General features: G+C 42.4%; 2 protein-coding genes across 10 annotated transcripts; both read right to left on the reverse strand.

Annotated features, from left to right (window-relative positions):
• Positions 1-17,356: 17,356 nt before the first annotated feature.
• On the reverse strand, positions 17,357-97,977 carry Pcif1 (Phosphorylated CTD-interacting factor 1). The gene is made up of 16 exons (XM_071663724.1): positions 97,887-97,977; positions 90,297-90,402; positions 85,893-86,174; positions 82,609-82,845; positions 80,913-81,019; positions 74,804-74,977; positions 68,356-68,510; positions 66,455-66,686; positions 62,481-62,604; positions 49,481-49,622; positions 47,862-48,034; positions 46,443-46,556; positions 34,763-34,920; positions 26,163-26,357; positions 22,920-22,994; positions 17,357-20,250 (listed from the first exon to the last, which is right to left on the reverse strand). The coding sequence occupies exons 3-16, from the start codon at positions 86,157-86,159 to the stop codon at positions 19,887-19,889; spliced, it is 2,517 nt and encodes an 838-aa protein (XP_071519825.1). The 5' UTR covers positions 86,160-86,174; positions 90,297-90,402; positions 97,887-97,977; the 3' UTR covers positions 17,357-19,886.
• A 5,943-nt stretch (positions 97,978-103,920) lies between these two features.
• Positions 103,921-235,534, reverse strand: anchor (integral membrane protein GPR155 homolog anchor). 9 transcript variants are annotated; one of them, XM_071663733.1, is made up of 20 exons: positions 235,320-235,534; positions 213,338-213,746; positions 187,804-187,902; positions 176,657-176,832; positions 175,589-175,708; positions 171,098-171,267; positions 168,492-168,598; positions 165,182-165,379; positions 160,351-160,472; positions 159,741-159,906; positions 152,697-152,852; positions 148,181-148,280; positions 141,653-141,845; positions 141,087-141,226; positions 139,072-139,221; positions 136,677-136,779; positions 131,680-131,893; positions 128,595-128,755; positions 128,159-128,299; positions 103,921-107,529 (listed from the first exon to the last, which is right to left on the reverse strand). In XM_071663733.1, the coding sequence occupies exons 2-20, from the start codon at positions 213,461-213,463 to the stop codon at positions 107,316-107,318; spliced, it is 2,856 nt and encodes a 951-aa protein (XP_071519834.1). In that variant the 5' UTR covers positions 213,464-213,746; positions 235,320-235,534; the 3' UTR covers positions 103,921-107,315. The 9 variants fall into 9 exon arrangements, with proteins under 9 accessions (XP_071519834.1, XP_071519826.1, XP_071519827.1 ...); XM_071663725.1 differs by lacking the exons at positions 103,921-107,529; positions 213,338-213,746; positions 235,320-235,534 and adding exons at positions 192,674-192,797; positions 193,442-193,589 and having other exon boundaries at positions 128,140-128,299; XM_071663726.1 differs by lacking the exons at positions 103,921-107,529; positions 213,338-213,746; positions 235,320-235,534 and adding an exon at positions 192,674-192,898 and having other exon boundaries at positions 128,140-128,299.
• Between the last annotated feature and the right edge of the window lie 52,824 nt (positions 235,535-288,358).

Genomic DNA, 288,358 nt, shown 5'->3' on the forward strand with positions numbered 1-288,358 from the left:
GTGGCTAATTCATGTGAGAAACTGCAGAAGCTGGTGACTGAGTTTGGTAAAGTGTGTGAAAGAAGAAAGTTAAGAGTAAATGTGAATAAGAGCAAGGTTATTAGGTACAGTAGGGTTGAGGGTCAAGTCACTTGGGAGGTAAGTTTGAATGGAGAAAAACTGGAGGAAGTAAAGTATTTTAGATATCTGGGAGTGGATCTGGCAGCGGATGGAACCATGGAAGCGGAAGTGGATCATAGGGTGGGGGAGGGGGCGAAAATCCTGGGAGCCTTGAAGAATGTGTGGAAGTCGAGAACATTATCTCGGAAAGCAAAAATGGGTATGTTTGAAGGAATAGTTGTTCCAACAATGTTGTATGGTTGCGAGGCGTGGGCTATGGATAGAGTTGTGCGCAGGAGGATGGATGTGCTGGAAATGAGATGTTTGAGGACAATATGTGGTGTGAGGTGGTTTGATCGAGTAAGTAACGTAAGGGTAAGAGAGATGTGTGGAAATAAAAAGAGCATGGTTGAGAGAGCAGAAGAGGGAGTTTTGAAATGGTTTGGGCACATGGAGAGAATGAGTGAGGAAAGATTGACCAAGAGGATATATGTGTCGGAGGTGGAGGGAACGAGGAGAGGTGGGAGACCAAATTGGAGGTGGAAAGATGGAGTGAAAAAGATTTTGTGTGATCGGGGCCTGAACATGCAGGAGGGTGAAAGGAGGGCAAGAAATAGAGTGAATTGGATCGATGTGGTATACCGGGGTTGACGTGCTGTCAGTGGATTGAATCAGGGCATGTGAAGCGTCTGGGGTAAACCATGGAAAGCTGTGTAGGTATGTATATTTGCGTGTGTGGATGTATGTATATACATGCGTATGGGGGTGGGTTGGGCCATTTCTTTCGTCTGTTTCCTTGCGCTACCTCGCAAACGCGGGAGACAGCAAAAAAAAAATATATATATATATATATATATATATATATATATATATATATATATATTTTTTTTTTTTATTATTATTTTGCTTTGTCGCTGTCTCCCGCGTTTGCGAGGTAGCGCAAGGAAACAGACGAAAGAAATGGCCCAACCCACCCCCATACGCATGTATATACATACATCCACACACGCAAATATACATACCTACACAGCTTTCCATGGTTTACCCCAGACGCTTCACATGCCCTGATTCAATCCACTGACAGCACGTCAACCCCGGTATACCACATCGATCCAATTCACTCTATTTCTTGCCCTCCTTTCACCCTCCTGCATGTTCAGGCCCCGATCACACAAAATCTTTTTCACTCCATCTTTCCACCTCCAATTTGGTCTCCCACTTCTCCTGGTTCCCTCCAACTCCGACACATATATCCCCTTGGTCAATCTTTCCTCACTCATTCTCTCCATGTGCCCAAACCATTTCAAAACACCCTCTTCTGCTCTCTCAACCACGCTCTTTTTATTTCCACACATCTCTCTTACCCTTACATTACTTACTTGATCAAACCACCTCACACCACACATTGTCCTCAAACATCTCATTTCCAGCACATCCATCCTCCTGTGCAAAACTCTATCCATAGCCCACGCCTCGTAACCATACACCATTGTTGGAACAACTATTCCTTCAAACATACCCATTTTTGCTTTCTGAGATAATGTTCTCGACTTCCACACATTCTTCAAGGCTCCCAGGATTTTCGCCCCCTCCCCCACCCTATGATTCACTTCCACTTCCATGGTTCCATCCGCTGCCAGATCCACTCCCAGATATCTAAAACACTTTACTTCCTCCAGTTTTTCTCCATTCAAACTTACCTCCCAATTGGTTTGACCCTCAACCCTACTGTACCTAATAACCTTGCTCTTATTCATATTTACTCTTAACTTTCTTCTTTCACACACTTTACCAAACTCAGTCACCAGCTTCTGCAGTTTCTCACATGAATCAGCCACCTGCGCTGTATCATCAGCAAACAACAACTGACTCACTTCCCAAGCTCTCTCATCCACAACAGACTTCATACTTGCCCCTCTTTCCAAAACTCTTGCATTCACCTCCCTAACAACCCCATCCATAAACAAATTAAACAACCATGGAGACATCACACACCCCTGCCGCAAACCTACATTCACTGAGAACCAATCACTTTCCTCTCTTCCTACACGTACACATGCCTTACATCCTCGATAAAAACTTTTCACTGCTTCTAATAACTTGCCTCCCACATCATATATTCTTAATACCTTCCACAGAGCATCTCTATTAACTCTATCATATGCCTTCTCCAGATCCATGAATGCTACATACAAATCCATTTGCTTTTCTAAGTATTTCTCACATACATTCTTCAAAGCAAACACCTGATCCACACATCCTCTACCACTTCTGAAACCACACTGCTCTTCCCCAATCTGATGCTCTGTACATGCCTTCACCCTCTCAATCAATACCCTCCCATATAATTTACCAGGATTACTCAACAGAATTATACCTCTGTAATTTGAGCACTGACTCTTATCCTCTCAAGCACACTCTTTTTATTACCACACATCTCTCTTACCCTATTATTACTTACTTGATCAAACCACCTCACACCACGTATTGTCCTCAAACATCTCATTTCCAGTACATCCACCCTACTCCGCACAACTCTATCCATAGCCCACGCCTCACAACCATACAACATTGTTGGAACCACTATTCCTTCAAACATACCCATTTTTGCTCTCCGAGATAATGTTCTCGACTTCCACACATTCTTCAATGCTCTCAAAATTTTCGCCCTCTCCCCCACTCTATAATTCACTTCTGCTTCCATGGTTCCATCCGCTGCCAAATCCACTCCCAGATATCTAAAACACTTCACTTCCTCCAGTTTTTCTCCATTCAAACTTACCTCCCAATTGACTTGACCCTCAACCCCACTGTACCTAATAACCTTGCTCTTATTCACATTTACTCTCAATCTTCTTTCACACACTTTACCAAAATCAGTCACCAGCTTCTGCAGTTTCTCACATGAATCAGCAACCAGCGCTGTATCATCAGCGAACAACAACTGACTCACTTCCCTAGCTCTCTCATCCACAACAGACTGCATACTTGCCCATCTTTCCAAAACCCTTGCATTCACCTCCCTAACAACCCCATCCATAAACAAATTAAACAACTATGGAGACATCACACATCCCTGCTGCAAACCTACATTCACTAAGAACCAATCACTTTCCTCTCTTCCTACACATACACACGACTTACATCCTAGATAAACTTTTTATATTTATTTATTATATATATATATATATATATATATATATATATATATATATATATATGGGGGTTGGGCCATTTCTTTCGTCTGTTTCCTTGCGCTACCTCGCAAACGCGGGAGACAGCGACAAAGTATAATAAATAAAAAAAATATATATATTTTTATTTATTTATTTTGCTTTGTTGCTGTCTCCCGCATTAGCGTGGTAGCGCAAGGAAACAGACGAAAGAATGGCCCAACCCTCCCTCATACACATGTATATACATACACGTCCACACACACAAATATACATACCTATACATCTCAATGTACACATATATATACACACACAGACATATACATATATACACATGTACATTATTCATACTGTCTGCCTTTATTTGTTCCCATCGCCACCTTGCCACACATGGAATAACATCCCCCTCCCCCCTCATGTGTGCAAGGTGGCGCTAGGAAAGACACCAAAGGCCCCATTCGTTCACACTCAGTCTCTAGCTGTCATGTAATAATGCACCGAAACCACCGCTCCCTTTCCACATCCAGGCCCCACAGAACTTTCCATGGTTTACCCCAGACGCTTCACATGCCCTGGGTCAATCCATTGACAGCACATCGACCCCGGTATACCACATCGTTCCAGTTCACTCTATTCCCTGCACGCCTTTTACCCTCCTGCATGTTCAGGCCCCGATCACTCAAAATCTTTTTCACTCCATCTTTCCACCTCCAATTTGGTCTCCCACTTCTCGTTCCCTCCACCTCTGACACATATATCCTCTTGGTCAATCTTTCCTCACTCATTCTCTCCATGTGACCAAACCATTTCAAAACACCCTTTTCTGCTCTCTCAACCACACTCTTTTTATTTCCACACATCTCCCTTACCCTTACATTACTTACTCGATCAAACCACCTCACACCACATATTGTCCTCAAACATCTCATTTCCAGCACATCCACCCTCCTGCGCACAATTCTATCCATAGCCCACGTATTATATTCTTTTCTTTCTTTCAAACTATTTGCCATTTCCTGCGTTAGCGAGGTAGCGTTAAGAACAGAGAACTGGTCCTTTGAGGGAATATCCTCACCTGGCCCCCTTCTCTGTTCCTTCTTTTGGAAAATTAAAAAAAAAAAATAATGAGAGGGGAGGATTTCCAGCCTCCCGCTCCCTCCCCTTTTAGTCGCCTTCTACGACATGCAAGGAATACGTGGGAAGTATTCTTTCTCCCCCATCCCCTATATATATATATATATATATATATATATATATATATATATATATATATATATATATATATATCTTTCTTTCATACTATTCGCAATTTCCCGCATTAGCGAGGTAGCATTAAGAACAGAGGACTGGGCCCTAGAGGGAATATCCTCACCTGGCCCCCTTCTCTGTTCCTTCTTTTGGAAAATTAAAAAAAAATAAGAGGGGAGGATTTCCAGCCACCCGCTCCCTCCCCTTTTAGTCGCCTTCTACAACACGCAGGGAATACGTGGGAAGTATTCTTTCTCCCCCATCCCCAGGAATATATATATATATATATATATATATATATATATATATATATATATATACATACATACATACATACATCGCTACCCCACTAATGCGGGAAATGGTGAATAGTATGAAAAAAAGAAAGATATATATATATATATATATATATATATATATATATATATATATATATATATATATATATATATATACATATTTTTTTTTTTTCTTATACTTTGTCGCTGTCTCCCGCGTTTGCGAGGTAGCGCAAGGAAACAGACGAAAGAAATGGCCCAACCCCCCCCCATACACATGTATATACATACGTCCACACACGCAAATATACATACCTACACAGCTTTCCATGGTTTACCCCAGACGCTTCACATGCCTTGATTCAATCCACTGACAGCACGTCAACCTCGGTATACCACATCGCTCCAATTCACTCTATTCCTTGCCCTCCTTTCACCCTCCTGCATGTTCAGGCCCCGATCACACAAAATCTTTTTCACTCCATCTTTCCACCTCCAATTTGGTCTCCCTCTTCTCCTTGCTCCCTCCACCTCCGACACATATATCCTCTTGGTCAATCTTTCCTCACTCATCCTCTCCATGTGCCCAAACCACTTCAAAACACCCTCTTCTGCTCTCTCAACCACGCTCTTTTTATTTCCACACATCTCTCTTACCCTTACGTTACTCACTCGATCAAACCACCTCACACCACACATTGTCCTCAAACATCTCATTTCCAGCACATCCATCCTCCTGCGCACAACTCTATCCATAGCCCACGCCTCGCAACCATACAACATTGTTGGAACCACTATTCCTTCAAACATACCCATTTTTGCTTTCCGAGATAATGTTCTCGACTTCCACACATTCTTCAAGGCTCCCAGAATTTTCCCCCCTCCCCCACCCTATGATCCACGTTCCGCTTCCATGGCCATCCCTCCAGATATCAAACTATTCAACACTTCATTTCTCCATTTTTCCAAAACTCACCTCCCATTGAATTTTTATATTGACTTATTTTGCGTCCGTCCCCGTCTTCGAAGTAGCCATTAATTACATTACGTCTAAATGTCACATCACACACATTACCAAGTACCCACACTACGCAGTTCCCACATGAATCAGCAACACTTATACACGAACACAATGTACACATATCATCCACCCAACACCATATTCCATATCAAAAGCGTCTGGCATTGAGGTCTTAAGTCTGCAACATTGAAACAAGGTGGAGGATAAGATTGACCTGCGGTAACTCGATTGTGAGAACCAACGAGGTCCGAGAGACAAATGGAGTGGAAAGTGGAGTGAAGGATTTGAACTTTTACTGGTCCTAACATGCGATGCAACATAGGATTCGTAGTGACCTTCAGAGCAATTGTGTTACCTATATAGCGTGCTGTCCCGGGTAAATGACAGCAAATATGATTGGGTTTAATATCCTGCAAGCTTCTTGAATGTATAATCCTGTCGGAACTTACTTCTGATAACACGTGCTCTTCCGAAGTGTTGGCTTCTTTCGTCGTTTCCTTCCATACCCTAACGCGGAGACATACAAGGAAAAAAAAAAAAATATATACTTGTATATTTGACTTCTATCTTATACCTTTACTTTGTAATAATATATATATATTTTTCGCAATCTCAGTCATACTATACTTGCTGTCATAACCTTACCAAGCCATCGAACAAGAAGACACCCCTTTTAATCAATCCCACCCATACACAGTATCAACAACGTCCTACCTGCCAGCTTTACCTACCCCAGGCTTTTACCCTACGCTTCACTGTTACCAATCATTTCCACTGACACACTCAACCTGGTATACCAAATGTAATTCATTATATATTCCCTATCATTTTATATCACGCTGCATGTTCAGGTTAAAAGAATCTTTTTCTCCATCTTTCACCAATTTGGTCTCAGCGTAACTGGTTTCGAAACTCTGGACAATATCCTAGGGTTTATGCTGACAATCAATGCAATGAGCCAAACTCTGAAAAACGTTTTGGCTATCTGAATCAGCTTTTTTAATTCACAATTCTCGATTACTTACGTTATGTAAAACTGAAATTAAGCACACAGGAATTGTGCAACACTCATTTCCAGAATCACAGCCTAGTGTTTGGCAACTCTGTAATGATGCTCGCAAGTCTTTGATCACAACGGTTGAAGCTATTGATTTAATCAACAGTTATGTGTCCGGAGGGATTCTGTTCACAATGTGTTCAGGCTCAATGAAATGTTGACGCTTATGATCCACTTCCGCTTCCATGGTTCCATCCGCTGCCAGATCCACTCCCAGATATCTAAAACACTTCACTTCCTCCAGTTTTTCTCCATTCAAACTCACCTCCCAATTGACTTGACCCTCAACCCTACTGTACCTAATAACCTTGCTCTTATTCACATTTACTCTTAACTTTCTTCTTTCACACACATTACCAAACTCAGTCACCAGCTTCTGCAGTTTCTCACATGAATCAGCCACCAGCGCTGTATCATCAGCGAACAACAACTGACTCACTTCCCAAGCTCTCTCATCCCCAACAGACTTCATACTTGCCCCTCTTTCCAAAACTCTTGCATTTACCTCCCTAACAACCCCATCCATAAACAAATTAAACAACCATGGAGATATCACACACCCCTGCCGCAAACCTACATTCACTGAGAACCAATCACTTTCCTCTCTTTCTACACGTACACATGCCTTACATCCTCGATAAAAACTTTTCACTGCTTCTAACAACTTGCCTCCCACACTATATATTCTTAATACCTTCCACAGAGCATCTCTATCAACTCTATCATATGCCTTCTCCAGATCCATAAATGCTACATACAAATCCATTTGCTTTTCTAAGTATTTCTCACATACATTCTTCAAAGCAAACACCTGATCCACACATCCTCTACCACTTCTGAAACCACACTGCTCTTCCCCAATCTGATGCTCTGTACATGCCTTCACCCTCTCAATCAATACCCTCCCATATAATTTACCAGGAATACTCAACAAACTTATACCTCTGTAATTTGAGCACTCACTCTTATCCCCTTTGCCTTTGTACAATGGCACTATGCACGCATTCCGCCAATCCTCAGGCACCTCACCATGAGTCATACATACATTAAATAACCTTACCAACCAGTCAACAATACAGTCACCCCCTTTTTTAATAAATTCCACTGCAATACCATCCAAACCTGCTGCCTTGCCGGCTTTCATCTTCCGCAAAGCTTTTACTACCTCTTCTCTGTTTACCAAATCATTTTCCCTAACCCTCTCACTTTGCACACCATATATATATATATATATATATATATATATATATATATATATATATATATAGGTAGAGATAGGTAGTATGTTTGAGGAAAGGAACCTGGATGTTTTGGCTCTGAGTGAAACGAAGCTCAAGGGTAAAGGGGAAGAGTGGTTTGGGAATGTCTGGGGAGCAAAGTCAGGGGTTAGTGAGAGGACAAGAGCAAGGGAAGGAGTAGCAATACTCCTGAAACAGGAGTTGTGGGAGTATGTGATAGAGTGTAAGAAAGTAAATTCTCGATTAATATGGGTAAAACTGAAAGTTGATGGAGAGAGGTGGGTGATTATTGGTGCATATGCACCTGGGCATGAGAAGAAAGATCAAGAGAGGCAAGTGTTTTGGGAGCAGCTGAATGAGTGTGTTAGTGGTTTTGATGCACGAGACCGGGTTATAGTGATGGGTGATTTGAATGCAAAGGTGAGTAATGTGGCAGTTGAGGGAATAATTGGTATACATGGGGTGTTCAGTGTTGTAAATGGAAATGGTGAAGAGCTTGTAGATTTATGTGCTGAAAAAGGACTGATGATTGGGAATACCTGGTTTAAAAAGCGAGATATACATAAGTATACTTATGTAAGTAGGAGAGATGGCCAGAGAGCGTTATTGGATTAAGTGTTAATTGACAGGCGTGCGAAAGAGAGACTTTTGGATGTTAATGTGCTGAGAGGTGCAACTGGAGGGATGTCTGATCATTATCTTGTGGAGGCTAAGGTGAAGATTTGTATGGGTTTTCAGAAAAAAAGAGTGAATGTTGAGGTGAAGAGGGTGGTGAGAGTAAGTGAGCTTGGGAAGGAGACCTGTGTGAGGAAGTACCAGGAGAGACTGAGTACAGAATGGAAAAAGGTGAGAACAATGGAAGTAAGGGGAGTGGGGGAGGAATGGGATGTATTTAGGGAATCGGTGATGGATTGCGCAAAAGATGCTTGTGGCATGAGAAGAGTGGGAGGTGGGTTGATTAGAAAGGGTAGTGAGTGGTGGGATGAAGAAGTAAGAGTATTAGTGAAAGAGAAGAGAGAGGCATTTGGACGATTTTTGCAGGGAAAAAATGCAATTGAGTGAGAGATGTATAAAAGAAAGAGACAGGAGGTCAAGAGAAAGGTGGAAGAGGTGAAAAAAAGGGCAAATGAGAGTTGGGGTGAGAGAGTATCATTAAATTTTAGGGAGAATAAAAAGATGGTGGCTGATTCATGTGAGAAACTGCAGAAGCTGATGACTGAGTTTGGTAAAGTGTGTGGAAGAAGAAAGTTAAGAGTAAATGTGAATAAGAGCAAGGTTATTAGGTACAGTAGGGGTGAGGGTCAAGTCAATTGGGAGGTGAGTTTGAATGGAGAAAAACTGGAGGAAGTGAAGTGTTTTAGATATCTGGGAGTGGATCTGTCAGCGGATGGAACCATGGAAGCGGAAGTGGATCATAGGGTGGGGGAGGGGGCGAAAATTTTGGGAGCCTTGAAAAATGTGTGGAAGTCGAGAACATTATCTCGGAAAGCAAAAATGGGTATGTTTGAAGGAATAGTGGTTCCAACAATGTTGTATGGTTGCGAGGCGTGGGCTATGGATAGAGATGTGCGCAGGAGGATGGAGGTGCTGGAAATGAGATGTTTGAGGACAATGTGTGGTGTGAGGTGGTTTGATCGAGTAAGTAACGTAAGGGTAAGAGAGATGTGTGGAAATAAAAAGAGCGTGGTTGAGAGAGCAGAAGAGGGTGTTTTGAAATGGTTTGGGCACATGGAGAGAATGAGTGAGGAAAGATTGACCAAGAGGATATATGTGTCGGAGGTGGAGGGAACGAGGAGAAGAGGGAGACCAAATTGGAGGTGGAAAGATGGAGTGAAAAAGATTTTGTGTGATCGGGGCCTGAACATGCAGGAGGGTGAAAGGAGGGCAAGGAATAGAGTGAATTGGAGCGATGTGGTATACAGGGGTTGACGTGCTGTCAGTGGATTGAATCAAGGCATGTGAAGCGGCTGGGGTAAACCATGGAAGGCTGTGTAGGTATGTATATTTGCGTGTGTGGACGTATGTACATGTGTATGGGGGGGGGGGTTGGGCCATTTCTTTCGTCTGTTTCCTTGCGCTACCTCGCAAACGCGGGAGACAGTGACAAAGTATGAAAAAAAAAAAAAAAAAAAAAAAGATGTTCTGGAAGGAGGTAAATAAAGTGCGTAAGACAAGGGAGCAAATGGGAACTTCAGTGAAGGGCGCAAATGGGGAGGTGATAACAAGTAGTGGTGATGTGAGAAGGAGATGGAGTGAGTATTTTGAAGGTTTGTTGAATGTGTTTGATGATAGAGTGGCAGATATAGGGTGTCTTGGTCGAGGTGGTGTGCAAAGTGAGAGGGTTAGGGAAAATGATTTGGTAAACAGAGAAGAGGTAGTGAAAGCTTTGCGGAAGATGAAAGCCGGCAAGGCAGCAGGTTTGGATGGTATTGCAGTGGAATTTATTAAAAAAGGGGGTGACTGTATTGTTGACTGGTTGGTAAGGTTATTTAATGTATGTATGACTCATGGTGAGGTGCCTGAGGATTGGCGGAATGCGTGCATAGTGCCATTGTACAAAGGCAAAGGGAATAAGAGTGAGTGCTCAAATTACAGAGGTATAAGTTTGTTGAGTATTCCTGGTAAATTATATGGGAGGGTATTGATTGAGAGGGTGAAGGCATGTACAGAGCATCAGATTGGGGAAGAGCAGTGTGGTTTCAGAAGTGGTAGAGGATGTGTGGATCAGGTGTTTGCTTTGAAGAATGTATGTGAGAAATACTTAGAAAAGCAAATGGATTTGTATGTAGCATTTATGGATCTGGAGAAGGCATATGATAGAGTTGATAGAGATGCTCTGTGGAAGGTATTAAGAATATATGGTGTGGGAGGAAAGTTGTTAGAAGCAGTGAAAAGTTTTTATCGAGGATGTAAGGCATGTGTACGTGTTGGAAGAGAGGAAAGTGATTGGTTCTCAGTGAATGTAGGTTTGGGGCAGGGGTGTGTGATGTCTCCATGGTTGTTTAATTCGTTTATGGATGGGGTTGTTAGGGAGGTAAATGCAAGAGTTTTGGAAAGAGGGGCAAGTATGAAGTCTGTTGGGGATGAGAGAGCTTGGGAAGTGAGTCAGTTGTTGTTCGCTGATGATACAGCGCTGGTGGCTGATTTATGTGAGAAACTGCAGAAGCTGGTGACTGAGTTTGGTAAAGTGTGTGGAAGAAGAAAGTTAAGAGTAAATGTGAATAAGAGCAAGGTTATTAGGTACAGTAGGGTTGAGGGTCAAGTCAATTGGGAGGTGAGTTTGAATGGAGAAAAACTGGAGGAAGTGAAGTGTTTTAGATATCTGGGAGTGGATCTGGCAGCGGATGGAACCATGGAAGCGGAAGTGGATCATAGGGTGGGGGAGGGGGCGAAAATTCTGGGGGCCTTGAAGAATGTGTGGAAGTCGAGAACATTATCTCGGAAAGCAAAAATGGGTATGTTTGAAGGAATAGTGGTTCCAACAATGTTGTATGGTTGCGAGGCGTGGGCTATGGATAGAGTTGTGCGCAGGAGGATGGATGTGCTGGAATTGAGATGTTTGAGGACAATGTGTGGTGTGAGGTGGTTTGATCGAGTGAGTAACGTAAGGGTAAGAGAGATGTGTGGAAATAAAAAGAGCGTGGTTGAGAGAGCAGAAGAGGGTGTTTTGAAGTGGTTTGGGCACATGGAGAGGATGAGTGAGGAAAGATTGACCAAGAGGATATATGTGTCGGAGGTGGAGGGAACGAGGAGAAGAGGGAGACCAAATTGGAGGTGGAAAGATGGAGTGAAAAAGATTTTGTGTGATCAGGGCCTGAACATGCAGGAGGGTGAAAGGAGGGCAAGGAATAGAGTGAATTGGAGCGATGTGGTATACCGGGGTTGACGTGCTGTCAGTGGATTGAATCAAGGCATGTGAAGCGTCTGGGGTAAACCATGGAAAGCTGTGTAGGTATGTATATTTGCGTGTGTGGACGTATGTATATACATGTGTATGGGGGGGGGTTGGGCCATTTCTTTCGTCTGTTTCCTTGCGCTACCTCGCAAACGCGGGAGACAGCGACAAAGTATAATAAAAAAAAAATAAAAATATATATATATATATATATATATATATATATATAATATTGCATATGAACCTACTCTTTCATAGAACACATAATGCCCCCCAACAGCAAGAATTTAACCCTTGTACCATTAACATGGCAGGAGGGTAAGGTGACCACTCAGCTTTGCTGCCCATAATAGGCAAATGACTATTCAGTTACCAGTAATTTGATATCCTTCATTTCACGTCCACAAGCAACAGATAGAGACCAGTCAAGTCCCATCAGGCGTATGTTACCAAGTTAGTAATTATACCAAATACACTGTCACATTGCAGAGATATATGATCACAATATTTAGATGGTTGCAAAAAAGAGGGAACAGTCAGTGAGAAGAAAGTGGTGAGAGCAAGTACGCTTGGAAGAGAGATTTGTGTTAGGAAACACTAGGAGAGATTGAGAGTAGAATGGCAAAAAGTGTGAGTAAATGAAGCTAAGGGAATGGGTTAGGAATGGGAGGTATTTAGGGAAGCATTGCAGACGTGTGAGAGATGCATGTGGCATGCTAAAGGTGGGAGGTGGGTAGTTTATAAATGGTTGTGAGTGGTGGGATGAAGAAGTAAAGTTGATAGTGAAAGAAAATAGAGGCATTTAGGCTGTACTTACAGAAAAGGAGTGCAAATGACTGGGGGATGCATAGGATCAGCTGCAGGTCAAGTACATTGGTTGAAAAACAGGGCAGATGAGCTGGGGTACACGAATACTGGTACACTTTAAGGAGAATAAGATGCTTTGGAAAATGGTAATGTGTAAAAGAAAAGAACAAAATGGAACCTAGGTGAAGGGGACAAAAGAGAAAATGATAAGTGGTAGTGATGAAGTGAGGAAGAGATGGAGTGAGTATTTTGAAGGACTGTTAAATGTATTTGATGATAGAGTGGCAGATGTAGGGTGTTTGGGTTGGGGTGGTATGCAAAGTACGAATGCTTTGGTGAAAAGAGAAGAGGTGGTGAAAGCTTTATGTAAGATGAAATGTGACAAGATGGCTGGAGTGGATGGTATTGTTTTTGAATTAAGTAAGAAAGTGATTAACTGTGTTGTTGATTGGTTGGTAAGGATTTTCACTGTTATGTATGGATTATGATGAGGTGTCTGAGAATTGGTGGAATGCAGGTTTGAAGTAAAAATGCAAGGGGAATAAAGGTGAGTGTTCAAACTACGGAAATGTAAGTTTGTTGAATATACCTGGTAAGTTGTATGGGAGGGAATTGATTAAGAGGGTGAAGGCATGTACAGAGCAACAAAATGGGGAGGAGCAGTGTGGTTTCAGAAGTGGTAGAGGATGTGTGGATCAGGTGTTTGCATTAAAGAATGTGTGAGAATACTTACAAAAACAGATGGATTTGTATGTGGCATTTATTGATTTGGAGAAGGCATATGATACAGTTGATAGAGATGCTTTGTGGAAGGTCTTTAAAAATATAAAGTGTGGGAGGGAAGCTGTTAGTAGCAGTGAAAAGTATTTATCTAGGGAGTAAGGCTTGTGTATAAGTAGGAAGAGAGGAGGATGAATGGTTCTAAGTGAAGGTTGGTCTGTGGCAGGGTTGTGTGATGTCATTATGGTTGTTTAACTTGTTTATGGAAGGTATGGTGAGGGAGGTAAATGAAAGTCTTGGAAAGAGGGGTGATTATGCAGTCTTTGGGGTATGAGAGGGCCTGGGAAGTGTCACTTGTTTGCCGATGATACAGCACTGGTGGCAGATTCAAGTAGGAAACTGCATTAGTGTGTGACTGAGTTTAGAAGAAATTGTGAAAGGAGAAAGTTCAGAGTGAATGTGAATGAAGTCGAGGTTATTAGGTATAGCATGGTTTAGGGGCATGTTACATGTGGTGTGAATTTAATGGAAAAAAAATGGGTGAAGTGGTGTGGACATGCCAGTGAATGGAACCACAAAAATGGAAGTGAGTCATACATAGGGTGGGTGAGGGTGTGAAGTTTTTGGGAGCACTGAAGGATGTGTGAAAAGAGAATGGTATTTGGGAAGGCAAACATGGTTATGTTTGAAGAAATTGTTATCCCAACAACATTACATCATTTGAGGCATAGGCTGCAGATAACGTTATGCAGAGGTGGATGTGTTGGTAATGAAATATATATATATATCCATATCGGTAATGAAATATATATATATATCCGTATCTCTGATGCCTGTTCCCTCCTAGAACTCTCTCTAATGGGTAGCCACAGCAATAGTCTCCATAACTAGTGAACTCCAGTGCTGCTTCTTAGCCTCTAGTGCCTCACTCTAAACAGGCTATAAGAAGAGGGCAACTCTAGCGCAGTGCAAGCAGAGGCTGCTACCCAATATTCCAGCTGATTACTTATTTGAGGACAGTATGTGGTGTGAGGTGGTTTGATCAAGTAAGTAAAGAATGGGTAAGAGATATGTAGCAATAAAAAGTGTTTGGTTGAGAGAGCAGAAGTGGATCTGCAGAAATGGTTTGGAAATATGAAGAGAATGAGTGAGGAACAGTTGACAAAAAGGATATGTATATGTGTCACAGGTAGGGGGAACAAGAAGAGCAAGACCAAATTAGAGAAGGAAGAATGGATAAAAAAGATTATGGGTGATCGGGGCATGAACTTGCAGGAGGGTGAAAGGCATGCGCAGGATAGAGTAAATTGTAACGATTTGGTATTCTGAAGGTGACATGCTGTCAGTCAACTGGAACCAGGGTGTGTGGTTTTGATGCATTACTTATGACAGCTAGAGAATCTGTGTCGGCGGATTTACCCTTTGTTCATCTGTTCCTGGGGCTACCTCATTAACATGGGAAAGGGCGATTGAATATGAAAAAATACTTATCCTTATAATTAATCCTCGTATAATACATATATTAATAGATTATGATACAATAAAAGCAAAATAATAATCATTCCACAAGTGTGTAAAGTAGAAAAAATCATGATAAAACTTTTATATAACTTCAAGGAATGGGGAATGGACAGAAAATTCTATTGAGGGGTTTAAATGGTTAAAATATTACCACAACTCCTCCTTCAACAAAAGTTCTAGCTCCACCTTTACTCTAACCCTCACACTGACCCCAGACTTTACCCCTTACACATTTCCAAACCATTTTCCCTGCTTCCTCTTGAGCTTAGTTCCACTTGCTGCCAGAACATCCAGTTTCTCCTACCCTATGACGTGTATCACACTTCCTCTCATCATTGTTACAGCTATGCACATTCCTAAACCCAGCCTAAGCCTTTGAGGAGCAGTCCTTGCTTACCTCCTTCTAATCCCACTTTTAGAAAGTAAAATACATGAAAAGGAAGGTTTGTAGCCTCTGGAAGCTGCCTTTTAAGATATGAGAGTTTTCTTGCTCTCCTATCCTTAGGGATAAGAAAGTAGTGACATTACAGTAATCATGGGAGGTATGTGTTGTAAAGTGTTAAGCAAAGGATAAAGAAGAGGTTTGTGGTTAGTTTATATACTTGGGTGTTCATTATAAACTGAATTCCTTTTCAGTGTTTTATGATTTGCTAGGAGAAAACAATTGTAGCTAAGTGACTGCCAATCATCAAATATTCAACAAATCATCAGGATGATTGAATCTGAACTTCTTAATTTGAAACTGTCACAGCCTAACCATACATGACAAGTATACAGAGACAGATAGTCTTCTAGGACAAGGTTTTATGACTGCTAATTGGTCTTAAATTTTCTGTTAACTTCAGAGCTGAGAATTTCTTAATCAGTACATTGAGCTTTCCTGATTTTATTTTTATTTATTTATCATACTTAGTCGCTGTCTCCCGCGTTAGCGAGGTAGCACAAGGAAACAGACGAAAAAATGGCTTAACCCACCCAAATACACATGTATATACATAAATGTCCACACACGCACCTATAAATACCAATACATTTCAACATGTACATACATATACACAGACATATACATATATACACATGTACATATTCATACTTGCTGCCTTCATCCATTCCCGTTACCATCCTGCCACATGAAAAACAGCACCCACCCACCCCACCCCCACCCTACTCCATGCATGAGGTAGTGCTAGGAAAAGACAACAAAGGCCACATTCATTCACATTCAGTCTCTAGCTGTCATGTGTAATGCACCAAAACCACATCCAGGCCCCACAAAACTTTCCATGGTTTACCCCAGACGCTTCACATGCCCTGGTTCAGTCCATTGACAGCACGACCACCCCAGTATACCACATCGTTCCAATTCACTCTAATCTTTGCACGCCTTTCACCCTCCTGTGTGTTCAGGCCCCGATTGCTCAAAATCTTTTTCACTCAATCCTTCCACCTCCAATTTGGTCTTCCACTTCTCCTCGTTCCCTCCACCTTTGACACATATATCCTCTTTGTCAATCTTTCCTCACTCATTCTCTCCATGTGACCAAAACATTTCAACACACCCTCTTCTGCTCTCTCAACCCCACACTTTTTTATTACCACACATCTCTCTCACCCTTTCATTACTTACTTGATCTAACCACCTCACACCACATTTCCAAAACATCCACCCTCCTCTACATAACCCAATCTGTAACCCATGCCTCGCAACCATATAACATTGTTGGAACCATTATTCCTTCAAACATACTCGCCTTCCACACATTCTTCAACGCTCCTAGAACCCTCCCCCACTCTGTGACTCGCTTCCGCTTCCTTGGTTCCATCCGCTGCTAAATCCACTCCCAGATATCTAAAACACTTCACTTCCTCTAGTTTTTCGCCATTCAAACTTACCTCCCAATTAACTTGTCCTCCTGATATAGGTACAAAGAAAAATTGTTTCATTGGCAATCAAATTGCCAAGTTGCTTAGATGAATAATAAACTCCCATGACTGTGGAGACAGAATCTCATTGCTATGTAACTGCTTTTTATCATTCTTATCACTTTCACTTTGATTACAGTGTAAGACAAGGAATATGGGATATGTATAAGATAATAAAAGGAGAGAATGATTTTGAACAAAAATATGTAAGTCAGCCCACTGGCAAAGCACCTCATTAAATGGGCTGCACTTGAAAACCTTCAAATTTTCACAAAACTTTCAGGCTTTAAATGTTTTTCATTCTTTAGAATGTGCAGTAATTCTTTTTTCAGCCAAGTTTCACAAGCTTCAATATTAAGGTAGAGAGATTTCTCTATATAGTATAATGTTTTTATTTTACAGAAATAATTATCTATTTATGAACATGTGTAAATTAATATACTGTACTTATATACAAACAAGTCTTTAAAAATATTTGTATACACCAGTTCCTTATACACCTTCAGCAGTTATGAAAATTTAAGGTGCTAAGTCGAGTTTCTGGACGAAATTCTAAAAATTAGAATGCTTAGATATCAAGCTACGCTACTATAAGTTGCATGCTACCCAGTTGGTAGATTAGTGAAAGCAAACGGATTGATGAGCCTTAGGGTCTGCACCTAACAACATACAACAGATAGTAGTGTCTTCTTCACAGGGATCTTTGTACCTATGCCTGGTTGACCACTTTTATATGCAACCTGTACAGTTCATTAATGCAACCATGGTCTAGCATTGGTACCTGTGATCTGTCTGATCAAATGCCTGACCTCACTGGCAAGACACATGATCTCGCAGACCAGATACATAGATATGGATACTTGCCACAATGAGTGGTTACTTATGGCCTGTGAATCTTAATATGATGTGATGGATAGTTCATCACAAACTTGTATAGCAGTAAATTATTAAAGCCATAGCTCAGAGGAAAAGTCATGGGGGTAAACAGAAGGTAAGGATAAAGATGAGTGGAATGAAAAGAAGAGAAAAAAGAGCATAACGAGCAAAGGAGAAATTATTTGAGGAAAGACGAGGGAGACAAAGAAGGAAATGAGAAAAATTATGATTTCAAGAATAGAAATGGAGAAGGGTGTAGGACAGGCAGTGGAAAAGCAAAATGAAAGGCAACAAATTTGTAATTAATAGCAAGGAATTGGTTAAGAGATGGAAGAACCATTTAAGATGTGTTCTTGCTCTCACTAATGGTTCCTTTCTTTGGCCACATTTATAGTGAAAAACCATTTGACAGTCTGGCACACATTCTCAAACTCCACTTTCTACTTCTAACCCTTTTTTTCACTTTTCTTTTTTTTCCAACTTCCACTACTACTTTTCTGTATTGTCAAAAATGGAAATTTCAATTTTCACATTTTTTTCTTAGTGCAGGCATGTGGAAACTACTTCATTTACTTTGCAGCAGAAGCATCATACAGATTTCTTCAGAAAATGTTACAAACAGTACCACTGGGTCTATTACAAATGACAGTGTTGACATAATCAAACATTTAAAGGATTTTGAATATGCCACCCTTCCCTGAACAAGAGAATGAGTGATGATACAGAGAGAAACAAGGCTTGTAGAGAACCAGAAGAGAGACACAGAAGGCAGGAAAGTATGAAAGGTAAGGAGTTGCCATTGGTAGGGAAGTTGAGAGTAAGGGCCAAGATGAATGAAGATCTATAAGTAATCAAAAGGCATGTAACAATTTTGCTTTAATCCAATGACAGTAAATTATATGAGCAAACTACTAAATGCCCAAATCAGATTGGACTATACTATATTTGTGCTCAAAACTAGACATATATTGATGTATATTTATTTACTAGTACATTCATGTACCTTTATGCAAAATTTGAAATAAAAATTATGTAAAGAAAAATACATATCAAACATATATAAACAATTTACATTTCCAGATTATAAAATTACCAGAAGCTTTACAGATCAGTGTGCACACAGTTAAAAATAACACATGACACAAGGACTACATATTACATAACTGAAACTATCATGCAAGATTAAGCTAACTGTAAAAAAAAATTGCATATGGCATACATGACCCTAACAGCCTACCCTTCCCTCTCCTTGACTTCACTGTTTCTTCTTTTGTCCCTCTTCCTTTTTTTTTCCTATTTTATCTTTCCTGATGTTTTGTCCTCCTAAACCTCACCTTCCATCTGGAAATTAGGAATCTTTAGCAGGGTTTTCACTCTAAACTACTAGAAATGCATTATCTCAATTAAAAGGGAGAAAATACTAAAAGCATAAAAATATTTTGACCTAGATTTTTAAAAGATAACTCTAACAGCTTTCCCTAAAGAAGTATTTTCAAGGTTGAGAAAAGATAATATCCAAGTAAAGACACCCTGAGCCCTTAAGAGTTCATGAATAAAATCCTTAGTAATAGCGTAAGAAAGATAAACACGCATAAAACAATCATATCTACACTCGGAAGTGAACAAAAGTAAAGTAAAAAGATAAACAGTGAGAGCCAGAAATAATAAATACAGATACTTAATATAGCTGTGTACATAGAAGATAGTTAATATAGCTGTGTACATAGATACACATATAGATAAATAGATACATAAAAAAGCAGTGTCACCTGCTAAATCCAAATTACCAACATGCAAGGATCACCCCATGAAAAGTCTTATTCCAAACATTTCCTATCCATAAACACCTTCAAATACACTTCAAACTGCTAACACACATAGAACACTTAGTGGAATTCACAAAAGGAAACAAAATCTGCATTTCTACATAAAACTGTACAGTGATTTACAGTTCTTGCACTCTGGCAATTTGTTGGTTGTACAGTTATTCACAGATATGATTTGCTTTTGCTTGCCCAATCTTGTGATTTCTATATGGTAGTAGTGGTGACTGGACTTGTTGGGGCAGTGGGAGGCACAGCCGGAGATGGGGAAGTGCTCATTATAGCTGTAGGGCCAATAGCAGATGGGGCAGTAGGTGGCACCAATGGTGAGGATCCAGCCAGGATAGGAGTGGCTTTTACATCCACATAGGGAGGTCGAGCCTCACTGCTAGAATCCCTGCGGGGAGGAGAGAGCATTTCCTGCCGGTCACGGTCCCGCTCACGACCAGGCCGGAATGCCTCCAATAAGGCATCAACTTTGTCTGGAGTGGGTCCCCAGCGAGAAAAGCCTGCATCATTTTGAAGCCAAACAGCAACTGTTCCATGCCCACTCTTCAGAACAATCTCTGACCTGCAAATTATAAACAAAATAACATTATCATGTGTTAAACTATTACCAGAAATAAGTGCACAGTGACAGTTTTGAAAAAAGATTCTGCATATGGCTAACTCTACTTCAAAAGTGGCCAGAATTCAATGCAAGATAGTTTGCTGACAACTATGTTCTCATATTACAACAAACCAGAAATTATTCAGAATTTTGCAATGATAATTACCCTCCATAGAAATATGCATTAAAACATTGTTAAAGTAGAAAAGAAGTGCAGTAACCCCAGGCTTATATTTCAAAGAATGAATATATACAATCATGCAACCACTTGCACCACATAAATAAGATAACAGCTCAATTACTGCCTTTATATTCTAGTCAGACTAAAAACAAAATCCTTTCACAGATTCATATTATCACAAATGAAAGGCATTTTACCTATTACACATACATCATTTGCCTCCCTAGTAAAAGGATTATTGATTTATATGAAATGAACATTACTGATAAAAAAATCTAAGAACAGTGACATATTTTCAACACCTTATACAATGTTTGCTGCATCAACAAGTACTTAACCCACACATGATTATCCTGACTCTTCTCATAAACCCCACCCCCTGGCATCTACACATCATTAACTTTCAAGTCTCCGATTATTTAATATTCTTTTAATTGTTCTTCCCTTAACTATTCTGTTTTCATATCCATAACGTCAAACTAAATCATTTTGTTACATTAAGTGCTCCATTCATAACTATGGATCTTCCCAAAATATACCCATTCCTCATTCTCTATACAATAATCCCCTGACCTGTGTCACAGGTGGACATGTTGCTCTTGAGCTCTTAGTTCACCATTCTGATACAAAGAATGGCACTTACTCCATGCTTTAGCTGTCCTAGTTGTGCAAGGGAATTCGCCTGGGACTTGCTCATTAAGGGAGAAGTTTAGTTCATTTCTTGTTTGCTTTGCACTTCGTTAGAAGAATTGCATTTAGAACATATGAAGAACAGTGTGGTATTAAAGAAACTAGATGTTTGGATGAATCAGTAGGAAAGTGGTCTGAGCCATGTTGCTACAAAAATAATTGCTGTACAGAAGTGTAAATCATTACTGACAAATACGGTAAAGAACCTGGAAGGTAGGTTGGTTGCTGTGGAGACGAACCTAGAGAAAAAAATACCTTCCAGCCTTCTGAGAAGAGGAAGTGAGTGGAAGTTCAGGAAAGGGAGATTCCAACTCAAAAATAGGTTTAATTTACTGAAGGATGATCAAAGCGTCATTCTGGTTGGGGAGTCCTTAGTTAGGGATCATGACCAGAAGTTCTGTACTAAAGGGAAGAGAAGATATTTGTGCTTTTGTGGTGCAAAACTGGAAGACACTCAAGGGAAGCTGGGTGACATTGTCTCAAACACTCTCGAGGATTCAGCATTTGTTGTCGTGGTTGGGACAAACAATATGGTCAAAGGGAAATGAAAAGAACTCTTTGCAATGTACAAGGATGTCATTTGAAAGTTTTAAGAAAACTATAGGAAGTTAATTATGTCAGGATTACTGTCCAGATATGATGTAAATTCCTGTACCCTCAGTAAATGCTGGGGATAAACTGAATAGAGGTGCTTTGTAGGGCAGAGGAAAATGTGTTTTGTATAGATTTATGGGATCATTTTAGCCAAGTTAGAGGCCCCTTTACCAAGGACAGACTCTCCACTCACAATTCCGTGACATGGCGTCTGTGCTTATTCCAACATCAATAAACCTGTTGCATACCTCAAGTATCTTGAGTCCTAAACTCTGATGTTATCTGGCTCGCAGTCTGTCTCCCAACTACCACAGTTTTCCTTTGTTATACTTGCTGCTTTCCTAATTCTACACATTCTATATCTTTCTTCAACTATCTAAACTCCTACCATGAGGCTGTAAAATCCTCTAACCCACACACTGAGATCCTCCACCTAAAGGATTTCAGCATTCACCCTAGGGAATGGTAAATTCCTCCCATACAGATGATTGGGGGACTGGAGCCCTCACTTCCTCTTCTCAGTGATCTAGAGCAATTTATTACCCACCACACCCATATTCCTGACCATTGTGACCACTCTCCTAACACTCTGGATCTGTTTTTCACTTCTAATCCTTTGTGCTGCAGCTACACAATCTTGCCCCCAGTTAGTTCATCTGACCACACTCTCATAACTGTCTCTAAGCTCTCCTCTTTTGACTTCCCTCTCTCATATCTAGCTTACTCTCTGGCCAATCTATCTCCATGGTTTCAGTGTATTACATGAGAAGATGAGGCATCTTCTTCATCTGTTTCTGGTGCTCCCTTGCTAGCACAGGAAATGGCAAACATGGATGAAAGAAAAACTATTGCACTTAATGCAATTGGGTGACAGTCTTGGAAAACATTCAGTGCACTACTAGTTGGATTTTGTCATATATTTTTTCAAATAATCAGATATTGGGGAAGGGGGAATGTTCCAAGTCCCAAACAATATGGACTCGGATACTGTTACTGTACAGCATAGTTATGAATGAGCCACTTATGGATATCTAATTTTTCATTTCAATAAAATTTTCATTATATTTTGATTTATAAATTATCAGAACCCCCATTATTTTGCAAACTTCAGCTTTCCAGAAAAAGTTTGAGTTTACTACAAATCATTAAAAAAGCAATTACTCACTTTGATATGAAGTGTTGGAAGCCATGTCGATACTCATGCTCAAAAGGCAGAAGTATAATTTGTTTTCGGTTAAATCTGCAAAGAATAAAGTACATTTAAAGTAAAGGAATAGAAAATGCCTTGTATACAAATACTGAAGATATTCATTCACACTGCAAAGAAATACATTATTTATATTTTCTATGCATGACTGACTTTAAGTAACACTCCTTATATGACAGCTATATGCATATCTGTATTTCTTTTGCAAACTTTTCATACAAGGCTGCCAGTTCTTTAGTTAGTGACAACAAAAAAAATAAAAGCATGCATCTAATAATTTATCCTTTGCTGGAAACATATAAATGATAAAAAAAATGAATTCAGGATTTTAGTCACGAACAGGTCATTATCAGTACAAAAATACTATGATGCAAGTAACTAGATACTTTCTGAACTCTAGGAAATAAATCGCATACTATGGCCACAAGTAAGTAAGTCTGTCATCCAACCTAAGATCTGGAACACATTTTGTCATCTATACTCACCCAGATAAGTGTTCTGAGGGCATTTAGCTTGGTTATTGCCATTGTGTTGATGCTTGTGGTGTAAGGAACAAATGCCTTGGGTGTGTGTTGTACGAGATAATGCAAGGTAGTGTTAAGAACAAAGGACTGAGCCTTAGAGGGATTATCCTCACTTGGCCCCCTTCTCTGTTCCTTCTTTTGGAAAACTAAAAATGGTTGGGGAAGATTTCCAGCCTCCCATTCCCTCCCTTTTTAGTCACCTTCTATGACATGCAGGGAATATGTGGAAGTATTCTTTCTCCCCTATCCACAGGGATAATGGTTTGGACATATGGAGAGAATGAGAGAGGAAAGATTGACAAAGATGTGTCAGAGGTGGAGGGAACAAGAAGCAGGAGGCCAAATTGGAGGTGGAAGGATGGAATGAAAAAGATTTTAAGCGATCAGGGCCTGAACATACAGGAGGGTGAGAGGCCTGCAAGGAATAGAGTAAATTGGAATGATATGGTATATTGGGGTCGAATGAACCAGGGCATGTGAAATGTCTAGGGTAAACCACGGAAAGGTCTGTGGGACCTGGATGTGGATAGTGAGTTGTGGTTTTGGTGCATTACACATGACAGCTAGAGACTGAGTGTAAACAAATGTGGCCATTTTTGTCTGTTTTCCTGGTGCTACCTTGCTGAAGCTGGGGGTAACGATGCTGTTTCCTGTGGGGCGGGGTAGCACCAGCAATGGATGAATGCAAGCAAGTATGAATATGTATACATGTATATATGTGCATGTATGGGCATTTATGTATATATACATTTACATGAGTAGATGGTCCATTCTTTGTCTATTTCCTGGTCCTACCTCACTGATGTGGGAAACCGATTAAGTATAATAACAATAGAAATAATTTATTTTCTTATTTTTTTATACATACTCCCCATTTCCTGCATTTGTGAGGTAGCATCAAGAACAGAGGACTGACCCTTAGAAGGAAAATTCTCACTTGGCCCCCTTCTCTATTCCTTCTTTTGGAAAAGTAAAAACTGAAGGGGAGGATTTCTAGCCCCACACTCCCACCTTATTTAGTCACTTTCTACGACATGCAGGGAATACGTGGGCAGTACTCTTTCTCCCCTATCACCATGGAAGTGGAAGTGAGTCACACGGTGGGGGAGGGAGCAAAGGTTCTGGAAGCGATGAAAAATGTGAGGAATGAGAGAGCATTATACTGGAGAGCAAAAATGGATATGTTTGAAGGAATAGTAGGTCCAACAATATCATATGGTTACAAGATATGGGCTATATATAGGGTTGTACAGAGGAGGGTAGATGTGTTGGAAATGAAATGTCTGAGGACAATATGTGGTGTGAGGTGGTTTGATCAAGTATGTAATGAAAGGGTAAGAGAAACATGTGGAAATAAAAAGAGTGTGGCTGGGAGAGCAGAGGAGGGTGTGTTGAAATGGTTTGGACATATGGAGAGAATGAGTCAGGAAAGACTGACAAAGAGGATATATGAGTCAGAGGTGAAGGGAACAAGGAGAAGCAGAAGACAAATTGGAGTTGGAAGGATGAGGTGAAAAAGATTTTGAGCTATTGGGGCCTGAACATACAGGAGGGTGAGAGGTGTGCCAGGAAAAGAGTAACTTGGAATGATGTGGTTATACCAGGGTCAACTTACTGTCAATGGACTGAATCAGGGCACGTAAAACATCTGGGGTGCACCATGAAAAGGTCTGTAGGGCCTGGATGTGGATAGGGGGCTGTGATTTCAGTGCACATTCGCCATTTTCCACATTAGCGAGGTAGCGTCAAGAACAAAGGACTGAGCCCAAGAGGGAAAATCCTCATCTGGCCCCCTTCTCTCTTCCCTCTTTAGGAAAAATCAAAACTGGAGGGGAGGATTTTCAGCCCCCTGCTCCCTTCCCTTTTAGTCACCTTTTATGACATGAAAGGAATACATGGTAAGTATTCTTTCTCCCCTATTCCCAGGGTGCTATGGTTTTGGTGCATTACACATAACAGCTAGAGACTGAGTGTGAATAAATGTGGCCTTTTTTGTCTGTTTTCCTGGCACTACCTTGCTGAAGCAGGGGGTAGCTATGCTGTTTTCTGTGTATGTATATGCTGATATGTATATCTATGTATATGTGTGTGTATGGGCATTTATGTATATACAAGTGTATATGAGTGGATGGGCCATTCTTTGTCTGTTTCCTAGCGCTACCTTGCTGATGAGGGAAACGGCAATCAAGTATGATAAAAATATAAATAATAAAATGTTGATATGTATATGGGGCAGCTAAAGCATGGAGTAAGTACCATTCTTTCTATCTCTACCTTCTCATTTTGGTTACATCCACACCCATTGAGACATCCCAGCCTAAGCCTAAGAGGAGGATGAGCAATCTTCAATTGGCTCCTTACCCAAGGATATCCTTTCTGAAATAATCCTGGTGTTACTCAGGGATCCCTTTTCTATGTGCTTGTGCAGCCACAAGACAGGGACAGGATGGACTATTTTGCAGTGAAAAGTTCTTTGGTGAGACTACACTTTGTTTCATATCTGTGTGTATGTGTGCTTTTCTCTTGATAATCATATCTAGCTTATGCAGCAGCTGACCTGATATTTGAACCCATTTCCTTAATCTAATTTTGTTGGATATGTACAGTATGGTCCATTTGGTTAGCCTGAGCTCATGTTGACCACAAAAATGAAAACAGTGATTAATAAACTACCTACCTGGAAGCCTCCAAATGAAGGAGTGCTGATGGTGCAGGTTCTCTCCATTCTGGGACAAACACAATGAAAGACAGTGGCTCATGGGACTCTGACAACAGCTTCTCAAAGTGCCGCACTGTCGCCTCCATTAGCTCCTCACAAAATGGGGGATTTGCCTCAAATGATCCACACACTGGTTTGAAATCTAGAATTGGTCTGTAGTGAAAAATAAACATTTTCATAATTACAACACCTGATGACATTCAAACCCACAAAACAAAAATAAGTTGCCCTAAGTAAATCAATTTCATCACAGGTAGAACAACACACAATCAAATATCTCTAACGGAAGAATGTCTGACAAAGGAGAGCATTTCTATGCTGGAGTTAACACTGAATTACAAGCTGTAAGCTTTGTTTCTACACTAGTTTATCAAATCCTTTTAGCTGGATCTTTCGTGAGGAAAGAAAAATTCCCAAGGGAAAAAAAATTAATAATTCATAAAATTTCATGTGGAAGAATGGCCCTTTCCATACAAAATAATGGCACCGTAATGCTCCATTTGACATATTATAACAGATTTCAATTTCAGGAGGGTGCAACTCACAAAATGACAGTGATAGATTGATGGTGATTATTTAAGATTTCAACAGTCACTCCAATTAAAAAACTGTCAAAAGAGACTCTTTGCCTGAGAAGCTTGCAGAATCACAACATGCACTCTACAGATCTGATAAAAATCCTTGAATGAGAGGTGATATACTTCACCTCAGCAAAATATACTCTTGCCTTCAGCTTTAATTTTTGTATATCAACAGTCATTTCATTACTCCATGTAAACTTAATTATATTACACCAAATTTCAACATTCAATTTTCATGTACAATACCTCATGTTTCTCCATGTTTAAATCGTACTAAATTTATGATTTCACTATTCACTTATTTATTTATTTTGCTTTGTCGCTGTCTCCCGCGTTTGCGAGGTAGCACAAGGAGACAGACGAAAGAAGTGGCCCAACCCACCCCCATACACAATGTATATACATACACGACCACACACGCAAATATACATACCTATACATCTCAATGTACACATATATATACACACACAGACACATACATATATACCCATGCACACAATTCACACTGTTTGCCTTTATTCATTCCCATCGCCACCTTGCCACACATGGAATATCATCCCCCTCCCCCCTCATGTGTGCGAGGTAGCACTAGGAAAAGACAACAAAGGCCCCATTCGTTCACACTCAGTCTCTAGCTGTCATGCAATAATGCCCGAAACCACAGCTCCCTTTCCACATCCAGGCCCCACACAACTTTCCATGGTTTACCCCAGACGCTTCACATGCCCTGATTCAATCCACTGACAACACGTCAACCCCGGTATACCACATCGATCCAATTCACTCAATTCCTTGCCCTCCTTTCACCCTCCTACATGTTCAGGCCCCGATCACACAAAATCTTTTTCACTCCATCTTTCCACCTCCAATTTGGTCTCCCACTTCTCGTTCCCTCCACCTCCGACACATATATCCTCTTGGTCAATCTTTCCTCACTCATTCTCTCCATGTGCCTAAACCATTTCAAAACACCCTCTTCTGCTCTCTCAACCACGCTCTTTTTATTTCCACACATCTCTCTTACCCTTACATTACTTACTCGATCAAACCACCTCACACCACACATTGTCCTCAAACATCTCATTTCCAGCACATCCACCCTCCTGCGCACAACTCTATCCATAGCCCACGCCCGCAACCATACAACATTGTTGGAACCACTATTCCTTCAAACATACCCATTTTTGCTTTCCGAGATAATGTTCTCGACTTCCACACATTCTTCAAGGCTCCCAGGATTTTCGCCCCCTCCCCCACCCTATGATTCACTTCCGCTTCCATGGTTCCATCCGCTGCCAGATCCACTCCCAGATATCTAAAACACTTTACTTCCTCCTTCACTTTTCATATCTAACAAAATCTCCAAATCAACATTGAACTATGCTTCTTATAAGCCTGAATTAAAACTAAAAACACACACCTATACTGTCACTGAACAAATTCCTCAATGCAACCAGAACCTTAACCCCCTGGTTTTGTGAATGCACAGAAAATTTTTAAGACTTTGCAAAAGATTAAGTTCAGCAAAGAGTATAGGGGATTACAGTTCAGTTTTTCAAAGTAAGAAGCTGTAACATAATAGAGAATATTCAAGGAATGGGGCCCTACAAGTGTAAAACTCCCTCACTATACAATGCAAATAAGTTATACATATGATGATTTCCATACATAGTTGCTCATAATTTATCCATATCCTTGCCATGATAGAAATAGCTGGCTGCTGGGGTGAAATACTTTTTGGGGAAAATATTTTATTGTTAAGTAGGAAGGCTGTACCAGCAATCTGGGACATATGGAGAGGGGAAATGGCAGGGTGAATGATTATACCACTGAACAATCCCACCTGCCATTCAGAGTAAAGCGGGCAGGGAGTGATGGGGTCGAGAGAGAATGTTGTAGCCAGGATGGGAATGCATCGAGAAGAGGAAGGATGTGTAAGCCCTGAGTAAGAACAAGCAGATAAGGGTACAGAGGGCCTGAGGCTGCTTCTGCTGCTAATGATGATGACAATGATAATAATAATAATATTAATCATTTTTTCTTTTCATATTTGTCCACTACTTCCCTCATTAGTAAGGTAGGGCCAGGAAAAAAGAAATGACACTCACTCAAATCTATTCTTTAGGTGTCATGTGCAATGCACTAAAATCACATCCCCTATCCACAACCAGGCCTCAAAGACCTTTCTGTGGTTTCCTCCAGCCACTTCACATGCTCTGGTTCAGTCCACTGACAGCAAGTTGCCCCTGTATACCACATCATTCCAATTTACAATATCCTGTGCACGCCTTTCACCATCTTGCATGACCAGGCCCCAACCTCAAACAATATATTTCTTTCCATCCTTCTAACTGCAGTTTGGTCAGCTCCTTTTTCCTTCCGTTACCAACACTTATATCTTCTCTGTCAACCCTTTCCTCACTCATTCTTTCCATATGTCCAAACCATTTCAAGCACATCCTATTCAGCTCTAAACCACATTATTCTTGATGCCACACCTCTCTTTTAGCCTTTCATAATAATTATGATAGTAATTAAAATAGTGATAGTAATAATAATTATTCATTCATATTTGATTACCATTTCCCGCATTTGCAAAGTACTGCTAGAATCAGATGAAGAAAGGCCCAATCCACTCACAACTAATTTCTAGTTGTCTTGTATAATGCTCCCTATCCATGAGCAGGCCCTACAGACCTTTCCATGCTTTTATCCTGGCCTTTTCACATGCTCTGGCTCAATCCATTGACAATACATCAACCTCTATATACCTCCACTTCATTCCAATTCACTCTATACTATTCATGCCTTTCACCCTCCTGTAAGTTTAGGCCATAATCACTCAAATTTTTTTCACTCCCTCCATCTTCCCATCACCAATTTGGCCTACCCCTTCTTGTTCCCTCAACTTTTGACATACATCCTCTCTGTCAACCTTTCCTCACTCACTCTTTCCATATGTCCAGACCATTTCAGCACATCCTCTTCAGCTCTCTCAGCCACAGTCTTTTAATACCACGCCTCTTTCTTACCCTTTCAAAACTTATTTGATCAATCCACCTCACACCACATAATGTCCTCAAACATTTCATTTCCAGTACATTCACCATCTTCCACACTTCCTCATCTATAGCCAATACCTCAAATCTGTGTGATATTGTTGGGACAACTATATCTTCAAGCATTACCCATTTTTTCCCTCCCAGTTAACATTTTCTCTGTCCACAAATTCTTCAGTGCTTCCAGAACCGTCACTCCCTCACCCATCCCATGACTTGCTTCCACTTCCATGGTTCCATTTGCTGCCAAATTCACTAGCTGATATCACCTAAAAATTTCACCTCTACTTTTTCTCAATTCAAACTTACACCCTAACAAACATATCCCTCAACCATGATAAACCTAATTATCATAACCTTACTTTTATTCACAATTACTCTCAATCTCTTTCTGTCAAACAATCCTCCAAACTCAGTCACCAACTTCTGTAGTTTCTCATTTGAATCTGCCACCAGTGCTGTACCATCTGCAAACAATTACTGATTCATTTCCCAGACCCTCCTATCCTCCACAGACATTTACCTGCCTTACCATCCCATCCATAAATAAATTAAACATCCATGGTGACATCACACACCCCTACCACAGACCAACCTCCATTAGGAACCACTCACTCTCCTCTCTTCTCTTCCTACTTGAAAAAAGCAAATGCCTGGACCACACCTTCCATACCACTCCTAAAGCTGTACATAAAAAAGGGTGACAAAATGATTTACTCCACTTATTAAAAAGAAATGAAACATGGTTAACCTCTCACAGCATTCTATATCCTTCATCCTCCTATTCATGTACTGGAAAAATTTCAGCCATATACAGAATAAAGAGTTAAAGGCACATGTAGTAGGGGCAATGGTTTTCTAAGACTGCCTTACCAAACTCATGACATAGGTCTTTCTGTATTTATCTGAAAGTCTCAATCTTAGGATCTGATGGGAGTGCTGGTGCCCAGTGCAATAACCTTACATATTATCTTTCCATCTATTACTTTTAGTTCCTTTCTCTTCACATATCCTCAATCCACTTCTAGTGTTATAAGGTGTACAAGTGCTTCCACACCAACATAAGTACTTCTGAATCTTTTCAATTTGCACATCAAGGAGATGTGTCCAATAACTAATGTTCCCAACCACAATTCTACCCCCACACTCAAAAGTTTCCGTAGTGCATATTAAAAAATCATGCCTCTGGCATTCTAATCTGAAATGTACTTTGCCCCCAAACAATTCAAGCACTGTATCTGCCCATCTCCTTCAAAGTCTACTTAGTAATTTCATACAAACCTTCCCAGCATATGAAATACATTTAAGTTTTGAAGTATGAAAACACTTTCAACAGTAGTATCTATGGGCTATCAAAATCATCTCAGATCTCTTAGGGTTTGAAATCTCTTATCCCCCTACATTTCAGTAAGTTTAATGCCTATCACCCTAAATTAACCACCTATTCCATGGTTTACAGCCTTGGCTTGGCCAAGGACCTCTCCAACCAATCAAAAATCCTCACTAAGCAATTCATACTCTTCTGTGAGTATGGTAAGTCTAATCAGGTGTAATCCTAGCCTGACCCTGCAAGGAGGATGAGCACTCCCTGATTGGCTCCTTCTATTCCATCTTTTAGAAAATGAAATATAAAAAGGGGAGGGTTTCCAAAATATATATATATATATATATATATATATATATATATATATATATATATATTATGCTACCTCGCTAACGCGGGAAATGGCTAATAGTTTAAAAGAAAGAAAAAAGAAGAATATATATATCCACTCCCAGATATCTAAAACACTTCACTTCCCCCGGTATACCACATCGATCCAATTCACTCTATTCCTTGCCCGCCTTTCACCCTCCTGCATGTTCAGGCCCCGATCACTCAAAATCTTTTTCACTCCATCTTTACACCTCCAATTTGGTCTCCCACTTCTCCTCGTTCCCTCCACCTCAGACACATATATCCTCTTGGTCAATCTCTCCTCACTCATTCTCTCCATGTGCCCAAACCATTTCAAAACACCCTCTTCTGCTCTCTCAACCACGCTCTTTTTATTTCCACACATCTCTCTTACCCTTACATTACGTACTCGATCAAACCACCTCACACCACACATTGTCCTCAAACATCTCATTTCCAGCACATACACCCTCCTGCGCACAACTCTATCCATAGCCCACGCCTCGCAACCATACAACATTATTGGAACCACTATTCCTTCAAACATACCCATTTTTGCTTTCCGAGATAATGTTCTCGACTTCCACACATTCTTCAAGGCTCCCAGGATTTTCGCCCCCTCCCCCACCCTATGATTCACTTCCGCTTCCATGGTTCCATCCGCTGCCAGATCCACTCCCAGATATCTAAAACACTTTACTTCCTCCAGTTTTTCTCCATTCAAACTTACCTCCCAATTGACTTGACCCTCAACCCTACTGTACCTAATAACCTTGCTCTTATTCACATTTACTCTTAACTTTCTTCTTTCACACACTTTACCAAACTCAGTCACCAGCTTCTGCAGTTTCTCACATGAATCAGCCACCAGCGCTGTGTCATCAGCGAACAACAACTGACTCACTTCCCAAGTTCTCTCATCCATAACAGACTTCATACTTGCCCCTCTTTCCAAAACTCTAGCATTCACCTCCCTAACAACCCCATCCATAAACAAATTAAACAACCATGGAGACATCACACACCCCTGCCACAAACCTACATTCACTGAGAACCATATATATATATATATATATATATATATATATATATATATATATATATATATATTTTTTTTCATACTATTCGCTATTTCCCGCGATAGCGAGGTAGCGTTAAGAACAGAGGACTGGGCCTTTGAGGGAATATCCTCACCTGGCCCTCTTCTCTGTTCCTTCTTTAAAAAAAAAAAAAAAAAAAACGAGAGGGGAGGATTTCCAGCCCCCCGCTCCCTTCCCTTTTAGTCGCCTTCTACGACACGCAGGGAATACGTGGGAAGTATTCTTTCCCCCCTATCCCCATATATATATATATAAATATATATATATATATATGTATATTTTCTTTCATACTATTCGCCATTTCCCACGATAGCAAGGTAGCGTTAAGAACAGAGGACTGGGCCTTTGAGGGTATGTCCTCTGTTCCTTCTTTTGGAAAATTAAAAAAAAACAAGAGGGGAGGATTTCCAGCCCCCCGCTCCCTTCCCTTTTAGTTGCCTTCTACGACACGCAGGGAATATGTGGGAAGTATTCTTTCTCCCCTATCCCCAGGGATATATATATATATATATATATATGGATTGAACCAGGGCATGTGAAGCGTCTGGGGTAAACCATAGACAGTTCTGTGGGGCCTGGATGTGGAAAGGGAGCTGTGGTTTCAGTGCATTATTACATGACAGCTAGAGACTGAGTGTGAACGAATGGGGCCTTTGTTGTCTTCCTAGCGCTACCTCGCGCACATGAGGGGGTTGTTATTTCATGTGTGGCAGGGTGGTGATGGGAATGAATAAAGGCAGACAGTATGAATTATGTACATGTGTATATATGTATATGTCTGTGTGTGTATATACGCTACGTCGCTCATGCGGGAGACAGCAACAAAGCAAATAAATAAAAATAAAATATATGCAAGAGTTTTGGAAAAACATACAGATGATTTTCATATAGACTTCCGCAGTAGTGACAGCTCTTAACATGATTATTAAGTAACAGTGAAGTTATGATATTATCATTAGGTATGAACAGTGATACAGGACAACCATTTATGAACTAAGAAATGTAAAAGTCTATGTTAGACCAAAAACAGCTTCACAATTTGATAATTATTGCAAAGACTTCCAAACTGGTAGTAGCACTTGTCTATACCACAACATAGTAAAGTTATAATATTTCCAGTTTGCTGTATACAGTTTTACTGAGCAATCAGTTGTGAACTCAAGCATGGAGAAAAAGACCACATGAAACCAAAAACAGCATAAAAAATTGAGTGTTACTGTAAATTCTACATAGCAAGTGAATGAATAAGGGCATGCTGATGTATGATGCGTCACACAGCAATCACATGGCTTTCATGTGCCACATAATTCTGACTTGGCTTTCATGTGCCACATAATTCTGACTTTATTTCACTCTTAGTTAAGGGAGCCTCTTGTCTACCAAAATTTTAGTCAAGGTTGCTGGGACAGAACACTAACAATGGATGCTTGACTGACAGACATCTGACCCTGAGTGGTAAGACTGCAGGGTTTGTCACTGCCATCACTGGGAAAACACTGTTCTAGTCCTGGCCTTTATGTATTCCTTCTGTATGGGGTTCACAAGCTGAAATGCTCCAAGGGAGAGAAAGTACAGTCCAGAACAAAAAACAAAATAAAAGGAAGGGGTGAGGAGTAATCACAAAATCCTATGCTTAAATTGTACAGACTTGGCACTAAAGTGATGTTCAGATGCATGGGGTGTACTGAATATATATGCTAGCCATGGAGCAGACCATGTGTACACAGATTTATAAGCAAATCAATTTTCATGAATGCCACACAACCCTGCAAGTACCTAGTACAGATTCTTGATTAGTCAGAGGGTGGACCCAGGTGAGCTAAGGCCATCTGTACTTTAATAAGTGGTTCACAAAGGGAGGAAAGCATTAACCTCAGTTGATATTAAGAGGTTTCTAACCCCTAAAGATCCAACACATCTCTCATGGCTCTTGGGATAAACTAACCCTGAGGAGAAAAATACATATCTAAATATTATCAAATTAGACGGATTTGTCCCTTCCGAAAAGACATATTAACAAACCATTAATTCTAGAATGATAATGTAATATAAAGACTAATGTATAACATGATGTACTACACTTATACAAACATCTAATTAACAGTATAATACCTATTGTTTTATAACACAAGCCTCTCACCCTCTGGAGCCAAAGTAGGAGTCTGTATCTGGGAAGGCTGAGCAGTATTGTCTAAAATAGCAGTTGAGGGGAGATGCAAAACACTCAAACGTCACACTAAAATGTTTATGTAGGCACTCTAACACTGTCACCGGCAGCGCACCTTGCGTCCCATGGCCCTGCAATATTAGACAAGGAACACAACGTATAAATTTTGTCAAGCACATAGATAAGCAAAAAAATTTTGTCAAGCACATAAATAAGCAAAAGAATATGTCGCATATAATTTAGAATATATTTATATTTAGAATATACTTTTTTTTTTTTAAACTATTCGCCATTTCCCGCGTTAGCGAGGTAGCGTTAAGAACAGAGGACTGGGCCTTTTTTGGAATATCCTCACCTGGCCCCCTCTGTTCCTTCTTTTGGAAAATTAAAAAAAAAACGAGAGGGGAGGATTTCCAGCCCCCCGCTCCCTCCCCTTTTAGTCGCCTTCTACGACACGCAGGGAATACGTGGGAAGTATTCTTAATCCCCTATCCCCAGGGATAAGAATATACTTATATTTGTTATTTTATCATACTTCATGACTGTTTCCAACATCAAAGAGGTAGCACCAGGAAATAGACAAAGAATGGCCCATCCACTCATATACACACACACACACACATATATATATATATATATATATATATATATATATATAGTTGAGAGAGCAGAAGAGGGTGTTTTGAAATGGTTTGGGCACATGGAGAGAATGAGTGAGGAAAGATTGACCAAGAGGATATATGTGTCGGAGGTGGAGGGAACGAGGAGAAGTGGGAGACCAAACTGGAGGTGGAAAGATGGAGTGAAAAAGATTTTGTGTGATCGGGGCCTGAACATACAGGAGGGTGAAAGGAGGGCAAGGAATAGAGTGAATTGGATCAATGTGGTATACCAGGGTTGACGTGCTGTCAGTGGATTGAATCAGGGCATGTGAAGCGTCTGGGGTAAACCATGGAAAGCGAGGTAGCGTTAAGAACAGAGGACTGGGCCTTTTTTGGAATATCCTCACCTGGCCCCCTCTGTTCCTTCTTTTGGAAAATTAAAAAAAAACGAGAGGGGAGGATTTCCAGCCCCCCGCTCCCTCCCCTTTTAGTCGCCTTCTACGACACGCAGGGAATACGTGGGAAGTATTCTTAATCCCCTATCCCCAGGGATAAGAATATACTTATATTTGTTATTTTATCATACTTCATCACTGTTTCCAACATCAAAGAGGTAGCACCAGGAAATAGACAAAGAATGGCCCATCCACTCATATACACACACACACACACATATATATATATATATATATATATATATATATATATATATATATATATATATATATATATATATTATCCCTGGGGATAGGGGAGAAAGAATACTTCCCACGTATTCCCTGCGGGTCGTAGAAGGCGACTAAAAGGGGAGGGAGCGGGGGGCTGGAAATCCTCCCCTCTCATTATTTTTTTTTAATTTTCCAAAAGAAGGAATAGAGAAGGGGGCCAGGTGAGGATATTCCCTTAAAGGCCCAGTTCTCTGTTCTTAACGCTACCTCGCTAAAGCGGGAAATGGCGAATAGTTTGAAAGAAAGAAATATATATATATATATATATATGGTTGAGAGAGCAGAAGAGGGTGTTTTGAAATGGTTTGGGCACATGGAGAGAATGAGTGAGGAAAGATTGACCAAGAGGATATATGTGTCGGAGGTGGAGGGAACGAGGAGAAGTGGGAGACCAAACTGGAGGTGGAAAGATGGAGTGAAAAAGATTTTGTGTGATCAGGGCCTGAACATGCAGGAGGGTGAAAGGAGGGCAAGGAATAGAGTGAATTGGATCGATGTGGTATACCAGGGTTGACGTGCTGTCAGTGGATTGAATCAGGGCATGTGAAGCGTCTGGGGTAAACCATGGAAAGCTGTGTAGGCATGTATATTTGCGTGTGTAGACGTATGTATATACATGTGTATGGGGGTGGGTTGGGCCATTTCTTTCGTCTGTTTCCTTGCGCTACCTTGCAAACGCGGGAGACAGCGACAATGCAAAAAAATATATATATATATATATATATATATATATATATATATATATATATATATATATATATATATATATATTTTTTTTTTTTTTCGTCTGTTTCCTTGCGCTACCTTGCAAACGCGGGAGACAGCGACAATGCAAAAAAAAATATATATATATATATATATATATATATATATATATATATATATATATATATATATATATATATATATATATATTTTTTGCATTGTCGCTGTCTCCCGCGTTTGCAAGGTAGCGCAAGGAAACAGACGAAAAAAAAATATATATATATATATATATATATATATATATATATATATATATATATATATATATATATATATATATATATATAGTTGTGCGCAGGAGGATGGATGTGCTGGAAATGAGATGTTTGAGGACAATGTGTAGTGTGAGATGGTTTGATCGAGTGAGTAACGTAAGGGTAAGAGAGATGTGTGGAAATAAAAAGAGCGTGGTTGAGAGAGCAGAAGAGGGTGTTTTGAAGTGGTTTGGGCACATGGAGAGGATGAGTGAGGAAAGATTGACCAAGAGAATATATGTGTCGGAGGTGGAGGGAACAAGGAGAAGAGGGAGACCAAATTGGAGGTGGAAAGATGGAGTGAAAAAGATTTTGTGTGATCGGGGCCTGAACATGCAGGAGGGTGAAAGGAGGGCAAGGAATAGAGTGAATTGGAGCGATGTGGTATACCGGGGTTGACGTGCTGTCAGTGGATTGAATCAAGGCATGTGAAGCGTCTGGGGTAAGCCATGGAAAGCTGTGTAGGTATGTATATTTGCGTGTGTGGACGTATGTATATACATGTGTATGGGGGGGTTGGGCCATTTCTTTCGTCTGTTTCCTTGCGCTACCTCGCAAACGCGGGAGACAGCGACAAAGTATAATAAAAAAAGAATATAAATATATATATATATATATATATATATATATATATATATATATATATATATATATATATATATATATATATATATATATATATATGCCGGCAAGGCAGCAGGTTTGGATGGTATTGCAGTGGACTTTATTAAAAAAGGGGGTGACTGTATTATTGACTGGTTGGTAAGGTTATTTAATGTATGTATGACTCATGGTGAGGTGCCTGAGGATTGGCGGAATGCGTGCATAGTGCCATTGTACAAAGGCAAAGGGGATGAGAGTGAGTGCTCAAATTTCAGAGGTATAAGTTTGTTGAGTATTCCTGGTAAATTATATGGGAGGGTATTGATTGAGAGGGTGAAGGCATGTACAGAGCATCAGATTGGGGAAGAGCAGTGTGGTTTCAGAAGTGGAAGAGGATGTGTGGATTAGGTGTTTGCTTTGAAGAATGTATGTGAGAAATACTTAGAAAAGCAAATGGATTTGTATGTAGCATTTATGGATCTGGAGAAGGCATATGATAGAGTTGATAGAGATGCTCTGTGGAAGGTATTAAGAAAATATGGTGTGGGAGGCAAGTTGTTAGAAGCAGTGAAAAGTTATCGAGGATGTAAGGCATGTGTACGTGTAGGAAGAGAGGAATGTGATTGGTTCTCAGTGAATGTAGGTTTGCGGCAGGGGTGTGTGATGTCTCCATGGTTGTTTAATTTGTTTATGGATGGGGTTGTTAGGGAGGTAAATGCAAGAGTTTTGGAAAGAGGGGCAAGTATGAAGTCTGTTGGGGATGAGAGAGCTTGGGAAGTGAGTCAGTTGTTGTTCGCTGATGATACAGCGCTGGTGGCTGATTCATGTGAGAAACTGCAGAAGCTGGTGACTGAGTTTGGTAAAGTGTGTGAAAGAAGAAAGTTAAGAGTAAATGTGAATAAGAGCAAGGTAATTAGGTACAGTAGGGTTGAGGGTCAAGTCAATTGGGAGGTAAGTTTGAATGGAGAAAAACTGGAGGAAGTAAAGTGTTTTAGATATCTGGGAGTGGATCTGGCAGCGGATGGAACCATGGAAGCGGAAGTGGATCATAGGGTGGGGGAGGGGGCGAAAATCCTGGGAGTCATGAAGAATGTGTGGAAGTCGAGAACATTATCTCGGAAAGCAAAAATGGGTATGTTTGAAGGAATAGTGGTTCCAACAATGTTGTATGGTTGCGAGGCGTGGGCTATGGATAGAGTTGTGCGCAGGAGGATGGATGTGCTGGAAATCAGATGTTTGAGGACAATGTGTGGTGTGAGGTGGTTTGATCGAGTAAGTAACGTAAGGGTAAGAAAGATGTGTAGAAATAAAAAGAGCGTGGTTGAGAGAGCAGAAGAGGGTGTTTTGAAATGGTTTGGGCACATGGAGAGAATGAGTGAGGAAAGATTGACCAAGAGGATATATGTGTCGGAGGTGGAGGGAACGAAGAGAAGTGGGAGACCAAATTGGAAGTGGAAAGATGGAGTGAAAAAGATTTTGTGTGATCGGGGCCTGAACATGCAGGAGGGTGAAAGGAGGGCAAGGAATAGAGTGAATTGGATCGATGTGGTATACCGGGGTTGACGTGCTGTCAGTGGATTGAATCAGGGCATGTGAAGCGTCTGGGGTGAACCATGGAAAGCTGTGTAGGTATGTATATTTGCGTGTGTGGACGTATGTATATACATGTGTATGGGGGTGGGTTGGGCCATTTCTTTCGTCTGTTTCCTTGCGCTACCTCGCAAACGCGGGAGACAGCGACAAAGCAAAAAAGAAAAAAAAATATATATATATATATATATTTTTTTTTTTTTTTTTTTTTATACTTTGTCGCTGTCTCCCGCGTTTGCGAGGTAGCGCAAGGAAACAGACGAAAGAAATGGCCCAACCCCCCCCCCCCCATACACATGTACATACACACGTCCACACACGCAAATATACATACCTACACAGCTTTCCATGGTTTACCCCAGACGCTTCACATGCCTTGCTTCAATCCACTGACAGCACGTCAACCCCTGTATACCACATGACTCCAATTCACTCTATTTCTTGCCCTCCTTTCACCCTCCTGCATGTTCAGGCCCCGATCACACAAAATCTTTTTCACTCCATCTTTCCACCTCCAATTTGGTCTCTCTCTTCTCCTCGTTCCCTCCACCTCCGACACATATATCCTCTTGGTCAATCTCTCCTCACTCATTCTCTCCATGTGCCCAAACCATTTCAAAACACCCTCTTCTGCTCTCTCAACCACGCTCTTTTTATTTCCACACATCTCTCTTACCCTTACGTTACTTACTCGATCAAACCACCTCACACCACACATTGTCCTCAAACATCTCATTTCCAGCACATCCATCCTCCTGCGCACATCTCTATCCATAGCCCACGCCTCGCAACCATACAACATTGTTGGAACCACTATTCCCTCAAACATACCCATTTTTGCTTTCCGAGATAATGTTCTCGACTTCCACACATTTTTCAAGGCTCCCAAAATTTTCGCCCCTCCCCCACCCTATGATCCACTTCCGCTTCCATGGTTCCATCCGCTGACAGATCCACTCCCAGATATCTAAAACACTTCACTTCCTCCAGTTTTTCTCCATTCAACTCACCTCCCAATTGACTTGACCCTCACCCCTACTGTACCTAATAACCTTGCTCTTATTCACATTTACTCTCAACTTTCTTCTTCCACACACTTTACCAAACTCAGTCACCAGCTTCTGCAGTTTCTCACATGAATCAGCCACCAGCGCTGTATCATCAGCGAACAACAACTGACTCACTTCCCAAGCTCTCTCATCCCCAACAGACTTCATCCTTGCCCCTCTTTCCAGGACTCTTGCATTTACCTCCCTTACAACCCCATCCATAAACAAATTAAACAACCATGGAGACATCACACACCCCTGCCGCAAACCTACATTCACTGAGAACCAATCACTTTCCTCTCTTCCTACACGTACACATGCCTTACATCCTCGATAAAAACTTTTCACTGCTTCTAACAACTTGCCTCCCACACCATATATTCTTAATACCTTCCACAGAGCATCTCTATCAACTCTATCATATGCCTTCTCCAGATCCATAAATGCTACATACAAATCCATTTGCTTTTCTAAGTATTTCTCACATACATTCTTCAAAGCAAACACCTGATCCACACATCCTCTACCACTTCTGAAACCGCACTGCAGAAGCTGGTGACTGAGTTTGGTAAAGTGTGTGAAAGAAGAAAGTTAAGAGTAAATGTGAATAAGAGCAAGGTTATTAGGTACAGTAGGGTTGAGGGTCAAGTCAATTGGGAGGTAAGTTTGAATGGAGAAAAACTGGAGGAAGTAAAGTGTTTTAGATATCTGGGAGTGGATCTGGCAGCGGATGGAACCACGGAAATCATAGGGTGGGGGAGGGGGCAAAAATTCTGGGAGCCTTGAAGAATGTGTGGAAGTCGAGAACATTATCTCGGAAAGCAAAAACGGGTATGTTTGAAGGAATAGTGGTTCCAACAATGTTGTATGGTTGCGAGGCGTGGGCTATGGATAGAGTTGTGCGCAGGAGGATGGATGTGCTGGAAATGAGATGTTTGAGGACAATGTGTGGTGTGAGGTGGTTTGATCGAGTAAGTAACGTAAGGGTAAGAGAGATGTGTGGAAATAAAAAGAGCGTGGTTGAGAGAGCAGAAGAGGGTGTTTTGAAATGGTTTGGGCACATGGAGAGAATGAGTGAAGAAAGATTGACCACGAGGATATATGTGTTGGAGGTGGATGGAACGAGGAGAAGTGGGAGACCAAATTGGAGGTGGAACGATGGAGTGAAAAAGATTTTGTGTGATTGGGGCCTGAACATGCAGGAGGGTGAAAGGAGGGCAAGGAATAGAGTGAATTGGTTCGATGTGGTATACCGGGGTTAACTTGCTGTCAGTGGATTGAATCAGGGCATGTGAAGCGTCTGGGGTAAACCATGGAAAGCTGTGTGGGTATGTATATTTGCGTGTGTGGACGTATGTATATACATGTGTATGGGGGTGGGTTGGGCCATTTCTTTCGTCTGTTTCCTTGCGCTACCTCGCAAACGCGGGAGACAGCGGCAAAAAAAAAAAATATATATATATATATATATATATATATATATATATATATATATATATATATATATATTATCCCTGGGGATAGGGGGGAAAGAATACTTCCCACGTGTTCCCTGCGTGTCGTAGAAGGCGACTAAAAGGGGAGGGAGCGGGGGGCTGGAAATCCTCCCCTCTCTATCTTTTTTTGATTTTTCCAAAAGAAGGAACAGAGAAAGGGGCCAGGTGAGGATATTCCCCCAAAGGCTCAGTCCTCTGTTCTTAACGCTACCTCGCTAATGCGGGAAATGGAGAATAGTTTGAAAAAAAAAAAAATATATATATATGGCGATGGGAATGAATAAAGGCAGACCGTGTGAATTGTGTGCATGGGTATATATGTATGTGTCTGTGTGTGTATATATATATGCGTACATTGAGATGTATAGGGATGTACATTTGCGTGTGTGGACGTGTGTGTATATACATGTGTATGGGGGTGGGTTGGGCCATTTCTTTCTTCTGTTTCCTTGCGCTACCTCGCAAATGCGGGAGACAGCGACAAAGCAAAATAAAAAAAATAAAATATATATATATATATATATTTTTTTTTTTTTTTTTTTGCCGCTGTCTCTCGCGTTTGCGAGGTAGCGCAAGGAAACAGACGAAAGAAATGGCCCAACCCACCCCCATACACATGCCTTGATTCAATCCACTGACAGCACATACATGCACATATACATATCATCATATACACATACACAGACTTATACATGTATACACATTTTGAAAAGTATCACAATTTTGCGCGTGATCAAGATATTCCTATGAGTCCACGGGGAAAATGAAACACGAAAAGTTCCCAAGTGCACTTTCATGTAATAATCACATCATCAGGGAGGACACAAGAGAGAAATATAACAGTCAGTTGATATACATCAAAGAGACGAAGCTAGGATGCCATTTGGTAAACATGTGATTGTCCAAAACATCAATCACATGTTTACCAAATGGCGTCCTAGCTTCATCTCTTCGATGTATATCAACTGACTGTTATATTTCTCTCTTGTGTCTCCCCTGATGATGTGATTATTACACGAAAGTGCACTTGGGAATTTTTCGTGTTTCATTTTCCCCGTGGACTCATAGGAACGTATACACATGTACATATTCATACTTGCTTGCCTTCATCCATTCCCAATGCTACCCCACCCCACAGGAAACAGCATCACTGCCCCTGCTTCAATGAGGTAGCACCAGGAAAACAGACAGAAAAGAGCACATTTGTTCACATTCAGTCTCTAGCTGTCATGTGTAATGCACCGAAACCACAGCTCCCTCTCCGCATCCAGGCCCCACAGACCTTTCCATGGTTTACTCCAGACATTTCACATGCCCTAGTTCAGTCCAATGACAGCATGTTGACCCTGGTATACCACATTGTTCAAATTCACTCTATTTCTTGCATGCCTCTCATCCTCGTGTATGTTCAGGCCCTGATCACTCAAAATCTTTTTCACTCCATCCTTCCACCTCCAATTTGGTCTCCCGCTTCTCCTTGTTCCCTCAAACTCTGAAACATATATCCTCTTTGTCAATCTTTCCTCACTCATTCTCCCCATATTTCCAAATCATTTCAATACACCCTCTTCTGCTCTTTCAACTTTCAACCACACACTTTTTATTTCCACACATCTTACCCTTTCATTACTTACTTGATCAAACCACCTCACACCACATACTGTCCTTAAACATTTCATTTCCAACACATCCACCCTCCTCCATACAACCCTATCTATAGCCCATGTCTTGCAACTATATAATATTGTTGGAACTACTATTCCTTCAAACATGCCCATTTTTGCTCTTCGAGGTAACGTTCTCTCTTTCCATACATTCTTCATTGCTCCCAAAACCTTCACCCCCTCCCCCACTCTGTGACTCACTTCTGCTTCCATGATTCCATTTGCTGCTAAGTCCACTTCCACATATCTAAAACATTTCACTTCCTCTAATTTTTCTCCATTCAAACTTACATCCCAATTAACTTGTTCCTCAATCCTGCTGAGCCTAATAACTTTGCTCTTATTTAGATTTACTCTCAACTTTATCCTTTCACACACTTTTCCAAACACAGTCACCAACTTCTGCAGTTTCTCACTTGAATCAGCCACCAGTGCTGTATCACTGGCAAACAGCAACTGACACTTCAGGCCCTCACATCCCAAACAGACTGCATACTCATCCCTCTCCAAAACTCTTGCATTTACTTCCCTAACCACCCCATCCATAAACAAATTGACATAACTTAAAGAAAAAAAAAAATGTTGGGTGTACCTAATAAGCTGTATGGGAAGGTAGTGACTGAGAGGATGAGGGCATGGAGAGACCATTAGAATAAGCAGGAGCAATGTGTTTCAGAAGTGGTAAAAGATGTAAGGATCAGGTGCTTGCTTTAAAGAATATGTAAGAAATACTTCAGAGAAACATGAATTTGTATGTGGCATATGATATGGTTGATAGAGTTGTCTTGTGGAAGGTCTTGAGAATTTACAGTGTAGGAGGAAAGCTACTACAATCAGAGATGTTTTTATCAAGTGCGTAAGGTATGTGCACAAGTAATAAGAGAGGAGAATGAATTATTTCAAGTGACAGTTGGTTAGAGGCAGGGGTGTTGGTTGATTTCACCATGGTTGTTTAACATGTTTATGGATTGGGGTGGAGGGATGTAAATTCGAGAGTCTTAGAGAGCAGGGCAAGTATTCAGTCTGTAGGGGATGAGAGGGCCTGGGAGGTCAGTCAGTTGTCGTTTGCTGATAATACAACATTGATGGCTGATTTGAGTAAGAAACTGCAGAAGTTGGTGATTGAGTTTGGAAGACATGCAAAAAGAAGGTGAGAGTAAATGTAAATAATAGCAAGGTTACTTGGTTTATGTGGATGGAGGATCAGGTTAATTAGGGTGTGAGTTTGAAAGGGGAAAACTTGGAGGAAGTGAAGTGTTTTAGCTAAAATACCTGGTAGCGGACATGGCAGCAAATGTAACCATGGAAGTGGAACTGTCATAAGGTGGGTGAGGGGGGCAAATGTTCTAAGAGCACTGAAGAATGAGCAGAAGGAAGGATCGTTATCTTGAGGGGCAAAAATGGGCATGTTTGAGGGTATAGTCCATCTATCTATCTATATCTTTGATACCCATTCCCTTTGGGAACTCCCTCAAGGGGTGGCCATGGCAAAAGTGTCTCTATAACTATTGAATCTCAGTGCAACTTCTTAGCCTTTAGTACCTCATCCTTAACAGGCCACTAGCAGAGGGCAACTCTAGCACGGTGTATTCTGAGGCTTCTACCTACCAACTACTACCTAATGTTCCAATCTACTACTTCTACCTAATGCTCCTACCTACTATTGGTGCCTAATATTTCTACATTATGTTCCTGTCTAATGTTCCTACCTACCACTTATATCTGTGGCTCTTTACCATTTTGCCAAAAGGCAGGGTTAGCATATGGCACTCACTGTAGGAGAATTTAGAGTTACAAAGAATGAGTTGTGTGAGTTAAGTGTTGTCAAGTGTTATGTGCGACAAGGAGAAAATGTACGTTTGTTGACAGAATGCCAGCACTCCTCTTGTGGGTGAGGCAGAAAGAAAAGACAGCTACCTGGGTCAAAGGAGTGCAACCTGATAACTACTGAAGTGCTTGCTCACTACACACCCATCATTAACCCTCTCAATATCCAGGCAGGTAGTACTGGTAATAGACCTCCCATGTTGGTGACTGCCTACCAGCTACTACCTACTCGGTATAGAAGTCCTAACAATATTATATGGATGCAAGGCATGGGCTATATATAAGGGCATGCCAAAAAGGGTGGATGTTTTGGAAAGGAAATGTATAAGGACAATGTGTGGTGTGAGGTGGTTTGATCAAATAAGTAATAAAAGGGTTAGAGAGAGGTGTGGTAATAAAAAGGTTGTGAGTGAGAGAGCTGAAATGGTTTGGACCTATGAAGGATCCAAAGGTACTAGAGCCAATAAAGGCAATCTTTCAAGGTTCACAGTTACTGCAGCTTCATGTGGCACTTAGAAGACTCACACTCTGGAGGCAGGTACTTCCGAATATGGGCAAGAAGTTAAGGCTACCACATGTTAGCCTTGAACAGTATTTTGAGGCCACCAAAGGCTGCTAAATGCCATCAAAGTTCCACCCAGTCTTATAGATTATATTTAGTCCACTACACTCATTCAAAATAGGTGACAAAGTACCTATAAGCAAAAATGAAGGTACCACAAGATAAAAGGCAGGATCTAAGGATGCCAGAGTCCAGCCTTAATGGCCAACAAAGGCTGTCTTTCAATGTTCAGACTTGCAACAGTTTCATGATTTATTCATCTCAAAAAATTATCACATTTTAATTTTCAATAGCGGGCCTTGAAGACCATTTGGAAATTAAAAACAATGCCATTCTGAAATAAAACCTTTTTCTTAAAAGCCATTTTTTTTTCCCAAGCAGTATAGTTAAACCTACTAGTTATATATATTTTCTGTAACAAACTTTCTGTAAGATTCTAACATGCCTTCTTTACATTTAGAAACAAGACATCACTATATGTAATAAAACATCAGATAAAAAAAGATTACTAACCTCATTAGGGTTGGTCCCGAGGAGCGTTTGGTAGCGCTTTAGTAAACACCACACTCTTGGCAGGAACAACTCAAATTTTCGGTCATCAAAACAATTGTAACGATAAAGCTGCTCCTGGGGAAGAGAAAATACGCTAAGTCAGTTCAAGCTCACTTCATGCACATTTGTTCCAGATAACATTACATTAAAGATGTATTTCTAGTCTCAGAAAAGAAAAATACAGTACTAACACTAACACCAGTTCAGTTATATTGTTATATATTTTTTTATATTTCATAATACTTAGTCATTGTCTCCCGCGTTAGCGAGGTAGCGCAAGGAAACAGAAGAAAGAATGGCCCAACCCACCCACATACACATGTATATACATAAACGCCCACACATGCACATACATACCTATACATTTCAACGTATACATACATATACTACATACACAGACATATACATATATACACATGTTCACACTTATACTTGCAGCCCCCATCCATTCCCGTTGCCACCCTGCCACAAATGAAACGGCACCCCCCTCCCTCCCCCTCAAACATTTCATTTGCAACACATCCACCCTCCTCCACTCAACCCCATCCATAGCCCATGCCTCGCAATCATATAATATTGGTGGAACTACTATTCATTCTAGCATACCTACTTTTGCTCTCCAAGACAACGTTCTCTCCCTCCACACATTCTTCATCGCTCCCAAAACCTTTGGTATCCAATTTCTGCAAAGTCCATCCCCAGGTATCTAAAACACTTCATTTCCTCCAATTTTTCTCAATTCAAACTTACATCCCAATTACCTTGTCCCTCAACCATACTAAACCTAATAACCTTGCCCTTATTCATATTTACTCCCAACCCTCTCCCTTTCAGAGCAAAGGTGAGATACCATTGTGGCTCACACCCATAGGCATACCTCATCCATATGTATGAGACTTTCAGTCAACTCTCCATTCACTCCTACACATGCATTTGCTCCTCTGTGGAAGACTTTCACATAATTCAACAGTTGTCCACCTACCCTCATATATCCTTAAAACATCCAGTAAAGCATTCCGCTCAAAATGCTTTCATGCATGTACTATGCTGTTTCACTTTGCACTATGAATCATTGCAACAAAAATTATGACAATGTTTTTTGAGTTCCAAAAACTGATAAAAGGGACAACTAATTTTATAATGTGCTTATCATAACAGGCCATCCTTTGTTATACTAGGTCCACAAAAATAATTTGTTTGGATCATGATTCACTACCCATTACTTAAGTTTAAATCACAAAAATGGTCTTTTTAGCATAATCTATTCAATATCAGAGTTTTCATCATGTATGTCATTCTTGGGATATTCACCAATGAATCTGGCAGGCTTTGATAACTGTCATTTCAATGCCTCCACTGAATCATGAGTAATTCACTAACCAATTTATGGAAGTATGCAGTGTTGATTCTAAGTGCCTCTCCATTATATCGTAAACAGGTTGTGTCCTTGTCTTGCATGAAGTCAATAGGTGGTGGCCGTGGACTTGGGGTTGTGAACTGCACTGGGTAACACCACACTTTACGCAACCCACTCACTGCCGGTACCCCAACTTCTGCCAAGTATAAAATTAAAATCAATGGCTGCTTATGACAGATACTTCATTAACTACTATGTATATATGTAAAATATAGGTGTATGTATATACATGTGTATGTGGGTGGGTTGGGCCATTCTTTCGTCTGTTTCCTTGCGCTACTTCACTAATGTGGGAGACAGCGACAAAGTATAATAAATAAATAAATAACAATAATATTAATAATCATGGGAGGTGGGGTAGTCAGAGTATGTATGAGAGAGCTGAAGAGGGCTTGTTGAAGTGGTTTGGATATATGGAAAGGATGAGTTAGAAAAGACTGACAAAAAGGGTATGTCAAAAGTGGAAGGAATTAGGAATAGGGGAAACCAAGGAGGTGAACTGATACAAGTGAAATATGTGTTGAAGGCCAGAGGCCTGAAGGTGTGAGGCATTCAAGGGACTGTGCATTGGAATAATGTAGTTTACAGGGAATGACATGCTGTCAGGGGATAAAGTGGTGAGGGAGTCAAATGTGAGAGTTTTGGAGAGGGGCAATTATGCAGTTTGTGGGGAATGAGAGGGCATGGAAGGTGAGTCAATAAACAGTGGAGCTATAAAAAAAGGGAACTTGTTAACTTGTCTATACAAAAATGCCAATCTTATGTTACTTAAGCTCACAGTGTTTGGGATTGAGCCATTCTTGTAGTGGTTGGCATGAGCTTATATGGGTTCTGTACAGTTACAGTACCAAACTGCAACCAAGAGGAAAAGAATAGCAGGTGCAATATAAGCATAAACATTTTGTGAGAATAATCCTGATGAACTACAGTCCTTGATCCCAAGCTTGCTGGCAGGGACTCTCAATTTTCAGGGGAAAATTTAATACCATAATATAATACCATAATATCCTGATGATGGCACCCCTATTCAAATTTTATATAAACTAATGCTTAGGATTCAAGGACATATATGTCCAATTCATATGAACAGCCAGAAATACATCACATGGTTCTGTAATAAATTCATTTCTTTTTAAAACTGCAATTGGCCAGCTGGGTACTATACATCCCTGTGATATGACATGCTCTGGAAAATTACCACATTGGAGATATGTTTAGAGCTGATTACAGCTTGTGTGGTGGCAATGCTGATGGTCAATGTATTAACATACCTTCTGTCAAGACAGTAAGCTTTCTTAACTTTGATAAATATTTCTATTTCAGTTCCACAGATAAATTTCAGCAGCTTCTCACACGAGAAACAAGGTTAACATTTTCCAAGTTACGTTAGCCCAACAAAGAAAAAAATCACCCAATGCAATTAGGTTATAATCTTGTCATTATTTTACCCTATGAATACTGTAGTTTTCAAATTTAGGCATATTAAAGTAACAAACCTGAAGACTAACTAACCAATCATTTATGATAGTCATCTCCCCTGCATATCTACAGTACCCATATAAAAAACATAATTTGAAGTTACCTCTGATATTATTTTCCTCCAGAATTTGTAGGTGCTTTTCTCTTATCTTTTTAGCATGTTCAACAGACAGGTTGTATATTTTGATGCAGATGCCCTCCACACTTTGCTTCGCTGCTTCAGTGAGATGAGGCTGGCACTGCCGCTGTGGATGCATCAACATTTCATAATAATACACTGCTACTATGGGTGCATCAACAATTTAAAAAAAAAATTAAATATCTACTAAAATCTTTTAAGATGCAATTCATACATCATCAATCACATAGGGTCCCATGTAAAACTGCAAAGTCAAATATATCTATATCTCTGACAAATGTGATAGATGCTGCAAGTGCATGTGGAAAACAAGATATGCAAATAAGAATGCATATAAAAGCAAGGTGTGTGGTTAAATTAAGGGAGCTGAACTATGAGATATGATTAGGAACATAAGAAACAGAATTTCATCATCTGGCAATATACTGCACAATCAATGGGGGGGGGATGGATGCTCAAGATATCACAAAAAGATTCAAAAGAAAGGAACTCAACTTGACAGATTTGACAGCTGAGGAATTAATAAAAAGGAGAGGACAGTACTAATTCATGCAAAGAAGGAAGGAGGCATATTTAAATAGGGATAAAGAAAAAGGAGAAAATTAGAAATGAGAGGCAGGAATAAAAATAATTAAAATGTAATATTTGAAGGAAACCGGTACTTTCTGAATATATGACGGACCACCAACATGAAATGCATCATGAAACCTTAGCCAACAAAAAACACTCTCAGAAGAGAAAACTTTCCTTTTCTTCTTCCAAGGTTCTCAACATGTTGCTGTATGCACATTATGGTATAAAAAAAAATTCTCAAAGCAAATCAATTTATAAATAAACAGAAATCAATTTACAAATCCACATAAAGTGACGAAGGAAGAATATTTTTGAATCACTGCACTTCTAAACAATATCACAAAATATATGGGGGACATTTGTTTAACCCCTTTAGTGTTATGGCTGACAATCTGCTGTTTTGTATTAGGATGATATGAATATCAATGAACAAATCCAATATAATTTCTCTGCTAGAGTTCACCAGTTATGGAGACTTTAGCCTTGGCCATCCCCTTGAGGAAGTTCCCAGAGGGAACAGGCATCAAAGATGCACTACCTCGCGCACATACGGGGAAAGGGGCTGTCATTTCATGTGTGGCAGGGTGGCGACGGGAATGAATAAGGGCAGACAGTATGAATTATGTACATGTGTATATATGTATATGTCTGAGTGTGTATATATATGTATACGTTGAGATGTGTAGGTATGTATATGTGCGTGTGTGGACATGTATGTATATACATGTGTATGTGGGTGGGTTGGGCCATTCTTTTGTCTGTTTCCTTGCACTACCTCGCTAACGCGGGAGACAGCGACAAAGTATTTATTTATTTATTTTATTTTGCTGCCTTTATTCATTCCCGTCGCCACCCCACCAAACATGAAATAACAACCCCCTCCTCTCACATGTGTGCGAGGCAGCGCTAGGAAAAGACAACAAAGGCCACATTCATTCACACTCAGTCTCTAGCTGTCATGTAATAATACACTGAAACCTCAGCTCCCTTTCCACATCCAGGCCCCACAGAACTTTCCATGGTTTACCCCAGACGCTTCACATGCCCTGGTTCAATCCACTGACAGCACGTCGACCCCGGTATACCACATCGTTCCAGTTCACTCTGTTCCTTTCATGCCTTTCACCCTCCTGCATGTTCAGGCCCTGATCACTCAAAATCTTTTTCACTCCATCTTTCCACCTCCACTTTGGTCTCCCACTTCTCCCGTTCCCTCCACCTCTGACACATATATCATCTTTGTCAATCTTTCCTCGTTCATTCTCTTCATGTGACCAAACTTTTCAAAACACCCTCTTCTGCTCTCTCAACCACACTTTTTATTACCACACATCTCTCTTACCCTATTATTACTTACTCGATCAAACCACCTCACACCACATATTGTCCTCAAACATCTCATTTCCAGCACATTCACCCTCCTCCGCACAACTCTATCTATAGCCCAGGCCTCGCAACCATACAACATTGTTGTAACCACTATTCCATCAAACATACCCATTTTTGCTTCTGAGATAACATTCTCGCCTTCCATACATTTTTCAACGCTCCCTGAACTTTCGCCCCCTCCCCACCCTGTGACTCACTTCTGCTTCCATGGTTCCATCCACTGCCAAATCCGATCCCAGATATCTAAAACACTTCACTTCCTCTAGTTTTTCTCCATTCAAACTTACCTCCCAATTGACTTGTCCTCAACCCTACTGTACCTAATAACCTTGCTCTTATTCACATTTACTCTCAGCTTTCTTCTTTCACACACTTTACCAAACTCAGTCACCAGCTTCTGCAGTTTCTCTCCCAAATCAGCCACCAGCTCTGTATCATCAGCGAACAACAACTGACTCACTTACCAAGCTCTCTCATCCACAACAGACTGCATACTTGCCCCTCTCTCCAAAACTCTTGCATTCACCTCCCTAACAACCCCATCCATAAACAAATTAAACGACCATGGAGACATCACACACCCCTGCCGCAAATCGACATTCACTGAGAACCAATCACTTTCTTCTTACACGTACACATGCCTTACAGCCTCGATAGAAACTTTTCACTGCTTCTAACAACTTGCCTCCCACATCATATATTCTTAATACCTTCCACAGAGCATCTCTATCAAGTCTATCATATGTCTTCTCCAGATCCATAAATGCTACATACAAATCCATTTGCTTTTCTAAGTATTTCTCACATACATTCTTCAAAGCAAACACCTGATCCACACATCCTCTACCACTTCTGAAACCACACTGCTCTTCCCCAATCTGATGCTCTGTACATGCCTTCACCCTCTCAATCAATACCCTCCCATGTAATTTCCCAGGAATACTCTACAAACTAATACCTCTGTAATTTGAGCACTCAACCTTTATCCCCTTTGCCTTTGTACAATGGCACTATGCAAGAATTCTGCCAATTGTCAGGCACCTCACCATGAGTCATACACACATTGAATAACCTTACCAGCCAGTCAATAACACAGTCACCCTCTTTTTTTTGATAACTTCCACTGCAATACCATCCAAACCCACCGCTTTGCCAGCTTTCATCTTCCGCAAAGATTTTACTACCTCTTCTTTGTTTACCAAGTCATTCTCCCTAACCCTGGCATGAGAAAGGTGGGAGGTGGGCAGATTAAAAAGGGTAGTGAGTGGTGGGATGAAGAAGTAAGATTGTTAGTGAAAGAGAGAGGCATGTGGATGATTTTTGCAGGGAAGTAGTGCAAATGACTGGGAGATTTATGAAAGAATGAGGCAGGAGGTCAAAAGAAAGGGGCAAGAGGTGAAAAAGAGGGCAAATGAGAGTTGGGGTGAGTGTCATTAAATTTTATGGAGAATAAAGAGATGTTTTGGAAGGAGGTAAATAAAATGCATAAGACAAGAGAACAAATGGGAACATCGGTGAAGGGGGCTAATGGTGGAGGTAATAACAAGTAGTGGTGAAGTGAGGAGATGAAGTGAGCATTTTGAAGGTTTGTTGAATGTGTTTGATGATAGAAAGGCCGATATAGGGTGTTTTGGTGAAGGTGGCGTGTGAAGTGAGAGGGGTCAGGGAGAATGGTTTGGTAAACAGAGAACAGTAGTGAAAGCTTTACAGAAGATGAAAGCCGGTAAGGCAGCGGGTTTCGATGGTGTAGTAGTGGAATTTATTAAAAAAGGGGTGACTGTCGTTGACTAGTTGGTAAGGATATTCAATGTATGTATGGTTCATGGTGAAGTGCCTGAGGATTGGTAGAATGCATGCATAGTGCCGTTGTACAAAGGCAAAGGGGATAAAGGTGAGTGTTCAAATTAGAGGTACAAGTTTGTTGAGTATTCCTGGGAAATTATATGGGAGGGTATTAATTGAGAGGGTAAAGGCATGTACAGAGCATCAGATTGGGGAAGAGCAGTGTGGTTTCAGAAGTGGTAGAGGATGTGTGGATCAGGTGTTTGCTTTGAAGAATGTATGTGAGAAATACTTAGAAAAACAGATGGATTTGTATGTGGCATTTATGGATCTGGAGAAGGCATATGATAGGGTTGACAGAGATGCATTGTGGAAGATATTAAGAGTATATGGTGAGGAAGGTAAGTTGCCAGAAGTAGTGAAAAGTTTTTACCAAGGATGTAAGGCATGTGTATGAGTAGGAACTGAGGAGAGTGATTGGTTCTCAGTGAATGTCGGTTTGCGGCAGAGGTGCACGATGTCTCCATGGTTGTTTAATTTGTTTATGGATTGGATGGTTAGGGAGGTGAATGCAAGAGTTTTGGAGAGAGGGCCAAATATGCTGATGGCTGATTCAGGTGAGAAACTGCAGAAGTTGGATTCTGAGTTTTGGCAAAGTGTGTGAAAGAAGAAAGCTGAGAGTAAATGTGAATAAGAGCAAGGTTATTAGGTTCAGTAGGCTTGAGGGACAAGTTAATTGGGAGGTAAGTTTGAATGGAGAAAAACTGGAGGAAGTGGTGTGTGTTAGATATCTGGGAGTAGATTTAACAGCGGATGGAACCATGGAAGCTGAAGTGAGTCACAAGGTGGGGCAGGGGGTGAAGGCTCTGGGAGCACTGAAGAATGTGTGGAAGGCAAGAATGTTATCTCAGAGAGCAAAAATGGGCATGTTTGAAGAAATAGTGGTTCCAACAATGTTATATGGTTGCAAGACAAGGGCTATAGATAGGATTATGCAGAAGACGGTGGATGTGTTAGACATGAGATGTATGAGGACAGTATGTGGTGTGAGGTGGTTTGATCGAGTAAGTAATGAAAAGGTGAGAGATATGTGGTAATAAAAAGAGTGTGGTTGAGAGAGCAGAAGAGGGTGTATTGAAATGGTCTCGTCACATGGAAAGAATGAGTGAGGAAAGATTGACAAAGAGGATATATGTGTCACAGGTAGAGGGAATGAGGAGAAGCAGGTGACCAAATTGGAGGTGGAAGGATAGACTGAAAAAGATTTTGAGTGATTGGGGCCTGAACATGCAGGGGCGTGAAAGGCTTGCAAGGAACAGCGTGAATTGGAACATTGTGGTATACCGGGGTCAAAATGCTCTCAATGGATTGAACTAGGGCATGTTAAGCGTCTGGAGTAAAGCTATGGAAAGTTTTGTGGGGCATGGATGTGGAAAGGGAGCTGTGGTTTCGGTGCATTACACATGACAGCTAGAGACAAAGTGAACAAGTGTGGCCTTTGTTGTCTTTTCCTAGCACTACCTTGCACGCACGCAAGGGGAAGGGGGTGCTATTTCATGTGTGGTGGGGTGGTGACAGGAATGGATGAAGGCAGCAAGTATGAATATGTACATATGTATATATGTATATATGTATAGAGTGTAAGAAAGTAAATTCTCGATTAATATGGGTAAAACTGAAAGTTGATGGAGAGAGGTGGGTGATTATTGGTGCATATGCACCTGGGCATGAGAAGAAAGATCAAGAGAGGCAAGTGTTTTGGGAGCAGCTGAATGAGTGTGTTAGTGGTTTTGATGCACGAGACCGGGTTATAGTGATGGGTGATTTGAATGCAAAGGTGAGTAATGTGGCAGTTGAGGGAATAATTGGTATACATGGGGTGTTCAGTGTTGTAAATGGTAATGGTGAAGAGCTTGTAGATTTATGTGCTGAAAAAGGACTGATGATTGGGAATACCTGGTTTAAAAAGCGAGATATACATAAGTATACTTATGTAAGTAGGAGAGATGGCCAGAGAGCGTTATTGGATTACGTGTTAATTGACAGGCGTGCGAAAGAGAGACTTTTGGATGTTAATGTGCTGAGAGGTGCAACTGGAGGGATGTCTGATCATTATCTTGTGGAGGCTAAGGTGAAGATTTGTATGGGTTTTCAGAAAAGAAGAGTGAATGTTGGGGTGAAGAGGGTGGTGAGAGTGAGTGAGCTTGAGAAGGAGACCTGTGTGAGGAAGTACCAGGAGAGACTGAGTACAGAATGGAAAAAGGTGAGAACAATGGAAGTAAGGGGAGTGGGGGAGGAATGGGATGTATTTAGGGAATCAGTGATGGATTGCGCAAAAGATGCTTGTGGCATGAGAAGAGTGGGAGGTGGGTTGATTAGAAAGGGTAGTGAGTGGTGGGATGAAGAAGTAAGAGTATTAGTGAAAGAGAAGAGAGAGGCATTTGGACGATTTTTGCAGGGAAAAAATGCAATTGAGTGGGAGATGTATAAAAGAAAGAGACAGGAGGTCAAGAGAAAGGTGCAAGAGGTGAAAAAAAGGGCAAATGAGAGTTGGGGTGAGAGAGTATCATTAAATTTTAGGGAGAATAAAAAGATGTTCTGGAAGGAGGTAAATAAAGTGCGTAAGACAAGGGAGCAAATGGGAACTTCAGTGAAGGGCGCAAATGGGGAGGTGATAACAAGTAGTGGTGATGTGAGAAGGAGATGGAGTGAGTATTTTGAAGGTTTGTTGAATGTGTTTGATGATAGAGTGGCAGATATAGGGTGTTTTGGTCGAGGTGGTGTGCAAAGTGAGAGGGTTAGGGAAAATGATTTGGTAAACAGAGAAGAGGTAGTAAAAGCTTTGCGGAAGATGAAAGCCGGCAAGGCAGCAGGTTTGGATGGTATTGCAGTGGAATTTATTAAAAAAGGGGGTGACTGTATTGTTGACTGGTTGGTAAGGTTATTTAATGTATGTATGACTCATGGTGAGGTGCCTGAGGATTGGCGGAATGCGTGCATAGTGCCATTGTACAAAGGCAAAGGGGATAAGAGTGAGTGCTCAAATTACAGAGGTATAAGTTTGTTGAGTATTCCTGGTAAATTATATGGGAGGGTATTGATTGAGAGGGTGAAGGCATGTACAGAGCATCAGATTGGGGAAGAGCAGTGTGGTTTCAGAAGTGGTAGAGGATGTGTGGATCAGGTGTTTGCTTTGAAGAATGTATGTGAGAAATACTTAGAAAAGCAAATGGATTTGTATGTAGCATTTATGGATCTGGAGAAGGCATATGATAGAGTTGATAGAGATGCTCTGTGGAAGGTATTAAGAATATATGGTGTGGGAGGAAAGTTGTTAGAAGCAGTGAAAAGTTTTTATCGAGGATGTAAGGTATGTGTACGTGTAGGAAGAGAGGAAAGTGATTGGTTCTCAGTGAATGTAGGTTTGCGGCAGGGGTGTGTGATGTCTCCATGGTTGTTTAATTTGTTTATGGATGGGGTTGTTAGGGAGGTAAATGCAAGAGTTTTGGAAAGAGAGGCAAGTATGAAGTCTGTTGGGGATGAGAGAGCTTGGGAAGTGAGTCAGTTGTTGTTCGCTGATGACACAGCGCTGGTGGCTGATTCATGTGAGAAACTGCAGAAGCTGGTGACTGAGTTTGGTAAAGTGTGTGGAAGAAGAAAGTTAAGAGTAAATGTGAATAAGAGCAAGGTTATTAGGTACAGTAGGGTTGAGGGTCAAGTCAATTGGGAGGTGAGTTTGAATGGAGAAAAACTGGAGGAAGTGAAGTGTTTTAGATATCTGGGAGTGGATCTGGCAGCGGATGGAACCATGGAAGCGGAAGTGGATCATAGGGTGGGGGAGGGGGCGAAAATTCTGGGGGCCTTGAAGAATGTGTGGAAGTCGAGAACATTATCTCGGAAAGCAAAAATGGATATGTTTGAAGGAATAGTGGTTCCAACAATGTTGTATGGTTGCGAGGCGTGGGCTATGGATAGAGTTGTGCGCAGGAGGATGGATGTGCTGGAAATGAGATGTTTGAGGACAATGTGTGGTGTGAGGTGGTTTGATCGAGTGAGTAACGTAAGGGTGAGAGAGATGTGTGGAAATAAAAAGAGCGTGGTTGAGAGAGCAGAAGAGGGTGTTTTGAAGTGGTTTGGGCACATGGAGAGGATGAGTGAGGAAAGATTGACCAAGAGGATATATGTGTCGGAGGTGGAGGGAACAAGGAGAAGAGGGAGACCAAATTGGAGGTGGAAAGATGGAGTGAAAAAGATTTTGTGTGATCGGGGCCTGAACATGCAGGAGGGTGAAAGGAGGGCAAGGAATAGAGTGAATTGGAGCGAGGTGGTATACCGGGGTTGACGTGCTGTCAGTGGATTGAATCAAGGCATGTAAAGCGTCTGGGGTAAGCCATGGAAAGCTGTGTAGGTATGTATATTTGCGTGTGTGGACGTACGTATATACATGTGTATGGGGGGGGTTGGGCCATTTCTTTCGTCTGTTTCCTTGCGCTACCTCGCAAACGCGGGAGACAGCGACAAAGTATAATAAATAAAAATAAATAGTATATATGTATATGTCTGTGTATGTATACGTTGAAATGTATAGGTATGTATGTGGGTGTTTATATATATAAATGTGTATATGGGTGGGTTGGGCCATTCTTTCGTGTGTTTCCTTGCGCTACCTCGCTAACATGGGAGACAGAGACTAAGTATAATAAATAAATATATTTTACATACTTTTAAATATTTTACATAAAGGATATAGTGATATATGTGGGCAAATGATGTTGAAGTCCTTCATTTTTTAATATATTAAATAATTCAGAAAGGAGTAGCACTACTCATGAAGCATTTGTGGGAGTGTGTGATAGAGTGTAAGAAAGTAAACTCTAGATTGATGTGGGTAAAAGTGAAAGTGGATGGAGAAAAATGTGTGATTATTGGTGCCTATGCACCTGTTTATGAGAAGAAAGATCATGAAAGGCAAGTGTTTTGGGAGTTGCCTTGGATACCTTTAGCAAGCCTCTCGCACAATTCCATCTTCTTTTTGGGGGTTAAAATCTTTTGTGCTATGCACAAGATGTAGATGGCTTTAAGGAGCTGTCAGGCAACTGCTGGCAATGCTTGAAAGTGGCCATTGTCCACAGCAGTGATCCAGGGTATACAAAACACACATATTTGAAAGACCAGCACATACAACTGCACGAGAAAACAGTAAACAATCACCAGTGCCACATAACACCTAGCAGTGAGTACACTTATTGCTGCAGCACAGTGCACACATAGTTCAAAATATTTTTATATATTTTTGGGGGGATAATTGAGGGTTACCAACCAAAACTGAAAAACCTATGTTGTTCTGAACATTCCATTGTTAAGAATTATGGTTGACACAGGTTTAAAAAGCAATATCAATTAAGTAATTGTATGCACAGATTTGTGCAATATGACTGCAGCTCAGCAGTTCCTACACATGAGCCACCATTGACAGTGCTATACCATACAGTAATCACCAACTTCCATAAACAATAGTAGGCTGGGAAACAAGGTGAAAGGACTTAGCTTATAAACAAGCTTTTCAAAGACTTAATGTCAACATTTGACACCAACACCTCACTTGCTCTTAACCCACATACTCTTACCAAAATAGTCTATGAGGTAGGAGGACTTACAAGGCAAAGAAACACTTCCTAATGTTTCAGTAGTAGAACCAACATCTCCAGGTTAATTCCCTCCCACAGAGAACTTTCTTGGAGACTTTCTTCAAGCTGAAGTGCTAGCAAACCTCAATCTTACCACAGATACACATTACTCCACACTGTGGGAATAGCTAAGTCTGCCTCTAAAAACTGTGTGTCCTCTTTAGATGTCGAAACTTCTTTTTTTTTGAACAGTTACTCCATCTATACAAAGGATTGATTCGCCCTTGTATGGACTACTGCTCTTACATCTGGCATAGTTCTAGCTCTGCATCCTTACTTGACATAGTTGAATCGAAAATGTTCTGACTGATAAACTGTCCTTAGCTAACTTCCAAACTTGACACTCCTGCCCTATGCCACAACGCTGGTTTACTTTCCCTCTTCTATAGGTATTACTTTGGCTTTCACTCCCATGAGCTGGTTGTTTGTGTGTCCCCACCACTAGGTAGACTATGCAATATTTAGCAAGTTGCTGCATAACATAATCATTATGTGGCCACCGGCAACTCAAAAGTGGGCCAATTTGATAACTGCTTCTTTCCCTATATGTCAAAAACCTTTGGAACTCTACCCTCTCATGTCTTTCCCAATAACTATGACCTAGCACATTTTAAAAGACAGGTTTTTCACTTCTTCCAAAATTCATAAATACTTTCCTTTGTCTTTTCTTTTCCCTTTCATTATTCTCTCTATATTTCACTTCAGGCCCAACCTTGATGTGGACTATTGTCCAAGACAGGAGCCTTCACATTAAAAAGAAAAAAAACTCAATCATCAGATATCTTTGATGGGCACAATACTAAAAAGGCCTTAACTGTGGAATAATTTCTCAAGAAAGGTATTTGACAATAAATTCCTGGTTTGTGACTTTAACAGTTCTAATCAGCTATGAAATAACCCCCTAGAAATTGGAACAAGGGAGCTAGAATTAACATGACATTTTTAATTTACAACAAAAGCAGAACATTTCACATACAATATTTGGTTCTGACAGGGTAAATGACCAGGCAGGCAGGAGTGGGTGAAATGTTTGTAAAGGATACTAATGGTTTCTTTTTCTTGTCCATATCTGGTACCAATTTCATTATGATGGCATTTAGTATGTTTGCCGCCCATGTTGATGTTAGCGGTATGGGGATGGGGAGAATGTCATGTGTGAAGTATGTTATACTAAGAATAGCTGGAGTTTTGTTAAGTGGGAACAGTCTTTCTCTCAGTCTCTGAAGTCTGTTCCCTTCGGGAACTCCCTTAGGGTAGTGGCCATGACAAGAGTCCATGACCAGTGAACTCCAGAGATGCTTTTCAGCCTCTTATGCCTCACTAACAGGCAACTGGTGGAAAGAAAACCTCACAGAGTGTTTTCAAAGTATCACATCAGAATCATTCCAAATAGCTCTCATATCAAGCAACGACCTATCCATAAGAATACTGATTATTGCAACCTTAACACACTCCCATATTTCTTTCAAACCACATATTCATACCCCTGTTTACTCTATCACATAAACTACTTCCATTAAAAAGTTTTAACAGCATTCAGAAGTTCCTACCAACATCTACCTAATTGGGAACAATTGTCCATATACTGTGATGGAAGGATACAGGTTGGAATTGTGTGTTTTGGATTAAAAAGGTGACTGAAGACTTCTGGAGAGATGCAATCATTTTGTTTTAAGTAAGCTATTGTACCAATTGTGTGATGTACTGTGTTGCACATTTGTTGTTCCTTGCATAGTGTCAAGGTGCTGTGATGTGGCAATAAGGTTGGCTACATATGAGGGGATTTTCACAACAATGCCTGCAGGAGGTGATGGAAGGTCTTATAGGAAGAGATAAAAGAGAGTTGGAGGAAGAGCTTCTCCTGATGAACACTGTTGTAAATAATGATATATGAAGAAACCATTTACAGAAATGAAATACCTGGACACTTTGTATCTATGGATATACATGTAAAATCACTTGTTGACATAAATCTAATTATATGTCAACCTTTCCTCTGATTTAACATACAAGAATGCATCACCTGCATTCAAAAACTGCAGCAACTTGCATTGTTTCTCCATGGTTAAGTATCACATCAGAATCATCCTAAATAGCTCTCATGTCAAGCAATGACCTATCCATAAGAATAATAATTATTGCAATCTTAACACACCCACATTTCTTTCAAACCATAGATTTATACCTCTGTTTACTCTATCATATACAGTACTTCCATTATAAAGGCTCTTAACAGCATTCAAAAGGCTTCCATACAGAGTCAAAACTTCCCAAAGTCCCATCCTATTCACTTTATCATTTCTTTTCTTTTCATTCATTCGCATCCATTCTCTAGCTGTAATGTACCACAACCAGGCCCCACTTACCTTTCCAAATGTTTATCCCCAGTTGCTTCATATGCACTAGTTCAGTCCAAGAACAGTACATCACCCCCTGAAGGCCACATGGTTAGAATGCACTCCATTTCATGCATGCTTTATATGCTCCTACATGTTCATGCCCAGAACACAAAATCTTATTCACTCCATCCTCCCATCTCCAATTCAGTCTTCTCCCTCTTGCTGCTTCCTACACATCTAACAAATATGTCCTCTTTGTTAACCTCTCCTCATTCATTCTCTCCATATATCCAAAACATATTAGCATATCCTCTTTAGCTCTCAATCATACTCTTCTTATTACCACATCTCCCTCTTATCCTATCATCACTTACACAATCAACCCTCCACATACTAAGTATTGTCCTCAGACATTTCATTTCCAGCACATTCATTACCTTCACTACATTCTCATCTACAGCCCATGCCTTGCATCCATACAACACAGTCAGGACTATTATACCTTCAAATCTAACCATTTTTACTCCTCCAGATAGTGACCTATCTTTTCAAACATTCCCCAATACTTCCCATACCTTCGCCCCCTCACCCACTCTATGATTCACTTCATCTTCCATGGTTCCATTCACTACCATGTCCACACCTAGGTACTCTAAAGCATTTAACTTTCCCTAAGTTTTCTACATACATTCTCAAACCCCAACTAACCTGTCTCTGCACTGCTAAACCTAACAACTTTGCTTTTCTTCACACCTACTTTCATCTTTCTGTAGTTTCTCACTCAAATGTCACCAGCACCATGTCATCATCAAACAACAAATGACTCACCTGGGACCTCAGGCCCCACTACCCCTCAGCATGTTTCACACAAACTAAACTTAACTAATTTTCCCTTTCTAAAATTATCTTTAACATCCATCTTTTTAACTTTCATCTTTCATTCCCCTCAAATTCCACTTACCCTTACAAACTTGCAACATCTGCTGAAAGTGGCTGCAGGCATCCCACCTTCATCCAAACACACAAGGACCTTTTGTGAGGAATATCTGCACTGCTTGGGTCGCCAGCCCCAACCCCACAAGTTGACAAAAAGGATAAGGATGCCTTACAAAGACTGGTGGCCCTGCTACCCAAGATACATGATAAAAGACAAAAAACTGAATCTACAGTTGATAAAACTTCTTTTGCACTTACCTTAAGGTGAGCTAATCTCTCCATGTAATCATCAAACGTGGAACCAATCGTTCTTCGTAGCCACTGGAAAGTATCCTCTACATTCCATTTAACTATTTTTCGACTTTCCTGGCTGGCATTTCGGCTAAAAAGAATATAGGTATCACTGTATTTATTGATAAATAAATGGATTAGACTGTGTGGATAACATCACGGCAAAATGAGTAGTTAAACAATCAACTGTGTATTCAAGCTCGCCTGTACATTTCACTCATTATCATAAGCAATGCAGTTAAAATAAGAAAACTTAATTTAGACCAGTGTTAAGTCTGATGCTAGGTTTGTCATAATAACCATACTCTGAGGAAATACTAAGAGCAAAAACATCTTAAGAAATTTTTTAATATAAACAGTGGCATTACAGACAAACAGGTCTTTTAAGTATCAATTAAAACTAAGGATAATGTCCGTGGTTTCAATGTGAATTATAGGAAAATGTGGTCATAAAGAAAACTGTAAGAACATTGTAGGTTTTGAAAGTTGAAAAACTTTTCTCTCTAAGGCTGTATCCTACGAATATGTGAGATTCTCCTGGATTATCTCAAGAAAAATCAGGATCAGCACCTTTGTACTCAGTCTTTCCACGGAGGCAGTGCTCCCTCAAATGATTATAGAGCCAAGAACTTCCCCATCCTGGCATGGATTGGCATATGCCAATAAGCATCCTTCAAATTCAGAATTAGGTATTTTGAACTTTTGTTGTCACATCTATATGTTGAAAAGCAAAAGATAAGAAAACAGTTCCACAATAAAATGAAAAAATATGAAACATAAAAAACAATATGCAGTAGTTAGGATAACAATCAAAACAAAGTCTAAGGTCACCATAAAACGGTGGAAGCTGATGTTAGTGTCGTATCCAGGAACACTTTTTCTCAAAAAACAACAAAGTTCTTACATCTCGTCATGGAAAATTCATGAATAAATGATTATGATGTCCATTCAATATCTCTGAAAGTCAGAAATAAAAGGAAAGACCCTATGAACCAACACCAAACAACGGTTAGCAGACTCAAACAATGCCAAAAAGTGGAAATGAATAAGAGAAGGTAATTGCTTGAACCATCTCACTTCTGCACCATGATGTCATAAGCCTGGGTGGGTTGGTGTGTGGATGTTAAATCCTGTGAATGAGCATCGGGCAACTTCAGATATTTTAAGATGGCCAAAGGAGTGAATCCTTAAGGAGACACCTAATTTTGGGGAATAAAACTGGGGATAGGGGAGAAAGAATACTTCCCACGTATTCCCTGCGTGTCGTAGAAGGCGACTAAAGGGGAGGGGGAGGGGGGCTGAAAATCCTCCCCCTCATTTTTAATTTTCCAAAAGAAGGAACAGAAAAGGGGGCCAAAAGAGGAATTCCTTCAAAGGCTCAGTCCTCTGTTCTTAACGCTACCTCACTAATGTGGGAAATGGCGAATAGTATGAAAAAAAAATGTTTAAATCCCCTGCCAAGTAACTATTCTCTTGGTTATGTTCATAAAGTTACAGTATCAAAAAAAAAAAAAAAAAAAAACATTGTCAACCCCCATATATTTTCAAGGCCAATGCACAACTATGGTTTATTGTGGGTACAAGCATATGACACTTGGGATGAATTTGCCCCTTTCAGATCAAGACCCTATGGACCTAAAACAGAGACCTAGAATACTTCAGAAACCTTATCAATTCCATGCCCAAACATCTGTATATGGTAATCAAGGCTAAAGGAGAAATGACAGTACTAAAATGTAAGTGTAATGTCATCTTTGAAGATGTAAGGAGAGGCAGACAAGGCTTTTTGCAGACAATGTAGGAAGTACTTGGTAAGCAACCACTGACCAAGGAGGTATAGTATAGGTACCACCCACCTGGGTATTAGGAGAGTTAGTGACCACTCTGTAGTGAGCTAGCACTTCAGTTGTTCTAAGGATGCACTCCTTTGACCCAGTTAGCTGTCTTTTCTTTCTGCCTCACCTACATGTAGAGTGCTGGCATTCTCTCCACAAACATACAATCTATCATTGTCACACGTTACACTTTACAGCACAATTCACGCATTTCATTCTTTGTAACTCTAAATTTTCTTGTGGTTAGCCCTGCCTTATGGCAAAATGTTAGGAACAATAGATAAGTAAAGGCTAGGAACATCACTGGAGCACTAGGTAGAAGCATTAGGTAAAAGTAGTAGGCAGGAGCATTAGCTTGGAGCATTTATGTAGAAGTAATAGGTTGGAACAACAGGTACACATTTGGTAGAAACAGTTGATAGGAACACTGGGTAGGAGCTTCTGAAAACACTGCCCTAGAGTTACCCTCTGCCTGTGGCACAGCACAGTGAGGCACAAAAGGCTAATAAATGGCACTAGAGTTCAACAGTTAAGGATACTCTTTTGCCACTGCCATCCCCTTGAGGAAATTCCCAAAGGGAACAGGCATCAGAAATATAAACAAAGAGAGTGTCGATATGTATGTGAGAAAGAAGATAAGAATTATACTACAAAAGAGCTTATATTTCTTTCATGATGTAATCAACTTTATGAAAAAAGTAAAGCAGGATTTTCAAAAAGCATTCAATAAGATTTCACATCAAAGGTTACTCATAAAAATTTAGTCACATGGCACAGGTGGGTTGTATTTTGGTGGATAGGAAATTCTGACTGGCCATGAACAAAGAGTTGAGATTAATGGTCAAGCCTCAGAATGATTAGACATATCATGGAGTGCCACAAGGATTAGTCTTGGGACTTGTTCTTTTTCTCAAGTACATTAAAGATACTGATAATAGGCTGCATTGAAAGATATCAAAATCTGCAGATGATACAAAGCAGGGAAATATATCTACAAATGAACATGAATGTCTACAGCTTCAGACTTACATAGACAAATGGATGGACTGGGCTCATAGATGGCAAATGAATTTTAACATCAAAGTGCAAAGTTATACATATCGGTAGCAAAAATTAAAAGGCAAGCTACAGTATAAATTGTTGAACTGCAAAAGGTAAATGAGGAAAAAAGACTTGGGCATAATAATCTCTAGTGACCTAAAACCAAGTAAGCAGTGCTCAGAAGCAGAGAAAAGGGCAAACAAAATTCTTGGATTCATAGGTAGGGCCTTTAAATGTAAGCCTTGGAAAATCATCCTTACTTTTTACAGTTCCCTGGTTCATCCCCATCTTGAATACTGTATTCAGTTTTGGTCACCCTACCTAAAAAAAACATAGAGAGAATGGAGAAAGTGCAGCACTAAACTACCAAGAAGATTCCAAGGCTGAGAAAGAAATCCTAAGAGAGCAGGTTAAGTGACTTGAATCTATTTAGTTTAGAAAAGAGAAAGCTAACAGGTGGTCTAATACAAGTATTCAAAATTATCAAAGGCTCTGATAATCTTGATCTGTTAAGTTACTGAAGACGATTCATCTGACTTCACGTGCAGTTATGAATACAATCTCTTGGGCAAACATTTTACTTTGAATGACACAAAGCAGTTTTCCTTCAACAAAATTGTTAATATATGGAACGATTTACCAATCAGAGAGGTTGAAAGCAGAACTATAGATACTTTTAGGCACAGACTTGATGAATATTTCATTTCAAGTCCACAACCTACATCATATGCACCTCCTTAACTGTATTAAGAAATTGTAGATTATTCTCTTTGAATTATCTATATACCTTATATCACAATAGTCTGCGAGTTTCTGATATCTTCCACTGTCACAAATAGCCTTGTAAGGACTTAATGGTCTATTGGTGTTTGAATTCCTTAGCATTCCATGTATATCCTTGTAAGTGCAAGAGGTTTAACTCCCAACCAGTAAGTACCCTATCAGATGCCTTATAGGGCTCCAGCTGTAAGAAATAGAGGGAAAGTATAATGCAAATGAGCTAATATGCTTAAAGCGCAAGAGGTTTTAATCAGAAAAGAATTCTTTCACAAATTTTATATTTACCTAGTCTCTATCATTCTCTTTGCAGCTTCAGCATACTTGGAGAGCTGCTTCCTGGCTTCACCTGTAAATTTGGGTCGCTGCAGCTTGACAGGGATGTCATTCATTATTTCACGGTACATGGACTGGCTCACCTCCGGAAAACACTGGCTGGGCAAAAGTGAGTCCCAGCCATGGTCCACTACCTTCCTTTCCATTAACCATCGGCTGAATGAATCCCGAGGTGCATCAATGCCTAAAATCAAAACAGCATACATCATTGAAAATTCCTAGTCAGCTATTTATTACATAACAGTAACAAAATAAAGTAATTATATGATCTGATGCTGTGGATTATATAATCCCTGCACATCAGTAAGCACAAAAAAGTAACTCTGGCATTATTTATATATGTAAAGCACACACCAACTCATCTATCACATTTTGCTATACTGTACAATTTTCCATATATAAAGCTGTCATAGACAATCTACAAAAAGATTTCTGAATGAAGGATGTATGAAACAATTACAGAATATATCAGTTAAGTATACCAGGAAATGTATATGCAAGAGCCCTGATTGATAGAGTGATAGAAGTGACTGAATACAGAATAAGTTAGCTTATCTTTTTAAAGAAAAGGTAGGGGATGTGTGGATCAAATTTTTGTGGTGAGAATGACTGTGGAAAAGTATCTAGCAAAAGGTAAGAAACTGTGTGCAGCTTTTAAGAATCTATAGAAAGTGTATGATAAAGAGTTAAGTGGAATGCTTTATTGGAAGTATTAAGGATATATAGGGGAAGAGATAACAGCTGTTGGATGGTGTGAAAGCCTTATACAGAGAACCAAATGCATGGGTTAAAGTGGATGGACAGTTGAGCAAAAGTTTCAGCATGCATGTGGTTGTGAAGCAGGGCTATGTGATGTCACTGGCTTTTTATCATATAGAAGGATGGAGTAATAAGAAAGATGAAAGCAAAACTAGGGAAAGGGGGTGCAGAGATGGAGTGTGGTGGTGAGGTTTGGTGGCTCCTGACAAGCCTACTTGCAGATGAACCAAGATAAAAACATTATTTAGTGAACAAGATATACAGTGAGCACTATGTGGCAGCAACATCAGTTGGCAAAGTATTGTCATAGGTACTTGAAGGTGGGCACACATTCTTACCTCTTCCACTCCTGACACAAAGATCCTGCTAATCAGTGTTTCCATATTCATCCTTTCCAAACGACCGCACAATTCCAGTACACCATGAGCAGCCACCCTTAATCAGACTGCTCTTGTACTGCACTTCTCTCTTACACAGCCATTCTTTACATGATCAACCTGCCTCACACTACATGCCATTCTCAGGCATTTCATCTTTTAGATTAACTCTCTTAACAATGCCCACTCTTTTTACACCTATACACTGTTCAAAATGAAAATGTATGCTTTCATTTGGGGTAAACACTTTCATTTTTTAAGTTAGGTTGGGTTAGGATATCCAGATCAAGTCAATCAGGTAAGAACAGGCCAATTCAAGTTAAGGTGACTTAGGCTGTCTTTTCTTCACCTACAACACAAAGTAGACATTCTCTGCAGACAACATAGCAGTTTATGCAGATGAATGAACTAAAGCCTTAAAGCAATGATGTCAAAAAAGGACATCATAAAGAAATGTAAGGCAATCATCTAATTAAAAGTATCGCTTATCAGTGACAAAAAATGACATCATGTAATTAGAACAATAATATTTCTTTGCAGCATTGTCATACAGGTATAAACTGTCATGGAGTTAGTGGGAAAACTGTATTCACATCTTTCATGAAGGCCCAGCAGCATATCCATTATTTAAGATAGAGTAAGCACCCACTGCATAACAGCACCAACTATTATTATTATAAAAAGTACATCTAAATAATCAAAATAATGTCTTCTTACCTTGTCTTGCCTGGCACATTTCTTGATAACCGAGACGCAACTTTGCAACAAGCTGTCCCCGTAATACCTCTACACTAGGGTGTGGCTGTGGTAGTGTGATGGGTGGACGCTCAAACATGATCACATTGGTGGGAATCTCCAAGTCCCAAGGTCCTCTGTGAATAATACAACCTTGTTGTATGATCATTTAGTTAAATGTCTCAAATTACACTGACAAAGTTTTGTTTTATTCTGTCATGTGATTATACAATAAATAAATAATCATACTGTAAGCCTGTTATGATAGAAATAAATAAATAAACATTCAGTATGCTAAAATCTGTATAAAAACTTCTATTGCTCTTGGCCCCTGAGGACTTTACAAAGCACAATATTGATATGAAAATATTAACTCTTTTAAAGTACATATCAAGATTTCTCTTAGCCCTTACTAATCTAGAGCAAAAATTTACATATATATTTTATTTATATTACTATACTTTGTTGCTGTCTCCTGCATTAGCGAGGTAGTGCAAGGAAACAGACAAAAGGATGGCCCAACCCACCCACATACACATGTATATACATACACGTCCACCCACACATATATAAATACCTATACATTTCAACGTATACATATATATATATACATACACAGACATATACACATATACACATGTACATAATTCATCCTTGCTGCCTTTATTCATTCCCATTGCCACCCCGCCACACATGAAATGACAACCTCTTCCCCCCGCATGTGCACAAGGTAGCACTAGGAAAAGACAAAAAAGGCCCCATTCATTCACACTCAGTCTCTAGCTGTCATGTATAATGCACCGCAAACACAGATCCCTTTCCACATCCAGGCCCTACAAAACTTTCCATGGTTTACCCCAGATGCTTCACATGCATTGGTGAGAGGACAAGAGCAAAGGAAGGAGTAGCACTACTCCTGAAACAGGAGTTGTTGGAGTATGTGATAGAGTGTAAGAAAGTAAACTCTAGAGTGATATGGGTAAAATTGAAAGTGGATGGAGAGAGATGGGTGACTATTGGGGCCTATGCACCTGGGCATGAAAAGAAAGATCATGAGAGGTGAAGAAAGATCATGAGAGGCAAGTGTTTTGGAAGCAGCTGAGTGAGTGTGTTAGCAGTTTTGACACATGAGACCAGGTTATAGTGATGAGTAAATTGAGTGCAAAGTGAGTAATGTGGCAGTTGAGGGAATAATTGGTGTACATGGGGTGTTCAGTGTTGTAAATGGAAATGGTGAAGAGCTTGTAGATTTGTGTGATGAAAAAGGACTGGTGATTGGGAATACCTGGTTTAAAAAGAGAGATAGACATAAGTATATGTATGTAAGTAAGAGAGATGGCCAGAGAGCATTATTAGATTACGTGTTAATTGATAGGCGCGTGAAAGAGAGACTTTTGGATGTTAATGTGCTGAGAGGTGCAACTTGAGGGATGTCTGATCATTATCTTGTGGAAGCGAAGGTGAAGATTTGTAGAGGTTTTCAGAAAAGAAAAGAGAATGTTGGGGGTGAAGAGAGTGGTGAAAGTAAGTGAGCTTGGGAAGGAGCCTTGTGTGAGGAAGTAGGAGAGACAGAGTGCAGAATGGAAAAAGGTGAGAGCGAAGAACGTAAGGGGTGTGGGGGAGGAATGGGATGTATTTAGGGAAGCAGTGATGGCTTGCGCAAAAGAGGCTTGTGGCATGAAAAGCATGGGAGGTAGGCAGATTAGAAAGGGTAGTGAGTGGTGGGATGAAGAAGTAAGATTATTAGTGAAAGAGAAGAGAGAGGCATTTGGATGATTTTTGCATGGAAATAGTGCAAATGACTGGGAGATGTATAAAAGAAAGAGGCAGGAGGTCAAGATAAAGGTGGAAGAGGTGAAAAAGAGGGCAAATGAGAGTTGGGGTGAGAGGGTATCATTAAATTTTAGAGAATAAAAAGATGTTTTGGAAGGAGGTAAAGTGCATAAGACAAGAGAACAAATGGGAACATTGGTGGAGGGGGCTAATGGGGAGGTAATAACAAGTAGTGGTGATGTGAGGAGGAGTGAGTATTTTGAATGTTTGTTGAATGTGTTAGATGATAGAGTGGCAGATATAGGGTGTTTTGGTTGAGGTGGTGTGCAAAGTGAGAGGGTTAGGGAGAATGATTTGGTAAACAGAGAAGAGGTAGTGAAAGCTTTGTGGAAGATGAAAGCCGGCAAGGCAGCGGGTTTGGATGGTACTGCAGTGGAATTTATTAAAAAAGGGCATGACTGTGTTGTTGACTGGTTGGCAAGGATATTTAATGTATGTATACTTCATGGTGAAGTGCCTGAGGATTGGCGGAATGCATGCATAGTGCCATTGTACAAAGGCAAAGGGGATAAAGGTGAGTGTTCAAATTACAGAGGTATAAGTTTGCTGAGGTAGAGGATGTGTGGATCAGGTGTTTGCTTTGAAGAATGTATGTGAGAAATACTTAGAAAAGCAAATGGATTTGTATGTAGCATTTATGGATCTGGAGAAGGCATATGATAGAGTTGATAGAGATGCTCTGTGGAAGGTATTAAGAATATATGGTGTGGGAGGCAAGTTGTTAGAAGCAGTGAAAAGTTTTTATCGAGGATGTAAGGCATGTGTACGTGTAGGAAGAGAGGAAAGTGATTGGTTCTCAGTGAATGTAGGTTTGCGGCAGGGGTGTGTGATGTCTCCATGGTTGTTTAATTTGTTTATGGATGGGGTTGTTAGGGAGGTGAATGCAAGAGTTTTGGAAAGAGGGGCAAGTATGAAGTCTGTTGGGGATGAGAGAGCTTGGGAAGTGAGTCAGTTGTCGTTCGCTGATGATACAGCGCTGGTGGCTGATTCATGTGAGAAACTGCAGAAGCTGGTGACTGAGTTTGGTAAAGTGTGTGAAAGAAGAAAGTTAAGAGTAAATGTGAATAAGAGCAAGGTTATTAGGTACAGTAGGGTTGAGGGTCAAGTCAATTGGGAGGTGAGTTTGAATGGAGAAAAACTGGAGGAAGTGAAGTGTTTTAGATATCTGGGAGTGGATCTGGCAGCGGATGGAACCATGGAAGCGGAAGTGGATCATAGGGTGGGGGAGGGGGCGAAAATTCTGGGAGCCTTGAAGAATGTGTGGAAGTCGAGAACATTATCTCGGAAAGCAAAAATGGGTATGTTTGAAGGAATAGTGGTTCCAACAATGTTGTATGGTTGCGAGGCGTGGGCTATGGATAGAGTTTTGCGCAGGAGGATGGATGTGCTGAAAATGAGATGTTTGAGGACAATGTGTGGTGTGAGGTGGTTTGATCAAGTAAGTAACGTAAGGGTAAGAGAAATGTGTGGAAATAAAAAGAGCGTGGTTGAGAGAGCAGAAGAGGGTGTTTTGAAATGGTTCAGGGCACATGGAGAGAATGAGTGAGGAAAGATTGACCAAGAGAATATATGTGTCGGAGGTGGAGGGAACGAGGAGAAGAGGGAGACCAAATTGGAGGTGGAAAGATGGAGTGAAAAAGATTTTGTGTGATCGGGGCCTGAACATGCAGGAGGGTGAAAGGAGGGCAAGGAATAGAGTGAATTGGAGCGATGTGGTATACCGGGGTTGACGTGCTGTCAGTGGATTGAATCAAGGCATGTGAAGCGTCTGGGGTAAACCATGGAAAGCTGTGTAGGTATGTATATTTGCGTGTGTGGACGTATGTATATACATGTGTATGGGGGTGGGTTGGGCCATTTCTTTCGTCTGTTTCCTTGCGCTACCTCGCAAACGCGGGAGACAGCGACAAAGCAAAAAAAAAAAAAAAAAAAAAAAAAAAAGTTTGCTGAGTACTCCAGGGAAATTATATGGGAGGGTATTGACTGAGAGGGTGAAGGCATGTACAGAGCGTCAGATTGGGGAACAGCAGTGTGGTTTCAGAAGTGGTAAAGGATGTGTGGATCAGGTGTTTGCTTTGAAGAATGTATGTGAGAAATATTTAGAAAACATGGATTTGTATGTAGCATTTATGGATCTGGAGAAGACATATGATAGAGTTGATAGAGATGCTCTGTGGAAGGTATTAAGAGTATATGGTGTGGGGGGCAAGTTGCTAGAAGCAGTGAAAAGTTTTTATCGGGGATGTAAGGCATGTGCACGAGTAGGAAGAAAGGAAAGTGATTGGTTCTCAGTGAATGTTGGTTTGTGGCAGGGGTGTGTGATGTCTCTATGGTTGTTCAATTTGTTTATGGATCCGGTCGTTAGGGAGGTGAATGCAAGAGTTTTGGAGAGAGGGGCAAGTATGCAGTCTGTTGTGGATGAGAGGGCTTGGGAAGTGAGTCAGTTGTTGTTTGCTGATGATACAGTGCTGGTGGCTGATTTGGGTGAGAAACTGCAGAAGCTGGTGACTGAGTCTGGTAAAAAGTGTGAAAGAAGAAATTTGTGAGTAAATGCAAATAAGAGCAAGGTTATTAGGTACAGTATGGTTGAGGGACAAGTCAACTGGGAGGTGAGTTTGAATGGAGAAAAACTGGAGAAAGTGAAGTGTTTTAGATATCTGGGAATGGATTTGGCAGCGGATGGAACCATGGAAGTAGAAGTGAGTCATAGGGTGGGGGAGGGGGGCGAAGGTTCTGGAAGCGTTGAAGAATGTGTGGAAGGCAAGAACATTATCTCGGAAAGCAAAAATGGCTATGTTTGAAGGAATAGTGGTTTCAACAATGTTATATGGTTGCGAGGCGTGGGCTATAGATATAGGTGTGCGGAGGAGGGTGGATATGTTGGAAATGAGATGTTTGAGGACAATATGTGGTGTGAGGTGGTTTGATCAAGTAAGTAATGAAAGGGTAAGAGAGATGTATGGTAATAAAAAGAGTGTGGTTGAGAGAGCAGAATAGGGTGTATTGAAATGGTTTGGTCACATGGAGAGAATGAGTGAGGAAAGATTGACAAAGAGGATATATGTGTCAGAGGTCGAGGGAACAAGGAGAAGTGGGAGACCAAATTGCAGGTGGAAGGATGGCGTGAAAAAGATTTTGAGTGATTGGGGCCTGAACATACAGCAGGGTGAAAGGCGTGCAAGGAATAGAGTGAATTGGAACAATGTGGTATACTGGGGTCGAAATGCTGTCAATGGATTGAACCACAGCATGTGAAGTGTCTGGGGTAAACCATGGAAAGTTGTGTGGGGCCGGATGTGGAAAGGGAGCTGTGGTTTCGATGCATTATAAATGTGGGCGTTTATGTATATACATGTGTATGTGGGTGGGTTGGGCCATTCTTTCGTCTGTTTCCTTGCGCTACCTTGCTAACGCATGAGACAGCGACAATGATAAATATATATATATACTGTATATTCTTCTCACATCTTCATTCTTTACCTTTCCTGCCAAACCCAACTATACTCAGCAAATTATCCATCTCTAATGCTTGTATATTTCTAACCTGCCCTGACTTATTTTTAACCTGCCCTGACTTATTTTAACCTGCCCTGACTTATAAACTTGGGTTTCACATCTGTACATGAAAGATGCAACAAGGTCACCTTCATGCAAACGTCTTGCCCTTGTTACATTTTACATCAAACTGGAACAAGATCTTCATGCACATGTTTTGCCCTCCCTACATCTAAATTTCTTCTACACACATTTAGACACCCCAATCTGAGCCTTCGAGGAGGATGAGCACTCCCCGCATGACTCCTTCTTCTGTTTCCCCTTTTAGAGAGTTAAAATACGAGGAGGGGAGGGTTTCTAGCCCCTCGCTCCCGTCCCCTTTAATCGCCTTCTACGACTGTACTCCTAAATACCTAATCTCATCTAAAGCTTCTGTTTTTCACTGGACAAATTCATTTAATAACATGAAATCCAACATCTTCAAAAACTATATTCTTTGCTTTAACTGAATTCACTTTCATCATTCTTCTCTTACATACATAATCAATATGGACCAACTTTTTCAAGAATAATATATCCCAGATAAGTCAGTAGAAATCTACAGACTGATACAAAAAATCAAATAAAAATACTTTAATTAATCCCTATCAATTGGACAGAAATGAAGCTGTCAAAAACCAGACAAGTAGGTATATTGCACCTGAAGGTACATATCTCATGCATTCAACATGGAATCCTAAAAAATCTTAAAGGAATTCAAAGATCATTGCTAGAAAACAGAATGAATAGAAATTCTCATATGAAGTGTAACAAAGCAGTTGGAGTGAATAGGACTGCAGTCGAATTTCTCAAGAAAGGGGGTGACACTGTTGTTGACTGGTTAGTTAGGATATTCATTTTAAGTATGGATTATGGTATGATGCAAGAGGATTGACAGAATACATGTCTAGTGCCAGTCCACAGGGGCAGAGGGAACAAAAGTGAATGTTCAAATTATAGAAGTATAAGTTTACTAAGTATACCTGGTAAGCTGTATGGGAGAGTGGTGACAGAGTGTGGCAATATGAACATATTCATAAACGGATATGGCATCGATACTTACGCTAGAACAAACTTTTTCGCCATGGGAGCTCCTGATGCCTCTTCTGATGCCCTTCGTTTGACTCCTGAAATGACTGGAGGAGCAGGTGGTGATAAGGGAGTATTGCTGCTGCTTGGGAGACTGCTAGTACTACTGCTGCTACTGGTTGTGCTGTTGTTAGTTATGCTGCCACTGCTGCAGAAACAAACCAAGAAGTAAATCATATACTGAATACTCCTGTACTTACAAATAAAAGAAAGTTATGTTTTTATATATATCTTTCACTGCTGAATTATCAAATCATTCTGATACTCAGTCAAGCTAGATTACCTTTTTTAGTTAATACTAAAATCTAAATGCCTATTTATGTAAAAGGTAAAAACTGAATAAAAGCTGCAATTTTGTTTTAGTGAGTGGGATAGCATCATCAGGGTGATAAAGAGCCTGCTACAGTAGTACTAACCTTTGTAATAATAGAGAAAAACATTAACTAACTGTAAGATGATCTAGTTTGGTCAAGACTGGGTAAACATCCCAGGCTACTACACAATACCAGAATATTCAATGGAAAATCCGTACAAAATGATGCTGTCTGTTACCACTTGCTTTGAATAACTATTACTATCACAAAATAAGCCTTAATGAACCATAGACTGTAAAGTAGAAACTTTGTTAGAACCTTTCATTCAACATTCACTAAGCCCCTTTCTCTTTATATGCAGGTATCTGACTATCTACCTGTCTATCTATCTGTATAACAAACATCCGTCCCCTTCAGGACCTACCATCAAGGGGTTGGCCAAGGCAAAATAGTCTCAACTTACCCCTGTCCTTACATGCCTTCCTCACATGATCTAGTTTGATTTATTGCAGGTAAACATTGCAGGCTACCGCACAATGCCAAACATTACTATAAAAAATGAGCACTGGTGAACCATGGAATAAAGTGAAAAATTTGATAACCTTTCATTCAACATTTACATCAAGGAGGTGGCCGCAGCAAAAGTCTTCACTTATCCCGTCCTTACATGTCTCCCTTGCATTAGCTAGTTTGGTCAACAGTGGGTAAACGTCCCAGGCTACCACAAAATAACAGTACACTCAATGAAAAATCCATAAAACAGATGTTGTCTTTGTACCATCAACTTTGAATAGCCATTAGTGTCACAAAATGAGCAGTGGTGAACCATGGAATAGAGCAAAAAATATGTGAGAGCTTTTCATTCAACACTCACTAAGGCCATTTCTCTTTCTATGGTGGTATCTATCTATCTAAATATACTTCTGATGCCCATTCCCTCTGGGAATCCCCATAAAGGGCGTGGCCTCAGAAAAAGACTCTCCCCTTATCCCTGTCCTTATATGCCTCTCTCACTTACACCACCAAAACTGAAAACTTTGCACAAGAGTTGCTCTCTGCCAGTGGCCTGTTAAGGGTGAGGCACTGAAGGCTAAAAAACAGCACTGGAGTTCATTTATGGAGACTTTTGCAGCGGCTATCCTCGTAAGGGAGTTCCTGAGGGGAATGGGCATCAGAGATATAGATGAGCTAGAGGACTCTGGTTAGGTGGAGTGAGTTTGAATGGAGAAAACTTTAGAGGAAGTGGGGTGTTATAGATATTCAGGAGAAGACAAGACAATGAATGTAACCATGAAAGCAAAGGTGAGTTGCAGGGTGTGTGGCATTAGTTCTGGGAGTATTTGACAATTTGTGGAAAAAGAGTCACTATCTTAGAGCAAAAATGGGTACATATGAAGGTATGATGGCATCCATCCCCATGTACTGAAAGAATGAGCCTCTGAACTTGCACCTGTACCTGCTCTTCTGCTACATTTGTTTAAAAACCAAAACTTTTCCATCTGTTCAGAAACATGTGCTGATACATCCCATCCCTAAAGAGGATGACTGTTCTAACCCCTGTAACTATTGTCCTACTGCTTTTGACATCTACCATTTCCAGAGTCTCTCAATCTTTCATCAACTCCCATATCCTCAGACTTCTTGAATCTCACAGTCTCTTCTCTGATCACCACTATGGGTTCCATAAAGCAAGATCCTCTGGTGATATTCATTCCTATCTCACTAATGTCTGATCATCATTCTTGAAAGATTTTGGGAAATCCTATGTAGCTGCCTATGACATAACCAAATTTTTGACAGGGTGTGGTATCATGGCCTAATCTCTAAGCTCCCTCTTTTGGCTTCCTCCCTTATATCTTCCTTCCTCTCTGGCCAATCTGTCTCTGTGGTTGTTGATGGATCAGCCTCTCCCCTTTCTCCAGTGTCCCTCTGTTTCATACACTTTTTCTCCATTTTATCAATGATTTCTTATCTTCCACAAATAATCAGATGCACTCATACACTGAGGACTCAACAATGTCTTCCTTCATACACTTCAATTCCGCTCCTTCTTCTCTCACTTGATCTACATCTCATCTCAACACAACTTCCTCAATAAACAGACTTGAACAGGATATTTCTGTAGGGTAGACAAAATATGTTTAAGCTTAATGCCTTCAAAATCAAGTTTCTACTCACCTCTCTATGGAAAATTCCTCACAACTTTCCTTTCTCCTTTAACGGTTCTGTAATTCCACCTCTTAACTCAATAAACATGCTTGGTATTGCTGTAACATCCACTCTCTCTTGGAAACCCCACATTATAGAAATAGCTAAGTCTGCCTCTAAGAAACTGGGAGTTCTGTTTAGATGTCAAAATTTCTCTTTTTCCACACAGTTGCTCTGTTTATACAAAGGATTGATATGTCCTTGCATGGAGTACTGCTCTCATATCAAGGGGGTTGGGGGTTCTAGCCCTCCGGCATTACTTGACAGAGTCGAGTCAAGTAGTCAGACTTATAAACTATCCCAAGCTAACCTCAAAACTTAACCCGCTTACCCTATGCTGCAATGTTAGTTCACTTTCATTCTTCAAATGGTATCACTTTGGTCTTTACTCCCAAGAGCTGGCTACTTGTCTGCCCCCACCACTAGCTAGACCATGCAATACTCAGTAAGCTGCTGCATCACATGATTATTGTATGGCCAATGGCAACGTAAGGGAGGGCCATTTTGATAACTCTTTCCCTAAACCTCAAAGCTTTGGAACCTTCTCATGTCTTTCCCAATAACTATGATCTGGCACATTTTAAAGACAGGTTTTCACTTCCTCTAAAATTTGGAAATACTTTCCCTTGTCTCTTCTTTTCCCCTTTTATTACCCCTTTCTGTATTTCAATTAAGGCCTGGACTTGATGTGGACTTTTGTCCATGACTGAAGCCTCCAACAAAAAAAAAAAAATCCCAATGATATAAGGATGTAAGGCATGTTTAGATAAGGGTGAATAAGTTGGAAATCATATAATTCAGGACAATATGCGTTATGAAGAGGGGTGATCACGTGAATACACGATAGGGTAGGCAAGAGTCATGGTAATATGAAGAGCATGGCTGAGAAAGTTAAAGAGGGCATGGTGAAATGGTTTAGACATATGGAGAGAATGAGGGAGGAAAGGTTGACAAAGAGGATAAGGGTGTCAGAAGTGGAAGGAACAAAGACATGGGGGATAACAAATTGGAGATGGAAGGATGAGGTGAAAGGGATTTTAAGTGCCTTGGGCCAGGATATGCATGGAAAAGAGTGAATTAAAGCAATGTGCTGTCAAGACTGAACCAAGGGATATGAAGCAACTGAAGAAGCCATGGAAGGGTTTGTGGGGCCTGGTTGTGGATAGAGGGTTGTGGTATTAGTCCATTACACATGACAGCTACAGAAATGACGGAAGCGAATGAAGGCTTTTCCTCATCTGTTCCCAATGCTCCTTCACTAACATGGGGAAAAGTACACAAGTATGAAAGAAAAAGAAACATTACAGATGTGGCAAAATACAATTATGTACAATATAATGAGAAGGTGAAAAAAGGGCAAATGAGAGTTGGGGTGAGAGAGTATCATTAAATTTTAGGGAGAATAAGAAGATGTTCTGGAAGGAGGTAAATAGAGTGCGTAAGACAAGGGAGCAAATGGGAACTTCAGTGAAGGGCGCAAATGGGGAGGTGATAACAAGTAGTGGTGATGTGAGAAGGAGATGGAGTGAGTATTTTGAAGGTTTGTTGAATGTGTTTGATGATAGAGTGGCAGATATAGGGTGTTTTGGTCGAGGTGGTGTGCAAAGTGAGAGGGTTAGGGAAAATGATTTGGTAAACAGAGAAGAGGTAGTAAAAGCTTTGCAGAAGATGAAAGCCGGCAAGGCAGCAGGTTTGGATGGTATTGCAGTGGAATTTATTAAAAAAGCGGGTGACTGTATTGTTGACTGGCTGGTAAGGTTATTTAATGTATGTATGACTCATGGTGAGGTGCCTGAGGATAGGCGGAATGCGTGCATAGTGCCATTGTACAAAGGCAAAGGGGATAAGAGTGAGTGCTCAAATTACAGAGGTATAAGTTTGTTGAGTATTCCTGGTAAATTATATGGGAGGATATTGATTGAGAGGGTGAAGGCATGTACAGAGCATCAGATTGGGGAGGAGCAGTGTGGTTTCAGAAGTGGTAGAGGATGTGTGGATCAGGTGTTTGCTTTGAAGAATGTATGTGAGAAATACTTAGAAAAGCAAATGGATTTGTATGTAGCATTTATGGATCTGGAGAAGGCATATGATAGAGTTGACAGAGATGCTCTGTGGAAGGTATTAAGAATATATGGTGTGGGAGGAAAGTTGTTAGAAGCAGTGAAAAGTTTTTATCGAGGATGTAAGGCATGTGTACGTGTAGGAAGAGAGGAAAGTGATTGGTTCTCAGTGAATGTAGGTTTGCGGCAGGGGCGTGTGATGTCTCCATGGTTGTTTAATTTGTTTATGGATGGAGTTGTTAGGGAGGTGAATGCAAGAGTTTTGGAAAGAGGGGCAAGTATGAAGTCTGTTGTGGATGAGAGAGCTTGGGAAGTGAGTCAGTTGTTGTTCGCTGATGATACAGCGCTGGTGGCTGATTCATGTGAGAAACTGCAGAAGCTTGTGACTGAGTTTGGTAAAGTGTGTGAAAGAAGAAAGTTAAGAGTAAATGTGAATAAGAGCAAGGTTATTAGGTACAGTAGGGTTGAGGGTCAAGTCAATTGGGAGGTGAGTTTGAATGGAGAAAAACTGGAGGAAGTGAAGTGTTTTAGATATCTGGGAGTGGATCTGGCAGCAGATGGAACCATGGAAGTGGAAGTGGATCATAGGGTGGGGGAGGGGGCGAAAATTCTGGGAGCCTTGAAGAATGTGTGGAAGTCGAGAACATTATCTCGGAAAGCAAAAATGGGTATGTTTGAAGGAATAGTGGTTCCAACAATGTTGTATGGTTGCGAGGCGTGGGCTATGGATAGAGTTGTGCGCAGGAGGATGGATGTGCTGGAAATGAGATGTTTGAGGACAATGTGTGGTGTGAGGTGGTTTGATCGAGTAAGTAACGTAAGGGTAAGAGAGTTGTGTGGAAATAAAAAGAGCGTGGTTGAGAGAGCAGAAGAGGGTGTTTTGAAATGGTTTGGGCACATGGAGAGAATGAGTGAGGAAAGATTGACCAAGAGAATATATGTGTCGGAGGTGGAGGGAACGAGGAGAAGAGGGAGACCAAATTGGAGGTGGAAAGATGGAGTGAAAAAGATTTTGTGTGATCGGGGCCTGAACATGCAGGAGGGGGAAAGGAGGGCAAGGAATAGAGTGAATTGGAGCGATGTGGTATACCGGGGTTGACGTGCTGTCAGTGGATTGAATCAAGGCATGTGAAGCGTCTGGGGTAAACCATGGAAAGCTGTGTAGGTATGTATATTTGCGTGTGTGGACGTATGTATATACATGTGTATGGGGGTGGGTTGGGCCATTTCTTTCGTCTGTTTCCTTGCGCTACCTCGCAAACGCGGGAGACAGCGGCAAAAAAAAAAAAAAAAAAAATAATGTTTAATATTTTTTCTTTTAAAATTACCATTACATAAGCAGGTTCTGGTCCTTGCAACACAAACTAAAATGGAGGTAAGTGTAATAATTTCCATAAACACAAGTTTCCAAGACCATAAAAGGCTATTCAAATAATACATGGTGATAAGAATATGTATTTCTGAGAACCTAATTTATTACTAGATCAATGTAGTTACATACCTTTGTGTACTATTGGCACTGGAGGCACTGCCATTTGTGGGATTCTGAATCCCAAGTGGATCACTTATAGGATCATACTGCTGCTGCTGTGGGGGCAGCACCTGTTGCTGTTGTGAGAGAAAAAAGTAAATACTTCAGTACTCTAATATTCATCTTCATTACTCTGGGAAAGCTAATCATTTATTCAACCATGTTTAGTATCCAAACAAAGCATAGGCCAATTAATACCTGCCTATGACATGTCTCGTTAACAGATAATACATGTCTCAAGGAAAAAAGTATGGAGTACTGGGTGCTTTGGAGGGTTTTAGGATTGGTATTATGTTGAGAAGGTTCCCGATGGGAATTTTGTGTAACCAAGAGTGGTACAAAATATCTGTAAGTGCTTACATTGCAAATGGGCCAGGGTATTTTATATGAGAGTTTGATAAATTGTCAGGGCCTGTTGTAGGAAAGTTCTTTAAGGTTTTATTTGCACTGTTTGTATCAGTGAGAGTGAAGAGTGAGTGGCCAGTTGTTTCTGGATTGATATTGTGTTAGTTTTTCATGACTTTCATGTTTAAGCATGAGGTTGGTTTGTGGCTGATTTTTTGTAGTTTTTCCTCATCCTTCATCCTTTCCTCATTCATCCTCTTCAGCTCTCTCATATATACTCCTTTTCATACCAAATCATTCTCTTGCTCTATCATTTCTTATGCAATTAACCATACTTACACCACATATAGTCCCCAAACATTTTTATTTCAACACATCTCCCCTCTTCATTACATTACTGTCCAAGGCTCATGTTTCACATCCATATAGCACTGAAGGGACTACTTATACCATCAAACATGCCCATCTTTGCCCTTAAAAACAGTGACTCTTTCCAAGCTCTGCCCCCTCACCCATCCTATGGCTCACTTCTGCCTCCATGATTCCATTTGCTGTCATATCCACTCTCAGCTAAAACATTCTACCTCCCCCAAGTCCTCTCCAGTTAGACACACTCCAAATAATCTGTCCCTCTTCACTGCTAAACCTAATACCTTTTTCATTTGCATTTACTCTTCAACTTCTCTTTACTCATTCTCTCAAATTCCGACACCAGCTTCTGTGGTTTCTCACTTGACTTTGCCATCAGAGCTGGGTTATCAGCAAACAAGTGAGTTACTTCCCAGGCCCGACCTGCAACAGACTGCATACCTTCTATCTCCAAAACCCTTGCATTCACCTCCCTCATCACCCCATCCAAAACAGCAATCCTCACTCTCTTTATAAATACTCTCCATTGCATCTAGCAACTTTCCTCCTAAACTACATATCTGGAACACCTTCCACAGAGCATCTTTATCAACCCTGTCATACACTTCCTCCTAAGCCATAAACACCGCACACAGTTCCTTTTGTGTCTCACATATATTTATCATACACATTCTTTGAAGCAAATACCTGATCCACACATCCTCTACCACTCTTGAAACTGCATCCCCAATCTGAAACTCTACCTGCCACCATCCTCTCAATCACTATTCTCTTACCAGCTTCAGTTAACAAACTTGTACCTCTATACAGTACTGAAGTTTATATTAAGTTCCTCTACCTAAATTCTAAACATGTGCAACAGAACTGGGAGAAATAAGTCTTATAAATCAACAAGTTATAAAAAATCTAAGAGCATGAGTATGGACCCACAAGAAAATAACTCATCACTTACTCCTGGAGGCTGAGATGTGTGTGCAGCATGTCCCAGGGGCATGTCCCAGAGTGACTCTCCAGTCGTTCTATTCCAAAAGTAAACTCTCTGCTCACGTTTACTCCAAAATTTGCGCCAGCCAGCCACCAGCATTTCATGGGGCAAATCTGTCTCAAGTACAGGAGCACTACTGGGCTGGGGACCACTTACTGGAGTCTGAGGTGTTGGAGTAGTAGGTCCACTACTTGCAATGCCTCCCTGTCAGATTTACAAAATACATTTATCAAATAATGGTCAGCTTAAAAATAAATTTGGAAGAGGGCTCCTTTAGTTTTTGATGTGTCAAAAGTTAAGCCAATAACAAAATAACTTTCTTCTTTATACCCCTTACTGTACAGAAGATAACTTATAAACATTCAGATACAAAGAAACCTCAATATACATCTTCATATCACTATAGTTTTGAATAATACTAGAGTAATCTAACTCTGTCAAGAGAATTGCTAATCTGAAACTTTTGCTTTGTTTAAAGGGGTGTGCCATTACATACATGGCATATGCACTGAAAACAGGTAACTCCTACTCAGATACATCAATATCTTTCAAGTTGCTGCTGCCCTCCATCATTATATTTACATCCTCAGATATGAGAGAAAGGCTCTTCATACCTAAGAGTCAGTTCACATTTGTAAATAAACACTTTCAGTGTGAGTAAAATGATCAGCCCAAGATGGACACTGGGATAAGAGAACTCACCTTCAGAAAATCATACTTTCAAGAAGCATTTTTGAATGTTGTCACTTGTTCCATAGGTAAGAACCCCTTAATACTATACACAAAGTTGCTCATTCAGAATTTCCTCAAACTACCCTGTTCTTGCCATATCTCATTCCAGATATATTCCCATTTAGGATATGGAATTACTCACTCTCTCCTTCCATTTTATCTCTGGTTCTTCTCCCAACCTTTAACCATTAGTCTCATTCATGTGCATTTTCCTATCAGTCTCCCCATATCCAACGGCATTACTACCACAGCAGGCTGAATTCTCTTTACTCCTTTCCCAGATACAAGTATCCCATAAACATTTCCATTTTCAATTCTAACCATTCTTTGAATGTCACATCCCAGTCTTTAAGCATTCTGTCTCAACTGACTGCACTGTTCTTAGTAACTTTCAATTCTAAAGCCATGCCTCGGCATACTTAACCCATTCACAAAAGCTGGATTTCCAATCTACTGTGTCAACCTATTTTTCAATTTTTGGAAAAAAATGTATACAGTGATTATGGGAGCACTGAATGAAAAAATAAATAAATAAAAACGTATAATAAATGAGATACATCGAAATAAAGGGTATCCCTGGGGATAGGGGAGAAAGAATACTTCCCACGTATTCCCTGCGTGTCATAGAAGGCGACTAAAAGGGGAGGGAGCGTGGGGCTGGAAATCCTCCACTCTCGTTTTTTTTTTCTAATTTTCCAAAAGAAGGAACAGAGAAGGGGGCCAGGTGAGGATATTCCCTCAAAGGCCCAGTCCTCTGTTCTTAAAGCTACCTCGCTAACACGGGAAATGGCGAATAGTTTGAAAGAAAAGAAAAGAAAACGCATCATCCATCAATAACTTTCACTTCCCATTACCTCCGTTAGCATGTACATATTTACAAAAATAATAAATTTGCGATGCTATTTTTGGTCTTATACTTTTTTTTTACATTCTTTTGTTCATACTGCTCTATAATATAGTGTACCTCAAATAATGAATGTTAGAGCAACTTTCACTATATACTGAGGTTATTGCTTCCATCAAAGCATAGATGCTAACAATATTAATCAATTTGTGACTTTTTTGTCTTACACTTTTTTACATGCATTTTTACCATATGGAAAATTTTATAACAACTTTGCTATCACAAAGTGAATATACTGAAGCAATCACTACCTGCATATATTCATGAAATTCAAAAATTTTTGACGCTGCTTTGGTTTTAAATTGTTTTTTTCATATATTTTTGCTCATAAACGATTGCTCCCTAACGTTGTTTACACCAAGTTCTAAATATTACAAAAACTTCACAGTTTACAACCAGTACATTTTTTTTGGCCTTACATTTTTTCTTTACATGCTTTTGTTGATAAATAACTGCCCTATAATGCTGTATACACGAAAATGCAATTATTATAACAGCTTTACATTATAAAGTGATTATACTGGGGTATTTACAACTGCCATAACATATATATTAACGATTTTATCAATTTGTGAAGCTGTTTCTTTCATGTATTTGTTAAAGGATATTTGTTGTGCAATACTATTTACAGTTAATAATAAATCTCATACCAACATCACCAATACAAATCTATGAAATATATAACAAATAATATATACTATAATATGTAATATGTAAAATAATATGTCTATAATATGTGACATGCAAATGCTCACTGCCATACAAAAAAAATAATAACTTTAACATGGAGGGCAGAACCATAGTGGCTACTCTGAGCCACACCACCAAGGTTGGCTCGGCCTCAAGGAAAAATCACTCATGAAAATATATACAAAGTTGCAAAAGGTTGCCAACTGAAAAATCCCACAAACAACAAACAATAACATCATTTTCCACTTAAATAATCAAAGCCAAGAAAAACAGCAGCTCTTTAGCATGCCCCTTAGGTACATATGCATCTGTTAGCATGCAAAAACTGTACAGAAATATTACACAAAAAGTGCTGCAACATTTGGATGAAAATATACAATGTTTTGAGACAAACAGGGAATGTTAAATGAAACAGTTGTTTTACATGACATTTTTCCTTATGTTGTACTAAAAACAAATGCACCATTATTTAAAAACATAAAAAGACCAGTGTTCAGTGATAAACACACTAAAAAAAATTAATATACATTAGGATTTAATTAGACTATAAAACAGTATTAAGTATGTGGGACTTGTCTGTGGATGGTAGGCTTTGGCTTCACTAAAGCAAGCATTATAGCTATAGACAAGATGTGTGCAAGTGAGGTTGTTATTCACTTTTTCCTGATATTTCCCCGCTAAAAAAGATAAGTAACTAGACACATAAAAATATAAGAGATATATGCAACAGTGTTCAATAAGAAATAGAGCTGTGTTAATTGAAAAATGCAAGTGTTTAATGAAAATGCAGCAGCACTGATATACAAACACACAATTGTTCCCTGAAACATACAAGTATTCACATGAATACTAATGAGTATTGAGTGGCAAGTACTGCACAGCAATCTTAACCGTATACATGCATTCACCTATGAACACCACTGACCTGTGGGGGTATCGTGACCCTGATACCCTGATAAGGGGGCTGACTAGGGTGAGGTTGCTGATGATACTGGTAGTGTGGAACAGAGGGCTGGGGTGTCTGGTGTGGACTGTCTGATGGAGAGTAGCTTTGCTGGGGTGGAGGGGCTGCGGGGAGTGTTGCAGGTACTCCAGCAGGTGTTGCAGCAGCACTGGGAGTGGCAGCAACACTGGTGTGAGCTGGAGCACCCGAGGTAGAGGCTGCGATGAAGCTCTCCCAAGACGACGCCATGACTTATATGCCACTCTATGCAACAGAAGATATAAACATATTCATAAGAATTGCAACTGCAAACTTTCTTACCCACTCTTTCATTAAAGGACATTATTCTCTAGTCAACCATACCTTACGTCACTTATGAAAGTTTGATTCTCCCTTCTAAAATAGCTAAAACAGTTCAAGATAATCCCAGAACTGAAAATTATAAAATGTGCTTGGCAGCAGAGAAATCAATATTATTAATTAAGATCACTGGTTAACACCAGTTTTGTATCCATGGAAAACGCAACTCTAAACAAAGCAACTTTAGGCAAATTCATTTTTCTCGCAAATCCCTATGTATAAAGGCTTATTACATTCCTAAGGAATGGGCTATATTTAGGGAAGTAGAGATGGCTTGCGAAAAGATGCTTGTGGCATGAGAAGCATGGGAGGTGGGCAGATTAGAAAGGGTAGTGAGTGGTAGCATGAAGAAGTAAGATTATTAGTGAAAGAGAAGATAGAGGCCTTTGGACGATTTTTGCACGGAAATAATGCAAATGACTGGGAGATGTATAAAAGAAAGAGGCAGGAGGTCAAGAGAAAGGTGCAAGAGGTGAAAAAGAGGGCAAATGAGAGTTGGGGTGAGAGAGTATCATTAAATTTTAGGGAGAGTAAAAAGATGTTTTGGAAGGAGGTAAATAAAAAGTATAAAACAAGGGAACAAATGGGAACATCAGTGATGGGGGCTATTGGGAGGTAATAACAAAAAGTGGTGATGTGAGAAGGAGATGGAGTGAGTATTCTGAAGGTTTGTTGAATGTGTTTGATGATAAGAGTGGCAGATATAGGGTGTTTTGGTCGAGGTGGTGTGCAAAGTGAGAGGGTTAGGGAGAATGATTTGGTAAACAAAGAAGAGGTAGTAAAAGCTTTAAAGATGAAAGCCAGCAAGGCAGCAGGTTTGGATGGCATTGCAGTGGAATTTATTAAAAACGGGGGTGACTGTATTGTTGACTGGTTGGTAAGGTTATTTAATGTATGTATGACTCAAGATGAGGTGCCTGAGGATTGACGAAATGCTTGCACAGTGCCAATGTACAAAGGCGAAGGGAATAAAAGTGAGTGCTCAAATTACAGAGGTATAAGTTTGTTGAGTATTCCTGGGAAATTATATGGGAGGATTTTGATTGAGAGGGTGAAGGCATGTACAGAGCATCAGATTGGGGAAGAGCAGTGTGGTTTCAGAAGTGGTAGAGGATGTGTGGATCAGGTGTTTGCTTTAAAGAATGTATGTGAGAAATACTTAGAAAAGCAAATGGATATGTATGTAGCATTTATGGATCTGGAGAAGGCATATGATAGAGATGATAGAAATGCTCTGTGGAAGGTATTAAGAATATATGGTGTGGGAGGCAAGTTGTTAGAAGCAGTGAAAAGTTTTTATTGAGGATGTAAGGCATGTGTACATGTAGGAAGAGAGGAAAGTGATTGGTTCTCAGTGAATGTTGGTTTGCGGCAGGGGGGCATGATGTCTCCATGGTTGTTTAATTTGTTTATAGATGGGGCTGTTAGGGAGGTGAATGCAAGAGTTTTGGTAAGAGGGGCAAGCATGCAGTTTGTTGTGGATGAGAGAGCTTGGGAAGTGAGTCAGTAGTTTGCTGATGATACAGCGCTGGTGGCTGATTCGGGAGAGAAACTGCCGAAGCTGGTGACAGAGTTTGGTAAAGTGTGTGAAAGAAGAAAGCTGAGAGTAAATGTGAATAAGAGCAAGGTTATTAGGTACAGTAGGGTTGAGGGACAAGTCAATTGGGAGGTAAGTTTGAATGGAGAAAAACTGGAGGAAGTGAAGTGTTTTAGATATCTGGGAGTGAATTTGGCAGCAGATGGAACCATGGAAGCGTTGAAAAATGTGTGGAAGTTGAGAACGTTATCTTGGAGGCAAAAATGGGTATGTTTGAAGGAATAGTGGTTCCAACAATGTTATATGGTTGCGAGGTGTGGGCTATAGATAGAGTTGTGTGGAGGAGGGTGGATGTGCTGGAAATGAGATGTTTGAGGACAATATGTGCTGTGAGGTGGTTTGATCGAGTAAGTAATGAAAGGGTAAGAAAGATGTGTGGTAATAAAAAGAGTGTGGTTGAAAGAGCAGAAATGGGTGTTTTGAAATGGTTTGGTCACATGGAGGGAATGAGTGAGGAAAGATTGACAAAGAGGATATATGTGACAGAGGTGGAGGGAACAAGGAGCAGTGGGAGACCAAATTGGAGGTGGAAAGATGGAGTGAAAAAGAGTTTGAGTGATCAGGGCCTGAACATGCAGGAGGGTGAAAGGTGTGCAAGGAATAGAGTAAATTGGAACAATGTGGTATACCATGGTCGACGTGCTGTCAATGGATTGATCCAGGGCATGTAAAGAGTCTGGTGTAAACCATGGAAAGTTTTGTGGGGCCTGGATGTGGAAAGGGAGCTGTGTTTCGGTGCATTATACATGACAGCTAGAGACTGACTGTGAACAAATGAGGCCTTTGTTGTCTTTTCCTAGCGCTACCTCACACACATGTGGGGGGAGAGGGTTGTCATTTCATGTGTGGCGGGGTGGCGACGGGAATGAAAAAGGGCAGACAGTATGAATTATGTACATGTATATATATATATGTATATGTCTGTGTGTGTATATATACGTATACGTTGAGATGTATATGTGTGTGTGTGTGGACATGTCTGTATATACATGTGTATATGGGTGCGTTGGGTCATTCTTTCATCTGTTTCCTTGCGCTACCTCGCTAACACGGGAGACAGCAACAAGGTATGATAAATAAACAAATAAATAAATACATTCCTAAGAATCTAACTTGAGAATACATTCTATAATACTCTTGATATATGAGGCATAATAAGTTGATGTACAGTACAGGGCATGTGAAATACCTGGGGTAAGCCATGGAATGGTCTGTGGGGCCTGGATGTGGATAGGGAGCTGCGGTTTTGGTGCATTACACATGACAGCTAGGGACCAAGTATGAATGAAGGTGGCCATTTTTGTCCATTTTCCTGGCACTACCTCACTGAAGCAGGGGGTAGCAATGCTGTTTCCTGTGGGGCAGGGTAGTGCCAGGAATGGATGAAGGCAAGCAAGTATGAATATGTACATGTGTATATATGTATATGTCTGTGTATGTATATTCCTAAGAATCTAACTTGGGAATACATTCTATAATACTCTTTTATATGAGGCATAAGTTGATGGGAATACATTCTATAATACTCTTTTATAAGAGGCATAATAAGCTGATGTACAGTGCAGGGCATGTGAAATGTCTGGGGTAAACCATGAAAAGGTCTGTAAGGCCTGGACGTGGATAGGGAGCTGTGGTTTCGGTGTATATGTGTATATGCTGATATGCATATGTGCGTGTATGGGTGTCTATGTACATATATGTTTATATGAGTAGATGGGCCATTCATCTGTTTCCTGACGCTACCTCGCTGATGCAGAAAACAGCAGTTAAGTGTAACAGAAGAAAAATGTACATATTTATATATATATATATTTTTATTTTCACACTATTCGCCATTTCCCGCGTTAGCAAGGTAGCGTTAAGAACAGAGGACTGGGCCTCTGAGGGAATATCCTCACCTGGCCCCCTTCTCTGTTCCTTCTTTTGGAAAATTAAAAAAAGAAAAAAAAAAAAAAAAAAAAGAGGGGAGGATTTCCAGCCCCCCGCTCCCTCCCTTTTAGTCGCCTTCTACAACACGCAGGGAATACATGGGAAGTATTCTTTCTCCCCTATCCCCAGGGATATTCATATATATTCTATTTTATTATACTTAGTCTCCTGTGTCAGCGAGGTAGCGCAAGGAAACAGACGAAAGAATGGCCCAACTCACCCACATACACATGTATATACATAAATGCCCACACACGCACATATACATACCTATACATTTCAATGTATACATACATATGCATGCACAGAGATATATACATATATACATATGTATATATTCATACTTGCTGCCTTCATTCATTCCCGTCGCCACCCCGCCACACATGAAATGGCACCCCCTTCCCCCCACGCACACACGAGGTAGCACTAGGAAAATACAATAAAGGCCACATTCATTCACACTCAGTCATGTGTAATGCATATTAAAAAGTAACACTTACCAGATACCGTCAAGAATCTTGCTTATAGAAGTGGGTTAAGGTGAAGGGGCGAATGGCTATCAGCCCATCAACTTGGGAACTGCGGTCTCCTCGTGGATCATCCTCACTGAAATTATCCATTGCTTCTTCAATAAGCTATAAAGCCTGTGACATATTGTTATGAGAGGTATGCCGAGCATGAGTAACATGGTGAATTGGTGTTTTTAATATTGAAGAGATGGGTGGTGTCCAGAATGATGACAAGAAAGTATAACTCTTACATGCCTCAGAAATGCACTTTCAGGTAAGTGTATGTCCGATGAAATGGAATTCATAAAGTCGGGGTTGAGAGAGAGGTTGTTTCATGCTTATTACTGTGTGTGTATATGTTTTGTCACTGTTATGTTAATTGGGATAAGAATGACCTGTAAGCACAGGCTGCTGAAGTTTGAAGTATTTCTACTTAGGAGTTTGTAGCTGGTTACAGAGGGGTTTAGTTGGGTGGGTTCTATTATCATTATCATTATAATACTCCAAGACCCTATTTACAATGATCCTAGCAGCTTGAAGGCTGCATCCAAGCAAAAACATGAAGATGAAGGACTTCTTTGGAGCCAGGAGGTCCTTAATAAGACTACAGTAAACTCCTTTCCTCTCATTAATAATGATACACCTGTATCTGTTTAATCTGTTCATGGTCAGAATGGAGGAGGTGGATGTGAGGGTCCTGGAGCAGGTGGTAGGTCTACAGTATGTTAGGGTGGAAGTGATCTGGGTTATGAGTCAGTTTCTTTTTTGAAGATGCCTTGGCTCTCGTGGCAGACTCTAGAAAGAAACTCTAAAAGCCATTATCTGAGACTGGGAAAGTGTGTGATAGAAGAAAGCTGAGTTAATGTGAATGTAGGTAAAGGTAATGAGGTGCAGCAAGAAGGTTAGACAGGATGGTCTGAGTTTGAGTTTGAATGGGAAGAACCTGGAGGAAGTGAATTGCTTTAGGTAACTGGGAATGGACATGGCAACAGATGTTACCATAGGAAATAAAGTGAGAGACAGGGTGTGAGAAGGTGCAATAAAGAGTGTCTTGAAGGAGAGGTCATTGTCTTTTAGGAAACATATAGTCATGTTTGATGGTACAGTAATCCTAACAATGTTGTATGGATGTGAATCTTGGGCACTGAAAGAAAAAGACACAAGACGTGGATGTGTTCAAAATGAAATACTCTGGGGATACATGTGGTGGTGTGAGTGGAATGATCATGTAAGAAATGACAATGAAAGTTATGTGAGAGAGTTAGTGCAATCTGCTTGAAAAAGCTGACAAGTATGTGTTCTGAAATAAATCAACCATGTTGAGAAGATGTATGGAGAGACAGTATTTGAATCTAAATATCAGAAGGACAAGGAACAAGTGGGAGAGAGAGACCATGACAGAGATTGAAGAATAGAGAGAGAGGCTTTGACACATTTCTCACCTCCCTGAAAATTCAAGGAAGTGAGAGATGCGAGTCAAATGGAATTAATTCAATCAATGTGGCACTACATACAGGAGTGACATATGAATGGCCAGGGCAAATCACTGAATAGTCCCTGGGTCTTGGCTGTGGATGATGGGCTCCAGATATGATGCATAATACATGAAAGCCAGAAAGTGGATGTGGGCAAATGAGGCAATTGTTTGTATGTTCTTGGCTCTATCTAGCTGAGGAAGGAATGGCAAAATATGATTTTTTTTCTTTATTTCATCTCTATGAATCCAAAACCACTTTTAAAAAGATTGTGTAGCTATGAGGCTTAGCTCCAAACAGGAGCACTCATGCAATAAAAACCACTATGCCGTGAGAAATTTCTCAGCAAGACTGTACTTTTTTTTTATCCAATAAGGATGATACTTTGTTTTATTTTCCTAGTGCTACGTCACGCACATGCGGGGGGAGAGAGTTGTTATTTCATGTGTGGCAGGATGGCGATGGGAATGAATAAAGGCAGACTATGAATTTGTACAGGTATATATATATGTGTATGTCTGTATGTGTATATATATGTATATGTTGAGATGTCTAGGTATGTATATTTGCATGTGTGGACGTGTATGTATATACATGTGTATGTGGGTGGGTTGGGTCATTCTTTCGTCTGTTTCCTTGCGCTACCTCGCTAACACGGGAGACAGCAACAAAGCAAAATAAACTTATAAATAAATATAACTCATACTGTCTGCCATTATTCATTCCCATCGCCACCCCGCCACACATGAAATAAGAACCTCCTCCCCCTGCATGTGCGCAAGGTAGTGCTAGGAAAAGAAAACAAAGGCCACATTTGTTCACACTCAGTCTCTAGCTGTCATGTATAATGCACCGAAACCACAGCTCCCTTTCCACATCAAGTCTCCACAGAACTTTCCATGGTTACCCTAGACGCTTCACATGCCCCTGATTCAATCCATTGACAGCACGTCGACCCTGGTATGCCACATCATTCCAGTTCACTCTATTCATTGCACGCCTTTCACCCTCCTGCGTGTTCTGGCCCCGATCACTCAAAATCTTTTTCACTCCATCTTTCCACCTCCAATTTGGTCTCCCACTTCTCCTCATTCCCTCCACCTCTGACACATACATCCTCTTGGTCAATCTTTCCTCACTCATTCTCTCCATGTGACCAAACCATTTCAAAACACCTTCTGCTCTCTCAAACACTCTTTTTATTACCACACATCTCTCTTACCCTTACATTACTTACTCGATCAAACCACCTCACACCACACATTGTCCTCAAACATCTCATATTCAGCACATCCACCCTCCTGCGCACAACTCTATCCATAGCCCACACCTCGCAACCATATAACATTGTTGGAACCACTATTCCTTCAAACATTCCCATTTTTGCTTTCCAAGATAATGTTCTCGACTTCCACACATTTTCCGATGCTCCCATAACTTTCGTCCCCTCCCGCACCCTATGATTCACTTCCACCTCCATGGTTCCATCCGCTGCCAAATCCACTCCCAGATATCTAAAATACTTCACTTCCTCCAGTTTTTCTCCATTCAAATTTACCTCCCAACTGACTTGTCCCTTAACCCTACTGTACCTAATAACCTTGCTCTTATTCACATTTAATCTCAGCTTTCTTCTTTCACACACTTTACCAAACACAGTCACCAGCTTCTGCAGTTTCTCACATGAATCAGCCACCAGCGCTGTATCATCAGCAAACAACTGACTCACTTCCCAAGCTCTCTCATCCACAACAGACTGCATACTTGCCCCTCTTTCCAAAACTCTTGCATTCACCTCCCTAACAACCCCATCCATAAACAAATTAAACAACCATGGAGACATCATGCACCCCTGCTGCAAACCTACATTCACTGAGAACCAATCACTCCTCTATTCCTACTCGTACACATGCCTTACAGCCTCGATAAAAACTTTTCACTGCTTCTAACAACTTGCCTCCCACACCGTATATTCTTAATACCTTCCACAGAGCATCTCTATCAACTCTATCACATGCCTTCTCCAGATCCATAAATGCTACATACAAATCCATTTGCTTTTCTAAGTATCTCTCACATACATTCTTCAAAGCAAACACCTGATCCACACATCCTCTACCACTTCTGAAACCACACTGCTATTCCCCAATCTGATGCTCTGTACATTCCTTCACCCTCTCAATCAATACCCTCCCATATCATTTTCCAGGAATACTCAAACTTATACCTCTGTAATTTGAGCACTCACCTTTGTCCCCTTTGCCTCTGTACAATGGCACTATGCAAGCATTCCGCCAATCCTCAGGCACCTCACCATGAATCATACATACATTAAATAACCTTACCAACCAGTCAACAATATAGTCACCCCCTTCTTTAATAAATTCCACTGCAATACCATCCAAACCCACCGCCTTGCTGGCTTTCATCTTCCAAAAAGCTTTCACTATCTCTTCTCTGTTTACCAAACCATTCTTCCTGACCCTCTCACTTCGCACACCACCTCGACCAAAACACCCTATATCTGCCACTCTATCTACTAACAATCAACAAACCTTCAAAATGCTCACTCCATCTCCTTCTCATATATATATGTTAGGGAGGTAAATGCAAGAGTTTTGGAAAGAGGGGCAAGTATGAAGTCTGTTGGGGATGAGAGAGCTTGGGAAGTGAGTCAGTTGTTGTTCGCTGATGATACAGCGCTGGTGGCTGATTCATGTGAGAAACTGCAGAAGCTGGTGACTGAGTTTGGTAAAGTGTGTGGAAGAAGAAAGTTAAGAGTAAATGTGAATAAGAGCAAGGTTATTAGGTACAGTAGGGTTGAGGGTCAAGTCAATTGGGAGGTGAGTTTGAATGGAGAAAAACTGGAGGAAGTGAAGTGTTTTAGATATCTGGGAGTGGATCTGGCAGCGGATGGAACCATGGAAGCGGAAGTGGATCATAGGGTGGGGGAGGGGGCGAAAATTCTGGGAGCCTTGAAGAATGTGTGGAAGTCGAGAACATTATCTCGGAAAGCAAAAATGGGTATGTTTGAAGGAATAGTGGTTCCAACAATGTTGTATGGTTGCGAGGCGTGGGCTATGGATAGAGTTGTGCGCAGGAGGATGGATGTGCTGGAAATGAGATGTTTGAGGACAATGTGTGGTGTGAGGTGGTTTGATCGAGTGAGTAACGTAAGGGTAAGAGAGATGTGTGGAAATAAAAAGAGCGTGGTTGAGAGAGCAGAAGAGGGTGTTTTGAAGTGGTTTGGGCACATGGAGAGAATGAGTGAGGAAAGATTGACCAAGAGGATATATGTGTCGAGGTGGAGGGAACGAGGAGAAGAGGGAGACCAAATTGGAGGTGGAAAGATGGAGTGAAAAAGATTTTGTGTGATCGGGGCCTGAACATGCAGGAGGGTGAAAGGAGGGCAAGGAATAGAGTGAATTGGAGCGATGTGGTATACCGGGGTTGACGTGCTGTCAGTGGATTGAATCAAGGCATGTGAAGTGTCTGGGGTAAACCATGGAAAGCTGTGTAGGTATGTATATTTGCGTGTGTGGATGTATGTATATACATGTGTATGGGGGGGGGGGGGGGGGTGGGCCATTTCTTTCGTCTGTTTCCTTGCGCTACCTCGCAAACGCGGGAGACAGCGACAAAGTATAAAAAAAAAAAAAAAATATATATATATATATATATATATATATATATATATATATATATATATATATATATATATATGACTATGAAAACCTCACGTAACTTCTCTAATAGTCAAGACTAACCTTATTTTTCAGTATTTTAAGTGAAAATGTACCAGTCATGCTTATTAATAATAAGCACTAATGATGCACCAAATGTCAACAAACCGATGGCAGCACAATCCCCAGCAGAGTATGAATATAATGTTCGTATGTTTCTCTAATATTTTGGGTACTAAGTGAATATGTTATAGGTTCTGTTAATATTTTCAAAGTGTCTCACCTACTTTTACATTTGCTCCAAATCATCATATTCTGCAAGTATTTCTGTGATAACAGTGACATATGAAGCACCTAAAACATAAGTAGCCATGTTCCAAAACGAGCAATAAGGAACTTGATTAATAAATTACTTGCATTAGGGTACTAGTAATCGGGGTTTTGAATACCAGGGAAATTGTAGCATTAATGATAGTAAAAGTAATTTGAAATAAACCACACAACCACGACTGAAGATTGCATTAACTGCTTAAAAATGTAAACTCAGATGACACACCAAGTGGCTCTTTACACGTCTTAACTTCCCACATGCAGCCATTCCACATGGTCCCAATCAGCAGACCACATTGAACTTGGAATATTTCTACTATCCATCTTGGCTACAAGAGGAGGTTATGTGAGGTTTTCATGTTCTTTTCTTTTTTTTTTTAGTTTATCACTCACTTTAAACTAATTAACCCTACTTATATCCTACTGTTCATAACCCTCACCACTGCTAAATAAGAGTGTAGATCAATATATACATTGTGGTTATTTTGCTGACCTGGCCACGGGCCAAATGTCAATTTGCATTCAAGATCATTTCTGATATTTATTTACACTTACTCCAGCCACTTAGTTATGGTGAGGTAGGCTAGGTTAAGAATGAGGTTGGCTCGGGTTAGGAGTTTGGAGGCCGAGCTTCATAGTTGGGGGTTGGGCAAGGTTGATTAGTTTGCCTACTTAAACCAGAAATCTTTCTTAGACTTCAACATAGCAATAGGTATGAGCTCTCCCACAGCCCTGGTGGATTTAGTGCAATTAGAACTGATTTTTTCACCAATATGCATTTATATTAGTATATATCTTGACACCTGACAAAATTTTCCTTTTATAAGAAAAGTTGATAAATCTAATAACAGAGTGGAAATATACAAAATTCACCCTTCAACAAAATACTATTTGACCCACAGGTGCTTACTAGTTGGCAAAATAGCCAATGTGTAAAATATAATGCTCCCCAACATGTTCTACAACTCTTATTGTTTTCAATAAATAGTACATGAACATACTAATAAGAGTTACTTTATATCCTAAGTTATTAGAAATCTGAACTTAAACTGGACTCTTACCCTACAAAATGGAACATCCAAGTTTTCCCTATAAACCTAAATTTCCATAATCATTAACTTTATACATTCAAATCTGTAATTTACAGTTAAAGGTAGCTATTCCTAAAACAGGCACAAACATTTCTTATGATTAAGTGATAACACAATAAACAAAGTGAATTATCACAAAATTATCTCTATGAAAAACATTTTCTTTCTCTGGCAACAAGTAGATGTCAGAGACACAATAGGGAAGATGACAAGAGATTAAGGTCTCCAAACTGTTTAATACCTCATTCACATGGGTTTTATTTCTCTGTTCATAATTATCATCAGTGGAAATCTGCTCGAGTTATGCCACATGAAATGAAATTTCATTTCTTTCAAAGTTTAACTCTGGTGAGCTCAAACATCATTAACTATGCATTCTCCATACCCGCTTTTTCAGTGTTAAAACGTTCAATACAAAGATACTGTTTAATAAAGATCATTAAAGTCATTTCATCTTAACCTCCCGAAAATCAAGAACTTCACAAAAAGTTTATAATGAAGTTTATTTTCCAAAACCTTGACTTGATATCCACACGATTATCTCCCACCTTACAATTGTGTCCCACATTACCTCCGGTTATTCTCTAAGATGGACGTTATGTCAGAAGGTTGTGCATTCAAAGTCAGCCACCAACTCTTCCTATAAGTTGGTAAATAAACTTAGCTTAGGCCCCAGGACAAGTACCCCTCATAAACAAAGCTTTTCAAAATCAGCTTTCTTAGCAAACTTCAGCGACAGTTTTAATTTCAGATTTTGACAGGGAGTCACTGAGTCATAAAAGAATGCACATTACATTTCCTAACCCACTAAAAGAGACTGTCATTGATGAATAACTGAAAAATAGGCGTAACCGTTTCTGCCAATGTCCAAAGGTAAACAATGTAACTCCAGATGCCGATTTTATTTTCCTTGATAACCACGGGTTTTGGCGATAAAGCTAATTTTTCTTACTGTCGCCAAACCCTAAGTGTAGAACAGAATCCAGTGGCATAAACACTTACGTGTGTTGAGTGAGAATAACGCCCCTAAGTCATGAATTTCGTTAGAAATTTTGACACACACCCAATCGGAAAGACGCCATCAGTTCCCTAGACTTGTTCAGAGGCACAATTCTGGCTCTGACTTGGGCTTCCTTCTGTCTTATTTTTCAATACATACATAGAATGTCATGCAAAAAAACGCCGCTAGAAATAATCCTAAACTATTGAAAGTAGTAAATAATTGCCTTAGCTTTGAAAGTTCTAAACATTACCTCCTAACAATAATTCCATAGTCTTCAAAACTTCTTGAACGTATTGAGCAAGAAGAAATCGGACGTGCTTGGTGATGTCAGAGTCACGTGACCAAGAAGTTCGATCCAACAACTCAGATGAGTCGAGATTCAGCCTCTGCGCATGACGTCATGCAGCGGCAGATTTAAATCTTCTGCACCTGAGTAACACAGAGTTGTCGAAAAGCGTCATAATTACATTCGGAACAACGGCACAGGCGCGGACTTTCAGCCAAATCATTCTGTCTTCCACCATGAGACACCAAATATGGACGTACATATTTTGCGACCATAGGTTTTAACAGTCCATGACTGGAAAAGTAATGGAAAACTTTGTCATTAGTTTCTGAAACGTCAAAAACTTAATACACAGTGACTTCATCACCTTGATATTAACTTCGACTACAGTGGATGAAATGCTACATTATCATTCAAGATATTTCTGTCATTACGTTGTGTTTTCGGGGTCCTTGATATAACTATTAAATTTACGGTTTGGTTTGGAAATAATTACGTACAAAAATAATAATAATAATGATGATTATTATTATTATTGCTATTATTATCATTGTTATTATTATTATTATTATTATTATTTTTATCATTATTATTATTATAGTTAATGATAGTAATAATGATAATATAGTAATGATTATAATAGTAATAATGATAGTAATGATAATGATAATAATGATAGTAATAAAATAATAATAGTAATGATAATAATAATTATAATTATGATGATAATAATAATAATAATAATAATAATAATAATAATAATAATAATAATAATATTAATAATAATATCGCTGGTGGCTGAGTTTAGTAAAGTGTGTGAAAGAAGAAAGTTGAGAGTAAATGTGAATAAGAGCAAGGTTATTAGGTGCAGTAGGGTTGAGGGACAAGTCAATTGGGAGGTAAGTTTGAATGGAGAAAAACTGGAGGAAGTGAAGTGTTTTAGATATCTGGGAGTGGATTTGGCAGTGGATGGAACCATGGAAGCGGAAGTGAGTCACATGGTGGGGGAGGGGGCGAAAGTTCTGGGAGCGTTGAAGAATGTGTGGGAGAGAACATAATCTCGGAAAGCAAAAATGGGTATGTTTGAAGGAATAGTGATTCCAACAATGTTATATGGTTGCGAGGCGTGGGCTATAGATAGGGTTGTGCGCAGGAAGGTGGATGTGTTGGAAATGGGGTGCTTGAGGACAACATGTGGTGTGAGGTGGTTTGATCAAGTAAGTAATGAAAGGGTGAGAGAGATGTGTGGTAATAAAATGAGTGTGGTTGAGAGAGCAGAAGAGGGTGTTTTGAAATGGTTTGGTCACATGGAGAGAATAAGTGAGGAAAGATTGACACAGAGGATAAATGTATCAGAGATGAAGGGAACGGGAAGTGGGAAACCAAATTAGAGGTGGAAAGATGGTGTGAAAAAGATTTTGAGCGATCGGGGCCTGAGCTAGAGGAGGGTGAAAGGCGTGCAAGAAATAGAGTGAATTGGAACATTGTGGTATACCGGAGTCGACGTGCTGTCAATGGATTGAACCAGGGCATGTGAAGTGTCTGGGGTAAACCATGGAAAATTTTGTGGGGCCTGGATGTGGAAAGGGAGCTGTGGTTTCGGTGCATTATACATGACAGCTAGAAACTGAGTGTGAACGAACGTGGCCTTTGTCGTTTTCTCCTAGCGCTACCTCCGCTGTCACAGTCGTCTTATTACTCAAACCTGAAAGTATCAGGTTAGCCACACGACAGACTCGTTCTCTTCCTGCAGACAAATCAAACCTAAGTAATCAGCCACCAGCGATACGACATGACAGACAGGCGCCCATTATTTTTTTTTTTACACCATAAGAATTCTGTACAAATTGTGGTGAATAATGATGAAAAGGCAAACAGTTGACGAATATAGATAAATTGGTAATTTCCCTAATCAATGCTGTAGTATGCACTTACTACTCAACTGCACTGCATTCCCTGCATACACACACACACACACACACATCACAACTCTCTATGACTTCTGATCCCAACCGTTAGACGTGGCCAGCTTCCTGAGAGCTGCAGGAGCCTCCTAAGATAGAAGGGACTGGGAAGTAAGTGATGCTATTGTGTGGTGGGGCTCCTGTAAGGGCCTGTCTGGTGCCGTATCATGCCGCAGTATGGTGAGGCTATGTCTGGTGGTGGTGTTAACAAGGTTATGTCATGTATAATGCTGCAGTTTGGTGGGGTTCAAGGTCCTGTCTGATGCTGTATAATGCCGAAGTATGGTGTAGTTCAAGGTCCTGTGTGATGCTGTATAATGCCGCAGTATGGTGGGGTTCAAGGTCCTGTGTGATGCTGTATAATGCCGCCGTATAGTGGGGTTCCTTAAGAGGCTTGTCTTGTACTGTATAATGCTTCATTATGGTGGGGTTCAAGGTCCTGTTCGATGCTGCGAAATGTTGCAGTCTGCAGTGTGGTGGGTCTCAAAGTCCTGTTTAGTGCTGTATAATGCTGCAGTATGGTGAGGCTCAAAGGTCTTGTCTGTTGCTGTATAATGCTGCATATGGATGGGGCTTAAGGTCCTGCCTGTTTCTGTATAATGCTTCAGTATGGTGGGCTTCCTTTAAGGACCTGTCTTGTGCAGTATAATGCTACACTATGATGATACTAAAGGTTTGTTTGGTGCTGTAGAATGGTGCAGTATGGTAAGGTTCAAGGTCCTGTCCAGTGCTATATAATTTTGCAGTATGGTGAGGCTCAATGTTATTTCTACTGCTGCATAATGCTGCAATATAGAGAGGCATAAGGGCCTGTTTAGTTTTGTATAATGCTATAGTACGGTGCTCAAGATTATTTCTAGTGCTGTATAATACTGCAGTATGGTGGGGCATAATTATGGTCCTGCCTAATGCTGCAGTATGGTGAGTCTCAAGATTCTGTCAAGTGCAGGATGGTGGGGTCAAGATTCTGTCAAGTGCAGTATAATGCTGCAGTATGGTGGGTCTCAAGATTCAGTCCTGTGCAGTATAATGCTGCAATATGGTGGGATTCAAGATTCTGTCTGGTGCAATATAATGCTGCAGCATTGTGGGGCTCAAGATTGTCTGGTGCAGTATAATGCTGCAGCATTGTGGGGCTCAAGATTGTCTGGTGTAGTATAATGCTGCAGTATGGTGGGGCTCAAGATTGTCTGGTGCAGTATAATGCTGCAGTATGGTGGGATTCAAGATTCTGTCTGGTGCAGTATAATGCTGCAATATGGTGGAGCTCAAGATTGTCTGGTGCAGTATAATGCTGCAATATGGTGGGATTCAAGATTGTCTGTTGCAGTAAGGTGGGATTCAAGATTCTGTCTTGTGCAGTATAATTCTGCATTATGGTGGGATTCAAGATTCTGTGTGGTGCAGTATAAAGCTGCATTATCATAAAGCTCAAAATTCTGTCTGGTGCAGTATAATGCTACAACATGATGGTGCTCAAGATTGTCTGGTGTAGTATAATGCTGCAGTATGGTGGGTCTCAAGATTCTGTCTAGTGCAGTATAATGTTGTAGCATGGTGGGATTCAAGATTCTGCCTGGTGCAGTATAATGCTGCAGCATTGTGGGGCTCAAGATTGTCTGGTGCAGTATAATGCTGCAGTATGGTGGGGCTCAACATTGTCCAGTGCAGCATAGTGTTGCAACATGGTGGGGTTCAAGATTTTGTCTGCAGTTTAATGCTGCAGCATGGTGGGGCTCAAGATTGTTTGGTGCGATATGATGCTGCAGTATGGTGGGTCTCAAGATTCTGTCTAGTGCAGTATAATGTTGCAGCATGGTGGAGTTCAAGATTCTGTCTGGTGCAGTATAATGCTGCATTATGGTGGGGCTCAAGATTCTGTCTGGTGGATTATACTGCTGTGGTATGGTGGAGCTGGTTCCGTCTGGTGCCCTATAATTCATAATAATAGGTGATAAGAAAAGACATACTTCAGATCAAGCTAAAGATGATGGAGGTTTGAGTGAAGTGAAGAAACAGGGGGATGAATTATTTGTGTATAAGCAAATTGAGTCATCTGTCGAAGAGATAAGGTTGATGATAAAACTGAAGAAATAAGGTTAATGATGAAATTGAAGAAATAAGGTTGATGATAAAATGAGGAAGAGAGTAGGAAATGGGACAGAACCCTGAAGGACATCACTCTCAATAAAGACAGGAAAGACTAATACATCAGCAACATAAATGGCTCATCTTGAAAGTGAAGGAGGAAAGCCAAAGGAAGAGAATCTATATGAAAAGTTTTCAAAATATTGTTAGCCATGACAGATTTACAAGGTCTTTTGGAGAGGATGATCAAACATTGGCATCTTAAGAAAGGATATTTCCTGATGATCTACCTTCGCAAAACCTATGCTAGTAATTACAAGGAAGACTGCAAGTCTATATACTATTGGAAACTGGAGTTCAGGAGAAATACAGAGACTGGATATAGTCAAAGTCAAATCATTCAACAATAGTTGGAAGGATTGGAACAGTCTCCTTTGTTGAGAGGGCTGTACTAATTATTTTTTCCAATCCAATTTTTTTTTTTTTTTCATAACTCAAAACAGAAGGGCAAGCATAAGCTAATGCTCAGAAGCACATTTCTACATAACCTGAAGAGGTATGCTGCAAGCTCATTCACTCTGCTCATGAGCAAAGATGGTAATGCTTCTCAGACTATGAATGGAGGTATAGGAAAGAAAAGAGAATATGTAAGAGGTGCATCAAGAGATAAAAGGAGTCAGAATCATCTACAACAGAATAAAAGATGTGATTTTCTCATCAGGAAAATTTGGCGTAACATCAGTAAGGAAAAATATGAAGTAGATCCACAGAAATTCTATGGTATTTCTGGCTACAGACCAGGAAGACCTTTCGCTGAAATCAGAAAGGTCATCCCACTTCTCAATATACTTACAGTTGAACAAGATATCTCAGGCCACTATCGGAGGGCAACACTAGCACAGGGTTTGCAGAGGTTCCTACCTGATGTTCTGACTACTTTACCTAATAGTCCAGCCTAATATTTCTATTAACTACTTCTACCTACTACTCCAGCCTAATGTTCCTACTCACTACTTCTACAAACAGATAGTAAGACCAACATTGCTAACATGGGTGTAAGATGGTTATGAGCACCACCTAAGAGACTGCTCCCTGGATAGGGACTGGGATATTCCTCGAGTTAGCTGGGGTATTGAGAGGGACATTACACTACCACCTGAAACCTCCCACTCATTGGCAGCTGAGTCAGACAAGTAATAGCAGTCATAGGAGAATGCCTTGAATCTGCAGGGTATGAAGGCATGTTCTTTGACCTGACATGGTTTAAAGATACATTTGCAAAAGACTATTCCATGGTTGCCCCTGACCACTTTATATGCCCTAGACAACATGATGTCTCTTGTAAAGGGGCAAATGCTAAAGAAAAGCAAAAAAGTTACAAGATTGTGGTCTGATGAACCAATTGAGTGTGAGATTTTGTACCTATAGTGCCAAGGATTAGAGATGAAAACAGTTTCTTGTGTTAAGAGACTGGTCATGATGACCAGGATGTTTATGTCAAAAATGAGTAGCTACTTAAACCTACTTTTTTAACTCAGAAAAGTTCATATACTTCAGTCAATTTCACTGTAATTTACCACAACATAAGTATATACCAAAATTCTGTAGTATGCCTTCATTACTGTTACTGGACGTATCCGAAGACTAAACATAGAAAAATGGGTTTCTATAAGTTTTGGTTTTAAAAATCCTTCATTTCTACATAGTCCAAGTTTATTTGTTTACATATCTGCAGCAAGCCACTTCCTGTAACCAAAGGAGGGAGGTTCATAGGTTCATACGCAAATTTCTCTAGAATTCACCCAAACTGCATCTAGAGATACATACATTACTATAATACTTTTCACAAGTTAAATTATACTGAATACAATACACTAAATGACTAGGAATGGAAGCTGTAAGGTAGCATAGGTAAATTATTACACAGCATACATAAATTACCCAGACAAGCAGGCATATACACATATGTATATACACACACACACATGCAAACAGACCCACAATCACATAAAACTTGTGCAAACATGTATACACAAACATCAATATCACATAATTTGTTGTTTACAAACTGTCTGTGCTGAGGAATACAAAAATGGAATAAGGTATTCTTGTCCTCCACCTCAAAACCAAAATTCTAAAAATAACACTGTTTAAGATTGATTTTGCATCTTATCTGTCTTCTGAGGTTTTAGCTGAATATGTACCTAGTTTCAAAAGTTGAATCTAACAACTCTTCAACTATTTCCACTTTGAGTTCAATCTTAGATACACACACAAAAGTAAATGAGAAGAATGGTGGTGTTAACAAAAATTATTCAGATCACTCATCTCTACACATGGAATACATAAATTATCAGTTACAGTCACTACTACAATGTCAAACAAAAATATTTCACAAATAAAATAATGTACACACCTACATACGTAAAAAATAAAAAACTTTGGTTTACTAAATGTTCATGTTTTTAGGTCCCAGATGTCTCTGGTACCTTTTGATTTTATTTCTAATTTTCAAAAACTACCCAAGTCTCTTCTACGTCTCACAGAAGATGACTTACGATGGGTAGGAATCAGTGCTCAGACATCCTTCCCTCCAGAAGTATCACTTTCAAAACGTCGGAACAGAAGGAATAACCAAGCAAGGCTTTTTCCCCTAAGACTCAATCATCTGTTCCTACTGCTACCTCACTAAGGAAAATGTAAAGGTGCAGAGGAATATTCTTTTCATCTATTTGATATGTTAACAGCACCTGTTTCTTGAATTACTGCTGCTTTACTTATTCTCCTTTCCTCATACAGTCACAGCACAGAAAAAAATCTTGAAAGCACTATAGAATAGTTAAAACCATCTATCTATCTACATCTCTGATGCCAGTTCCCTTTGGGAACTCCTTTACGGAACAGGCAATGGCAAAAGTCTCCATAAGTGGCAAAATCCAGTGCCACTTCTCCATAAGTGGCGAAATCCAGTGCCACTTCTAAGTCTTCAGCGCCTCACCCTTAACAGGCCACTAGCAGAGTGTAACTCTAGCACAGTGTTTAAAGAGGTTCCTACCTAATTTTCCTACCAACTACTACTACCTAATGTGTCTACCTGATGTTCCAACTTACGTCTACCTGTTAAACTGCAAGTTCCAATAGGAATTCATGTAACAGTTAAATGTTTTGTGACAGTCATCAATCTATTCATATTTTAAGCAATTTTCCCTTGCACAGTTCCACCTACATTTATATATCTATCTGAGTTGATGCCCCATCTACCCATATATGTACATATTAAGATATCCTATCATGATTTCATGGCTAATTTTTAAGTAGGAGTAGGGGGAACGATTAAAGCTGAATGCTTTCCTAGCTAAATCACTCTCAATCACCCTTACAGCATATGAGGGGAGATATTAAAGTTTGAGTCAGTGTTGCTGCTATAACCAATTTCTGCTGATATATACACAAAATCTGTCGATATTTTACTGACAAAAATATAAGTATGAATTACATAATATTTATCATAAGAAAATAAAAGCAAAATAATAAGTATTCCATCAATATACCGGACAGGAAAAATAAATGATGTTACACATATAGTGTCACTCAACAACGTTAATTTCATATAAGGCCTAAATATTGCAGCACTGCTTACCCTAGTTGGGAACTCTATGTCAAATACTCTCTATAACTGTATAACCATATATTTCTATGGTAGTGTATCACAATGAGATTTAAGATACCAATATCATCTATGCTGCAGTCTCCAAAGAAGGGAGTTCAGGAATCAATAAATTACCCATAATCAATCAATACTTAACAAAAATGCTCTAAATCAGCTTGGTCAATTAATTGTTTACAAACACTAGCATTCAGGTAAACAAGGCAATGACTTTAATGATCCACTGAGGGTAATTCATTTGTTTAAAACAAAGGATATCATGTTCTCACTTTATCATACTGCTTTATATCCTGTCCATCAATCAACTGCCATAAATTCCAATCACATCTTTATGGTGAGGAACCCAAAATACCCTCTTCCATAAACATCCTGGTTTGCACATTCTATCAAATCTATCTATATCTAACTCATTATCTATTTACAAGGAAAGGCTCAAGTGCTTGCATATCAGAATGAGCTACTTCTCAAGTAAACAATATGCATTCTATTAGTGACATTTTCTAATTGACCGAACAATTAACAGATATTGTTCAATATCTAAAATGCAAAAATAATTTAATGACAGGAAAGCTATATGCACAGTCCTGGCAAAAAGCTTGTGCAATATATAAATATATATTTTTTTATTTGCTTTGTCGCTGTCTCCCACGTTAGCGAGGTAGCGCAAGGAAACAGACGAAAGAAATGGCCCAACCCACCCACATACACATGTATATACATACACGTCCACACACGCAAATATACATACTTATACATCTCAGTGTACACATATATATATACACACAGACATACACATGTACATAATTCATACTGTCTGCCTTTATTCATTCCCATCGCCACCTCGCCACACATAGAATAACAACCCCATGTACATCTAAAAATATAATTATGAAATTTCTTAGCACTAACAAAACAACCACGTAATCAAATCATGGTACATACATGTTATGGGAAGCCAAGACTATACTCTGTCAATCTATACTTATTTCAAAAGGCTTTATAGGGAGATTACAGACATCTACAGTGCATTATCACTATGATCATGTGTTTATTATCACTAAAAATAAAATCAAGTGATATATTGCCTAAGTAAAATAAGAAAATAATATTCTTTTACAACTAGTGACACTTAAAATTTATCACTCTGCATAAAAAATAGATAAGTATTATTAGCCTCATCTGATGCATTTATTTGGTTAAATTGCAAAATGCCCGCTTCACATATAAATTAGACATTTTCCAAGATAGGTGTTTGTTACTTGTGCATTTTCACAACCAAAGTCATGTGTAAACTAGCACCACTCAGTACTTGATGTTTTCCTTGAAACTACAACTTTTATCATCACATCCGTCTTCTAAATAACATTTTTCACTCTTAATGACAACTTCACTAGCAGTCATTAATACTTCTTTTGGTATCCCATCACAGTGCATTAGGTTCAATGAACCTAAAAGAGTAAAAAAGTGGCTGATCATGAAAATGATGCTGGTTTTCTATGTGATAAATAATACGACCTTGAAGCAGCTGCCTTCCATACTTAACTGCATCCGTTCGGTCCCGTGCAAGGCCAACTAACAAGAGCCAGTCAACAAGTTCACTGCCTCCAAACACAGCTGGGAGATTTCTCAATCTCCATCTATAAAAAGGAAAAATTCATAAACTTAGCTTTCTCATTCCTTATCAAATGATTATAATCCAAAAATATGCTGTATGGTCATAAGGCTTGCAAAAAGTGCAATAGATATTGTGGGTTATAGATTTTTTTTTTTTTTTTTTTTTTTTATACTTTGTCGCTGTCTCCCGCGTTTGCGAGGTAGCGCAAGGAAACAGACGAAAGAAATGGCCCAACCCCCCCCCCCCCCATACACATGTACATACACACGTCCACACACGCAAATATACATACCTACACAGCTTTCCATGGTTTACCCCAGACGCTTCACATGCCTTGATTCACTCCACTGACAGCACGTCAACCCCTGTATACCACATCGCTCCAATTCACTCTATTCCTTGCCCTCCTTTCACCCTCCTGCATGTTCAGGCCCCGATCACACAAAATCTTTTTCACTCCATCTTTCCACCTCCAATTTGGTCTCCCTCTTCTCCTCGTTCCCTCCACCTCCGACACATATATCCTCTTGGTCAATCTTTCCTCACTCATTCTCTCCATGTGCCCAAACCATTTCAAAACACCCTCTTCTGCTCTCTCAACCACGCTCTTTTTATTTCCACACATCTCTCTTACCCTTACGTTACTTACTCGATCAAACCACCTCACACCACACATTGTCCTCAAACATCTCATTTCCAGCACATCCATCCTCCTGCGCACAACTCTATCCTTAGCCCACGCCTCGCAACCATACAACATTGTTGGAACCACTATTCCTTCAAACATACCCATTTTTGCTTTCCGAGATAATGTTCTCGACTTCCACACATTTTTCAAGGCTCCCAAAATTTTCGTCCCCCTCCCCCACCCTATGATCCACTTCCGCTTCCATGGTTCCATCCGCTGACAGATCCACTCCCACATATCTAAAACACTTCACTTCCTCCAGTTTTTCTCCATTCAAACTCACCTCCCAATTGACTTGACCCTCAACCCTACTGTACCTAATAACCTTGCTCTTATTCACATTTACTCTTAACTTTCTTCTTCCACACACTTTACCAAACTCAGTCACCAGCTTCTGCAGTTTCTCACATGAATCAGCCACCAGCGCTGTATCATCAGCGAACAACAACTGACTCACTTCCCAAGCTCTCTCATCCCCAACAGACTTCATACTTGCCCCTCTTTCCAGGACTCTTGCATTTACCTCCCTAACAACCCCATCCATAAACAAATTAAACAACCATGGAGACATCACACACCCCTGCCGCAAACCTACATTCACTGAGAACCAATCACTTTCCTCTCTTCCTACACGTACACATGCCTTACATCCTCGATAAAAACTTTTCACTGCTTCTAACAACTTGCCTCCCACACCATATATTCTTAATACCTTCCACAGAGCATCTCTATCAACTCTATCATATGCCTTCTCCAGATCCATAAATGCTACATACAAATCCATTTGCTTTTCTAAGTATTTCTCACATACATTCTTCAAAGCAAACACCTGATCCACACATCCTCTACCACTTCTGATACCGCACTGCTCTTCCCCAATCTGATGCTCTGTACATGCCTTCACCCTCTCAATCAATACCCTCCCATATAATTTACCAGGAATACTCAACAAACTTATACCTCTGTAATTTGAGCACTCACTCTTATCCCCTTTGCCTTTGTACAATGGCACTATGCACGCATTCCGCCAATCCTCAGGCACCTCACCATGAGTCATACATACATTAAATAACCTTACCAACCAGTCAACAATACAGTCACCCCCTTTTTTAATAAATTCCACTGCAATACCATCCAAACCTGCTGCCTTGCCGGCTTTCATCTTCCGCAAAGCTTTTACTACCTCTTCTCTGTTTACCAAATCATTTTCCCTAACCCTCTCACTTTGCACACCACCTCGACCAAAACACCCTATATCTGCCACTCTGTCATCAGACACATTCAACAAACCTTCAAAATACTCATTCCATCTCCTTCTCACATCACCACTACTTGTTATCACCTCCCCATTTACGCCCTTCACTGAAGTTCCCATTTGCTCCCTTGTCTTACGCACCCTATTTACCTCCTTCCAGAACATCTTTTTATTCTCCCTAAAATTTACTGATAGTCTCTCACCCCAACTCTCATTTGCCCTTTTTTTCACCTCTTGCACCTTTCTCTTGACCTCCTGTCTCTTTCTTTTATACTTCTCCCACTCAATTGCATTTTTTCCCTGCAAAAATCGTCCAAATGCCTCTCTCTTCTCTTTCACTAATACTCTTACTTCTTCATCCCACCACTCACTACCCTTTCTAAACAGCCCACCTCCCACTCTTCTCATGCCACAAGCATCTTTTGCGCAATCCATCACTGATTCCCTAAATACATCCCATTCCTCCCCCACTCCCCTTACTTCCATTGTTCTCACCTTTTTCCATTCTGTACACAGTCTCTCCTGGTACTTCCCCACACAGGTCTCCTTCCCAAGCTCACTTACTCTCACCACCTTCTTCACCCCAACATTCACTCCTCTTTTCTGAAAACCCATACTAATCTTCACCTTAGCCTCCACAAGATAATGATCAGACATCCCTCCAGTTGCACCTCTCAGCACATTAACATCCAAAAGTCTCTCTTTCGCACGCCTGTCAATTAACACGTAATCCAATAACGCTCTCTGGCCATCTCTCCTACTTACATAAGTATACTTATGTATATCTCGCTTTTTAAACCAGGTATTCCCAATCATCAGTCCTTTTTCAGCACATAAATCTACAAGCTCTTCACCATTTCCATTTACAACACTGAACACCCCATGCATACCAATTATTCCCTCAACTGCCACATTACTCACCTTTGCATTCAAATCACCCATCACTATAACCCGGTCTCGTGCATCAAAACCGCTAACACACTCATTCAGCTGCTCCCAAAACACTTGCCTCTCATGATCTTTCTTCTCATGCCCAGGTGCATATGCACCAATAATCACCCACCTCTCTCCATCAACTTTCAATTTTACCCATATTAATCGAGAATTTACTTTCTTACATTCTATCACATACTCCCACAACTCCTGTTTCAGGAGTATTGCTACTCCTTCCCTTGCTCTTGTCCTCTCACTAACCCCTGACTTCACTCCCCAGACATTTCCAAACCACTCTTCCCCTTTACCCTTGAGCTTCGTTTCACTCAGAGCCAAAACATCCAGGTTCCTTTCCTCAAACATACTACCTATCTCTCCTTTTTTCACATCTTGGTTACATCCACACACATTTAGGCACCCCACTCTGAGCCTTCGAGGAGGATGATCACTCCCCGCGTGACTCCTTCTTCTATTTCCCATTTTAGAAAGTTAATACAAGGAGGGGAGGATTTCCGGCCCCCCGCTCCCGTCCCCTCTAGTCGCTTTCTACGACACGCGAGGAATACGTGGGAAGTATTCTTTCACCCCTATCCCCAGGGATAATATACATATATATATACATATACACACACACACACATACACACACACACACGCACACACACACACACACATACATATATATACATATGAAAAATGTAAGAAACAATTTAGAAAACAATCTTTTAGCTTGAAATGAATGAAAAAAATGAATGTCACATAATGGTTTAACCTCTGGCTATGGAAAAGGAAATGTACAATTTATTCACACAAACGTCAATATAATGATGTGTGGGTTATAGATACATAATCAAATTCAGTTAACAGTCATTTCATGCACTGATAACATCAGGCAGGTAAGTCCTCAAGCCAAACAGTTAAAAAAAAATTAATGTGGTGAACTGATTCAGGAAATAACTGTCAGATTGAGAAATACAGCCTTGCACAATACATTATCTAATGTAACAATGTCTGACTGAATGCAACAGTTGTGCCTACAAATGTAAGTGAGGTTTCTTGATGTACTATGTACTGAAAGCCTATGAATCTACTGTCTCACTGGATAAACATTTGAGTTTATGACTCTGAAATGCTGACAGAAACCAAAGGGGTTTTACAATATGCACACTAACAGAGAATACTTCATGAAAGGAGTCATCAAAGCTACCTATACCTAGGCAGTATAAGTAATAGATGATGACTGTACCCTGACAATGTATAGAAACACAACAGGAGATAAGTAAGCAACCACCAACCAGAGGTATATTAGTGGTACTATGTGCCTGGGTATCAGGAGGGTTAGTGATGGCTGCATAGTGAGCCAGCACTTCAGTGGTTATCAAAATGCACTACTCTGACCCAGGTAGCTGTCTTTCTGCCTCATCCACATATGGACTGCTGACATTCTGTCCAAAAGCATACAATCTCTCCTTGTCACACATAACACTTGACAACACTTCATTCACAAAACTCATTCTTTGTAACTCTAGATATTCCTGCAGTGAGTGCTATGTGCTAGCCCTGCCTTTTCGCAAAATGGTTGGAGCAATAGATAAAAGTAGTAGGTAGGAACATTAGACAGGAGATTAGGTGGAAGAAGTAAGTAGGAAGTTTAACAGTTATGGATACTCTTTTGCTGTGGTCAACCCATTGAGGGAGTTCCCATTGGGAACAGTCTTTAGAAATATTGATAGTTAGATAGAAGCCGGAGACTGAATTTGGAAAAGAGTGCAAAAGTAGAAAGTTGGGAGTAAATGTGAACAAGAGCATTGTTATTAAGTTCAGTAGGGCTGAGGGACAAGTTAATTGGGATGTAAGTCTGAATGAACAAAAATTGGAGGAAGTGAAGTGTTTAAGATATCTGGGAGTAGACTCAGCAGCAGCTGGAACCATGGAAGTGGAAGTGAGTCACAGGGAGGGGGAAGGGGATGAAGGTTCTGGGAGCGATGAAGAATGTGTGGAAGGAAAGAATATCTCCGAAAGCAAAAATGGGTATGTTTGAAGGAACAATAGTTCCAACAATGTTGAATAGTTGTGAGTGTGAGGCATGGGCATTAGATGGGGTTGTACAGAGGAGGGTGGATGTGTTTGAAATAAAATGTTTGAGGACAATATGTGGTGTGAGGGGGTTTGATCGAGTAAGTAATGAAAGGGTAAGAGAAAGATGTGTGGAAATAAAAAGTGGTTGAGAAAGCAGAGGAAGGTGTGTTGAAATGACCCGTACATATGGAGAGAATGAGTGAGGAAAGATTGACAAAGAGGATATGTATCAGAGTTGAATCATACAAGGAGAAGCGGGAGACCAAATTGGAAGTGGAAAGATCGAGTGAAAAAGATTTTGAGTGATCAGGGCCTGAACATACAGGAGGGTGAGAAGTGTGCAAGGGATATAATGAATTGGAACAATGTGGTATACCGGGGTCATAGTGCTGTCAATGGTCTGAACCAGGGCATGTGAAGTGCCTGGGGAACATCATGGAAAGATCTGTGGGGCCTGGATGTGGATAGGGAGCTGTGGTTTTGGTGCATTACACATGACAGCAAGAGACTGAGTGTCAATGAATGTGGGCTTTTTTGACTGTTTACCTGGTGCTACCTTGCTGAAGCATGGGGTAACGATGCTGTGGGAAGTATTCTTTTTTTTTTTTTTTTTTTTTCCAAAAGAAGGAACAGAGAAGGGGGCCAGGTGAGGATATTCCCTCAAAGGCCCAGTCCTCTGTTCTTAACGCTACCTCGCTATCACGGGAAATGGCGAATAGTATGAAAAAAAAAAAAAAAATATATATATATATATATATATATATATATACCCCATTTTAGAAAGTTAATACAAGGAGGGGAGGATTTCTGGCCCCCCGCTCCCGTCCCCTCTAGTCGCTTTCTACAACACGCGAGGAATACGTGGGAAGTATTCTTTCACCCCTATCCCCAGGGATAATATACATATATATATACATATACACATACACACACATACACATACATACGCACATATACACACACACACACATACATATATATACATATGAAAAATGTAAGAAACAATTTAGAAAACTGAAACTTCTAGCTTGAAATGAATGAAAAAATGAATGTCACATAATGGTTCAACCTCTGGCAATGGAAAAAGGAAATGTATAATTTATTTACACAAACGTCAATAGCAGTTCTCATCAATTTAACCACTGTATCAATAAGCTTCAATGTCTAAGCTACATTTTTCTCCAATTTCACTATTTTCTTGTCAAAACACCATGTATGAAAACTATCACTCCAGTAACACAACTATAAACATTTACTTCCCCTTTAAAAAAAGTTCTGGGGAAGTCTGTCTCGATACACTGTGGGAAACTCTACCACCTGGCGAGGTTTGTGTTGCAATGGTTCCCGATTCACAAACGTAGTAGCATCACTGGTGGGCCAAGGTAGTTCCGTTTGCGAAGAGGCGCTTTATATGGAAGTAAGGGGAGTGGGGGAGGAATGGGATGTATTTAGGGAATCAGTGATGGATTGCGCAAAAGATGCTTGTGGCATGAGAAGAGTGGGAGGTGGGTTGATTAGAAAGGGTAGTGAGTGGTGGGATGAAGAAGTAAGAGTATTAGTGAAAGAGAAGAGAGAGGCATTTGGACGATTTTTGCAGGGAAAAAATGCAATTGAGTGGGAGATGTATAAAAGAAAGAGACAGGAGGTCAAGAGAAAGGTGCAAGAGGTGAAAAAAAGGGCAAATGAGAGTTGGGGTGAGAGAGTATCATTAAACTTTTAGGGAGAATAAAAGGATGTTCTGGAAGGAGGTAAATAAAGTTCGTAAGACAAGGGAGCAAATGGGAACTTCAGTGAAGGGCGCAAATGGGGAGGTGATAACAAGTAGTGGTGATGTGAGAAGGAGATGGAGTGAGTATTTTGAAGGTTTGTTGAATGTATTTGATGATAGAGTGGCAGATATAGGGTGTTTTGGTCGAGGTGGTGTGCAAAGTGGGAAAGTTAGGGAAAATGATTTGGTAAACAGAGAAGAGGTAGTGAAAGCTTTGCGGAAGATGAAAGCCGGCAAGGCAGCAGGTTTGGATGGTATTGCAGTGGAATTTATCAAAAAAGGAGGTGACTGTATTGTTGACTGGTTGGTAAGGTTATTCAATGTATGTATGACTCATGGTGAGGTGCCTGAGGATTGGCGGAATGCGTGCATAGTGCCATTGTACAAAGGCAAAGGGGATAAGAGTGAGTGCTCAAATTACAGAGGTATAAGTTTGTTGAGTATTCCTGGTAAATTATATGGGAGGGTATTGATTGAGAGGGTGAAGGCATGTACAGAGCATCAGATTGGGGAAGAGCAGTGTGGTTTCAGAAGTGGTAGAGGATGTGTGGATCAGGTGTTTGCTTTGAAGAATGTATGTGAGAAATACTTAGAAAAGCAAATGGATTTGTATGTAGCATTTATGGATCTGGAGAAGGCATATGATAGAGTTGATAGAGATGCTCTGTGGAAGGTATTAAGAATATATGGTGTGGGAGGAAAGTTGTTAGAAGCAGTGAAAAGTTTTTATCGAGGATGTAAGGCATGTGTACGTGTAGGAAGAGAGGAAAGTGATTGGTTCACAGTGAATGTAGGTTTGCGGCAGGGGTGTGTGATGTCTCCATGGTTGTTTAATTTGTTTATGGATGGGGTTGTTAGGGAGGTAAATGCAAGAGTTTTGGAAAGAGGGGCAAGTATGAAGTCTGTTGGGGATGAGAGAGCTTGGGAAGTGAGTCAGTTGTTGTTCGCTGATGATACAGCGCTGGTGGCTGATTCATGTGAGAAACTGCAGAAGCTGGTGACTGAGTTTGGTAAAGTGTGTGGAAGAAAGTTAAGGGTAAATGTGAATAAGAGCAAGGTTATTAGGTACAGTAGGGTTGAGGGTCAAGTCAATTGGGAGGTGAGTTTGAATGGAGAAAAACTGGAGGAAGTGAAGTGTTTTAGATATCTGGGAGTGGATCTGGCAGCGGATGGAACCATGGAAGCGGAAGTGGATCATAGGGTGGGGGAGGGGGCGAAAATTCTGGGGGCCTTGAAGAATGTGTGGAAGTCGAGAACATTATCTCGGAAAGCAAAAATGGGTATGTTTGAAGGAATAGTGGTTCCAACAATGTTGTATGGTTGCGAGGCGTGGGCTATGGATAGAGTTGTGCGCAGGAGGATGGATGTGCTGGAAATGAGATGTTTGAGGACAATGTGTGGTGTGAGGTGGTTTGATCGAGTGAGTAACGTAAGGGTAAGAGAGATGTGTGGAAATAAAAAGAGCGTGGTTGAGAGAGCAGAAGAGGGTGTTTTGAAGTGGTTTGGGCACATGGAGAGAATGAGTGAGGAAAGATTGACCAAGAGGATATATGTGTCGGAGGTGGAGGGAACGAGGAGAAGAGGGAGACCAAATTGGAGGTGGAAAGATGGAGTGAAAAAGATTTTGTGTGATCGGGGCCTGAACATGCAGGAGGGTGAAAGGAGGGCAAGGAATAGAGTGAATTGGAGCGATGTGGTATACCGGGGTTGACGTGCTGTCAGTGGATTGAGTCAAGGCATGTGAAGCGTCTGGGGTTAACCATGGAAAGCTGTGTAGGTATGTATATTTGCGTGTGTGGACGTATGTATATACATGTGTATGGGGGGGGGTTGGGCCATTTTTTTCGTCTGTTTCCTTGCGCTACCTCGCAAACGCGGGAGACAGCGACAAAGTATAATAAATAAATATAAAATATATATATATATATATATATATATATATATATATATATATATATATATATATATATATATATCCCCTGGGGATAGGGGAGAAAGAATACTTCCCACGTATTCCCTGCGTGTCGTAGAAGGCGACTAAAAGGGAAGGGAGCTGGGGGCTGGAAATCCTCCCCTCTCGTGTTTTTCTTTTTTTTTTTTTTCCAAAAGACGGAACAGAGAAGGGGGCCAGGTGAGGGTATTCCCTCAAAGGGCAAGTCCTCTGCTCTTAACGCTACCTCGCTGTCGCGGGAAATGGCGAATAGTATGAAAGAAAAAAAAAAATATGTATATATATATATATATATATATATTTTTTGCTTTGTCGCTGTCTCCCGCATTTGCGAGGTAGCGCAAGGAAACAGACGAAAGAAATGGCCCAACCCACCCCATACACATGTATATACATACACGTCCACACACGCAAATATACATACCTACACAGCTTTCCATGGTTTACCCCAGACGCTTCACATGCCCTGATTCAATCCACTGACAGCACGTCAACCCCGGTATACCACATCGATCCAATTTACTCTATTCCTTGCCCTCCTTTCACCCTCCTGCATGTTCAGGCCCCGATCACACAAAATCTTTTTCACTCCATCTTTCCACCTCCAATTTGGTCTCCCACTTCTCCTCGTTCCCTCCACCTCTGACACATATATCCTCTTGGTCAATCTTTCCTCACTCATTCTCTCCATGTGCCCAAACCATTTCAAAAACACCCTCTTCTGCTCTCTCAACCACACTCTTTTTATTTCCACACATCTCTCTTACCCTTACGTTACTTACTTGATCAAACCACCTCACACCACACATTGTCCTCAAACATCTCATTTCCAGCACATCCATCCTCCTGCGCACAACTCTATCCATAGCCCACGCCTTGCAACCATACAACATTGTTGGAACCACTATTCCTTCAAACATACCCATTTTTGCTTTCCGAGATAATGTTCTCGACTTCCACACATTCTTCAAGGCTCCCAGGATTTTCGCCCCCTCCCCCACCCTATGATCCAATTCTGCTTCCATGGTTCCATCCGCTGCCAGATCTACTCCCAGATATCTAAAACACTTTACTTCCTCCAGTTTTTCTCCATTCAAACTTACCTCCCAATTGACTTGACCCTCAACCCTACTGTACCTAATAATTAACCTTGCTCTTATTCACATTTACTCTTAACTTTCTTCTTTCACACACTTTACCAAACTCAGTCACCAGCTTCTGCAGTTTCTCACATGAATCAGCCACCAGCGCTGTATCATCAGCGAACAACAACTGACTCACTTCCCAAGCTCTCTCATCCCCAACAGACTTCATACTTGCCCCTCTTTCCAAAACTCTTGCATTCACCTCCCTAACAACCCCATCCATAAACAAATTAAACAACCATGGAGACATCACACACCCCTGCCGCAAACGTACATTCACTGAGAACCAATCACTTTCCTCTCTTCCTACACGTACACATACCTTACATCCTCGATAAAAACTTTTCACTGCTTCTAACAACTTGCCTCCCACACCATATATTCTTAATACCTTCCACAGAGCATCTCTATCAACTCTATCACATGCCTTCTCCAGATCCATAAATGCTACATACAAATCCATTTGCTTTTCTAAGTATTTCTCACATACATTCTTCAAAGCAAACACCTGATCCACACATCCTCTACCACTTCTGAAACCACACTGCTCTTCCCCAATCTGATGCTCTGTACATGCCTTCACCCTCTCAATCAATACCCTCCCATATAATTTACCAGGAATACTCAACAAACTTATACCTCTGTAATTTAAGCACTCACTCTTATCCCCTTTGCCTTTGTACAATGGCACTATGCACGCATTCTGCCAATCCTCAGGCACCTCACCATGAGTCATACATACATTAAATAACCTTACCAACCAGTCAATAATACAGTCACCCCCTTTTTTAATAAATTCCACTGCAATACCATCCAAACCTGCTGCCTTGCCGGCTTTCATCTTCCGCAAAGCTTTTACTACCTCTTCTCTGTTTACCAAATCATTTTCCCTAACCCTCTCACTTTGCACACCACCTCGACCAAAACACCCTATATCTGCCACTCTATCATCAAACACATTCAACAAACCTTCAAAATACTCACTCCATCTCCTTCTCACAACACCACTACTTGTTATCACCTCCCCATTTGCGCCCTTCACTGAAGTTCCCATTTGCTCCCTTGTCTTACGCACTATATTTACCTCCTTCCAGAACATCTTTTTATTCTCCCTAAAATTTAATGATACTCTCTCACCCCAACTCTCATTTGCCCTCTTTTTCACCTCTTCCACCTTTCTCTTGACCTCCTGCCTCTTTCTTTTATACATCTCCCAGTCATTTGCACTATTTCCATGCAAAAATCATCCAAATGCCTCTCTCTTCTCTTTCACTAATAATCTTACTTCTTCATCCCACCACTCACTACCCTTTCTAATCAACCCACCTCCCACTCTTCTCATGCCACAAGCATCTTTTGTGCAATCCATCACTGATTCCCTAAATACATCCCATTCATCCCCCACTCCCCTTACTTCCATTGTTCTCACCTTTTTCCATTCTGTACTCAGTCTCTCCTGGTATTTCCTCACACAAGTCTCCTTCCCAAGCTCACTTACTCTCACTACCCTCTTCACCCCAACATTCACTCTTCTTTTCTGAAAACCCATACAAATCTTCACCTTAGCCTCCACAAGATAATGATCAGACATCCCTCCAGTTGCACCTCTCAGCACATTAACATCCAAAAGTCTCTCTTTCACGCGCCTGTCAATTAACACGTAATCCAATAACGCTCTCTGGCCATTTCTCCTACTTACATACGTATAACATTGTTGGAACCACTATTCCTTCAAACATACCCATTTTTGCTTTCCGAGATAATGTTCTTGACTTCCAAACATTCTTCAACGCTCCCAGATTTTTCACCCCCTCCCCCACCCTATGATTCACTTCCGCTTCCATGGTTCCATCCGCTGCCAGATCCACTCCCATATATCTAAAACACTTTACTTCCTCCAGTTTTTCTCCATCTCAATGTATACATATATATATATATATATATATATATATATATATATATATATATATATATATATATACAGACATATACATATATACACATGTACATAATTCATACTGTCTGCCTTTATTCATTCCCATCGCCACCTCGCCACACATGAAATAACAACCCCCTCCCCCCTCATGTGTGTGAGGTAGCGCTAAGAAAAGACAACAAAGGCCCCATTCATTCACACTCAGTCTCTAGCTGTCATGTAATAATGCACCGAAACCACAGCTCCCTTTCCACATCCAGGCCCCACACAACTTTCCATGGTTTACCCCAGATGCTTGACATACCCTGGTTCAATCCTTTGACAGCACGTCGACCCCGATATACCACATCGTTCCAATTCACTCTATTCCTTGCACGCCTTTCACCCTCCTGCATGTTCAGGCCCCGGTCACTCAAAATCTTTTTCACTCCATCTTTCCACTTCCAATTTGGTCTCCCACTTCTCGTTCCCTCCACCTCTGACACATATATCCTCTTGGTCAATCTTTCTTCACTCATTCTCTTCATGTGACCAAACCATTTCAAAACACCCTCTTCTGCTCTCTCAACCACGCTCTTTTTATTTCCACACATCTCTCTTACCCTTACATTACTTACTCGATCAAACCACCTCACGCCACATATTGTCCTCAAACATCTCATTTCCAGCACATCCATCCTCCTGCGCACAACTCTATCCATAGCCCACGCCTCACAACCATATAACATTGTTGGAACCACTATTCCTTCAAACATACCCATTTTTGCTTTCCGAGATAATGTTCTTGACTTCCAAACATTCTTCAACGCTCCCAGATTTTTCACCCCCTCCCCCACCCTATGATTCACTTCCGCTTCCATGGTTCCATCCGCTGCCAGATCCACTCCCAGATATCTAAAACACTTTACTTCCTCCAGTTTTTCTCCATTCAAACTTACCTCCCAATTGACTTGACCCTCAACCTTACTGTACCTAATAACCTTGCTCTTATTCACATTTACTCTTAACTTTCTTCTTTCACACACTTTACCAAACTCAGTCACCAGCTTCTGCAGTTTCTCACATGAATCAGCCACCAGCGCTGTATCATCAGCGAACAACAACTGACTCATTTCCCAAGCTCTCTCATCCATAACGGACTGCATACTTGCCCCTCTCTCCAAAACTCTTGCATTCACCTCCCTAACAACCCCATCCATAAACGAATTAAACAACCTATGGAGACACCACACACCCCTGCCGCAAACCTACATTCACTGAGAACCAATCACTTTCCTCTCTTCCTACATGTACACATGCCTTACATCCTCAATAAAAACTTTTCACTGCTTCTAACAACTTGCCTCCCACACCATATATTCTTAATACCTTCCACAGAGCATCTCTATCAACTCTATCACATGCCTTCTCCAGATCCATAAATGCTACATACAAATCCATTTGCTTTTCTAAGTATTTCTCACATACATTCTTCAAAGCAAACACCTAATCCACACATCCTCTACCACTTCTGAAACCAGACTGCTCTCCCCCAATCTGATGCTCTGTACATGCCCTCACCCTCTCAATCTATACCCTCCCATATAAATTACCAGGAATACTCAACAAACTTACACCTCTGTAATTTGAGCACTCACTCTTATCCCCTTTGCCTTTGTACAATGGCACTATGCAAGCATTCCGCCAATCCTCAGGCACCTCACCATGAATCATACATACATTAAATAACCTTACCAACCAATCAACAATACAGTCACCCCCTTTTTTAATAAATTCCACTGCAATACCATCCACCTGAGTGGATGGGCCATTCTTCATCTGTTTCCTGGAGCTGCCTAGCTGATGCAGGAAACAGCGATTAAGTAAAATAAAAAGATAAACAGATAGTGGGTAGGAACATTTAGGTGTGGGCATTAGGTAGAAGTAGCAGGCTGAAACATTAGGTAGGAGTATACAGTAGGGGCATTAGGTAGGAGCCTATGGAAATACTGCACTCAAGTTGCCCTCTGCCAGTGGCTTGTTGAGGGTGATGCACTAAAAAGGCTAAGAAGCAGCAGTGGGGTTACCAGTTACGGAGACTCTTTTGCCTTGGCCACCCCTTGGAAGGAGTTCCTGAAGGGAATGGGCATCAGAGATATAGATAGATACATAGACAGAACAACATGATTCCACATAAACAATTATTGAAAGAAAATCTATCAAGAAACATACACATCCCAAAAGTTACTATACAGGGGAGAACATTATAGCATAACATAATATTACAAACTTGGGGAAAAACACAGCATTTTGTGGCTCACCTTCTATCTCTGACTATGTCCTTTATACACTTGTCCATGTGGTAGGTGGTGAACTGCTCACATGTCTGCCGAGTCAGGGGATCAAGTTCATCCCAAGGAGGCAACTTGATAACCATTGCACCATGACACATTTTTCGCCACCTTCAAGAAACCAAAGCATACATTTTTTTTTTTTTTAATCATAATCAAATAAAAGGCTTTTCTGCTTTGTGCTATTGTAAGCACCCATCTGAAAAGTCTTCCTATCTAATCTCTAGGATAATGAAGAAACTACCTTAAATGCCATGAAAGAAAGCAGCAAAATGTAAAACAATGTACAACTGTGATTACATGACTCTCACAGATGGCTTGCAGGATCTAACTCTCAGATTTGGTATGAATCAACTAGAAAATTATTTTACCAATATCATTAAAATCATTCCCTTTCTGTACTCACCATTTGAGGAGTGGCATTATGATGAGCTTAGTGTCCAGCCCAAAGATAGCAGCAGTGAAAAACCCTTGGCCAAAGTTAAGAACAATGTCCAAAAACACCAGCTCTACATACACACCATTTACTTCCTCTGTCACCAGAGTCCACATGCACAATGCAAATCCCTGAAAGGTATAAGAGGTATAAGTTTGTTGAGTATTCCTGGTAAATTATATGGGAGGGTATTGATTGAGAGGGTGAAGGCATGTACAGAGCATCAGATTGGGGAAGAGCAGTGTGGTTTCAGAAGTGGTAGAGGATGTGTGGATCAGGTGTTTGCTTTGAAGAATGTATGTGAGAAATACTTAGAAAAGCAAATGGATTTGTATGTAGCATTTATGGATCTGGAGAAGGCATATGATAGAGTTGATAGAGATGCTCTGTGGAAGGTATTAAGAAGATATGGTGTGGGAGGAAAGTTGTTAGAAGCAGTGAAAAGTTTTTATCGAGGATGTAAGGCATGTGTACGTGTAGGAAGAGAGGAAAGTGATTGGTTCTCAGTGAATGTAGGTTTGCGGCAGGGGTGTGTGATGTCTCCATGGTTGTTTAATTTGTTTATGGATGGGGTTGTTAGGGAGGTAAATGCAAGAGTTTTGGAAAGAGGGGCAAGTATGAAGTCTGTTGGGGATGAGAGAGCTTGGGAAGTGAGTCAGTTGTTGTTCGCTGATGATACAGCGTTGGTGGCTGATTCATGTGAGAAACTGCAGAAGCTGGTGACTGAGTTTGGTAAAGTGTGTGGAAGAAGAAAGTTAAGAGTAAATGTGAATAAGAGCAAGGTTATTAGGTACAGTAGGGTTGAGGGTCAAGTCAATTGGGAGGTGAGTTTGAATGGAGAAAAACTGGAGGAAGTGAAGTGTTTTAGATATCTGGGAGTGGATCTGGCAGCGGATGGAACCATGGAAGCGGAAGTGGATCATAGGGTGGGGGAGGGGGCGAAAATTCTGGGGGCCTTGAAGAATGTGTGGAAGTCGAGAACATTATCTCGGAAAGCAAAAATGGGTATGTTTGAAGGAATAGTGGTTCCAACAATGTTGTATGGTTGCGAGGCGTGGGCTATGGATAGAGTAGTGCGCAGGAGGATGGATGTGCTGGAAATGAGATGTTTGAGGACAATGTGTGGTGTGAGGTGGTTTGATCGAGTGAGTAACGTAAGGGTAAGAGAGATGTGTGGAAATAAAAAGAGCGTGGTTGAGAGAGCAGAAGAGGGTGTTTTGAAGTGGTTTGGGCACATGGAGAGAATGAGTGAGGAAAGATTGACCAAGAGGATATATGTGTCGGAGGTGGAGGGAACGAGGAGAAGAGGGAGACCAAATTGGAGGTGGAAAGATGGAGTGAAAAAGATTTTGTGTGATCGGGGCCTGAACATGCAGGAGGGTGAAAGGAGGGCAAGGAATAGAGTGAATTGGAGCGATGTGGTATACCGGGGTTGACGTGCTGTCAGTGGATTGAGTCAAGGCATGTGAAGCGTCTGGGGTTAAACCATGGAAAGCTGTGTAGGTATGTATATTTGCGTGTGTGGACGTATGTATATACATGTGTATGGGGGGGGGGGGGGGTTGGGCCATTTTTTTCGTCTGTTTCCTTGCGCTACCTCGCAAACGCGGGAGACAGCGACAAAGTATAATAAATTAAATAAATATATATATATATTTAATATATAATATATATATTATATATATAATATATATATATATATATAATATATATATATTATATAATATCCCCTGGGATAGGGGAGAAAGAATACTTCCCACGTATTCCCTGCGTGTCGTAGAAGGCGACTAAAAGGGAAGGGAGCTGGGGGCTGGAAATCCTCCCCTCTCGTGTTTTTTTTTTTTTTTTTTTCCAAAAGACGGAACAGAGAAGGGGGCCAGGTGAGGGTATTCCCTCAAAGGGCAAGTCCTCTGTTCTTAACGCTACCTCGCTGTTGCGGGAAATGGCGAATAGTATGAAAGAAAAAAAAAAATATGTATATATATATATATATATATTTTTTGCTTTGTCGCTGTCTCCCGCATTTGCGAGGTAGCGCAAGGAAACAGACGAAAGAAATGGCCCAACCCACCCCCATACACATGTATATACATACACGTCCACACACGCAAATATACATACCTACACAGCTTTCCATGGTTTACCCCAGACGCTTCACATGCCCTGATTCAATCCACTGACAGCACGTCAACCCCGGTATACCACATCGATCCAATTTACTCTATTCCTTGCCCTCCTTTCACCCTCCTGCATGTTCAGGCCCCGATCACACAAAATCTTTTTCACTCCATCTTTCCACCTCCAATTTGGTCTCCCACTTCTCCTCGTTCCCTCCACCTCTGACACATATATCCTCTTGGTCAATCTTTCCTCACTCATTCTCTCCATGTGCCCAAACCATTTCAAAAACACCCTCTTCTGCTCTCTCAACCACACTCTTTTTATTTCCACACATCTCTCTTACCCTTACGTTACTTACTTGATCAAACCACCTCACACCACACATTGTCCTCAAACATCTCATTTCCAGCACATCCATCCTCCTGCGCACAACTCTATCCATAGCCCACGCCTTGCAACCATACAACATTGTTGGAACCACTATTCCTTCAAACATACCCATTTTTGCTTTCCGAGATAATGTTCTCGACTTCCACACATTCTTCAAGGCTCCCAGGATTTTCGCCCCCTCCCCCACCCTATGATCCAATTCTGCTTCCATGGTTCCATCCGCTGCCAGATCTACTCCCAGATATCTAAAACACTTTACTTCCTCCAGTTTTTCTCCATTCAAACTTACCTCCCAATTGACTTGACCCTCAACCCTACTGTACCTAATAATTAACCTTGCTCTTATTCACATTTACTCTTAACTTTCTTCTTTCACACACTTTACCAAACTCAGTCACCAGCTTCTGCAGTTTCTCACATGAATCAGCCACCAGCGCTGTATCATCAGCGAACAAACAACTGACTCACTTCCCAAGCTCTCTCATCCCCAACAGACTTCATACTTGCCCCTCTTTCCAAAAACTCTTGCATTCACCCTCCCTAACAACCCCATCCATAAACAAATTAAACAACCATGGAGACATCACACACCCCTGCCGCAAACGTACATTCACTGAGAACCAATCACTTTCCTCTCTTCCTACACGTACACATACCTTACATCCTCGATAAAAACTTTTCACTGCTTCTAACAACTTGCCTCCCACACCATATATTCTTAATACCTTCCACAGAGCATCTCTATCAACTCTATCACATGCCTTCTCCAGATCCATAAATGCTACATACAAATCCATTTGCTTTTCTAAGTATTTCTCACATACATTCTTCAAAGCAAACACCTGATCCACACATCCTCTACCACTTCTGAAACCACACTGCTCTTCCCCAATCTGATGCTCTGTACATGCCTTCACCCTCTCAATCAATACCCTCCCATATAATTTACCAGGAATACTCAACAAACTTATACCTCTGTAATTTAAGCACTCACTCTTATCCCCTTTGCCTTTGTACAATGGCACTATGCATGCATTCTGCCAATCCTCAGGCACCTCACCATGAGTCATACATACATTAAATAACCTTACCAACCAGTCAATAATACAGTCACCCCCTTTTTTAATAAATTCCACTGCAATACCATCCAAACCTGCTGCCTTGCCGGCTTTCATCTTCCGCAAAGCTTTTACTACCTCTTCTCTGTTTACCAAATCATTTTCCCTAACCCTCTCACTTTGCACACCACCTCGACCAAAACACCCTATATCTGCCACTCTATCATCAAACACATTCAACAAACCTTCAAAATACTCACTCCATCTCCTTCTCACAACACCACTACTTGTTATCACCTCCCCATTTGCGCCCTTCACTGAAGTTCCCATTTGCTCCCTTGTCTTACGCACTATATTTAACCTCCTTCCAGAACATCTTTTTATTCTCCCTAAAATTTAATGATACTCTCTCACCCCAACTCTCATTTGCCCTCTTTTTCACCTCTTCCACCTTTCTCTTGACCTCCTGCCTCTTTCTTTTATACATCTCCCAGTCATTTGCCACTATTTCCATGCAAAAATCATCCAAATGCCTCTCTCTTCTCTTTCACTAATAATCTTACTTCTTCATCCCACCACTCACTACCCTTTCTAATCAACCCACCTCCCACTCTTCTCATGCCACAAGCATCTTTTGTGCAATCCATCACTGATTCCCTAAATACATCCCATTCATCCCCCACTCCCCTTACTTCCATTGTTCTCACCTTTTTCCATTCTGTACTCAGTCTCTCCTGGTATTTCCTCACACAAGTCTCCTTCCCAAGCTCACTTACTCTCACTACCCTCTTCACCCCAACATTCACTCTTCTTTTCTGAAAACCCATACAAATCTTCACCTTAGCCTCCACAAGATAATGATCAGACATCCCTCCAGTTGCACCTCTCAGCACATTAACATCCAAAAGTCTCTCTTTCACGCGCCTGTCAATTAACACGTAATCCAATAACGCTCTCTGGCCATTTCTCCTACTTACATACGTATAACATTGTTGGAACCACTATTCCTTCAAACATACCCATTTTTGCTTTCCGAGATAATGTTCTTGACTTCCAAACATTCTTCAACGCTCCCAGATTTTTCACCCCCTCCCCCACCCTATGATTCACTTCCGCTTCCATGGTTCCATCCGCTGCCAGATCCACTCCCAGATATCTAAAACACTTTACTTCCTCCAGTTTTTCTCCATTCAAACTTACCTCCCAATTGACTTGACCCTCAACCTTACTGTACCTAATAACCTTGCTCTTATTCACATTTACTCTTAACTTTCTTCTTTCACACACTTTACCAAACTCAGTCACCAGCTTCTGCAGTTTCTCACATGAATCAGCCACCAGCGCTGTATCATCAGCGAACAACAACTGACTCATTTCCCAAGCTCTCTCATCCATAACGGACTGCATACTTGCCCCTCTCTCCAAAACTCTTGCATTCACCTCCCTAACAACCCCATCCATAAACGAATTAAACAACCTATGGAGACACCACACACCCCTGCCGCAAACCTACATTCACTGAGAACCAATCACTTTCCTCTCTTCCTACATGTACACATGCCTTACATCCTCAATAAAAACTTTTCACTGCTTCTAACAACTTGCCTCCCACACCATATATTCTTAATACCTTCCACAGAGCATCTCTATCAACTCTATCACATGCCTTCTCCAGATCCATAAATGCTACATACAAATCCATTTGCTTTTCTAAGTATTTCTCACATACATTCTTCAAAGCAAACACCTAATCCACACATCCTCTACCACTTCTGAAACCAGACTGCTCTCCCCCAATCTGATGCTCTGTACATGCCCTCACCCTCTCAATCTATACCCTCCCATATAAATTACCAGGAATACTCAACAAACTTACACCTCTGTAATTTGAGCACTCACTCTTATCCCCTTTGCCTTTGTACAATGGCACTATGCAAGCATTCCGCCAATCCTCAGGCACCTCACCATGAATCATACATACATTAAATAACCTTACCAACCAATCAACAATACAGTCACCCCCTTTTTTAATAAATTCCACTGCAATACCATCCACCTGAGTGGATGGGCCATTCTTCATCTGTTTCCTGGAGCTGCCTAGCTGATGCAGGAAACAGCGATTAAGTAAAATAAAAAGATAAACAGATAGTGGGTAGGAACATTTAGGTGTGGGCATTAGGTAGAAGTAGCAGGCTGAAACATTAGGTAGGAGTATACAGTAGGGGCATTAGGTAGGAGCCTATGGAAATACTGCACTCAAGTTGCCCTCTGCCAGTGGCTTGTTGAGGGTGATGCACTAAAAAGGCTAAGAAGCAGCAGTGGGGTTACCAATTACGGAGACTCTTTTGCCTTGGCCACCCCTTGGAAGGAGTTCCTGAAGGGAATGGGCATCAGAGATATAGATAGATACATAGACAGAACAACATGATTCCACATAAACAATTATTGAAAGAAAATCTATCAAGAAACATACACATCCCAAAAGTTACTATACAGGGGAGAACATTATAGCATAACATAATATTACAAACTTGGGGAAAAACACAGCATTTTGTGGCTCACCTTCTATCTCTGACTATGTCCTTTATACACTTGTCCATGTGGTAGGTGGTGAACTGCTCACATGTCTGCCGAGTCAGGGGATCAAGTTCATCCCAAGGAGGCAACTTGATAACCATTGCACCATGACACATTTTTCGCCACCTTCAAGAAACCAAAGCATACATTTTTTTTTTTTTTAATCATAATCAAATAAAAGGCTTTTCTGCTTTGTGCTATTGTAAGCACCCATCTGAAAAGTCTTCCTATCTAATCTCTAGGATAATGAAGAAACTACCTTAAATGCCATGAAAGAAAGCAGCAAAATGTAAAACAATGTACAACTGTGATTACATGACTCTCACAGATGGCTTGCAGGATCTAACTATCAGATTTGGTATGAATCAACTAGAAAATTATTTTACCAATATCATTAAAATCATTCCCTTTCTGTACTCACCATTTGAGGAGTGGCATTATGATGAGCTTAGTGTCCAGCCCAAAGATAGCAGCAGTGAAAAACCCTTGGCCAAAGTTAAGAACAATGTCCAAAAACACCAGCTCTACATACACACCATTTACTTCCTCTGTCACCAGAGTCCACATGCACAATGCAAATCCCTGAAAGGTATAAGAGGTATAAGTTTGTTGAGTATTCCTGGTAAATTATATGGGAGGGTATTGATTGAGAGGGTGAAGGCATGTACAGAGCATCAGATTGGGGAAGAGCAGTGTGGTTTCAGAAGTGGTAGAGGATGTGTGGATCAGGTGTTTGCTTTGAAGAATGTATGTGAGAAATACTTAGAAAAGCAAATGGATTTGTATGTAGCATTTATGGATCTGGAGAAGGCATATGATAGAGTTGATAGAGATGCTCTGTGGAAGGTATTAAGAAGATATGGTGTGGGAGGAAAGTTGTTAGAAGCAGTGAAAAGTTTTTATCGAGGATGTAAGGCATGTGTACGTGTAGGAAGAGAGGAAAGTGATTGGTTCTCAGTGAATGTAGGTTTGCGGCAGGGGTGTGTGATGTCTCCATGGTTGTTTAATTTGTTTATGGATGGGGTTGTTAGGGAGGTAAATGCAAGAGTTTTGGAAAGAGGGGCAAGTATGAAGTCTGTTGGGGATGAGAGAGCTTGGGAAGTGAGTCAGTTGTTGTTCGCTGATGATACAGCGTTGGTGGCTGATTCATGTGAGAAACTGCAGAAGCTGGTGACTGAGTTTGGTAAAGTGTGTGGAAGAAGAAAGTTAAGAGTAAATGTGAATAAGAGCAAGGTTATTAGGTACAGTAGGGTTGAGGGTCAAGTCAATTGGGAGGTGAGTTTGAATGGAGAAAAACTGGAGGAAGTGAAGTGTTTTAGATATCTGGGAGTGGATCTGGCAGCGGATGGAACCATGGAAGCGGAAGTGGATCATAGGGTGGGGGAGGGGGCGAAAATTCTGGGGGCCTTGAAGAATGTGTGGAAGTCGAGAACATTATCTCGGAAAGCAAAAATGGGTATGTTTGAAGGAATAGTGGTTCCAACAATGTTGTATGGTTGCGAGGCGTGGGCTATGGATAGAGTAGTGCACAGGAGGATGGATGTGCTGGAAATGAGATGTTTGAGGACAATGTGTGGTGTGAGGTGGTTTGATCGAGTGAGTAACGTAAGGGTAAGAGAGATGTGTGGAAATAAAAAGAGCGTGGTTGAGAGAGCAGAAGAGGGTGTTTTGAAGTGGTTTGGGCACATGGAGAGAATGAGTGAGGAAAGATTGACCAAGAGGATATATGTGTCGGAGGTGGAGGGAAAGAGGAGAAGAGGGAGACCAAATTGGAGGTGGAAAGATGGAGTGAAAAAGATTTTGTGTGATCGGGGCCTGAACATGCAGGAGGGTGAAAGGAGGGCAAGGAATAGAGTGAATTGGAGCGATGTGGTATACCGGGGTTGACGTGCTGTCAGTGGATTGAATCAAGGCATGTGAAGCGTCTGGGGTAAACCATGGAAAGCTGTGTAGGTGTGTATATTTGCGCGTGTGGACGTATGTATATACATGTGTATGGGGGGGGGTTGGGCCATTTCTTTCGTCTGTTTCCTTGCGCTACCTCGCAAACGCGGGAGACAGTGACAAAGTATAATAAAAAAAAAAAAAAATATTTACAGCTTGTAATGTAATGATAAGAATAGAACCTATGATGTGGTATTCATACATGTGATATAAATATATGACATCAAGCTAATAAGGAGTGGCATGAATAACATAACCACAGAATGCTACAGGGAAATACTATGAATTACCAAAATAAATGTATCAAACAATCTTGTTTAATAAAAAATACACAAGTCATGGACTTCTATGACAAAATGGGTACCCACAACTATGCCAACTAATACTGGACCAGAGAAAATTTAAAGAAACTGTCCGGGTAAGCCATGAAACACAAACCTATATGATCTAATCCTGCACTGGATACATGCTTGTGACATGTCCAGTATAGGTCTTCCTTGTAAAGGTAATGAGGAAACACTCGTAAATGACTTATCTTACAAGACTGTTAACTTCTGACTTTAATTTTGCAAGGAAAAGGTGAATTTCATTTGGTATTGGTCAAAATGAACCCTAACCTTTGCCCAAAATCTGTATTTTTCTTACAGATCTACTTATCTACATGCACTTAATTAGTTTACTGCAAAAAAATTATCATATTACATACAAAACAATAAAATATTACATCATCTGACTGCTTGGTGTTCAGACACTCAAGTGTTCATTGTGTTTTGAGGGGCTTGAATGTACTGGTGTGGAGCTAAGAAGGTAGGTTTGAGGTTCACCTACACATGATAGATTGAGTGCTACCCAAATACAAGCAAAACTACTAGGAGGCTGAGGGGTCATCATCAACTTTGGTTGGTGGTTGTGGCTGGTTTACTGTGTCCTGCTCTGCATATCAGAAGCAGCTATATGAATCCTTGCATGACCTAAATGATATTGGGAAAGAATTTGGTGCTGCTATCAAGGTTTTGACCATTTTCATGTGCCATATGTATGGCTTTTTATATGTGACTATGAATTCTCTACAATGCATGCTGAACATTTTAATAGAGCATTTCTATCTTGTTTTCCAGGGTTATGTAAACTAGCTCCAGCTTTTTCTTGGTAGGAGCACCAGATGCATCACATCACATTTTTCAACAAAAGGGAAATACACTATACATATCTAATCCAGTTAATAAGGTGACACACATGAAATCAAGCACAACAATTATCCCCACTCAAGTGAAAACAGACTCAAGCCCCACCATGTCTTAGTGCATGGTAAACTCCAATAAGCGCTTGCTAACATATGAAGCATTTACATGAACTCATGAAAAAACGGGACACAGCAATATTTTCACCGCAAACCTCTGAAACACTAATATAGGACACTTGTACAAAGTTTTCCACTCAAATGGCTAACTCAAATGGTTAATCCAGAGAATAGTTAACCAGATTTCATGCAAAAAACAAGATACCCAATTATGCAGGGACTATAAGCAGCCACGTAAATGTGAAGACACGTGATGACTAACCACAATCATGGATCCACATAAGAAGAGAAGTAATACAACATGTCTCATCATCTGGAACTCGTCATCCCGGTCTCGTACAATGGTGGTCTCTTCTGGCTCTGTGAGTTGAGAGGTTGATACATATCGCTGGATCATGTCAGAACACTCATCCCTTTGGCGTAAATCAGGACGGTATCGATTACCCGTGCTGAGTTCATCGTGCGGACTAAATAAGCTGTCAGAGGGTAAGAAAGAAAACAAAAATTACATCCACATCACAACTGAGAATAAATGGTGGTATGGAGAAAAGGGAGGGGAATGCAAGAGTTTTGGAAAGAGGGGCAAGCATGCAGTCTGTTGTGGATGAGAGAGCTTGGGAAGTGAGTCAGTTGTTGTTCGCTGATGATACAGGGCTGGTGGCTGATTCGGGTGAAAAACTGCAGAAGATGGTGACTGAGTTTGGTAAAGTGTGTGAAAGAAGAAAGCTGAGAGTAAATGTGAATAAGAGCAAGGTTATTAGGTACAGTAGGGCTGACGGACAAGTCAATTGGATGGTAAGTTTGAATGAAGAAAAACTGGAGGAAGTGAAGTGTTTTAGATATCTGGGAGTGGATTTGGCAGCGGATGGAACCATGGAAGTGTAAGTGAATCATAGGGTTGGGGAGGGGGCGAAAGTTCTGGGAGCCTTGAAGAATGTGTGGAAGTCGAGAACATTATCTTGGAAAGCAAAAATGGGTATGTTTGAAGGAATGGTGGTTCCAACAATGATATATGGTTGCGAGGCGTGGGCTATAGACAGAGGTGTGCAGAGGAGGGTGGATGTGATGGAAATGAGATGTTTGAGGTCAATATGTGGTGTGAGATGGTTTGATCAAGTAAGTAATGAAAGGGTAAGAGAGATGTGTGGTAATAAAAAGTGTGTGGTTGAGAGAGCAGAAGAGGGTGATTTGAATGGTTTGGTCACATGGAGAGAATGAATGAGGAAAGACTGACAAAGAGGATATATGTGTCAGATGTGGAGGGAACAAGGAGAAGTGGGAGACCAAATTGGAGGTGAAAAGATGGAGTGAAAAAGATTTTGAGCAATCGGGGCCTGAGCTAGAGGAGGGTGAAAGGCGTGCAAGAAATAGAGTGAATTGGAACATTGTGGTATACCGGAGTCGACGTGCTGTCAATGGATTGAACCAGGGCATGTGAAGTGTCTGGGGTAAACCATGGAAAGTTTTGTGGGGCCTGGATGTGGAAAGGGAGATGTGGTTTCGGTGCATTATATATGACAGCTACCTCGCACACATAAGGGGGGAGGGGGTGTGATGTCTCCATGGTTGTTTAGTTTGTTTATGGATGGGGTGGTTAGGGTGGTAACTGCAAGAGTTTTGGAGATAGGAGCAAGTATGCAGTTTGTTGTGGATGTGAAGGCCTGGGGAGTGAGTTCGTTGCTGTTGTTCACCAATGATACAGCACTGGTGGCAGATTCGAGTGAGAAACTGCAGAAGTTGGTGACTGAATTTGGAAAAGAGTGTGAAAGGAGAAAGTTGAGAGTAAATGTGAAAAAGAGCAAGGTTATTGGGTTCAGCAGGGTTGAGGGACAAGTCAGTTGGGATGTGAGTTTGAATGGAGAAAAATTGGAGGAAGAAGTATTTTAGATAGAGGAGGGTGGATGTGATGGAAATGAAATGTCTGAGGACAACATGTAGTGTAAGGTGGTATGACTGAGTAAGTAATGAATGGGTAAGAGAGATGTGTGGTAGTAAAAAGAGTGTGGTTGAGAAAGCATAAGACGGTGTGTTGAAATGGTTTGGACATATGGAAAAAATGAGTGAGAAAAGGTTGACTACGAGGATATATGTGTCAGAAGTGGAGGGAACAAGGAGAAGCAGGAGACCAAATTGAAGGTGGAAGGATGGGGTGAAAAAGATTTTGAGCGATCAGGGCCTGAGCATGCAAGGAATAAAATGAACTGGAACAATGTGGTAATTGTGGCCGATGTGCTGTCAATGGACTGAACCAGGGCATGTGAGGCATCTGGGGTAAACCATGGAAAGGTCTGAGAGGCCTGAATGTGGAAAGGAAACTGTGGTTTCAGTGCATTAAACTTGACAGCTAGAGACTGAGTGTGAACGAATGTGGCCACTTCTGTTTTCCTGGTGCTAACACAGGAGGTAGCGATGCTGTTTCCTGTGGGGCAGGGTGGCACTGGGAATTGCTGAAGGCAAGCAAATATGAATATGTATATGTGTATACATGTATATATCTGTGCTTGTAAAAAAAGAGGACTGGTGACTGGGAAATACTTGGTTTAAAAAGAGGGACATACACATGTATTCATACAAGAGTACAAAAGATGGTCAGCAGGCATTACTGGATTACATACTAACTGATATTCATGTAAAAAAGGGACTTCTGAAAGTGAATGTGCTGAAAGGTGTGGCTGGTGGGTTGTCTGATCATCACCTTGTGGAAGCAATGGCAAAGATTTGTAGAGATATTCAGAAAAAAGAAAATATTGTTTAGAGAAGAGAGTGATGAGAGTTAGTATTTGAAGAAATACCAGGAAAGATAGAGTGTACAACAGCAAAAGATGAGAATAAATGAAGCTAAGGGAGTGGGTGAGGAATGGGAGGTATTTAAGGAAGCAGTGCTGACATGTACAAGATATGCATGTGACATGTGAAAGGTGGGTAGATTGGAAAGGGTAGCAAGCGGTGGGATGATGAAGTAAGGTTGCAAGTGAAATGAAAAAAAAAAGGTAAATGGGCCATATTTACAGGGAAGGACTGCAAATGATTGGGAGAGGTATAAGAGAAAGTGGCTAGGGGTCAAGAGAAATGCAGGGGTTGAAAAACGAGGGCAAACATGACTTGGGTTGAGCAAGTATCAGTTATCTTTATGGAGAATATGAAGATGTTGTGGAAGGAAGTTAATGGTATGTGAAAACAGAACAAATGGGAACTTGAATAAGGTTGATGACTGGGGTGGCAGATGGAGGTTGTTTGGGCCAGGGTGGTATGCAAAGTGAGTCACGGAGAGTAGTTTAGTGAAGAGAGGAGGTGGTAAAAATCTATGTAAGATGAATGTGATGGAAAGGTGGCTGGGGAGAGGAAGCTTTCGCAGTTAATAGCCTAGTTAGGATTTTCAGTGCATGTATGGATCATGGTAAAGTGCCTAAGGATTGGCAAACTGCCTGTATAGTGCCAAACTTGTATAGTGTTCAAACTAGAGAGATATATTTATTGTGTGTATCTAGTAAATTGTGTGAGGGAGTGGTGACTGAGAGGGTGAAGGCATCAGACTGGGCCGCAACAATGTGGTTTCAGGAGTGGTAGAGGATTCGTGAATCAAACATATGCTTTAAAGAACATGCGTACGAAATACTTGCACAAACAATGGGATTTGTATGCAGCATTTACGATCTGGAAAAAGAATACTTACAAAAAAAAAAATGTATGCAGCACTTATGGATCTGGAAAAAATGCATGAAAGGGTTGAAAGATGTGTCCTGTGGAAGGTCTTAAGAATACATGGCATGGAAGCAAACTGCCAGCAGCAGTGAAAAGTTTTTATCAGGGGGTGTAAAGCCTGTGTACTAGTTGGAAGAGAGGAGAGTGAGTGGTTCCGAGCGAACGTTGGTCTGTGGTAAGGGTGTGTTATGTCACCATGGCTGTTTAATTTGTTTATGAACTGGGTAGTGAGAAACGTAAATGCAAGTCTTGGAGAGAGGGTCGAGTATGCATCCGTATGGGATGAGGTGGCCTGTGACGTGACTCAGTTGTTGTCTGTTGATGACACAGCAATGGTTGCAGATTCAAGTGCAAAACTGCAAAAGTAGGTGACTGAGTTTGGAAGAGAGTGTGAAAGGAAGTTGAGAATAATTGTGAATAAAAGCAAGGTTACTGGTATTAGCAAGGTTGAGAGACAGGTTAGTTGGAGGTGAGAGACTGAATGGAGTAAGCTAAACAAAATGAAGTGTTTTAGATAACTGAAAGTGTTCATTGCAGCAAATGGATGATAGCAGAAGCGAGTTGCAGGGTGGGTGAGGAGGTGAAGGTCCTAGGAGCACTGAGGAATGTGTGGAAAGCAAGGTCAGTATCTGGGTGGGCAAAAATGGGTATAGTTGAAGATATGATAATCTCAACAATGCTAAATGGATGCAAGGCATGGGTTCTAGATGCAGATGAGTGGAGGAGAGTGGTGCTGGAAATGCAATATTTGAGGATAATAGTTGATGTGAGGTAGTATGATTGAGGGAGTAATAAAAGGGTAAAAGAAAAGTGTGCTTAATAGAGAGAATGTGGCTGAGAAAGCCAAAGAGCATGTGCTGAAATGTTTTGGAGAAATGGAGGGAATGTGAGAGGAAAGGTTGACAAAAAGGATATATGTGTCAAAAGTGGAGGAAACAAGAAGGAAGAAACTAAATTGTTGATAGAAGGATGAGTAAAGATTTTGTGTGATCAGGGCTTGAATATGCAGGAGGGTGATAGGCATGTATATGGCAAAAAGAATTGGAAAGATGTAGTATACAGTGGTCAATGTGCTGTTAATGGGGTAAACTAGGGGATGTGAAGCAGCCACAGTAAAGCATAGAAAGGTCTGTATGGCCTGGCTGAGGACAGGGAGCTAAGGTTTCAGTGCATTACACATGACAGCTCTTCCTGGCTCTAACATGGAAAATGGCAATTAAGTATGATAGAAAGAAAGAAAGAAAGAATATAAAACTTTCAGTAAGGGATGTTCACGGACTCTGGTTACATTGTGAGTGAAAAGTCACACTTAGACTGTATCGCTAGAAGTATAGTTTCATCAATGAATTTCTCACTTCAAAAGTGTTGAGATTCCCTGTTACTGGAAATATTGCAGCCTTAAGCAGAAAGAGCCATTATAAAGGTCCTGGGTAACACCAAGCCTCTTTCATAGAATGCAATCCTAATCATTATACTAAACAAAAAACAAAACTAAACAAAAATCCTTCACCAAAAGCATTTTCAAGTATCTATTCCACCTATTACCTCTCTACATACCTGTCATTATCAGAGGACCCACTGTCATCTATACCAGCCTCTGGATCTCTTGCCCTGTCCTCTAAATCAAGAGAACTGGAGCTACTTACAGTGCCATTGATGTCTACAAAAAATTGAAAAGGAATTAGTGAATCATAATTTGGTTTGTGAAACTATTTAGAATACAACACAAGAAAACAGAGTGGTATATCTCAAGTGAATATAATATAAATACAATGCATAGTACCTTTCCTAAAGATGAAAAATAGATCTCCTTAGATAATGTTTTTTCTTAAAATAGAAAAATTAATTTGAGACCTATCATCTTTATCATATCTATTATTGGGGGAGAAAGAGTATCTACGAGATTTTGCCATAAGCAAAGCACTCACCACATGTCTTGCTTGACATATAAAATCATTCTTCTCAGCTGCCACTTGCATTATATAACTATTTATTCTGGGTTCATCTGGGGCTGAGTGCAAACTACTAAAGTCTTTTTCAAGAATGCATCAGTAGTTATTCCATGAATGTTTCTTATTTCTCCCACAGTACACTGAATAGCCATTCTAACATCCTGGTTAGGCCTTCCTATGTTTTATCAGATTTATTTTCAGTATATTCCATGGTATTCTTCTTAGCTGCCACCTGCATTACATAACTATTTATTCTGAGTTCATCTGGGGCTGAGTGCAACTATATTAAAGTCGTTTTCAAGAATGCATCAGTAGTTATTCCATGAATGTTTCTTATTTCTCCTACAGTACAATGAATAACCATTCTAACATCCTGGGTAGGCCTTCCTATGTTTTATCAGAGTTATTTTCAGTATTTATGCTTATATATTCATTATACTTTGTTGCTGTCTCCTGCGTTAGTGAGGCAGCGCAAGGAAACAGATGAAAGAAATGGCCCAATCCACCCCCATACACATGTATATACATACGTCCACACACGCAAATATACATACCTACACAGCTTTCCATGGTTTACCCCAGACGCTTCACATGCCCTGATTCAATCCACTGACAGCACGTCAACCCCGGTATACCACATCGATCCAATTCACTCTATTCCTTGCCCTCCTTTCACCCTCCTGCATGTTCAGGCCCCGATCACACAAAATCTTTTTCACTCCATCTTTCCACCTCCAATCTGGTCTCCCACTTCTCCTCGTTCCCTCCACCTCCGACACATATATCCTCCTGGTCAATCTTTCCTCACTCATTCTCTCCATGTGCCCAAACCATTTCAAAACACTCTCTTCTGCTCTCTCAACCACGCTCTTTTTATTTCCACACATCTCTCTTACCCTTACGTTACTTACTCGATCAAACCACCTCACACCACACATTGTCCTCAAACATCTCATTTCCAGCACATCCATCCTCCTGCGCACAACTCAATCCATAGCCCACGCCTCGCAACCATACAACATTGTTGGAACCACTATTCCTTCAAACATACCCATTTTTGCTTTCCAAGATAATGTTCTCGACTTCCACACATTCTTCAAGGCACCCAGGATTTTCGCCCCCTCCCCCACCCTATGATCCACTTCCGCTTCCATGGTTCCATCCGCTGCCAGTCCCACTCCCAGATATCTAAAACACTTCACTTCCTCCAGTTTTTCTCCATTCAGACTTACCTCCCAATTGACTTGACCCTCAACCCTACTGTACCTAATAACCTTGCTCTTATTCACATTTACTCTTAACTTTCTTCTTTCACACACTTTACCAAACTCAGTCACCAGCTTCTGCAGTTTCTCACATGAATCAGCCACCAGCGCTGTATCATCAGCAAACAACAACTGACTCACTTCCCAAGCTCTCTCATCCCCAACAGACTTCATACTTGCCCCTCTTTCCAAAACTCTTGCATTTACCTCCCTAGCAACCCCATCCATAAACAAATTAAACAACCATGGAGACATCACGCACCCCTGCCGCAAACCTACAATCACTGAGAACCAATCACTTTCCTCTCTTCCTACACGTACACATGCCTTACATCCTCGATAAAAACTTTTCACTGCTTCTAACAACTTGCCTCCCACACCATATATTCTTAATACCTTCCACAGAGCATCTCTATCAACTCTATCATATGCCTTCTCCAGATCCATAAATGCTACATACAAATCCATTTGCTTTTCTAAGTATTTCTCACATACTTTCTTCAAAGCAAACACCTGAATGCTATGGATGTGTATAAGACAATTCAGGAAAGAAGGAAGTGAAATTAGTGGCATAAAAGGAGTTTCTGCAAGTATTAGGAATACTAAGTCCATAATGGATAGTAAGGGTGAATACAATAAGCAGTCAAGTTATGCAAGAATAAGCCACTTAGTACAAAGGTGCAATAAATCATGACAAGTATCCTTTTCACAGTTATTAATTCTGAATAAACTTACTTATCCGAGGAGCATCCACCGTAGATGTACGTGGAGATCCTCTTGGAGAGCAAGACCTTTGGTCATCTGAATCATCTAAGTTAAGTAAAGACTCATACTGAGCATAGCGTCGCTCATGTCGCTGATGGAGAATCAGACACACCATAGTTGCTAGGGGAAAAAAAAAAATTACGATTCATATGCTATTATGTACAATATACAAATTACTGAAAGAATTAAGATGCATACAACATGATGATCAAGAAAGGTATGAAGCACTTGGTTTGTCTAACTGTGTCAAGTACATTAAGGAAATATGAGTTTGGCATCATAATGGCATCGAACCGAACAGTAAGAATATCTATCATGTAAAATTCAGCCTTGGGGATCACATTTCATATGTAACAGTACTTAGAAAAGTTATGAAAAGCATTAATAAAATCTGGAAGTACTGAACCTGAGGATGGGAAGGAAAGGAACATAAGGAAGACAGCAGGTCATATTCATAAACAAAAATCATTTAGGGTACTTTCTTCATGACTCCATGGGAGTGGCTGAGTTCAAGTGGAGCCAATGTTTGTCTGTTTCTAACACTATCTCACCAAGGAAGAAGAAATTAATTCAAAATATGAATATTCTTTTTTATGTTCCAGGCTCCAGTTATGGACAAAATTCCAAATCAAGGACAGGCCTTAATTGAAATATAGAGAGGTTAATGAAAGGGAAAAAGGAGACAAGGGAAAGTATCTGCAAATTTGGGAAGAAGTGATAAACCCATCTTTTAAAATATGCCAATGGCCCCAAAGTAATTACATGATCCATCAGCTTGCTGTGTAGTGTGTGATATAGCTAGTGATGGAGGCACACAAGCAGCCAGCTCTTGTAAGCAAAAACTAGAGTCATACCTACAGAAGTGGAAAAGTTAACCAACACTGCAGAGTAGGGTAAGCAGGTTAAGTTTGGAAGTTAGCTTGGGAGAGTTTAAGAGTCAGACTGCTTTCGACTCAATTCTGTCAAGTAAAGATGCAGAGCTAAACCACCCAAGATGCAAAAGCAGTACTCCATACAAGTATGGATCAATCCTTTGTATGAATGGAGTAATTGTTCAGAAGAAATGAAATTTCAACTCTCACTTTCTTAGAGGCAAACATAGCTATTTCCATAAAGTGGGGTTTCCAAGAAAGAGTGGATGTTACAGTATGCTCATTTGAGTTGACAATGAATTACAGAACCAAAGAAGAAAGGAAAGTTGAGAGGAATTTTGAATAGAGAGATGGGAAGGAACTGGGTCTTGGAGGCATTAAATTTAACTAGATTTCATCTAACCACTGAGAAATCTTGTCCAAGCATGAGTTTACTGAGGAAGTTGTGTCAAGATGAGATTCTGATCGATTAAGAACAGGAACAGAATTGAAGGATGTGGAGGAATGCAAAGATGAGTCTGAGTGCATTTGGCTACTTTTGGAAGAAAGAAAATCTTTGGTAAAAGGAGAAAAAATGTAGAAGACAAGACAGAACCTTGAGGGACACCAGTGCTGATGGAAAATGGGAAAGAGGTTAATCCTTCAACAACCACAGAGACTAATCAGCCAGAAAGGAAGCTAGATACGATGGAGCAAAGTGAGAGAGGGAAGCTAAAGGAGGGGAGCTTAGAGATGAGACCCTACAGCCATACCCTGTCATACTCAAGCTGGAAATTTAAAACAATGCCATCACAATCTTTGGCAGTCAGTGGCACATCACAGGGTATGCAAAAAACCAGCACGCTGGAATGTCTCAAGCCGAAAGGTAATGTCAGATATGGAAGTTTTGTAGTTTTGCCTTGATCAAAAAGTTACAAAAAGAGGTCTAAGTACCATTTTCATATTTCACAACAGAATTAACACTCCGAGGAAATCCAACTGAAAATTATTTCTGCTACTTTTGGGTTAATGGAAAATTTCTGATTGTTATTACCTTTGTACCACTATATGCTTATGTTTAGCTCTCTAAAATGATATGCAGTATACTATTTCTAAACATAGAGATTTACTTACTGAACAGGCTGAACCAAAGCAGCAGCAAAGCAACAATGGCCTGCGCTGATCCATACTGGAAATTGGGATCATGCTTGTCTGCTACATCTGTTTCCTGCTGTACCATTAGAATCAGCACAGTTACCATGACAGCTGGTAATCTGTAGTAAAGAGGATACCATTGTGGTTAACAATTCATAAAGTTTCATGCACATATGCTGCACAAAAGTAACAATGATCTTCCTGTGACCATTCTCAGACATACAGCAGGGATTTCAAGTCGCTTCAGTTTTGCATACAATGCATTCCATACATATCATTCCAGCATTGCTTATTAAGCCATTCAATAAAAGCATGAATTAAAGTTGTTTTTACCTATAAAAGTACTACAAATGACATAAATCAATAGTGGCCCTCATTAATTTCTATGTTCTTTCACTTCATTTCCTTCACCTAAAATGGCCTATGACTAGGGTATGTTTTGCAAATATAACACTCATACACACACACACACACACAAAAAAAAAAAAATAAAAGTCAGGAATTAAAAGAAAATCTAGGTTATACTTTAGAATGTTAAAACTCACCCCCAACCAATAATGGCAAAGAAGGGCCGCAGACGCAAAACAAAACACAGGGACTGCCAACGCAAAAGGAAGAGGGTGATTGCCAAGATGGATGTCCACAAACGTGCAGAGAACACTCCCCAAGAGAAAAGAACAAACTGTAGGTATAATTTCCAGGTGTGGTTGCAGTCCAATACAGACCATAAGAGAGCTCCTGAAAAAAAAAAATAATAATAATAATCATAATAATCATAAATTACAGAGGTATAAGTTTGTTGAGTATTCCTGGTAAATTATATGGGAGGGTATTGATTGAGAGGGTGAAGGCATGTACAGAGCATCAGATTGGGGAAGAGCAGTGTGGTTTCAGAAGTGGTAGAGGATGTGTGGATCAGGTGTTTGCTTTGAAGAATGTATGTGAGAAATACTTAGAAAAGCAAATGGATTTGTATGTAGCATTTATGGATCTGGAGAAGGCATATGATAGAGTTGATAGAGATACTCTGTGGAAGGTATTAAGAATATATGGTGTGGGAGGCAAGTTGTTAGAAGCAGTGAAAAGTTTTTATCGAGGATGTAAGGCATGTGTACGTGTAGGAAGAGAGGAAAGTGATTGGTTCTCAGCGATTGTAGGTTTGCGGCAGGGGTGTGTGATGTCTCCATGGTTGTTTAATTTGTTTATGGATGGGGTTGTTAGGGAGGTGAATGCAAGAGTTTTGGAAAGAGGGGCAAGTATGAAGTCTGTTGGGGATGAGAGAGCTTGGGAAGTGAGTCAGTTGCTGTTCGCTGATGATACAGCGCTGGTGGCTGATTCATGTGAGAAACTGCAGAAGCTGGTGACTGAGTTTGGTAAAGTGTGTGAAAGAAGAAAGTTAAGAGTAAATGTGAATAAGAGCAAGGTTATTAGGTACGGTAGGGTTGAGGGTCAAGTCAATTGGGAGGTGAGTTTGAATGGAGAAAAACTGGAGGAAGTGAAGTGTTTTAGATATATGGGAGTGGATCTGGCAGCGGATGGGACCATGGAAGCGGAAGTGGATCATAGGGTGGGGGAGGGGGCGAAAATTCTGGGAGCCTTGAAGAATGTGTGGAAGTCGAGAACATTATCTCGGAAAGCAAAAATGGGTATGTTTGAAGGAATAGTGGTTCCAACAATGTTGTATGGTTGCGAGGCGTGGGCTATGGATAGAGTTGTGCGCAGGAGGATGGATGTGCTGGAAATGAGATGTTTGAGGACAATGTGTGGTGTGAGGTGGTTTGATCGAGTAAGTAACGTAAGGGTAAGAGAGATGTGTGGAAATAAAAAGAGCGTGGTTGAGAGAGCAGAAGAGGGTGTTTTGAAATGGTTTGGGCACATGGAGAGAATGAGTGAGGAAAGATTGACCAAGAGAATATATGTGTCGGAGGTGGAGGGAACGAGGAGAAGAGGGAGACCAAATTGGAGGTGGAAAGATGGAGTGAAAAAGATTTTGTGTGATCGGGGCCTGAACATGCAGGAGGGTGAAAGGAGGGCAAGGAATAGAGTGAATTGGAGCGATGTGGTATACCGGGGTTGACGTGCTGTCAGTGGACTGAATCAAGGCATGTGAAGCGTCTGGGGTAAACCATGGAAAGCTGTGTAGGTATGTATATTTGCGTGTGTGGACGTATGTATATACATGTGTATGGGGGTGGGTTGGGCCATTTCTTTCGTCTGTTTCCTTGCGCTACCTCGCAAATGCGGGAGACAGCGAGAAAAAAAAAAAAAAAAAAAATCATAACAATAATCATAATAATGATATTAATTTATCCCTAGGGATAGGGAAGAAAGGAACTTCCCATGTATTCCCTGTGTGCTGTAGAAGGCAACTAAAAGGGGATGGAGCAGGGGGCTGGAAATCCTCCTCTCTCATTTCTTAATTTTCGAAAAGAAGGGACAGAGAAGGGGGCCAAGCGAGGACATTCCCTCTAAGGCTAAGTCCTCTGTTCTTAACATTACCTCGCTAACACGGGAAATGGCGATTATGTATGAAAAAAATAATAATAAAAATAATAGGGGGATAGGGGAGAAAAAATATTTCCCATGTATTTCCTGCATATTGTAAAAGGTGACTAAAAGGGGAGGGAGTGGGAGGGCTGGAATTCCTCCCCCTCCAATTTTTACTTTTCCAAAAGAAGGAACAGAGAAGGGGGCTAAGTGAGGCTTCTCTTGCTGAAGCTCAGTCCTCTGTTCTTAATGCTACCTCGCTAATGCGGGAAATGGTGAATATGTATGAAAAAAAAAAATAAGAATTTTTTCACAAATAATGACCATTTCCCATGTTAGTGTCAAGAACATATGACTAAGCAGGGTCACGGTAAGTGCGAAAATAGAGTGGTTTTAGGAAAAGAGGAAACGATGTGTGTGAAAGTGGTGAGAGAGCTTAGAAGAGGCCTGAGGGCAGATATAACGCAAGAGATAAGTGAAGAGAGGCATAAATGAAACACTGGGAATGGGAGGGGAATAGAAGGTATTTACAGCAGGAGTGCTTACATGGCAGAGGAAGTAAAATTGATAGTGAAAGAGAAAAGAGAGGAGTATGGACACTAACCATAACGAAGGTGTGCAAGTGACTGAGAGTAAAAGAGAAAGAGGTAGCAGGTCAAGAGAAAAGTATGAATGACAAATAAAAAGAGCATATCAAGTGATGGGATGAAGAAGTGATGATGATCTTAGGATGGAACAGGAATACGTTTTAGCAGGTGATTAGCATGAGGAAAATAAGAAAACAAATGAGAGCAACAATGATGGGAGCAGCTGGGGTTATAGTAACAGACAAAGAAGAGGTAAAAAAGAAATGGACTGAGTATTATTTTGGACAACTGAATATGACAGATCATATGAAATTGAGTGGGAGATGTATAAAAGAAAGAGACAGGTCAAGAGAAAGGTGCAAGAGGTGAAAAAAAGGGCAAATGAGAGTTGGGGTGAGAGAGTATCATTAAATTTTAGGGAGAATAAAAAGATGTTCTGGAAGGAGGTAAATAAAGTGCGTAAGACAAGGGAGCAAATGGGAACTTCAGTGAAGGGCGCAAATGGGGAGGTGATAACAAGTAGTGGTGATGTGAGAAGGAGATGGAGTGAGTATTTTGAAGGTTTGTTGAATGTGTTTGATGATAGAGTGGCAGATATAGGGTGTTTTGGTCGAGGTGGTGTGCAAAGTGAGAGGGTTAGGGAAAATGATTTGGTAAACAGAGAAGAGGTAGTGAAAGCTTTGCGGAAGATGAAAGCCGGCAAGGCAGCAGGTTTGGATGGTATTGCAGTGGAATTTATTAAAAAAGGGGGTGACTGTATTGTTGACTGGTTGGTAAGGTTATTTAATGTATGTATGACTCATGGTGAGGTGCCTGAGGATTGGCGGAATGCGTGCATAATGCCATTGTACAAAGGCAAAGGGGATAAGAGTGAGTGCTCAAATTACAGAGGTATAAGTTTGTTGAGTATTCCTGGTAAATTATATGGGAGGGTATTGATTGAGAGGGTGAAGGCATGTACAGAGCATCAGATTGGGGAAGAGCAGTGTGGTTTCAGAAGTGGTAGAGGATGTGTGGATCAGGTGTTTGCTTTGAAGAATGCATGTGAGAAATACTTAGAAAAGCAAATGGATTTGTATGTAGCATTTATGGATCTGGAGAAGGCATATGATAGAGTTGATAGAGATGCTCTGTGGAAGGTATTAAGAATATATGGTGTGGGAGGAAAGTTGTTAGAAGCAGTGAAAAGTTTTTATCGAGGATGTAAGGCATGTGTACGTGTAGGAAGAGAGGAAAGTGATTGGTTCTCAGTGAATGTAGGTTTGCGGCAGGGGTGTGTGATGTCTCCATGGTTGTTTAATTTGTTTATGGATGGGGTTGTTAAGGAGGTAAATGCAAGAGTTTTGGAAAGAGGGGCAAGTATGAAGTCTGTTGGGGATGAGAGAGCTTGGGAAGTGAGTCAGTTGTTGTTCGCTGATGATACAGCGCTGGTGGCTGATTCATGTGAGAAACTGCAGAAGCTGGTGACTGAGTTTGGTAAAGTGTGTGGAAGAAGAAAGTTAAGAGTAAATGTGAATAAGAGCAAGGTTATTAGGTACAGTAGGGTTGAGGGTCAAGTCAATTGGGAGGTGAGTTTGAATGGAGAAAAACTGGAGGAAGTGAAGTGTTTTAGATATCTGGGAGTGGATCTGGCAGCGGATGGAACCATGGAAGCGGAAGTGGATATAGGGTGGGGGAGGGGCGAAAATTCTGGGGGCCTTGAAGAATGTGTGGAAGTCGAGAACATTATCCGGAAAGCTAAAATGGGTATGTTTGAAGGAATAGTGGTTCCAACAATGTTGTATGGTTGCGAGGCGTGGGCTATGGATAGAGTTGTGCGCAGGAGGATGGATGTGCTGGAAATGAGATGTTTGAGGACAATGTGTGGTGTGAGGTGGTTTGATCGAGTGAGTAACGTAAGGGTAAGAGAGATGTGTGGAAACATGTGGGTTTTAAATTAGAGGGGTTTTGGATCAGGGGGTTTTTTCTTTTAAGAATGCAGTAAAATACTTAGAAAACAAATGGTTTTTGTTTAGATTTTTGGATCGGGGAAGGGTTGATAGAGTTGAAAATGCCTGGGAAAAAATTTAAAAAATATGTTGGGAGGAAGAGTTTTAAAAAACATAAAAGTTTTTACGAGGATTAAGGCATGTGACGTGAAAGAAGGAAATGATTGGGTTTTCCAGTGAAAGTAGTTTTTCGGCAGGGGGGTGATGTCTCCATGGGGGTTTAATTTGTTTAGGGTGGGTTTTTAAGAGGTAATCAAAGTTTTTGGGAAAAGGGGCAAGTAAAGTCTGTTGGGGGTAAAGCTTGGGGAAGGGGTCTTTTTTCCTGAGTACAGCCGGTTGGTATTCATTAGAAACTGCAAAAGCGGGCTGATTTGGAAAAAATGTGAAAAAAAGTTAAATAAATTTAAAATAAAGCAAGGTTTTTTAGGTACATAGGTAAGGGCAAAAATTGGGGTATTTTTGGGAAGGGAGAAAAACTGGGGGAAAGGGAAAGTTTTAGAATCTGGATGTTTCGCAGGGGATGAACCATGGAAGGGGAAGTGGATAAGGGGGGGGGAGGGGCAAATTCTGGGGCCTTAAAATTAATCGAAAACTTTCCCGGGAAACAAAAAGGGATGTTGAAGAATAGTTTTTCCAAAATGTTTTTGGGCGAGGCTGGGCTAGGGAAAAAAATTTTTTCGCAGGGGATGGATGTCGGGAAATGAGATTTTGGGGCAATTGTGGTTAGGGGTTTGATCATGAAAACTAAGGGTAAGAGAAATTGGGGAATAAAAAACGGGTTAGAAGCAAAGGGTTTTAAAGTGGTTTGGCACATAGAGAATGATGGGGAAAGATTACCAAAGGTAATTGCGGGAGGAAACGGGGAAAGGGGGAACCCAAAATTGGGAGGGGAAAAGATGGATGAAAAAGATTTTTTTGGATCGGGCCTAACAGCGGGAGGAGAAAGGGGGGCGGGAATAGATAATTGGAGCATGGATCCCGGGGTTGACGGCTGCCCGGGGTTTGATCAAGGCTGTGAAGCGCGGGGGAAACCAGGAAAGCTGTGTAGTATTTTTTTTTGCGTGGGGGACGTATTTTTTTTTACTTGATGGGGGGGGTTGGGGCCTTTTTTTCTTTTTTCCCCTTTGCGCTACCTCCAAACGCAGACAGCGACAAAGTATAAAAAAAAAAAAAAAAAAAAAAATATGTTGGCTGACGTGGTGTGTTTGGAATGGGGTGGCAAGTGGAGTGAATGAGCCATGGTAAATTTACAGTGTAAACAGGAGTAGTGACAGCCTTCACTTTTGAAATGTGGAATGCACAGGAACAGATGCACTTTTTTTTTTTCCCAATTACAGCATTATTGGTTAATCAGCTTTTTTTCAACTTACACAAGTCCCATAATGAAGTACTCGAGGCTTGCAAAGAATCACAAAAAGGGGCCCTACAACGGGCATCAAAGACAAAAGTGAATTCTTGCATAATACAAAAATAAGTTTCATGAGAATACCTGGTAAAGTGTTTGGGAGACTGATGTAAGAGAAGTTAGTGGCATCACAGAATGTATGGCTAAGAGAGTACGGTAGCTTAAGGAAACATAGCAGGTGTGAGAACCACGTGTTTCCTTTGAAAAGTATATGAATGATACTGTGAATTCATTCTGAGAGAAAAACTTGTGGAAATATACGTCTATACCTTTTTTCTTTATCTATTTCATATATGTTCACTATTTCCCACTCAAGTGAGACAGCATTGAGAACATAGAAAACCATGTCTCAGAGGGTAAAATCCTCACTTGGCTCCTTCCTCAGTTCCTCCTTTTCAAACATAATACATGTTAGGAGGATTACCAGACCCTGCTCCTAACCCTTTTAAAAAATGCAGGAGATATGTGAGCAGTATTCTTTCTCCCCTTTTCCCCTACCATCACAATCATTCCTTTCATAATTTCTGCCTGAATTACTTTACTGTTCAATACAAAGATCACTAAAACCAATCAATTTTCAATCTATAAAAGCATCCAATGACTTACCTATACAAGCCACACCTTGCGATACAGCCAAGCACAAAGTTACAAAGTGTGGAATTTTCCTCCACTTCCGGCTCAAGATGAACACTGTTAAAACCCAAATCTGAAAAAAAAGCATTAAGGATCATATACACAAACACTGTAATACTTTAACAAAGTCTAAAAAGCTACAATAGTTCCAGCAAAAACAACATAAAATATCCATATGAAAGAGATATGAACAGACTGTAAATATTCAATGGATAGAGAGCACAAGGAAAACTAATATATCAGCTGGAGAGTATCTAAAATGAGAGTATTGCAAGACACATTTGAAAACAAGTAGAGGAGAGGGTAATTTAGAATGATGTGGGATAAGACAGCAGGTGTATGATGTCATGGTTGTTTAATAATTATGTGGAAGGAGGTAAATAATGTGTGAGACAAGAAAAAATGGGGACATTGGTGAAGAGAGCGAAAGGGGAAGTGATAACAGGTAGTGACAGAGCAAGGAGATGAAATCCAGCAAGACGGAAAGATTGGATGGTATTGCAGTTGAATTCATTAAGAAAGGGGGTGGCTGTGTTACTGACTAGTTGGGAAAGATATTCAATGTTTTTTTTTCTTTTTTTTTCTTTTTTTTTTTGCCGCTGTCTCCCGCGTTTGCGAGGTAGCGCAAGGAAACAGATGAAAGAAATGGCCCAACCCACCCCCATACACATGTATATACATACGTCCACACACGCAAATATACATACCTACACAGCTTTCCATGGTTTACCCCAGACGCTTCACATGCCCCAATTCAATCCACTGACAGCACGTCAACCCCGGTATACCACATCGCTCCAATTCACTCTATTCCTTGCCCTCCTTTCTCCCTCCTGCATGTTCAGGCCCCGATCACACAAAATCTTCTTCACTCCATCTTTCCACCTCCAATTTGGTCTCCCTCTTCTCCTCGTTCCCTCCACCTCCGACACATATATCCTCTTGGTCAATCTTTCCTCACTCATTCTCTCCATGTGCCCGAACCATTTCAAAACACCCTCTTCTGCTCTCTCAACCACGCTCTTTTTATTTCCACACATCTCTCTTACCCTTACGTTACTTACTCGATCAAACCACCTCACACCACACATTGTCCTCAAACATCTCATTTCCAGCACATCCATCCTCCTGCGCACAACTCTATCCATAGCCAACGCCTCGCAACCATACAACATTGTTGAAACCACTATTCCTTCAAACATACCCATTTTTGCTTTCCGAGATAATGTTCTCGACTTCCACACATTCTTCAAGGCTCCCAGAATTTTCGCCCCCTCCCCCACCCTATGATCCACTTCCGCTTCCATGGTTCCATCCGCTGCCAGATCCACTCCCAGATATCTAAAACACTTCACTTCCTCCAGTTTTTCTCCATTCAAACTCACCTCCCAATTGACTTGACCCTCAACCCTACTGTACCTAATAACCTTGCTCTTATTCACATTTACTCTTAACTTTCTTCTTTCACACACTTTACCTAACTCAGTCACCAGCTTCTGCAGTTTCTCACATGAATCAGCCACCAGCGCTGTATCATCAGCGAACAACAACTGACTCACTTCCCAAGCTCTCTCATCCCCAACAGACTTCATACTTGCCCCTCTTTCCAAAACTCTTGCATTCACCTCCCTAACAACCCCATCCATAAACAAATTAAACAACCATGGAGACATCACACACCCCTGCCGCAAACCTACATTCACTGAGAACCAATCACTTTCCTCTCTTCCTACACGTACACATGCCTTACATCCTCGATAAAAACTTTTCACTGCTTCTAACAACTTGCCTCCCACACCATATATTCTTAATACCTTCCACAGAGCATCTCTATCAACTCTATCATATGCCTTCTCCAGATCCATAAATGCTACATACAAATCCATTTGCTTTTCTAAGTATTTCTCACATACATTCTTCAAAGCAAACACCTGATCCACACATCCTCTACCACTTCTGAAACCACACTGCTCTTCCCCAATCTGATGCTCTGTACATGCCTTCACCCTCTCAATCAATACCCTCCCATATAATTTACCAGGAATACTCAACAAACTTATACCTCTGTAATTTGAGCACTCACTCTTATCCCCTTTGCCTTTGTACAATGGCACTATGCACGCATTCCGCCAATCCTCAGGCACCTCACCATGAGTCATACATACTTTAAATAACCTTACCAACCAGTCAACAATACAGTCACCCCCTTTTTTAATAAATTCCACTGCAATACCATCCAAACCTGCTGCCTTGCCGGCTTTCATCTTCCGCAAAGCTTTTACTACCTCTTCTCTGTTTACCAAATCATTTTCCCAAACCCTCTCACTTTGCACACCACCTCGACCAAAACACCCTATATCTGCCACTCTATCATCAAACACATTCAACAAACCTTCAAAATACTCACTCCATCTCCTTCTCACATCACCACTACTTGTTATCACCTCCCCATATTCAATGTATGTATGGATAATGGTGAAGTGCCTGAGAATTGGAGGAATACATGTATAGTGCCACTGTGTAAAGGCAAAAAAGATAAAGGTGAGTGTTCAAACTACAGAGGCATAAATTTGTTGAGTATACTGATGAGGGGGTGAAGGCATGTGCAGAGCATCAGACTGGGGAGGAGCAGTGTGGTTTCAGAAGTGGAGGAGGATGCATGGATCAAGTGTTTCCTTTGAAGAATTTGTGTGAGAAATACTTAGAAAAAACAAATGGATTTCTATGTGGCACTTATGGATCTGGAAAAGGCATATGATAGGGTTGATAGAGATGCTTTGAGGAAGATCTTAAGAATTTGTGTTGTTGGAGGTAAGCTGCTAGAAGCAAAGTTTTTATCAAGAGAGCAAGGCCTATGTACGAGTAGGAAGAGAGGAGTGATTGGTTCCCAGTGAAGGTCGGTCAGCTGCAAAGGGTGTGATGTCACCATGGTTGTTCAATCTTTTTATGGATGGGGTGGTGAGGGAGGTAAATACATGATTGGTAAAAATGTCTAAAGTTATGGTAAGTCACTGTAGTAAACTATACAATTATCACTGTATTCAAAACATAGTCTAACGAATAAAAACAGTATAAGAATAAATGAAGATATCCCTTTTATACAGTTAATACTATGTTTCCTTTTATTTTTTATCTAATGAATAATAACAGCATTACAATTATAAAAATGCCTAATATTCAGGTTAGTTTCATTATCCCAAATTTTTAGGAATAGATTAGTAGTGGAGGAAGTATTAATTTCCTGGATCCTGAGCCCACATGAAACTGTAAATACTACCAAACAGAGGGGCTACTTCATTCTCACATCCTGAGTGATGGGTAGATAGGAAACAAAGTCTAGGGAGGGGCTTTATTCACCATTAGAATTTGTACTTGGGTGATATCACTTGAAGATTCAATTTTGTCATCATGCATTCAGTCTTAAGGCAAGGAAAGGATACAAGGCACACTGCAATACCCAAATGAGCACAGCAAGATGTAAATCATCAAAGAAATGGCCCCTAAAGAGGTCTTTCATTACTTCTTGCAGCGAAGTTCAGATTATACTTATTCAAACACTAATTCGAACACCTTAACATTCAAGTACCATGGTCCCATAGGCATCTGCATATCCAAAAGTCTGTGTCATCATTTGATTCTATTTAAAGGATGTTAATAAGACTTCAAACAACTACAGCGAACAAATGACCTACAACACTGACAACAACAAAAACTAATTTCATTTCATTCTACATATCAAAAACAACTAGATTCTAAATAATGTAAAGATGTTAATCACATATACATACTATAAGTAGTAGTCAGTAGGTAGCCAATGACCCAGGAAGTATTACTGGCCCTACCCACTTGGGCATTGGGAGGGTTTCACGACAATTGCAAAATAAGCTAGCACGTCAGTGGTTGGCAAGATGCAATCCTCTGACCAAGGTAGCTGTCTTTTATTTCCATCTCACCCACAAGTGGACTACTGGTATTCTGTCCACTTACATAAAATCTCACCTTGTCACATATGACACCTGACAACACTTAAATCCCATAACTAATTCAACTCTAGATTTTCCTGTGGTGAGTGCTATGCACAAGCCCTGCCTTTTGGCAAAATGGTAGAATCAATAGACAGAAGTAGTAGGTAGGAACATTAGACAGGCACATTAGGTAGAAATAGTAGGTAAGAACATTAGATAGAAATAGTAGGTAAGAACATTAGGTGGGAGCATGTAGTAGTAGTATTAGGTTGAAACATGAGGCTGAAACATTACATAGACACATAAGTAGTATTAGATGGTACTAACATTAGGTAGGAGCCTCTGAAAATAGTGTATTAGAGTTGTCTTCTGCCAGTGGCCTATTAAAGGAGAGGCACTAAAGGTTATCGATAAGGAGAAATGGAGTTCAGTTATGGAGACTCTTTCACCGTAACCACCCCCTTAAGGGAGTTCCCAAAGGGAACAGGAATCAAAGATATAGATAGTTAGACAGACATACATACTGTGCAAGTAAGTCCAATAATGCTGACATTGAAGAGAATGGATTCCAGTTCCTTCACGTAATCCAGTGGGTTGATTCTAACAAGGGTTACCATCTTGGCTGACACAAACATTAAGGGAGCCGACAAGAAGGTGCAGGCAACCATTGCACTTGCCATCTGTTAAAGTGATGTCTAATCATTATCATATACATAAAAAACAAGGGATATCAAAACAGTTACTAAAATATGAAAAAGAGTAATGGATAAATTTTTCATACATCAATAAAAGGTATTAATCTCAGTACCTAAACATGTCCATACTTATAAGCATACATGTTGACCAATAAATATCTTCAAGTTTTACATTTGACTAAGAACTACTTTCTTAAGCATTCCGTTTACTATTCAAAACTCTTTCTAGTGAGTAAGATTACTTATTTGATCTAAAAAACTAAACCACATAAACAGACAGAATTTCAAATTTTCATAAATATATCCATACAGACACGAGAAAAAGAAGGCTACCCAAGTATCTCCTGCATGTTGAGAGAAGCACTAAGCCGGACAAATGTGAGGGGCTGGTAACCCCTTACACTGTAACTTTTCAAAAACAGAAACAAATGAAAAACACAAATTAGGATTCCTCCTCAAAGACTTGGGCTGGAATGTCTGAAAGTGTATGGATGCAACCAGGATGAGAATAAAGGAGAGAAATGGCCCAACCCACCCCCATACACATGTATATACATACGTCCACACACGCAAATATACATACCTACACAGCTTTCCATGGTTTACCCCAGACGCTTCACATGCCCTGATTCAATCCACTGACAGCACGTCAACCCCGGTATACCACATCAATCCAGTTCACTCTATTCCTTGCCCTCCTTTCACCCTCCTGCATGTTCAGGCCCCGATCACACAAAATCTTTTTCACTCCATCTTTCCACCTCCAATTTGGTCTCCCACTTCTCGTTCCCTCCACCTCCGACACATATATCCTCTTGGTCAATCTTTCCTCACTCATTCTCTCCATGTGCCCAAACCGTTTCAAAACAACCTCTTCTGCTCTCTCAACCACGCTCTTTTTACTTCCACACATCTCTCTTACCCTTACGTTACTTACTCGATCAAACCACCTCACACCACACATTGTCCTCAAACATCTCATTTCCAGCACATCCATCCTCCTGCGCACAACTCTATCCATAGCCCACGCCTCGCAACCGTACAACATTGTTGGAACCACTATTCCTTCAAACATACCCATTTTTGCTTTCTGAGATAATGTTCTCGACTTCCACACATTCTTCAAGGCTCCCAGGATTTTCGCCCCCTCCCCCACCCTATGATCCACTTCCGCTTCCATGGTTCCATCCGCTGCCAGATCCACTCCCATATATCTAAAACACTTTACCTCCTCAGTTTTTCTCCATTCAAACTTACCTCCCAACTGACTTGACCCTCAACCCTACTGTACCTAATAACCTTGCTCTTATTCACATTTACTCTTAACTTTCTTCTTTCACACACTTAACCAAACTCAGTCACCAGCTTCTGCAGTTTCTCACATGAATCAGCCACCAGCGCTGTATCATCAGCGAACAACAACTGTGTTGTGTGTGTGTGTGTGTGCATATGAGTGGATGGGCTGTATTTCATGTTCCCTGGCGATCAAGTATAATAATAAAAATAATTACTTTTTATTCATTATCATACTTAATCGTCATCTCCCGTGTTAGTGAGATAGTGCAAGGAAACAGACAAGGAATGGCCAAACACACCCACATAAACGCCCACACACACACATATACATTTTTTTTTTTTTTTTTTTTTTTATACTTTGTCGCTGTCTCCCGCGTTTGCGAGGTAGCGCAAGGAAACAGACGAAAGAAATGGCCCAACCCCCCCCCCCCATACACATGTACATACACACGTCCACACACGCAAATATACATGCCTACACAGCTTTCCATGGTTTACCCCAGACGCTTCACATGCCTTGCTTCAATCCACTGACAGCACGTCAACCCCTGTATACCACATGACTCCAATTCACTCTATTTCTTGCCCTCCTTTCACCCTCCTGCATGTTCAGGCCCCGATCACACAAAATCTTTTTCACTCCATCTTTCCACCTCCAATTTGGTCTCCCTCTTCTCCTCGTTCCCTCCACCTCCGACACATATATCCTCTTGTTCAATCTCTCCTCACTCATTCTCTCCATGTGCCCAAACCATTTCAAAACACCCTCTTCTGCTCTCTCAACCACGCTCTTTTTATTTCCACACATCTCTCTTACCCTTACGTTACTTACTCGATCAAACCACCTCACACCACACATTGTCCTCAAACATCTCATTTCCAGCACATCCATCCTCCTGCGCACATCTCTATCCATAGCCCACGCCTCGCAACCATACAACATTGTTGGAACCACTATTCCCTCAAACATACCCATTTTTGCTTTCCGAGATAATGTTCTCGACTTCCACACATTTTTCAAGGCTCCCAAAATTTTCGCCCCCTCCCCCACCCTATGATCCACTTCCGCTTCCATGGTTCCATCCGCTGACAGATCCACTCCCAGATATCTAAAACACTTCACTTCCTCCAGTTTTTCTCCATTCAAACTCACCTCCCAATTGACTTGACCCTCACCCCTACTGTACCTAATAACCTTGCTCTTATTCACATTTACTCTCAACTTTCTTCTTCCACACACTTTACCAAACTCAGTCTGTTGGGGATGAGAGAGCTTGGGAAGTGAGTCAGTTGTTGTTCGCTGATGATACAGCGCTGGTGGCTGATTCATGTGAGAAACTGCAGAAGCTGGTGACACATATACATACATATGTATATACATATGTATGTATATACATGTATATACATGTGTATGGGGGTGGGTTGGGCCATTTCTTTCGTCTGTTTCCTTGCGCTACCTCGCAAACGCGGGAGACAGCGACAAAGCAAAAAAAAAAAAAAAAAAAAAATTTCAACATATACATACATATACATTTCAACATATACTACAAATACATACACATATATGCATATAAACACATGTACATATTCATATTTGCTGCCTTCATCAATTCCTGTCACCACCTCAGCCACACATAAAATAGTGAGGTAGCCGCCAGGAATAGACAAAAAAAGGCCACATTTGTTCACACTCGGTCTCTAGCTGTCATGTGTAATGCACCAAAACCACAGCTCCCTTTCCACATCCAGGCCCCACAGACCTTTCCATGGTTTACTTCCTCACACAAGTCTCCTTCCCAAGCTCACTTACCACTCTCTTCTCCCGACAGTCTCTCTTCTTTTCTGAAAACCTCTACAAATCTTCACCTACCGCCTCCACAAGATAGTGATCAGACATCCCTCCAGCTGCCCCTCTCAGCATATTAACATCCAAAAGTCTCTTTCACACACCTATCAATTAACATGTAATCCAATAACACTCTCAGGCTATCTCTCCTACTAATATAAGTATACTTATGTATATCTCTCTTTTTAAACCAGGTATTCCCAATCACCAGTCCTTTTTCAGTACACAAATCCACAAGCTCTTCACCATTTCCATTTACAACACTGAACACCCCATGTACACCAATTATACCATCAACTGCCACATTACTCACCTTTGCATTCAAATCACCCATCTCTGTAACCCAGTCTCGTGGATCAAAGCTGCTAACACACTCACTCAGCTGCTCCCAAAACACTTGCCCCTCATGATCTTTCTTCTCATGACCAAGTGCATAGGCACCAATAATCACCCATCTCTCTCCATCCACTTTCAGTTGTACCTAAATCAATCTTGAGTTTACTTTCTTACACTATATCACATATTCCCAAAACTGCTTCAAGAGGAGTGCTACTCCTTCCTTTGCTCTTGTGCTCTCACCATCCCCTGACTTTACTCCCAAGACATTCCCAAGCCACTCTTCTCCTTTACCCTAGAGCTCCATTTCACTCAGAGCCAAAACATCCAGGTTCCTTTCCTTAAACATGCTACCTATCTCTCCTAATAATAATATTTATTTATTTATTTATTTTGCTTTGTCGCTGTCTCCCGCGTTAGCGAGGTAGCGCAAGGAAACAGACGAGAGAATGGCCCAACCCGCCCACATACACATGTATATACATACACATCCACACACGCAAATATACATACCTATACATCTCAATGTACACATATTTTTTTTTTTTTTTGCCGGTCTCCCGCGTTTGCGAGGTAGCGCAAGGAAACAGACGAAAGAAATGGCCCAGCCCACCCCCATACACATGTATATACATACGTCCACACACGCAAATATACATACCTACACAGCTTTCCATGGTTTACCCCAGACGCTTCACATGCCTTGATTCAATCCACTGACAGCACGTCAACCCCGGTATACCACATCGCTCCAATTCACTCTATTCCTTGCCCTCCTTTCACCCTCCTGCATGTTCAGGCCCCGATCACACAAAGTCTTTTTCACTCCATCTTTCCACTCCAATTTGGTCTCCCTCTTCTCCTCGTTCCCTCCACCTCCGACACATATATCCTCTTGGTCAATCTTTCCTCACTCATTCTCTCCATGTGCCCAAACCATTTCAAAACACCCTCTTCTGCTCTCTCAACCACGCTCTTTTTATTTCCACACATCTCTCTTACCCTTACGTTACTTACTCGATCAAACCACCTCACACCACACATTGTCCTCAAACATCTCATTTCCAGCACATCCATCCTCCTGCGCACAACTCTATCCATAGCCCACGCCTCGCAACCATACAACATTGTTGGAACCACTATTCCTTCAAACATACCCATTTTTGCTTTCCGAGATAATGTTCTCGACTTCCACACATTCTTCAAGGCTCCCAGAATTTTCGCCCCCTCCCCCACCCTACGATTCACTTCCGCTTCCATGGTTCCATCCGCTGCCAGATCCACTCCCAGATATCTAAAACACTTCACTTCCTCCAGTTTTTCTCCATTCAAACTTACCTCCCAATTGACTTGACCCTCAATCCTACTGTACCTAATAACCTTGCTTTTATTCACATTCACTCTCAACTTTCTTCTTTCACACACTTTACCAAACTCAGTCACCAGCTTCTGCAGTTTCTCACATGAATCAGCCACCAGCGCTGTATCATCAGCAAACAACAACTGACTCACTTCCCAAGCTCTCTCATCCACAACAGACTGCATACTTGCCCCTCTTTCCAAAACTCTTGCATTCACCTCCCTAACAACCCCATCCATAAACAAATCAAACAACCATGGAGACATCACACACCCCTGCCGCAAATCTACATTCACTGAGAACCAATCACTTTCCTCTCTTCCTACACGTACACATGCCTTACATCCTTGATAAAAACTTTTCACTGCTTCTAACATCTTGCCTCCCACACCATATATTCTTAATACCTTCCACAGAGCATCTCTATCAACTCTATCATATGCCTTCTCTAGATCCATAAATGCTACATACAAATCCATTTGCTTTTCTAAGTATTTCTCACATACATTCTTCAAAGCAAACACCTGATCCACACATCCTCTACCATTTCTGAAACCATACTGCTCTTCCCAAACCTGATGTTCTGTATATCCCTTCACCCTCTCAATCAATACCCTCCCAAATAATTTACCATGAATACTCAACAAACTTATACCTCTGTAATTTGAGCACTCACTCTTATCCCCTTTGCCTTTGTACAATGGCACTATGCAAGCATTCCGCCAATCCTCAGGCACCTCACCATGAATCATACATACATTAAATAGCCTTACCAACCAGTCAGCAATACAGTCACCCCCTTTTTTAATAAATTCCACTGCAATACCATCCAAACCCGCTGCCTTGCTGGCTTTCATCTTCCGCAATGCTTTTACTACCTCTTCTCTGTTTACCAAATCATTTTCCCTAATCCTCTCACTTTGCACACCACCTCAACCAAAACACCCTATATCCACCACTCTATTATCAAAAACATTCAACAAACCTTCAAAATACTCACTCCATCTCCTTCTCACATCACCACTACTTATTATCACTTCCCCATTAGCCCCCTTCACTTAAGTTCCCATTTGTTCCCTTGTCTTACGCACTTTATTTACCTCCTTCCAAAACATCTTTCTATTCTCCCTAAAAATTTAATGATACTCTCTCACCCCATCTCTCACTTGCCCTCTTTTTCACCTCTTGCACTTTTCTCTTGACCTCCTGCCTTTTTCTTTTATACATCTCCCAGTCATTTGCATCATTTCCCTGCAAAAATCGTCCAAATGCTGGGTAAAGAACTGAATATAATCATGAAGATTCAGCAAGAGAGAGCTGATAAGAGTTCATTATAATGATGAAAGTCTGGAAATATACATATATGAGGTCAGAAAGTTATTTTTCACACTTAAATGCCTTTTCCACTTAAGTGAAGCAGCAAAAGGAAGAAACAACTGCTTCAACTGCACATATTCAATCTTTGATTGTCACATATAACATACCATATTCCTCCAATTCATTCTATCCAATGAATGCCTCTCACCATTTTGATTTTGCAAGCTCAGATAAGGAAGTTGCAATGTAGGTGTTTGGTGAAAAAGCAATTTGAGCTCAAGAAGGGAGGTTGGAATAAGAAAAAGAATGAATGAAGTTATCAGTAACATTTTCAACAAAAATGAATAATTTTTTTATATGTATTCGCCATTATCATGATAGCAAGGAAGCGTAAGGAACAGCCTTTGAGGGAAAAATCCTCAGTTGGCCCTCCTTTTCTGTTCCTTTTTTTTGGAAAATGGAAGAGAGGACTTCCAGCCCCCACTCCCACTCCTTTTAGTTGCTTTCTATGACACACAGGGAATACAGGAGCAGTATTCTTTCTCCCCTAGCTCCAGGGATATAAAAATGAATAAAGCCGAAATATCAAACTGTTGAAAAGTAGGCAAATTTTTACAGCTCTGGAGGAAATCCTGGAATAGAATAAGATATTGCAAGCATGCCATACACTGCATGAAGTGTTAATGCCAAACAAATGGTATATGGTCATGCAACTTACCAGATCAACAGCAACATTATACTGGGTGGCAAAAACAAAGACACCAGGAGCTGTGGGGAAAGTGCCATAGAGGAAGCCATAGTTACTATAGTTGGCTGTCTCATTGGCAGTATTCCCAGGGTGAAGTAGACTTATAATCTCTCGAGTGACTAGTGGCAGGATCAACCTATAGGAAAAAAATCAAAATATAAAAAAAAAGAGTAGATGGAAAGTATTTCTAGTCTCTTTACCAAGAACTAAACCAAAAAATATGCAAAAAAGTTTGTAACAAAAACTTACAAAAACATGGCAACCTGAATTATTAAAAAAATTAAAAGTAGGAAAGCAGAGGAATGAGAATCTAAAACTACTTCCAAAAGAAAATGAATGAAAAGTTGGTACAATTAAATTAACACAATATGAGGCCAGTTTCTGTGAGGGTAAAGATGGGTAAGTCTAAATGTCTGAAGGTGTAATTAAAAACCCTGTATGTCAAGGTTCACTGGATCTAATTCTGTTGAGTCTGGGTCTAATTAAATTTTAGTATTTAGCAAGCTGTGTCTGAAGAGTAAGTGTGGTAGGTCAGCAATTACAGAATGGTTACTGATGTGTTTGCCAGCCAGCAACTCACGTTTTTGTAGCAATGAGAATCCCAGGAAGAACTAGGCCAGAACCCCTAAGTGTCTGAACTTTGCCAACCATCCGTAAACCAAGGAGGAAGAGTGCTGCTGCTGAGAAGGCCTGACCAAAGACCTGCAAAAGAGAGAGATGAATCAGTTATGATATAGGGCCACACAAATACTAAGTATCTTTCTAATATATATTAGAACAGCTTCATTTGCTCACATCTACTCTTTATTATGTATGATGAACTGAACCAGAGCCCTCTATCCAAAAGGCAGTCTAAGCTTCACAGACCTTTCCAAGGTTTCCAGTGACTGTTTAATATGCCCTGGTTTAGACCAATGACAGAATGTTGCTCCAATTTTCTCTATCATATGCATGCCTCACACCCTCCTGCTATTTCTGTAATGTGGGGTTTCCAAGATAGTGTGGATGTTACAGTGATAAGTCTGTTCCCCGAGTCAAAAAGTGGAATTACAGATCTGTCAATGAATATGGCCACAAATTCTTATAAAGCTTTAATTTATGTGTAGTCCTAATGACTTCTTACTACCTGTATGATAAGACATATCTTCTTCATTCATCTTTATCTCTGTGTATCCTATATGGCCATTAATCTTATAAAGCTTTCATTTATGTGTAATCTTAATGAGTTCTTCCTGACACATATCCTAATATGATTTTTCTTATCTAATCTTATTCCCTAATTCCAATTACAATTAGCAAGTTATTAAACTCTATTGTTGCACTCTGAACTTAAGAATAAGAAGTATTCATATTCATTCATCAATGATGACTCTGTGTTGAGACAAGGAGGCCAATGAATCTTGTGTTAAGAAAAGCTGGACAATGGACTTTGTGTTAAGAAAAGTTGAACAACTGACTCCATGTTAAGACAAGAGGGATAATGGAATCTGGATTAAGACAAGGAAGTCAATGGACATATGCACTTTGTCATGCAAGATTCTTACAAATTCTACAATTAAAACATCATCAACCAGAGATCTAAATGCACCTCAAATTTGATCGCCAACCCAATTACCTAATTACCTATACTCACTACCAATTAAACATACTCTAATGCAACTACCCTTCATTTTAAAATACACGGATCTGGAGAAGGCATATGATAGAGTTGATAGAGATGCTCTGTGGAAGGTATTAAGAATATATGGTGTGGGAGGCAAGTTGTTAGAAGCAGTGAAAAGTTTTTATCGAGGATGTAAGGCATGTGTACGTGTAGGAAGAGAGGAAAGTGATTGGTTCTCAGTGAATGTAGGTTTGCGGCAGGGGTGTGTGATGTCTCCATGGTTGTTTAATTTGTTTATGGATGGGGTTGTTAGGGAGGTGAATGCAAGAGTTTTGGAAAGAGGGGCAAGTATGAAGTCTGTTGGGGATGAGAGAGCTTGGGAAGTGAGTCAGTTGTTGTTCGCTGATGATACAGCGCTGGTGGCTGATTCATGTGAGAAACTGCAGAAGCTGGTGACTGAGTTTGGTAAAGTGTGTGAAAGAAGAAAGTTAAGAGTAAATGTGAATAAGAGCAAGGTTATTAGGTACAGTAGGGTTGAGGGTCAAGTCAATTGGGAGGTGAGTTTGAATGGAGAAAAACTGGAGGAAGTGAAGTGTTTTAGATATCTGGGAGTGGATCTGGCAGCGGATGGAACCATGGAAGCGGAAGTGGATCATAGGGTGGGGGAGGGGGCGAAAATTCTGGGAGCCTTGAAGAATGTGTGGAAGTTGAGAACATTATCTCGGAAAGCAAAAATGGGTATGTTTGAAGGAATAGTGGTTCCAACAATGTTGTATGGTTGCGAGGCGTGGGCTATGGATAGAGTTGTGCGCAGGAGGATGGATGTGCTGGAAATGAGATGTTTGAGGACAATGTGTGGTGTGAGGTGGTTTGATCGAGTAAGTAACATAAGGGTAAGAGAGATGTGTGGAAATAAAAAGAGCGTGATTGAGAGAGCAGAAGAGGGTGTTTTGAAATGGTTTGGGCACATGGAGAGAATGAGTGAGGAAAGATTGACCAAGAGGATATAAGTGTCGGAGGTGGAGGGAACGAGGAGAAGAGGGAGACCAAATTGGAGGTGGAAAGATGGAGTGAAAAAGATTTTGTGTGATCGGGGCCTGGACATGCAGGAGGGTGAAAGGAGGGCAAGGAATAGAGTGAATTGGAGCGATGTGGTATACCGGGGTTGACGTGCTGTCAGTGGATTGAATCAAGGCATGTGAAGCGTCTGGGGTAAACCATGGAAAGCTGTGTAGGTATGTATATTTGCGTGTGTGGATGTATGTATATACATGTGTATGGGGGTGGGTTGGGCCATTTCTTTCGTCTGTTTCCTTGCGCTACCTCGCAAACGCAGGAGACAGCGGCAAAAAAAAAAAAAAAAAAAAAAAAAAAAAAAAAAAAAAAGCTTTAACATTTACTTACAACTCCCAGTTCATCAATATATCAAAACAACCCACTATTCATTCAACAGCTCCTCTGATTCAACTATGAGAAGAGCATCAATAGCATCCAATATCTGTAAGTGCTGCTGTTATATTCTATCATGGTTCAGCAAACCACAGTAATCCCTCCATCACTCTCAACTAGCAAAACACCCAATCCATGAAAACATTAAAATTCCATTGTCACATTACACGATCCTGATGCCCTCCCACACACAATTCAAAATACTCACTTGCACACCATCTAATGGTCTTCCATGTACACCACTGAAAATCAAAACTTCCCCAAATACTTTTATATCAGTTTTGTCATGAGCCCTTACTAAATCCTATATCATGCATAAGTTTTCTGTTTTTGATGGAATTTTATCTATCTATCATATCTCTGATGCCCATTCCCTTTGGGAACTCCTTAAGGGGGGTGGCCATGGCAAAAGAGTCTCCATAACTGTTTAGGTCCAGTGACACTTTTTAGCCTTTGGTGCCTTACCTGCCTTACCCTTAAAAGGCCAAAGGGAGAGGGCAATCTAGTGCAGTGTTTTCAGATGCTCCTACCTAACATTACTAACAACTACTTCTACCTAACATTCTTACCCTAATGTTAAAACCTATTATCCTACCTAATGCTCCCAGCTGAAGCACCTACCAACTACTATGTAATGTTTCTACCTAAAGCTCCTGTCTAATGTTCCTCCCAACTAATTCTCTCTACTGCTTCTACCATTTTGCTAGAAGGCAGGGCTACCATAAAATGCTCACAGCAGGAAAATCTACAGAGGTGAAGAATGAGAAGTATGAGTTAACTGTTGTCACCTGCTATTTGTGAGGAGGAGAGATGTATGTTTGTGAGCTGAATAGGAGCAGTGCATGTGCAGATGAGGCATAAAGAAATAACAATTACCTGAGTCAAAAAAGTGCAACCTGACTACAAGTGAAGTGCTGGCTCACTACATAGTTATCACTAACCTTCGCAATACCCAGGTGGGTAATTACCTTATTATACCTCTCTGGTCAGTGGCTGCCTACCAACTTCAAGAGTAGAAATCTGATCTACACACCCACTTAAATTCCTACCTCTATTTTGATCTTCAGTGAACAGATGTTCTGAGATTCTCTTAAAAAGAACAATCACAGCCCTACCTCTTACTCTGCTGATTAAATTATCAACGATTGTACATGTATAATTCTTGCATCACACTTTCTACCTGGTGATATCAAACTCCACCATTTGAGCATGTGAAAAGTCACCTTTAGCAAGGCTGTATCATGGTCAATTAATGAAATAGAATAGTCTCAATAAAACAATTTATCCTTCAAATGAGTCCATCATGTCCCTACTATTAAATACAGCACAGCTTTTGATCTGCTGAAGACACTGCAAAAGGGGTCATGAGGTAACATCTTTTTCCAATCATAAGGCATATGAAAACTCTTCCTTGATGCCATAAACACTTTCCAAATCTAATTAAACTAAAATTTCAACACATTCTTCATGACCTTGCTCATCGCTACAACCACATGCCCTGCCTTACTGTTGTTACAATGCCTTTATTCCCTCCTCTTGTGCAATATTTCTTGCATAACATCTTTCTCTTCCCATACCTATTTTGCATTCTCTTGACCCTTAGTTCTACATTTCATCTCCGATCTGTTCTTTGAACTGCTCTCTCCACACTGAACTGACAACTACACCAACAGAGTAGCTCCCATTAAAAAAGATTTACACATTGAGGGAGACAAATGATGAGATGAGAGGTAATTATGAGAAACAGCATTACTCAACACATGTCCAGTGTTGAGCACTATCCTCTAACTTTGCCATCATTGCAAACTCTTGTCAGGTACTTGTAGTAACCTTATAATGCATCCTGTCACAAGTAATCTCCTGTATGTCTTTTGCATAACCTTGTTCCCAATGCATACCCTCCCTTTTACATCTCTGTACCAAATCATTATAAAATATAACTTTTCTATATCAGAAGTAAATGCACACCATACCTCCATCTAAAAAAATTTTCTCCATCTACAGTTAATTGGTGGTAAAACCCTGGAATGAAGTCCATATCCCTCCATGTCTGTTCTACCAAATCACTGCTATGTCATTCGTGATCTTCACAAAATACTTTTCATAACTCCACAACCAATTCTATTTCATATATAAAGCTATTCACTTTCATTCTTTGTCCTATTCAGAGCCAGAGGAATCATTCTATCATGGTAAAACAAATGCAAACAATAACATTTCATTATTCTTCCAATATTTTCATAATCTCTCCACTCACTTGAAATAAATGTTCTTAAATATGTCTCTTTCTGTTACCTTCCTTGTACCTTACCTCTTGGTTAAAATGAACTACCTTCATCACCTGCCTGTTTGTACTCACCTTCAAAATACCCTCCAAGATATTTGGAAGCTTGTGATTGAAGATAAAATTACCCAAAATACCAAGGGTTGTCATAAGTACTATGGGATTCAAGAGGACATCACGAAGGATATGAAGAACCAAACGACATCCACTATCCATAGACTGAGAGCTGGAATTATCATCGCTATCCTGGTTACTCTTGCGACGTTTTCCGATCTACAGTAAGAGATTTTTCATGTTAACAATTCACAGACCTACTCCATTAACAACAATAATGTCTTGTACTTATCTCACTAACACAAAAACACAATACTACTACACTTCAAGCTGTGGTCCCACTTACTGGAAATGGCTAGCTTCTTGACTCCTGTGAGGTGCACATATATTATGCTAAAATACCGACATTTAGTTTCCTTAATCTATTACAACCATCCATCACCCTTACACTAAAGCAGTGCTTCTTCATGCCCTTTCTAAAAAGAATTTTGATTTGCTTCTTTTTATCTCTGGTTACTCCAACATTGCATCTCATGAAGAACTATTCATATTAGACATAGTTCAACAAATTTAGAAACATGAAGGTTGGAATCAGGTCACCCTTAACTCTTCTCACCATGATAAGTAAACCTGTAACCCTCAGCCCATCATTAGAGCTCCTGCATTCATTGAAAGACTTCTTTAGTACCATGAGCCTTATGTAGATCATGGTATCCAAACACTCATGTTCCTGAGGGTCTACACACTCATCAGCCCTAAGGTGAAACAGGTTGAGGCAGGTTAGAAATGACTGCATGAAAATGTTTTCAATCATTTATAATTTTCATGTTTTATTTTCTTATTTCATTAACTGTTTTTACATTTCTATGGTTCTCAATACATTCCCTCTCCTAAATCAAACAACAACATCAAAAATCACATAATACCAGAACCTTGACTGGTGATATTTTGACTTGCAGCATTTTAGAATTAAGGTACAATGTACTTGACAGGATAAATTATAAACCAAGAAAATAGTTAGCTTTACACTTTCAATGTCTAAGGGCATTATTTCCATAAATATATGAGCATATTTAGGGGTAACTATGCATATATCAGAAATATTGTATTTTCATAAAGTCATGGCACAAAACTATTCAGTTTGTATCCTGCCACAATCAAAATACATTAATGAGTACTCCTACTCCATTATCTAGTGCACCTAAAGTAAGAGGATACAATTCAATATGTCCAGAAGGATAATCAAAGGTACTTTGAAGTAGAGAATGTAAGGCTATCTTTCTTGACTTTAAATTTGAGGTGCTTATGAGGTATGACACTGGTCAGAAACTCACGTTGAAAACCAAATCTGTGAGTCTTACTAATTCTTTACTTTTACAGTTTTAATGCATTAAGCAGTCTTCTTTTAATGATAAATATATCAAGATATTGTTAGATAGCTACATACTAATCATGCATATTCAAATGATATCAAGGTAAAATAGTTTGATTTATATCCAACCAACTGGCAAAATGCATTCACATCACATAGGCTGGTGGGGGCTTGTTCAGTAATCAAAACATTTGTAGTCCAACACATTTTCTCACTACAGTTGTCTTGCATTTACCTGGTATTTCACATGCATTTAGAGATGATTAATGTAGGTGGTTATACCTTACAATGTGTGTTTGCAGCAATATGGATGAGGCTGGTTTATACTGAAAAAATGTCACCAATGACATTCGTCAGCAAGGAGGAAAAAACTGCTCGAGGATTGATGGCCATCAAAGTTCATTTGATGTTACTACAACAAGGGAATGCTTAAGGATATTTCAACCCTTGGTTACACACCTGAATCTCACAAGTGGTTTCCCAATGATGACAGATATGAAGGCAGATTCAAGTGAGAAACTGTAAAAGTTGGTGACTGAGTTTGGAGAAGTGTGTGAAAGAAAGTTGAAAGTAAATGTGAATGAAAGCAAGGTTATTAGGATTAGCAAGGTAGAGGGACAGATTAGTTGGGGTGTGAGTTTGAGGAGAGAAAAATTGGAGGAAAAGATTCAGATACCTGGGAGTGGACTTGGGGGCAAATGGAACCATGGAAGAGAAAAGTAATTTACATACCTGGGAGTGGACATGGGGGTAAATGGAACCATGGAAGTGAAGTGAGTCATAGGTTGGGTGAGTAGCCAATGCAACATACAAATCCATTTGCTTTTCTAAGTATCTCTCACATAGATTCTTTAAAGCAAACACCTGATCCACACATCCTCTACCACTTCTGAAACCACACTGCTCTTCCCCAATCTGATGCTCTGTACATGCCTTCACCTCTCAATCAATACCCTCCCATATAATTTACCAGGAACACTCAACAAACTTATACCTCTGTAATTTGAGCACTCACTTTTATCCCCTTTGCTTTTGTACAATGGCACTATGCAAGCATTCCACCAATCCTCAGGCACCTCACCATGAGTCACGCATACATTAAATAACCTTACCAGCCAGTCAACAATACAGTCACCCCCTTTTTTAATAAATTCCACTGCAATACCATCCAAACCCACCGCTTTGCCGGCTTTCATCTTCCGCAAAGCTTTTACTACCTCTTCTCTGTTTACCAAATCATTCTCCCTAACCCTCTCACTTTGCACACCACCTCGACCAAAACACCCTATATCTGCCACTCTATCATCAAATATTCAACAAACCTTCAAAATACTCACTCCATCTCCTCACATCACCACTACTTGTTATCACATCCCCATTAGCTACCTTCACTGAAGTTCCCATTTGTTCCCTTGTCTTATGCACTTTATTCACCTCCTTCCAAAACATCTTTTTATTCTCCCTAAAATTTAATGATACTCTCTCACCCCAACTCTCATTTGCCCTCTTTTTCACTTCTTCCACCTTTCTCTTGACCTCTTGCCTCTTTCTTTTATACATTCCCTAGTCATTTGCATTATTTCCCTGCAAAAATCATCCAAATGCCCTCTCTTCTCTTTCACTAATAGTCTTACTTCTTCATCCCACCATTTACTACCCTTTCTAATCTGCCCATACATGTATATGTATGTATACGTAAATGTATGAGCATGTACGTATATATGTATGTATATGAGAGGATGGGTCTTTCTTTATCTGTTTCCTGGTGCTACGTCACTGACGTGGGAAATGGAGATCAAGTATAAAAAATAATATATATTTTAAGTCCTGGGGTTTTATCAACATACTGACATATGAGACTGGAGAACGGTGTGATTTATACTTGTATAAAATAATATGAAGTAGACACTGATAAGGTTTAGAGAAAAAAAAATTAAATTAAATCAACTTTTACCTTACCTCCATTAAGATGAAGCCAATAGGGTTGAGTAACACAAGGGAGATTGGTGCAACTAAGTAGAGATACAAAGCAAACTCTGGGTGACTTTTGCCATAGAGTGCTGCAACTGGAAGTAAAAAATGAAAGACATTTTACTCAGGTGCCCAGAAAGAGAAGTGAGATGATTTGGATTTGATTAGTTGTATACAAAAGCATGCATACACAAACCTTAACTATCACTTTTAAGAAATAAAGCAAAAGACAAGTAAGGAACGAAAAAAAAATCTAAAGCACTGAAATTAGAGAAAAATGGAGAAGGTTCAGAGAAAAATTGAATGGAGATTGGAAGCAACAAAGTACTAACAAAATTTCACCATGACACAAGGCTACCAAGCTGAACTCACCAAAAAGACTGCTTGCTTCGTTGTACTGTTACTCTCTGCCACTATACACATTCCATAGCTGTCAATCTTGGGCTCATTTACAAATGTTTCTAGCTATCTGTCTAGTATTTTCTTTAGGGTTTCAGTGCTCACTCCTTGCATATCTTTTATTTCTTTGGGTACAACTTTGAAATGCTCTTGAATATATTTCTTTTTGGGCACATGGAGAGGATGAGTGAGGAAAGATTGACCGAGAGGATATATGTGTCGGAGGTGGAGGGAACAAGGAGAAGAGGGAGACCAAATTGGAGGTGGAAAGATGGAGTGAAAAAGATTTTGTGTGATCGGGGCCTGAACATGCAGGAGGGTGAAAGGAGGGCAAGGAATAGAGTGAATTGGAGCGATGTGGTATACCAGGGTTGACGTGCTGTCAGTGGATTGAAGCAGGGCATGTGAAGCGTCTGGGGTAAACCATGGAAAGCTGTGTAGGTATGTATATTTGCGTGTGTGGACGTATGAATATACATGTGTATGGGGGGGGGTTGGGCCATTTCTTTCGTCTGTTTCCTTGCGCTACCTCGCAAACGCGGGAGACAGCGACAAAGTATAATAAATAATATAATAATATATTTCTTTTTGGTGCCATTTTGTTCCACAAAATTCTTGTTGATAAAACTGCTCTTTTCCTTCAATAATGTGAATATTTTTGTACAATGACAGTATAGTTCAAGTTCTTTCAACCTTTCATTGCAGCCATGTGTTCCAATCTCTTGGATTTGCTTGTAAAAGGTTTTATGAATTCTTTATAGTTTTCTCTAAGAACTGCTAAAAAGTGAAGACAAAAATTCCATTCTCAACACATATACTAAAAAGAAAAGATAAGGGATTTAAGCAAAAGCCTGTTTAGGTGATGAGTCAAGATGAGACCAAATAGGATTAAACTGACAAAGTGAGCAAGTTCAAATCATTTACAGCCTCCCCTGGAATAATCAGTGTAACCCAAATACATTAATATGAGGCCACAAGAGATTTGTAAGGGCAACAATTCCTTTTAAAGTTGGTAACAGTAACATTTTTAAAGAAGATGACAAAGCTTGAAACTTCGAGCTGTGTAATAAGGTGTTTCACTAACGCTATTTTGTCAGTAGAGGAGACATGAATTTGCCTGTATTCTGATTTGTGTACTGATCATGAGGTAATCAGTTGCTACAGCATGAATGGTGGGAATACAGCTTGCCTGGACCATCTACTTTGATCTCACCCAGGAAGAGGATACATGCAAAGAAGTCTGATCAGGATACTCTTGCATTGCTAAATGTCCGAACATGAGTTACATAAAAAAATCTAATCAACCTAATACATCACATACTATGAATAGGACCTTTCCATTATTCAGCAGTCCTAAGTGAATGCAACTGCATAAAAATTATTTCTTAATGAACATACAAATTCATGCTACAGTGTGTTCCAGAATATAATCAGTTGATCACCTCAACAAAATGAACTATGGTACACATTTGTTATTTCTATTAGGTACTATTCCCTACTTATTACTAAAAAAATGTATTCAGAGAAAGGCAAACACACGGGTGATGACATAATGTCACACATACATTGCAAGTAATGGTGAGACATATAAATCCTCTTTCACTGGCAGGTGGGTGGGCGTGGGGCTTGTTGCTGCTGCTGCTGCTGCAGCCCCCCACTCTGAAAAGCAGGTGGGTTCAGCCCCCATTTTGTTTAGACTTACTTGTATAGAACTGCAGTATACAGCGTCATTGTGAAAGCTTCTGCTCCAGTGAGCCACACCCCCTCCCCTTTTTTGGGAAGCTCCTGCTGTCTCTGTCTTTATCATTCAATCTTTATTTCCAACATATGATTAAGACTAAAAAGCTAGTCCTACTGCTAGAGAACAACCAAAATTCCACAAAAATCTGATTCACTTTTTATTATATCTTTTCCTTTACATGTTGAAAACTGCTCTTCCATGCACATGCACCTATTCACATCAATTCACATTTCTCAATCCTAATGTTATCAATATCTGCATGTGGGAGCAAGAATAGATATCGCACAAGAGGATTTAATTTGCACACTCTTAAGATATGCTTCTTGCTTCTACAGTGTTGCAACAGATCTAACTTTCCGAGTTCAGAGGACTTCCATCTGAGAGAATAATAAAAGCAATGCTTTATGCACCTACATATGTGTCATGCATGTGAATAAGAGGCTACAATACTCACTGATAGGGTATCCAAGAGCAAAGTCATTACTCTGAGTACAAAAGATAGCAAAGAGACCAGCTCTGCCATAATCTACAGGTCGGTACACCAGTAACGTCACTACAATCACCAGGAAAAACACTGTAGCTTTAGAGATGCAAATTGACAGCAAGAACACCCAATTAACAGAGCTGAAAAGATATGCAAAAGACAGAAACTGGGTCATATAATTTACAATTAACCAAGAATATAATGTACATAGAATGAATCAAAGACTACAACTAGATATCCATGATTGATAATTAGAAAAGAAAGTCTCACCTAACTTCACCTCAGACCAATAAAAATAATTCAATGTTGTCTGTCACAAAGTATGAACAGCAACTTTTACATGTGCAACTTTTCCAGTTAATGATACTGTAATGACCCCTTGTGGAAAAATATTGAAAATAACACCATGTCAAAACTTGGCTTCTACATGCATTCTGAACTTTTTTTCAATTTCACACTGAATTGCAGTGCAATCAAGATATTATCATGCACATTTTTTCTCTCTCTCTTGGAAGACAAATAAATGAACAAGTTCTTGAAAAACAATTATCTATTCATCATTTATTTTGCTTTGTCGCTGTCTCCCGCGTTAGCGAGGTAGCGCAAGGAAACAGACGAAAGAATGGCCCACCCCACCCACATACACATGTGTATACATACACATCCACACATGCAAATATACATAACTATACATCTCAATGTATACATATATATACACACACAGACATATTCATATATACACATGTACATAATTCATACCGTCTGCCCTTATTTATTCCCATCGCCACCTCGCCACACATGGAATAACAACTACCTCATGTGTGCGAGGTAGTGCTAGGAAAAGACAACAAAGGCCACATTTGTTCACACTCAGTCTCTAGCTGTCATGTAATAATGTACCGAAACCACAGCTCCCTCTCCATATCCAGGCCCAACAAAACTTTCCATGGTTTACCCCAGACGCTTCACATGCCCTGGCTCAATCCATTGACAGCACGTCGACCCCGGTATACCACACCATTCCAATTCACTCTATTCCTTGCACGCCTTTCACCCTCCTGCATGTTCAGAACAGGCTCCGATCACTCAAAATCTTTTTCACTCCATCTTTCCACCTCCAGTTTGGTCTCCTTCTTCTCCTCATTCCTTCCACCTCTGACACATATATCCTCTTGGTCAATCTTTCCTCACTCATTCTCTCCATGTGACCAAACCATTTCAAAACACCCTCTTCTGCTCTCTCAACCACACTCTTTTTATTTCCACACATCTCTCTTACCATTACATTACTTACTCGATCAAACCACCTCATACCACATATTGTCCTCAAACATCTCATTTCCAGCCTATCCACCCTCCTCCGCACAACTCTATCCATAGCCCACGCCTCACAACCATACAACACTGTTGGAACCACTATTCCTTCAAACATACCCATTTTTGCTTTCCGAGATAGTGTTCTCGACTTCCAAACATTCTTCAAGGCTCCCAGAATTTTCGCAACCTCCCCCACCCTATGATTCACTTCTGCTTCCATGGTTCCATCCGCTGCCAGATCCACTCCCAAATATCTAAAACACTTTACTTCCTCCAGTTTTTCTCCATTCAAACTTACCTCCCAATTGACTTGACCCTCAACCCTACTGTACCTAATAACCTTGCTCTTATTCACATTTACTCTTAACTTTCTTCTTTCACACACTTTACCAAACTCAGTCACCAGCTTCTGCAGTTTCTCACATGAATCAGCCACCAGCGCTGTATCATCAGCGAACAACAACTGACTCACTTCCCAAGTTCTCTCATCATCTTGGAAAACAATATTTGTGAAAATACAAATTTTGGTGAAAACTTTAGAATTACGGTAAATAATATCAATGAGCTGGTGGCTGATTTAAGTGAGAAACTGCAGAAGCTAGTGACTGAGTTTGGTAAAGCGTGTGAAAAAAGAAAGCTCAGAGTAAATGTGAATAAGAGCAAGGCTATTAAGTACAGTAGGGTTGTGGGACAAGTCAATTGGAAGGTAAGTTTGAATGGCAAAAAACTGGAGGAAGTGAAGTGTTTTAGATATCTGCGAGTGGATTTGGCAGTGGATGGAACCATGGAAGCGGAAGTGAGTCACAGGGTGGGGGAGGGGGCAAAAGTTCTGGGAGCCTTGAAAAATGTGTGGAAGGTGAGGACATTATCTCAGAAAGCAAAAATGGGTATGTTTGAAGGAATAGTGGTTCCAACAATGTTATATGACTGTGAGGTGTGGGCTACAGATAGGGTTGTACAGAGGGTGGATGTGTTGGAAATGAGATGTTTGAGGACAATATGTGGTGTGAGGAGTTTTGATTAAGTAATGAAAGGGTAAGAGAGATGTGTGGTAATAAAAAGAGTGTGGTTGAGAGAGCAGAAGGGGGTGTTTTGAAATGGTTTGGTCACATGGAGAGAATGAGTGAGGAAAGATTGACAAAGAGGATATATGTGTCAGAGGTGGAGGGAACGAGGAGAAGTGGGAGACCAAATTGGAGGTGGAATGATGGAATGAAAAAGATTTTGAGTGATCGGGGCCTGAACATGCAGGAGGGTGAAAGGCTTGCAAGGAATAGAGTGAATTAGAACGATGTGGTATACCGGGGTTGACGTGCTGTCAATGGATTGAACCAGGGCATGTGAAGCATCTGGGGTAAACCATGGAAAGTTTTGTTGGGCCTGGATGTGGAAAGGGAGCTGCAGTTTCGGTACATTATATATGACAGCTAGAGACTGAGTGTGAACGAATGTGGCCTTTGTTGTCTTTTCCTAGCGCTACCTCGCGTGCGTGCGGGGGGAGGGGTTTATCATTTCATGTGTGGCGGGGTGGCAACGGGAATGAATAAGGGCAGCAAGTATAAAATATTTTTTTTTGTTTTCCAAACTATTCGCCATTTCCCGCATTAGCGAGGTAGCGTTAAGAACAGAGGACTGGGCCTTTTTCTGAATATCCTCACCTGGCCCCCTCTGTTCCTTCTTTTGGAAAATTAAAAAAAAAAAACGAGAGGGGAGGATTTCCAGCCCCCCGCTCCCTCCCCTTTTAGTCGCCTTCTACGACACGCAGGGAATACGTGGGAAGTATTCTTAATCCCCTATCCCCAGGGATAAAATATGTACATGCATATATATGTATATGTCTGTATGTATATACATGTATACCTTGAAATGCATAGGTATGTGTATGTGCGTGTGTGTGGACGTGCATGTTTATACATTTGTAATGTGGGTGGGTTGGGCCATTCTTTTGTCTATTTCCTTGCCCTACCTCGCTAACGCAGGAGACAGCGACAAAGTATAATAAATAAATAAAATATCAATGAGCACACTGGGAACACCAAAACAGTCCTAATCAACATTACAGAAATGTGGTACAATAAGAGGTGAGAGATGAAACAAACTTAGGTCAGCCTGATATATTCAGGGTGAATAGAACCAATCTCGTATAAGGTTGTGCAGCAATATATACATACATACATAATGAGCCTGAAGGAAAGTAAATAATGAAGATAGGCCACAATAAAAGTCAACTAAATGTAGTGAGCACCCTAGCCATATACTCAATATATATAGTTTCATGCAGACAAACATAAAACCAAGCTACATAACTTTGAACGTATTTTCAGATGTTGAAAAAATATCAGAGGAATTACAGAAATCAGATCCGATTATTATATGGGTGGTGTGACTTAGGGGGAGAAATTTGGGTTATATCTCTTTCCAAGTCCTTTTAAGATTTAGTTTTAGCTGCCCTAGTTAGTGATATTCATGAAGTGTCAGACTGCATGATAAAGTAAAGGGAAACCACCTGAAAGGAAGTTATGAAGCTTTGTTTCCAAGTATTATATAAAGGCCAGCCATCCCACTTTCTGGTAGTGTGTCTTTTTGACGACTGTGTAGTTTAGGTAGGGAGGTGGGATACTATCAAGATGGGCATGCAGCATTACAAGACTCCACCTGCTTGGGGTTGCACTATGAATGAAAAGTCACCATTCAAAGTCACATTCCAACAGACCTCCCTCTTTCCAGTGCAAGACCTAATAATCCTGCATTTATTCACATTTACTTTCAACTTTCCTACACACAATCTCTCAAACTCAGGTACCAGCATCTGCAGCTTCTCACTCATATCTGCCACCAGCACTGGGAAATTATCAAATAACAACTGATTCGCCTCTCAGGATCCCCCACCCTCAACAAGCATCGCTGGTTCAAATCAGTAGAAAAAAAATTGAAAAATAGCATCCATAAACATACACCTATATGATTAAAAGCCATCTGGGTAAATATCTTCATTTGTGCGAGAAGCCAGAGAGAAGACCATGAAATAAATGCAACACAACACAACACAATAAAATTTTTTAAGTTAGTCACAGTGCTTATCAAGCAAAATCACTTATTACCATAATCTAACAGTTTTGAAGGGACTGCAGATATAACACTAACCTGAAATCTAACTGAGCCATTGACATGAAAATCAAAGATGGAAGAGAGAAGGTCCCAACAAACGTGTTAAGACCCTTGGCCTCAGTCTGTGAGATGAGATTGCATCGCCCTGCCAGATATCTGTGGACAAATTATGTGGGCGTTATTTCAAAATAAATATGGAATGACAACTCTATCATATACAGTGCTAACATATACAGTGATTACAAGTGTCAAATGGGAAATACCCCAATTAACCTCTTCCAGAGGATTACACTAAGATGGTTTACTAGAAAAGTTTTGTTGATAGTTGTGTAATAACTTGCAAGGAAATGGAAAGTTGGGGAGAGAAAAAATTCCAAAAGAGTAAACAATATACTTGACTCAGATAAGACACCCATAAGAAGGTGAAAGATGGAAAAAATCCCTCATAGTGGATGGAATTACAGCACAAAATTGAGGAATGGAGGTGATGTGGTGATAAGAATGCTTGCACATAATATGTGTTCATGGAAACTCATGATGGTGCCAATACAACTGGACAGAATCATTGAGTGCCTCTGTACAAAGGTAAGGTTGGAAGTATGCATGTACACACTACTGAGCATACCAGGGTGAAGAAGATGCCAGTGTGCGAAATAAGTGAAGAGCAGGGATATCTTCTGCATGTACGTGGTATGAAAAGAAATATTTTCAGAATTGCTTAATTTGTCTTCTTAACAAAGAGTTGAGTACAAAGCACTTTTATGTGTGGAAGTCCATTTTCACTTTAACACACAGGGTGAGTTTGAGCAAGTTTATATGACATATGAACCTGATGTACCCCATCAAGGAGTAATGATGACAGATACATGACAGACAAATGTATAACTCATATGTTCCAATCCAAAGTTATTATTCGTATTTTTGTGGTAAAATATAAAAATCATGAGCAACAATAATTCTAAACAGTCAGATAAACGTAAATGTATTATCAGAAACCCTAAACTGCTCACAAAACTTTACTATGATTTGATATAGCTGGGTATGAATAGGAGGGATAATGATCTTCACTACCAATGTTGCTAGCCACAAAAATAAGATACCTACCCACAAAGGATGATGGTAAAGCACTCAATGACAGATGGATAGAGGTTGGAGAAAGCCACATCTGAGGGGTTAACATCATCGTCTCCCTCAAAGGTCGCAGTGCTGGAAGCCACCCCTCCCTCCTCTCCTCCAGCCTCACTGAAGTTCATCTTCAAGAATTCTAGCTGCCCATATGCCTGCAGAAGATATATAGCAGAATTAATGTAACATTATTATAGCCCCCCATTATGCCTGTACTGAGATGTATGATTATTTCTGAAGAGATATGGTAGAATTACAAGGAAACATTTCTAGTTGTCCACATATCCACGTTATGAAACCACAGGAAAGCAACTCTAGTTGTCCATAAGTCTACAGAAAAGATATGGAGAAAAACTGGAAAATGTAGATGTTTCTTGGGGAGAAAAATGCTAACTGTTCATGTATCTAAAAGGTTGCTGTATCACGGAAAAGAAATATTTGATATCCATACATCTATCAAGGAAAATGAAAGAAAGAGAGCACAACTGCAGTTAATTTGGTTATGCTGTTAATTAATTCTCTTACATACTGGATCACCCTAAAATCAGTCATGGAAAACCTAATCTAATGACTTAAAAAATTAAATCATATACCAATTAACAGCAAAAATATAACAAAGAAATGGATGGAATCAGTATCATCAATTGTCATACCCACACAAAAACCTGAAATCCATAAAATAATTTTCCCTGTATGAATGTAATTCTTTGATAACTTCATCTTGCTTTCATAGTTGAGATACTTCATCTTCCTTTCATAGTTGAGTTACTTTAAGTTTGAAAAAAAAAAACACTTCTTTTCTTTGTCAAGTATTGTTTTGGGTCCTTAAACATATACATATCACTGCCATTCTAAACAAATTGAACAGAATCCACTTATCATCTTCAAGGCTTAATCTTGCTAAGGAAATATCCTCCAACTCGCTGGATTTGATACAACCCATCTGTACTGAAATTTTCATGAGCTTCCAAAAGGCACAGAAACATAAGGCACTGATAATAAACACTGAAATGGAATATTAGCTCCAACTGTACAGATTCAAATAATAAGAATTCCCTTTCAGCAACAATCACTTGTTCACTCCAAGAAACACAGGCACACACTGAGCAATTTCTTATCCCATATTTCCTACTGTTAAAGTTGCCAACAACACATTCTGCCTGGTTTTAAAATACCTGCAATGAAAAAGAGTATAAACCTATAAAACACTGGAATATGAAAACCAAATAAATCAGCATGAAATCACAGTAATAAAAGACTATATAAAGAAATGTTATATATCAAAATAAAAATTCCAAAATGAACCTCTTTCCAATCTTCTGAAGGTTATTCAGCAAAATAAACTTTCACTTGCACCATGATATAGCAGGTAACAGCTGCCATCTACCACTATTTTCTCCACTCACTCTTTTACTCAGTATCCACCACTATTTTCTCCACTCACTCTTTTACTCAGTAAACTTACTAAAGTACTTGCACAGATCCACAAGGGTTAGAGAGGGTATTACAGGGGAAGGCCTTTTTAAGTTGGAGGCTCCAGCCAAAGACAAAAGTCCACACCAAGGCTGGGCCTTAAGTGAAATATGAAGGTTAATGAAAGGGATACGAAGAGATGAGAAGTATTTACAAACTGGCCCTCTTAATATAAGACATCCATAAGTTTCAGGAAACAGACCAATTCAAACAATACAAAATGGGAAGAGGAACTGTAGAAGTGCACATAGTTAGTATTAGATAATCCTCCTGAGAAATGTTAACAACCCATAACAAATACAAGATGATAACAGTGAAGGAGAAGAAACAAAAGTGCACAAGGCAGTAACACACACACTTCTTAAGAGAAATTATTGATTATGGAAAGTTCAATTACAAAAAATAATTGGGTGAATTTGGATTCTCTCGGTGATAGGGAGTCATGAGGATACAAGATTAAAAGACTGCACACGAGAATTTCCAATACCAACACATCAGTGAACATAGTTGGGTGAAAGGGACTAATACACCATAATTGCTAAACATGGATGAAAGGGACTAATACACCACAATTGCTAAACTAGGATGAAAGGGACAATACACCATCACTGCTAGATCTTATCTTTGTGTATAATCAGTGCTAGATCTTATCTTTATGTATACACCAACTTATCTTTATGTATACCAACATGAATACTGAGATTATATGATAAACCAACTGGAAAAAGCGATCATGTAATGTTAAGTATGGCTACATGTTAAATGAAGATGATAAAAGAGCAGAAGTAAGACAAGACAAAGAGGAGATATAACTGAAGAAACTATGCAAACCACAACAATGTCTATGGTAACACAGATTGGGATATGGAATTCAGCAGACAGGAAGCTTGATACAGTATTGAGAGATTCAGTTAAATTTACAATGAAAGAATGGGAATTTGGGTAACTTTGGCCTCAAATGTAAAGGAAAGGATAAGCAGGACAAATACTTTGATAAAGGATGTCAAAAAGCAAAGGAACTTAAAAGATTTTCTTTTACAGTGGCCAACATGGCCAAGGAAAAACACGCCCCAATCAAGGCCAACTTGGGTGAAAGAAAAATTTAAAAGAAGAAAAGTAGAAATTAATAAGGGCTCTCAAGGTGTTTGCAAACCTGACTCTTAAAGGAAGAAAGGTTACTTGAAGAGGGGAAAGACAAAAGAAAGAAGAGAATTACACAGCTTAACCGTGCACGAGAAGTAGGTATCATAACAGCCTATTCTTGAGTGGCTGGTCTTCAAACAGAAAATGTGGGGAGTAGCAGAGAAGCAGCCAAATGGGTGCCATACATCTAAAGCTCATGAGAACAACTGCCAAAATAATACCTGAACATGAGAGAGAGAGAGAGAGAGAGAGAGAGAGAGAGAGAGAGAGAGAGAGAGAGAGAGAGAGAGAGAGAACAGCAATATTACAGCATGCAGAAAAGAAAGGTTGAAGCGAGGTGATGCAAGAAAAATTACCAAGACTAAACGTTATATTTCACTCAAATCAATTGAGAGGTGGAGCATGAACCACCCTAGATACAAAAGAAGCTTTCCATACTTGTGCAAATATGACCCCTAAGGATATGAAACAGTTGCTCACAAGAAAAATAACTACAGCATCTCTACAACAGTCCTAGCTTTTGTTAAAAGTGGAGGATATGGTAACGCCCAACCAGTTTATGCCATTACAAAACTGTTTTTAAGTAATGTATAAGGAAATTGCATATCCAAAATGAGTTTCTTATAATGTATAACACCAAAATTGGAGTATTTCTCAATCTTGGTAACCACACTTAAAAAGGTGCAAAGAACTAATAAAGAAGGTTTAAAGTTGAGTTACAGTAAGATAATGAAAACAGGAAGGCTATGGGAACATCTGATTTTAACCTTCAACACTAAACCAATCTGATGATTAGACCAATCTGATGATGTTCATAGTAAACAGTGCTTTGAAAGATGCAAATAAGGAGCAACCAGAGGTCATAATAAGAAAGTAAGCATAGCAACATGCTGGAAGATGTAAAGAAGTACTCTGAAAGCATCAGAGAAGTTGGGAAAAGAAGTACTCGGGAAGCATCAGAGAAACTGATGGAATAAGCTATGTACTGAAACTGTAAATGACAAAAATAAAGGATGTGGGTGTTGTATGATTTTGAAGAAAGTTCATGAGATGAGACAACCACACAAACATTTAAATAGATATGATCTGACCAAATATGTCCAGAGGCATGCATGATAGTAAGGAGGCAAAAAGAAGACAAAGGAGAGCGAGTCTGGCTTTCTTAATTAGGAAAAACAATAAGATTCAAGAAATTTGGATGGATGGCCGGCTAAAACAGTACATAATGGGTAGAAGAACAGTAGGAAAGACAGTGGTACTGATAATTTACAATCCTCCATAGAACAGTAATTAACCTGAACATATATTCTGAAATATATGAAGCAACAATCAGGCTGGTTAAAGAAGCAACAAGTCACATACTCCTCTGGGATTGTAAAGTTCTAATAACAGGGAGCTTCATTTACCTGGAAACTGGCCAGGAGAATTAAGATTCCCATGGAGAGAGAAATTCATCGAGACAGCTTCTCGAGTGTCTACAGGAAAGTTTCCTGTGTCAGCATGTATCTGTGCTGGAGGGGGAACAAGGACAACTGATGCCATGGAAAGTCACCCTGTAATGCCTGATTCTTATTATGTGGTTCATGAGGAAGAAAATTACAACAGAAATTACATTCACAAGGGAGATGAAATTGTGGAAATCAGAGACCTACAGAATTTCTCGAGAACATAAACTGGAAAATGGAGTGCAACAGCCAAAATATGGGTCATTGTTGAGAGGTTTTGTGAAATCTGTATCAAAAGGGTAAGAACATGGAATGGAGATCAGGTTCAATATAAGATGCCAAAAAGTGAAATATCTTAGAGATGTACTAAGAAGGAGATAAAAGTGGTGAGCAACCATCCAGCATTGAATAGGTACAATATATGAAAGCATGGACTGACTATAGCAAGTTAAGGAAGGAGCAGAGTAACTCTGAAAGAAATGTCTCTCCATACATGCTTAGGAAGTATGCAAAAGCACTTGACTGACTGCTGTTCAATAAATCATTAAAAAAAAGACATTAGCAAACCTATACTTGTAATGAGATGTACTTGCCAAAAATAAATTAATACATAAGTACCCATCTACTGGGCTTCAATTCTTAACATTTACCACGTTAATTTGGTCTACGATAGACTTTTTTTTATATAAAAATGTCGGTTAATCTAACAAAAGTGAAGTGATTTTCATCAAACTTCAAAATACCTTCTTAGTTATAAAACATCAATACTTCTCCCCTTTAATGGAGTCTTAAAAGGATCTTATCAAAGGATCTTAAGTGTGTTAACATTAGCTCCTGAATTAATCAAACTACATAAGTGATTTTTTTCATTTCTTTAGGGGGGAGACAAAAATATGGTCCCATACCCTTAGGCTTTCACATATCATTTCCACATACTTGGTTCACAACAAACAACTCAGGTTACTGGTATCATTTTGAAGAATGCTGTCTTTCTGAATACTGATATGCAAGTAAACTCATTTACTGGCTATTTCCCAGCAATTCAGTGTATGTCAAGGTATACCTCTATCCATTTGCTTCATTCGTTTTGTGGATTTTCACTAAAATATGAAATAAGCCTGGTAGGAGTTACAGAAGGAAATCCATTTCTTTTCTTTGTTTTGTTCCACTAAAAATCCTGAACATTCAATCTAACTCCGATCATGGTATTTTTCCTTAGATATTTATGGATTTTAGATCTTCATGTCAAAAAGTAAGTTCAGTTACTTATAAATAAACTATCATAGCTAGTAGAGCTTATGGGTACATACTAAGCTGGGTTATGCTGTTCGCTATCACTGGTAGCAAATGCTAAGTACATAACTAAAACTAAGGTCACAGCTGACTGGGGCTGGATTGGAACATACCTCAGACTGGACTATTGTGGTACAGTTATTCTTTAACCAAGGGACAAAGCAAGTCTATCATGAATATTGATGAAAATCATATAACTGACTTTGTTACACTTAAAGAGATAAAAGGTGAATGCTCAGGATGTTAGGGTAAGGTCTTCATAGGTTCTGATGACTTTTTAAGTAGTGTATTAGCATCTCTAATTAAACCCAAGTTTTCCCAGATATATTACTGTTGCCTTGTTTAATACAGAGTAATAAAATATAGTCTCCAAACCAAGCTCTGCAGGAAGTTTTGTCATCAAAATAAATCATACAAGGCAATTTGCTAATTAGCTTTGATACAGATTTAAAGTGATGAATTACTAAGCCTTACCTAATGTTGTTTAAAATAACAATGCTCTAAAAATAGCACTCTGTTGTCTGCGAAAATGACAATCATTGTAGAGCAACAATGTTCAGCGTCCAAAGTTACGAGCAATATGGAAGTAAACTAGTAAATCACCACTATGTAAAAATGAAAAATCAGAATTAAAAGTTCTTTTCACAAAATCATTTTTACAGTCTACAATTATGTTTCACACTATATAATACCAGCAAAAGTAAACTCAGTACAATAATAAACAAAAAGCTCCAAGCTTTCAACTGTATTTCAAACCATTTTCAAGGATGGTATCCTTAAAAATAGCTTGAAATAGAGTCAAAAGCTTGGAGCTTCTGTGCTTAATTTTCCAGCGAGTTTACTTATATAAGTGATTTGTGTATATGTGACTTTCTGCAAAAAATAAGACTGGTACATACTATGATATTGGTACGTGAAAGATTCACGTAAGATTGGAAGATGTGGGAAGGGTAAAGCCTTACCTGCATGTCGTTCTCCCCTCACAAAAAATTTCAATTCCTTCTATAGATTATTTGTTTTCATGAGGAAAAGAATAAACCAGCACAACTAAATGACCTCCATCCCTCCTACAAGTGGCACTTCACAGGAAGTCATATTAGGTATATTTTTGGATATGTTATTGGCTTTTTGTATGTTCTACAACAGTCCTACACACAAAATGCCTCCTGCCTCACCAGTCTTCACAGTAATTCCTGCAGGAAGAACTACTCCATAGTACCAGCATTTCTCTTTCCCATTTCGATTCCGTTAAATTCTTGTTCCTATCAATCCCATGGGATTTTAATCCCAACCAAAGCATCCCTAGGGTGGGCTACCCTCACCGTCACATGGATCTGCTGGGGATGCAGGTGAGGCAGTCTTGATGGTTGTCCTAATCACATAAATGCCACTATACGTCCATTATCTGTTATCATGTGGTCCAGGTATTCCTACCTATACGTACACCACAATGTGGTTGGCCATACCCACAACAGTAGGAGGTGGTACGGATGTTCCACTTATGCAATGCCATTCTGGGAAATGTTGTTCACGAGGAGTAATGGGTAGTTTCCCATTGCCCACTCACATATACACACACACACACACACATCCCACATTTAACATCCTTGCTCAGATGGAGGAACATCCCGCACTCCTCGAGGACGTTATCATCAACACTCAGAATGCTTACAGGACGAGGAACATCAGGCAGTAGAATATATATCCCGATATATGGAGCACTAAGCAGCTGGGTGATGCAGCTCCGGCCCCAGCATCCCACCGTAACGTAGTACTACACCAGGCTGGCCCTGATCTCATGGTTGCCCAGTACCACCACAACAACCAATTATTCATCTCAATCATACTTAATTGATGTCATCTTACTTAACACCACATTAACACATCATTCAACATCCTCCACATCTCTTAGACCTACTGGTTTTTTTCCATACTGATTACATTGCGTCATACATAACATTAGTTCACCAATGATTATATTAACGGATGAAGGAATGTATCTCGTAATCCATATGAAACTCTTGAGAAGATAATATTGGTTCATCTATATTTATATGTGATATTCATAAATCTGTGAATATATATATTTCTATAATCACGAAGACCAAACATAAAATGCTGGCCATTATATATGGCACCTTACATGGTCATGGTGTTGCATAAAATATTGGTTGCCTAGTTGCATACGTATTCAGTTGTCGACCGTAAATCATATTCATCTTTCTTTTGTATCATAAACATGAAAAGCGTTTTGAAAACTTTATGCAAATACAGAGTCCATATTTAATCAACTTTGCATAGATGATCAATCATCAAAATAAAATACCTACATTCACGAATCTTTTGCAAAATAGCTGAAATGTTAAGTATATTTTACCTGAACAATGAATGTATGGTAAAACCAATCATTGTCTCAGCAATTCCGCAAATAAATCCATTATATTTCTGGCAAAATTCCTGATTTGAGTATTCAATTACCACACAAAGTGCACCACTTGCAACATGTTATAGTAGAAATCAAAATTCACTTGTAAACATTAATTTTCTAAAAATAATAATACTAATACTAATACTAATACTAATAATAATAATAATAATAATAATAATATATGTCAAATAAGTTACAGAAAATTTTTAAAACTAAAGTAAGATTTATAACATGCCTTACATACTATTTGGTCTTGGCCAATTTTCTTTATACTAGCCTACACAATGACGAGTAAATCTATAAATAGATTTATTAATAGAATATCCAGTCAACATAAAACAAGAATAAAACAACTCAAATATAACTGACACCACCGTAATGACTCGAGATGTGGTCCTCCTACCTACAGACCCTGTTTATCTACCTTGTGACTCATAAGCTAAGCTCAGTTACTACACCACTGACAATCAGTTTTCCTTCCTTTCCTTCTCTTCCTTCCCAACCTAAGGCAGTTGTTCACGAGAAAAAAAAAAAAGGCGGGGAAGGGGGGGCGGGTCTGAAACATTTAGCTTTGATGGCAAGAAGTTAAGGGTTCCTTGCCGACCTAACCTCCTCAGAACCAGAGCAAATACCTAAAAAAAAAAAAAGTACTTCAAAGGTTCTATACTGTCTCTTGCTATCTTCCCTCTCTTTGTAAGTGATCATCTTTCGACGAGCAATCTTCATTTTATGTTAATGACCCATATTCACTTAGTATATGACACTTCTTTATTCATTATTCCACGCCTTACTTCGACTTCCATCCGCACCACACATCATCATGTCTGAGAGAAGCAGACTTAATCTAGTCAAATCTAGGGTTTCTATACACCTGAAATTCCCATTAGCTTTGTTATTACCATTGAAGATTCTCTTTGTTTACCCCCTCGACTCTTGTCAATATACCAACAGAATTATTGAGATATCCGAGGGGTGTCTACTGACACGTCTTAAGGAAAATTTGATATATGGCTGATGTCGATTACATTTTCAACTTAATTACAATTCAGGAGATAAGCGGCGGCAGAATGTCATTCACCAAGCACATCACGTAGTGAGCACCATACATTAAGCCTTAGCAGAAAAATTCGTCGTGAACATTCATATATACGTAGGAACGCCTTATCTTTTTGAGATCTTATCATACTAATATTGCCGTCTGGTTGGGAAAACAATAAAACCAGCAGTCCATTTGTTTAAACGTCTGGTCGACAGTTGGTTCATCATAGCATTCTTGTTCACCTCTCAACTAGAACCTCTTTCCTTTGACTCATCAGAAGAATGGTATGAGTTTAAGAGCATAACAGGCGGGAAGTTCCTGAATCATCGAATCAGGAGCTATTGCTCAACGTTTCAAAAAGGAATCAGACCAGGACATATATGAGACCAGCGAGGAAGTGGGAAATGTGATTACCAACAAAAATAAGAGCTATCCGAAGAATATCTACAGAAATAGTTGAAATAAAATTTGATATATGGCCAATGCTGATACCCAATTGTCCTTGGTTTGAGTCGTGGCGGTTGGATAGTGTCTCAGTGTTATTCAAGAAGATGCACGGAAGAGAGCGCAATGCACTTGCCCTGCCATCATGACCAAATTTCGCCATAGATACTGGCTTGTAGGAAGTCTCTCTCTCTCTCTCTCTCTCTCTTACATGTATGATTCAGTCTTTTGCTCTTGGTAGATGGTTGCATACATGCCTCTTCCTCTCGTTATGTAACAGTGCAGCCAATAGATCACCACGTCCCATGGATGTTATGTGAGCATTGGAAACTTAAAGGAGCGACAGTTCGCTGTCTGCCTTTCCCTTCATTATTACCACGAGGGAATTCTTTACTTCCTTGAGCTCCCCCCCCCCCCCCCTACAATGTGTCATCTTAAGTCTGGTATAATCGCAAGTAATATTGTTTCATTTACCCCCACTCAAGTGAAGGCTGTTTCAGAGCAATTGTTCAGCTTCAAAAAGCCATATGGCAAGTCAGCTCTCCATCCTAGGCCTAAAAGATATGCGGAGGCGATGCGTCGCCTACCTCAGTGATTAAGCAGACCTAACATCAGCAGAAGCTGAACCCGAGAGTGAATAATCTATCTTTTCTGGGGCTGTAACTGGCCACCAAGATCTTCCTGCGTACACTACACACAGAGGAAACAATGCCAAGTGATATCTAACCTTCTAACTAAGGCTTCGGAAGGTATAAAGAGGAGTTATCACAAAAGAGTAAGTCCAGCGTTAAATATTTTGAATCCTATGCACAAGTTTTCATTCGTACATGCATGTTCGACAAGCCTGTATAAAGTACAGAAATATATGCAGCGTAGAAATATACGAAATGCTAACCATAACTCCTGAACAAACAATCATTATCACTTGATGTGGCACAAGACATGTATATAATGAAGAATAGGAATGTGAGAACCTGATCAAACATTGTATCATCCTCATGTTTAACAGTTTTTCTCTCTATCCTTTCAGACATACGACTTATATTATATGACAGGGAATATGCTGCCTCGTATAATTAGAATGACCATTAACATTTACTGATACAGTACGGAGTCTTACTCGTTATACAACTTATTGCATTAGCTACACCCTAATCATATTAATATTACCTGTAAAATCCTGATATCCAAACCTGGTTATATTTGTTTTGCTCCTAATTATACTAGTTATCCTTGTAGTTATATCTGTTCTAATAATGATGATACTACCTCTACTAATAGTTATACCAAGTCTTATACAGATTATATTATTCTAATAGTGGTTATATTAGTTGAACTACTAACTGTAAACGTTCTATTGAGTTATATTAGTTATATCATTGAACATAGTTCTACCAGTGTTTACATTAGTTCTTATTTTAACAGTTTTACTAGTGTTTCTACTAGTTCAACTAATGGTTATCATTAGTTTGGTAGTAGTTATATGTTGTACGTTTGACAGTATCAGTTCTATTACTAGTTACCTCAGCTCTACCATTACTAGTCCCTGGTATACATAAAGAGTAGGTCAGGTATGCTACTGACGTGGGAGCTGAGGAGGTTAATGTTAGAAGTTAGGTCAGGTTTGGTACTAACGTGGGAGCTGGGGAGGTTAATGTTAGAAGTTAGGTCTGGTATGGTACTGACGTGGGAGCTGGGGAGGTTAATGTTAGAAGTTATGTCAGGTACGCTATTGACCTGGGAGCTGGGGAGCTTAGCATTAGAGGTTAGGTTAGGTACTGACCCAGGAGTTGGGGAGGGTAACGTCAGAAGTTAAGCTGGGGAGCTTAACATTAGAGGTTAGGTTAGGTATGGTACTGACCTGGGAGCTGGGGAGGTTAAGGTTGGTCTCCAGGTTGGCCACTGGGGAGAACCGCATGCGGCACGGCAGCGGAAGGTCGAACACACCATAGTGGAATACCTATCCGAGGAAGACAGGAAAATTAGGCTAAAAATTATTACTCAATGATTAAACAAAATAAATGTGAGGGGGAGCCATCATATCTCCCGCCACAAGCCATAACAATGGGGGTTCAAGTCAAGAGGAAATTGTTATATTTATTGATAATTATCTGTACAGTCATTAGCGCTTAACCAATGGGCAGAGGTTTGTCTGTTCTTGTTGTGGTGAGGAAGGGAACACAGACCTCAAAGAGGCGGAAGTCTCATGCTTTGACACCCTCCTTCCTTCCCCCCCACTGTTCCCCACACCTTCTCCCGCATCCACGGGAATGTGGAGGCTTGGTGGAGGGGTTTCTCATGAGTTTACATGAGAAAGACAGACAACAATGTTTCCTTTTTGGGTTTATATCTAATTCCTGGACACATGATCGTTATTCTTCATAAAACTGGAAAAGTAAGTTACCAATTTCCATATATATATATATATATATATATATATATATATATATATATATATATATATATATATATATATATATATATACATATATATATATATATATATATATATATATATATATATATATATATATATATATATATATATATATATATATATATATATATCGCTAACGAGAGAAAAGCCAACAATTAAAACAAAAAATATATTTTTCTTCATCCGTCAGTCATTGCCACACGATGTTGACTAGCTATATAGTGAAGTATAGTATGTAGTAATCATGATGGCTTCTCGTCCACCGTTGTACAATACCTGTGCTGACACACACACACACACACACACACACATGAAAAAAAAAAAAAGGAAAGGAGCGGGGGAAGGGAGGGAAACATTACGGTTAATATTCGATATATTGCTCAGACTTCCTTTATGTTGCAGGCTCTGAGCCATAATAATTCATTTTGTCACTCCACTGGATCCGTGTCCTTTTTACAGATATCAAACCCAGGCAAACTAGACCATTATTTATGATTATTTTTCCCGACATTTTCTGAGAACAGAGGTGACAAAGGGGGTGTGGGTGGTGATAATACTGGAGGCGAGTGGGTCGTGGGTCCTTGTGACACCCCCCCCCCCCCCCCCGGATAACCACGAGAGACCATAATGACTCGTTAAGATTATTATCTTAAGTCCAAGAATCCCTATTATGAGTATCTTGCATCCTTGAGACTACAAACAATCCACACAGAAGCAGGGAAAGGGTGGCCTCCTTTGGAGCGAGAAGGTCCTTGGGGAGATGGTACAAATTCTTTTCGTCCACTCACTGATAACGACACAGCCTCGCTGAAGGTAGACTCCTCACTCGCGGTTTAACCTCCTGCAGGCAGAGTCCGGTAACACTACCTTACCTTACCGCCCCCAAGAGTTTCTTCTATCCTTCTGAGGCTCCTGCAGCTCTCAGGAAGCTGGCCACGTCCACCTGTCGGGACTGTAGGTTATAAAGTGTCGCGATGTATGTGCGTCTACGTGAACGGATTGCAGTGTAACTGTGAAGTAAGTGTTCGGTGTCTTCTCAATAGCAGTTGCATCACAGGCATGAAGAGTCTTGGTATATGCTGAACCGGTGTTTAGCTGTGTTGAAGTCATGGCTGATGTCCAGACCACAAGTAGGGGAGTGTGACTCGTGTTTGTCTGGGGAGTTTAACTCGTGTTTGTCTGGGGAGTGTGACTCGTCTTTGTCTGGGGAGTGTGACTCGTGTTTGTCTGGGGAGTTTAACTCGTGTTTGTCTGGGGAGTGTGACTCGTCTTTGTCTGGGGAGTGTAACTCGTGTTTGTCTGGGGAGTGTAACTCGTGTTTGTCTGGGGAGTGTGACTCGTGTTTGTCTGGGGAGTGTGACTCGTGTTTGTCTGGGGAGTGTGGTTTCTGATGGGTGGTGTGTGTGTCCGAAAGGTTGGAGTTTAAGAGTTGGGGCGTTCGGATCGGTTGCTAAGAGCCTGCCACGTCATATCATTAGCTGTGTGTTTTATCAATGTTCTATCTGAAGAGGTCGGGGATGTGTGAGTACAGGTTACTGAAGTTTGAGGCTATTCATTTCTACTTGCGGGTTGATGGTTAGTCATAGAGCAGTTAGGGTGGGAGGGGGGGGGGGGGGGGGGTTTCGTGGTTACATAGAAAATGAGTGTTAAGCTTATTGAGGTGCGACTGTAATGGGAAGATCTTTGTTTCATTGTACATGTGTTGAGAGCTCGTATTTCCTAACCGTTTAGAGACTGATATGAGTCCTCTATTTTGCGTGGTCTGCAGGCGGTGAAGCACAGTTTAAAATGGAGCGGATGAATTGCTTGTAGAAGCTGCTCTGGGAAACGCACACACATAACCCCCGCCATTTCATGTATGGCGGGGTGGCAATAGGAATGGATGAAGGCAGCAAGTATGAATATGTACATATGTATACATGTATATGTCTGTGTATTTATACGTTGAAATATATAGGTATGTATATGTGCGTGTGTGGGCGTGTATGTATATACATGTGTATATGGGTGGGTTGGGCCATTCTTTCGTCTTTTTCCTTGCGCTACCTCGCAATAAATATATATATATATATATATATATATATATATATATATATATATATATATATATATATATATATATATATATATATATATATATATTACGATCATTGTATTGACTGGAGTAATGCCATCTCAGTTATTTACTCTAACTCCAGTACCACGAGAAATATCATTGAATCTTCTATCATTAAACACACAACGAATTATAATCATAATATTAGTGATGGTCTATACAAACTGGATAACTTTATTGTTGATAGAATTTGTAAACAATTCACCTTCTTGCCCACCTAATAGGTTTATGATACGCTCATTGTCTGTCTTGGACAATCACGTGCTTACCAAATAGCTTCCTAGCTACGTCTCTTCGTTGTATATCAACTGTTATATTTCTCTCTTGTGTCTTCCCTGATGATGTGATTATTACACGAAAGTGCACGTGGGAACTTATCGTGTTTCATTTTCCGCGTGGACTCTTAAGAATATACTTGATCACGCCCAAAATTGTGATCCTTTCTAATATATATATATATATATATATATATATATATATATATATATATATATATATATATATATATAGAGAGAGAGAGAGAGAGAGAGAGAGAGAGAGAGAGAGAGAGAGAGAGAGATATATGGATATAGCGAGGTAGCACCAGAAACAGACGGTGAAAGGCCACATCCATCATCTAGTGTAATGCACCGAAACCACAGCTCCCTATCCACATCTAAGCCCCACAGACCTTTCCATGGTTTACCCCAGACGCTTCACATGCCCTGGTGCAGTTCACTAATAGCACGTTGACCCCAGTATACCACATCGTCCACGGTAAACCATGGAAAGGTCTTTGTGCATAGGGAGCTGTGGTTTCGGTGCATTACACATGACAGCTGGAGAATGGATGTGAGCAGGTGTGGCCTTTCTTCGTGTGTCCCTGGCGCTACGTCGCTGACGCGGGAAACGGCTATAAAAAATCTGACTTTGTATCTCCTTTAGACATCAACGATACAGTCTGTCATATATCAAGATAAATTTTCTTTACCTGAATATTTACAACATCATGATTATTCTCAAGTGTCAACAACATTGATAAGTTTTGGTTTTATCTTTATGTTTCGCTAGTCACTGGCCTGGCCCCCGTGTGACCATCCAGGGAAACCCTACCTAGCTGTAACAGAAGAGTACATAAGTTCCAGATCTACACATACATTTAAGAAATACAAAATACAAAATAATTTTCTTTTTGTCTTCTAAGCGAGAACTGGTGCATAAGTTAGCGTCCTTTCAGAAAGTTTCGCTGTATTTTCCTGAAGTTTACAATAAACAGCGGGAAATGATTGAGATTTTTTTTTTCCTCAGTGTTATGGCTGAGGTACAGCTCTGCCTGGGTCACCAGGTAACGTACAGGTGAGGGACGCTGGCATGTATAGCGGGGCGCCAGATAGAAATTTCACATCATCTCAAACCCAACACATTAAATAAACAATAAACAATCATATAATTTTTTTTGTTTTCCACACTTGATCTTGGTTTATCGCGTGGGCGAGGGTAGCGCCAGGAATAGAGGAAGAAAGGCCACATCCGCTCACATCCTTTCTCTAGCTGTCATGTGTCATGCACCGAAACCACAGCTCCCCATCCACAACCAGGCCCCACAGACCTTTTCATGGTTTACCCCAGACGCTTCACATGCCCTGCTTCAGTCCATTGACAGCACGTCGACCCCTGCATATCACATCGTTCCTATTCACTCCATTCCCTCTAAGGCTCAGAGAACTGAGTTTTAGAGGAGAAATTCTCACTTGGCACCTTCTCTGTTCCTTCCTTTGGAAAAGTAAAAACAGGAGGGGTGGATTTCCAGCCTCTCTCCCACCCCTTTTAGTCGCCTTCTACGACACGCAGGGAATACGTGGGAAGTATTCTTTCACCCCTATCACACACACACACACACACACACACACATATATACATACATACATACATACATACACACACACACACACACACACACACACACATACATACATACATACATACATACATACACACACACACACACACACACACACACACACGTGTGTGTGTGTGTGTGTGTGTGTATGTATGTATGTATGTATGTATGTGTGTGTGTGTGTGTGTGTGTGTGTGTGTGTGTGTGTGTGTGTGTGTGATACCTTACACATCACTTTTAAGTAACTATTGCCTAATATCAAGCAGTCACATTAACACAGTAAACAATATCCATCTTACCTGACGACAGTCGAAGCCCATTTTGAGTGACGTTCGTCACAATTTCAATTTTCCAATATATTTTCCTCGTTTTCGGCGGTGTGGTCACACCGAGGCGTCCCCTGCATAGTACGATGGTTCGTTCCTAGTGATGATAGGCAGGTGAGTGTGTGGGGACCGGACACACCAGTTGGTATGTTACATGTGTGGCCGGGTGGAGGACCATCCATCATGGTTTCTGGTCCGGTGCGACGCCCGACACCCGGCTATATAGCCTACCTTGGCACTGGCCACACCCACCCTGGGCACAGGCCTTCCCCAACCCCACCATCCATCCCCTGGGGGAGGGATGTACTCTTACCTCCCCCACGTCGTAACCACGTAGACCCTACCCTAACGAGAGACCCATTCCCACATTAGTGACACGCCAGGCAGAGACCCTCCCCTCAGGCAGAGACCCTCCCTTCAGGTAAAAACCCTCCTTTGCAAACTAAGATGTCCCACTCTTAGGTCGTCACCCTCAAAAAAAAAAAAAAAAAAAAAAAAAAAATATATATATATATATATATATATATATATATATATATATATATATATATATATATATATATATATTCATTTACAACATTTTAAACAAATAAGACAATTTATTTTCAGACACGTTATGTTGAAAATTTCACGTCATATCTTTGTCCAAGAGTTTTTAACATTTCATTTCCAAAGTTTGTGTAGGTCAATAAACTATGTAATAACAAAACATACACGATTCATGGAAAGTTGAAAACATACTTTGTGTACGAAATATTTCCTTTTTGCGATCTCTCTATATATACAAAATACACGGAGATGTCTTCGACAGAGCGTTATTTTCTGATTTTTTTCCCTCCCGTCTTTAGCTCAGTTACAACAACAAATCACAAATGCTGCCAAGACTTTAAATGATGCCATCATTGAGTGCACACTGCCTTTATATAGAGTCTGAGGTTCGTTCGTGTGTGTGTGCGTGAGTGTGTGTGTGTGTGTGTGTGTAGGTTGTATAAGGGCTTGCATAAGGTTAGGACTGGAACATGATTGGCTCCCGGTCTGGAAAGTCGCTCTCGTATCATTGGCTGAGAGATGATGACGTCACGCTACCCAGGCAACATTGCCGTAATCGCAGTTATTTTGAGGGAAAATATACTCACAGCGGCACAACAATATTACCGTTCACAGAAATTAAAGTTTAAGTACACTCCAGATCTATACGTTAGAGAATAACAGAAAATTACGTGCATTAGTAAAGTACAGAATTTATTCTTGAATCACGAATGTGTCAGCAAGTCCACAGCGGCGACTGGAGTCTCGTATCATTCATGGCATGTTCAAGAGTGCGTGAAGTGCCTTTTTGCCTGAACGACTAAGTTTGGTAAGACGAAAACATTACGTATTATGTAAGGAAATACTTCCTAAATTCTTCTGTAAGGAATAATAGTTGAACATTCATATTCTGTGATTATTTTTAAATATTCATATATGAATGTAATGCATAGGGAAGATGTCAACAAACGTGCGTGCGTAAATCGGTTCACGATAAGCTATATTTACGAATCTGGTGAGTCAGGATCGAGGGTTTCAGACGTGTGTTGTGATCACGCGGTCGACCTTGACCGCAGCGCTGACCCGGGTATGTTCGTCAAGGACTAACAAGAGCGAACAACATTACGAGTGGCACGCACGCATGCGCACACGCTAGCTAACATGGGAAGCGTTACTGGCACGTCCCGACCGGCTGAATGGCGTGATATTGCACATGCTATATGAGTGACGTGTGATGTTGCATGTGCAGCACAGGTACGGGTGAGCGACGCCTGATGTTGCACGTCTCAACATCACACTTGCAAACCTTAATAGTCAGCACCGCACAACTCACCATCAACAACGTACACCCCACAGTCAACACTGAACACCTTACCATCAACACAGCGTGCCTCATTATCAACACCACTCAAGATAGTTAGATGAGATATTGACCGAATACTAAAAGCACTTAGCACATACCAGGCTCACGGTCCTCGTGAGATTTCATCAGCCTGAGCCACCAACCAACCTCTCGGGGTGGATGAACAGCTGGGTTGACAATGGACCGACTGCCGCAACCAGGATTCGAAACTATGCTCTCGACCCTGGGCGGTCCGTGAATGCGTCACACACACACACATTATATATATATATATATATATATATATATATATATATATATATATATATATATATATATATGTGTGTGTGTGTGTGTGTGTGAGTGTATGTGTGTGTGTGTTCCTATGAGTCCACGGGAAAAATGAAGGTATATGGAATATAAACATCACAAAGCAACTGGATGACTTTTGCGGAGGAGAAATTTCCTGAAGAGTGAGACAACATGGTTTTAGGGGAAGGTCATGTGTAACTAACCTCGTGAGAGTTCTACGAGATAGTGAGCTCAGTCCTGGACAAATGGGAAGGCTGAGTGGACTGTCTGTACCTAGCCTGCCGGTGAGTATTTAAGACTGAACCACAAGGGAACAAAGAACTCATGATGGAGGATCCTTTCCCGCTGGGGTTGAGGAGACCAGCGACTTGTCATAGGGTTGGCTTCTGAGACCATTGCTCTTCGTGATTTATATTAATGACTTGCCAGACTCCAGATGATGATGCACAGGTCTGGATGTATATGAACACCATCAACACTACACACCATCAACACTGTACACCTCACCATCAACACTGTATACCTCAACATCAACACAGTACACCTCACCATCAACACTGTACACCTCACCATCAACACAGTACACCTCACCATCAACACTGTACACCTCACCATCAACACTGTACACCTCACCATCAACACTGTACACCTCACCATCAACACTGCACACCTCACCATCAACACTGTACACCTCAACATCAACACTGTAACCTCACCATCAACACTGTACACCTCACCATCAACACAGTACACCTCACCATCAACACTGTACACCTCACCATCAACACTGTACACCTCACCATCACACTGTACACCTCACCATCAACACTATACACCTCACCATCAACACTGTACACCTCACCATCAACACTGTACACCTCACCATCAACACTGTACACCTCACCATCAACACTATACACCTCACCATCAACACAGTACACCTCACCATCAACACTGTACACCTCACCATCAACACTATACACCTCACCATCAACACTGTACACCTCACCATCAACACTATACACCTCACCATCAACACTGTACACCTCACCATCAACACTGTACACCTCACCATCAACACAGTACACCTCACCATCAACACAGTACACCTCACCATCAACACTGTACACCTCAACATCAACACAGTACACCTCAACATCAACACAGTACACCTCAACATCAACACTGTAACCTCACCATCAACACTGTACACCTCACCATCAACACAGTACACCTCACCATCAACACTGTACACCTCACCATCAACACTGTACACCTCACCATCACACTGTACACCTCACCATCAACACTATACACCTCACCATCAACACTGTACACCTCACCATCAACACTGTACACCTCACCATCAACACTGTACACCTCACCATCAACACTATACACCTCACCATCAACACAGTACACCTCACCATCAACACTGTACACCTCACCATCAACACTATACACCTCACCATCAACACTGTACACCTCACCATCAACACTATACACCTCACCATCAACACTGTACACCTCACCATCAACACTGTACACCTCACCATCAACACAGTACACCTCACCATCAACACAGTACACCTCACCATCAACACTGTACACCTCACCATCAACACAGTACACCTCAACATCAACACAGTACACCTCACCATCAACACAGTACACCTCAACACCATGTAAGACAAAGGTAGCTATTATCCGTAACATTAACTGGCAGTTAAGTGCAGTGCACCACCACAAGAAGAACTGCATCCACAAACGACCGTAAACCACCGGGTGATTACCACCAGGATATGGGGAGAGAAAGAGAGGGGGGGAGGGTTGGCCAGGCAAGCATAGCTCACGTGACCTTCGCCAGAGCTGAAGGTACGTATCTACATGTTCACATATCCTAAACAACCTTGGTGAACAAACCCAGGAATTTATTATTTACAAGGATGGAACACTCCTGTACCCAGAACCACGTTACAGTGAGTGGCCTCTGTACTGTAACACTGGGTGATGGTGTCATGTGAGGTGGACCACGGGTCAGAGACGAGGGTAAAGGTACATAGGACAGGTGAGGTCATCCACCAGTGCTGGGAGGTGAAGACGAACACCACTGGAGAGACATGATTCACGAAGATGTGAACGAGTCTATCTCAAACGCCGGCGTCCAGAGGAGGAGCATGACGCATCAGGACGCACTCTGCTCATATCTAAGAAGCAGATCATCACACGCAGAAGGCCACGTAGGAGGCCACAATGACACGTTATCATCATCAGGAAAGATGGTGCTCGTGTTGTGATGTGCTAACCATACTGCACGGGGCGCTGAGGTGGCGTAGTGGGTCCTGGACGTGTGATCAAGGGAAGGGGGAGGAAGTGACAAGGAAAAGTATTTACGAATTTTATAGGAAGTTAAAAACCTGGCTTTTAAGATGTACCAGGTCATAGTTATTAATAAAGACATTAGAAGGCAAAGAGTTCCAACGCTTTGAGGTGTAGGGAAAGAAACAGGTATCAAAACGGCCCACTCTTGAGTTGCCTACAGCCACACAGTAATCATGTGACGCAGCAGTTTGCAGACTATCGCATGGTCTAGCTACCGGTGGAGGCACACAAGCAGCAAGATCTCGGGAGCAAAAACCAAAGTAACTCTTATAAGAAGAGGGAAAGCGAACCAACATTGCAACACAAGGCAGTGGGGTCAGGCTGTAAAGTTAGCCTGGGACAGTTTATAAGTCGGACCGATTCCAGTCAACTCTGTCAAGTAAGGATGCAGAGCTAGAACCACCGCAGATGTGAGAGCAGTACTCCATACAAGGACGAATCAGTCCTTCCCAAAAACGAAGCAACTGTTCTGAAAGACATGAAATTACGACTTCTAAACAAGACACCCGGTTTCTTACGAGGCAGACTTAGGTACTTCTGTAACGTGGACTACCAAGAGCGAGTTCATGTTACTTACGGGAATACCAAGATGGAGTGAAGGAGCCGTCAAACGCCAGACGAAGGCTGTGAGGAATTTTCGAGAGACAGATGGGTAGAAACTAGGTCATGGTGGCATGGGCCTAAAGAGGATCTTACGTGTGTGTGGAGGGAAACAGCGAGCTGCACCGAGGACGTACGCACGTGCGCTGGTCGCGCCGCGCCGCACGTGCACATGACCTGGAACCCGGGCCGCCACCCAGCGTGGACTGTCGTGTATATATGACAAACCTGACCGGAAGAATTCCCTCATGCCCGGACGCCCTTGCAGCTGGTCGTCTATACAGCCAAGATCATGTTGAAAGACACGTGACCAGTTGATGCTGCCTTAACTCAACTTTTATCACCAGATGCTGAGCAGCGCCGGTCGTACGCACTACGCTATACGCCAGGAATTACAGTGTTTAGCTCGTTCTCAGGTGAACTTTATGTTCATCTAGTAAATTTCCCCAAACACTTGTGAATTAAGGTGTTTTGATAATCATTAGCAGGTGTGCTGGATGCACGCCACATTAATTCTACCACTGTTGCTAGATTTCAATGGTCAATGTAAGAATATTCGCGGCCTTTCCTTAGCTTACAGGAAAGTGAGTGGACACTATTAATGTTCTCATTAAGAGGTTTACTTAAACCATGCCATATGGGTCTCCATGGTAATCTTACCTGATCATCAACTGATGAGACTTTTCAACTTTTCCTTATTCCTCTGAGGCTCAGTCATCTGTTCTTGTGGCAACCTCGCTCACGCAGGAAATGGCGAGCATACAGGAAATATATAATAGAAAAAAAGTATATATATATATATATATATATATATATATATATATATATATATATATATATATATATATATATATATATATATATATATATATAAAAGCTAGGTACCCATTTTTCGACCAGGCCCTACAGGAAAAAAGTTAAAATCACCATATAATCTGCAGGTTAATAGACGGTAAATATAAGAAATGTCAGAAATATATGAACTATTCGCTAGTACCGTGAGGTGTGTGTGTGTGTGTGTGTGTGTGTGGAAGGATCCTGGCAACAGATGTTGTCTGTCACTGTCTACACTCAGGTGGCAGAGCACGACGGGCGCGGCCCCACGGCCACACCCTATAGTGTAGTTATTAGCTCCATGACCACGACCAGCAGTACCGGCCTTAGGTCGTCGTACACAAGGGTCGTAACGGCTTGGTAAAGAGGTTGTTAGTGAGTCGTCCTTCGGGAGCGGGGCTGTTGTGTCGAGGGGAGAATGATGGTCGCGTTCTGTTGTTGTCTGATGTTTCCCCAACACGGCCTCTTGCAGCAAGCAGAAGCTTGACACACACACATGAAGACCTGATTATCAATCATTATTCAAGTGTGTTTATCCTAAAGACTCGAAGGACCTGATACAATCAGCCAGGAGAGAAGTGACTGAAAACATTGCGGTTGAAGAGGAGGCCATGGAAGAGGAAGACCCGAACACATCGAATGAAACAGAAGGCAACTCACTGTCCACACTCAGAACACACAGGGACCCTTGTCAAAACACTGCTAATGTTTCCTCCTTAACGGGGGCAATGTTTCCTCCTTAACGGGGGCAATGTTTCCTCTTCAACGGAGGCAATGATTCCTCCTCAACGGGGGCAATGTTTCCTCCTTAACGGGGGCAATGTTTCCTCCTTAACGGGGCAATGTTTCCTCCTTAACGGGGGCAATGTTTCCTCCTTAACGGGGCAATGTTTCCTCCTTAACGGGGGCAATGTTTCAGGAGATTGGATAAGCCATAAAGCGGCGATAACACATGTGAACGTGTGTAGCTCTGAACCACAGTGCAATATGAGCCTCGAAGATAACGTGTGAGATAATACAGAACATAATGATGGACCAGAGCATAAGAGAAGAGCTTCAGTGGCACAAGGTATTCAAGTGGCAGCCAACACGCACTTAGGAGCAGTGAGAGGGTCTTACATGTAGAACCTGCTGGGTTCTCAGGGGGAGAAAAAAGAGTTAGCACAGCTAAAACGGAGACCAAAAAAAAGTGGATGGAGTGAACAATGTGGTTGTGGTTAATGGCCTTTGTAACCGTCCACCGAAGGATTCTGACGATGAACTTGATATTCAACAATTTTTCCCCCACGAGGACTTCAGCTTTATACCCACCAGGTAGGCGGGAAGGAGGACAGCCACACCTTACATCATGGGACCCTGCTCAGACAGGCTGGCAGATCCCTCCCTCAGGGCATCGTAGTAGCGTCATCATTAGGACTCCTAACTTCGATGCTGTACCTGCCACACACGGAAGTGCGTCACGTCTAATTACATTTCTCGATGACCCTAGAACTGCAAGACATGACCGAGATAAAATACAGCAGTGGTTACAGACATGGCTGAATGTGATCTACCTTGGAAGGAATACAGTTATGAAGATGGGGAAGGTTTTCATCACACCAGATGGTCAGTCCCATATCGTGGGAGGTATGTCACTGCGGTAGGGACCTGGGAGTGTTCTGGTAGGGATCTGAGAGGACTGTGGTAAGTGACCTGGGTATGCTGTGGTAGGGATCTGGGAGCACTATGGTTAGGACCTGAGAGTACTGTGGTAGGTGACCTGGAAGTGCTGTGGTAGGTGACCTGGGAGTACTGTGGTAGGTGACCTGGCAGTTGACACCAGGAGAGACATTTCACCCGAACATCACATGACAAGGATCATGATGGAGGCGAACCACAATGTGTCCGTCAACCTTACAGAGACGGAGACAGGTGTGTTGCATGATGGATCTGCTGCCTCAGGTGGAACATGCAGCAGCAGTCTGGTCTGCTGACCTGAACATCCACACAGCAGTGATGGACATGGCGGGACACAGGACCGGACCAGGAAGGCTCCCACATGTGGATGGGAGGAATTATGAAGACAAGGAGGGTGTTCAACTGTCCCTTCCGGTGAAAATAACGGAATGAAAGACACGATAATTATATACGACTTTTACGAGTCCACGAAGACTTAAACAAGAGGAGGTCAGACACGGTGTGTGTGTGTGTGTGTGTGTGCGGAGGGACGGGAGGAAGCAAGTCTTCAGCAACAGCAGCAGACCCGTAGTGCAAGCTGAGCCAGCTGGAGGGGACACGGGACTACCCCTGGCAAAGTCTACACAAGTGTCAATTTCCCCTGCAGTATGTACGTCTCATGAACCTTCCCTGTCCGTATGCCATGATGTTGCTGCTCCCTCTCTTATCTCCCTACAGGCATGACTGCGGCCGCTGTTCTAGTGAGGTGGGTGCCTGTGTCCCCGTCCATGAGGTCCGGACCCGTGACACGCGTGTGGTTGTTGCTTCCCATAGTTTGTGTGTGGAGACCAGCCACTCGAGGACTGGCCGTTATGATAACTCCTTCCCCCGCCCCTTCCAATAGGTGACCTTATGGAATTCTCTTCCTCCCTGTGTCCTCTCTCGTGTTCATATAACCTCTCCTCCTTCATGAGCCAGGTCTACACACCTCGGTGGAGGAGCCCTGATTAATTTCTACTTTCATTTTTCCTTTACCCGAGACGTCCTTGGGTGGGGCACGTTTTGCCTGGGTAATGTCGGTCAACGTGAGAGAGAAAACATTATGTACACAATAACTGCTGCCACTTCAGCCCACACTCACCTCCATCTCCACCAAGGGTATTACTGCAACACACTCTCTTGTTAACACCATGGGAAATGTACCATAGTCACTGCAACTACTACTACTACCACTACTAATGCTGCAGCTACTTCTACTACAATACCACTACTTCTACTACTGCAACTACTATCAATTATAATAATAATAATAATAATAATAATAATAATAATAATAATAATGATAATTATTATTATTATTACTATTATAATAATAATAATAATAATAATAATAATAATAATAATAATGATGATAATAATACCATTGTAAAGATAAAGAGAACCATTGTTATCATGGACGTTTTCAACGTCATCTTATTAACGATTTTTGTTTTCCAACATATTCGCCGTTTCCCGAGTTGCGTCAGGGGCGGGTGAAGCAAGGCCTCATTCCCTCAGCTCCCACCGTCTCGCTATCATGCATGTTGTACCGACCAGAACCCACTCTCCACACCCAAGCCTGGAGGTGGGTTACCCGTGGGGGTACGGGCCCACGCCCACCAAATATCACAGACACACTATATAAAACGTAGCACAACAGATAGCCTCCCAAATAGGCAAAACGGAATAGATCATTAGGATAGAAAATACAGGCCCCGAGGAAGACAGAGTTTACAAACCTGACGTTAATATTAAGGCGCAGCGGGAGGGGCGGTTCCCACTGTGGTAGGCGTTGATAAGGTGTGGTGTGCGCTGCAGTCAACAGTAACTAGTGTGTGTTATGTATGTGTGTTTGTGTGTGTGTTCATACACACCACAGCCTTCCTCTGGTACACATACTGGTGTGTGTTCATACACAGGATCATATACCCATCAGGCTTATCTTAATCCGGCCCCAAGCCCTTCAGGCTTACCCTAATCCAGCCCCAGGCCTATCAAGCTTATCTTAATCCGGCCCCAGGCCCCATCATGCCCTTAATCCAGCCCCAGGCCCATCATGCCCTTAATCCAGCCCCAGGCCCATCATGCCCCTAATCCGGTCCCAGGCCCATCAGGCTTATCTTAATCCGGTCCCAGGCCCCATCATGCCCTTAATCCAGCCCCAGGCCCATCATGCCCCTAATCCAGCCCCAGGCCCATCAGGCTTATCTTAATCCGGTCCCAGACCCATCAGGCTTATCTTAATCTGGCCCCAGGCCCCATCATGCCCTTAATCCGGCCCCGGCTAAGCCCAACAGACCTTTCTGTGGTTTCGCACGACATTTTGTATGTCCCGGTTCAGCCCACTAACATGCCAGGGGTCGAGCGCACTGGATCAAATGCTGGGTACGGCAGTCGCTCCCCAGTCAACCGTTCAACCTGCCCTAAGGCATGTCGCCCCTCGTATACCACATGGCACCAATTCGCTCTTTCACAGGCACACCTCCAACCCTCCTGCACGTTAACGACCTGATCAATCATAGCGCGTCCCTCCATCCTTCCATCTCGTCCTGTCATCCACTTCCGTTGTGTCTTCTCCCTCAGTCAACCTCTCCTCACTCATCCTCTCCATACGTCTAAACCCATTTCGTCACACCCTCTTCAGCTCTCCCATACACCCTCCTCACCGCAACACACCTCTCTCTTACCCCATCGTCCTCAAACATTTCATTTCCATGATCCCACGACAAGCATTGTGGAGATGCAAGTGATGAATATTCAACATGCAGAATCGTTACGACTTTGCAACTACCGCCTATTGCGTGGTTAGTACGAGGTACTGGCACCATATCCTGCAACACTGTGTACTGGACCCACACCCTGCAACACTGCGTACTGTACCCACACCCTGCAACACTGTGTACTGGACTTATAAAACCAGTACACGTTCGTAAACAACTCCTGCCACATAAGATGTGTCCACATATCAACCATGCCACGTACTGGAAATGTCTCCTGAATTTGGCTTACGTAAATACTTCACTTAGAATGTAATCAATGATACACAGGCGGACGTACTTTTACGCATACGAGGACCTGGAGCACTCCCTCACACCACCCTCATCACTCCTGCCTCACACCTCCCTCATTACTCCTGCCTCACACCTCCCTCACATCATCACTCCTGCCTCACACCACCCTCGTTACTCCTATCTCACACCTCCCTCATTACTCCTGCCTCACACCACCCTCACATCACCACTACTGCCTCACACCACCCTCATTACTCCTACCTCACACCTCCCTCATTACTCCTGCCGCACACCACCCTCATTACTCCTACCTCACACCTCCCTCATTACTCCTGCCTCACACCACCCTCATTACTCCAGCCTCACACCTCCCTCATTACTCCTGCCTCACACCACCCTCACATCACCACTCCTGCCTCACACCACCCTCACCACTCCTGCCTCACACCACCCTCACATTTCACCCCTGCCTCACACCACCCTCACATCATCACCCCTGCCTCACACCACTCTCACATCATCACCCCTGCCTCACACCACCCTCACATCATCACCCCTGCCTCTCAACCCGTAACGAACTTATTCTCCATCACCAAACTTGCTAACTAGAGACCGTATTTACGACTAACCCTGTCCACTACTACCTCTACTCACCACCATCCCTGCTTGCTGTAAAACCCTACTCACTACAATCTCACCACAAAACCCTTCCCACTACAACCCTTCCTTTATACAAACCCTATTCACTACAAACTATGCTTACTACAAACTTTGTTTACTACAACCCTTGTTTACAACAAATCCTACTCCGTCTACCATCTGACCAAGTGGTGGAGTCCGTGTGTCCTGCTAGATCACACTGCTCTCTCCCCTTCCTCCCTCAAGCAGACACACTGCTCTGTGGCCACACACTGCACTTGAACTCCATCTCTGGATATCTGTCTATCATTCTCTCTTCTGTGTCACTGTTCATCACGACTCCCCCCTCCCTCCTGTCTGTGTCCACTCTTCTCTCTCCACATTCAAGGCTCCACACTCCACACATGAGCCACCCTCGTACCCCACACTCCACACGTGAGCCACCCTAGTACTTACACTCTACATGTGAGCCTCCCTAGTACCTCCGCCCGCCAGGTATGTACACCTGACGTTGGTACCTGGTGTACCGTGCCTGCCGGAGCCTGGAGCCCGCCTGGTGAATGACGTCCACTGACCTCCCGCCACCTTGCTTGTGTCAATCAGCCGGGGTGTGTGGGCCGCCCACCGCCCCTCAGTCAGCCAGGGTGTGTGGGCCGCTCACCGCCCCTCAGTCAGCCGGGGTGTGTGAGCTTCCCACCGCCCCTCAGTCAGCCGGGGTGTGAGGGCCGCCCACCGCCCCTCAGTCAGCCGGGGTGTGTGGGCAGCCCACCGCCCCTCAGTCAGCCGGGGTGTGAGGGCCGCCCACCGCCCCTCAGTCAGCCGGGGTGTGTGGGCAGCCCACCGCCCCTCAGTCAGCCGGGGTGTGTGGGCCGCCCACCGCCCCTCAGTCAGCCGGGGTGTGTGGGCCGCCCACCGCCCCTCAGTCAGCCGGGGTGTGAGGGCCGCCCACCGCCCCTCAGTCAGCCGGGGTGTGAGGGCCGCCCACCGCCCCTCAGTCAGCCGGGGTGTGAGGGCCGCCCACCGCCCCTCAGTCAGCCGGGGTGTGTGGGCCGCCCACCGCCCCTCAGTCAGCCGGGGTGTGAGGGCCGCCCACCGCCCCTCAGTCAGCCGGGGTGTGTGGGCAGCCCACCGCCCCTCAGTCAGCCGGGGTGTGTGGGCCGCCCACTGCCCCTCAGTCAGCCGGGGTGTGTGGGCCGCCCACTGCCCCCTCAGTCAGCCGGGGTGTGTGGGCAGCCCACCGCCCCTCAGTCAGCCGGGGTGTGTGGGCCGCCCACCGCCTAGGATCCCTGACCTCCCCCCCACCCTCCAACACACACACACACACACACACACACACACACACACCTTCCCAACCGTCTCATGCCATCTGCAACATCGCTCGTCTCCACCAAGGCGTTAAAACATCTTTTTATGTCAGGTGAGGCGAACATGTAAGCGCCCTCATCAAGGCCATCTCATCAACCACATCTATCTATCTATCTATCTGTGTGTGTATATATATATATATATATATATATATATATATATATATATATATATATATATATATATATATATATATATATATAGGGACAGGGGAGAAAGAATACTTCCCACGTATTCCCTGCGTGTCGTAGAAGGCGACTAAAAGGGGAGGGGGCGGGGGACCGGAAATCCTCCCCTCCCATTTTACTTTTTCCAAAAGAAGAAACAGAGAAGGGGGCCAAGTCAGGATGTTCCCTCTGAGGTTCAGTCCTCTGTTCTTAACGCTACCTCGCTAACGCGGGAAATGCCGAATATGTTTGGAAACAAAAAAAAAAAAAGAAATAAAAGAAATATATATATATATATATATATATATATATATATATATAATAACCTAAAACAGATAACTAATCCATCGACCAGCGTCTAGGGAAGGATGAAAAGCTGGGTTGACTGTGACACGACCTGTATTCGAACCCCCATGTGAGCTAGATCGACCCCGGGCGGCACCATGACCGCCTGAGCGTCAGCAGTGATAACAGCTACACTCCTCACCCACTGCATCGTAATGGTCGTCGGGTCGTCCCCGGAATCATCAGCTGACATCAACAGCTGCAGGTGTCCACCCTATGTGTTGAACCCCAGTGCACTGCTCTCCACAAGGGCGCCTCCCTGCCCTGCAACAAGGGCGCAGCGCCCCGCATGACTCGCTTATATCAAATCCATAATTACTCGATCAGTTGTGTTTTCCTCCGGGGCATCTGCCAGTTTTTCGCATCTCCAGTCTGTGTGACCTTGATGCTGTGTGTCCAGACAGGCAGACAACCCACCTGCACACACACACACACACACACACACACTGCCACAGTTCCCACATGTCCAGCGGTGGATAACTTGTCCATCATGATGGGGTCAACATTCGGGGACACATACATGACAATGTCAGATCCAAAGCTCTTACGGTGATGGGCGAGGTGACCCCCCCTCCCCCCCGGTGTGGCCAAGTGACGCTGTGGGTCAAGATAACCAACACTTCAGGTAGGTTCTAGGCGTGAGGGACTGACGAGGGAGCTGACGACGCTGACGATGGGATATTCCGAAGTAGGTCGGGTGAAGACGTGAGGCTGAGACGTTCCCACGAGCCGTGAGGTGCATCGCCACCACACGATGATGCAGACGACCACCTCAACCACCCACCACCAGGGCACCACCACACCCTGAAGCACGACGGGACGACTCTGTGTCACGACCATACCGTCATAACGGGACGACCGTGGACCACGACGCTGTCGTCTCTGTGAACGACGATGGCTTGGCTCTCTGACCTTTATCAAGGCCCAGGCCATCGTAGGCCAGGGTCGACTCGTCCGGGTGAAAACGTTCGTTTGAAATAGAAAAAAGAACAGGTAAACACAGAGGACTTGACCAAGATGGCGGGGTAAATACAGACCAACAGATATAAACACTGAGGTGGCCGACCCGCGTACTGGAGGGGCATAAGAAACAGCCAACTCACCTGACCACAAATATCTCCCTCACGATTTCGGGTCCGGTTCAGCGCCTCCCCAGCCCTCCCCTCCCCTCCCGAGCACCACACACACACGAGAGCGGCCCGGCACGTGAGGAGCGCATCACGTGCTGCTGCTTCCTCCTTGAGCGCCACTGACGCGGACTTTCCTCGCGTGATGTGGAAACGAGTGTGTGTGTGTGTGTGTGTGTGTGTGTCGCCATCAGCGGTGTTTCCCCGCGGCTGTGGGGGCCCCCATGTCTTGGGCCGCGCCTCAGGCCAGCCCAAACCGTAGTAACGACGCCCTTCACCTACGCCAGTGTTACGTCCGACACACAAGTCCTTCCCAGAGACCCAGAGACTCGGTACCGAGGCATTCCCCACCAGACGTGCCTCTTGGGCCATCTGGACCGCTCCGCTCGCGTCTTTTATCTCGAGACTACAAAGAACAAAGCGTCTTTATGAGGTCTCTGACCATCACAGTGAGGCAGGAGAGAAGACCATCACGGCCACAGACCACGAGTCACGAGACGAGAGAACAGGAACCTGACGGACCCCCTCACTCCCGTTCGACAGAGTTGCACAAGACCCCCGAGGCGCCATTTAACTGGTCCCTGGCTGAAGGTTGTGGTGGTGGGTGTTGTGCTTATATAAGCAGGGAAGGGGTGTCCCTCGTACCCACGGGTACCAGAGGGGGTGCCCCCGGTACCCAGGAGGGTACCAGGGGATGGCCCTGGTACCCTCCCAACAGGTACCTGTGAGCGGGGTCCTTGAATCCCGGGGTAGGTGGAGGCTTGCCCGGCTGGTACACGTAACTTGAAGGTCTGTGAATGAAGAGTCTGGAGCTGGTAGACTCTCTCTCTCTCTCTCTCCGGGTGGTAAGCGGTAGGCAGCCACAGGTCAGGGAGGTGGTACATTACCGGTACTACTACCCTCCCTTCCCCCCGCGCCTGAGAATGGCGGGTTTAAGTGACGGCTGCGAAGTAAGCCATCACGTCAGTGTCTGTCAAGCGTCACTCCTTTGGCCCCGGCAACGGTCGTTTTATTTCTGCCTCATCCACGAGCGGGCTGCTGGCTTTCTGTCCACAAACATACCAACTCACAAGACTCGTCCTTCGTCACCCTAGAATATCCTGCGGCGAGCAGTACGCGCTAGCCCTGCTTTTGGGTGACATCGTAAGCAGTGGTAACTCCTCTTTCTCTGTACCACCAAATGCGACACGACAACTGCATGGGAGAAGCGACGATGGTTTCAAAAGAAACCTTCACACATGGGTACAGTCAGTCCCAGAGGAGTCCGGTTACATGAGACGAGTGACGGTATAGTAAACGAGTGCTCTTAATAAAGCAAGAAATGTGGTGAGAGCTACTCGCTAAGCCAGCTTACTGATGCCATATCTACTCGTAGGTCCTCGTACACACACACGCACGCACACACACACACACACACACACACACACCGACCTTAGAATGACGAGGCAAACAGACAAGAGAGGGTTATCTGGCCCGTATAGATTTCCAAATCTCTTTGGATGAGGTAAAGATGGAACACTATGAGGTCTCTCTCTCCCTACCCTCCACCCCTCAGGCAACAACAGTCAGCAGGAGGAAGAATGGAAGGAAAAAAAAATTATATATATATATATATATATATATATATATATATATATATATATAGGGGAGAAAGAATACTTCCCACGTATTCCCTGCGTGTCGTAGAAGGCGACTAAAAGGGAAGGGAGCGGGGGGCTGGAAATCCTCCCCTCTCGTTTTTTTTTTTTTTTTCCAAAAGAAGGAACAGAGGAGAGGTCTAGGTGAGGATATTCCCTCAAAGGCCCAGTCCTCTGTTCTTAACGCTACCTCGCTATCGCGGGAAATAGCGAATAGTATGAAAAAAAAAAAAAAAATATATATATATATATATATATATATATATATATATATATATATATAATGCAGTGAGGTAATCCTACACGGAATGCAACAGGATAGAACGATAGGAAAAGCCTGGGAGAAAATCCTCACTGTACTTTCCCACCTTCGGCTGTGGTTTACTCCTCTCTCTCTCTCTCTCTCTCTCTCTCTCTCTCTCTCTCTCTCTCTCTCTCTCTCTCTCTCTCTCCCCGCAGGTGCAGGAGTGAGTGGGGGCTGAAGATGGTGATGGAGATGATTTTGAGGGGGTCCGTGGAGGTGATGGTGATGATAGTGACGGATCATGGCGGTGATAGTGACAGTGATGGTTCATGGTGATGATAGTGACGATTCATGATGGTGATGGTGATGATCATAATGACGGTTCATAGAGGTGAGGTTTATGATGACGAAGGCTTACAGAGGTGATGGTGATCACAGTGAAGCCACACGGGAGTGATGGTGATGGAGTGACGCTACACGGAAGTGATGGTGATGATAATGAAGTCGTGAAGTCGATGAATCTGATTTCGTGGAAATCGTATACGGCGCCAGAACCTAATATTTACCAAGCGCTTCCCAGCATGGAAACCATGATTGATCACCGTTTCCCGCGTTAGCGAGGTAGCGACGGAAAACACACGAAGAAAGACCACATTCACACACAGTCTCCAACTGTCATGTGTCACGCACCGAAACCACAGCTCCTTATCCACATCCAGGACCCACAGACCTTTCCATGGTTTACCCAGGACGCTTCACATGCCCTGGATCAGTCTCTCTCTCTCTCTCTCTCTCTCTCTCTCTCTCTCTCTCTCTCTATATATATATATATATATATATATATATATATATATATATATATATATATATATACGATGGTGGCAGTAGTATTGTGAGGATAGTGAGGGATGGTGGCAGTTGTGTGGTGAGGATAGTGAGGGATGGTGGCAGTAGTGTGGTGAGGATAGTGAAGGATGGTGGCAGTAGTGTCGTGAGGATAGTGAAGGATGGTGGCAGTTGTGTGGTGAGGATAGTGAAGGATGGTGGCAGTAGTGTGGTGAGGATAGTGAAGGATGGTGGCAGTAGTATTGTGAGGATAGTGAGGGATGGTGGCAGTAGTGTGGTGAGGATAGTGAAGGATGGTGGCAGTTGTGTGGTGAGGATAGTGAGGGATGGTGGCAGTAGTATTGTGAGGATAGTGAGGGATGGTGGCAGTAGTATTGTGAGGATAGTGAGGGATGGTGGCAGTAGTATTGTGAGGATAGTGAAGGATGGTGGCAGTTGTGTGGTGAGGATAGTGAAGGATGGTGGCAGTAGTGTGGTGAGGATAGTGAGGGATGGTGGCAGTTGTGTGGTGAGTGATGGTGGCAGTGATGACGTGGAACCAGGCAGCGTCACGTACCGGCCTCCACCATATTGTCCACTAAGAATTCCCTCATCTGGCCGGAATGTTCTTATTGAGCATACCTTCCTGGGTCGTGCGTGGGTGGCAGTGATGGTGGCAGGGGCGGTGGTGGCGTTGGTGGCAGTGGTGATAGGGTGGGTGGCAGTGGTGTTGGTGGTGGTGTTGGTAGCAGTGTTGGTGGTGGTGTTGGTGGCAGTGGTGGTGGGGGTGTTGTTGGCAGTGGTGGTGGTGACATTGGTGGCAGTGGTGGTGGTGGCGTTGGTAGCAGTGGTAGTGGTGGCAGCGTTGATGGTAGGGATGGTGGAAGCGTCTGACTGGTGTGGGAGATAAGTCACAATTTCCTTATCTCTGGATCGTCAATTTTGTGTCGTTCAACTCTCTCTCCCGCGGCCCATAATCTGGCAGTAGACTTGTGTTGTCTCTTATCTCACACCAACTGCCTGCCCCACCTGCTCATAGCACGCATCTACTCCTTATCATATAGCAAACGTATATATATATATATATATATATATATATATATATATATATATATATATATATATATATATATATATATATATATATGAAATATGGAGAGTATTGCGAAAGGGAAAAAGATGAGACGACGGAAAGTATCTAAGAATTTTTGGGAAAGTGGAAAACCTGTCTTGCAAAGAGATATTAGACAACACGAAAACTTCTGAAAGAATCTGGTGAAAAAAAAAAGCCAGTTATCTGGTCAGAGAGAGAGAGAGAGAGAGAGAGAGAGAGAGAAAGAGAGAGAGGCTTATAGGTACAAGCATATCCCCAAATCACGTGTTCTTTTGTGGTCAGATAAACAGATATGTACAATCGGTAAGTTCTTCTTGATAAAGCCGTGTAGATAACTTATTTCGTCTACTTGTGAAGGTGAAGTGAATAAATATAACATACATTCAGAATGATCGAGTGCTTCAGCATCCTAGTTGTGAGCAGGTTTATATCAGTCAGATTTCACAGTTGGTGACGGAATCCAGACTCGTAGACAAAACTCTTTACGACGAATGAGACAAAACTATTTTGTCATGATTGATAACACACACACACACACACACACACACACACACACACACGGAGTGATTCACCAGCAACAACTGTGCAGTTCTCATAAAGGCTGGAGATAGCTCTCCTCTTTGTCTCCATGGTAAGCTTTGTGTTTCTAAAGCTTCCATGTTAACCTGCGTGTTTCTATAACCTTCATGCTAAGCTTTATGTGTCTGGTGTCCATGCTAAGCTTCTCATGTTTCTAGTGTCTAAGTAAATCTATAGATCAAGATTATCCAAACTTCAGACAACTCCGAATACTTGAATTAGATGACCTCTTAACCTTTCCTCATCTGAACTAGGAAGGTTCGTTTAATCTGCTTTGGAAGGACTTGTTTCTGAGTTCGGGAGTCATCTTGGTAGCTGGACACTGTACTCTCTCCATTCTGTCTGTGTCTTATTTCAAGGTCAGGCGACCAAAACTGAACACAGTATTCGAGACGGGGAAGAACCAAGAGTGAGGATGATTTCCCTGGCTTTAAATTCGATGGCTCTACATACGAATCCAAGAACTTTGTTCGCTAATTTTGCAGCTGGTTTTTGGTGACCAAAGATTATTACGCCCAACTCTCTCTCTCTCTCTCTCTCTCTCTCTCTCTCTCCTCGTTTCCTTTTTTTCGAATTTCAACAAAACTGATACGGTAGTTTGCCCGTGCGTCTTAACTACCGATATGTAAATCTTTCACTCACCGATATCAAAATTCGTTTGCCAGTTATGAGTCCAATCCATCAGGACGTCTGTGTCAGCCTGAAGCTGTAGACTTTAACGTTTATTCGCAGAATTATTTCCCAGCTTTGTGTCATCAGCGAATGTTGATGTCTTACAATGCAGTCCATTATCAGGATCATAAATATATGTGAGGAAGAGAACCGGTCCCAAGACTGATCCTTGTGGCACTCCACTTGTTACGTCTAACTTGTTACGTCTACAGCCTCCATGTTAAGCTTCGTGTTTCTACGACCTCCATGTTAAGCTTCGTGTTTCTACGACCTTCATGCTAAGCTCTGTGCTCATCTTGTAGCGTCATCCTTTCATGACATAACACACACGTCATCCACGCCTCTAATGTTCTGATGTAATCAAGTCTCACGACATGAGCGATAACTGGGATGCTCCCGCACTTGACAAAGGACCTCGTATGACCTCATCTGACCTGACCTTACCAAGTCCTGCACCGTCAGTACCCTGTTGCATCTCAACTGCCCTTACTCGTGTTTCCTTACCCTCTCACTCCTTAGCATTACTGGAGAAGTTAAGACTAACAAGGGTTTCCGCTACGATTTCTTCCAGAGCAAACAACCCAAAAAGAAAGTGACTCCTTGGATTACATTACATATATAACATGAGTGTTACAGATTCCGTCTGGTTGTGTTTACAACCGCGAGTGAATGATCACCTATGGCCAAAGTACAAGTCTCGTCGAGGAACTTCTCGCTTCAACAGAGTCCATCATTCCCTGCTTCTGGTTGTAGCGCACCCTTGAGACTGCAGGAGTCCCATAAGAGGGGGAAACTGGGGTTATGATATATGATAACACTGATTACGATAACGATTATCCAACAGGCAAGCCAGGCCTGTGGTAAGAGAAGTCAATACTTACAGACTTGTAGAAGACTTGGTGAGACGAAACATCAATAATAATGATAATTATGTAATAATAATCATAATGATAATAATGATAATAATAATAATAACAATAATAATAATAATAATAATAATAATAATAATAATAATAATAATAATAATAATAATAAATTAAAATAATAATAATAATGATATTGATAATGATGATAACATCATAAATGTAAATCAAATGCTGGTTAATGTTTAGGTAAAGTGACAGCTCGACAGATGGAGAGTTACTTACCTTCCTACACAAGGGTTACCCACCTCCCTACACAAGGGGTGGGTACTCACCTCCCTACACAAATTACTCACCTCCCTACAGAGGAGGAGGTTCATGGACTGGTGGTAGGAGTGGCGGCTGGTGAGCTCTTTCACAACACACAGGCCCACCAGGCCGGCCAGCACCGTCACTATAGCTACCACCTGGATCTTCACCATCTTGTGGCTTAAGGATCCCCTGAACCACCTGGAGGAGTGGAGGGCGGGGGGGCTATCTCTTGAACCACCCGGAGGAGTGGGAGAGCAAGGGGGAAGCCTCTTCAACCCCCAAGGGGTGAGGGGCAGGCTCTGGGCCTGGGCCCGAGCTGGGGTAGGCTGGTTTGTGCTTGAACCACCTGGAGGAGGGAGGGAGGTGTGTGTTCCTGCAGCAGGTGGGGCAGGTCGTGGGCCGGGACCCACCTGAGGGACGGCTCTACTCCCGCCTCAACTCCTCCCTCGACACCTGGCGAAGGAAACAAGAACACGCTGTAATGACTGTATGGCTGGAGTTGTATTCACAGGCGTTACAAATGGTAGTTGTTTGCACTTATGGTTGTGGTTGTGTTTACTGTTGTGGCCACAGCTAGTGTTTGTTCCTGTATGGATGTAGTTATGTCAGCTGGTGGGTGGGTGGGTGGGAGGAGCTCCTGCCGATACCGTCTCGTCTGCAGGGTCCGACCCCACCCACAACACTGCTTCGCGGGTCTCGACCATCTCTCGTGGGGTCTGCCAGCAGAACCTCCGATTTTCACCAGCGGGTGGTGACTGGCAGCTCTGGCAGCCCGTGCAGACACTGGGCCTCTGCCTGGACACACTGTTGTTTGTTGTTGTTGTTGTTGGGTGTCTAGTGACTCTCGCCGTTCAGCCAAGAATCTGAAACCAGACTCACTGTGAACCCTGAGAACGTTCGTCAAGGCCAGACGCCACAAGTGGTCCGTCACCAGACACCCCTCACACCTGCTCCTGATCGGGGAAGGAGTCCTTTCCCCCAGAACCCTACCACCCACACCCGCGCCCTAAAATCCCAATCTGGAGTTCCAGTTGGCGTATCTGGGAGCGACATGTCCCCCTCCACCCGCCTCAGGACTTGAACGAATATGAGGGACGGTTCCCGCCACGGGACCGAACACCTTCCCCTCCAAGAACGATTTGAGATCTATTTTTCCTCGAGGATAAACTGCTGTAGGAGTGTAGGGAGGCGCCCCCACAAGCGGCCGCCTCCCACCTCCCTGCAGAGGAAGCCAGCGGGAGCACCAGGCGTGGGGCTCCTCACGAGGGGACCTCCTGATGCGCATGGGAAGGTTGTACGATGGTTGGGACTCCTGCTGTGGGATGGTTATCCACAGCTGAAGGTCTTCCCTCATAAGTACAACGTAACTGGGGTCAGTGCGCGACAACACACTGTTACGTCAACACTGGCTGAGTTATGACTACCTCGCTGTGAACACTCAATAAAGACGTTAAGTATGAGAATATGGAGAGCAGGCACAAGTTTACAAAGGTGTGATATAAAAAGACATTCGTGATATGGGGGTCCTACCACTGTAGAAATCCTTCCCCGTGCAGCAGTGTAGAACCCCTTCTCCTTACGGTAGTGTACAACCCCTTCTCCGTACAGTAGAATACAATCCCTTCCCCGTACAGTACACACGGGTAATTACGACCCCAGGGCAGAACTCTCTCCATCTCGCACGTGTCTGCACGAACTGTGTCACTCAGGAACTGGTTTCACCACCCGTCAGTACACCTGCCTCTACGTTTGTTTGTTTGTACATCCCTCCACACATCTACGTCTATGGTGATATTTTATATAAATCTGGCGTCCATGTTGGTCTGGGTTACAAGCAAATTATCTACCAAATTTGATTCAGAGAGTCACTTTGATACAAGATATATCTGGCGTGTTTTTTGCGCTCATCTTGACAAGTGCGGGAGAAGGATAAAGACGCGTATGTATGGATAAATGATATTGTTACTTATATACACAAATGATACAATCAACTGAAATAGAACTTAGGAAATATTTTTCTCAATAACCATTTTCACGAAGTGAATCTCTGTTTCACAGTAAAGATAACATGAACTGAATGATATATATATATATATATATATATATATATATATATATATATATATATATATATATATATATATATATATATAAGCAGAAAATTCTCTCATGCATTCTTAAGGAAACTGTGTATATCAGGGGCAATTTCACAGTATTAAGTAGTTTACACAACCCCTCAGCTGGTGGCAGCAGTTTACACAACCCCTCAGCTGGTGGCAGCAGTTTACACAACCCCTCAGCTGGTGGCGGCAGTTTACACAACCCCCTCAGCTGCTGAAAGTTACTGACGCCTTCCTTCCCCCTCATCCTTCCAGGTGTGTAATTCCAGTTCTGAGAAAGGCGGATTTTCCAGACATTTCTGGAAGCCTGGAAGACCGACTGTTCATGTGGTTCTTGCGTCCCCACCACCCTCCCACTCCTGCTGGTCCCTGGCATTGTGTAAGATCCTTCGGTCCTCCAGCCAGCCAGCCAGGGACTTGTGTGGGTTTTTTTTTATATTCATCAATTTGCATATTTATAAATTCTTTTCGTAATACGTGACGCACATAAGATTACTGCTGGCTCCAGGCGGGCCTGCGCCTTCTCCACAGCTCACAGTTGCCAGTTATATATATATATATATATATATATATATATATATATATATATATATATATATATATATATATATATATATATATATATTCCTATGAGTCCACGTTGAAAATGAAACATGATAAGTTCCCAAGTGCACTTTCGTGTAATAATCACAATCACATGTTTACCAAATGGCGTCCTAGCTTCGTCTCTTCGATGTATATCAACTGACTGTTATATTTCTCTCTTGTGTCTCCCCTGATGATGTGATTATTACACGAAAGTGCACTTGGGAACTTATCGTGTTTCATTTTCCCCGTGGACTCATAGGAATATATATATATATATATATATATATATATATATATATATATATATATATATATATATATGTATATATTGGGAGGTGAGTTTGAATGGTGAGAGGCTGGAGGAAGTGAAGTGTTTTAGATATCTGGGAGTGGATCTGTCAGCGGATGGAACCATGGAAGCGGAAGTGGATCATAGGGTGGGGGAGGGGGCGAAAATTTTGGGAGCCTTGAAAAATGTGTGGAAGTCGAGAACATTATCCCGGAAAGCAAAAATGGGTATGTTTGAAGGAATAGTAGTTCCAACAATGTTGTATGGTTGCGAGGCGTGGGCTATGGATAGAGTTGTGCGCAGGAGGATGGATGTGCTGGAAATGAGATGTTTGAGGACAATGTGTGGTGTGAGGTGGTTTGATCGAGTAAGTAACGTAAGGGTAAGAGAGATGTGTGGAAATAAAAAGAGCGTGGTTGAGAGAGCAGAAGAGGGTGTTTTGAAATGGTTTGGGCACATGGAGAGAATGAGTGAGGAAAGATTGACCAAGAGGATATATGTGTCGGAGGTGGAGGGAACGAGGAGAAGAAGGAGACCAAATTGGAGGTGGAAAGATGGAGTGAAAAGGATTTTGTGTGATCGGGGCCTGAACATGCAGGAGGGTGAAAGGAGGGCAAGGAATAGAGTGAATTGGAGCGATGTGGTATACAGGGGTTGACGTGCTGTCAGTGGATTGAATCAAGGCATGTGAAGCGTCTGGGGTAAACCATGGAAGGCTGTGTAGGTATGTATATTTGCGTGTGTGGACGTGTGTATGTACATGTGTATGGGGGGGGTTGGGCCATTTCTTTCGTCTGTTTCCTTGCGCTACCTCGCAAACGCGGGAGACAGCGACAAAGTATAAAAAAAAAAAAAAAAAAAAAAAATGTATATATATATATATATATATATATATATATATATATATATATACATTCTCTCTCACACTTGATCGCCGTTTCCCGCGTTAACGAGGTAGCACCAGGAACAGACGAAAAAAAAAGATCATGTCCGATGATATCTACTTTTTAACTTTTTAAAGGCCCCTGCCCCTCCAGCCTTGAACCCCCCCCCCCCCCCTGCCTTCTAAATCACGAGATCTAGAGAGAGAGAGAGAGAGAGAGAGAGAGAGAGAGAGAGAGAGAGAGAGAGAGAGAGAGAGAGGCATGCCCTTGGGAGGGGGGGGGGGTGCACATTTAGGATGTGCGGAGAGTATTTCCTGCTTGCTGAAGGTTGTCATATAACAGTCATGTGTAGAGGGGGGGGGGCCCACATTAACGGACGTGGGGGGGGGTGAGGCCTACCCTCTGAGGGTATATAATGGCCGACCCTGTGATAGACAGATAGACATAAGTCATCAGTCATGCTTTATTCAGCTACGACGTGGGAGTGACGTAATTATTTAGCCAGTTAACTACATCAGCAGAATGCTAACATTTTCCAACTTCCATTTCCGACGTAGAATTGTCACGTTCAACTCTTCAACTTGTCGTCATATTTACCTCAATTGGCCAACATGATAATATTTACAAGACAATGAACGGCTACAATATTCTCAAGACTGATTGACTTGCCGGCCATATTACTCACTCAATTTGCTCGATTATCATCCAATCAACTGCCTGATTCAATTGGCCATGGCCGCTCGTTATACGAACTGGTGAACAATGAGGTTACAGACAGTTTTCCTGTACGATACAGACTTAACACATGAACATAAGAGGCAAAACCATTTTATGTTCTACCGTACACGTCAAACGTGACAAAACTTCCCGTTTTCGTTCACGTTTTCTATGGGCAGCTACGGCCACAGCAGCTGGAGGAAGTGACGTTGGGTAAGGCATCATGGCGGCAGTCCTCGTTAGCTCATCTCATGTCAGTGAGCACTGTGTCGTTAGCGTCGTCTGCTGCTCACACGTCGGTGGGTTAGCGTCGTCTGCTGCTCACACGTCGGTGGGGTCAGCGTCGTCTACTGCCCACACGTCGGTGGGTTAGCATCGTCTGCTGCCCACACGTCGGTGGGTTGAGTCGTCTGCTGCCCACACGTCGGTGGGTTAGCTTCGTCTGCTGCCCACACGTCGGTGGGTTGAGTCGTCTGCTGCCCACACGTCGGTGGGTTAGCGTCGTTTGCTGCTCACACGTCGGTGGGTTAGCATCGTCTGCTGCTCACACGTCGGTGGGTTAGCGTCGTCTGCTGCCCACACGTCGGTGGGGTTAGCGTCGTCTACTGCTCACACGTCGGTGGGTTAGCACCGTCTGCTGCCCACACGTCGGTGGGTTAGCTTCGTCTGCTGCCCACACGTCGGTGGGTTGAGTCGTCTGTTGCCCACAAGTCGGTGGGTTAGGTTCGTCTGCTGCCCACACGTCGGTGGGTTGAGTCGTCTGCTGCCCACACGTCGGTGGGTTAGCGACGTCTGCTGCTCACACGTCGGTGGGTTAGCATCGTCTGTTGCTCACACGTCGGTGGGTTAGCTTCGTCTGCTGCCCACACGTCGGTGGGTTAGCTTCGTCTGCTGCTCACACGTCAGTGGGTTAGCATCGTCTGCTGCTCACACGTCGGTGGGTTAACATCGTCTGCTGCTCACACGTCGGTTTGTTGATTAAAACATTAATTCCCCCCCCCCCCCCCCATCCAATTATAGAATGTATGCTGGTGTAAATACGATCCAAGTGTTCGTTAACGATATATAACTACTCATTAGACCTACAATCAGAGGGAGTATCCTATCATGTGGCCGGCCTGACTCAGTATGAAATACGGCGTAGAACTCTCCCTCCTGCACGAGGTTGAACGCTTCTCTGCGTTCTGAACGATCTTCTTATGTAATTACGACTTGACTGACGAGTCTATTATGTCATCCCTTTCCCCCCAAGGTCGTGGGCAGGCGGGAAACCCACCACCACCTGCCCACCCACCTTACGACCTACCAACAAAATGATCAACATGAATGTATATATATATATATATATATATATATATATATATATATATATATGTGTGTGTGTGTGTGTGTGTGTGTGTGTGTGTGTGTGGCTTCCATTTCATTCTTTCGGTACATCTGCCATCCACTGAACCTCTGACACAGACAGATGGTCAGGAGTGGTGGCAATGGTGGCAGGATGTCCTTAGGACTACAAGCTCCTCATCGCAGTTTGAATAGTGAAAAAAAAATGTCCTACGCCCGCCACCACCACGTGTGCAACAACCACACGAGGGCTGTCTGCTAGTAGTGTGTGGCGTCGTCTGTCAACGGGCTTGGCGTCATCTGCTGACGGTGCTTGGCGTCGTTTGCTACTGGTGCCTGAAGTCTGCCACTTGTGCCTGGCGTTGTCTACTAATGGAACCTGGCGTCGTCTGCTACAGGGGTATGGCGTCATCTGCTAATTGCGCCTAGCGTCGTTTGCTCCCGAGACCTGGCGTCGTCTGCTCTAGGGGCCTAGTGTCGTCTGCTCTAGGGGCCTAGTGTCGTCTGCTTCTAGGGCATGGCGTCGTCTGCCTCTGAAGTCTGGCATCGTCTGCCACCGGGGCATGGCGTCATATGTTACCGGGGTCTGCTAATGGTGCCTGGCGTCGTCTGCCCCCGGGGCCTGGCGTCGTCTGCTCTATGGGTCCTGGTGTCGTCTGCTCCTAGGGCCTGGCGTCGTCTACTACTGGAGTCTGGCGTCGTCTCCCGTCGGGGTCTGGCGTTATGTTAACGGGGAGTGGCGTCACCAGCTACCGGGGCCTAGCTTCGTCTGCTACCGGGGTCTGGCGTCGCCCACTAACGGGGCCTAACATCGTCTGCTACCGGGGTCTGGCGTCGCCCACTACCGGTAGCAGGCCTGACGCCTTGTTACCGAAGTCTGGCGTCGTCTGGTACCGGTGCTTGGCGTCGCTCGCTACCGAGGCCTGGCGTCATCTGCGACCTTAGTCTGGCGTCGGCCGCTATCTGGGCCTGGCGTCGTCTGCTACCATACCTCCAGCGTTCTCTCGAAAGACACAGTGTTTCATAGAAAACGTGAATACCCATTACGGAGGGGAACAGTCTCTTGCCAGTATTACTGTAATTAGTTGATTTCTCTGCCATCCGTAGGGATCATGTACACTGATAATGCTTTCCTTTCAAGAATCTAATGAAATTGTATGAAAAATCTTTAAAAAAATCGCATTTGAAGGTAAATTTCATATTTTTCACCTACATATACACACGCTAACACACACCTCTACAGTAAAATCAGGTAATGATACTGACGCACACACACACACACACACACACACACTATGTATATTATTTCATACATGATCGTCATTTCCCGTGTAAGCGACGTAACGTCAAGAACAGATGACAGAGCTTAGAAAGAAAGCTCCTCACTTGGCTCCTTGCTCTGTTCCTTCTAGAAAGCAATACAGGAATGGAGGAAAAAATACTCTCCACGTCTATCATGCGTGTTGCAGAAAGCGACTACGAGGGACGGGAGAGGGAGACTAGAAGTCCTCTCCTCCTGTATCATTACCTTTTAAAATAAGGGACAACGGAGTGTGTCAAGTTGGAATTTTCCCATAATTCCTATTCATCTGTTTCCGATGCTTCCTCGCTCACGCGGGAAATGGCGAATACGTATGAAAGTATATATATATATATATATATATATATATATATATATATATATATATATATATATATATATATATATATATATATATTTTTTTTTTTTTTTTTCTTTTTTTTCTTTTTTTTCATACTATTCGCCATTTCCCGCGATAGCGAGGTAGCGTTAAGAACAGAGGACTGGGCCTTTGAGGGAATATCCTCACCTGGCCCTCTTCTCTGTTCCTTCTTTTGGAAAATTAAAAAAAAAAAAAAAAAAAACGAGAGGGGAGGATTTCCAGCCCCCCGCTCCCTTCCCTTTTAGTCGCCTTCTACGACACGCAGGGAATACGTGGGAAGTATTCTTTCTCCCCTATCCCCAGGGAATATATATATATATATATATATATATATATATATATATATATATATATATATATATATATGTATGTATATATATATATATATATTATTCCTGGGGATAGGGGATTAAGAATACTTCCCACGTATTCCCTGCGTGTCGTAGAAGGCGACTAAAAGGGGAGGGAGCGGGGGGCTGAAAATCCTCCCCTCTCTTTTTTTTTTTTTAATTTTCCAAAAGAAGGAACAGAGGGGGCCAGGTGAGGATATTCCAAAAAAGGCCCAGTCCTCTGTTCTTAACGCTACCTCGCTAACGCGGGAAATGGCGAATAGTTTAATATATATATATATATATATATATATATATATATATATATATATATATATATATATATATATATCATGAGAGGTACACAAGTGTTTGTGGTTTGTGGTGTTCGGGTCTGGCACTGCGCTCGTCATATTTTACTATGTGGGCAAAACAGGGATCTTTAAAAAAAAAAAAAATCCTACGACAAAGCTATCCAGTAAAAAAATCTGTAAATGGTTTCTTGTCTTGCTGTTTGCTGCTGTTGAGGCGCTGGTGGCAGATTCGAGTGAGAAACTGTAAAAGCTGGCCGGTCTCTGAATCTGGGAAGGTATGTGTGAAAGGTGAAAATAGAGAGTAAATGTAAATAGCAGCAAGGTTATTTGGTTTAGCAGATGAAAGGCTGGAGTGAGTCATCGGGTGGATGAGGGGGCTAAGGTTCTGGAAGGACTGAGTGTGCGGAGAGAAAGGTCTGTGTTGGAGATGGCAATAATGGGTGTTTAATGGTACAGTGGCCCTGACAGTAATATATGGATAACAAGGCGATGACTATAGACGAGAAAAGTATGGAAGTGAGTGTGTATGTTGGAAATGAAATCTTTGAGGACAATGTGTGATGTGAGGAGGTTGATTAAGAAATGATAGAGCAAAAGAGGTGTGGAAATAAGATACGTATGATTGAAAGAGATGAAGAGAGCGATCTGAAATGGCTTGGACACACGGAGAGGATGAGCGAGGAGAAGTTAACAAAGAGTTAAAAGTGGATGGGATAAGGGGGAGAAGACAGAATAGGAGAGGACTGGAAAAGGTTTTGAGTGCTCCGATCCTGAACATGTAGGAGAGTGTAAGGTATGCATAGGATAGAGTGAACTCTAGCTATGCACTAGTATATACGAGGCGACGTGGTCACTGGAATGAACCACAGAATACGAAACGGCTGGGAGAAACCCTGGAAAAAACTGAGGCCTGGTTGTGGATAGGTAGCGGATGTGTTCAAGAGGCCATTTCTTTGACTGTCCGGCGTTAGCTCGCTATCCGCCAAAGTTTTACCAAGACATGAAGTGACGCCATAAATGACGTAACTTGCTGGGTGTCTTTACATTTGATCAGATAAACGTCATCACATCAAACTACCTATACTGTGTTATACCTTTCGCCTTAACCCCTTAATCAGAACAACGAAGAAAATTTTCAGCGAAAGTCAAACATGAAGGTAGTGACTTCCACTGTATTGTACCAAAATTCTGGCGAGCAATGGTAACTATCTTCTATGACACTGCCATGTTTAGCAAGACCAGAGACGCTCACATATAACTTTCAACTCACCTTACAAGAAGTATCTCTATAAAACTTAAGTTTGGTCAGGTTAGTTACTACATAAAAAAAAGATATATATATATATACAAAGTTGACCTGATGTACTTCAACAAATAATATTTCTATCAACCTTGATCAGGCAAGGTTGTGTTCGACATTTTTTCCACAACGGATAGTTTACATTTTTAAACATCCTTGATCTTCATAGGAAACTAAAAGTCCATATTTAGACCAATTGATTTCCACGGCACGGCAATATCTTGCATGTACAGGATGTTCCGCTGTACCGCAAATACTTCCATAAGGTTGACGGTCAATGCCAACTTTCGACCAGTAGAAAGTTGTGTCCAGACGACTCGGTGAAGGTTGCCACACGCTGCCACATCTCATGACTACTTCAACACTACCCACGGAAAACGACCAACTCTCCCATGGTTGTTTGCCCCGCCATGTGCCTCACGGAAAAAAAATAAAAAAAGATAAAAAAAAAAATACTATAAGGGGCGACCAGAGATGGAGGCAGAGGAAGTAAATACCGAGATTTTTTTTTAAGTTAAAAAGCTGCTGACGCTTGAATTAGCCAGTGTGTGGTTAAACTGACGTGGGTGGGGGTCAGCAAGGTAAATGCTATTTTCTTTTGTGAAGAATTTACATGCAAATTCAATTCCTCTATATGAAAATAAAAATGGATGGGTGAGGAAGAGAAATTCTAGAGTGTTTCACCTGAAGCGTTCTTAAGCATCTATTCTTCAGTATAACGAATGACTTGTGTTTGATTACAACAGAGAACACCAACGTTGCCAATTTATCGATCACTTTCTAGATGGTATGGATATGAGATGGGAAACACAGCGAAGATGATGCTAAGACCAAAATGATAACGAGTGAATCAGCGATAGCCAATGATGACGTAACATTTACTGCAGGGGAAAGGTACGAATGATATTTGGGACACTAGACAGAAATCTACTGCGCCACCTCCTGCGCGTCGTCACAGGCGACAAAGAGGGGTCATGGGAAGGGGGGGAAGGTTAGGTTGAAACTCCTCCCCCCCTGCGTAATAACTTTTCAGAAGACTGGCGGCAGGGGCCATTTATCATCCTCCTAAGCTCAGTCATCTGTTGCTTCCACTACCTCGCGAAGGAGGGAAACGGCGAACAGGTATGAAATAATCATAGATTTTTTTTTTGTTTTTTTTTGCCGCTGTCTCCCGCGTTTGCGAGGTAGCGCAAGGAAACAGACGAAAGAAATGGCCCAACCCACCCCCATACACATGTATATACATACGACCACACACGCAAATATACATATATCATTAGTTATAATAATAATGAAAATATTTTTTCATCCTTGCTCTGTTTCATATCTGTTTCATAAGACAGCGAGGTAGCGCCAGGATCAAAGGAAACAAGGCCTCAATTGACCACACCCAGTTTCTAACTGTCACGTATAAGAAGGCTGCGGTCTATCGTGTGACTGGGGAGAGGAACCTGGATGTTCTGGCTTTGAGTGGAATTCAGCTAAGGGGGAAGGGGGAAGAATGATTGGGAAATATCCTCAGGGTGACAGTCTGGGGTTAGTGTGAGGGCGAGAACAAAGGAAAGGGCGTGGTACTTGTGTTGTTACACAGTTGAACAAGTGTGTGAAAGATTGTTCGTCAGCCCTAGGATGATGTGGTGGAATATCAAAGTGGGTTTTGAGAGCGTGAGGAAGAGAGGCGGACGTTTTAGGAAGAGATGAGTGTGTGAGTCAGTCGTTTTCATGTGACGTTTCGGGTCTTAAGGATGAGTGACTTGAATGCAAGCGTCGGTAATATGGCAGTTAAAGAAATAACTGGGAGGTATGGGGTGCTGTACAGGGTGATCGAGAAATGTGAACGGCTTGAGCAATGTTTGCGAAGAAAAAAAACAAAAAGGAGTGGTGATTAGGAGTTCCTTGCTTAATGGTGAGCGGGTAATACTGGATACTATACTAACTGACGGGTGTGTTAAGGAGAGACTATTGGATGTGAATGTGCAGTGAGGAGCAGCTGGTGGGACTGCTGATCCCATCGAGGTGATGGTGAAGGTTTGTAGAAGCTTCAGGAATAGAGGAAATTGTATAGGGGGGAAGAGTGGGTGAAAGTGAGTGAGCTTGGAACAGAAGCTTGTGTGAGGCGAAACCAGGAGCGGCTGGGTGAAGAACGACAAAGGTGATTGTAAACGAAGCTTGCGTGTGTGTGTGTGTGGGTGGGTGGGTGGGGTGGGGGGATGGAAAGTATTTAGGGAAGCAGTGCTGGCTGGTGCAGAAGTGTGTCATGCTAAAACTATGATGTTGGCATGTAAGGGAAGTTAGTGAGTGGTGGAATGAGGAAGTTAAGTTGCTCGGGAAAGAGGAAAAAGAGGAGTATGAGCGTTACCTGTGGGAAAGGATTACGAGTAATTGGGAAATGTACAAGAGGAAGAAACAGGTAAAGAAAAAAAGTATTGGGACTGAAAAAGAGGGCAAATGAGAGATGGGGCGAGAGATTATCAATAAACTTTAAGGAAAATAAGAAAATGTTTAGGAAGCAGATGAATAATGTAAGAACAAGGAAACAAATGGGAACATCACTGAGGAGAACAGATGAGGAAGGAACAACAGGAAATGAAGAGATGAGGAGGAAGATGGAGAGAGTATTGTGAAGGACTGTTGGATGTGTCAGAGGATAAAGTGGCATATGAAGGGTGTATGGCATGCGGAGTTATCATGCGGCGTGGGAACGTGAGAAGAGATGGAAGACTTGTATAAGGTGAAGTGGAGCAAAGCAGCTGGAGTGGGTGGGATGGCAGTTGAAATTCTCGAGAATGAGGGCTGTTGTGTTGTTAGCTGGTTATTCAGGATTTTCCTTGTCTGTACGACCCAGGGTTGAGGTGTCAGAAGACTGGCGGTATTCTTGCTTAGCGATATTATATAAAGACAAAGGGAACAAAAATAACCGTTCGAATCTCAATGACATGATTCTGTTGTGTACATCTGGTAAGTTGTATGGGGGAGTGGTGAGTGAGAGGGGAGTGGCATACACAAAGCTTCAGACTAGGGAGAGCTTCAGACTGGGTAGAAACAATACTGCTTCAAGAGTGACAAAGGATGTGTGGATCAGGCGTCCCCTTTAGAGAATGTGTGTGACAAATACATATAAAAAGCGAAGAAGTTCTCCGTCGCATTTAAGGGTTTAAAGAATGTGTACGTTACGGTGGAAAGAAATGCTTCATGGAAAGTGCTACGAATAAACTGCGTGGAAGAAAAGCAGCGGTAAACAGTGAGGAGTTTGCATGAAGAGAGTGAGGCGTGTGTGCGAAAAGGTAGTGAGAAGGAGGAGTGGTTCCAGGTGAAGGTAGGTCTGTATCAAGGGTATGTGATGTTTCTGTGGCTGTTTGACCTGTTTGTGGATGAAAGATGAGGGAGATCAAAGCGAAGGTTTTGGGGTAAAGGGCAAGAATGCAGTCTCTTAGGGCAGAGGAGCCCGGGAAATGAGTCAGTTGGTAATTACAGATGACACGGCTCCAGTGTAAGACTCGAGTGAGAAACTGTAGAAGTCGGTGTCTGAATTTAGGAGAGTATGATAAAGTAGGAAGTTGAGAGATACGAGTTTCAGCAAGTGAGAGAGACACGTCGCTTTGAGTATGAGTATGAATGGAGTGAACCTGAAGAAAAAGGGTTGTTCTAAACAATCGGTAGTGAACATGACTGGCAGTGGATAATGACAGCATATGGAACTATGAGGATGTTCATTGAGTGGGTCGAGATAGGCAGGGGTTCCTTTGAGTGGGTCGAGGCACGAGTGAGTTCCTTCAGTGGGTCGAGGCACAAGTGAGTTCCTTCAGTTAATCAAAAATTAGCTCAGCAGAAGGGAAGAAGTAACAGGTCAGAGGCACCTAACAACACAGGTTGGGGGGGGGGGTCATCGTTGGCGTCCTGCAAGACGCGTTCTTAGGGCCGCCGCTGTTTCTGATACACACGTATGACACGTCAGAGGGGTCTCAAGTCATGCCTTAAAATATCTGCAGTTGATGCTAAAACACTGAGATACATTAAGGAATATTCACAAAGTCCCTACATAAGAGACCAATGGCCCCAGTGAGTGGTCGGTTACACGGCTGATGAACTTTAGAGTCGCACATGTGTTGATCGACAACGCTGGGAGGAGGTGGTATGAACCCAGGCACTGACTCCTCTTGAAGCGCAGAAGTTGCTGGAAACTCCATGGCACTGCGCAGGATGCCAGCACTCACGGTGTCACCAGACCAGAAGGGGACGTCAGGAGAAGTCTCAAAGATGTGAGGTTCACACTGGTGAACGCTAGAATTGTCTTCAAATACCGAGATAAGAGGAATTATCTGGAATATTTAGTTGTTATGTATAGGACATGAATAACAGTATAGTTCACCAGGACTAGTCGAGCCCACCTGAAGCGGCATCATGAGCGAGAAGGTCCAAAAGTTGGGCAACGAAAAGTACTTGAAGTACAGGAGGTGAGCCAGAGGGAGAGGTGGGCAGGCACCCTTGCCGTCACTGGAATGACAACAACTCCCAAGTTCCTCAGTGGAATGGACCATGTTGGAATGGAACGGTCCTTTAAGACAGGCGGGAACCGATCAATTGAGCGAGATAAAGAGTTATGAAGGACTGTATGTTAAGAGATTTGGCCGCACCGTAACACTCCCTCACCTGTCTGAGAATAAACATCCCCCCCCCAAACACACACACACACACACACACACACACACACACACACACACACACACACACACACATTATCATATAAAAAAAAATTATCCTTATTATTCTGTTTGGTTTCGTATACAAATCTTAGCAGGTAACCTAGTTTTCTAATATTTGGTGGTCGATATATGATTTTTATTCACGCCATGATTTCCTCTGACAGTATGGAGAAAATCACACTAAAAAATGAGCAATAACTGCGTATATAATTGGCTAAGAACCTGACAGACTTCCTTACTTTATAAAAACAGCTGCATCACCAAGACAACGACACAGCCATTTCCCGCCAAATCATCCGAACATAGCTAAAATAACAGACATTTTGATTGTTGTCACCGACTCTAGAGGGGGTTATATTTGGTGGATATACCTCACTACTGCCTCTCTTGGGGTATAATTTCATAGAATGTGAAAGGAGAAAGTAGGTTAAGGTTTTACTAATTCCGGCTTGGCTGCTGCGTCCTTTCAGAGGAAATTTTTTTCTCAAAACGTTTTGGTAACTTCGAACCTAAATTCAGATCCGTCTCATGACGCATGTCCTTTCCTGCGATGCTATTTGTTGTTTCGAGAGATTCTCCTGTTCCCTGTCCTTGGAGAAGACTGATCTGAAGGTAACTCTAAGGTAGCGACAAGCCGGAAATATGAGAAAGACAAACATGCAAGTCACAAGGACACGGGTTGCGTAAATAAGAGAGGAAAGAAGAAAAAAAAATGAATATCAAGCGTTATATAGTCTATGTCATGATGGTAATCGCAAGGAAGGTTACGCTAAAGAAAATAATAACAAAAAAAATGCTTAAAAGTCAAGGACCATGAAACTCAGGGTTAGCTTAGCTGCTTCTCCGAAAGCGAGAGAGAATGTTGACGAGCTGGTCTGGGCCACAACACACTAGGAAGTCACTGTTGCCCAAACACCCTTCCCCCTCAGCGAGGACCATGTTCACACTGGTACATCTGTCTTCCTACCTACCGACCACCAGTGCGCATGTGCGCTTCTGCATCAGGACGCAACACTGAAGTACAGAAAACGTTGTGGGAGGTAGTACGTCTGGTAGCCTAGCCAGCACCACACATCTATGTTCTCTTAGAGAATAAAAGATGTATAAACTTCATGGTTATGAAGTAGGAATGACACTTTTTTGTAGAGAAAAAATTCTACTTCTCTCTTACACTAGCCTTAATTGAGCTGTATGAGTCATCGACTGAGGAAATAGCTAAATGTAACTTTAGATAAGACACCCGAACCAACTCAACACATTTTACCACAAACATCATCACATTATTTAGCCATCACTGTGTGTGTGTGTGTGTGTGTGTGTGTGTGTGTGTGTGTGTGTGTGTGTCTGTCTGTCTGTCTGTCTGTGTATTTGTGTGTGTAATGTAATTAATCATACTGCCATTTTCCATTCTCATGCAACCATCTATTTCAACCAGTCGTCACATAAACCAACATGCAACAAACCACATACATAACCATGTATATACCTTCCTCTTCGTATAAATACACTCGAAACAGACTTTCATAAATAAACTGATCCTCTGTCATAAGACTAAGGCTCTGGACGTTACATGGAGGTTGTTCAATGTGAACAGCCGACAATAACATTTTGTTTTGGTTACGTTTTCTGTGGAGATGGTACCACTGTGCAGAGACGACCTGCGACGCCCTCGTCTCAGTGACCATCACTCGAACGTATCCTAACTTAACCTGGGTTACATCATAACAACTACGTTGACCAAGGCATGTGTCTCAAGGAACAGTTAAGTCTTATATAAGCATCAAATCTCAGCGCGTTCAATTGTAGTCGCCCCTTAGAGTCTGCGTCGTCTGCTGTATAGAAAACGTGGTTATGAGAGGGTCGCAAGCCCACCATTTCAGCGTTGACTACGGTAATTGGCGTTGACTCTGTGTTGGGTCGGTTCCGACGGCCACATAATGCTAACTCAGGTGTGCTTCATATAAACCGTTTCCTCCTACACTGAAATAATGTAAACACAACACTGTCGCCGATGCATTGAGAAACGAAACTGAACATAAAAATAAATAAATCATGAAGTAAATCAAAGGGATTTTTTTTCACGAAAGAAGATTAGAGACGAAAGTAAGCCCCTTGTGGGAGTTGTGAGGAAAGTCATTGTTCCTTAAGTATACCTCACATAAAGTGTAAAGTAAGGTGCTTACTTAATTGGTGGACTGATCTAACGTCACTAATGTAAATAACAACACGCAAGATGTCTTGACGGAGCAACTTACAAGATCATTTAAAGACGTTTTCTGGATTTATACGATCGTCTGACGTAATTTCTGACGCCCGTTCCATTAGACAGAGCGTCGTGACGTAATCATCCCTTGGTCTGGTCATTTCTGGGTCAGCCATCACCTAACACTGATAACACCAGCTATCATCTAACACTGATAACACCAGTTATCACCTAACACTGATAACACCAGCTATCATCTAACACTAATAACACCAGCTATCACCTAACACTGATAACACCAGCTATCACCTAACACTGATCACACCAGCTATCACCTAACACTGATAACACCAGCCATCACCTAACACTGGTAACACCAGCTATCACCTAACACTGATAACACCAGCTATCACCTAACACTGATAACACCAGCCATCACCTAACACTTACAACACCAGCTATCATCTAACAATTATAACACCAACCATCACTTAAAAGCGGTGAATCATCTATCACCAAAATCCAGTAACACTAGCCATCATCTAACATAAGTAACACAAGCCATCATCTAACACAAGTAACAACAGCCATCATTTAACACAAATAACACCAGCTATCATCTAACAGCAACTCTCACCAAACACCAGCAATCACCAAAAACCAGTAATGCCACACACCTTCTAACACCGGTAACACCCGCCATCACCCATGTAACACCAACCCCCACTTAACACCATGTAACACCAACCCCACTTAACACCATGTAACGCCAACCCCCACGCAACACCAGGTAACACCAACTACCTTCAAACGTTACATAACACCACCCACCACTAGATATCACCTATGAAAAGAACACCATGCAACTCCTAGCACCAGTAACACAAGCTAACACCTTGCACAGTAACACCAATTACCACCTGGCACCAGCAACGCTAACCACCACTTAGGACCAGTAACACCAGCTATCACCTAGCACAAGTAACACCAGCTATCAACCAGCAACAGCAACACCAGCTATGACATAGCACCAGCAACACTAGGTACCAGCCTAACACCACTAACATCTAACATCGGCTAACACCTAACACCAGCCAAGGCTTAACACCAGTAACACGATCACCTCACCTTCAGTGTTTATAGATTTTTTTTTCCCAGGTGAAGGTGAGAGAGGCTTTCACTGACTTGCTTATATAACCCTGGTTTATTTTTAGATTCGCTCCATATTCCTTACACTTTCCAATAATATAATAGGATTTGACGGCCTGATCTCGGGCTATTACAAGTCCCGCTCAATTTTCTGATTCTGTATTTAATGTTAATTTTTGTATTTGTTTTTATCATCGTAATTATTCTATTTTTTTGGAGGGGAAAGACATTTATTGACATTACTGAAGTCCTTTTTTCTTGACCCTGAAATGTGTCTATGATGAAAAATTTCGTTTTGATCGACGGTAAAATTGCTCATTAATGTTCATGGCTGACATTAGTCATGTTCATACATCTCTGTTTGACGAGAATGGCTGTTCATCGTTATTCTTCTCTCTGTTCACATTTGTTCATGTAACCTGAGTTCCTCTTCCTCTTTATCCTCTATATTCATAACTGTTTACTTGAGATTTCCTGTTCATCGTCATTCTTTTCCCTGTTCACGCTGTTCATGCGATCAGATTTCCTGTTCATCGTCATTCTTTTCCCTGTTCACGTTGTTCATGCGATCAGATTTCCTGTTCATCGTCATTCTTTTCCCTGTTCACGCTGTTCATGCGATCAGATTTCCTGTTCATCGTCATTCTTTTCCCTGTTCACGTTGTTCATGCGATCAGATTTCCTGTTCATCGTTATCCCGTCTTTGACAATTTCCTTGGTCGCTGAACGTGTTCATGGTTCTTCCTACTTACTGTTATCGTCAATTATCATCATTCTTCGTCTTCAACATTCTCTGTTGTGACGGACGCGTTCCGAAGATCATGAACACGCATGACTGAACACGACAGAATACCCCACGTGTCCCCAACCATGACGGAACACGACAGAACACCTAATATGTCCCCAACCATGACAGCCCCACAGAAGACCCAACGTCTCCCCAACTATGAATGAACACGACAGAAGGCCCAACGTGTCCCCCACCATGACTGAACGTGATCTAATACCCAACGTGATCTCCACCATGACTGAACACGACAGAAAACCCAACATATTCCTCACCAAGTCCCTAGCATAACAGAACACAAAATACTTCCTACCGTGAAATGGACACCCATCAGGTCCCCCGACATGAAATGGACACCTATCAGGTCCCCCACCATGACTGGACACCCACCAGGTCCCCTACCATGACTGGACACCCACCAGGTCCCCCACCATGACTGGACACCCATCAGGTCCCCTACCACGAACTGGACACCCACCAGGTCCCCTACCACGAACTGGACACCCACCAGGTCCCCCACCACGAACTGGACACCCACCAGGTCCCCCACCATGACTGGACACCCACCAGGTCCCCTACCACGAACTGGACTCCCACCAGGTCCCCCACCATGAATTGGACACCCACCAGGTCCCCCACCACGAACTGGACTCCCACCAGGTCCCCCACCATGAATTGGACACACACCAGGTCCCCTACCACGAACTGGACTCCCACCAGGTCCCCCACCATGAATTGGACACCTACTAGGTCCCCCACCACGAACTGGACACCTACTAGGTCCCCCACCATGAACTGGACACCTACTAGGTCCCCCACCATGAACTGGACACCTACTAGGTCCCCCACCATGAACTGGACACCTACTAGGTCCCCCACCATGAACTGGACACCTACTAGGTCCCCCACCATGAACTGGACACCTACTAGGTCCCCCACCATGAACTGGACACCTACTAGGTCCCCCACCATGAACTGGACACCCACCAGGTCCCCCACCATGAACTGGACACCTTACCAGGTCCCCCACCATGAACTGGACACCTTACCAGGTCCCCCACCATGACTGGACACCCACCAGGTCCCCCACCATGAACTGGACACTTACCAGGTCCCCTACCATGAACTGGACACCCACCAGGTCCCCCACCATGACTGGACACCCACCAGGTCCCCCACCATGAACTGGACACCCACCAGGTCCCCCACCATGAACTGGACACTTACCAGGTCCCCCACCATGAACTGGACACCTACTAGGTCCCCCACCATGACTGGACACCCACCAGGTCCCCCACCATGAACTGGACACTTACCAGGTCCCCCACCATGAACTGGACACCCACCAGGTCCCCCACCATGAACTGGACACTTACCAGGTCCCCTACCATGAACTGGACACCCACCAGGTCCCCCACCATGACTGGACACCCACCAGGTCCCCCACCATGAACTGGACACCCACCAGGTCCCCCACCATGAACTGGACACCTACTAGGTCCCCCACCATGAACTGGACACCCACTAGGTCCGCCACCATGAACTGGACACACAACAGATTCCCACGATGACTGAACATGGCAAAAAACTCACCAGGTCTCCCACCAAAACTTAACACTACAGAACTCCCACACGCCCCCTACTTCCCTCCCTCCCACACACACACACACACACACACTTATACACACAATTGTTCCCCCACCATGGCTGAACACGAGAGGACACCCACTGGTCCCAAGCACTGCTGAACACAACTGATCATTCGCCAGATCCCTATCATGACTGAACACATTAGAACATTCTCCAGTCCCCCATTGTGACTGAACAAAGCATTCACCAGATCCCTATCATGACTGAACACAGCAGAACATTCACTAGATCCCTATCATGATTGAACACAATAGAACATTCTCCAGTCCCCCACTGTGACTGAACAGAACATTCACCAGATCCTTATCATGACTGAACACAATAGAACATTCTCCAGATCCCCCATCATCAATGAACACGAGAAAAACACAAACACTCACCAGATCCTAACGATGACTGAACACTCACCAGGTCCCCCACCATGATATAACACTCATAATGTCCCCCACCATGACTTAACACTCACTAGGTCCCTCATGAAGAGTGAACACTTACCAGGTCCCCTACCATGACTGAACACTCATCAGGTCCCCACCATGACTGAACACTCACCAGGTCCCCCACCTTGACTGAACACTCATCAGATTCTCCACCATAACAGAACACTCACCAGGTCCCCCAACATAACAGAACACTCACCAGGTCCCCCAACATAACAGAATACTCACCAGGTCCCCCAACATAACAGAATACTCACCAGGTCCCCCAACGTAACAGAACACTCACCAGGTCCCCCAACATAACAGAATACTCACCAGGTCCCCCACCATGACTATATATTCACCAGGTCCCTCACCATGATATAACACTCACCAGGTCCCTCACCATGACTGAACACTCATCAGGTCCCCACCATGACTGAACACTCGCCAGGTCCCCCACCATGACTGAACACTTACCAGGTCCCACACCATGACTGAACACTCACCATGAGTATACACTCACCAGGTCCTCCAGCATGAGTATACACTCACCAGGTCCCCCACCATGATATAACACTCACCAGGTCCCCCACCATGAGTGAATACATGAGACCAGGTCCCCCACCATAAGTATGCACTCACCAGGTCTCCCAGCATGAGTGAACACATGAGACCAGGTCCCCCACCATGAGTATATACTCACCAGGTCTCCCCACCATGAGTATACACTCACCAGGTCTCCCCACCATGAGTATACACTCACCAGGTCTCCCCACCATGAGTATACACTCACCAGGTCCCCCAGCATGAGTGACCACATGAGACCAGGTCCCCCACCATGAGTATACACTCACCAGGTCCCCCAGCACGAGTGAACACATGAGACGAGGTCCCCCACCATGAGTATACACTCACCAGGTCTCCCCAACATGAGTATACACTCACCAGGTCTCCCCACCATGAGTATACACTCACCAGGTCTCCCCACCATGAGTATACACTCACCAGGTCCCCCAGCATGAGTGACCACATGAGACCAGGTCCCCCACCATGAGTATACACTCACCAGGTCCCCCAGCACGAGTGAACACATGAGACGAGGTCCCCCACCATGAGTATACACTCACCAGGTCTCCCCACCATGAGTATACACTCACCAGGTCTCCCCACCATGAGTATACACTCACCAGGTCTCCCCACCATGAGTATACACTCACCAGGTCCCCCAGCATGAGTGACCACATGAGACCAGGTCCCCCACCATGAGTATACACTCACCAGGTCCCCCAGCATGAGTGAACACATGAGACGAGGTCCCCCACCATGAGTATACACTCACCAGGTCTCCCCACCATGAGTATACACTCACCAGGTCTCCCCACCATGAGTATACACTCACCAGGTCCCCCAGCATGAGTGAACACGAGACCAGGTACGACCACTCACCAGCTTACCAGTACACAAGAGGAAGACGACCCCACAACATCTGGTCATTCCAGTACACACTAACCCACCAGTACTCAACTGCACCCGCCAGACACTGACCTTAGGCGAAGTTTCCTGGCGTTGTCCACAACGAACGACTGTCATCAGCCGGGGGAAATAATCTACGTAATTATCACACGATTCACTGTGTAGCTGGTCGGTAATTACTGGTCACTAACACCGATAATGGAAGAGGATGACGCGTCGAGCGCGTGTTTAGTTCAGGGTGGCGTGGTGGTGGGAGAGTACACGTCTTGCCCCTCCTGTGGCTGGGGATAGACTGGGCTTGGATGGTGCCATGTCAGTGGTATTTATATGGCGGTGCGAGGAGCGGGGGGCCTGGCACGACCATCATTTTCTTACGGTCGTTTTCCAGTCTCCAGACCTCAGGTCACCGCTGCTCCCACCGCGGGATGGACGTGGCAGGTGGCGGGCGTATGTATGTAGTGTGTGTGGTACACATACACACTGAGGATGGTAGGGTGGGAGTCATGTGTGCTACAAACACAACCTCGTGCGAACCCCTGCGCTGCAGCCAACACTGCAAACTTTACCCCGAAGCCAAGTAAGTCAAGGACGGTGAGTCGACCAGATTTCGGAGAGTGCGGTGAGGGCTGGGTAGTACAGTGGGTGAGGGCTGGGTAGTACAGTGGGTGAGGGCTGGGTAGTATAGTGGGTGAGAGCTGGGTAGTACAGTGGGTGAGGGCTGGGTAGTGCAGTGGGTGAGGGCTGGGTAGTACAGTGGGTGAGGGCTGGGTAGTACAGTGGGTGAGGGCTGGATGGTATAGTGGGTGAGGGCTGGGTGGTATAGTGGGTGAGGGCTGGGTAGTACAGTGGGTGAGGGCTGGGTAGTACAGTGGGTGAGGGCTGGGTGGTATAGTGGGTGAGAACTGGGTGGTATAGTGGGTGAGAGCTGGGTGGTATAGTGGGTGAGAGCTGGGTGGTATAGTGGGTGAGGGCTGGGTGGTATAGTGGGTGGGGGCTGGGTGGTATAGTGGGTGAGGGCTAGGTGGTATAGTGGGTGAGGGCTGGGTAGTACAGTGGGTGAGGGCTGGGTGGTATAGTTGGTTAGAGCTGGGTGGTATAGTGGGTGAGGGCTGGGTGGTATAGTGAGTGAGGGCTGGATGGTACAGTGGGTGAGAGCTGGGTGGTATAGTGGGTGAGAGCTGGGTGGTATAGTGGGTGAGGGCTGGGTGGTATAGTGGGTGAGAGCTGGGTGGTATAGTGGGTGAGGGCTGGGTAGTACAGTGGGTGAGGGCTGGGTAGTTCAGTGGGTGAGGCCTGGGTAGTACAGTGGGTGAGGGCTGGGTAGTACAGTGTGTGAGGGCTGGGTGGTATAGTGGGTGAGGGCTGGGTGGTATAGTGGGTGAGGGCTGGGTGGTATAGTGGGTGAGGGCTGGGTGGTATAGTGGGTGAGGCCTGGGTAGTACAGTGGGTGAGGGCTGGGTAGAACAGTGGGTGAGGCCTGGGTAGTACAGTGGGTGAGGGCTGGGTAGTACAGTGGGTGAGGGCTGGGTAGTACAGTGGGTGAGAGCTGGGTGGTATAGTGTGTGAGGGCTGGGTAGTACAGTGGGTGAGGCCTGGGTAGTACAGTGGGTGAGGGCTGGGTAGTACAGTGGGTGAGGGCTGGGTGGTATAGTGTGTGAAGGCTGGGTAGTATAGTGGGTGAGGGCTGGGTAGTACAGTGGGTGAGGGCTGGGTAGTACAGTGGGTGAGGCCTGGGTAGTACAGTGGGTGAGGGCTGGGTAGTACAGTGGGTGAGGGCTGGGTAGTACAGTGGGTGAGGGCTGGGTGGTATAGTGGGTGAGGGCTGGGTGGTATAGTGGGTGAGAGCTGGGTGGTATAGTGGGTGAGAGCTGGGTAGTACAGTGGGTGAGGGCTGGGTAGTACAGTGGGTGAGGCCTGGGTAGTACAGTGGGTGAGGCCTGGGTAGTACAGTGGGTGAGGGCTGGGTAGTACAGTGGGTGAGGGCTGGGTGGTATAGTGGGTGAGGGCTGGGTGATATAGTGGGTGAGGGCTGGGTAGTGCAGTGGGTGAGGGCTGGGTGGTATAGTGGGTGAGGGCTGGGTAGTGCACTGGGTGAGGGCTGGGTAGTACAGTGGGTGAGGGCTGGGTGGTATAGTGTGTGAGGGCTGGCTGGTATAGTGAGTGAGGGCTGGATGGTACAGTGGGTGAGGGCTGGATGGTATAGTGGGTGAGGGCTTGGTGGTATAGTGGGTGAGGGCTGGGAAGTACAGTGGGTGAGGGCTGGGTAGTACAGTGGGTGAAGGCTGGGTGGTATAGTGTGTGAGGGCTGGGTGGTATAGTGGGTGAGGGCTGGGTAGTGCAGTGGGTGAGGGCTGGGTAGTACAGTGGGTGAGGGCTGGGTGGTATAGTGTGTGAGGGCTGGGTGGTATAGTGTGTGAGGGCTGGGTGGTATAGTGGGTGAGGGCTGGGTAGTACAGTGGGTGAGGGCTGGGTAGTACAGTGGGTGAGGGCTGGGTGGTATAGTTGTGAGGGCTGGGTGGTATAGTGAGTGAGGGCTGGATGGTACAGTGGGTGAGAGCTGGGTGGTATAGTGTGTGAGGGCTGGGTGGTATAGTGAGTGAGGGCTGGATGGTACAGTGGGTGAGGGCTGGATGGTATAGTGGGTGAGGGCTGGGTAGTACAGTGAGTGAGGGTGGGTAGTACAGTGGGTGAGGGCTGGGTGGTATTGTGGGTGAGGGCTGAGTGGTATAGCGGGTGAGGGCTGGGTGGTATATCAACAATTCTTCAGCCAGGTGTAAACATCCCACAACAACAACATCCCAGTCATCAAACCATTACATAAGATGGTGAAGGAAGGGGTAAACAAAAACAAAAAAAAAAACGAAGACCTCTTAAAGAAAATTGCTGACTGATGTATTCGTAACCTACATTTAATACATGAAGGAAGTCCACACCTGACCAACACACACTACACATATTACGCTTACGAAATTATTAACCTCAGGAGTCGGGTCGCAGCGAGGGTGGTCTTATATAAATCCGTTTCCTCGGACGGGCCACCCAAGAGGACCATGAGCCACACGAGCCGCGTCACAGACCCCCGCCATGTGACGTAAGTAACGACCCGGTGGGCGGGACGTCACACTGTTACGTTGAGGAGGGCGGGGGGGGGGGGGGGGGCGTGCCCAGATCCACACTAGTATAAAAGGCAGACGCCACCTGGAGGTCATATAATGTACATTAGTATATACATTTGGAGCGAGTCAACCTGACGGAATTTATATTCTTTTTCTTTACTACGTCTTCGCCATTTCCTGCGTGAGCGGGTAAGCGTCCAGGACAGATGGCCGAGCCGCAGGCGTAGACAGATGTTCAGTTAGCTCTTCCTTGTCTTCCTCCTGTTGGAAAGTACTACAGGAGGGGAGGACTTCCAGGGCAACCCGACCTCCCCGTCCGCTTACGAAGCGTGCGACAATTCCGCATCCAGGCAGCAGCAGCATCCAGGCAGCAGCAGCAGCAGCATCCAGGCAGCAGCAGCATCCAGGCAGCAGCATCCAGGCAGCAGCAGCATCCAGGCAGCAGCAGCATCCAGGCAGCAGCAGCAGCAGCATCCAGGAAGCAGCAGCATCCAGGCAGCAGCATCCAGGCAGCAGCAGCATCCAGGCAGCAGCAGCATCCAGGCAGCAGCAGCATCCAGGCAGCAGCAGCAGCAGCAGCAGCATCCAGGCAGCAGCAGCAACCAGGCAGCAGCAGCATCCAGGCAGCAGCGTCCAGGCAGCAGCAGCAGCAGCATCCAGACAGCAGCATCCAGGCAGCAGCAGCATCCAGGCAGCAGCAGCAGCAGCAGCAGCAGCACCAGGCAGCAGCAGCATCCAGGCAGCAGCAGCATCCAGGCAGCAGCATCCAGGCAGCAGCAGCATCCAGGCAGCAGCATCCAGGCAGCAGCAGCATCCAGGCAGCAGCAGCAGCAGCAGCAGCATCCAGGCAGCAGCATCCAGGCAGCAGCAGCATCCAGGCAGCAGCAGCATCCAGGCAGCAGCAGCAGCAGCAGCAGCATCCAGGCAGCAGCAGCAGCAGCATCAGCAGCAGCAGCATCCAGGCAGCAGCAGCAGCAGCAGCATCCAGGCAGCAGCAGCAGGCACGATGCAGTGTGACAGCCAAGTTTATCCAGGTCAGGAGAAGTCAAAGATAACGGGTATTTCAGGCGGATGTCTTGATGAGCACAGACTGGGACACACACAAGACCAGAGGAGGACATGGTGAGGTGAGGACGCCGCGTGGTGGAGTGCTCTGGTCATGAGGACGGGGGGAACAAGGACGTGAGGTTTAACTATAGGATAGTTATAGCCAGGTGTGGCAGTTGATAGGCTGATCATGATGATAAAACAGTAGGACGGTGGATAGGCAAGACCACGGGAGAGATGGATAGATGTAGTGAGAGATGTGACTCGAAGGCTAGACACATCACATGATTTATGAGGTGAATGTGATGGAAGTGTCTGGTGCACACATGTGGTGGGACTGGAGACGTAGGTCTCACTGGAGAAATCAACTTCATGTGCCAACTGAACAAGTAAGGAACACTTACATAAATAAGTGCACAAATTGTCAAGCGAGTTAGCGATGGGGAAGCCAAGATGGCTACACCTTGGCTACAGCCATTCATGGTCGTGTGTGTACACTGGGCCAAGATCTTAATGTTAGTTCATACACATTAACGTTGATCTGGCTGGTGTGTGTATATTCCATGACGTCAATAGGAACAAAGCTCTGTCAGACCCTCACACACTATGTCAGCAGGGATGAGGGCCTGACTGCAGGGCCCTCTGAGCATAAATACCTCACATCGGTATACCACAAGACAGCACCTACCGTATTAAGACTAATATAGTGTATATACAGCAGGCTAGATGATGATGATGATGATGATGTACACCTAACGTAACCCCAGTACAAATGGATATGTACATCAAAGTCCCCAACATCTACAGACTTGTCTCTTGTCTCTTTTATTGGAGATACTTGCAAGGATGACATGGTATGGATGCCACACTAACATGTCTCGCATCAATATCCTCACTACCCTACAATAACCAACAGGAACCATTTCTTTCTTATTGTCCCGTGTAGATAGCGTCGGCTACGGATCTGCCGCGTGACGCTGCACTATGACATACCCTGGCGTCACTCTCCGACATCATACTTCAGCTGCAGACGACACACCCTGTACCAGGAGGTGGTGGCGTGTCCAGAACTCTACCGGTGAGTGCGGGAGGACCTCAGGGCAGCATCCTAACTCTCCTCCTGGTTATCATCTACACGAAAAGTGTCTCATCATCCACACTAACATATAAGTTATATCATTTCCCGTTGCTCCACCACTAGTGTTCCGGCACCTGCATTCCTCCCACATCCTGACCATACACCAGGCAGGACACACGTTCAGTCTCCTGGTGGCCGTGACACGGGTCCCCCCAACACCTGTCAGTCCCGGTACATCCCTGGACCGTCAGTCTCCTCCACTACTCTTCCCCTCACGGAGCGGTGTCGGCCTTCTCCCCAACCCTAACCTCCCACCTCTCACGGAGTCATGTCATAGGTCATGTAACTCCAGCTACCACAGTTCCGCCCCCATTAACTTCTCGCTATAGGAACAGTAACTCGACCCCGACGTCATTCCCAAAGATCATTTCCTCGTGTGCTCCTTCCTCATGTGCCCTCAACGTTCATTCCCCATCGCTAGGATATATTTTTCCTTTGTTTACGTTGGAGGTTCCAGCCACGGACCAAAGTCCATAACAAGGCCGGGCCTTAAACGAAATATTGAGAGGTTAATGAAAGGGAAAATGAAGACAAGTGAAAGTATTCACGAATTCTGGAGGAAATAAAAGACTTACCTTTTAAAATGTGCCAGCTCATAGTTAATGGGAACGACATGGGAGGGTAGAGAGTTTGAGTGCTTCAAGATGTAGTCAAAGAAACAGTTATCAAAACAGCCCATCCTTTAGTTGCCAACGGCCACAGAGTTACCTTGTGACGCACAAACTTCCGAGTATTGCGTAGTCTAGCTAGTGGTGGGGGCACACAAGAAGCCACCTCTCGTGAGCAAAAACTAAACTAGTAGAGGGAAAGTGAACCATCATTGCGGCGTAGAGCAAGCGGGTCAGGTTTTGATTAGCCTGGGAGGGTTTATGAGTCGGACCACTTTCGACTCAACTCTGTCAAGTAAGGATGCAGAGCTTGAACCACCCCAGGTGTGAGAGCAGTACTCCATACAAGGACAAATCTATCCTTTGTACAAAAGAGGAGACTGTTCTGAGGAAATGAAATATCGACATCTAAAAAGAACCCCAAGGTTCTTAGGAGACTTAGAGCTATTTCCGCAATGTGGGGGTTTCCAAGATAGAATGAAGTCTACAGTAATACCAAATATGTTTACTGAGTCAAGAGGGGAAATTGCAGAACCGCTGAAGCAGGAAGTTGTGAGGAACTGTCGATAGAAATAGGTAGAAACTAGGTCTTGGAGGCATCCACTGAATCACATTTCGTCTACCACACTGAGAGATCCTGTCCGAGTTGATCGAGGAAGTTGTGTCGAGAAGAGATGTAGATCGAGTGAAATAGGAAGGAGCAGAATTGAATGAGGTGGATGAATGCAGTATCGAGTCGTCAACGTATTAAGTGCATTTAGTTATTTGTAGAAGAATGAAAATCGTTGATGAAAAGGAGAAAAAGTGTAGGAAACAGAACAGAGCCTTGAGGGACATCGCTGTTGATGGAGAAAGGGAGAGAAGCTAATCAGCCAGAGAAGGAAGCTAGATATGAGATATGAGATATGGGGTATTCAGTATTATGAATGGAAATGGTGAACAGCTTGTGGAGCTGTGTGCAGAAGGACTAGGAATTGGCAGTACTTGGTTTAAAAAGAGGGACATACACAATTATACTTATGCGAATGGGAGAGATGGTCATCACTGGATTATATATTAATTGATAGGCATGTAAAAGAGCATCCAAACCTTGTGAGAATCTGATCCACAATAGAATCCAAACACCCCAAGCTCATCCACACGACATGGACTCACACACAACCACTCCACCACCACACTAACACGCTCCCCTTACACAACATACCCTAGATGTACTGATCCCATGACAGTTAAGTGGATATGGGTGGAGCAAAACACATGCGACAACTGGAGCACCTCATTCCTATGCGTCGGGTCAGTGAACCATCTTCAGGGAATGGACGGCTGTCTAGAACAAAGGTATATATTGGGTGCAGCTCTGGTCAACCCTCTGGACCCCGCCGCGACCTGACCTCACTGGTTCCCGCACCGTAGGCCCTTCCACGCCGTGGTGCGGGCTTCAACATTCACCCTACCGACCTCTTTTAATACCATTTTTGTTGTTACATTTGCCAGCTTAATCAATCCACCTGTATGATTATCGACTCCTCTCTCGCGATGCAAGCTGTCTCTACCATTCTCTATCTAATCCTCAGGCAACTCACCATGATCCATACATGCACTGGAAATCCTAATAGCCAATCAACCACACAGTCACCACCTTTCTTAGGAAATTCAGATGCAATGCCACCAACCTTGCCACATTCGTCTGATGTAAGGCTTTCACCACCTCTTCTCTCTTCACTTTCCATAAATCCCTCACTTCGTATACCACTCCGACCCAAGCACCCTACATCTGCCACCATGTCAACCACATTCAACCTAATTGTTCAACATCCCGAATGACCTCAATGGTCATCCCATGTCTCCCAGTCATACCTTCAAATGCCACATTACTCACTGTCGCATTTAAATCACCCAACACATTAAGGGAATTGTAAAGGAGACAAACTGTCTGCAAGTAAATGTTTGGATACGGAAATATTCGGCTAGCTGTTCACATTCTACATAAACTACCAAACTTACCTCTCAAGTTTGGCCACCGCACCTGAAAAAGCACAAAGAGTCAATAGAGAAGATCTAGGGGAGGACAACAGAGATGGTACCAGAATAAAGATAATCCGAGGTACAGGGAAAGGCTGGAGGCAGAAAAAGTGGTGTGTGACGTGGTTATTCAACCAGCTTGACGACGTAGACAGTGAAAAGTTCTTCAACAGACGCAAGGATAGGACGACCAGAGGACATAACATGAAATCAAGCAGGACACTTGTTAGAAAAGATGAACAGAAGTACTCTTATTGTGTAAAAGTGTTGGATGAATGGAATACACTGAGTTAGAAGACAGTGAATGTGGACAGCATGGAATTAATGAAATGGCATCGTACAGTACAAGAGAGAAGACCCCACGAGTGTAGAACTCTCTCCCAATACAGTACAACAGATGGGGCCCCACCAGTGTAAAACTCCGCCCCCGTACGGTACAAGAGATGGGGCTCCACTAGCGTACAGCTCCCCCCCCCCCCCCCCCAACCCATCCCCATCCCAGTAGAGTACTAAGAGATGGGGCTGCACCAGTGTACAACTCCCTCCCCGTACAGGATTGAAGAGATGGAGCCCCACCAGTGTAGAACACCCACTGCACACGTCCCCTGTGTACGCCACATCAACAGTACGCCAGTCAACATAATGGTCCAAACTGTGGCTAGAATTTTGGTGACTGGTGGCGGGCTTTCCACCGACCTTCCCCTGTCTCGTGGGGAAGTGACCTTGTATCTTGACCTTGTGAGAATGAAAGTTATTAGAACCAAAGGTCACCAGGGGAGGTCACCATCAGGGGTGGACCCTCTGACGTCATGGACCGCACTGGACGAGATAGAAATGTGGCCCTGGTAGATATTCCTGAATCATGAATGACGGAAGGAAATATTCCTGTATCATGAATGAAGGAAGGGAATATTCCTGTATCATGAATGAAGGAAATATTCCTGTATCATGAATGAAGGAAGGAAATATAAGCTTGTTCAAGATACACGTTACAATTACATCCTCATCTTTGACATGTTAACTTAGTCTAACGTTGAATGTTTTAATTACAGAACCGGCCACATAATGGATTTGATGGGGACGGCCCTACCTGGCAGTGATGGGGGACGGCCATAACTGTCAGTGATGGGGTAGGCCCTACCTGGCAGTGATGGGGGACGGCCATAACTGTCAGTGATGGGGACGGCTCTACCTGGCAGTGATGGGGTAGGCCCTACCTGACAGTGATGGGGGACGGCCATAACTGTCAGTGATGGGTACGGCCCTACCTGGCAGTGATGGGGTAAGCCCTCCCTGGCAGTGATGGGGACGGCCCTACCTGGCAGTGATGGGGTAGGCCCTACCTGGCAGTGATGGGGTAGGCCCCACCTGACAGTGATGAGGCAAGTCATCCTCTGGCAGTGATGAAAACAGTCACTCTCTATCTGGGAAGATGTTATCATGCACCAGTAATACGGCATGCTAATGAGATTACAGTTACCTGAAGAACTACTGCTCTTGTCAGTCCTTCTGGTGGCAACATCTTGGGGTCTGGTCAACAATCTGTCAATAGCCACAACCTCACATCATCAAATCCTACGATTATCATAGAGGAGTAATAGCTTTCCCCTTGCCTGGTGCTTTGTAAGTGTATTAGAAGAACAGATAACAGGAGTTAGAGGGTTGTCCAAGGCATAGAGTCATTACCCAATGAACTGGTTCAGTAAGTAGGGAAAAGAGTGACTTACTTCAAGACAACGAAGTCATGGCAAATAGTTTTATTATTTTCTTTTATTTATCTGTACTTGCAAATAAAGATACAACTCATGCCTCGAATCCAGTTCCATTGCCAAGAGAGGAAGACGTGTTGTGACAGACTGACTTAAGTGATGACGTTATATCATCAGCGTTAATTGGAATGAGAGCAAAGAAAACGGCAGGCCCTAAACACTGATGAAGGAGGCACGAAAATCAAAGGTTAAACTCTTCACTGTTTTCTTTCACTGAGTCACTGTTTTCTTTCACTAAGTCACTTTCTTCGGGAAAGTTCCAGAGGAATGGAAGTTTGCTCATTTGAGATCGATATTCAAATAAGGTAATAATTCGTTTCATTATCTTAACGTGTGTAGTTAGTAAAGTTATGCAAACCATCCTTCATGATAAAACCATAAACCATTTCGAGGACCACTATCTAATAAACGATTCTCAGAATGGTTTTCCACGAAGTAGCTCATGTCTATTAAATCTTACTGGTAAATTTTATGATGCAATCAACATGTATGATGAAAGTAAAGCAGTTGATGTTATCTATCTAGATTTTCAAAAAGCATTCGATGAAGTTCCTAAAAGGTAACTGGTAAAGGTGTAGTTACGTGGTACAGATGGGGCTGTGCAACGATGGTTGGGATATTGGCTGACTGGCCGAAAACAAATAAGGATTAACGTTCAAGCCTGAGTATGGTTAGACGTAACGAGTGGTGTGCCACAGGGATCAGTCTTGGGACCAGTGCTCTTTCTCATATACAATAATGATAATGGATAATCAGTTGCTGGTAAGACATCGAAGTTCGCGGATGATATTCAGCTGGAATATAAATCTAAACAGAAATTGAACGTCTGAAGCTTCAGACTGACGTAGACCAAGTGATGGATTGGGCTCTTAGGTGAAACATGAAGTTGAATACTGATAAGTGCAAAGTTTAACATATTGGTAGTAAGAATAAAAGACACGCTACTGTATGAACTCTGTTAAGCTGGGGAAAGCAAAAAAGAGAAAGACTTAGGTGTGATAATCACTGGTGACCGAAAGCCAAGTAAACGGTGCATGAAATGCTTCGATTCACAGGTGGTGCTTTCGATTCTAAGTCTAGGTGAATCATCCTCACTCTTTACATGTCACTGGTGAGTCAACATCTTGAATTTTGTAATGTTTTGATCACCTTGCTTGAGGAATGACCAGCAGAATGGAAAGACTACAGCGGCGAGCTACCATGATGATTCTTGGAGTGGAGAACAAATACTGTGAGTGGCAACTAAACGACTTAAATCTACTTCGCTTAGAAAAGAGAAGGTTAAGAGGTGATCCAATAAAAGTATTCAGAAGTATTAGTTATCGATCATTTCGATCTACAATGCTACTTAAGAGTGCATTCGTCTGATGTCACCAGTAGTAATGGATACAAACTCGTGGGCAAACGTTTTACCACAAATGAGGCGAAGTGCTTTATTATCCCACAGGATTGTTAGATTATGGAATGACCTACGAATCAGGGTAGTTACAAGCTGTACCACAGACACCTTTAAGTACAGACCTGATAACTATTTCGTTTCACATCCACGACCGACATTATTATATAGCTTTCCACTCTTACCGCACTGACCAACAACCCTCTGTTGTCTCCCCACTTTCACAAACAGCCTCGTCAGGACCCAAGGTCTGTTGTCTGAATTCCTCTGATGGTGTATGAAGAGCTTGTCTGCTTGAAGACAATGATAACATCACGAGCTGCTAATCCAAATCGTGATACAAGCTACCTCCCCACCCGCAACTCCCTCCACCAACAACAGCTAGCAGGAACGCCATCTTGTACTGGATACACTACCATGGGCATTCCATAGGAAAGTATAAATGGGGAAATATCCCTCAATACATCAGTGTAAACAGAGCCAGTTTTTGTACTTTGTCATTATAAGGTTTATATCTCGGGAAAAATTAAGATTTGCGGTTCTTCGTTGTACATATTCAAGCCTGTCTGCATCCTTGAGTGTATGTGAGAATTAAACCTGCATTAAATGTCTTAAATGCACCGTTAATAATCTTACCATAAAAACATTTTTCTTCCTTGTAAATGTTAATAACATTTCTAGTGTGAAGGCCATGTCCCATTTGTCAGTGGGTCACATCCACACAGTGGAGTGTGGGCTTATCTAAGTATAGATTTTCAGCTGAGATTACCTGAAACTTTTGATTGTATTTAAGAATGACTTGGTCGAGTTTATGATGAGCACGGGAAAGTACCTCGTCCTCGGGTCCTGCCTGTCTGTCTGTGGCTGACTTCCTCACAATGAAGTGTTGGCCTCAGACGATTTATCATAATGCTTGAAGCATGGGCCGACCATATGCTGGTGAGAGTAATCGTCTTCACTTTGTACTTCAAACTTCCCATTCCGGCTGATTACTTACATTCCTTGATACTTCCTTGCTTGCAACAGTTCCCTGCCTTAAGGGCACTTGCCACTTATCTGACCATTCAAGTAACTTATCTAAGTCGTGTTGTATCGTGTACATGTGTCATCTTTGAACCGTAAGGTATTGTCTAATTCTGTCTCGTCCCAAGACTTTGATGACGGATCATCGACTTCAATATCTGCATCGCCAGTGTACACGACGAACAGCAGTGGCCCCAGCACTGAGCCCTGAGTGGCTACCACTCCCAACTGGTGAGTAATCAAACAGATTTCCACTGATTACAACATGTTGTTGCTGCTGCCGACCTTCAACCAGTGTCCTGGGTAATTAGAAATCTTACCAAATTTTCCTGGTCATTTAAATCTATCCATCAATTTCCCAGGATACACTTTGTCGATTGCCCTTGAAATTAGGACAAGCCATGTTCCAGGCTTGGCTCTGGCCACTGAACAGGAACAAGTATCCGTAGCACCCTCAGAGATTACTTACTCAAGACGTTCTTTTTTTCTGAGCCATTCCACGTGTATCTCTCTTACCCTTGACCGGACAAGTTTGCCTACAACAGAAGTCTCTCGATGAATTGCACGGTAATTTCCAGGCTGCTTTCTACTGCCTTTTATTACCATAGGGCTCACGACTGCCTGTGTCCCAGTGTGTGGGCACAACGCCTGGTTGTCAGGGTCCTGCTGAGGGGCAACAGACATGTGTGTTGAAGACAACCAATGTTCCAATAGGATATTTGAGACGAAGGAAAGGAGGGAAGGGAGGGTGGGTCAAGGACTGGTATCTGGTACTCTCCAACAGTCGGAAAGTATGTACCCTTGTTACCTTTTTTTTCTCCATAAACATGTTGCAGTCAGAAGGACGGGTGACCACACACCGGAAGACCTTCCTGTCATCATCATCATCATCATCATCATCATCATCATCATCATCCACACACAACAAATTCTTACATTGCTCTTCAACGAGTGTGTGATGCCAGCTAGGCACACCTAAGAGATGCTTTAATTTGATTTGATTTTGTGTACTGTGTATATCAATAGCCTCTGCCTGATGAATGGGTGACAAGCTCTCCAGGATCCAAGGTGAAAGTCCAGGGTTCGACCCCGAGATTCGGGCATTATAGGGTTGGTGCACTTAGCCCGAGGGGGCGGGTAGGTATAGGGTTCCTCCCGTCGTCTCACCGAACCTGAACACACCCACACCTGACTCCACGACCGGATTCCCCTTCAGCTGGGGTCATGACCTCAAAAACTCACAATTTGCCTGAAATACATAAAAATCTTACTCACAGGAGGCAGTAGGGATGTAAAGTGTAGGTAGTTATAAAAACACTAGATTTATGGGTAATGATGACAATGGTTGGAATGAGACTTCTTGTAGCGGTCTGTACCAGCTGGGATGATGTAGACAATGGTTGGGATGGGACTGTTCTTGTAGCGGTCTGTACCAGCTGGGATGATGTAGACAATGGTTGGGATGGGACTGTTCTTGTAGCGGTCTGTACCAGCTGGGATGATGTAGACAATGGTTGGGATGGGACTGTTCTTGTAGCGGGCTGTACCAGCTGGGATGATGTAGACAATGGTTGGGACTGTTCTTGTAGCGGTCTGTACCAGCCCGGATGGGCTCGATGCAGCTGTGATGGCAAACTGCAACCCGGGGACGTGGGATCTCAGGTGGCAGGAGGTTACGGTGGCGCGTATAGTGCAGTAGCTCCTTCTAAAACTGTGGTATGAGGAGCAGGTGATGCTAGAGAGGAATGTGAGGACAGGTGTGTTGAGCGCCTCTTGACAGATGTTAGAAATAATGAGGATAATCATTGATTCCTCCATTTTGTATGTCTCTTTCCTTAGTAGTTCCCCCTGCGTGGTGGTGAAGGAGGAAGATCAGTGAAGGGAGGAATGGCCGGGTTGGGGAAAAATGAAAGGGAGATACATGTGTGTGTGTGTGTGTGTGTGTGTGTGTGTGTGTGTGTGTGTGTGTGTGTGTGTGTATGTGTGTGTTTGTATGTGCAATTATAAATTTGTACTGGACGGGGAAGGATTTCCACACTCAATCCCCCCCCCCCCACCCCCTCCATCTCTTGAACTTTATCCTACACCTTAATCACCAGTACATTGTTAGTATTCATCAATTTATCGTTTATTTCATTCATTCATTGTTCATATAATACATTTCTTCATAATCATGTATATCTTGTCACGACTCCTGCTCTTTCATTGCATCTTGCAGTGAACTGTTCATCGTCCACGCTCTCAAACTGGTTTAGAAACTTGAAGGTTGTGATCAAGGCTTCCTTCGCTCTTCCCGTGCCCATGTTGGGAGCTTTACAGCCTCTAACTATCCCCCTGTAGGTGTCTCTTACTTCAGATACCATCTTTACTGCCCTTCTCTGGACCTACTCTCTTGAACCTTAAAGTGCGGGGACAAAATTGAGATGAATATATTGATTTAGATTTACTATTGGACATGGATAGTTTACTGACTATCTCGTGTATGTACACTCGCCCAAAACAGTATCGGTGCCCCGGGCCTGAAGTTTATCATAACCTACAACAAAACGCACGAGATTAACACATGACTTTGCTGCGGTTGTAAAGTGCATCAGGGTGGCAGCAAAGGCAAGTGGTAATCTCGGTCGGCCTGTTGTAGATTATCATAAACTTCAAAGCCCGAAGGACCGATACTTTTTTGGGCGAGTGTTCTTGAATACCATAAGGTGCTTTCATAACAATTCTCCTGGTGTGAGTCTCTGGCGTGGAGTTAGACACTATGCCGACAGCGAAGTCACTCACACGAACCCGTCAGACTGCAGTCCCATCGAGGTCTTCTCCCTCGCCCCATCTTCATCAACTTTGCATCTGTTAGATGTGAACTTCGTCAACCGTGGGCCAGACTAACTTTGGAGGTCGTCTGTATGCAAGTTGATCCAATCCTGGTCATTCCCCTTCTTTATCTCATGGCCCTGATATCATCAGCAGAGATAATCAGGTATGAACCTTGTCCTTCAGCTAAGTCATTTACATAAATCAAAAACAGCCACGGCCTCCAAGCGTGAAAGCTGCGACAGGTTACTGGTAAGGCCAACAGACCCAGGAAAGGTTCCTCTGACATGTGTCCGCTGTTTCCTTTCACTATGACAACGTTCAATCCAATGCAGGAGTCTCCCCCATTATTCGTTCTTTAGAATTCAGCTTCTTTACCGACCTCGTGTGTGCAACAGCGTCAAACGCTTCCTGGCAGTTCAAGAACACACATTTCCCTCCATCATCTGTATAAATGCTAGTTCATTCTCCCATAAAAAGTCAGGAAAATTTGATACGCATGATTTCTCTGTACCCACGTCCCCGCTCACTTGGTCTGTCTCTTCTTTGTACTCAGTCATCATCCAACCTTCTGATTATCTTTTCCAGACTTTTACTGACCACATTCCTCAGTGATACTAGTCTGTAATTCATTGTAATTTCTCAGTCTCCTTTCTTAAAAATGTTAAGCCATTTACTCTCTGCCGCTTCCTCGGCACTACACCCTACTTCAGAGGTAATTTGTGAAGATTTCCAAATACGTTTTAAGTGTCTCTGAACCTAACTTGACGACATATGTGGAGAACTCCCCAGGACCAGATGCCTTATACGGAGCAAGACCCACCAAGACCTTACTCAAATCTTTCATATTTTCAGTGATTTCCAGGTCCTGCTGACCATGCCATCTCACCACAGCTGGAGTCAGTGTCGTCCACCTCTGGCAATACTCCTCTGAAAATATCATTCATTCCCTCTCATCTCTCCTCGTCGTCCTCAACAGCCGTGACCTACGAACGCCTCAGCTGCCCCGTAACCGACACTCTAACCCGGGCAATTCATGAAACAGTTTTGAATTATCACTCGAATCGACCACAAGATTTTCATCAACCATCCTCTGTTCCTCCCTTATCGTGTTACATTCCTCCCTCACCCTCCAGATAATGACGGGTTCCCGGGCCCCTATATGTGCATAGTACATCCAAGACATCTGATTTTGTATATTTTATAATGAACCTTATATCTCTCTCTTCTATCAATCTTTTCTTTACTTTCACATTTGTGTGTGTGTGTGTGTGTGTGTGTGTGTGTGTAATCACCAATTCGTACTGTACGGGGGCAAGGAAGTTTTACCTTAGTTGCGCCCCGTCTCTGAACCCGACACGTCCATCATACACACTTCTGTATTACCCAACGGTAATGTCGTCTCCTCACCAAGATATGTTTCACCAACATCCTGAACATACCTTACCTAACTTCCTGCTTGATCCTCTCATACATGAGTCACCCCTGCTTGGTCCTCTCATACATGAGTCACTCCTGCTTGATCCTCTCATACATGAGTCACTCCTGCTTGGTCCTCTCATACATGAGTCACTCCTGCTTGATCCTCTCATACATGAGTCACTCCTGCTTGGTCCTCTCATACATGAGTCACTCCTGCTTGGTCCTCTCATACATGAGTCACTCCTGCTTGATCCTCTCATACATGAGTCACTCCTGCTTGGTCCTCTCATACATGAGTCACTCCTGCTTGATCTTCTCATACATGAGTCATTCCTGATTTCAAAGAGCTGGTGCTTGTCTACGTCATCGTGGCCTCCTGGGGCCTCAAGGGTGATTACCTCAATCCTCCCCTTACCCTTCTCTCCTACAGTGTGGCCATATCAAGGGCTCCCATCCCCCTTCACAACTCTCACTCAATCTCTCTACTGTCCTCGCTGGCAACCCAGCAGCTCCCAGCGTTTCCTGAGTGAAGGAACCCACCCGCACAAGTATATCCCAACTTGGTTAGACCACGTCGAATATCATATCCCAGCCTGGTTAGACCACGTCGAATATTATATTCCAGCTTGGTTAGACCACGTCGAATATTATATTCCAGCTTGGTTAGACTACGTCGAATATTATATTCCAGCTTGGTTAGACCACGTCGAATATTATATTCCAGCTTGGTTAGACCACGTCGAATATTATATTCCAGCTTGGTTAGACTACGTCGAATATTATATTCCAGCTTGGTTAGACCACGTCGAATATTATATTCCAGCTTGGTTAGACTACGTCGAATATTATATTCCAGCTTGGTTAGACCACGTCGAATATTATATTCCAGCTTGGTTAGACCACGTCGAATATTATATTCCAGCTTGGTTAGACCACGTCGAATATTATATTCCAGCTTGGTTAGACCACGTCGAATATTATATTCCAGCTTGGTTAGACCACGTCGAATATTATATTCCAGCTTGGTTAGACCACGTCGAATATTATATTCCAGCTTGGTTAGACCACGTCGAATATTATATTCCAGCTTGGTTAGACCACGTCGAATATTATATTCCAGCTTGGTTAGACCACGTCGAATATTATATTCCAGCTTGGTTAGACCACGTCGAATATTATATTCCAGCTTGGTTAGACCACGTCGAATATTATATTCCAGCTTGGTTAGACCACGTCGAATATTATATTCCAGCTTGGTTAGACCACGTCGAATATTATATTCCAGCTTGGTTAGACCACGTCGAATATTATATTCCAGCTTGGTTAGACCACGTCGAATATTATATTCCAGCTTGGTTAGACCACGTCGAATATTATATTCCAGCTTGGTTAGACCACGTCGAATATTATATTCCAGCTTGGTTAGACCACGTCGAATATTATATTCCAGCTTGGTTAGACCACGTCGAATATTATATTCCAGCTTGGTTAGACCACGTCGAATATTATATTCCAGCTTGGTTAGACCACGTCGAATATTATATTCCAGCTTGGTTAGACCACGTCGAATATTATATTCCAGCTTGGTTAGACCACGTCGAATATTATATTCCAGCTTGGTTAGACCACGTCGAATATTATATTCCAGCTTGGTTAGACCACGTCGAATATTATATTCCAGCTTGGTTAGACCACGTCGAATATTATATTCCAGCTTGGTTAGACCACGTCGAATATTATATTCCAGCTTGGTTAGACCACGTCGAATATTATATTCCAGCTTGGTTAGACCACGTCGAATATTATATTCCAGCTTGGTTAGACCACGTCGAATATTATATTCCAGCTTGGTTAGACCACGTCGAATATTATATTCCAGCTTGGTTAGACCACGTCGAATATTATATTCCAGCTTGGTTAGACCACGTCGAATATTATATTCCAGCTTGGTTAGACCACGTCGAATATTATATTCCAGCTTGGTTAGACCACGTCGAATATTATATTCCAGCTTGGTTAGACCACGTCGAATATTATATTCCAGCTTGGTTAGACCACGTCGAATATTATATTCCAGCTTGGTTAGACCACGTCGAATATTATATTCCAGCTTGGTTAGACCACGTCGAATATTATATTCCAGCTTGGTTAGACCACGTCGAATATTATATTCCAGCTTGGTTAGACCACGTCGAATATTATATTCCAGCTTGGTTAGACCACGTCGAATATTATATTCCAGCTTGGTTAGACCACGTCGAATATTATATTCCAGCTTGGTTAGACCACGTCGAATATTATATTCCAGCTTGGTTAGACCACGTCGAATATTATATTCCAGCTTGGTTAGACCACGTCGAATATTATATTCCAGCTTGGTTAGACCACGTCGAATATTATATTCCAGCTTGGTTAGACCACGTCGAATATTATATTCCAGCTTGGTTAGACCACGTCGAATATTATATTCCAGCTTGGTTAGACCACGTCGAATATTATATTCCAGCTTGGTTAGACCACGTCGAATATTATATTCCAGCTTGGTTAGACCACGTCGAATATTATATTCCAGCTTGGTTAGACCACGTCGAATATTATATTCCAGCTTGGTTAGACCACGTCGAATATTATATTCCAGCTTGGTTAGACCACGTCGAATATTATATTCCAGCTTGGTTAGACCACGTCGAATATTATATTCCAGCTTGGTTAGACCACGTCGAATATTATATTCCAGCTTGGTTAGACCACGTCGAATATTATATTCCAGCTTGGTTAGACCACGTCGAATATTATATTCCAGCTTGGTTAGACCACGTCGAATATTATATTCCAGCTTGGTTAGACCACGTCGAATATTATATTCCAGCTTGGTTAGACCACGTCGAATATTATATTCCAGCTTGGTTAGACCACGTCGAATATTATATTCCAGCTTGGTTAGACCACGTCGAATATTATATTCCAGCTTGGTTAGACCACGTCGAATATTATATTCCAGCTTGGTTAGACCACGTCGAATATTATATTCCAGCTTGGTTAGACCACGTCGAATATTATATTCCAGCTTGGTTAGACCACGTCGAATATTATATTCCAGCTTGGTTAGACCACGTCGAATATTATATTCCAGCTTGGTTAGACCACGTCGAATATTATATTCCAGCTTGGTTAGACCACGTCGAATATTATATTCCAGCTTGGTTAGACCACGTCGAATATTATATTCCAGCTTGGTTAGACCACGTCGAATATTATATTCCAGCTTGGTTAGACCACGTCGAATATTATATTCCAGCTTGGTTAGACCACGTCGAATATTATATTCCAGCTTGGTTAGACCACGTCGAATATTATATTCCAGCTTGGTTAGACCACGTCGAATATTATATTCCAGCTTGGTTAGACCACGTCGAATATTATATTCCAGCTTGGTTAGACCACGTCGAATATTATATTCCAGCTTGGTTAGACCACGTCGAATATTATATTCCAGCTTGGTTAGACCACGTCGAATATTATATTCCAGCTTGGTTAGACCACGTCGAATATTATATTCCAGCTTGGTTAGACCACGTCGAATATTATATTCCAGCTTGGTTAGACCACGTCGAATATTATATTCCAGCTTGGTTAGACCACGTCGAATATTATATTCCAGCTTGGTTAGACCACGTCGAATATTATATTCCAGCTTGGTTAGACCACGTCGAATATTATCCAGGGGGAGCCCCCCATTTTTGGGGTGTTGACGTCAAATATATTTGGTTGTGCAACAAAAAGTAACTGCGATTGCTGATCCAGGGTACTCCATTTCACTTGTAACCTTATCTTCACTGTTAAAACCTCTTCTTCACTGTTAACCTCATCATTTCACTGTTACACCCTTATTCACTGTACACCTTCCCATCTTCTTGCTACCTTCCATTTCACTTGTTAACCTCTTCCATTTCATTGCACACCTCTCCATTTCACTGTTAACCATCCTATCTTCACTGTTACACCCTCTCCATTTCACTTTTAAACCCCCTCTCCATCTTCACTGTTAACCTCTCCATCTTCATGTTACACCTCTCCATCTTCGTGGTTTAACTCCAGGTTAAGCATTTTTATATCTACTTGACCAACCAGGGTTGTTTGTGGTCTCTGCAGAACACAAAGGCGCTGCCTCCTGCTTCCCCATACTCCATTCATCCCGCGGCATCATCAGCAGACATATGTATTCAGGGATGATCTAACTTCATCAGGCCAGCCATTACCGAACATTAGAACCGGCAGTGGTCCCAAGGTTGAGCCCACCCTGGGGGGGTGGGTGGTGCAACTTTTGCTTAGCCCCCTGAGACATTTTCTGTGAGGCCTGCTAAGTGAGGTTCAGAATTGTTGGGTATGTACATGTAAGGAGGGGTGGCTGTGTGTGTGTGTGTGTAGGTGTGTATGTAGGTGTGTAGGTGTGTATGTAATTGCTTGTCTACGTATATGTATTTAAGTATTGTGTGTGTGTGTGTGTGTGTGTGTGTGTGTGTGTGTGTGTGTGTGTGTGTGTGTGACACATGAGGAATATGTCTGTTTTTCTTTCCTATGAAACAATCACGTGGATTCTCAGCTCTCCCTACACTCACCGGGTCTTCAACTGGAGTTTCTTCAAAGCTCATAAAACTTGTTCTCTTGTTTATGACCTGGTCAAGGTGGGGTCAGGTGGTGCCAGCCTCTGGCCGGGCGAATCTTTAACACAAATGTCTAGTTTCTTGTTGTGACCTTTGCAGCTTCACCACCTCCCACTTATTGCCAGCAACCGTGTGTGTGTGTGTGTGTGTGTGTGAATCATATTCCTATTTATCTATGTATAGCATGAATTTACATAACCAATGAATAGATAAGTTTTTGAAGATAAGAAAGTATTCGTACGTATTTTCATAGTTGTGGTTTTGTATACGTAAATAATGCATATAATTGGGTCAGCCGCTTGTCTTAATCCTGTTATGCTGCGTCCGGGGAGACAAGTCAGTTCTTACCTAATGCTGTGTACGGGGTGATGATCTGCTGTTACCTTATGCTGTGTACAGGGCGATGTTCTACTGTTACTTTATGCTGTGCATAGGGCGATGGTCTGCTGTCATCTTATGCTGGGTACAGGGCGATGGTCAGCTGTTACCTTATGCTGTGTGCGGGGCGATGGTCAGCTGTTACCTTATGCTGTGTGCGGGGCGATGGTCAGCTGTTACCTTATGCTGTGTACGGGGCGATGGTCAGCTGTGGCATCATGTGTTGGCAAGGTAGGAATTAGGGGCGGGTCATCGATCAGCTGTGGTGGGATCACGCTGTGGACAGGGCCACTGCCGGTAATAACGTTATGCTCTGGACCGGGCGATGAGAGGCAGCTGCTGGGGTTGCATTATAGGAGGGGAAGACGTGGGGGAGGTCGCTAGCTGTTCCTGTAGAAGGCTACCGAGACAAAGGGAGCCTACCCCCCCCCCCCCCCATATAACCCCCAACCCCCCCCCCCCCCCCCCCACCCCAGCCCAGCCTGGCCAATGAACTGGCATTCACGTGTCCAGTAATACCCCCGGGGGGGGAGGTACACCGTCCTTCCTGCTACTTTACACACCCGTCCCACACACCAGGGTGGAGCCAAGGCAAAATAAGAAACATCCACAAAACCTACCGCGCAAGGCTAAAGGGAAATGAAAGTGTATATATATATATATATATATATATATATATATATATATATATATATATATATATGGGGTCATAGCTGGCTGTGGCTGGTTGTTGTGAAAGTGTGTTGCATAAGCTGGCGGGGATGAGGGTTGCCCGTAGTGTGGTGGGAGGCAGACAACCCTCATGTTAACACGACCCACGACCCACACACACACACACACAGTACTGGCCCCGGAGGTCTCCCCGTGACCCGCCTTGCATGACCTTCCCACACCCGCCCTGACCTGCACCAGGAAATAACCTGCTACTTCCTCTCTGCCATGAATCACACCTCATCCAAATGGCGTCCTAGCTACGTCTCTTCGGTGTACATCAACTCACTGTTATATTTCTCTCTTGTGTCTCCACGGATGATGTGATTATGATACGAAAGTGCACTTGGGAACTTACCGTGTTTCATCTTCCCCGTGGACTCATAGAAATATACTTGATCACACGCAAAATTGGGATCCTTTCCAATATATATATATATACATTAATTCCAATGACCTCTATTCCTCAAGTTCCTGCATTTTCAAGGCTGCGCTACAGTCAGTAGCAAGGGGAGGCAGGGCTCCCACGTAGGGAAAAGCTCTTCTACGAGACTGTAGTACCCGGATGGTACAACCTCGCCCACCGTAATGTTACATTGCCGACGTGGCCACAAGCAGAGCGAGTCCAGTATCGCCTGTATATAGCGACGGGAATGGATGAAGGCAGCAAGTATGGATATGTACATGTGTATGTATGAATATGGTTGTGTGAGTATATGTATGTATACGTTGAAATGTACATGTATATGTGCGTGTGTGGACGTGTATGTATATACATGTGTATGTGGGTGGGTTGGGCCATTCTTTCGTCTGTTTCCTTGGGCTACCTCGCTAACGCAGGAGACAGCGACAAAGTATAATACACACAGACAGACAGACAGACAGACATATATATATATATATATATATATATATATATATATATATATATATATATATATATATATATATATATATATATATATATATATATATATATATATATAGCCCAGCAGTAGTGCTCCCGTCTCCTACGCAAGGGTCCCGGGTTCGATCCTGGCTACTAGAGGTTAGTATGTTATATAGAAGTGCGCGTTCACATGCACTATTTACGTGTATATATATATATATATATATATATATATATATATATATATATATATATATATATATATACATATGAGAGGACGAAGCCACAAGGTTTGGTTGAAAGTAACAATCTTGTTTTTCTTTACAGGGAGGGACTGGAACCAGTCGCTGATGGCGTCACTTTTAGGGGGCATGCCCTTCCATGGGGAAGGGAGAGGAGCTGGAAGGGGTGTGGGACAGGTGGGGGGGGGAGACCTTGGAAGGGCGTGTGAAGGGTGGAGGGGCACAGGATGCGTGGGCTGGGCAGGAGTGTATGGCCCTGAGAAAGGGAGGTTGGTCGTGGAAGTGGCGTGAGGGACGGGTGAAGGCGTGGGAGATGTGAAAAAGGTGAGGGAGTGAAGTTAGATAGGCGTGGAAGAGGTGAGAAAGGCGTGGGAGTGGTGAAAAAGGCGTGGAAGAGGTGAAAAAGGCGTGGGAGAGGGGTGAAAAAGGCGTGGGAGAGGGGTGAAAAAGGCGTGGGAGAGGGGGTGAAAAAGGCGTGGGAGAGGTGACAAAAGTGTGGGGAAGGGGTGCAGAAATCGTGGGAAGGAGGTGCAGAGGGCGTAGAAGGGACGTGCAGAGGGCGTGGAAGGGAGGTGTAGGGGCGTGGGAATGAGGTGCAGAGGGCGTGGGAGGGAGGTACAAAGGGTGTAGAAGGGACGTGCAGAGTGCGTGGAAGGGAGGTGTAGGGGTGTGGGAATGAGGTGTTGAGGGCGTGGGAGGGAGGTGCAGAGGGCGTGGGAGGGAGGTACAGAGGGCGTGGAAGGGAGGTGTAGGAGCGTAGGAATGAGGTGTAGAGGGAGTAGGAGGGAGGTACAGAGGGCGTGGAAGGGAGGTGTAGGGGCGTAGGAATGAGGTGTAAAGGGAGTGGGAGGGAGTTCAATCCTTACATCACACGAGGTCACTACCCCCCACATCCAGCCAGGTGAGCCTTGTGTGGTCCCTCTTCTGGCCAGTACGGACTCCGTTTGTAATGTCACCTGTGGCATCTGTCCCTTCTACTCCATATCAGGTAACTCCTTATCTACTGAAGGAATCCCTCTCTCATCAACGGAGAAATTCCCTTTCTTATCTACTGAGAAATTCCCTTTCTTATCTACTGATGGGATCCGTCTCTTATAGCAAGGGAATCCCTCCTATCAACTTAGGAAGTCCCTCTCTTATCTACAGAGGGAATTTGTCTTATCTACAGTGGAAATCCCTCTTATCTACAAAGGTAATCCCTCTTATCTAATGAGGGATTCCCTCTCTTACCTACTGAGGAAGTCCCTCTCTTGTCTACTGTGGGAATCCCTCTCTTATCTACAAAGAAAATACCTCTCATATCAACAAAGGGAACCCCCTTTTATCAACAAAGGAAATCCCTCTCTAATCTACTGAGAATCCGTCTTAACAACAGAAGGAATCCCTCTGATCTAATGATGGAATCTCTTATCAACAGAAGGAATCCCTCTGATCTAATGATGGAATCTCTTATCAACAGAAGGAATCCCTCTGATCTAATGATGGAATCTCTTATCAACAGAAGGAATCCCTCTGATCTAAATGATGGAATCTCTTATCAACAGAAGGAATCCCTCTGATCTAATGATGGAATCTCTTATCAACAGAAGGAATCCCTCTGATCTAATGATGGAATCTCTTATCAACAGAAGGAATCCCTCTGATCTAAATGATGGAATCTCTTATCAACAGAGGGAAACCCTCTTATCTAAGAGGGAATTCCTCTCTTATCTATCTTTGTCTCCCAAAGTTATTTCTTACAAAGTTCAGTCAGTACCCCAGCCGTTGAGGACAATATACTAACATGTAAGATTGATCCTGCGAGCAGCAGATGGAAGTTCTGGTTGGTGGCACACTGGCCGACCCATATGATCAATACTATCACATATACGGTCAATGTTTTAACGAGCAAGGTCGGTTATCTTGGTTGTGTCAACGATGCTTTGGAACGCAGGGTCGAACCTTGTACCAATGAGGTCGATTGACGGTCAAAAAATCGACACTAGACAGGTAGGATACAACGAATTTGATGTCATAAACCGGATCTGGGAAGATCTCAATGTAAACACTTTACCTTTCAAGACTAGAACTTTTACCCCCAAGATCACTACTTTTAATTGGAATCCCGACTCATCAGCTTTAAAAAAAAAAAATAATGAACACTAATTTCGCTCCTAAAACTGATTGATACATTAATTTTCAGCATCAGCACTGCAAACTTTTTCAATGTTTGTATTTCAGCTCTCACGATCGACAATATACCTTTCACAAATGGTACCTCAAGCTTACGAGATGGGCACCTGAGCCTTGACGACTGGCGACTTTATCTTTCAATATCGGCACTTTACAACTTTCAGGTTCAACACATCACCATTTAAGTTCGAGCCACAAGCCTGCACTATCGATCGACCACTCATCAACTGGAGCATTCATTACATGATCCCATCTACGTCACAGATCACCAGTAGACTGACCCACTGCTACTAGCCTACTACCCGCACTGGACTCTAGGTTAGGATCCAGGGGAGTGAATCCACTTCCCCCAACCAACCGCCTGGTAACCAAGCACCTGACTCCCCTTCCCCCCTGCCGTCCCCCTTTCACTTTTTCGGATCGTCTGCATTACGTCATCCCACACTTTTGCACTGGAGGGAAAATGATTGCGATATAATAATTACACATGTTGACATGATAATGAAAAAGTTGATTCTAAGAGCACATGAATGAAATCTGACACGCTATTATAAAAAAAAAAAATCCTAAAATATTTGTAGAATCATATGGACTGAAAGCAGGGGAAATTCTGTATATTCAATTGATAATGCAGTTCCATACAGACAATTCTCGGAAATAGTTTGTAGGCTTTTGTGGCCTAAATTACCGGAAAGAGAAATGAGGTCCAAAACAAACTGTTACATAAAGTTTTCGCAACAATCTTTATGAATCGAAAAAAAATTAATAAATCCATTAATTTTTCTAATAAAAAAAATGGAAATTTTACTGACCCAGAAAAAAGTATATTCATTAGACATAAAGTGCATCCGGACAGAAATGATGTTGACCACCGGTCACTTAAAAGTAAAATATCCGATCGAAATACATACTCTTCGAGATGTAAATATTTGCAGACTTTGTACCATACACGTTCAGTGTCATTAGCTATTTATATATTGTATATTACATGTGTGTCAACATACACACAGACTAATGACCTGGAGTGTGTGTGTGTGTGTGTGTGTGTGTGTGTGTGTGTGATACTGCTAGCACCCCCCTCCCCCGGTAGGCGACCTTGTACATCAACAGCTCTTACATGAGACACGAATCTAAATTCATCAAGGGTCACCATTTGCATGTAATCTAGACTTGCTCCACTCACGCCAGAGGTCGAACCTCCTGCCGTCCCCAGGGCACTCCATCCCCTGGGTGTGGCAGGTCCAGTCCCCTCCTTCACCAGACATGGCGCCACCTATACTGACCCACTTGTTATAATTCCCTAAACCAGGCTCGTTTCCCAGCAGATGAACATTATCTTGGTAGCGCCTTCAAACAGAAGTCCTGTGCTGGTGACTTCTAATAACTACCATCCTGACACTCATTAACATTCCTCAAGGAACAGTAGGTTGCCCACTGACACACTGCCTGGATCACACTCACATGCTTATCCAATACCGGTTTGGTTATATGAAAAAAAAAAAAAAATAGTCCACTTGGACAACACCGCATTTTACTAACTTACCAACCCGTGCTAGGTCGACAAACCGGATCTTTCTGAAGCCTCTCATACCATTCATTCATTAATCATGGCAGTCTACACTGACTAAATATCATGGGGTTCACCTCACCCCAATGGCTTAGAAATCCGGAAACAATGCTCACTCAAGTTACAAATAAGGTCTGGAAGAGGCGATACATGTAGCTGTGTCACAACTGTAAACAACACTGGTTTGGCCTCACACTAAAACATTCCATGATTCTCACTTCCAACAGATCTAGTAAGTCATGACACCTATCACTAAAACACAGTGACTCAGCAACTGCCACTGAACACCAAATGACTCGTTACCTAAACTGAACACCTACTAATAACTCGTTCACCTGAAGTGGAACACCCCATCACTCGTCACCTGCAACAACAACTAGTGACTCAATATCACCCCAGATGAACGCAAGTGTCACAAAAACATAATACTTAGCTTCCAACGTACGACCAGATACCTTTTGGTAGACATAAAAGATCCCACTGCCGGGAACTGGACAGAAATCAGAAAGGATACTAAATAAATTATTCCTAGCTTGAGATATATGAACGTCCGGCAGAAAACAGCAAAAACTTGTGGTACGCTGTAATGGTGTCCACAGTTTTCTCATCACACATATGCTGGCTTTCGAAGTGGCGCCGTCATGGCTATACTCCAACCTAGATCCACAACCTACATTTTGTGAGTACAAGCTGCCTACCTCACTCTCATGCCCTGTATTCAAATGAATGTACAGTTTTGTCCAGCTACGTCCAAATGGACCAACATAAACCAAGATTTCCCCAAAATACAGCTGCAAGTTTCAAATGACAATTTAGTGATAATAACAGACAGACAACATGTTCCACAAACAGTAACCTCCCAGTAACAATGATTCAACACACACCACGCCTTCGGTCTTGGGACATTGCCAAGTCACTTCAAGGACATCAGATCTAAACTTAACCTGAAGACTATTTGATAGAATAATGCACAACCCACTCGGCCTCTTGCCAATTATTTTTGATAAATTTAACAAAAAAAAAAGCTAAGTTATGCCTAGTCTCTTCCTCAAAAATTAGTTTTCTCGTCATTTTTTCCCTTCTAACTCCTTCATTTCCTTCCTCAGGGTACGTCTATTACAGAAACAACAGAAATACATGTCCATCGTGGGACCCTAACCTAACGCTGAGACCATTATAATCCACTGTATCACCATGACCGAGTACTGACCTGTGTACGGTATGTACATATTGTTCTAAAATTGATTTTGTATACTAACAACCTGAAAATTCTCCCTTAAACGTTATTCTAGGCTAAGTTAGGTTAGGTTAGATTTGGTTAGATTAGGCTGTACTACAAACCTTACCTGATCTAACGTAATTTACTCTTACGTAATCTAGAAAAATGTTAGGGTGAGGGGCAAACTTTGCAAGTGGTTCCTATTTACTATTTACAACTTTCTCTACCTCCAGTACAATGTCTTATTACCATGATTCAAAATTAACCAAGAAGGTTTTCCTTCATAGACACATCAAGGGTTAAGGTGTGACACGAATTATATAAATCATAATCCCATATATTCCTGAATATGTTTAACGACCGTTGTTTGGCTTGTCACTGTCATTTCACAGTAAGTCTGTTCTGTATTAAGGTTTATACCCACGTAAACTAAAAACTAGACTAACAAATGTGAACATTCACATTTTATCACCCATATGAATGAAGGAAGGCCAACAGTAGCTATCAGTAAGTTTTTCTTGCACTTCAAGACGGTTCTTATACCTGTTAATTGCTTTGAGATAATCCTTTTCGTGTTAAACTTCCCAATAAACTGCATTGAAACACCAGAAAAAGATGGAGGACTATTAACAGAAAAAAAATTAACCTAGCGCAACTCAACCCGTGTACTTCACCGCCAAGGTGATAACCTGTACCATATGGCGCCATTAACGGCGACAGAAAAATTGAAGTGTGAAGTGTAGAGAATTTTCCCAAAACAAGACAGGTGAAAGTGGAGTACAGTTAGGTAACTTACATCGTATATCTGTAATTGGCCACAGAACAGTTACGGCAGATTAAAAATATGTGCTAAGAACATAATTAGAATGGTGAGTGGTTTCAACTTGCGTAGAATATAAAGGCCATAGAAGCCGTGTGGTAAATAAATAAGTGGTCAAGATGCATCCTAGATGTTTCTTAGGAGCGTCTCTGGGAGCTGTCCCAGAGACGAAAATCAAATACAGGTCATAATCGCGAGATCTCGCCTGCAATCATCTTTAACGATCCCCAAACCTGCAGAAATCTGGGAGCGATCCCGACAGCCAATGCCATGTATTGTCCCAAACGAGATATCTTACCTCGTAGGTCCTTCCATGTGAAGCACAGCTCTTATATGGCGGCAGTTCTTGGTCATCCATATTTCTTATTCCCCACACCGCACAGTGGAAGCACATAGTCACTTAATCTTTTGTACAGATCAGTTGACGACTACATTTGTATTAAATAAAAACAGGAACCAGAGGACGATCGACCTAGTCAACAACAAAGCAGTCTCATGACAACCACCTGATCAAATGTCAACAAACCAGATAAATAAAAAAAAATCAACAAATCAACAAGGATTTTTTTTTTTCAAAAGAAATGCTTAATAACCCAATATAGATATACATATCAGTTGTGCCAAACATTCGTAGATTTCCTCATATTAAGAATATATTCAAATGGAAACTGATTTGATGCTGGATTCTCTGTTATTGAAAACTATGATAATCCGGAAATTTCCGATGTTATAATTCAAAGATTATATACTTTCTGATATGATTTGTTAGGGCAAATTATTATATACTTTCTGATATGATTTGTTAGGGCAAATGATTATATACTTTCTGATATGCTTTGTGGAGTCAGGATGCCACAAACAGTGCTGATGGTGTGTGGTGATGGGTACAGCTCTAGTGTGCGACACTGGGTATGGAAGCCATATATTTGACTGTAAGGATCAGCTCAACGATCATGCTCGAGAGTCACACTGTCATGTTCAAGTGTCATACCATCGTACTCAAGAGGTAAGACCACAGATCTCCATTACACACCCGTCAAACTATTTGCCCATTACCTTCGGCCCTATGGCAACACCGTCTGTCAATACTTTACCGACTTGGGCATCATTGTCTTCCTTGTCTGTGCCAAGGCTAGGATTTCCTTGTCGCCTCAAACCACAATAGACACATCTCACTCTTACGTAACTGATATCTTGCTTACAATGCAAGAAATCTCCCTGCAGAACACAAGCATCTTCCCCGCTGCTCATTTTCTCCCAGTAATAGCCTCTTTCCTCCACGAAAGCAGTTTTTGCTGATATTTCCCTCGACAGTTTATTTCTCCTTGAACTGGATTGCACTACACAGGACTAGTATTTTCTCCAAGACGAACATTTTCTCCCTTGCGGAATAAATTCCTACCCTACACCTAGCGTACCTTCCGCTGTCCTAATTTCTTTCCCTGTAACACCAGTTGCTTTCCAGGCAACACCAAAATTGTGGCCAAACTTTCCCCTGCACCTCCAGTATTTATGCCACCAAAACACGAAATCCTTCCATGACAATGGCCAATTCTCTTCCATCCGTAAAGAAAAATGTTTAGTTTTGTACCATATTTATTTAATTCCATGATAATCTGTTATCTGGGGCCCCTTATTTCCTCTGAAAAAAAAAATATTACCCCCAAAATACCTTTATCCCTCCGTAGCAAACCATGTTTTCCAAACTTAAATACAATAATAACGGTGCCAAATACTAATGATATTCTCCACAGATTGTGTTCGGTCAAAATATCTGAATGTTCATTCAAGTTAACGCTAAATATGGTTTAATGATCGTTCAATCCTCACAGTGATAAACTGACCGCAAAAATTGTTTAATAGATTTTGAAAATCATTATTCTAACCTTCGCGTCACCTCTGCTATTCAGGACCATATGAAATGTCCACAAAATATTGAAAGATTGGTGAATACTTGAAAAAAATAAGTAACTTGTTTTAGATAGGATGTTCTTTGAAATATAATTCCTTATTTTGTGCAGTTTGTTATCATATGTCGACGATGAAATAGAAAGTCACTTATCTACTTATCAGTTAATTAGTATGTGTTTTTTACCGTTACCAGTTGGTTAGAATCATAATTATGGCTCAAGTCATTTCTCATGTCCCATTGTGGAGAGGAATTGGCTGTAAAGGTAATATATATTATGCATTTAATTTAAGATTTTGTTACTTGTGTTAAAGAAATAGTATAAGTAATGCCCTATCTACATGGTCTTTGAGTACCTGGGATCAATGATATGTAATGTCATGCAGAGTTTATGCCAGAGGTATATGTGGCCAAGCATTAACGTGGGCGGGTGGGGCTGGTGGGCGGAGTAATGATAATCATTTGATTTTATATGAAAATCATATTTTCATGACATGGCGTAATACTTGTATTATTTGTTGCTTTTGTAGCATGCAATTCTATTTCTTTTAAAACGATTTGTCATGATGCACGGGATTAAAGTGCGATTCTGTATTGTTGGAACAATAACAATAGCTTAGCGCCACTTAATGGAAATGCTGTATCTCTCAATTCCTCCGCCTTCTTCACCCTAAAGCTACCTTGACATGGCACACATCACAGGCGGGAGGCGGTGCTGGGGGAGGAGTCAGGGGCGGCAGTAGCCCATGCCCCATTAAGTCGGCCCCCGGCGCCAAACTGTCTGCCTCACCTACTTGCTGGAAATAGAAACGAAGCGAGAAATATCCCGATATTAAACTATTTCAAGAGAAAGATTGGTGGTAATAATAATTAAGAATCGATTGAAGGAGAGAGAGAGATAAGAAAATTTAGGCTTATATTATGACTTGAAGTATAACAATGTGAGGAGAAAGTAGCGATGGTAGATAAAATATACTTAAGAACAGGTCACGGACGGGGGAGGAACTTGACGATACACAAACCCGCTCATGAAACTATCATGGAAGATACAAGAATACAGAAGAGCCTAGACCATGAAGGAGACACAAAGCGTTAATGATATGGACAGCTGAAAGAGAAGTGTAACATGGGGGAATATTGCTCTGCCGAATTAACATGGAAAAATAATAAAATTCTCATATTATCCTTAGACACTAAAGTAGCAACTACAAGAGACTGCTGGGAAATCATATTCACGAAGAGAAAAAAAATCTTTATATTTTTCTTAAATTTACAACGAAGATAATGAGGAAAAGCTTGGAGAGAGAGAGAGAGAGAGAGAGAGAGAGAGAGAGAGAGACTTGAGCTCTCGATATAACGGTCAAGTATGAAAGTGCAAGTCAGCTTCCACGACGCCGGGCCTCAACTCCTCACCCAAGGTTAACTGGCTCTCGCTCCTGCCCCTTCTCTCCCCACCCCCACCCACCCACCCCCAACAAACTGCCCATTACTACGACATACTCCACCTCGAACGACCTTCTTCAGCTCCCCACCGATCCTTTTCATCACCCCCTCTCTCCCCACCACCCTTTCTTCTGACCACCCTCCAAACCTCCAAGATTCCTTCTGTCCCAACAACCCTCCTTCTCCCTATTCCCCTACGCCCATCCCTACCCACACGACCCTCCCTATCCCCAGTATCCCTCATACCGCCAAACCTATCCTCACGACCCGACCCCCTAACCATCCCTACCCCCTAAAACACTACCATAACGACCATTTCTACCTACCCTGTGGATTTCCCCACCACCACGACCACCCGAACTCTGACGACCATGCCTATCCCCCAACCTACGACCACTCATTCCCCTAACCACCCTCCCCATTCCCACAATCTCCCCCTACCTACAACCACTCATTCCCCCAACCACCCTCCCCATCCCCACAATCTCCCCCTACCTACGACCACTCATTCTCCCAACCACCCTCCCCATCCCCACAATCTACCCCTACCTACGACCACTCATTCCTCTAACCACCCTCCCCATCCCCACAATCTCCCCTACCGACGACCACTCATTCCTCCATCCACCCTCCCTATCCCCACAATCTCCCCTACCTACGACCACTCCTTCTCCAACCACCCTCCCTAACCCCACAATCTCCCCTACCTACGACCACTCATTCTCCAACCACCCTCCCTATCCCCACAATCTCCCCTACCTACGACCACTCATTCTCCCAACCACCCTCCCTAACCCCACAATCTCCCCCTACCTACGACCACTCATTCTCCAACCACCTTCCCTATCCCCACAAGTTTCATTTCCCTCGGTACCCTATTCATGACGACCTCCAACGACCATCCCTGATTCCAAAATACACCCCGAGAGACCACCCTTCCCCCGAAGACCCTCCCTGCACCCACAGACACCCCTACCCCATTATTTACCTCCTACCCTATGTCATTCTACCCCGCCTTATCTGCATAACACTCCATTACCCTTCCGACTATCACCATCGAACGACCATCATGCCCCTACCTCTCCGCACGACCCCTCCCTACCACCACCACAACCACGACCCTCCGGTACTGCCATCATTTATGTTGGTGGCAGACAACATCTCCGGCAGGCAGCCCGCATCTCAGGGCTCGGGAGCCTGGCTTAGGTTCGTTGCCCTTGTATGATGACGTCATCAGTCCAACTGCGGGAAGAAATCGATGGCATCTGATGACGTCACCAGAGCTGCGTTTTGTTTTCCATCGTTACGGAGGCGACGGCTGTACTACACAGCTAACCTCACAGATGTCTTGTAAATGACAGATCTAATTTATCTGTCTCCGTAAAACTTTTCATCCTATTCCAATATCAAATGAAAGGAAAAATTCAGGGAGGAATCATAACTTGTGTTCACACGACCACCAAATTATTCCCCTGCGAAATATTGAAAACAAACGAATAACGACATTTTCTGGAAAATTATTGATCATATCCACAACGAAGGACATGGTTATGGTAGAATTTATCATAAATTTTCCGACATTTCAAGAACTCTTATTCAAGTACATGTGTACTGTGAAACAGGAAAGTAGTTTATAGAAACAGCCAGTTTATTCAAGAGCACACTCTTGTTTCTCCTGGGGGGAAAAAATCAGCCCACGGTCCGCTGCCATTCTCGAACTTAACAGGAAACAAATGACGTATGACCAGTATATACGGCCAGAGATCAAATGCAATTATTTCTCTAACGTTTATAGACAAAAACAGATTAAACGCTCAATTACTGTAATATACCAAAACAAATGAAATAGCACAAGTTCAGTATCGATATAGCATAAACAAATGCAGTGTAAATTCCGTAATATTACAAAAGAGAAACAATTGACGCGCAATAACTTCCCTTACAGGACAAAATAAACAAATGATGTGCGTTTGATCACATTAACCCACAAAACTAACAAATAACGGTCGATGAATTCCCTGGAATTACATAAGGGGGACTAATGACGCACAATAAATTCCCCAAAATTACAGAAGAAAAAACTATGACACTCGAAGCTTATGACGTACCGCACAGTCCAGCAGCAGATGTGGCGTGGCGCATCCACAAGTTATAATGGGAAGGGATAAGAGTTTCACATTATATATATATATATATATATATATATATATATATATATATATATATATATATATATATATATATATATATATATGTAACATGAATTATGTAAAACGAATAATTTTTTTTAACAATTATACCAATGATGAGACAATTACAGTTGATCATTAATCATGATGATAATAATTGCATTCATTATTACAACAATATTTGTTCCTATGAATATGTTAGCACCGATCAACTCTCGGCGGTAAAGATCGAGTGCTATGATCACGTATATTGTACATGAGGGTAGGCAACGCTGTATAATATTACGATAAATGTACGTCACACTGTTTAAGTACAATTAGTGTACAGTGAACCCTCTTAGTAGCACAGGAGCAGGCCAGAAACCTTGACTTGAACCTAAAGTTGGGACAGAACCCTGGGTGAGCCATAGGTGGACCGGAGACCCGCTTACACCGGTCCAGGCCAGTGTCTTACAAGACAGTAGGTACCAAGTGGTGGGGCTGTGACACTGTAGGTAGCAACTGGTGGACTGCTGACACTGTAGGTAGCAACTGGTGGGCTGCTGACATCGTAGGTAGCAAATTGATGGACTGCTGACACTGTAGGTAGCAACTGGAGAACTGCTGACACTGTAGGTAGCAACTGATGAACTGCTGACACTGTATGTAGCAACTGGTGGACTGCTGACACTGTAGGTAGCAACTGGAGAACTGCTGACACTGTAGGTATCAACTGGAGAACTGCTGACACTGTAGGTAGCAACTGATGGACTGCTGACACTGTAGGTAGCAACTGGTGGACTGCTGACACTGTAGGTAGCAACTGGAGAACTGCTGAAACTGTAGGTAGCAACTGGAGAACTGCTGAAACTGTAGGTAGCAACTGGAGAACTGCTGACACTGTAGGTAGCAACTGATGGACTGCTGACACTGTAGGTAGCAACTGGTGGACTGCTGACACTGTAGGTAGCAACTGGAGAACTGCTGAAACTGTAGGTATCAACTGGAGAACTGCTGACACTGTAGGTAGCAACTGATGAACTGCTGACACTGAAGATAGCAACTGGTGGACTGCTGACACTGTAGGTAAGAACTGGTAGGCCTCTGACACAGTAGGTAAAAGTTGGTGGGCAGTTCACACAGCCCACACAGTTTGAGGTGACAGCTCTACATAGATTCACGGTCCCCAGCCAAGAGAAGGTTCCTCCTCAAACTGCCCAATGGTCAGCACTCATATACGTCTGACAACCCGCCTGGGTGTCAGCCGTGGTCATGTGTGGAACGCGTCCGGGCCCCAATGGTGCTGGAGAGACTAGGTCTGATCACTTAGTGAGGTGTGGACTCTAACAACAGCAAGTGGTGGAGGTGGTTAAGGAGTGGTGGGGGGGATAGAGGCGGGGAGAGTCGAACCTTGTGGCTGGCATGGAGGACGTCCACACCACTTGTCCCACAGCCAGGCAGCCAGAACCCTCAACACTCTGCACCACACGTCCTCCCTGCTGAAGGCTGACCTCCTCCTCCTCCAGGACCTCGAGACGTGGGAAATCACTCCCACCGGCGAGGACACACCGAGAGAGAGAGAGAGAGAGAGAGAGAGAGAGAGAGTCATAAACTAGTGGCCACACACACGCGCCAGGAGAACAGAGCAAGTTATGTTCAGGAGGAGGAAGCGCGCCTCGGGAGGCCCCCCCCCCATCTCACCCCCACCAGGCGAGGACACCTGCAGGTCAAGACTAGCCCTTCCATCCCACACACACACACACACACACACACACACACACACACACACATCAACAGTCTGAGTTGCCGACATTTTCAAGGCACCAGTCCACAGAGACGACCGCAGTCTCCATCACTTCAAACATATGATGAATAACAAGCTCTATTTCCCCTTCTAGTAAAAAAACAAAAAAAAAAAAATGTAATTATCAGTAGATGTGCAGTAAACCTGTAACTCAGGTTGTTCACACCTACGATGGCGAAGGAGCCCGCCATCAGCGACACGACAACAATTAATATTAGATGAATTAGGTCGCACCTGTAGGTAGTCTGGCGTCATGTATGTGTGCAACAGAACTATGACTCAGGAACATCTCTCTCTCTAAGTGAAAGTGACCGCCATTGGCAGGGGTGGAGTACAACTAGGGCTGACAGACGTGATTCCTCGAGAAAAATTCACGCCATCCAAATGAACGAGTTGCAGAATTATGCATCCAGACACTGACGGCAAAGTAAACACCATGTATGGTGGGGGTATGAAGTAAAATTGTGGCACATGACTCAACCCTGTCGAAAACCCATTAATATCTCTGGGTGTGAGGCATAACCACTCTCTCAGCTGACTCATGGGGAAAAAATAGCGTCATCTGAACGTGCAACACGAGTGGTCCTGGCTGGTTCACACACATATAAATCCAATCAACATCGTCCATCATCACCTGTAGCAGACGTCGGACACCACCACCACCAGCTCAAACCTGCAGAAAATTGACCTCCATCCGTGGACGTTGGTGCAGGAGTGTGAGCCTCACTAACTCACTCATGTAGAGGAAAGTCGTCTCTGAGTATACAGCAGAACAATGAAGCAAAGATTGACTATAAATGAGAAGCTAAACACAGTCTACGAGCCGCAGGCGGCACAATTGGTTGGTTGGCTTGTCATCTGTCTTCACGCTGAAGGTTAGAGTCATGAACAAGAGTCCACATCAAGGCCAGACCTTAACTGAAATAAACATAGGATTATAAAAGGGAAAAACTATGAAACAAAGGAAAGCATTTACGAATTTTGGAGGAGGTGAAAAACCTAGTATTTTACAACAGTTATTGACGAAGACATGGGAGGGTATAAACGTATCATCGTCTACCAAGGTTAATCAGGCAATTAGCGTCAAGTTATAACATAAATCGAAAAATATTGGACAACTCCAGACCAGAGACGCTTTCTCTACATATATGGCCTTTCTGTTCTTGCAACACATATATGAGCCTGGGCAGGTAGCCCATATCAGAGAGATTTATGTGCTGGAGAAATATGACCCTAACTAACCCTAGTTGTAAAAGAGAAAAGATCATCTATAATCGTGCAACACAAGGAACCGAACACTGTAGTAGTGGAGTTAGCTCCATGCCATAGGGTTCAGCTGGACTTTGGCTCAACAGTTCATGTTTGTATTAAGTGTGAGGGGTGACGGTCATCCTGTGCCCTACCTTCTGACCCACTTGTCTCCAAAACTTCACTCTGAGATCTTTATCCGTATCTAATTACCTCCTCCAATATAAGAAAAAACTTATACACTTACTCTGATATGATTGAATATATTCTAGCTCCTATATTAATCCTATAAGATCCTTAACTTAGAAGAAGCACAACCTTTACATGGGTAAACATGAAGTTGGTTCATTGCAAATGGCGTGAAGGTTTGTGTATTCTGCCAGTCCGAAAAGCTATTCAGTAGTAATGAAAGTCTGGTGTATAAAGTGAACGAAGGTGTGCAATGGCTGGGAACATGACAGGTGTTGCAAAAATATTGTTCATTACCGTCCCAGAATGTTCGAGCAGGAGGCCCGCCTCCCACACCGCGCCAGTGGAGGTAGTTTAAATCACTGGTCACACAGCCTGAGCACCACCTCCCTATTTCCGGTCGTTAGATATCTAGACCGGAAATTCTAGATCGATTTCCCGGAAAATGGAATCATAATTTTTCATAACTGTTTTAGAAGACTTTTGCTCTCATGGAGTATTTCTTTCAAATTTGCTTCCAAAGTAATTACGATTTTTTCAAGATCGATGTTTTGTTAACTGTATCTTGTAAGATGTGGTATGTACCGCTGTTTTTCTGTCATCCCATTTCACCTAAAGTCCTGTTCAGGATAAAGGTTATGATTGGGTGTTCATACCTCGAGTTCCACCCTGATCACCTGGATTAATCTTGTTTACCTTTCAGTAATCCCCAGTGGGCCAGTGGGCTACACTCTGACTCACTGTGTGAGCCGCGCCACGAGCGGGTGTATGCACACCCTCCATCATGGCCTCCTTGTGAGGACAAACGCTGGGTCTTCAAGGCGTCCTCGAGGCGAGCCTGGCCCAACCCCTCGCCGCAGACCGAGGTGTGACATATCGCCTCGTTAGACCACAAGTTTCTGGGTTGGAACCCTGGCCTGGACGGCCCAAGAACTTTCGCCATCCTTCTTCTTGTGACACTGACGGAGGAAGACCAGGTCCTGCCACCGTCTCAGCCACGTCCCCTACCTTTATACACAGGTATTCCCACAACGGTTCCTGATAATGTCCAGTACATACATATATCGGACATGACCTTATATATATATATGTATATATATATATATATATATATATATATATATATATATATATATATATATATATATATATATAGATCTATATATATATATATATATATATATATATATATATATATATATATATATATATATATGTATATATATATATATATATATATATATATATATATATATATATATATATATATATATATATATATATATATATATATTATCCCTGGGGATAGGGGAGAAAGAATAACTCCCACGTATTCCCTGCGTGTCGTAGAAGGCGACTAAAAGGGGAGGGAGCGGGTGGCTGGAAATCCTCCGCTCTCGTTTTTTTTTTTTAATTTTTCCAAAAGAAGGAACAGAGAAGGGGGCCAGGTGAGTATATTCCCTTAAAGGCCCAGTCCTCTGTTCCTAACGCTACCTTGCTAATGCGGGAAATGGCGAATAGTATGAAAGAAAAGATATATATGTGAATAAGAGCAAGGTTATTAGGTACAGTAGAGTTGAGGGTCAAGTCAATTGGGAGGTGAGTTTGAATGGAGAAAAACTGGAGGAAGTGAAGTGTTTTAGATATCTGGGAGTGGATCTGGCAGCGGATGGAAACATGAAAGCGGAAGTGGATCATAGGGTGGGGGAGGGGGCGAAAATTCTGGGAGCCTTGAAGAATGTGTGGAAGTCGAGAACATTATCTTGGAAAGCAAAAATGGGTATGTTTGAAGGAATAGTGGTTCCAACAATGTTGTATGGTTGCGAGGCGTGGACTATGGATAGAGTTGTGCGCAGGAGGATGGATGTGCTGGAAATGAGATGTTTGAGGACAATGTGTGGTGTGAGGTGGTTTGATCGAGTAAGTAACGTAAGGGTAAGAGAGATGTGTGGAAATAAAAAGAGCGTGGTTGAGAGAGCAGAAGAGGGTGTTTTGAAATGGTTTGGTCACATGGAGAGAATGAGTGAGGAAAGATTGACCAAGAGGATATATGTGTCGGAGGTGGAGGGAACGAGGAGAAGAGGGAGACCAAATTGGAGGTGGAAAGATGGAGTGAAAAAGATTTTGTGTGATCGGGGCCTGAACATGCAGGAGGGTGAAAGGAGGGCAAGGAATAGAGTGAATTGGGCGATGTGGTATACCGGGGTTGACGTGCTGTCAGTGGATTGAATCAAGGCATGTGAAGCGTCTGGGGTAAACCATGGAAAGCTGTGTAGGTATGTATATTTGCGTGTGTGGACGTATGTATATACATGTGTATGGGGGTGGGTTGGGCCATTTCTTTCGTCTGTTTCCTTGCGCTACCTCGCAAACGCGGGAGACAGCGACAAAACAAAAAAAAAAAAGAAAAAAAAAAGAAAATATATATATATATATATATATATATATATATATATATATATATATATATATATATATTGCATCAGATCAAACCTGTCTCGGTTAACTCATTTGTTCAAGCAAAGCTCTTGCGTCAAGTTTAAATTGGTTCCTGGATAATGTACGAAAATAATATGCTCCGGAGTCAAGTTTAAATTGGTTCCTGGGTAAGGTTAAGCTTAGATTACACAGGTTAGGCTAATGTCAGATCTTACTTGCCCAAGGCTAAGTATATTTTCGGGGTAACACAGGTTCTAGGGGGGAAAATAGTAGCTCCTTGTGGTTTAGTCTGGGGTCACAATTACCAAATTTAATGTAACTTTCTCGACAGCGATTCGTTCTCCATCCAGAGGATCGAAACTTGCTCCCATTTTGTGAGAAATGAATAGGTTTATAAGATGAGTTAGGGGAAAAGCGTCGGCTATATCTGACTTTTACTTATGTACTGAACCGGGAGACATAAGGATTCTTTTTGTATATTTAGTCACTTGATGGATGAATTATCATAACATAATTTTGGCCATGTGTAATTGTTCATGCTGGGTTTACACTCGATTTTGAAACCAGTTCACACGTGAATGAGGAGACAGATGTTAGTGTTTACAACGTTAAATTGGTTTTGTATTGCATAATTTCTATCTCGGTGTGTTTCTAGTTTACAGAGTTGTTTTATACGATGGGTCGTATATACGATGGGTCGTATTTACTTTGAACAACGTTGGCTATTATCGGAAACTTTATCACAAAATAAGGAGCAAAAGTATTCAAGTATTCATCAGTTTGATTTTCTACATAAATTGACCTTCTCCAGGTCATCTGATAATTCATTTGACTTGTGGCTTGACCTTAATAGCCTCCAGTCACTCTGCTTGACCCGGTCCACCAGACGGGTTAATGAGTGCACGACCTTAACCTGACTGGTTCTGTACGTTCCATGGCTGACGACACCTTGTTAACCTTGCTTTGTCCTGGTATCCAGTCCGCCTCCTGTTCAGGGCTGGAAGTGCACGTACAGTGTTTAGACTTACCGAGACAAATGTTGATGACAAGTTTGCTTCATCTAATGATGGTCCTGGTGGAATCGTTGTAATATATGGCAATATTTCACTGAACTTGAGTGGCGGTAAAAAAGAAATGTTTACAAGCAAATTACTTTCTCGACTTGATGTAGTAAGACCACCACAAGTTAATTTGCTCATCGAAGATACAAAATGAAATACAGTATCATGATAGAAGGTCAAGTTCTCGGGGTTATTTCCGGGGTTTAGAAATTATATATTGGGGCTGGAAATGTATATTTCCGGACCTTAGAGTCTGACTGCACGAGAGACTGCCCATCTTAGGAGGCCCGGGGAAAAAAAGAAACATATGCTTGCTAGTGGTGGGCCTTCTTCGCAAAGGTTTTGTGTTAGTATAGAAAAATCACGTGCACCGTACCACGGGTGGGTACCGTACCATGGGGGGTACCGTACAACTGGTGGGTACCGTACCACGGGTGGGTAGTGTACCACGGGTGGGTACCGTACCATGGGGGGTACCGTACAACTGGTGGGTACCGTACCACGGGTGGGTAGTGTGCCACGGGGGTTCCGTACCAAAGGTGTGTACCGTAGCATGGATGGGTACTGTACCACGGGTGGGTACCGTACCACGGGTGGATACTGTACCACGGGGGTTCCGTACCAAGGGTTGGTACCGTACCACGGGTGGGTACTGTGCCACCAGTGGGTACCGTACCACGGGTGGGTACTGTACCACGGGTGGGTACTGTACCACGGGTGGTACCGTACTACGGGTGGGTACTGTGCCACCAGTGGGTACCGTACCACGGGTGGGTACTGTACCACGGGTGGGTACTGTACCACGGGGGGTACCGTACTACGGGTGGGTACTGTGCCACCAGTGGGTACCGTACCACGGGTGGATACTGTACCAAGGGGGGTACCGTACCACGGGTGGATACTGTACCAAGGGTTGGTACCAACGCACCGTTAGAACAGGATCCAAGTCCTACATACCAGTGTGAGGTTCACGTTACACAAAAGATGATAGTTGACAAAGACTTTGCTAATACACTTGATAGATGATAACAGACTCACAAGACGCAGAAATAACCGTAAGTGATTTACACGATAATGTAAATGTGTTGATAACGAGAGCAGTCAGGAAGAAAGTAGAATATACGGTACTGGAAGGGCAGTGTGGGCCACCATGACCTTCTGTACATTGTTATCATGGCGTTAGCAGTTAACCTTCCCACGTGGGCAGGGAAGATCCCTAACCCAGCACCCAGGCCATGGCCATACCCCAGCACCCCGGCCATGGCCATACCCTAACGCCATGGCCATACCCCAGCACCCCGGCCATGGCCATACCCTAACGCCATGGCCATGGCCATACCCTAACGCCATGGCCATACCCCAGCACCCCGGCCATGGCCATACCCTAACGCCATGGCCATACCCCAGCACTCCGGCCATGGCCATACCCCAGCACCCCGGCCATGGCCATACCCTAACGCCCCGGCCATGGCCATACCCCAGCACCCCGGCCATGGCCATACCCCAGCACCCCGGCCATGGCCATACCCTAACGCCATGGCCATACCCTAACGCCATGGCCATACCCTAACGCCCCGGCCATGGCCATACCCCAGCAACCCGGCCATGGCCATACCCTAACGCCATGGCCATACACCAGCACTCCGGCCATGGCCATACCCCAGCACCCCGGCCATGGCCATACCCTAACGCCCCGGCCATGGCCATACCCCAGCACCCCGGCCATGGCCATACCCCAGCACCCCGGCCATGGCCATACCCTAACGCCATGGCCATACCCCAGCACCCCGGCCATGGCCATACCCTAACGCCCCGGCCATGGCCATACCCCAGCACTCCGGCCATGGCCATACCCTAACGCCATGGCCATACCCCAGCACCCCGGCCATGGCCATACCCTAACGCCATGGCCATACCCCAGCAACCCGGCCATGGCCATACCCTAACGCCATGGCCATACCCCAGCACTCCGGCCATGGCCATACCCCAGCACCCCGGCCATGGCCATACCCTAACGCAATGGCCATACCCCAGCACCCCGGCCATGGCCATACCCTAACGCCCCGGCCATGGCCATACCCCAGCACCCCGGCCATGGCCATACCCCAGCACCCCGTCCATGGCCATACCATAACGCCCCGGCCATGGCCATACCCCAGCACCCCGGCCATGGCCATACCCTAACGCCCCGGCCATGGCCATACACCAGCACCCCGGCCATGGCCATATCCCAGCACCCACGCTGAAGGCGTCTCCCGGAAAACCACAGGGGTCAGACAGCCAGACCTGCAGCACTCCTCCTAAGTAGCGGGCTGGGGTGAAACAGATCACGTGCCCCGAGCGGCCGATGTATACACTTCACGGTCACCGAGGTCAGGGGGGCCGCCAGCCTCTGACCTTCCCGGCTGGCGTTCATAAACAGATGCTTTCTCTCCTGGCCAGGGCGTGGCGCGCGCGCGTTCTCTCTCTCTCTCTCTCTCTCTCTCTCTCTCTCTCTCTCTCTCTCTCTCTCTCTCTCTCTCTCTCTCTCTCTCTCTCTATGCTCCCTTCCCCCCGTAGATTATTCTCCCCCCCCCCCGAGACACACCCCCCCAGTGATTCTTTTGCTCTTCCTGGATCATTCGAGTTTGATTGGTGGACGAAGATTCAGTGACGTCACTGAATCTTCTGCACGCTGATTGGTGGACGGCCGGCGTTCCTACGGCACACCAGCCAATCCCCAGACGCCACTGTTTCAGGCGTAGAACCCTCACTTCGGTCATGAACTGAAGTTCGCTCATGCGCAAACCGCAGTGAAATGAAGACTTAACGTGTGTGAACTACGTGGGTGACGCATCTGACCTCTAATGACACAAGAGCGGTTCAGGGAAGCTTTGACGTGACCCGTACACAACGTACGTCCTGTACGACGCAGCGAGGTTTCCCGCCCAGACTGCTGCTATGAGTAGGGGAGGGGGGAAGGGGGGGAGCGAGCGGGGGGGCCTTCAAGGTAAACGAGGGTTGGGGGGGATCGAAGCAAGGTTCTCTCGCCTCGCGAGACCGTAACGCTATGATTAGGGAAACTGCCGATTTTGACACACCCCCTCCCTCCTCTCTCTCTCTCTCTCTCTCTCTCTCTCTCTCTCTCTCTCTCTCTCTCTCTCTCTCTCTCTCTCTCTCTCTCTCTCTCTCTCTCTCTCCTTCTTGTATGGGTATAGGTGTTTCGTCAAGCCACCATCACTGTCACTATCATGTTACCATCATTATCCCCACCACCACACTATCATTAGCACTATCATCATCATCATTGTCATAACGACTCCTAGACTCATTAAACGCTTTCATTATCACCATCACCATTTCCTTCAACACTGTCATTGGCTACACCATCATCATCACTATCACCAACACAGTTGTGATCACTGACACTATCATCACCAACACCATTACATTACTTATACCCCATCACCATTATCACCAACACCATTACATTACTTATACCCCATCACCATCATCACCAACACCATCACGTTACCTATACCCCATCACCATCATCACCAACACCATCACGTTACCTATACCCCATCACCATCATCACCAACACCATCACGTTACCTATACCCCATCACCATCATCACCAACACCATCACGTTACCTATACCCCATCACCATCATCACCAACACCATCACGTTACCTATACCCCATCACCATCATCACCAACACCATCACGTTACCTATACCCCATCACCATCATCACCAACACCATCACGTTACCTATACCCCATCACCATCATCACCAACACCATCACGTTACCTATACCCCATCACCATCATCACCAACACCATCACGTTACCTGTACCCCATCACCATCATCACCAATACCATTACATTACTTATACCCCATCACCATCATCACCAACACCATCACGTTACCTATACCCCATCACCATCATCACCAACACCATCACGTTACCTGTACCCCATCACCATCATCACCAACACCATTACATTACTTATACCCCATCACCATCATCACCAACACCATCACGTTACCTGTACCCCATCACCATCATCACCAATACCATTACATTACTTATACCCCATCACCATCATCACCAACACCATCACGTTACCTATACCCCATCACCATCATCACCAACACCATCACGTTACCTGTACCCCATCACCATCATCACCAACACCATTACGTTACCTATACCCCATCACCATCATCACCAATACCATTACATTACTTATACCCCATCACCATCATCACCAACACCATCACGTTACCTATACCCCATCACCATCATCACCAACACCATCACGTTACCTGTACCCCATCACCATCATCACCAATATCATTACATTACTTATACCCCATCACCATCATCACCAACACCATCACGTTACCTATACCCCATCACCATCATCACCAACACCATCACGTTACCTGTACCCCATCACCATCATCACCAACACCATCACGTTACCTATACCCCATCACCATCATCACCAACACCATCACGTTACCTATACCCCATCACCATCATCACCAACACCATCACGTTACCTGTACCCCATCACCATCATCACCAACACCATTACATTACTTATACCCCATCACCATCATCACCAACACCATCACGTTACCTGTACCCCATCACCATCATCACCAATACCATTACATTACTTATACCCCATCACCATCATCACCAACACCATCACGTTACCTATACCCCATCACCATCATCACCAACACCATCACGTTACCTGTACCCCAACACCATCATCACCAACACTTTCACCATCACCAGCAGATCTTTATCAACACCCTCACCATCTACATCACAACAATAACATTTACATATCATTATCATTACCATCTGAGCATCATCATCATCATCATCATCATGATCACAGTCAACAATCTGTCACTATCATCACCTTCACCAACGCAACACTGGCATCACCATCACCACCACATTATCATCATCACCATCACCATCCCGTCATCACTATCATCATCACCATCACCATCCCATCATCACTATCATCATCACCATCCCGTCATCACTGTCATCATCACCATCCCGTCATCACTGTCATCATCACCATCCCGTCATCACTGTCATCATCACCATCACCCTTCATCATCACCCAACACCACCAGGATCATCACAATCACCACCATTTTCGCTCGTACCATCACCATCACCATCATCACCACCACCCACCCCCACTCACTATCATCACCATCACCATCACCACCATCACCACCCCCACTCACTATCATCACCATCACCATCACTATCATCCTCAAGGCTGTCACAGCAGCCATCGTTGCTAAGCACCAGTCTTGCTCACCATCATTATGTTAGGATCCCATCCTGCGTCTGTGTGTGTGTGTGTGTGTGTGTGTGTGTGTCTGTGTGTGTGTGTGTGTGTCTGTGTGTGTGTGTGTGTCTGTGTGTGTGTGTCTGTGTCTGTCTGTCTGTCTGTCTGTCTGTCTATGTATGTGTGTGTGTGTGTGTGTGTGTGTGTGTGTGTGTGTGTGTATGTAAACTGTCTCTGTATGTACGTGGTTGTGAGGGTTGTTTGCTCCACGTCACGTGATACAAGCCATCGTAAACAGGACGGGCCGCAGCTGCTGGGTCATGGCGTCGCCCCCCCCCCCCCCCGCGCTCTGAGGGCTCAGCCAGCAACCAACCGTATTCGTAAATTTCGGCGGCGACGCGACGCGTCTCTCCAGGTCACCATCACAACGTTTTCTATATCAATACCTTGAGGAAATAGAGACTATGGCGAGGCGAATCACTCATCATGTTGTTGTTGTTGTTATTGACGGTAATGATCAGGAAAAAGAATATGTTTACCTGGCCAGGTCGAGCGGAGGGAGGGAGGGTGAGTGTGGGGTGGGGGTTGCTTCCTTCCCACACCATGCTGAGCGGTTCATGACTTCCTCATTAGCGTCTCTACCGGACGGTATGGCGTCATGTGCAACAGCTTACCTTCAACCCTCCCCCCACCCTCCTCCCCGGCCGGGTTCCTCTTCCCAGTACGCTACACACACACACACACACACACACACACACACACACACACACACACACACTGGCGCGACGGTAAAATTATAGACATGTGGCAGGAGGCACGAGTATATAACTTTCTCTTCGTACAGTACAAGAGATGGGGCCCCACCAGCGTACAACTCCCTCCCCGTACAGTACAAGAGATAGGGCCCCACCAGTGTACAACTCCCTCCCCGTACAGTACAAGAGATGGGGTCCCCCACCAGTGTACAACTCCCTCCCCGTACAGTACAAGAGATAGGGCCCCACCAGTGTACAACTCCCTCCCCGTACAGTACAAGAGATAGGGCCCCACCAGTGTACAACTCTCTCCCCGTACAGTACAAGAGATAGGGCCCCACCAGTGTACAACTCCCTCCCCGTACAGTACAAGAGATGGGGTCCCCCACCAGTGTACAACTCCCTCCCCGTACAGTACAAGAGATGGGGGCCCCACCAGTGTACAACTCCCTCCCCGTACAGTACAAGAGATGGGGGCCCCACCAGTGTACAACTCCTTCCCCGTACAGTACAAGAGATGGGGTCCCCCACCAGTGTACAACTCCCTCCCCGTACAGTACAAGAGATGGGGGCCCCACCAGTGTACAACTCCCTCCCCGTACAGTACAAGAGATGGGGTCCCCCACCAGTGTACAACTCCCTCCCCGTACAGTACAAGAGATGGAGGCCCCACCAGTGTACAACTCCCTCCCCGTACAGTACAAGAGATGGGGTCCCCACCAGTGTACAACTCCCTCCCCGTACAGTACAAGAGATGGGGGCCCCACCAGTGTACAACTCCCTCCCCGTACAGTACAAGAGATGGGCCCCCACCAGTGTACAACTCCCTCCCCGTACAGTACAAGAGATGGGGTCCTCCACCAGTGTACAACTCCCTCCCCGTACAGTACAAGAGATGGGGTCCTCCACCAGTGTACAACTCCCTCCCCGTACAGTACAAGAGATGGGGTCCCCACCAGTGTACAACTCCCTCCCCGTACAGTACAAGAGATGGGGTCCCCCACCAGTGTACAACTCCCTCCCCGTACAGTACAAGAGATGGGGTCCTCCACCAGTGTACAACTCCCTCCCCGTACAGTACAAGAGATGGGGTCCCCCACCAGTGTACAACTCCCTCCCCGTACAGTACAAGAGATGGGGGCCCCACCAGTGTACAACTCCCTCCCCGTACAGTACAAGAGATGGGGGTCCCACTAGTGTACAACTCCCTCCCCGTACAGTACAAGAGATGGGCCCCCACCAGTGTACAACTCCCTCCCCGTACAGTACAAGAGATGGGGTCCCACCGGTGTACAACTCCCTGCACGTACAGTGCAAAAAAGGGTAATTACACACACACACACACACACACACACACACACACATAACAGTTGAACTTCCTGGTTTCATCGTGAGGGAGGCGTGGCCCTGAGCACCTCATGTGAGGTCACCCACGTTAACCTGAGCCGTGAATGGCACGAGGATGGGTGGCTGTCAAGGCTGCGTCTTCTCCCGCCTGGGAACACCGCTCCTGGGATGACCCCGCCACACGTGTGACGTCAGCCATGTGTTGACCTGGTGACTCACCATGTGACCACTGTTGCCACCACCATGTGACCACTGCTGCCACCACCATGTGACCACTGTTGCCACCTCCATGTGACCACTGTTGCCACCTCCATGTGACCACTGTTGCCACCATCTTGTAGATCCCTTTCATGGATCGCTGTGTAACTTACAGGTTCACGGGCTGACATCTCCATCACTGGAAATACAGGAAACTTCTTCCTGGAAATATATTTATTACACGAGGGAATTGTGTGTGTGTGTGTGTGTGTGTGTGTGTGTGTGTGTGTGTGTGTGTGTGTGTTGCTTGCCTTGGCAGGAACGCGGGACGGTCGGGTGCAGACGACCGGAAGAATCCGTTTGCCTCATTCTCTTCCGACTTTTTAACTGATAAACGGGGGGGGGGGGGTTACCCCTGGGGGGTTACTCATGGAGGGGGGTTAGCCCATACCACCCCCCCTCCCTCCCTCCCTCTCCTTCCCACACTTCTTACCTTCTGCAGTACAAATTAGATAACTGTAATGACATCACACACCCCCTGCCATACATCAACCTTCACCTGGAACCATTCACTCTCCTCTCTTCCTACTCGTACACATGTCTTACGTCCTTAATAAAGAAAAGTTCTCACTGCTTCCAGCAGCTTACATCCCACATGATATATTCTGAAGATCTTACACAAGGCATCTCTATCAACCTTATCATATGCCTTCTCCAGATCCATAAATGACACATACAAACCCTTCTGTTTTCTTAGGATTTCTTGCACACATTCCCTTAAACAAACACCTGATCCACATATCCTTTACCACTTCTGAAACCACACTGCTCCTGCCGAATCTGATGCTCTGCACATGTCTTCACCCTCTCAATCAGTATTTTCCTGTACAGCTTGCCAAGTATACTCAACAAACCTATACCTCTGTAGTTTGAACACTCACCTTTATTCTCCTTGCCTGTTTGCACTAAACATGCATTCCTCCAATCCTCAGGCACCTCACCATGATCCATACATGCTCTGAATATCCTTACCAACCAGTCAACGACCTAGTCACCCCTTTTCTTAATAAGTTAAACAGCAATACCATCCACTCCCGCCGCCTTGCCACATTTCATCTTACGTAAGGCTTTCACTACCTCATATCTTCACCAACCCACTCTCCATGACTCTGTCACTTCGCATACCACCCTGACCCAAACATCCTACGTCTGCCAGCCTGTCATCAAACACATTCGATAGTCTTTCAGAATACTCACTCTATCTCCTCATTTCATCACTAAATGTTACCACTTTCCCTATTGCTTCCTTCATCGATGTTTCCATTTGTTTTCTAGTTTTTCCCACATTATTTACCTCCTTCTAAAGCATCATCCTATTTTCCCTAAAGTTTACTGATATCCTCTCACCCCAGCTCACACTCGCCTACCTTTTTCAACTCCTGCACCTTCCTCTTGACCTCCTGTCGCTTTCTCTTATATATTCCCTGATCATTTTCACTCCATCCTTGTAGGCTCTGCCCAAACGCCTCTTTCTGATCCCTCTTGCAACTTTTCTTCTTCATCCCACCACTCACTAGCCTTTCTGGTTACCCACCTCCCGACTTTCGCATGCCACATGCATCTCTCGCACATGCCAGCACCGCTTCCCTACACACCTTCCATGCTTCACCCACTCCCCTTGCTTCATCTACTCTCATCTTTCGCCATTGTACACTCAAACTCTACTGGATTTCTTCACACAAGTCAATTCTCCAAGCTCACTCATTTTCGCCACTTTCTTCTCACCGACATTGTTTCCTTTTTGCGAAAACTTCAACAAATCTTCACCCTCCCCTTCACAAGATACTGATCAAACACCCCACCAGCTGCTCCTCTCAGTACACTTACATCCACAAGTCTTTCTTTTACAAGTCTATCAATAATCGACCAATCCCTAGGGGCAGATGAACAGCTGGGTTGACTGTGGATCGACTGCTGCAATCAGAATTTGAACCTATGCGTTCGATCTTGGACGGCCCGTGAATGCGTCACGGTCAGGAACGCTAAACCGCTACACCACGGGAGTCCACTCGCGTGTGTCCCTCTTATTATACCAGGTATTCAGTTACGTGTCCTCTTTCTGCATACAACTCTACAAGTTGGTGACCATATATATATATATATATATATATATATATATATATATATATATATATATATATATATATATATATATATATATTATATATTTATATTTTTTTTATTATACTTTGTCGCTGTCTCCCGCGTTTGCGAGGTAGCAACAGCATCGCTATATATAATCAATTACCTCGGGACCTATCTCGTTAAGCGTCCTGGTTTTACAGAAGTTCCCGTTCTCCAGGGGCTCCTGTACCTCCAAGGTTGTGCCACGATTGATAGCAGTGATAATATGGACTACTTTTTCGAGAGTTCTGTACCGAGACTGTAGTCTATTTCGTCAACTGACGTTCATACAACCTCGTCAAAGGTGTAACCTCAAGCAGGCGGAATCCTGAGTGCTGCAGGAGCCTCAAAGGACAGAAAACACTCCTAGGGAAGGAAGTAAATAAACATATATCTTATCTTAAAGTCTGTGTTTTTCGACAGGTTCTGCGGAACGCAAGAGTTCCGCGAGCGTCCCTGACGAGTTCCGGGAAATTCTGTAACAAAGAACTTATGGAAGTCCAGCGATTCATAATTTATATGTAAGGCCATTTTCAGTATGGACTAGGATAATAACTGCCTTGATGGTTGCTTATGCCACTAGAAATGATAGGAATGAATGGACGGATAAGCTACTTGGTATGTTTTACACAGCGTTCCCCAACCAGGAAAAGGTTGGACACTGTACTAGGTAGACATCTGGCGGCCATGTTCCGCATTGTAAGAGGATAATACAAAAACATTAGTAAGCCATTCAGATCTATTCTGCGAGGAAAAGTAATCTGACACGGAACTAACTAGAAATAACCGTAATGTTAACTGCTACGTATAATGTCCGTTCAAACATATACTTGGTCAGCAGATACACACACACACACACACACACACACACACAACGGTGATAAAAAGATTCATCACAGGTTCTTTTTGCCTCATACCAGCTTCCTTATTCTGTCTAGCTGTACTTCACAGTCTCTGGTGACCAAACAAAGTAATTACATCCCACAGTGTGTCATAATGTATCACAGGTACATGAACCAGAGAAACGCGAGATACAATCACAAACTTGTGACACCTCACAGTCATTGTCCAGCAGGAAGTAATGCTTGATATAATCTTCATATAATACACAATGCCCTCCAACTGCAAGGATTTGAATCCCATACCATTTGTGTGGTATGATAGCTGGGTACACTTATTACTTGGCGATGTAGCATAGCCGAGGGGTAACGTACCCAGCCATCACGGTAATGGTAAGGGGTTTGAATCCTTGCTCTTGGAGGGTATTATATATATATATATATATATATATATATATATATATATATATATATATATATATATATATATATATATATATATATATATATATATATCTTTCTTTCAAACTATTCGCCATTTCCCGCATTAGCGAGGTAGCGTTAAGAACAGAGGACTGGGCCTTTGAGAGAATACCCTCACCTGGCCCAATTCTCTGTTCCTTCTTTTGGAAAATTAAAAAAAAAAAAAACGAGAGGGGAGGATTTCCAGCCCCCCGCTCCCTCCCCTTTTAGTCGCCTTCTACAATTTTTTGTCTCTTTAATAAGGAAAGCTTTAATGTTTCAGTTGATCAAGGAGTCACTAGTTATAACTGAAGTATTATTGGTCCAATCAATACTGTGATTATATTGTTTAAAGTGAAAAAACAAGACATTTGAGAGCCGTCCTGTTCTTATACAATCCTCATGTTGGTTAAATCCAAAACATAAGATCCTTGCCAGTCTGCCTAATATAAAACGTATTACAACTTTTGCAAGATATTCTGTAAACATGGCTTGCAGAATTTTCTAATGAGTTTTTTTCTTTATCAAAATATTTTTAAAAGTATTGGTATTGCTGAAGGCTATATTCACATTAAAGGCTTTGAGTAAGTTGGGAATTAATGTAAACTTATCACTAAATGGGAGAACTAAAAGATTCTTGGTATCAGAGGAGATTTGAAGGTAACTCTATAAAAATGAATTCTTCAGCAAATCAATAGATTAATCAATGAAAGATCTATGATACTTCAACTTG

This window comes from Panulirus ornatus, chromosome 7 (assembly GCF_036320965.1).
Source record: "Panulirus ornatus isolate Po-2019 chromosome 7, ASM3632096v1, whole genome shotgun sequence".
Classification (NCBI taxonomy): domain Eukaryota; kingdom Metazoa; phylum Arthropoda; class Malacostraca; order Decapoda; family Palinuridae; genus Panulirus; species Panulirus ornatus.

Coding starts and splice junctions, on each gene's coding strand:
- Pcif1 (XM_071663724.1), bottom strand. CDS start 86,159: ATGGCGTCGTCTTGGGAGAGCTTCATCGCAGCCTCTACCTCGGGTGCT. Junction 66,687..68,355: donor AATGTGCCAGGCAAGACAAG/GTAAGAAGACAT, acceptor TTTTGATTTTAG/GCATTGATGCACCTCGGGAT. Junction 49,623..62,480: donor AGAGATTAGCTCACCTTAAG/GTAAGTGCAAAA, acceptor ATGCATCCACAG/CGGCAGTGCCAGCCTCATCT.
- anchor (XM_071663733.1), bottom strand. CDS start 213,463: ATGGTGAAGATCCAGGTGGTAGCTATAGTGACGGTGCTGGCCGGCCTG. Junction 187,903..213,337: donor ACCTCCTCCTCTGTAGGGAG/GTGAGTAATTTG, acceptor TTCCTCGGATAG/GTATTCCACTATGGTGTGTT. Junction 171,268..175,588: donor ATGGCTCAGTTAGATTTCAG/GTTAGTGTTATA, acceptor ATATCTTTTCAG/CTCTGTTAATTGGGTGTTCT.